This window comes from Ornithorhynchus anatinus, chromosome 14 (assembly GCF_004115215.2).
Source record: "Ornithorhynchus anatinus isolate Pmale09 chromosome 14, mOrnAna1.pri.v4, whole genome shotgun sequence".
Classification (NCBI taxonomy): Eukaryota; Metazoa; Chordata; class Mammalia; order Monotremata; family Ornithorhynchidae; genus Ornithorhynchus; species Ornithorhynchus anatinus.
The window spans coordinates 49717492-50005849 of record NC_041741.1 but is presented as its reverse complement, the minus strand read 5'-3'; the positions used below and the strand labels follow the sequence as shown (position 1 = coordinate 50005849).

General features: G+C 48.8%; 1 protein-coding gene across 3 annotated transcripts; it reads left to right on the top strand.

Annotated features, from left to right (window-relative positions):
- Positions 1–74162: 74162 nt before the first annotated feature.
- Positions 74163–264419, top strand: TAFA5 (TAFA chemokine like family member 5). Of its 3 annotated transcripts, none has more exons than XM_029079525.2 (4): positions 74175–74770; positions 197195–197344; positions 236141–236268; positions 264240–264419. In XM_029079525.2, the coding sequence occupies exons 1-4, from the start codon at positions 74608–74610 to the stop codon at positions 264246–264248; spliced, it is 450 nt and encodes a 149-aa protein (XP_028935358.1). In that variant the 5' UTR covers positions 74175–74607; the 3' UTR covers positions 264249–264419. The 3 variants fall into 3 exon arrangements, with proteins under 3 accessions (XP_039770038.1, XP_028935358.1, XP_028935359.1); XM_029079526.1 differs by lacking the exon at positions 74175–74770 and adding an exon at positions 144974–145167; XM_039914104.1 differs by lacking the exons at positions 236141–236268; positions 264240–264419 and adding an exon at positions 218434–218611 and having other exon boundaries at positions 74163–74770.
- The last annotated feature ends 23939 nt before the right edge of the window (positions 264420–288358 follow it).

Sequence of the window (288358 nt, the reverse complement as noted above, 5' to 3'; positions counted from 1 at the left end):
GAAATTTCCTTCCAAATATCCGAAGCCCCTGTCAGCAGAAGGAGCTCGCAGTCTTAACCCCCAGTTTACAGAAGAGGGAATCGAGGTCCGTTCATTCAATTCAATCGTATTTATTGAGCGCTGAGCGCTGTACTGCGCCTCTCAGGCTGGCATCTGGGAGGTTTCCAGTCCTCTACTAGTCTTGGCTACCGGAGGGAGAGTCAAGCAGAGGCCTAACCATTCCATTCCTAGCTTGGCCAGTGGCTAACAAGTGGAAGGCAAACGGCTACAAGTCAAAACTCACCCTTGCTGGGCAGCAGGGGCACGGGAGAAAGTCAAGGGTGGAGACTCGAGTTTACTGCGTAGAAGAAGACGGTAAACCACTCCCGGATTTTTACTCAGAAAAGTCTATGGCTCCATTACTGGAACAATTGCAGATGGAGAATGGGCCGTTCTGGGAGAGATGCGTCCGTGGTGTCGCTATAGGTTGTGAATGACTTGACAGCATAAGACAAGACGAGCACTGTATTATGCGCTTGGACCAGTGAAGTGACTTGCCCGAGGAGTTGAGATTAGGATCCAAGTCCTTCTGATTCCCAGGCCCGGGCTCTAGCCACTAGACCACACCGCTTCTCGAGTTGCCATAGTGCCTGAGGCCCAAGGAGGTGCCAGCTATACCACCTGGAAGTAATCCACGTCGTGGCCGTAGAACACCTCCTATTGGAAGGAGACAGATGGCTCTGTGGCGTCTCCTTCACCTCCGGCGACCATCTGGCAGGAATTTATTCTCCATCTGATTCCCCGTTATTATTGTTTCTCTAGTATCGTTAAAGACGTGTTAACCATGTTGCTCCGTGAACTCTGCCTTGAATGCGTAGGACCTGCAGCTGATGTCTCCTGTGACCTATAATTTATAGAAGTCCTCTGGTGTCCTTTGGGCTTGTTCAGCAAAGCATTTACGAGTATACGTGGCTCCCAGCTCGGGTTGCTGATTAATCTCTTCATTTTCACCTCCCTTTCCTCTGGGACACCGCCTGGATCTCAGGGTTTCTGATCCGTTGAGCGCTTCCTGCGTGAACAACACCGTACTGAGGACTTGAGAGCCGTCGAGTTGGTGAAGACCATCCATCCTTACCTTTAGGGTGTCAGGTTTCTACTCCAGTTGCAGCAGCATGGCATAGCGGAGAACACGAGCCTGGGTGGCAGAAGGATCTGGGTTCTGATTCCGGCTCTGCCCCTTGTCTGCTGGGTCAAATCAGGGTACTTCTCTGGACCTGTTACCTCAGCTGTAAAAGGGGGATTGAGACTGTGAACCCCACATGGGATAGGAACCGTGTCCAAACGGGTTTGCTTGTATCCATTAGAGAGGTTAGTACAGTGCCTGGCCAACAGCACTTAACAAATACTATATCATTTTTATCAATCACGATTGATGATTTGCACGCTTTGGGAATTTCCACACCTACTTAGGTTTGTTTCCCTGTTGTGACTAACAGGTTGGGAGGGTATTCAGTTTTCTGTTCTTTTAGTGGCGGTGGTTCTTCCTGTTTGGGAAAGAGCCAGCCGTCCTCGTGGGAATTACGGGTTTCGGATGCGAGATGAGCCATGAAGCTGAGTCACTCTGACCTGCAGAGATGATAATGCAGGTCTGTACTGTCACAAGCACGGGGAGAATCCCATGCAAGGTCTAAATGATCTGAGATATCTCACTTCTTGAAGGAACTGGAATTTGGGGGGGAGAGGGGACGGAGAGGGGCATCAGATATTTGGAAGATTAGACTTTAAACCTGTCAAAGGGCAGGGACTGTCTCTATCTTACCGATTTGTACATTCCAAGCGCTTAGTACAGTGCTCTGCACATATTGACTGAATGAAGGAAATTCCTAATAGGCAGAGGACCCGCTCTGAATCCGATGAACAAATACATTTTATATACTGAGGGATAAGGGAATAATATATCTGGACCTCATTTCACCCTTGCTGTTAACCATGTGAGAGTTCTTAATCTGCTGAAAACTGGGGTTCTGTCCTTGTCGTGCTCTTGAGGGGTCCTAGTTGTTCGTGGGGTGCAGGGGGAGCTGTGGGGACAAGCGAAAGGGGTTTGGATAAATTCATGGGCAAGTAGACCAGAACGAGTCTCCAGAGAGGCAAATTAAAAACATAGGGAGTTGGGTCACTGAGGGAGAGTCGGGTGTTGGATGGTCCATGTTGGATTACTGGGGGACAGTCAGGGATGGAGAGGGGAGACTAGAAGGTGATGGATGTCTGTGCTGTATCACGGGAAGAGTCAGGGATGAAAAGACAGCTGTCTCCTTTCCCCAGACCATGGAATATCTCCATCTCCACCCCCCTCCCTCTTTCTCTCTCTCTCTCATGCACCCCGCCCCCCCGCCCCCAACCCGGAGCCAGGATGGGGGTCCTCATGGATTCCCCATCATTCATTGCCCAAGCGGCAAATGGCGAAGCAGACGGCGTCTCCCCGCGGAAGGCATTTGAACAAATGTTGACAAGTGCAGGCTCCTGGAGCAGAAGAGGAACAGGTGGCGGAGGCGGCAGGAAGTCACCCTGGCCCCCAAGAGGGAGCAGCCCCTCGCCTGCCCAGCCGAGACATTCTCCCTCCCAGACAAACCGGGAAAACTCAGTCCTGGGAATCCGGCTCACGGCCGCTTCCTTGGAAGCAGCGTTGCCTAACGGGAAGACCGCAGTCCTGGGATTCAGAGGACCTGGAATCTAACCCTGGCTCTGCCACTTCCCTGATGTGCCACTTTGCCAAGCGCTTAGTACAGTGCTCTGCAGTGCTACAATATAAGTACATTTGAATGAACCTTGCCGACAGAGACCGGGCCTGGGAGTCAGAAGGACCTGGGTTCTAACCCCTGCTCTGCCATTTATCTGCTGAGTGACCTTGGGCGAGACACCTCACTTCTCTGGGCCTCACTTCCTTCATCTGTAAAATGGGGATTAAGACTGTGAGCCTGATGAGCTGTGATCTATCCCGGCTCTTAAGCACGGTTGTGCTTGACACATAGAATGTGCTGAACAAGTACCATCATTAAGTTCCTCATTTCTTTTTCAAGCGGGGATTCAATCCCTGTTCTCCTCCTATTTGGACTTTGAGCCCCATGTGGGACCTGATGATGGTGTATTTATTCCAGGGCTTAGTTCAGTGCTCGGCACATGCTAAGTGCTGAACAAATACCACACGAAACCCGGACTGCGAGATAAGCTTGGGAAATGCATATGTGGGTGGAGAAGATGGGGAGCCTGTCCCAGGCCAGGACATGGGGTGGGGTGGGGGGTGGGGCACTGAGTCGAGCCCTGTCAGTTAATTGTATTTGAGTACATACTGTGTGCAGACCACAGTACTAAACACCAGGATTGTACAATATAACAGACACATTTCCCGCCCATAAAGAGCTTACAGTCTAGACAGGGGAAACAGTAATATAAATGAATAAAATTAGAGATAGGTACATAAGTGTTGTGGGGATGAAGAAAGAGACTAAATCAGGGCAACGAAGGGACTGGGAGAAGATAAGGCAGGGAAGGCCTCTTGAAGGAGATGTGCCTTCAATAAGGCTTTGAAGGTGGAGAGGATAATCGTCTGTCGGATTTGAAAATGCTGGGCGTTCCGGGCCAGAGGCAGGATGCGGGCAAGAGGTCGACAGTGAGATAGGCCAGATGGAGGCAGAGTGAGGTTAGCACTAAAGGAGTGAAGTGTGTGGACTGGATTGTAGGAGAGTAGCAAGGTGAGGTAGGAGGGGACAAGGAGATTGAGTGCTAGATTTCTCTCTCAGGAGCTGGTGTGTGTTTGTGCCATTCCAGGTCAATCACTGGTATTTTTTTAAGCACTTACTATGTTCCTGGCACAGTGCTAAGTACTGGAGTAGACATAAGATAATCGGATTGGACCCAGTCCCTGTCCTACATAGGTCTCACAATCTTAATTCCCATTTTACAGGTGAGGGAGCTGAGGCCCAGAGAAGTGAGTTGACCAAGGACGTATAGCAGACGAGCGGCAGGGCCGGTATTCGAACCCTGGTCCTTCTGACTCCCAGGCCGGTGGTCCATCCGCTATAACAACAACTGCGGTATTTAAGGCCTTACTATATGTCAAGCACTGTTCTAAGCACTGGGGCAGATCAGGTTGGACACAGTCCCTGCCCCACATGGGACTCACAGCCTAAGGGGGAGAGGGAACAAGTATTGAATCCCCATTTTACAGATGAGGTAAGAGGCACAGAGAAGTGAAGTGATTTGCCCAGGTCACACGGCAGAGAAGTGGCGGAGCCAGGATTGAAACCCGGGTCCTTCTGACTCCCAGGCCAGTGCTCTATCCACTAGAGCGTGCTGCTTCCCACTTACTGAATATACCCATTTATTCAATACGGACATAAGGACTGAGGGAGGTGTGGATAACGTGAGCAAATCAGGTCCACACAGTGAGCCTGTGATGTAGATTCTGAGATCCGTGTTGTCAGAATTGAATCCGTCCCGTAGATGTGTCCTCTACACTCTAAGCTCGTCGTGGGCAGGGAATGGGTCTGTTTATTGTTATTTTGAAATCTCCCAAGCGCTTAGTACGGTGCTCTGCCCAGACTAAGCACTCAAATACAACTGAACGTGTGTCGTTTTGGACGTCTGGATTTCTGGAAGTTTACTCGACGTGTTAACAGGCTCGCGGAAGGGGAGTGAGGAAATCCCCAGGATGATGCTGTTATCAGCTCCTTTCCTCTCTAGTCTATGTTCTCCATCCAGTTCCCAGTTGCCTTCTGTGACTCAACCATGCCAGCTGTCCAAGTTCAAACCTGATACTTTGTGATTTTTTTTTCCAAATTTTTTTTTTCCATATTTGATTTCTGGCACCAGGATGCGGGTTGTAAACAAGCACTTTGCCAAAGTTCTCTCCCAGCTAGTGAATTTAAATTGCCTTTGAAAGCCTTGTTTACATTCTGCCGAACTGTATTTCTCGGGCTCGATGATGGCTATTTTAATCCCAAATAGCCCTCTGAAAGGGTATTTTAGATGCTGCTTAAAAAAAAAAAGCCAGCCTGCATCATCTCCACCTTCTGCCTCTATATATCTATTTGCTAAACAAAGGCTATAAGCAGTCTGAAGTTTGCGGTTGATTAAATCATTTACTTTTGCTGCTGCTCTTGTGCTTCTCTTTGCCCCTTTTGTAGCTGACGGAGGGAGGGGGGAAAAACGAGTTAAACTTTCCAGAATCATTCATTCAGTTGCATGTATTGAGTGCTTACGATGTGCAGAAAACTGTACAAAGCACTTGGGAGAGTAAAATCTTGCCAATGTCCTGATGCTACAGTTCAGATCATGCCTAGCAAATGCGATTATGTCCCATCCCCCACACCTGCCCCCTAGACAGCGTGGCTTAGTGGATAAAGCACAGGCCTGGGAGTCAGAAGGACCTGGGTTCTAATCCCAATTCTCCCATTTGTCTGCTCTGTGACCTTGGTGAAGTCACTTCTCTGGGCCTCAGTGTCCTCATCTGTAAAATAGGGATTTATATTGATGCTAATGATGCCTATCTACTTGTTTTGTTGTCTGTCTCCCCCCTTCTAGACTGTGAGCCTGTTGTTGGGTAGGGATTGGCTCTATCTGTTACCAAATCGTATTTTCCAAGCGCTTAGTACAGTGCTCTGCACACAATAAGTGCTCAATAAATACGATTGAATGAATGAAGACTGTGAGCCTCATGTGGAATGGGGACTGTGTCCAACCTGATCAACTAGTATCTAACCCAGAGCTGAAAACAGTGCTTGGCACTGAAGTACCATAATTATCCCTGGAGATGCCGTCGAAAGCGGAATAATAGTAATGTTGGTATCTGTTAAGCGCTTACTATGTGCAGAGCACTGTTCTAAGCGCTGGGGTGGATACAGGGTAATCAGGTTGTCCCACGTGAGGCTCACAGTTAATTCCCATTTTACAGATGAAGTAACTGAGGCCCAGGGAAGTTAAGTGACTTGCCCGCAGTCACACAGCTGACAAGTGGCAGAGTCGGGAGGCTCACGAGAGACTCGACAGGCATCCGGAGGACGAGAACTCCTGGAGTTCTCTTGTTGCATTTTCTCCGCCTTCTCCAGCCATCGCGAAGCTCTGCGAGGAATCTTGTTCCTTGATCGTGTTTCCCCTTTCCCGTTCAGCAAGAACAATATTGATTTGTTTTTAATGTGCTTGTAATGGAGCTTGAAATTAACCCGAGGGTCGTTATTTATTTTTCTTTTTGGGGCGGTCGGCGGCACTGCACGTAGCTACGGGGCCCTCACAGGAGGGCTGAGTTCACTTACCGGAGGTGCCGTCAGGCGGGAAAGAGGCTACAACCCTCCTCCTCCTCCTCCTCCTCTCTTCTGCAACCTCCTCAGTATCTTCCTCTTTCTCCTCTCTTCTGCAGTCTCCTCAGCTTCCTTCTCCTGTCTTCCTCAACCTCCTCCTCCAGCTCTTCTGCAACTTCCACAACCTCCTCAACCTCCTCCTCTCTTCGACAACGTCCTCTTCCTCTCTTCCGCAACCTCCTCAACCTCCTCCTCCAGCTCTTCTGCAATTTCCACAACCCCCCGCAACCTCCTCCTCCTCCTTCCGCAACCTCCTCCTCCTCCTCCTCCTTCCGCAACCTCCTCCTCCTTCCGCAACCTCCTCCTCCTTCCGCAACCTCCTCCTCCTTCCGCAACCTCCTCCTCCTTCCGCAACCTCCTCCTCCTTCCGCAACCTCCTCCTCCTCCTCCTCTCTTCCGCGACTTCCACCACCTCTTCCTCCTCCTCCTCCTCTCTTCCGCAACCTCCTCAACCTCCCCTGCCTCCTCCCTCTCTCTTCTTCCTCTTAAAATAAGAGGAGCAAAGAAAGTAGCTGGGAAGGAAAGTGTTCTTCAGTTCTAGAGGCTTCACCCTGTTCTTCCAGGCAGATAAATGGACTCGCCCTCGGAAACCAAGCTGGATGTGTAAGCCCTGAGCTCAGGCACCACCCGAGACCCTCGATATTCCCCTCCACGAGCCTCTCTCCTGACCCTTCCTCCTCATCCACATCTCTCGTCCAAGGGCCCAACTGTAGGCCGGCAACTCCATGGATTTGGCCGTGATCGTTTCTGTTACCGTCATCTCTGGAATCGATCTATCCATGGTATTTATGGAGCACTTACTACGTGTGGAGCACTGTTCTAAGTGCTTGGGAGAGAACAGAGTTGGTAGACACACTCCCCACCCATGAAGAGCTCAGAGTCCAGGGGAGGTGAAAGTGGAACTCCTTATCCTGGTGGAGCTTGTGGTCTAATGGGGAGAAGGGTTCAATAAATACGATTTAATATCTAGAATTCAAACTGTCTCCCCCTCTAGACTGTAACCTCATTGTGGGAAGGGAATGTGTCTAGTATATTATATTCTTTCCCAAGCACTTAATACAGTGATCTGCACACGGTAAGCTCTCAGATATGATTGATCAAGCGATGTTAATGGACCAGTAGCCCATCATCACGGGAGGAAGAGAATAGGGCACAAGGAAACAGTGTCTTCTAGTGGATAAAGCATAGACCTGGGAACCACAGGACCTGGGTTCTAATTCCAGCCCCAACACTCACCTACCGTGTGACCTTGGACTTGTCACTTCACATGCCTCAGTTTCCTCAGTTGCAAAATGGGAATTCCATACTTGTTTTCCCTCTTATAATGGGAGCCCCTTGAGAGACAGGGACTGCATCCAAACTGATTACCTTGTATCTACCCCAGCACTTATAACTTGATATATAGTAATTGTTTAACAAACACCATTTAAAAAAAAAAAATCCCCTTGAAAATCGAGCCAATGGATACAGGAAGGAGGCAGTCCTTGCTCAACGTCTTACACTCTTGCCTGAATTTTATCAGATGTGTTTTTTCTGGCTTTGCCTCCTGATTAATCAGTAGTATTGATTACGAACCTACTTTGAGTGGAGCATTGTACTAAAGCCTTTGGGAAAACCCATTTTCCCAGGGGCTAGAAACTCAAATGCCCAAGAATCCACTAGGTTTGACTGTGAAATTCATTCGATTGTATTTATTGAGCACTGTACTAAGCACTTGGGAGACTACAACACAATAATCAACAGACACATTCCCTGCCCACAATGATACCTCTCTGGATCACTGTGGGAGAGATGGGTAACAGCTTTTGGCCTCTCAAAACAATGGTAGAGCATGGCCATCGTTCCTGCCCCCGATCACCCCCAACTTTCACCCCCTCCAAATTACTCCCTAGAGAAGCTCTCCCACCCCATACAACCCAATAAACCTGATAGCTATCTGCCTAGAAAGACTGTCAACAAACTCTATTTTGTATTGTACTCTCCCAAACATTTAGTACAGTGCTCTGCACACAGTAAACACTCAATCGATGCCACTGAGATAAAATAACCCCTCTCATATCACTTAAAGTGCTTGGCACACAGTAAGCGCTCAATAAATGCCATTGAACGAATGTCCCAAATCGTCACCTCAGTGCTGACATCAACACTTCACTTACCCCTTTATTTTTGCCCTTCTCCCGAGCTTGGGCTTGGGAGTCAGAGGTCTTGGGTTCGAATTGTGACTCCGCCACTTGTCAGCTGTGACTTTGGGCAAGTCACCTAACTTCTCTGTGCCTAAGTTCCCTCATCTGTAAAATGGGGATTAACACTGTGAGCCCCACGTGGGACAACCTGATAATCTTGTATCTACCCCAGTGCCTAGAATAGTGCTTGACCCCTAGTAAGCGCTAAATAAATACCATTATTGTTGTTATTTGGGTATATTCGATCAAAAAGGCATTTATTCAGCTTCCTCTGGTGGGAAATATTTTTATGCCTGTGTCACCTATCGGAGTGTAAGCTCTTGCACTTCTGCTGTCCTTTCCAAATAAGCTTAGTGCTGTGCCTTGAAATCTCTGTTCTGTAAGCTCCTTCGGGCCACAAAGGTACTGAGAGAGAGAGAGAGATTTACTCAGCGCTTAGTACAATGCTCAGAAACCGGTAAGCCCTCAAATACCCATGGTTTATGGAGGAACAACATGGCATAGTGGATAGAGCACAGGCCTGAGAGTCAGTAGGTCATGGGTTCTAATTCCGGCTCCGACACTTGTCTGCTGTGTGACCTTGGGTAAGTTGCTTCACTCCTCTATGCCTCAGTTCCCTCATCTGTAAAATGGGGATTGAAACTGGGAGCCCCATGTGGGACAAGGACTGTGTTCAGCCCTATTTGCATGTATCCACCCCAGCACTTATTACAGAGTCTGGGACATAGTAAGCACTTAAAAAATACCACAATTATTACTGTATTCTCCCAAACGCTTAGTAGAATGCCTAGCACATAGTAAGAGCTTAACTCCTCACACAGTAAGCACTCAATAAATACAAATGAATGAACAAATACCACAATTAATATTACTGTACTCTCCCAATTGCTTAGTACAGTGCTCTGCACATAAGCATCTAAATGCCATTGATTGCTCTATTTCCCAAGCACTTACTACAGTGCCGTGCACCCTTGAAGCGCTCAATAAATACCACTGACTTACAGCACCCAGTGGAAGTTCAATAAACACCATTACTCTTCCTAGTATTTATAGAGCACCGACTTTGTAATGAACTCTTCCCGAGGGCTCTGAAGTCGAGCTAAGGCACTTGTGGCCTTTATGAGAAGGAAGTTATTTGTCACAAAATGAGCTAACGTTTAATCAATCAGTGATATTTTTAGAGTGATTAGTATAGGCAGAGCACTTTTCCATGCACATATAACTGGAGCCCGGCGCCTCACCGAAGAGGAGCGGGAAACAGGAACGGTGGCATCTTAAAGAGAATGCCATCGTCGCATTTCAAAAGAGTTCAAACCAGTGGGAGCGAGATAGCTAAAACCCGGCATGATGCTTTTCGAACACCCGCCCACACGCAAAAACTTTTAAAAGACTTGTACCTGAAGAAGCTGAGCGTTTTCTCGTCTTTCACGATACCGGTGGGGGTTGGGGTTTCGGATGATTTGTTAGAGCACATTTCACATTAAATAAACATAATTTCTCGCAGTAGCTCTTGGTGTCTCAGTCTCTGCGGGAAAATGGAAAATGGTGTGTCTGGGGGAGAATGGAAAGTAGTGGTGATCTGTACTCTCCGTAAGGGCGAAGACGGCAATCAATCATATTTGAGTTCTTACTGTGCGTAAAGCACTGTACTGAGCTTTTGGGAGAGCTCAGAGTTGGTAGACGCATTCGTTGTCCACAGTGAACTTACAGTCTATGTATCAATAGTAATTATAGTATTTAGTGAAGCAGCGTGGCTTAGTGGATAGAGCCCGGCCCCAAGAGTCAGAAGGACTTGGGTTCCAATCCCAGCTCCCTCACTTGTCCGCTGTGTGACCTTGGGCAAATGATTTCACTTCTCTGTGCCTCAGTGACCTCGTCTGTAAAATGGGGATTGAGACTGTGAGCACCATGTGGGACAGAGACTGTGTCCAACCTGACTAGCTTTTATCTACCCCAGTGCTTAGAACAGTGCTTGAAACATAGCAACACTTCACAAGTTCCATTATTATTATTAAGTGCTTACTATGTGCAGAGCGTTGTAATAAGTTTTTTGGAGAGTACCGTGTAGCAGCGGTGGTAGAAACAGATACGGTAGATGCTCCACCATTTTCTCGCACTTTTTATAGAATACATGGGTGGTGGTTCCTTTTGAAATAAATTGGATTTCTCCAGCTCTGGAGGAATTAAAATATGAGACTTTGACATCCTCTGACGTACGGTTCTATAGACCAAGAATCATCAGAAATCCACTAAGATGACTCTGTCAGAAGCACCTTTTTGGTTTTTTGGATTGGAGATAGCTTAATCATATCGCAGTTGAATTGCTTTTCTCTTGATCTTGTGGGTGGCTTTTTCTGTCCTTTTGATTCGTAGTTACAAAAGGGCGCTTTGTGTCTGAGACGGTTAGAGGTGAGCTTACTTGGAAGTCAGCCGGTCAGTCCATCAATGGTATTTATGGAGCGCTTCCTGTGTGCAGAGCACTGTATTAAGCACTTGGAAGAGTACAATATAACAATAAGCAGATACATTCCCTGCCCACAGCAGCATGATTCCCTCCAGGGTCTGGTCATCTATTTATGGTGTTTGTTTAGTGCTTACTCTGAGCCAGGCTCTGTACTGAGTGCTGGGGTAGATCTGATCTACTCAGGTTGGACCCGGTCCTTTTCCCTTTCATTTGTATTAATAATGTTGGTATTTGTTAAGCGCTTACTATGTGCCGAGCACTGTTCTACGCGCTGGGGTAGATACAGGGTCATCAGGTTGTCCCACGTGAGGCTCACAGTTAATCCCCATTTTACAGATGAGGTAACTGAGGCCCAGAGAAGTGAAGTGACTTGCCCACAGTCACCCAGCTGACAAGTGGCAGAGCAGGGATTCGAACTCATGACCTCTGACTCTCAAGCCCATTCTCTTTCCACCGATTGCACTCTCTTATCCACCCTTCCCTCACCCCTCAGCTACTGAGGCACGGAAATTGCCCACGCTCCTCGGCAGACGGGTGAGGGAGCCGGGATTAGAACCCAGATCCTTCTGACTCCCAAGGCACTCTTCGGTATTGGCTTCAGTGAGACCTCTTGCCCTTCGTGGTGTTCTTTCAAATTTGATTTATGTAGGCCAGGGAATCTTGTTTTGTCTCAAGTTCTCTACGTGCCCATTCTGTCTGCTGGTTTCCCTATTTAATTCCTCGAGGGCACCTTGGGGTCAATTGGATCGATTGTATTTATTGAGCAGTTACTGTGTGCAGAGCCCTGTATTAAGCCCCTATATTAGGGAAGCAGCGTGGCTCAGTGGAAAGAGCCTGGGCTTGGGAGTCAGAGGTCATGGGTTCGACTCCCGGTTCTGCCACTTGTCAGCTGTGTGACTGTGGGCGAGTCACTTCACTTCTCTGTGCCTCAGTGACCTCATCTGTAAAATGAAGATTAACTGTGAGCCTCACGTGGGACGACCTGATTACCTGTATCTCCCCAGCACTTAGAACAGTGCCCCGCACATAGTAAGCGCTTAACAAATACCAATATTATTATTATTAAGCGTGTAGGAGAGTACAACATACTAGAATTGGTAGACACGTTCCTTGCCCATAACGAGCTTCCAGTTTACAGGGGAATATAGGAGGGTGCCGAGTAGGATAATCAGTCATTGGTATTCACTGAGCACTTACTATGTACAGAGCCCTCTACTAAGCACTTGGGAGAGTACCACATAACCAGAGTTGGTAGACACGTTCCCTGTTCATGAGTTTCCAGTCTAAAGGGGAATAATGGGAGGACATTCATTCGTTCAGTCGTATTTATTCAGCACTTACTATGTGCAAAGTACTGTACTATGCACTTGGAAAGTACAATTCAGCAATAGAGACAGTCCCTGTCCACGCCGGGTTTATTGAGTACGATATCAATCAATCAACAGTATTTATTGAAGGCTTACCGTATGCAAAGCCCTGTACTAAGCACTTGGGAAAGTACAGTGTAACAGATACATTTTCTGCCCACGAGAGGTTTACAGTCTAGAGGACACTTATGGCCCTATCCTTTATTCACTCCCACTGCCTTTAGGGGCAAGTGATTTTATCATTTTTCTCCTCCTCTAGACTGTAAGCTCCCTGTGGTCGGGGAGAAAGTTATGGGGGAGATTTAAGGGAGAATTTCCACGGCTCATGCTTGATCACCAATGGAATTGGTACCCGGGGACTCATAGAATTCCCTGAAAGCGTCGTCTCTCCCCACTCTCTGGAGAAAGAGGGTTGTGTCAAATGATCCTTTGATGTCCTTGGTGGGAAGCAGGGTGGTGTAGTGGATAGAGCATGGGACTGGGAGTCGGAAGGTCATGGGTTCAAGTATTGACTCCGCTACTTGTCTGCTGTGTGGCCTTGGGCTAGGCAGTTAACTTCTCAGGGCCCCAGTGACCTCACCCGGAAAATGGGGATTGAAACTGCAAGCCCCAAGCGGGACAGGGACTGTGTCCAACCCGATTTTCTTGAAACTACCCCAGCGCCTAGGAGAGTGCCAGGCACTTAGAGCTTAGCAAATACCATAACTTTTATTATTGGTGGCCCTAAAAGATGGCCACTGTGAGGACACCCCAGACTGAAGGAGGGATTGCCCTTCTATGCTCCCAGTTGCCCTCTTCAACAATTCCACTTTTGGGTGAAACCCTGGTGCATCCAGCCTACCATTTGATCTCTATGGCAACAAGATGTTCAGAGGAAGGATGGGCTGGTTGCCTCCTATGGCATCCATCCTCATCTTTACTGATGGGCCATCAAATGCCTATGACCTTTAGTTTCTCCTCCCTTCCTCCTCGCTCATCAACCATTTTGATGTATGGCTATCCAAACCCCTACCGAATCTGCTATTTCATTCAAACACTTGGAAGTAGTAAGTACTTTGGAGAGTAGCGGCGGGGGTCTAGTGGAAAAAGCAGGAACCTGGGAGTCAGAGGACCTGGGTTCTATTCCTAGATCTGCCAATCAAATGTTTGCTGTGTGAACTTGGGCCAGTCACTTAACTTCTCTGTGCCCCCATTTCCTCAACTGTAAAATGGGAATTAAATCCTCCTCCCTCCTACTTAGACTGTAAGCCCCAGGTGGGGCAGGGACTGTGTCCAACATGATTAACTTGTATCTATCCCAGTGCCTAGAATGGTGCTTGACACATAGAAAGTGCTTAGAAAATACTATTTTATTTTTTTTAAAAAAAAGGAGCTGGTAGCCACGTTCCCTGCCCCCAACATGTTTTCTGTTTCCAGCCTGTGTTTCCAGTGATAGTGGGTTTAGGAGTTTTACCCTACCCCGAGTGAAGAAATATTTCCTTTTTCTTTAAACCAACCAGCCTCAGCCTTCCGTAGCTCCTCTAGACCTCTCATGGGGTCATTTCTTCGGCAAAAAATTCCACCTCTGTTCTGCCTGTCCTCTTCGCGGCTTTTCCGATTGTGGTTAAGGAGGAAGATCTCCCTTCGCCGTTCACCTGACCTTCCGACAAAGGACCCGTGCATCCGGAGCAAAGCACTGAAGGAAGGTCACAGGGGATCACTCTCCGCAGCCACTTCCCAGCTCATCACCCGGGGTCCGTTTGGGTGGCTTCGGTCTGCGTCGGAGTTCAAGGGGAAAAGGCCGGGGTTGAATTGTTAACGAGTCCCCCGGGTGGGTTGGAAGAGAGGAGTTGCATTTCTCTGGGTGATCGCGGGGATACGATCAGCTCTCTTGGTCGGCCACGGTCTGCTGGATTTCAGCGGTGAGGGGCCAAGATGATTTCTGACATTGCCGAGGACGGCTGACTGGGAGAACCCTGGGGAGGGAGATGGCAACGTTGCTAGAGAAAATCAGATCTGAAATGAGACTTTGATCCTGGGAGACCTCAACCAGGGCCGGGGGGAAGCCAGAAGGACAAAATAAAATGCTGGGGTTTGACAGGATGCAGAATGGCGCAGTGGATAGAGCACGGGCCTGGGACTCAGAAGGTCAGGGGTTCCAATCCCCGATCTGCCACTTGTCTGCTGGGTGACCTTGGGAAAATCACTTCACTTCTCTGGGCTTCCGTTACCTCATCTGGAAAAGGGGGATTGAGACTGGGAGCCCTCTGTGGGACAGGGACTCTGTCCAATCCAGTTAGCTTGTATCCACCCCTGCACTTGGTACAGAGCCTGGCACATAGTAAGCATTTAACAAGTACCACAATTAATTTTATTTTTTTTAATTGAGGGGAGGGGATTGTGCTGAGGTACTTAAGGCAGGACTGCCCACAGTGGGTAAGGGGCTATACCAGGGTGCTGGACTCTATGCAGAGCACTGTACCAAGGAGTTTCTCCCCCTCTAGACTGTAAACTGGTTGTGGGCAGGGAGCGTATTTATTATTTTGATATATTGTACACTCTCAAGTGCTTAAGACAGTGCTCTGCCCACTGTAAGAGCTCAAAAAATACTATTGGCTGACTAATGGAAAGAGCAGGGGCCTGGGAATTAGAGGACCTGAGTTAATAATGTTGGTATTTGTTAAGCGCTTACTATGTGCCGAGCACTGTTCTAAGCGCTGGGGTAGACCTAGGGGAATGAGGTTGTCCCACGTGGGGCTCACAGTCTTAATCCCCATTTTACAGATGAGGGAACTGAGGCACAGAGAAGTTAAGTGACTCGCCCACAGTCACACAGCCGACAAGTGGCAGAGCTGGGATTCGAACTCATGAGCCCTGACTCCAAAGCCCGTGCTCTTTCCGCTGAGCCACGCTGCTCCTCTAATCTCAGTTCTAATCTCAGTTCTGCCTACTACTTGTTGCCTGAGAACACGGAAACAAAATAAGGTGCAGTCTCCGCTCTTGAGGAGATTAATTTATTAAACTTGATCTTAGTATTGATTAAGCTCTTCCTCGGTGCCAAACTGCTGCACTAAGCGTTGGGGTTAGCACAAAGCCCTCAAATTGCACATGGTCCCTGATAATAATAATGGTATTCAAGTGCTTACTATGTGCCAGGCACTGTATTAAGCGCTGGGTTAGGTACAAGCAAATCGGGTTGGACTTGAGCCCCTTGCCCCACATGGGGCTCACAGTCTTAATCCCCATTTTGCAGATGAGGTAACTGAGGTGCGGAGAAGTTAAGTGACTTGCTCAAGGTCACACAGCAGACACGGGGCAGAGCTGAGATTAGAACCCAGGTCCTTTTGACTCCCAGGCTTATGCTCTATACCCTCTGCTATGGTGCTTCTCACAGTTTTAAGGAGGTGGAAGTCTGTATGATCCACAGTCAAAGGAAAGTAGAGGGTTGAAGCAATCATCTGAACAATTCAGGTGGTAGATTACATTATTATTATTATTATTATTATTAAGTCAGTACGGATTTGGGAAGGTGGATAGAGTGTGATGACATCTGTGCATCAAGCTCTATAATGATTGTACTTTTATTATTATTGTTATAATAATGAATCATTGAGCTGTCGAAAAACTGGGTGGTTTCCAGGAAGAACCAAAATGCATCCTTTATCCCATTCTCTAGGAAATGTCTGGCCGTAGATTTCTCACATTCTTTGGTTCCCGGTGGATTTTTTTTCCTCTTCTTGAAGCCGTTTAAGGCTCTATTAGGGCCACTTAGTCATCTTAACCCTGAGCCCCATGGAGTATGAAAGCTTCTTCAGCTCTTCTTGGATACACTTAGCAACTGGTTTATCTGTCCAAAGACTCATCTGGAGGAAGCCAAATGTCCTTCTCCATGGCATCCAAGTTTGCTCATCCTGAGTCTGAAAGCTCATTGTGGGCAGGGGAAGTGTCTGTTTATTGTTCTATTGCACTCTCTAAAGTGCTTAGTACAGTTCTTGGCACACAGTAAGAGCTCAGTAAATACGATTGAATGAATAATAGTCTCTAGATGGGGCTGACAAGACTTGGCAAATGTTAACCATCCTTTTAACAATTCTGAGTGAGCTATGAATTTGGTAATAAATTATAGCCGTAGGCTTGGCCCTCCTCCAGGCCCCACCCCCTGCGATTATTTCTTCATTAGGGTGTCTTCCTGAAGACGAGGAGAAGACCACCTTAACCCAAGTGATGGCGTTACTGGATTGTCGTCATTCTAGTCACCCCTGGAGTCTGACTTCAGCTGTGGAAACAGGACAAGTGCTAGAAAGATGCAAAGACGGTCAATGCGGAAAACAGCGGGACCTAGCGGAAAAAGTACAGGCTTGGGAGTCGGAGAACCTGGGTTCTAATCCCAGCTCCGCTACTTGCTTACCGTGTGACTTTGAGAAAGTCGATTCATTTCTCTGTGCTTCATTTTCTTCAACTGCCAAGTGGGGATACAATACCTGTTCTCCCTCCTACTTCTGAGCTCCATGTGGGACAGGGATTGTATTCAGACTAGCATCCGTAGAGATGATTGACATATAGGTAGCACTTAGCAAATACCATTAAAAAAATAAAATTTATAGCCACATGTGCTTAGTACTATGCTCTGAAAACAGCAGGTTCTCAATCCATTCCATTTATTGATCCTCATAGGTATATCTGTTCTATTCAGTACACAGTTCTGTCTCTCCACATCGGTTTTAAAACTCTCAATCCCTTTGCCCCCTCCTACCTCATCTCTGTGCCCTTTTACTCCAACCCAGCCCCCACACTTCACTCCTCTAATGCCAACCTACTCACTGAACCTCCATTTCATCTATCTCGCCCCTGACCCCTTGCTTACATTGGTATTTGTTAAGCGCTTACTATGTGCAGAGCGCTGTTCTAAGCGCTGGGGTAGATACAGGGTAATCAGGTTGTCCCACGTGAGGCTCATAGTCTTCATCCCCATTTTACAGATGAGGGGACTGAGGCACAGAGAAGTCAAGTGACTTGCCCACAGTCACACAGCTGACAAGTGGCAGAGTCTTCCTGCCTCTGGCCTGGAACCTCCTCCCGCTTCATATCTGACAGAAGATCACTCTCTCCCCTTCAAAGCCTTATTGAAGGAGCACCTCCTCTGAGCGGCCTTCCCTGAATAACTCCTCTATTCCTCTTTTCCCTCACCCTGATTTGCTCCCTTTATCCACCCCCTCTCAGCCCCACAGCACTAAGGCACAATAGCCATAATTTATTTCTTTATATTAATGTCTGTCTGCCCCCAGACTCTAAGTTCATCATGGGCAGGGAATGTGTCAACCAACTTGGTTGTACCCTACTAAGAGCTTATTACAGCGCTCCAAATACAGTATCCGCTAAATAAATACTGATTGATTGATATCCCAACCTGTCCCTTTAGGGATACTCAGTCGAGTAAGGTGCACAGTTCCTGCCTAAAAAGGAACTTTAACTCTGAAAACCATCACTGCATCCCTGAGACCACAAAAATCATTGTGAGAAAGGATCAAAACATTTTATACTCAAAAACGAAGCCGTCACACCCCAATTTTACAAACTGCAACTCAAAAGCAAAAACAGGCTTGGACATGACAGCCCACACTTTATTTTTAAATGGTGTTTATGTGCTTTACTAGGTGCTAAGCACTGGGAAAAGTGCAAGCTAATCAGGTTGGACACAGTCACTGTCCCTCATAGGACTCAGTCTTAATCGTCACTTTATAGAGGAGGTGACAGGCACAGAAAAATGGAGTTGCCCAAGGCCACCCAGCAGACGGGTTGCCGAGCCGGGATCAGAACCCAGAGCCTCTTACTCCCAACCCGGCGCTCTTTCTTCTAAGCCAGAAGAGTTCCGGAAAATTTTCCACTAATCCCCCCCCGGACACACCTCATTGATCAAATGGAAAGCTTCCTGAAAATTCCCCTTCAATTCTGCTCTCTGGGAGGGACATCTCAGTTCTCTGGGGGTCAGGGAAGAGAGGGGGATTGGGGAGTGGGAAACTGCAGCCTCACAAACAAAATAGCAGCATCGGTCGGGTACAGTGTGGGTGTGGAACCACAGGGGCTTTGCCTGGTAGAAAATGAAATTTTACAAAAACAACCATTTGGGAGCGTTTTTGCTCAGGGAAGTAAAGCGCGGAGGAAGTTTGCTTTGTCTTTCTCTCCTCCTTCCCTCGTCTCCATGAAGAGCCAGTGGAAGGTATTTTAAACCTTGTCACCCACAGTTGGCTGTCTTGATAAATTTGTTCAGGCAAATATCATAGCCCGTAAAAAAATGATATTTTCAACCAGGTCTATCTGGTAAAAGTAATTTGCTTTCTTCCTTCCCTATGGCTACCTGTCAGCACATTTTATTATCTTGACTTGGAAAACAAGCCAACTGAACTCGATATTGCCTGGTACATTTTTTTTTTTTTTGGGGTGGGGGTGGAGAAGGAAGGTAGGACACCCACACAAGATGCGTTACGAATTTGTAACACGCGGCAAACTCATCTCCGTATTAAATATCAATCAAAGAATCATATTCACTGAGCGTTTACTGTGTGCAGAGCCCTGTACTAAGCTCTTGGGAGAGTATGATATAAGAGTCGGTAGACCCTTTCTCTTAAACATCCTATTAGATGCAGAGCTGTTGATTCTAATGACCAGTAAGGAGAAAGCTAGACCTCGGACTAACATTTGGGTAGAGATTTATATGTAATTTTTGTGGGAAGATTGAGAGAGGGAGCTATCTCAACATCAAGAACATAAATGGGTGAATAACGGCTTATCAGATACTTCAGAATCTGCCCGCTAACAACTCTACCCCTGCTCAAAGACATTCTGGCAGGGGAATTTAATTGATCACACCTCAGACACTTCAGAAAGCCAGAAGATATTGATTTGGTGAAGTGAGTAATTCATAGATAAGGGTCTTCAGCATCCTGTCTCCGGGATGCAAATTGGAAAGAAAACTCAATGATTTTGGCCCTAGCTTGATTGAAACTGGATGGGGTATCAATTGATCAATCGCAAGCCATAAAACAGTAGCCACACGGGAAGAATATAAAAATCACTCCCGGCCTTCTTGTTGCCTAATGCTCTCTTAAAGTCACTCTAGCCATATTTAAGGCATCCTTGCAGATAAGTTCATTATTTTACCAGCCCGCATTTAATATTGTTGGTATTTGTTAAGCGCTTACTACGCGCAGAGCACTGTTCTAAGCACTGGGGTAGATACAGGGGAATGAGGTGGTCCCAAGTGAGGCTCAGAGTCTTCATCCCCATTTTACAGATGAGGGAACTGAGGCACAGAGAAGTGAAGTGACTTGACCACAGTCACACAGCTGACGAGGGGCAGAGTTGGGATTCGAACCCATGACCTCTGACTCCCAAGCCCGGGCTCTTTGTTCTTCTTCCCCAGCGAATGAAATCGATGATTTCAGTCTTGTGTCTCCCACCAGTGGAACTTCAACAGTCAGCGTGGATGAATAAATGGTCAACGGGCTCGCTTGCCTGGGGCTACTATTGGCCGATTCTCCAACTGCAGAGGAAAAGATTCCTCAGTTTGCCTAATTCGAGGCAAAATCCAATCAATCATATTTCTTGAGTGCCTGCTGGGTGTAGAGCACTCAACCAGGTGCTTAGGAGAGTAATGGTTTTTTGCTAAACAGTCAGTATATGTCAGGCACTCTCCTAAGTAGTTACAATTCGATCAGATTCTCCCAAAAGGAGAGAGAATAGGTATTAAATACCCATTTTGCAGGTTAGGAGATTGAGGCACAAAGAAATTGAACAGCTAGTCTAGGGTCACACAGCAGGCAAGTTGAAGAGCCTGGATTAGAACTCAGGTCCCCAGGAGAACTGGAGTTTGGAGGGTTTGGGTAGTGGGTAGTTGTAGGATGTGGGGCTAGTGGATGGTGGAATTTTGAAAAATGGGTTTCCCTTCAACATGGTTCACCCTCCTCTCCCCTAAAAACAGCCGGGGGCCCAGCCCTGACTGTTTATTTATTCAAGAGGCGCATCAATATGTGAAGTTTTCGAACCAACGAACAAGAGCGTTTTCCATTTAAATAGGAGGTTCAGTGCCTGCAGCAGAACTGTTTGAACAGCTTAGGAAAAAAACCCAAAAAACTCCATTTGTGGTTACATCGGACAGACATTTCCACGGCAGAGAGGAGAGATGAAGGGTAGAAGACGGACACTCTGGGTCCTCCAAAATCCCAGCACACATTGACATATAGCTTGTTGTAGGCAGGAAATGTGTCTATTACACTGTTGTGTTTGTTCTCTCCCATACGCTTAGTACAGTGCTCTGCACATAGTAAGCACTCAATAAAAATGACTGGTGGATTAATAGTCCCCATTAAGCTATGGTTTTCTGATGTTTCAAAGAAAAACCTTAGGGAGCCAGATCGGGATTAGTTAGCATGCGGCAAACACTTCCCTGCCAACTCAAAGAAAACGGGTATTGTGGGGTTTTTGGGGGTTTTTTTAATGGTATTTAAGAACTTACTATGTGCCAAGCAATGTACTAAGCACTGGGGTAGATATAAGATAATCAGGTTGGACACGGTCCCTATCCCACATAAGGCTCACAGTCTTAATCTCCACTTTGCAGATGAGGTAACTGAGGTAAAAAGAATTTAAGTGACTTGCCCAAGGTCACACAGCAGACAAGTGGCTGCTTTGTGTATAAAACTATAATTCTATTTATTTTGAGGGTTTTGATGCCTGTCGTTTTGTTTTGTTGTCTGTCTCCCCCCTCTAGACTGTGAGCCCATTGTTGGGTGGGGATTGTCTCTATCTGTTGCCGAACTGTACTTTCTAAACGCTTAGTGCAGTGCTCTGCACACGGTAGGTGCTCAATAAATGCAATTGAATGAATAAATGAAGTGGCAGAGCAGGGATTAGAACCCAGGTCCTTCTGATTTCCAGGCCCGTGCTCTTTCCAGGAAGCCATGCTGCTTCTACTTGCTTCTCGTCTCTGGAACTGGAGTTCCCCAGGAAAAGATTCAGTGTTTTGGGAGGGTATTTGACAAGTTGCTAATTGCCTAAAATGACTTTGATGAGACTGTATGTCTTCCACTCATCATCAGGTAAAGTTCTTCTAAATAATTGTGGTAATTAAGTGCTTACTACGTGCCAGACACTGTACTAAGCAATGGGGGTAAATACAAGCAAATCAAGTTGGACACAGTCCCTGTCCCACATAGGGCTCACAGTCTTAAACCTCTATTTTACAGATGAGGGAACCGAGGCCCAGAGTGGTGAAGTGACTTGGGCAAGGTCACAGAGCAGAAAAGTGGCAGAGCTGGGGTTAGAATCTATGACCTTCTGACTTCCAGGTGAACGGGTTGGAGAACAAATGGCGTCAATGGTTTATGGAACCTAAATGCGCTGCAGAATATGGAAATCCCTGAATCTACCTCCCCTTTCACAAGAGTGTGAGCTCACTGAAGGCAGGATTTTATCTCTTTTGGACTCTCCCAAACTCTTAGCATATTATTCCACACCCCGGAAATAATACCAACTGGGTGATTGCCAGAAAGAAATCATTCAATTGAGGGTATTATATATATTATAGAGAAGCAGCACGGCTTAGCGGACAGAGCACAGGACTGGAAGTCATAAGGATCTGGGCTCTAGTTCCGGCCCTGCCCCGTGTTCGCTGTGTGACCTTGGGAAAGTCGCTTCACTTCTCTGAGCCTCAGTTACCTCGTGCGTAGAATGGGGATGAGTGTGAGCGCCATGTAGGACACGGTCTGTGTCTAACCTGATTAACTTGTATCTGCCCCAGCGCTTGGAATAGTGCTTGGCAGATAGTAAGTGCTTAACAAGTACCATAATTATACATGTATATAATATATTTTACATATATGTGTGTGTGTATATGTGTGCTATCCCTGACTAATCCTTCCTTTCCTCTTCTCCCACTCCCTTCTGTGTCCCCCTTGCAACTTGGATTTGCTGACTTTATTCACTCTTCCCTCAGAACTTCTGCAATTTCTTTATATAAGTGTCTGTCCTCCCTTCAAGACTGTAAGCTCGCCGTGGGCAGGGAGCCTGACTACCAACTCTGTTAGATAGTTATATTGACTTTATTAGATTGTATTTATGAAGTGCTTACTGTGGGCAGAGCACTCTACTAAGCACTTGGGAGAGGACAATAAAAACAATGAATAGACACATTCCTGCCCACAGTGAACTCACAGTCTAGAGGAAGCGACGGACATTAATATAAATAAATTGCAGAAATGATTGGCAATTATTGAGGGCTTACCGTATGCGGAGCGCTCGACTAAGCGCTCGAAACATTCGCCTCGTTCTTCTATCGTATTTTCCCAAGCCCCTGGAACCCAGTAGCAGCTCAGCGTTTTCTGATGACTGAAGATTTCTAACCACTTCAATTCATGTTGGTACAAACACATCAGCGAATGTGCAAACAGATATAGCTGTCTTCAGATACTCTGATGTGACCTTCATCTATGGGTGCAGAAACAATGAGATGATCATTTTCGGGACCTCTTTAATGTATTCCCAGCTGTGCCGACGTTAGAGATAATAGAGCCACTGTAGGGAAGGCAGTTAGCAGTTGGTGGCGGGGGGCGGGGAGGGTGTCTGTGGGCGAGAGTGGCACAGTCTAATCTGAACTTGGGGTGACATTCATGACACTGACGTTCCCCGGAGATCAGTGACAGGTGAGAAGTTGAACATCCTGTCAAAAAATAAGCCTTTGAGTCAAAACGGTAACAAGATCCCCCTTTACCTTGTTAAGGCTCAGCGGAACGGAAGCCAGCAATGAGCTGCATGAGGGCAAGGATAACATCTACCGACTACATGGACTCTCAAGTATCCACCCCAGTGCTTAGTGCAGTGTTAGACACATAGCACTTTACAAGTGCCATTTGTGTTATTATTTGTTGATTTTTTTTATGGTACGCGTTTAGTGCTTACTGCGGGCCAGGCCCTGTACCAAACGCTAATGTAATTGGGTTGGACGCAATCCCTGTCCCACAAAGGGGTCACCATAATAATGATAATAATGTTGGTATTTGATAAGTGCTTTCTATGTGCAGAGCACTGTTCTAAGCGCTGAGGTAGATGCAGGGTAATCAGGTTGTCCCACGTGAGGCTCCCAGTTAATCCCCATTTTAAAGATGAGGGAACTGAGGCACAGAGAAGTGAAGTGACTCGCCCACGGTCACACAGCTGACGAGTGGCAGAGCCGGGAGTCGAACTCATGACCTCTGACTCCGAAGCCCAGGCTCTTTCCACTCAGCCACGCTGCTTCCCCATCTTAAATCCCCTTTTTCCAGATGAGGTGACCGAGGCCCAGAGAAGTGAAGTGACTTTCCCTAGGTCGCACAACGCACATGAGGTGGAGCTGGGCGTCTTCTGATTCCCAGAACCGAGCTTTCTCCACTAGACCACGCTGCTTCTCCGGTGCTTACTTTGGGCCACGGGTATAATGGGTCTTCTATCTAAGAAGATCCAAGAAAGATTAAACACAGTCCCTGTGCCATAGGGGACTCTAAGTCAAAGAGAGAGGGAGACTGATTATCTCATTCCCACTTCACAGATGGAGAAACTAAGACCCAGAGAAGTTAAAGGACTTGCACTTGATCCTGCAGCAAGCCATGGGTAAAGTGGGACTAGAACTCAGAGCTTCTGACTCTTCCCACTAGACTACACTTTCCCCCAAAGTGATAAATCTGTCCTATGGAGGGGCAACAGCAAACAAACATCACATTTGGGATCAATCAATTGATGGTATTTATTGAGCACTTACTGTGTGCAGAGCAGATACAACTCTAGGAAAGGGAGTGAGATGTTGATAGAGGAGAATCCAGAACTTGAAAGACAGAGAAAAGCCCTGAAGTCCTGTTTTAGGGGATTTGGGCTTCCAACTTTAAAATCTCCACCTCTAATTTCCCCCCCAAGTCCTTCAGTCAATCTTATTTATTGAGTGCTTACTGTGTGCAGAGCGTTGTACGGGAGGGCAGTATAAGAATGTAGCAGACACATTCCCCGCCCACAGTGAGATTCCACTCTTGACTGGTAGACAACATTAATATAAATAAGTAAATTACAAATACGTACATAAACGCTGCGGGGATGGGAGGGGGGATCAATACAGAGAGCAAGTCCGGGAGACGCAGAAGGGAGTGGGAGATGAGGAAAGGGGGGCCGAGTCAGGGAAGACCTCTCGGAGATCTGCCTTCAATAAGGCTTTGAAGTGGGGGAGAGTAAATGTCTGTCGGATATGAAGAGGGAGGGCGTTCCAGGCCAGAGGCAGGATGTGGGCGAGAGGTCGGCGGCGAGATAGACGAGAGGAAGGTACGGTGAGTGGGTTGGCAATAGAGAAGCAAAGTGTGTGGGGTGGGTTGGAGTAGGAGAGTGGTGAGGTAGTGGGGGCAAGGAGATTGAGTCGTCACCCACCACAGACACACATCTGCCCCAATTTGTCCAGGACCTGCCTATAACTTCTGATGGAAAGGGAGCCCCGTTAAAATCAATGTTCCACAGAGAAATCCCCCTAAATACTAATCAGCTTGTACATATTCTCCCTCCGCTCTGCACGCTTTGGCTCACCTCAGAAGAGTCAGAGACGGTGAAGTCCGCGCCCGTCAGCTCATTAGGGGCAGGGAACGTGTCTACCAGTTCAGTTGTGTGCACTCTTCCAAGCGCTTAGTACAGTGTTCTGCACTTAAGTGCTCGATAAACACCAGTGATTGGAGTCAGGACTAATGATAGTAATTTTGATATTCGCTAAGCGCTTACAGTGGGCTAGGCACTGTTCTAAGCGCTGGGGGAGATACAAGATCTGGGGTTGGATGCAGTCTCTGTTCCATGCAGGACTCACAGTCTTAATCCCACTTTACAGATGAGGGAACTGAGGCACAGAGAAGTGAATAATGATAATTGTGAATAATAACAGATAATATTTGTTAAGCACTTACTATATGCCAGGCACCGGACTAAGCCCTGGGGTAGACCCAAGATAATCAGGTAATAATAATAATAATGTTGGTATTTAAGCGTTTACTATGTGCCAAGCACTGTTCTAAGCGCTGGGGGAGACACAGGGGAATCAGGTCGTCCCACGTGGGGCTCACAGTCTTAATCCCCATTTTACAGATGAGGTAACTGAGGCACCGAGGAGTTAAGCGACTTGCCCACGCAGTCCCGGTCCCACGTGGGGCTCACAGTCTCAACCCCCATTTTACAGATGAGGGAACTGAGGCAGAGAGAAGGGAAGTGATTTGCCCAAGGTCACACAGCAGACAAGTGGTGGAGTGTGGAATTAGAACCCAGGTCCTTTTGATCTCCAGGTTCAGGTTCTGTCCACCAGGTCACGGCTAGTGCCAGCTCTGCTCCTGACTTGCTGTGTTACCCTGGGGAAGTCTATTCACCTCCTCTCTGGGCCTCAGTGTTCTCATTTGGAAAATAAGGATAAAACAGACTGTGAGTCCAGGGTGTGTGTGAGAGAGAGAGAGAAACTGCCTCTGATCTCTTTATCTTGTACGCTTCTCAACCCCTCACTCGGCGTGTGCCCCGATGAGCACCACGGTTATTAAAAAGGAAACCGTATCCCACGCGCAGAAGAGGAACTGTACTGAGCGTGAAAATTATTCGGTGAAAACAAGAAATGGCCAAACGATCCTCAGGAAAGCCCTGGTGGCTCAAGGATGCAGAGATTTTTTTTTTTTTTTCAGATTTGAACTAGGGGAAGTTCTTTGCCTTCTGCGGGCAACGTGGACCATTTCTATCTTGGCTTCAGATGGTGTAATACCTGATTGAGGGGGACCCCCTCCCCGCCCCCGCGGCCCCCCGACAGCCAGCCTGTCCTTGCTGTGGCTTCGGGATATTGAGCAGGATGTGCTAAGACATCAGCACACCCTTTCCTTTCTTAGAGTTTCTGTTGGATAATAGCCGATGTCATGTCGACTCCAAGGTATTCGACGTTGCTAAGATACCAGATTTGGCTCTGTTTTGGGGGAATGGAAATATGTGATTTTTAAGTAAAAAGGACATCATTATTTTTCAAAGCCTGCCATATTTTTAGAATACATATTTTTAACTGGAAATGACACTTGCATGCAGTCCATTTGATGTGCACTTTGTTGACACTGCCGGTTTTCATCAGAACCGATAATGCGGCTTTGTCCCATCTTTTCCCGGGATAACCGGGCCTGCCCTGAGTAGGGATTGGACTATGGATTATCCTGGATTGAGTTCCACTCTATGATCCCTCTAGACCATAAATTTGTTGACTACCGACTCTGTTGCATTGGACTCTCCCAAGTGCTTAGTAAAGTGCTCTGCACACAGCAAGAACTCAATAAATATGATCGCGATAATCGTTTCCTGACGGACCTAGTAGTGTTCTTTCCTAGATTCTCGGGATAGAGGGGTGTGAGTGTGTGTCTGTGTGAATGCATCATGTTACCTAAAGATTACACAATCAATCTAGCAATCAATCATATTTTTTGAGGGTTTACTGTGTGTAGATCACTGTACTAAATGCTTGGGAGAGTACAATATAACAGAGTTAGACATGCTTTGTGTCCCCAGCAAGATTTCCTTGCAGGAACCTCTTAGTACAGTGCTCAGTACGGTGCCTGGCACGTAGTAAGCACTTAAATTCCATACCATAAAAATTAAAAAAACCCACCTCTGTGGCATTCTGATGCTGGAGAGTTCGAGACAGTGAGGTTAATCAGGGCAAGCTTCCAAGATGAAGTGGCTTTTTTGGGTTTTTTTTTTTTTTTTTGGAAAACTGTTCTTAAGTGCTTATGTGCCGGATACTGTCCTAAGTACTGGAATAGATGTGAGAAAATCAGGTTGGACACTGTCCTTGTCCCATATAGGACTCAATCTTTGTTTCAGAGATGAGGTAACTGAGGTACAGAGAAGTGAAGCGACTCACCCAAGGCTATACAACACACAAGTAGCAGAGAGGGATTAGAACCCAAGTCCCCTGACCCCTAGCTCCAGGTTCTTTCCTCTAAAGAAGCAGCATGACTCAGTGGAAAGAGCCCGGGCTTGGGAGTCAGAGGTCATGGGTTTGAATCCCGCCTCTGCCACTTGGCAGCTGTGGGACTTTGGGCAAGTCATTTCACTTCTCTGTGCTTCAGTTCCCTCATCTGTAAAATGGGGATTAACTGTGAGCCTCACGTGGGACAATCCGATTACCCTGTATCTACCCCAGTGCTTAGAACGGTGCTCTGCACAGAGTAAGCGCTTAACAAATACCAACATTATTATTATTATCATTGAATAGAACTCAAGTTCAGTGGAAAAGCAAAGTTCCGAGTACAATATAGCTTTCTGCCTTCACAGCCAATCAGCCGTGGGATCAGACTGTTACCCATCTTATCCCAACCTGCTTTTGGGGACTTGACCTTAAATCTCAGCATTCAATTAATGGGTCTTGATGCATTAACCATCCCACAGGTAGCTACTGCTAGCAAATATTAAGTTCAGAAATGTGGTAACTCAAAAGCTTTCTTCAGCGGGATGATCAGGGTCTCCTCTATCACCCTAAAGACGGCTCTTTCGATTCTACGATAACTGCTCTGCAGCGAAGAACCTTGGGCAAATCCTCTCCTCCGGAGAGGTCACGGGTCAGAAGTCAAACGTGAAAATATTGTCTGTTTTCATAATAATAATGGTGGTATTTGTTAAGCGCTTACTATGTGCTAAGCGCTGGGGGGATACGAGGTGATCGGGTTGTCCCACGTGGGGCTCGCAGTTTTAATCCCCATTTTCCAGATGAGGTCCCTGAGGCCCAGAGAAGTGAAGTGACTTGCCCGCAGTCACACAGCTGCCAAGCGGCGGAGCCGGGATTAGAAACCATGACCTCTGACTCCCAAGCCCGGGCTCTTTCCACTGAGCCACGCTGCTTTCATACAGTAGGATCGGTACACACGATCCCTGCTCTCAAGGGACATCATCATATTGAGTGCTTTCTGCGTGCAGAGCACTGTACTAAGCATTTGGGGGAGTACGGTGCAACGTTAGATACTTTCCCTGCCCACTAGGAGCTTAGGATCTAGAGGACGTACATTATACCGTGTGCAGAGCACTGTACTGAACGCTTGGGAGAGGACAAGACAATAGAATCGAAAGACACGATCCTTGCTCTCAAAGGACTTAGAATCTACTGTGTGCAGAGCACTGTACTGAGAGCTTGGATGAGTTCAATAGTCAAACACGATCTCTGTTCTCAAGGAACCTAATCTACTCTCCGGAGTGCTTGGGAGAATGGAATACAGTAGAGTCAGTGGATCCCTGCCCTCAAGGAACTTAGAATCTCCTGTTCATTCATTCCGTAGTATTTATTAAGCGCTTACTGTGTGCAAAGCAATGTACCGAGCACTTGGCATAAACAGTTCAGCAACAGAGAGAGACAGTCCCTGCCCAATGACGGGCTTACAGTCGAATCGGGGGAGACGGACGGACAAAAATAAGACAACATAATCACGATAAATAGAATCAAGGGGATGGACACCTCATTAACAAAATAAATGGGGTAATAGAAATATAGACAAATGACAGTGCCGAGGGAAAGGGAGAGGGGGAGGAGCAGAGGGAAAGGGGGCTTAGCTGAGGGGAGGTGAAGGGGGGAAGGGAGAGGGAGTGTGCAGAGTACTGTACTGAGCACTGGGAAGAATTCAGTAATCAGAAGCTATGATCCCCGCTCTCAAGGAATTGACAGTCTAGAGGGAGTTTCGTGAAGCTCATTCCAACTGCAGTTTCAATCTCCCCGTGAAGCCCGGGTACGAGGACGAAGCTTGGTTGGAAGAGCACACCGTTGGCCTGATGTAACCAGGCCCTGCCCCTGAAATGGGCGCCGTGTTGGAAATGACGTGGTCTGATGGTAAGAACGAGAATCGGAGATGCAGAAGACATGGGTCCTAATCCCAGCTCTGCCACTTTTCCGCTGTGTGACCCTGGGCAAGTCACTTCACATCTCTGGGCCTCAGTTACCTCCCCTGTAAAACAGGGATTAGATCCTCCTCTCTCGGACTTCGACTATGAGCCCCAGGTGGGACAGGGACTTTGTCCTCGGGAGTCAGACGACCTGCGTTCTAATCCCCGCTCCGTCGCCAATCTGCTGTATGACCTTAGGCAAGTCATTTCCCTTCTCTGGGCCTTGGCTCCCTCATCTATAAAATAGGAAGGAAGAGTGGGAGCCCACAAGAGGAACGGGGAACGTGTCATTCAGTCATTCAGTAGTATTTATTGAGCGCTTACTATGTGCAGAGCACTGTACTAAGCGCTCGGAATGTACAAATCGGCAACAGAGACAGTGTCCGGCCCGATCATCTCGTATCTGCCCCGGCGCTTAGTACAGTGGCTGGCACATAGTAGGAGCTGAACAAGTCCCAGGGTTGTTATTAATGGGCTATGGGCTGAGGGGGAAATCCCTCTCCCTTAGCCACGGTAATGGAACTTCCTCCCGACGCTTCAGATCTTCAGGGCCGCGCTCATTAGAAGATGGATGGACAAGCCCGAGCCTCGGCGGGCAGCATGAGACGAACTTCATTTCCAGACCCGAGGTGCGATTAATGGTGCTCGGATCCCCTGGAGATAAGGGAGAGTCATAAATCTCCAAGAGAAGCGATGGTCCCGGGTCCCATTAAAAGTTGAACGACCGGAAAACTTAGCTCCCTGTTTTGCCAGCTCAACGCTTTCCTCCTCCACCCCGTTCTTCCAAAATATTCCTCTGGCAGGAAGAGAGTAAATAACTGTCGTACCGGCTCCGTTTTTTGGGTCTAAACGACCTATTTCTTCCCCAAGCAACCTAATTACGTGAGTTATCAGTCGCACATTATCGTAACATTAACATTTAAGGCAAAAAGAGGAGTAGACGCTCGTTTTCCCCAGCGGATGATTCGAATGTTCCTCCAAGCCGGGGATCTCAACTCTGAATAGGCCGTTGAAAGTCATCCCGGTAGGGGCGACCCACCCTCCTATACGGTACGTAAGTGAAGCGCTTCCAGTGCGCCGAGCACTGTGCTACGTGCCGGCTGGATACTAGGTTATCGGACCCAGTCCCTACCCCACACGAGGCTCCGGGGTAAGAGCAAGCGATACAGAAGCAGCGTGGCTTAGTGGAAAGAGCACGGGCTTGGGAGTCAGAGGTCGTGGGTTCTAATCCCCACTCCGCCACTTGACCGCTGTGTGACTTCTCTGGGCCTCAGTTACCTCATCTGTAAAAATGGGGATAAGAAGTGTGAGCCCCACGTGGGACAATCTGACTACCCTGTATCTACCCCGGCGCTTAGAACAGTGCTCTGCACACAGTAAGCGCTTAACAAATACCATAATCATCATTTCATCCTCGGTTTTTCAGATTTGTTCATTCGATTGTATTTATTCAGTGCAGAGCACTGTGCTAAGGGCTTGGGAGAGTACGATATGACTCTAAATGGACGCGTTCCCTCCCCACGGATGAGGTAACCGAGGCTGAGACGTTACGTGACGCACAAGGACTCAGAGCGGGCCGAATGGCAGAGCTGGGATGAGAACCTGCGTCTGCCGACTTGCGATCCCGCGCGCTTTCAACTAGGCCACGCTGCCATCCACGCGATTGGTCCGTCCTCTCTCTGGCCTCAGGCCTGACAAATATCTGCCAGTGTCATTCCTGCCTCCCTGCCACGTTTTCTTTTATCGTATTTGTTACGCTACGCCACGCTTATTACGTGCCAGGCACTGCTCTAAGCCCTGGGGTAAATACAAGCTAATGAGGTAGGATGCAGCCCCTGTCCCACGGTAGGGCTCACAGTCTTAATCCCAACTTTACAGCTGAGGTAACTGAGGCCCAGAGAAGTGAAGCGATCTGCCCGAGGTCACACAGCAGACACGTGACAGAGCTGGGATCGGAACCCAAGTCCTTCTGACTGTCAGGCCGGGCTCTAACCATTATGCCATGCCGCTTCTCCCTTCCTGAGAGCAGACTTTGACTCTACCTTGCCAAAATGCCCTCCCGCCCCAAATTAATGCTATTTAGTGAGAATTTACTGTGTGCAGAGCACTGTACGAAGCACCTGGGATTGGAAAATGCAACAGAGTTGATGGACATGTTCCCTGCCCAACAATAATTATAATTATGGTGGCAAGTACTTACTATGTTCTAAGCGCTGGGGTAAATACAAGTTCATCAGGTCTTACACAGTCCCTGCTCCATAGAGGGCTCTCACAGTTTATGTGGGAGGGAGAGCCCCTGTTGAATTATGGTTTTACAGATGAGGAAACTGAGAGAAGTGAAGTGACTTGTCAAAGGTCACCCAGCTGACAAGTGACAGAGCTGGGATTAGAACCCAAGTTTCCTCACTCCTGGGCTCTTTCCACTAGACCATAGAGAGTCATATCCCCTTGATTCTATTTACTGCTATCGTCCTCGTCCGTCCGTCTCCCCCGATTCGACCGTAAGCCCGTCAAAGGGCAGGGACCGTCTCTATCTGTTACCCGTTTGTCCATTCCAAGCGCTCGGTACAGTGCTCTGCACATAGTAAGCGCTCAATAAATACTATTGAATGACTGAATGCCACGCTGGACTACAGATCAGTCATTCCTCCCGGTGTCCCTAGTCCCGCCCCCTCCTCCTACACGGGTCTCCCTCTTCCTCCATCCTCCGGATCACTGCTTTTCTCAGCTTCAAACCCCAGAAGCAGCAGGGTCTAATGGTTAGAGCAGGGCCCTGGGAGTCGGAAGAACCTGGGTTCTAATTCCAGCTCCGCCATGTGTCCGCTGTGTGACCTTGAGCAAGTTGCTTCCCTTCTCTGGGCCTCAGTTACCTCCTCTGTAGAAGGGGGATTAAGGCTGAGAGTCCCATGCGGGGCAGGGAATGATGTGTCCAATCTGAATACCTTGTATTCATCCCAGTGTGTAGAGCAGTGCTCGGCATATAGTAAGCACTTAACAAATACCATTTAAAAAATCCCCGAACCAGAAGGCCTTGCAGATAGAATCCAGACCTGGGCGTCCGAAGGATCTGGGTTTTAATCCCGACTCTACCACTCATCTGCTGTGCGACCTTGGGCAAGTCGCTTCACTTCTCTGGGCTCCAGGTACCTCATCTGTGAAATGCAGATTAAATCCTCTTCCCTCCTACTTAGACTGGGAGTTTCATACGGGACAGGAATTCTCTCCAGCCTGATGAGCTTGTAACCACCCCCAACATAGTAAGTACTTAACAAATGGCATTACTAAATTAAATTACAATGCGAAAGTGTTTTATCATCTCCTCTGTAATCTCCTCTAGATTATAAACTCATCGTGTGCAGTCTAACAAGCCTGTTATATTGTACTCTCCCCTCCACTCAGTACAGCGTCCTGCTCACCGTAAGCCCTCAGTAAATATGATCGATGGACTGAACAGAGTTGGTAGACACGTTCCCTGGCTTCAAGGAGCCTGTTGATAGAAACCGATGTCCATTCATTAAAGATGAACAAGACTGAGAATGCGGTTAAGTCTCTCTGCGCATTGTCATTTTCTCAGGCAAAAATCCCACGGGTATTTTCTCTTCCCAGAAGCACGTCCTGTCAGACCTGAAGGATCGGCTTGCCGGGTGCAGGACTCGGGGCTCGGAGATTCACTTCTCTTCAAGACTCATCTCGGACTCGACGGCAGTAGATTTTTCTCTGAGTGCCAGGAGTGATAGGCGGAACAGGTCAGGGGAGATAGGTCTCTCTTCAGAAAGTGTAAACCAACTCGATATTTCAAGATATTGAGAGATCCTTGAATGTTGAGTCGGCGAGTTCTACTATGAAAGTCTTAAGGGGAGGGATCGCGTCTACTAATTCGAGTGGATTTTTCCAAATGCTTACTGCAGCGTCTGACATCCACTGGACGCTCAGGAAGTATCCTTGAGGGATTAGTGATGTTTTGTTCCTCACTTCTTAAAAAAAGGTAAATGTCGAACGTGCTCAACAGAAATAAATCCAAATAATCTGATAAAAATAAACGGTTTCATCTAAAGAATAGACAGTTATTTTTTGGGTTTGCAAGAATGAATGAGGGAAAGCTAATTTTCCATCATTGGGGACCAGATTTTTTTAAAATGGTATTTCTTAAGCGCTGTGTGCCAGGCAGTGTTCTAAGTGCTCAGGTTTCTTTGCTTGGTTGTTGTATTTGCCGTTTGTAGTGCTTGTTGCTTTTTTCTCATCTGCCTCTTGATCCTCCCAAAGCCTCTTCTCAAAGAGAACTCCTTTCCCACCTGCTGCCCGCCGATCCATCGGTCTATCGGTGGTGTTTATTGAACGATTTTTTGTAATGGTATCCGTTAAGCTCTTACTATGTTCTAGAGACTGTACTGAGAACTGGGGTAGACCCGAGGTAATCAGGTTGGACACGGTCCTAGCCCACTTGGGATTCACAGTCCTCATCCTCATTTGCCGACGAGGTAACTGAGGCCCACAGAAGCGAAGTGACTTGCCAAAAGTCGCACAGAAGACGAGTGGCGGAGCTGGGATTAGGACCCAAGTCCCCCTGGCTCCCAGGGTCTATCCGCTGTTTCTCACTTGCTGAGGTTAATCCAGAATTTGCAGGTTGCCACTTGGCCCCCTCCCACTTCACCTCACCGCTCTCCTACTCCAACCCCGTCCGCACACTTTGCTCCTCTATCGCCAACCTACTCGCGGTACCTCGATCTCATCTGTGGCCACTGACCCCTCGCCCCCGTCCTGCCTCTGGCCTGGAAGTCCCTCCCCCTTCACATCTGACAGCCGACCACTCTTCCCACCTTCACAGCCTTATTAAAATCCCGCCTTCTCCTAGAGGCCTTCCCTGTCTAAGTCCTCATTTCCCTCACTACCCCTCCCTCCCCATTTAGCACTTGATAGTCACCCCCTCCCCGCCACCCCCACAACACTTAGGAACATATTAGTAATTTATTCTCGTTTATATTAATGTCCGTCTCCCCACCTAGAATGTAAACTTCTTATGGGTAGGGATCGGTTCCACCGACTCTGTGATATTGTACTACTTCAAGTAAGAAGTAGCATGGCCTAGTGGATAGAGTCAGAAGGACCTGGGTTAATAATAAAAATAATAATTATTGCATTTAAGTGCTTACTATGAGGCAGGCATGCTAAGCGCTGGGGTGGTACCAGCAAATTGGGGTTCAAAGTCTTAATCCCGCATGGGGATCACAGTCTTAATCCCCATTTTACTGATGAGGTAACTGAGGCATAGAGAAGTGAAATGACTTGCCCAAGGCCACACAGCAGATAAGTAGCAGACCCGGGATTGGACCACATGACCTTCTGACTCCCAGGCCCGTGCTCTATCTGCTGTGGGTGCTAATCCTGGCTCCGCCACTTGTCGGCTGTGTGACCTTGGGCAAGTTGGTATTGGTTAAGCGCTTACTATGCGCAGAGCACCGTTCTAAGCGCTGCGGTAGACACAAGGGAATCAGGTTGTCCCACGTGGGGCTCACCGTCTTAATCCCCATTTTCCAGATGAGGTCACTGAGGCCCAGAGAAGTGAAGTGACTCGCCCACAGTCACACGGCTGACGAGTGGCGGAGCCGGGATTCGAACCCATGACCTCTGACTCCGAAGCCCGTGCTCTTTCCACTGAGCCACGCTGCTTCTCTAAGTCATTTCTCTTCTCTGGGTCTCAGTTCCCTCATCTGTAAAATGGGGATTAAGCCTGCGAGCCCCATGGGGAGCAGGGTCTGTTTCCAAACTGATTACTTTGTATCTACCCCAGTGCCTAATACAGGGCCTGGCACATAGTAAGCGCTTCACAAATACCATAAAAAAAATGCTTAATACAAGTGCTCTGCACATGGTAAGTGTTCATTCAATCGTATTTATTGAGTGCTTGCTGTGTGCCGAGCACTGTACTAAGCACTTGGAAAGTACAATTCAACAGTAGAGATAATCCCTGCCCACAACGGGCTCAAAGTCTCGAACGGGGGAGACAGACATCAAAACAAGTAATCGGGGATCAATAGCATCAATATAAATAAATAGAATTACAGATATCTACACATCAAAACAAGTGACCGGGCATTAGCGTAAATAAATGGCATTATAAATATACACATATATACACAAGTGCCGTGAGGCGTGGAGGGAAATAACATTGATCGATTGATGTGAAAATCCTACAGCCCCTTAGGATTTGCTTTGAGGTTTTAGAGAGTCACTTTAAACCACAGTGAAATTCTAGGAGATGCAGTGTTGGCCCAGCAGAGCTGCTGTCTAGTTAGAGGGAGGCAGTATGGTGGGGGAAATCCCAGCTGCCTAGACTGCTAAGTGAAGAAAAAATTGTCAGCATTAAAAATGTCCTAGGCGTGTAATACCGGAACAGACTTGTGTTTTGGGAAGAATCTCCTAACGTGTCTGTTTATCGCTGTATTGTACTCTCCCAAGCACTTGGTGATCATAATGATAATTAGAGTATTTGTTAAGCACTTACTATGTTCATTCATTCGTTCAATAGTATTTATTGAGCGCTTACTATGTGCGGAGCACTGTACTAAGCGCGTGGAATGGACAAATCGGTAACAGATAGAGACAGTTGCCAGACACTATATTAAGCACTAGGGGGGATCCAGGCAATAATAATGTTGGTATTTGTTAAGCACTTACTATGTGCGGGGCCCTGTTCTAAGCGCTGGGTAGATACAGGGTAATCAAGTTGTCCCACGTGGGGCTCACGGTCTTCATCCCCATTTTACAGATGAGGTCACTGAGGCCCAGAGAAGTGAAGTGACTTGCCCACAGTCGCACAGCTGACAAGTGGCAGAGCGGGGATTCAAACTCGTGACCTCCGACTCCCAAGCCCGGGCTCTTTGCACTGAGCCATGCTGCTTCCCCTAATTGGGTTGGACACAGTTCCTGTTCCACGAAGGGCTCATCGTCTTAATCCCCATTTTACAGATGAAGAAATCGAGGGCCAGAGAATAATAATAATAACGTTGGTATTTGTTAAGCGCTTACTATGTGCCGAACACTGTTCTAAGCGCTGGGGTAGACACGGGAATCAGGTTGTCCCACGTGGGGGTCACAGTCTTCATCCCCATTTTCCAGATGAGGTCACTGAGGCACAGAGAAGTGAAGTGACTTGCCCACAGTCACACGGCTGCCGAGTGGCAGAGCCGGGATTCGAACTCATGACCCCTGACTCCAAAGCCCGGGCTCTTTCCACTGAGCCACGCTGCTCTTGCCCCAGATCGCACCGCAAACGATTGGTGAAGTCAGGATTAGAACCCCAGTGCCTTCTGCCTCCCAGGTCTGGGCTCTCTCCACTAAGCCATGCTGCTTACAGTGCTCTGCACACAGGAAGCGCTCAATAAGTAGAACTGAATGAATTGAATGATTCCACCTTGTCCTACCCAAATCATGGAATGAAAACCTGTGTTGGAGCGGAGTTGACTGTACCGACGGTCTTCGAGAGTTCCCGCTGTAATCCATTTTCCTACGCTTGGAATTTCTGCTTTCCCCCAAAGGCTCCCTCTTTCCTTCCGAGTGGAAAGTCTTCTTCCACCTATTTTGGTTTTAAAATGGAAAATGAATAGGTATCAGTAACACGTATTTTCAAAGTCTCTTTAATTAACTTCTTACCTGATGGATGATTCAAAGCTGAGCTTGAACAGTGCAATACACATCTCGTTAGGCAATTTCAGTCAATACAGAGTGTGAAACGATGGTTGATCTATTGCAGTCGGCTTTTCCCTCTCATTAGCGGCCCAATCTTACCTCCGTTTAACTAGATTGGGAGCCCCTTGGGGACAAGACTTAGGTCTGCGAATTCTCTCGTACGCTCCCGTGCTCGCGGTACAGTGCTCCGCACAGAGTAGGCTAAAAGCTCCTTAAGGACGGAGATCACGTCCATAATAATGTTGGTATTTGTTGAGCGCTTACGATTGTGCCGAGCACCGTTCTAAGCGCTGGGGGAGACGCAAGGGAATCAGGTTGTCCCACGTGGGGCTCACGGTCTTAATCCCCATTTTCCAGATGAGGTCACTGAGGCACCGAGAAGTGAAGTGACTTGCCCAAAGTCACACAGCCGACAAATGGCCGAGCCGGCATTCGAACCCATGACCTCTGACTCCGAAGCCCGTGCTCTTTCCACTGAGCCACGCTGCTTCTCGGTCTACAAACTCAGTGTTCTGCATAGTACGCAGACTGTAAACTCCTTTTTCTCAGGGTATTTGGCAAGCACTGACCATGTTGCAGGCACAGTAATAATAATAATAATAATGTTGGTATTTGTTGAGCGCTTACTATGTGTCGAGCACTGTTCTAAGCGCTGGGGTGGATACAGGGGAATCAGGTCCCACGCGGGGCTCACAGTCTTAATCCCCATTTTCCAGATGAGGTAACTGAGGCACGGAGAAGTTGTGACTTGCCCAAAGTCACACAGCTGACAAGTGGCAGAGCCGGGATTAGAACTCGGGTCCTTCAGACCCCCAGGCCCGGGCTCCATCCACTACCTCGTGCAGCTTCATTTCATTTCTGGGAATCCTGGCTCTTAAAACTAGGATCTCGGTTTCACGGGCACAGAATTGCCCATGCTCTTCCTCAAAGTTATGAGAGGGACTGCTTTGAACGTTGAATTGTCTCGATATTAAGGAGCAGGAGCAGAGAGGTCAGCGAAAAGTGTGAAACAACGAGAAGGGAGTGAACCCAGAACAGCAATTTGTTCTCTTTGTAATGATTTGTAGCAGCAATGAAATCTTAAGGCAACAAGCCTTCGCTGCATCCCCTCTGGGTAAATGATTTGCGATCCACCCCTTCCGTCTCCAAATTCCCACTGCCACTTGGGGGGAAATTCTATCTTTTTGCCTTTTTCGCGTGTGAGCATAAAATGAAAATGAAACGGTCGTATTTTACTGGTATTGTTGAAGTCTGAAGCAGCTCATGCCAAGTGATTTATAGTCACTGGATCTGTGTTAGCCGACTTACCCAAAAAAGGGGGGAAATTAATCTCTCGCTTATCTATCAGTCCATCAGAAATACCTAGTGAAGACCTTCTGGTTTCAGGGCACTGAATACGGAGCCTCCGGAGAGTACGCCGGCGGTAAAAGAAACACACTTCCTCCCCTCCGGGAGCTTGAGGTCTAACGCAGGAGGCCAGACGTAAATAGGAAGGAAAAGAGAGTGGGAAAATGAGCACGGGCCTGGGAGTCAGCAGGTCGTGGGTTCTAATCCCGGCCCCGCCGCGTGTCTGCTGGGTGACCTTGGGCAAATCGCTTCACTCCTCGGTTCAGTTACCGCGTCTGTATAAGGGGGATGGAGGCTGTGAGCCCCAGGTGGGACAGGGACCGTGTCCAACCCGATTTGCTTGGATCTATCCCAGTGCTTAGTCCGGGGCCCGGCACAAAGTAAGCACTTAAGTTCCGTTTAAAAAAAAAAAAAAAAAAGGTAAGAGCAGAAGAAATATATGCTCCCATAATGTCTGAAAATTCAATCGATCCACGGTTCTACTGAGTGCTTACTGTGTGCAGAGCACTGTACTAACCACTTTTTAAATGGTGTTTCCGAAGCCAGATGCCAGGATGTTGGAATTCGGGTGGGAAGAGGAGTTCTCTTTCGCACACGCTAAATTTGCAGCATCAGAGGAAGGGACCTCCAAGACCGATCTGCTCACTGCAGGCAGGGAATCTGTCTATCGTTATAGTGTACTCTTCCAAGCGCTGAGTACAGTGTTCTGCACACAGTCAATAAATACAACTGACTGAATGAATCAGATCTTATTCCATCCACTCCTCCCCTTAGAACAGTGCTTGGCACATAGTGAGGGCTTAGTAGGTACCCAAATTATGAAGTGAGATTTCACTTCTTTCCCAAAGTGAAGATGATCAGCGGCTTTATTAGTCCTTTTCTTCTAAATCCTCCCTCCTAAATCTGCTTGTCTGAGCTGATCCTCTTGGAAGAGGATTTAAGATTCGCAAGCACAGTAGAACCTCATCACAGCCACCACACACCTCCAGGGATTTTTTCGTCTCCACGTGACTGATGGTTAAACAAGACCATCAGGCTTTCAATTTGAGAACCCGTCTCGGACTGGATCGCGCAAGAAAACCATGGGTCCAGAACAGGACTTTATTGAGTTCACGCTTAGCTCCTTAATAATATCAGTACAACCGGTGTGCTAAAATGAAAATATGCACACTGCTTCTATCTGCCTTGGGCATTCATGAACACAGTTTTTACTTTTCTCTGGGGAGTGAGGCTTTCTCAGAAAAGCTCGTAAAGTGGGGCAGTTGACCTTGATTTTCTTTTTATGGTATTTGTTAAGCACTTAATATTTGCCAGGCGCTATTCTACGAGCCGGAGTCGATACAAGATAATCAGGTTGGACCGGGTTCGTGTCCCACAGGGGCTTCACGGTCTTAATCCGCCTTTTACAGATGAGGGAGATGAGGCCCGGAGAAGTGAAGTGACTCGCCCAGGGTCACACGGCAGACAGGAGGCGAAGGTGGAGCTTGATGGGGCGGATATCGTGATAAGCGGAGAGTGGATTTTAGAACAGTGAAGTTTTTGGTGGGTGTTGGGAAGCGCACAGCTCTGTTAAAAAATCCCGGCGGTGAATACTTCTTCACCAGGATGGAAAACGGAGGCGGGGTGGTAATGTTGCAGGAATAGACAGGGAACATGTCTATTTATTGTTGTATTGTACTCTGCCAAGCATTGAGTCCAGTGCTCTGCACGCAGTAAGCGCTCAATAAATCCAATCGAATGAATCAAAAAATGAAGAGAGCCCGGCTTCTTTAATGATTATGATGGTTTCAAGCTCCCCAAATTAGTTCTTGTTTTTGCACTGCAGTTTGCTCTATACCCTTTGGCCAATTGGTATTCACCCCACACTTGGCCCCACACCATATCCATAATCTATTCGTTTATTTTAAAGCCTCCTCTCTTCTAGACTGTAAGATCCTACGAGCAAGGAATTCACCTACCAACTCTATGTCGTACCCTCCCAGGCGCTTAGTACAGTGCTCTGAACAAAGGACTAAATTTCTCACGAGTCTCTTTGGGAACTTTCCTCCAGCAGGGACCATGCACCAACTGTTCCCCCGGCATCCTAGTCTTTTATATATATATTTTTAATAGTACTTGTTAAGCATTTACTATGTGTCGGGCACTGTACTAAACCCCGGAACCCTAGGGTAGAGACAAAATAATCAGTTTGGACCCAGCCCCTGTCCTAAATGGGCTCACAGTCCAATAGCAGAGAGACCAGCTATTGGGTCCCCATTTGACAGATTAGGAAACTGAGGCCCAGGGAAGGAAAATGACTTGCCCAAGGTCATAAAACAGGCGAGTAGGAGAGCTGGGATTACAACTGACTTTCCACTGGGCCTCGTTACCGTGTGCGTGTGCGTTTGTGGGTGGGAGAACGATGATAAGGATAATTGTAGCATCTGCTAAGCTCCTACTAGGTGCCGAGCATCGTCCTAAGCGTTGGGGTAGATGGAGGTAATCAGGTTAGATTCGGTCCCCGTCCCATATGGAGCTCGCAGTCTTAATGTTGCTATTTGTTAAGCGCTTACTATGTGCAGAGCACTGTTCTAAGCGCTGGGGGAGACACAGGGGAATCAGGTCGGCCCACGTGGGGCTCACAGTCTTCATCCCCATTTTACAGATGAGGGAACTGAGGCACAGAGAAGCGAAGCGACTCGCCCACAGTCACACAGCTGACGAGCGGCAGAGCCGGGATTTGAACTCGTGACCTCTGACTCCAAAGCCCGTGCTCTTTCCACGGAGCCACACTGCTTCTCTACCTGCATTTTCCAGATGGGGTACCTGAGGCACAGAGAAGTCAAGTGGCTTGTCCAAGATCACACAGCAGACGTGTGGCAGATGGGGATTAGCACCCGTGACCTCTGACTCCCGGACCCCGGGCTCTTTCCGCCAGGCCACGCTGTTTCTCACGTGCGTAGGCGTGTGTGCCTCTCGGGAATGCGTGAGATGGGGGGAGGGCGGTCTCTGGAACACCCAGCAACCTTTCTAAAGAATGCAGTGCACCACTCTGAAACTGCCTAGAACACTCAGCCGAACTGAGTAATTGCTCGGAGCTAATGAGGAAGGAGGGGAGGGTTTGGAGCCCAAGGGATCCAGGCCGCGTGTTAATTGTCATCGTTAACGGCACCGCGGACGATGACCGAGAAAGATCGTCTGATTACCCGACTGTCCTCGGGAAGGTTAAACCAGGGGAGACCTTCCACTTGGACACGAAGCGGAGGAGTCCTCAAACGTCTCCTCCTGTCCGGGGATGAGGCACGTAACAGTAATGATACCCGTTGAGCGCTTACTATGTGCCAAGCACCGGGGTGGATTCAAGACAATCGTGCTGGACACGGTGCACGTCCCACATGGGGCTCACAGTCTTAATCCCCCTTCTACACAGGAGGGGACCGAGGCACACAGAAGGGAAGTGACTCGCCCGGGGTCACACGGCAGACGAGAGGCGGAGCTGGGAAGAGAACCCAGGTCCTTCCGACTCCCAAGCCCGTCCTCTGTCTATCTGCTTTTCCTGTAACTATAAATTTATTGTGGGCAGGGAACAGCGCTTTGAAGTTAGAGAAGCAGCGTGGCTCAGTGGAAAGAGCCCGGGCTTTGGAGTCAGAGGTCACGGGTTCGAATGCCGGCTCTGCCACGCGTCAGCCGTGTGACTGTGGGCGAGTCGCTTCGCTTCTCTGGGCCTCAGTGACCTCATCTGGAAAATGGGGATGAAGACTGTGAGCCCCCCCCCCGTGGGACGACCTGATTCCCCTGCGTCTACCCCAGCGCTTAGAACAGTGCTCTGCACATAGTAAGCGCTTAGCAAATACCAACATTATCAAGTCTGTTCTACTGGACTCTCCCAAGCCCTTAGTACAGTCCAGCGCACACAGCAAGTGCTCAGTAAATACGTTTGATTATTTTCATCTCGGATTCCCAATTAGTGATCAGAAACGATTATGGAAGTCATCAGTCGCTTAAAACGTGCCGAGAACTGTACCGAACCCTCGGGTTGATCCAATGTAAGCGGATCGGACCCGGGGTGTGCTGAAATCTTATCTTTTTTTGGAAAAGAAAAACAAACCAAGCGCGCTCTCTCTCTCAAGGGGAGTGGGAGAAGTCAGTAGCACCATTTTCCCGAGAGGTTTCGGATACACGGTTGAATCGAGACCCGGGAAACGGCTCTGGGAAAGCTGGCGTGAAAAAACCATGGCTTGGAGATGAGTGTCTGTTTAGCAGCTTCACATGCTAAGAATAGGAAACCTCTGTCAGGAATCACCCCTCTAGTCCAGGACTAATTGGATGTATATTAAGGCAATCAGCGGTGTGCCGAAATGGAAAGTGGCCGTGACTTTGTTTATTGTATTCGCTCGAGAAATTTGCTCTGAATTTAGAGGGGACGCTTGGATGTGGAGGTTTAGAAGTGGCCCATTCCTCTCTCACGCTTGCCGTGTCACCTTGGGCAAGTCGCTTAACTTCTTTGCGCTCGGTTCCTCATCTTTAAAATGGGGATTCGATCCCTGCCCCCTCTCCTGTTGAGACCGTGGGATGGAAACAGTAGCCAACGTGATTATGTTACTTCTTAGGGCAGCAGCGTGGCTCAATGCAAAGAGCCCGGGCTTGGGAGTCGGAGGTCATGGGTTCGAATCCCGCCTCGGCCGCCTGTCAGCTGGGTGACTGTGGGCGAGTCACTTCGCTTCTCTGGGCCTCAGTCACCTCATCTGGAAAATGGGGATTAAGCCCGTGAGCCTCACGTGGGGCAACTGATGACCCTGTATCTCCCCCAGCGCTTAGAACAGTGCTCTGCACATGGTACACGCTTAACAAATACCAACGTTATTATTACCTCTACCCCGGTGTTTGGGACGTAATAAGCATTTTAACATATAATTGTTATAAGGGGCATATAGACTATATGTAGACCCTGGACGGTAAGCTGGTTGTGGACAGAGAACGCTCCTGCTAACTCCGTTATAAAATGCCGGTATTTGTTAAGTGCTTACTGTGTGTCAAGCGCCGTTCTAAGAGCTGGGGTAGATACAAGCTGATCAGTCTGGACGCAGTTTCTGTCCCACGTGGGACACTCAGTCTTGATCCCCATTTTCCAGATGAGGTAACTGAGGCACAGAGAAGTGAAGTGGTTTGCCCCAGTTCGCACAACAGATATGTGGCAGAGTCAGAATTAGAACACATGACCTTCTGACTCTCAGGCCCGTGCTCTATTCAGTGCACCTTCTCTGTGACCTTCTACAAATCATTTGACTTTTCTGTGATTGTGTTGCCTCATCTGTAAAATGGGATTTAGACTGTGAACACTGTATGGGACACGGCCTGGGTCCAAGCTGATGAGCTCGAATTTACCCCGATGCTCAGTAAATGATGATGATAATAATAATAATAATAATGTTGGTATCTGTTAAGCCCTTACTATGTGCAGAGCACTGTTCTAAGCTCTGGGGTAGATGCAGGGTAATCGGCTTGTCCCACGTGAGGCTCACAGTCTTCATCCCCATTTTACAGATGAGGTAAACTGAGGCACAGAGAAGTTGAGGCTCAGTGGAAAGAGCCTGGGCTTTGGAGTCAGAGGTCATGAGTTCGAATCCCGACTCTGCCGCTTGTAAGCTGTGTGACTGTGGGCGAGTCACTTCACTTCTCGGTGCCTCAGTTCCCTCATCTGGAAAATGGGGGTGAAGACTGTGAGTCCCACGTGGGACGACCTGATTCCCCTGTGTCTACCCCAGCGCTTAGAACGGTGCTCTGCACATAGTAAGCGCTTAACAAGTACCAACATTATTATTAAGTGACTTGCCCACAGTCATAACAGTTGACAAGTGGCAGGGGTGGGATTCTAACCCATGACCTCTGACTCCCAAACTCAGGCTCTTTCCACTGAGCCACGCTGCTTCTCCGTAAAGTGCCTGGCACCGAGTAAACGCTTAACAAATGCCATTTAAAACATAGGCGCTCAGGACAGTGCCCTGCCCAGATTAAGCAATCTATAAATACTCACGATGGTGAGAAGGGAGCTGTTTCAATGTTCATATGTTCAACTCCTATTGATTCAGGGCTCCATTGTCGAGCTTAGCGTCTTAAGTATTTTCAGACACCATGACATCGAGGCACAGCGTTTGAAATCGCTTTCATCCGTCCAAACAGCTCCCCTCCCGACCCCAGCGCTTTTAAAATAATGATGATCCCATATTTTGCATTTCAGTGAAAGGTGTATCAAGATAAACTCCCATCAATCTCCCCAACAAGAATGACTTTGAAGAACTGATATCATTCGGAATATATTGTAGCAGAAGAAGAACTTCATCCTTTCCCATAAAAGATCTGGGTACAAAGGGAGTTTCATTTTTTTTCCTCCGCTGCTTTTCTTGTCAAGAGACCCTTATTTCTGCTTTAAATGTGTTCAGAATCTCTGCCGTTTACCAAATTTATGAGCTCGGGAAAACCAAGTTACCTGTAGATAAACAGATTTATGAGCACCGGTAGCTTACACCACAGCCAACGAAGACCAGGGGGTGTTTCCATCCACTAAAACTACAATATATGCGGGCAGAAAACCTCCCAATATATTACTCCATGAAACTTTCTAATTTATAGGTAATATCACCCGGTTCTCTCGTTCAAGCCGATATGATTGATTAGCGCTCTCCCCGTAACGTTGGGTCACAGTGGAAGAATTTGTACCATTAATTATTCCTTTTCAACAACGGAAGAATCAACACCACAGCCATTTGGATGCTCCTGGTTTAAAAAGAAAGCAAGAAAAAAAAAAATTCCGGGCTCTAACTCATCTGAAACGGGCTAGGAAGAGGAATGTTATAGTATAAAATGCAATGGATTCATCATGAAAAGTCATAAAAATTGAACAATGCGAACAGGCTTCTGAATGTAAAATGAAATAGCTCTTCTTTTGAACCCGGCATTGTTAGCTAAGCATGTCTACACAGCAGAGTCTTTTCTAATTTAGAGGCAATTCCATTGTACGTTTGGGTTTCGAACTCTGATTTTCTGGCTCGGTCAGTGGCTTCTTCGCGCTTGCATTAATGAGCAGTTCTGAAGCGGTATTTCTGGTCATCCTCGACGTCGCGTGGCAGTAACGTATCATGAACAACCGGGGCGGGGGGGGGGGGGGGGGTTGATGGAAAGAACAGATGATCCAAGCTACGCAAATAACTGTCACATGAATTGAAACCGGGAAGCTGACAACTTGAGAAGCAGCCTGGCCTAGTGGAAAGAGCCCGAGATCTGGGAGCCAGAGGACCTGGGTTCTAATCCCAGCTCCGCTACTTGTCTGCTGTGTGACCTCAGGCGAGTCGCTTCGCTTCTCTGTGCCCCAGTTCCCTCATCTGTAAAATGGATATTACTACTTGAAGGATTGTGTCTCGCCCGATTGTCCGGTATTTACCTCAGCATTTAGAACAGTTCCTGGCACATAGTAAGCTCTGAACAAATACCACAGTTATTATTCTTATCATTATTATTCTTCTCCCCTTGATTTGAGGACAGGGATCATGTCATCTAATTCTATTTTACTCTTCCCAGCACTAAGTACACTGCCCTGCACACAATAGACCGTAAGCTCCTCGATGGAAAGGATTGCGTCTACTATACTGTACTCACCCAAGCATTCAGTACAGTGCCCTACACAACAGAGTAGAAGTTCCTGGAGGACGAAGATCACGTCTACTAACTCTGTTGTATTCTCCCAAGCATTCAGTAAGCTCCCTGACTGCGTCTCCTAATTCTGCACATAGTCTGCACGTAGTAAGCGCTTAACAAATACCAACGTTATTAATAATAGCAGGCACGTTCTCCACTCACAGTGAGCTTACAGTCTAGAGGGGCTGACAGATAGTAAATGAATCACAGATATGGACATAAGTGCTGTGGGGCTGGGAGGTGGAGAAAGAATAAGGGAGAGAGGGTGACACAAAAGGGAGTGGGAGAAGAGGAAAGGAGGGGTTGGTTAGGGAAGGCCTCTTGGAGGAGCTTCAGTAAAGCTTTGAAGGCAGGGAGAATGATTGTCGAATATGAGGAGGGAGGGCATTCCATTCATTCATTCAATAGTATTTATTGAGCGCTTACTGTGTGCAGAGCACTGTACCAAGCGCTTGGAATGTACAAATCGGCAACAGATAGAGACAGTCCCTGCCCCCCCCGATGGGCCCACAGTCCAATCGGGGGAGACAGACAAGAACAATGGCAATAAATAGAGTCAAGGGGAAGAGCATCTCATCAAAACAATAGCAAATAATAATAATGTTGGTATTTGTTAAGCGCTTACTAGGTGCAGAGCACTGTTCTAAGCGCTGGGATAGACACAGGGGAATCAGGTCGTCCCACGTGAGGCTCACAGTTAATCCCCATTTTACAGATGAGGGAACTGAGGCACAGTGAAGTGATTTGCCCACAGTCCCACAGCTGCCAAGTGGCAGAGCCGGGATTCGAACCCATGACCTCTGACTCCCAAGCCCGGGCTCTTTCCACTGAGCCTCGCTACTTCTCAAATAAATAGAATCAAGGTGATGTACATCTCATTAAACAAAATAAATAGGATTCCAGGCCAGAGGCAGGATGCGGGCGAGAGGTCGGAGTCGAGACGGACGAGATTGAGGGACAGTGAGAAGGTTAGCATAAGAGGAATGGGCTGGGTTGAATTAGGAGAACTGTTCTGTACTAAGAGCAGGGATTTACACAAGATAATCAGGTTGGATACGGTTCCTGTCCTACGAGGGGCACGCACTATAAAGGGGATAGAGGACGGGTATTTTATCCACATTTTACAGATGAAGTAACTGAGGTCCAGCGAAGCGAAGTGATTTGCCCCAAGATCACACAGCCGACAAGTGGTGGAGCTGGGATTAGAACCCAGGTCCTCTGACTCCCAGGCTCGGGCTCTTTCCACTAGGCCACCGTGTTTTCCCGTGGTCTCGTAGCAAGCCGGGTGGGGAACGCAGATGAACGACACGATCCACTCAGCGAGCTCTTCTGTAGACTCAGTGGGGAAAAGAAATCACGACGGACACAAATCAAATTGATTGGAGAAGTAGAAAGCTGAACCAAATGTTAATAAGAACATTTAAATGTATAATTAGATGAAATAAAGGAAAGCCCTCAGAGTGAAAAAAATATTCTGGAGGGACCCCAGATGAGAAATGAGGCTAAGCTAGGATGTAATGTGATCACTCACCAGAATAGGAGCCAGGGATGAGTTGAGGGGATGCTCGCAAAGCCGTGGGGGTTGGGGAGGATCCCGGATTGTCTACGGGTGTCAGAAAACATTTTCCCTCTCCCGCTCTCCTTTTTTTCCTTTTTTATGGCATCTGTTAAGCACTTACTATGTGTCAAACGACGTGCTAGTTGCTGCCTTAGACACAAGCTAACCAAGTTGGACAGATTCCATGTCATTCATTCAGCCAGTCATATTTATCGAGCGCTTTCCATGTGCAGAGCACTGTTCTAAGCGCTTGGGAGAGGACGATAAAATGATAATTATGGTATTTAAGTGCTTATTATGTGCCAGGCACTATACTAAGCGCTGGGGTGGATGCGAGGAAATCCGGTTGGACGCCGTCCCCGTCCCACGTGGGGCTCCTAGTCTCAATCCCCATTTTACCGATGAAGGAACTGAGGCACAGAGAGGTTAAGTGTCTTGCCTGAGGTTACACAGCTGGCAATTGGAGCAAGGATTAGAACCCCAGACCTTCTGACTTCCAGGCCCGTGCTCGGTCCATTACGCCACGTTAGACACATTCTTTACCCACAGTGAGTTTACGGCCTAGAGTACAAATGGGGCTCACAGTCTTAATCCCCATTCTACAGATGAGGAAACGGAGGTTCAGGGAAGCGAAATGACTTGCCCAAGATCCAACGGAGATGGGATTAGAACCCAGGTCCTTCTGACTCCCAGGCTCGGGCTCTATCCACTAGGCCACGCTGCTTCCTTTCCCCAAGAACGGTGAAGCAGAAGGGAATGCAGGCAGATAAACAGGCCTATGTCCAACCTGAATATCCTGGATCTCCCTCATTGCTTAGTCCAATGCTTGTCGCATAAGCACTTTAATGAATACCATAATTTCCAGAGAAGCAGCGTGGCCTAAGAGTCCAGACCTGGCAGTCGGGAGATCCGGGTTCTAATCCCCGCTCTTCCATTTGCCTGCCGTGTGGCCTTGGGCAAGACACTTCCCTTCTCTGTGCTTAGTTTCCTCATCCGTTTACACTGAAGGGACTCAATCGCTGTTCTCCCTTCCCCGTACACCTTAAACCCCATGGGGAAGAGGGACTTTATCTGTCCTCGTTACCTTGTATTTACTCCAGTGCTCTGTTCAGTGCTTGGCACATAGTGGGTGCTTAAATATGACTCGTTAATACAAAAGAAGGGAATAATTGGTGGAAGGGCAATTTGGAGCCCAGTAAACTGTGAGGGCAGGGAGTGCGGCGGCCGACTCCGTCGTACTCTCCCTGGCGTTTAGTACGGTGCTCTGTGCGTAATAAGTACTCAATGAATAGCACTGATTGATTGCTGCCAAGCACTCAGTACAGTGCTCTGCACACAGCAGACCATAAGTTCCTTGAGGGCAGGGCTGGCGACTGCTAACTCTATTGGACTCTCGACAGTGCTCCGGTCTCTCGTACGTACAACCGATGCATTGAATCAGCCCAAACTCTATCTCTGTCCCCTCAAAATATACCCCTCCGTGGCCGGAAGAAGAGGGTGAGTAGGGGGAGACAGTGTCTCTGCCCCGTCCCACACCGCCCTCACCGTTCTCTGGGAGCACACTGAATTTTCTTCCAATCGAATTAAGGCCTGAAATCATTTTTACGTAATTGAATCTATGCTGTAAGCAGGATATTTGATTTAGTGCTGTAGCTGACACCCAGGGCAAATGGAGCCGCGGATACGTGTGGGCTATTTAACATCCACGAAGAGTCCGTTTGGAGGAAGGAGGAGTAATTTAAAAGCCTAGAGCCCAGATCTTCCTCATAATCAATCATTGGAATCTCGTGGGTTGGATTTAAGCCCTCGCTGTTTGCCAAGCGTTGGGGAAAGCACTGGATGGTCAGTTTGGGTGTAGCATCTCTTTCACAGGGGTCTCAGACTAAAAGGGAAGGAGAGCTGGTTGGCGTAGTCTGTGGAGAGCGAGCCCGGTAGTCAGAAGGTCTTGGGTTCTAATCCCGGCTCCGCCACTTGTCTACTGTGTGGCCTTGGGCAAATCACGTTTGATTTTGCCCAATTTTGATGCTACTGATGCCTGTCTACTTGTTTTATTTTGTTGTCTGTCTCCCCCTTCTAGACTGTGAGCTCGTGGTTGGGTAGGGATCGTCTCTATCCGTTTACCAAATTGTACTTTCCAAGCGCTTAGTACAGTGCTCTGCCCACAGTAAGTGCTCAATAAATGCCAATGAATGAATGAACTTTACTTCCCTGTGCCTTAGTGACCTCATCTGTAAAATGGGGATGAAGACTGTGAGCATTATGCAGGACAGGGACCCCATATACCTGTATCCACCCAATGCTTAGTACCGTGCCTGGCACATAATGAGCGTTTACCAAATGCCATAATCATTGTGCCCATTTAGCAGGTGAGGTGACCAGGGCTCACAGAGGTTAAGTGACTGGTCCAAAGTCACTTAGCGAGCCGGTGGCAGAGCTGGGATTTGAACTCAGGTCCCCTGACGTCCAGCCCCCGTGCCCTTTCCGCTAGGCCCCTCTGCTGTCATGCGCCCCACACGGAGCTAGGCATCTGAAGTCGCCCTTAGGTTGAAGCTCTCTAGCTTTGGGAGTGCATTCGATACACTTCTATCAAACCATTTCAGTAACCACTCCATAAGAATCTTTCTCCTCTTCGGGGGATGCGGGGGGAAGAGCAAATCGGCTGGGCTGAGGATTTCGTTAATAATAACGATAACAGTGAAGACAACAATAATATCTGTTAAGCAGTTACTACGTGCCACACATTATACTAAATGCTAGGGTAGATTAGATGCCATAATAACTATAATGATGATTGTGGTATTTGCTAAGCGCTTACTGTATGCCAGATACTATTCTAAGCGGTGGGGTAGCTTTGAGATAGGTTGGACGCAGTCTCTGTCCCACAAGGGGCTCGCGGTCTTAATCCCCATTTTATAGATGAGGGAACTGAGGCCCAGAGAAGTGAAGTGACTTGTCAAGATCATATAGCAGATACGCGGGGGAGCCGGGATTAGAACCCAGGACCTTCTGCTGCCCCGGCCCATGGTCTAACCTCTAGGCCACTCTGCTTCTCGCTGTAATCAGGTCAGACGTAGTCCCAGTCTCACATGAGGCTCACATGCTAAGTAGGAGGGAGAGCGGATATTAAATCACCCATTTTACAGATAAAGAAACTGAGGCACATAGCATTAAGCCAGTGGCCCAGGGTCACGCGGTAGATAGGCGAAGCAGCATGACCCAGTGAGTCAAGCATGAGCCTGGGAGTCAGAGAACCTGGGTTCTAATCCCAGCTCTGCCACTTGTCTGCTGGGTGACCTTGGGCAAGTCACTTCACTTCTCTGGCCCTCAGTTCCCTCATCTGTCAAATGGGGATTAGGACTGGGAGCCCCACCCACGTGGGAAAGGGGATGTGTCCAACCCCCTGAGCCTGTCTTTACCTCAGCTCATAGTAAGCGCTTAACAAAAACCATAGAAAAGATAGGGGGAGGAGGGGGAAGAGACGAATCGAGCTAAGTAAGGGATCTGGTCTGAGATTATCCAACGCCTTCGACCACGGCAAGAAGCTTCACCGAGCCTGCGTTCTGCGGGGGGAAATCGAATTTCGCCATCAGAATGACTTCCTGGTGAGGCAGGGTTGATTTAATCATAGACGCCTTGGGAAAGCTGGTGGTGTGTATGAGTAAATAAAGGGGGTTGAAAAGTCTTCAAGGCAAGCGAATAATCAATTTAAGGAAAAAATGAAGAGTTGATGAATAGTGTCTTCTCCTGCCGGCTGAAGCCTTTTCCCATTGGTGAACTTCAACATCAGAGACGTCTTTGAATTGAAGGTGTAACTGTTCAGATGTTCACTTATATGTACATAAACACACACCCGTGTATGCATATATATTCAAACACAGACGTACAATCACAATCTCCAGGGGGATTTTGTGTGAAAGCTTTTGAGAGAAGGAGTGTGGTCTCCTGGAAAGAGCCAGGGCCTGGGAGTCAGAAAGATCTGGGTTCTAATCCCGGCTCCATCCCTTGTCTGCTGTGTGACCGTGGGTCAGTTGCTTCACTTCTCTATGCCTCAGTTTCCACATCTGCAATATGAAGATTCAAAACCTCTTCTTCCTTCTCCTTAGATTTTGAGCCCTATGTGGGACTTGATGAACTTGTTTCTACCCCAGCTTGTTTAGAAAGGAGCTAGGCACCTGGTAAGCACTTAACAAATACCCCTAGATGGTGAGCTCCTTGTGGGCAGGAATGTGTCTGTTGTTCATTCAATCATATTTATTGAGTGCTTACTGTGGGCACAGCACTCTACTAAGTGCTTGGAAAGTACAATTTAGCAACAAAGAGAGACAATCCTTGCCCACAACGGGCTCATAGTCTACAAGCGGAGAGACAGACATCAAAACAAATAAACAGGCATCAATAGCATCAATATGAATACGTAGGATTATATATATATATATATATATATATATATACACACACACACATCAGAACAATTAAACAGGCATTAATAGAAATAAATAGAATTAGATATGTACATATATACACAAGTGCTGTGGGGAGGGGAGGGGTGCTAGAGTCAGGGCGATGGGGAGGGGGAGTTGAGGAAAAGGGAAGCTTAGTCTGGGAAGTTGTTATATTGTTCTCTCGCAAGTGCTCGAAGAGTGCTTTGCACACAGTAAATGCTCATAAATATGACTGAATGAATGAAATGCCATTCTTCTTATTCTCATTTGTATTTTTATTCTCATTATTATTATTATCATTATTATTATAGACGTAGTATGTATTAACCATGTACTCTGAACAGATAGTAATAATGGTGGCATTTGTTTAGCGCTTACTAGGGGCCAAGCACTGTTCTAAGCACTGGGGTAGATACAAGGTAATCAGGTTGTCCCACATGGGGCTCACAGTCTTAATCCCCATTTTACAGATGAGGGAATTGATGCAAAGAGAAGTTAAGTGACCTGTCCAAAGTCACATAGCAGACAAGTGGCCGAGGCGGGTTTAGAACCCATGACCTCTAACTCCCAAACCCATGCTCTTTCCACTGAACCCGCTGTTTCTCTGTACTAAGCTCTGGGATAAATTATGCCGGTGGGAATTAAATATGGTCCCTGTCCCTTATGGGGCTCACAAATCTTGTGTGTTATATTTTTATTTTATATTTCAAGTTTTATTTAAGTTATATGTATAATTTATGCATATATAATGTGTGTGTATATATGTAAATGTATGCATATAGAGAGAGATACACACAGATTGTAAACTTGTTGTGGGCAGGGAATGTATCAGTTCATTGTTGTATCGTATTCTCCCAAATGCTTAGTATGGCGCTCTGCACATGGTAAGCTCTCAGTAAATACAATTGAATGAATAGATATGTATAAATAATGTTGGTTGTGTTAAGCGCTTACTATGTGCAAAGCCACTGTTCTAAGCGCCGGGGGAGATCCAGGGTCATCGGGTCGTCCCACGTGAGGCTCCCAGTTAATCCCCATTTTACAGATGAGGTAACTGAAGCCCAGAGAAGTGAAGTGACTTGCCCACCGTCACACAGCTGACAAGTGGCGGAGCCGGGAGTCGAACTCATGACCTCTGACTCCGAAGCCCAGGCTCTTTCCGCTGAGCCACTCTCCTTCCCCGTGCTTCCCACGCTGCTTACCTATACCCAGAAAGTACCAGAAGGTGAAAATTAAATTCCAGACGAGCACACCAAAGTTGACACAGCAATGCAGTGAAATCTGTTTCAAATGCATTAGGCTGAATTGAGCGGGGCGAATTCTGGCTCGTAGGAGGCTTTGGATTTGTCAGAGGCTGAGCTGGTAAGACGTCTCCTTTCTTCTGACGGAGGTTCCCCCCAGATCTGGGGGAGAGTCGCTTGGCAGATCCTGAAAGATTTTCATAATCGAATGAGTTTTTTCGTTTTGGTTCTAGATAATGGAAAGTCATAATGCTGTAATCTGATCATTCATTGAAAGGCTCTTGCTGAAGTGCCTGATCAAATAAAATTGTCATTCTAGAGGAGAATGCTGATTTTAGAGAGATTTCCCTCTCTATCCCAAATTGCATTCTGATTTCCTGAATTATGGCTCTTATGACTAGGCAAAAGATAGAGTTTCCTCATGTTGGAAAACTTTTTGCAGAGAAATACTGTTTGGTCTTGTTGACTCTCTCCGGCTTTCCCTGTCCGTGCTTCCACACCTTCCTGTTTTTTTCAGGGCACGAGATAGTTCTCTTAATTCGCTCGTGGGAAAAACCCTCCGCCATTCATCTCAGGGTGATGAGACCTTTGACCATTACAGTTCTGGAGATATTCCATTCTTCATGGAGACGGATTCTTTCCTTGCAACTTCCACTTGCAGTTTTCTCCTCATAAATGATGGTTTTGAGAGTGGGCTAATGGGTAGATCCCAGGCCTGGAAGTCAGAAGGACCTGGGTTCTAATCCTCACTCTGCCACTTGTCTGCTGTGTGACCTTAGGCAAGTCACTGCACTTAGGCCTCAGTTCCCTCATCTGGAAAATGGGGATGAAGACTGGGAGCCCCACGTGGGACATGGACTGGGTCCAACCTGATTAGCTTGTATCTATCCTAGCTCTTAGTACAGTGCCTGCCATATAGTAAGTGTTCTATAAATACCATATTAAAAAGAGAATATGCTGAGCAGACACTGTAAACTCACTGTAGACAGGGAACGTGTCTAATAATGTTGGTATTTGTTAAGCGCTTACTATGTGCAGAGCACTGTTCTAAGCGCTGGGGGAGATATGGGGTCATCAGGTCGTCCCACGTGAGGCTCACAGTCTTAATCCCCATTTTACAGATGAGGTAACTGAGGCCCAGAGAAGTCAAGTGACTCGCCCACAGTCACACAACTGACAGGTGGCAGAGCCGGGAGTCGAACCCATGACCTCTGACTCCGAAGCCCGGGCTCTTTCCACTGAGCCACGCTGCTTCCCCTGCTGTCTACCAGCTCTGTGAAACTGTACTCTCCCAAGCATTTAGTACAGTACTGGATCCCCATTTTATAGGTAAGGAAACTGGGGCACAGAGAGGTTAAGTCGCTTATCCAAGGTCACGCAGCTGAAAAATCAATGGTATTTAATGAGCGCGTACTGTGTGTAGAGCACTGTACTAATTGCTTGGGAGAGTACAGTATAACAGAGTTGCTAGAAATGTTCCCTGCCCACATCGAGCTTAGATTCTACAGGGGGAGAAGTGGTTGTCCGAATTAGAACCCAGGATCTCCAGATCCCTGCCTAGATAGTACCGACAATATTCTGTTTGCAGAGCACTGAACTAGGCTCCTACCGTGTGCAGAGCACTCTGCTGCGGTTTGGGACACTGTACCACCAGCAAATAATAATAATAGTCATGGCATTTAGGTGCTTACTATGTGCCAGGCACTCTACTAAGCCCCGGGGTGGACACAGGCAAATCAGGTTGCACACAGTCCCTGTCCCACGTGGGGGCTCACAGTCTCAATCCCCATTTTACAGATGAGGTAACCGAGGCACAGAGAAGCGAATGATGTGCCCAAGGTCCCACAGCAGTCAAGTGACGGGGCGAGAATTAGAACTCATCACCTTCTGACTTCCAGGCCTGAGCCCCGTCTGCTATGACATTACACCGTCTCAGTCCCTTGGAAGCTTACATTCCTGCCCAATTCTAAAATATTTCCGAATTCCATGAGAGAGAAGTCTTAAATATGATTATAGTTTTTTTTCCTACATATAGGTTGCTATTTGCAACCGTCACCATTTATTTTTCTAGGTCTTTTTCTAGGAAGCAGTCAAACCTGTGTAGCTGTAATTACTTTCCCTTTAACGTTTAAACTTAAATGATTTATTGCCCTCCTACTTTTTTTTCAAATCGAGCTCTAAATTGGGGTCTAATGTTGGCATTTTCGAGGAACACGTAGAGAAACCGCAATTATGAGGCTAGAGAAATTAACAGATGCAAGGTGCGAGGGTGATTTTGATACGGGACCCAATAACTTCAGGAAAAGAAAAAAACGTTTAACTTTAGAGGGAACTTTAAATCAATCTTATTGGCAGGTATGATTTAGGGATATCATAAACCGACTAATTGAGTAAACAGTGGGGCCAGGCAAATTCGTTATGATCAAGATCAGATCTAGGTCAAAATAATTAGGTATTAATTATGGGAAATTGCTTAGAAAATGTGGTGGATTTCAAAATCCGTCACGGCTCTGTTTTACTCGTTCAGGGTTCCTGCACCCATCAGTGGTATCGATCAAAGCAGTGTGGCCTAGTGGAAAGAGCACGGGCCTGGGAGTCAGAGGACGTGGGTTCTAATCCTGGCTCCGCCACGTGACTGCTGTGGGACCTGGGGCAAGTCACTTCACTGCTCCGAGCCTCAGTTACCTCATCTGTAAACTGGGGATTGAGACCGTGAGCCTCACGTGGGAGAGAGACTGTGTCCGACCTGATTACCTTGTCTCTATCCCAGTGCTTAGAACAGTGCTTAACAAATAGCACAATTTTTTTATCATTTTTTAGTGCTGGTTGGGCACAGGGTGCTGTGATAAGCACTCTAACCCACCAGCTCTTTTTCTAAGCTCTTCTAGAGCCGTGTTCCTTGCTTAGAACCTCTCCAACAATCAGGCCCCCTTGAATATGTCTGTCATTTTTATTTTCCAAAGGGCATTCCTAGGATTTCTCTCAGTTTTTTGCCTTGTAATATCCCTAGGAGACCGGGAAAGGCAGAAATGATGGTCTCCATCTTGCAGATGAGGAAATTGAAGCCCAGACTGGTGCAGTGACTTGCCCAAGATCACCCAAAGGTCAGTGAAAAACTGGGGGCGGGAACGATGTAAGTGGTAGAGGTGCAGCACGGCCTAGCGGATAGAGCTGGGAGTCGGAAGGACCTGGGTTCTAATCCCGGCTCGGCCGCTTGTCTGCTCTGTGACCTTGGGTAAGTCACTTCACTTCTCTGGGCCTCAGTCACTTCATCTGTAAAAGGGAAATAAGACTGTGAGCCCTATGTAGGACAGAGACTCTGGCCAACCCTCTTTGCTTTTATCTATCCCAGCGCTTACTACAGTGCCCGGCACATAGTAAGCACTTAACAAATACCACCATTGTTATTATTAAAAAGCCTGGGCCTGGGTGTCAGAAGGACCTGGGTTTTAATCCCGGCTCTGCCACTTCTCTGCTGGGTGACCTTGGACAAGTCACCTCACTTCTCTGGGCCTCAGTTACCTCATCCGTGAAATGAGGATGAAGCTGTGAGCCCCGTTTGCTTCGCTTATATCTATCTCAGCGCTTACATCAGGGTCTGGCATGTAGTAAGGGCTTAACAAATACCATTAAAAAATTTTTTTAAAGTTACCAAGGAGCAAAAGGCAGGTTCCTTGGCCTACAGATTGCTTACAAATTGGCTGCCACCTGTTCCATCTTCAGTCAAACCTGAAAAGAAAAACAAGCCCAGGTCCTCCCCAAGAAATGCCTGCGTCTACTAAAAGATAGTTAAGCCACCTCTTAACTTTCTTTACTCCAGGATAATCCACCCCGCCGAAGGCAGCGAGAACTTTTGTCTAGAAAGAAAGGTGTGTGCAAAGGATTCCTTGTGCATTATGCCATTTTAAGCCCAGTTTGTCTCCTCACATACATAATAATAATTATGGTATTTGTTAAACGCTTACTATGTGCCTGGCACTGTACTAAGCACTGGGTTGGATACAAGCAAATCGGGTTAGACATAGTCCCTGTCCCACAAAGGGCTCACAGTCTAAATCCCCATTTTACAGATGAGATAACTGAGGCTCAGAGGAGTGAAGTGACCAGCCCAAGGCCACACAGCAGACAGGTGGGGAGCCGGGATTAGAATCCATGACCTTCCAACTCCCAGGCCCGGGCTCTATCCAACTACTCTATCATGCTTCCCATGTATGCGGAGGATGTCTTGTGCGCTTGACCATTGTAAGCCCAGGCACATAGTAAGCGCTAAACAAATACCAACATTGTTATTATTTATTTACTGTGTTCAGAGCACTGTACTGAGTGCTTGGGCAAGTACAATAAAGTCAGTGGACACGATCCCTGCCCTCACAGAGCTTCCAGTCAACTGTGCTCAGAGTACTCTACTGAGCATTTGGGCGACTCCAAGAGAATTCATTCATATTTATTTGAGTGCTGATTGTGTGCAGAGCACTGAACTAAGCCCTTGGGAGATTACAACATAACAATAAACAGACACATGCCCTGCCTAGAAGGAGCTTACCGTCTAGTGAGGGAGACAGACATTAATAGAAATGAATGACAGATACAGACATTAAGTGCTGTGGGGCCGGGAGAGGGGATGAATAAAGGGAGCAAGTCTGGGCGACGCAGAAGGGAGTGAGAGAAGAGGAAAGGGGCGCTTAGTCAGGGAAGGCCTTTTGGAGGAGGTGGGCCTTCATTAAAGCTTTGAAGGAAGGGAGAGAGTCATCGTGCGTGGGATATGAGGAGGGAGGGCTTTCTGGGCGAGAGGTCGGCGGCGAGATAGACGAGGTGGAGGAACGGCGAAAAGGTTGGCACCAGAGGAGCGAAGCGTGCGTAGGGAGAGTTGATACCACTCTATTTGCACCGCCGAGGGAGAGCCGGGCTGCCATGATGGTCACCTCGTTCCCATGTAAATACGTAGCTAATGTGTTTAGAGGAGAGCCGGTGTGAAGCATCATTCCTAGCGGGCTCCAGCTGGCATTTGCTCCTCGGCAGAACTGTATAAATAGTAACTCGAGATCGCACCGGTGCTAAAGATGCCACCTCAGTGGGAGAGGATTATTCACAAATCGCCACGCCTGGAGACTGTAGAAATGACTGTGAGATAATTGACAGTTATGTATTCTTAAAAGAGATGACTGGGGGGAAGGTATGGGGCTGATACCTGCTCATGGAACAACCAACACGGAGGTGCCCCCCTCTCCGAAGCAAAATCCTCCATTTCAAGATGAGATATTCCTGCCGACGTGCCATCATCTCTGGCAGTAATGAGACTGCTTGAAAGGGTTTTTCGTTGTGGTTTTTTTTAAAATTCATAATTGAGGATACAATTGAGTTTATTGATCCTTTATCCCCCTCAAATCAAAGATCACTATAAGATGTTGCTAATTCGTTCAATAGTATTTATTGGGCGCTTACAATGTGCAGAGCACTGTACTAAGCGCTTGGAATGTACAATTCGGCAACAGATCGGGACAATCCCTGCCCACTGAGGGGCTTACAGTCTAATGAAGCACACACACTGAGGACAGCTCCTTGTGAGCAGGGAATGTATCCGTTTATTGTTGTCTTGTACTTTCCCAAGTGTTTAGTACAGTGCACAGCACACAGTAAACAAGGCAATAGGGAACCCAAATTTCACTTATTCAATCGTATTTATTGAGCACTTACTGTGTGCAGAAGCAGCATGGCCCAGTGGATAGAGCATGGGCTTAGGAATAACAAGGACATGGGTTCTAGTCCTGGCTCTGCCACTTGTCTCCTGTGTGACCTTGGGCAAGTCACTTATTTGGGCTTCCATTACCTCATCTGTAAAACGGGGATTACCTCTTGTACCCCATGTGGGACAGGGACTGTGTCCAGCCCGATTACCTTGTATCTCCCCCAGTGTTTAGAACGGTGCCTGGCACATAGTAAGCGCTTAACAAATACCATAAAAAAGTGAGCACTCATGAAATACAATTGAGTGAAGAAATTTGGTAAGCTCAGTCAACCCGTCAAGTAATATTTATCTTTTTTAAAAAATGGTATTTGTTAAGTGCCACGCAGCGTTCTAAGCACTGGGGGAGATACAAGGTAAACAGGTTGTCCCATGTGGGGCTCACAGTCTTAATCCCCTTTTTGCTGATGAGGTAACTGAGGCACAGAGAAGTGAAGTGACTTGTCCAAAGTCACATAGCTTACAAGCAGCAGAGCAGGGATTTGAACCCATGACCTCTGACTCCCCAGCCCGTGCTCTTTCCACTGAGCCACGCTGCTTCTCTCACAACCCCCCCGACAGATATGTCTCTCTAGGAGTCCGCTGCCTGATGTGGATGTCTGCTCCAATAGTCACTCGATTTCTAGAGGTTTTTCCACATTTTTGCTCTTAGATGAGGGTTGTCTTCCCAACGTTGACCCGAAGCAGGATAACAGACTTTGATCCCAAAAGAGAGAGCCTTCGTGAAATGCTCATCAATCAATCAGTCATATTTATTGAGTGCTTACTATGTGCAGAGCTCTTGACTAAAGACTTTGGAGAGGACAATACAACAGAATCAGCAGACCCTTTCCCTGTCCATAACAATAATAATAATAATAATAATAATGGTATTTGTTAAGCTCTTACTATGTGCCAAGCACTGTTCCAAGCGCGAGGTAAAGGAGGTTAATCCTCTGTGTTCTCTATTTCTGGGGAAGTAGGGTGTCCTAATGGATAGAGCACAGGCCTGGGAGTCAGGAGGAACCGGGTTCTAATCCCGGCTCCACTACTTTTCCGCTGTGGGACCTTGGGCAAGTCACTTCACTTCTCTGTGCCTCAGTAACCCAACTGTAAAATGGGGATTAAAACTGTGAGCTTTATGGGGGGCAGGGATTGTGTCCAACCAATTGCCTTGTATCTACCCCAGCACTTAGTACAGTGGCTGGCACATAGAAAGCACTTAACTAATACCACGGTTATTACGGGGCATCAGGATGCGGTTTTGATGTTCACGTTTTAAGGTTTACCTAGGAGAAAATGTTTGTGTTGCATGATCGTCTTGTAGATTTGTTTTGCTTTTCGGTAATTCCTGGCCTCTCCTGGGGATTAAGGTCTACAAAACCATTACGATCGGAGAATTTGTCCTCGCTAAGGGATTCAAAACAGAAAACCAAGAGGCATTAATCTTGATGCCCGTTGCTTTGGAACCAATTTCAGGCCAAACTGATGTTCTATGAGATACCTTTTTGTTTGTTTGTTTGTTTGTTTTTAATGGTGTTTGTTAAGCACTTACTATGTGCCAGCCACTGTATTAAGCACAGGGGTAGACACAAGCTAATCAGGTTGGACACGGTTCCTGTCCCAGGTGGGGCTCCCGGTCTTAATTCCCATTTTACAGATGAGGTGAAGGAGGCCCAGAGAAGTGAAGTGACTTGCCCAAGGTGACACAGGAGACAAGTGGAAGAGTCAGAATTAGAATCCAGAGCCTCTGACCCTCAGGCTGGTGCTCTTTCCACTGGACCACACTGCTTCTCGTTGCATGGGGGGATGGATTTTGGGAAGGATCGATCGATCGATCAAGTAATGACACTTCTTGGGCACCGGCCACGTATTAAGCCTTAACATGTGGGGAGGGAGTGAGCATGAGAAGCAGCATGGGGTAGTGGGAGTCAGAAGTTCCTGGGTTGTAATCCCGGCTCCTCCACTTGTCTGCCGTGTGACCCTGGGCAAGTCACTTCACTTCTCTGTACTTCCATTCTCTCAGCTGTAAAATGGAGATTGAGGCTGTGAGGCCAACGTGGGACAGGGACTGGGTCTACCCTGATTTGCTTGGAACCACCCCCTGGTAAGCACCGAACAAATCCCACATTTATTGTTATTATTATTATTATTATTATTATTAGATTCACCACCCAGGGGCAGCACAGGGAAGACCAAAGGCTCTTGGGTCCCCAGCTAAACTTGTGCTTGTAAATAACACACAGGAATAAAAGGAAGAAATTTCATTTATTAGACTGGGGCAGGGTGTCACAGGAGGCCTTAGCGGGGAGTGTCTCAGCACTGGGGCGTTAGGCTCATGAATAACCACGCGGTCATTTTATAAAGGTTTTTTGATTCCGGCGGAACATGCATATTAATACAACAAATTACTTGATTTAATGAAATACGGCCTTAGACGCCGCTTCTCTGAAAACCCGGTAATATATCGGTCACGGTTTAGCTAAAGCATAAGAACCGTGGATAGAAAGATGGTCGCTCATTACAACCGACTTTGCCCCTAATTACTCATAAATGTTACATATTCTGGCCCCGATGAGCAGACAAAATAGAGTTGCGATAAAACAGCAGGACTAGGGTTTTGGCCCTTTACGGGCTTAAATCTTGGCTGGGGTTGAAAGAGGACATTGCTTTGGTTACTCTGTGTGCCCATGAAATGGAGGTGATTCAGGAAATGAAATCAAGTCGACTCGCTTTATTTTTGAAGATTCTAATTAGACCCAAATGTATTCATATTTTCTTATATGCATATCCAATATATAATATATATTACGAATCCACAAATATCATAGATACGATGTATACAAATACCCACCCACCTATATATTCATATCCATCTCTCCATATATTCAAATATATGTATATATTACAATGCCTCTCTTTTATATGTATAGAAAAAGAGAGAGGAGAGGCATTTATATATAAATATATGAAAATTATAATATATAGAGATGAATACATACATATATACACAGATATATAATGCACATACATATATATCTGTACATATATATCCATATATAAAGAGAGAAGGATGGAGAGAGAGCTTTATTTTGAAACAAATTGGAATTTCCCAAGCATGAACATACCCAGATAGATGCATCGAAGATTCTAGTTCAATATATGTATCTCTACATATGTATGTATAATAATAATGTCGGTATTTGTTCAGCACCTACTATGTGCAGAGCACTGTTCTAAGCGCTGGGGGAGATACAGGGTCATCGGGTCGTCCCACGTGAGGCTCACAGTTAATCCCCATTTTCCAGATGAGGTCACTGAGGCCCAGAGAAGTGAAGTGACTCGCCCACAGTCACACAGCTGACAGGTGGCAGAGCCGGAAGTCGAACCCATGACCTCTGACTCCGAAGCCCAGGCTCTTTCCACTGAGCCCCGCTGCTTCCCTGTATACAATGTATACAGACATTGTGTATACTGAATACAGATGTGTGTAGTGTGTGTTTGTGTTACGGATGTGCATATATGTGCACACACATATATGCACATACACACCACAGACGCGCACACACGCTGACATATATGTATTCACTATCGACACACAATGCTTGCGTGCATATACATATATGTATGTCATGCGTGTAATGCAGGTATACGTATGAGGGGTACGTGTGAGTATATAGCAATCTTCGATTTTCGAAGACAATACGAATGGCAGTAAGCTCTTGTATACGGCTGCGAATGAAAAGAGGATCGTGTGTAACCACGGTTCTCTTATGTGCCTTGTGGCCACGGAGATAAAATAGAGCTGGGTTTGATAATAATACCAATAATGTTGGTATTTGTTAAGCGCTTATTATGTGCAGAGCACTGTTCTAAGCGCTGGGGTAGGTACAGGGTAATCAGGTTGTCCCACATGGGGCTCACAATTAATCCCCATTTTACAGATGAGGGAACTGAGGCCCAGAGAAGTTAAGTGACTTGCCCACGGTCACATAGCTGACAAGTGGCAGAGCTGGGATTCGAACCCATGGCCTGGTCCCCCACGCAGCTGCTTCGGCTTTTTTATTTCATGGTTTTTGTTAAGCACTTACTACGTGCCAGACACTGTACTAGATGCTGCGGTAGATTCAAGACAATCAGGTTGGACGTGGTCCATGACCCACTTGGGGCTCACGGTCTTAACCTCCATCTTTCAGGTGAGGTAACCGAGGCCCAGAGGAGTGAAGTGACTTGTCCAAGGTCACACAGCAGACAGACGCTGGAGGCGGGATTAGAACCCAGGTCGTTCCGACCCCGAGGCCTGCCCTCTGTCCACTAGGCCACGCTGCTCCCTTATTGCATTGTAAATTTCTTCTGGTCAGAGACTGTGACTTTACCACGTTGAACTCTCCCAAGAGTTGGGGCCGGTACTCAGCTCCCAATAGACCTTTGATAAATATCATTGATTAGTTGATCGATTTCCTGGCCCCTGCCCAATTTATCCACATCCCTATTAAAGATCCAAACTGATTTGGGTTTTTAACCAACGGAAGGCCTAGAAGAGAAACAGCACGGCCTAGTGAATGAAGCACGGGCCCAGAAGTCAGAAGGACCTGGGTTCTGATCCCAGCTCCGCCACACGTCTGCTGTGACCTTGGATAAGTCACCTCACTTCTCTGTGGCTCAGTTCCCTGGACTGTAAAACCGGGGTTAAGACCTTATGAGGGCTAGAGACTGTGTCCAGTTAGATTAACTCGTGTCTACCCCAGCGCTTAGAACAGTGCCTGTCACATATTGAGCACTTAATAAAGGCCGCAGAGATAAAGTCCCGATCCTCCCAAAACACGTACGTACACAGCTTGCAATCTAAAATATATTTAAGCGTTTGTCTAACTTGCTGGACTGAAAGCTCGTCGAGGGCCGGGATCGTGTCTACCAACCATATTTTACTCTCTCAAGTGCTCAGTACAGTGCTCTGCACCTAGTAAGCTCCTCGACGGCAGGGATCGCGTCTACTAACTCTGTTGTACTCTCCCAGGCGCTCAGTACAGTGCTCCGCACACTGTGGACTGGAAGTTCCTCGAGGGCAGGGATCAGGTCTCTTAAGTGTATCGTACTCTCCGGAGCCGTGAATACAGCGTTCAGTAAATGCTGGTGATTGATGGGTCGATGGACTGATTAATTGAGAATGCAGTCGCATTTATTCAGCGCTTACTGTGTGCAGAGCACTGTACTGAGAGCTTGGAAAGTACAGTTCGGCAATTAAGAGAGAGAATCCCTGCCCGCACCCGGTTTACGGTTCCCCCCTTCTTGTTCCCTAAATAATTTTGCGTCTGCCCTCCTGACAGCCTCGGGGTTCTGGGACGCTGTGCTTAACAGTGATGCTGAAACCTCATTATCTCTCGAACTTACCTCTGTCTTCTACAGTCTATTTTCGGAAGCAAAATCTCAGATAAGCAATTAGAAATGTCACTTGAACTTTTTATAATTTGTGAAGTATGTAATTGAGAATAGTAATCACCTTCTTCGACAACTTGGGCGGTACTAAAAATGGCAATTAATTGTAAATTTGGGAAGGGACATTTAGCGTTTCTCGATTTTAAAGCTTCTTGGTGATCAGCGAGAAGCTTATTTGTCTTACGGCCTTTTTCTGCCACTGTCCATCTGTGAAGCTGGCATGGGTCGGGCAGTGGAGTTTCTTTTGGTTTCAGTAGTCTGTGAAAAGGATCAGTTGTCACATCAGTCAAGTATGGATGTTTCCGTGAAGAGATAAGAGAAGGACTCGACGATTCCTCTGCGTACATGAGTTATTCTAATAACTCGTTTTTCTACAAAAACATTCGGGACATGTCACCCTTAAAAAACTCCAGGGGTTGCCCATCCGCCTCCGCATCAAACCCAAACTCCTCATGGTTGGCTTTAAAGCAGTCCACCTCCTTGCCCCCTCCTACCTCACCTCGTTTCTCTCCTTCGACAACCCAGCCCGCGCACTTCGCTCCTCTAATGCTAACCTTCTCGCCGGGCCTCTGTCTCGCCTATCTCGTCGCCGACCTCTAGCCCACTTCCTGCCTCTGGCCTGGAACGCCCTCCCTCCTCAAATCCGCCAGACGATTACCCTCAAAACCTTATCGAAGGCCCACCTCCTCCAGGAGGCCTTCCCAGACTAAGCCCCACTTTTCCTCATCTCCCACTCCCTTCTGCGTCGCCCGGACTCGCTCCCTTTGCTCTTCCCCCTCCCAGCCCCACGGCGCTTACGTACGTATATCTGTCACTTTATTTATCGGTATCGATGTCCGTCACCCCCGCGCCAGACTGTGAGCTCGTGGTGGTCAGGGATTGTCACTGTTTATTGTCGTACTGTTCTTTCCCGAGCGTTTAGTACAGTACGCTGAACACAGTAAGCGCTTAATATGATTGAATGAATAGACGAAAAATCTATTCCCGCCCGGAAATGAATCTGCCCCGGCCACCTCCTGCGGGTGTGACCCAGCTATTAATCAGATTGTTCCCGTTGTAGAGAACGCCTTCGTGTCTCCAACCTCCCCTGAGCCATCGGGTCAGAAACAGGTGACGCTCATTACATTAGTCAGTGTAAACAAGCCATTAATAACTGGCGGAGGCCCAGGACCGAAAGCAGGGAGCCTGAAGGATGAGCCAGAGCTGCCCACCCTCGGACTACCATGGTATAATTAAGAAAGCCCAACTTCCCGGCCATTTCGACCATTTGGGTGCCTTTGGGAAGCGAACTATGGGAAGCAGCACGGCATAGTGGGTAGGACACAGGTCTGGGAGTCAGAAGGTCATGAGTTCTAATCTCAGGTCTGCCCCTTGCCTGCTGAGTGACCTTGGGCAAGTCACTTCACTTCTCTGGACCTCCATTACCGCATCTGGAAAATAGAGATGGAGAGTGCGAGCGCCGTACGGGACAGGGACTGTGTCCAACCTGATTCGCTTGTATCCGCCCCAGCGCTTAGCACAGCGCCTGGCACACAGTAAGCGCTTAACAAATGCCATTATTATTATTACTGTTCGTTGGGGGCTTGGAGGGCCGGGGGTGTCGGAACTGGCGGTCAACCCTGGAGGGAGTCCAGAATGACTCTTGTGAGAAGTGGCATGGCCTAGCGGAAAGAGCCCGGGCCTGGGTTCTAATTCTGATTCTGCCATTTATCTGCTAAGTGACCTTGGGCTAGTCCCTTAACTTTTCTGGGCCCCAGTTGCCACATCTGCCAAATGGGGATTCAATACCTGTTTTCCCTCCTGCTTAGGCCGTGAGCTCCATCTGGGACCCGATGATCTTGTATCTGCCCCAGCGCTTAGTACAGTGCTTGGCATATAACACGCCCTTAAAAAATACCAATGTTATCATAGTTATTGTTGCTGTTATTATAATTATTCCCAGCTGAAAATTCCAGTGCTATTACTGCTGTTTTCCTGTCCACCTCCCCACCTCCCCAACGAACTCAAAGTTCGTTGTGGGCAGGGAATGTGTCTGTTTCTTCTTGTACTGTACTCTCCCAAGTATTTAGTACAGCACTCTGCACACAGTACGCACTTAATAAATACGATCGAATGGATGATTGAATGGAATATCCTTCAGGTCTCTTAATTATACCCAAGTGGACTTTGGAATTCAAACTTCAGGGCTGTGGAGAAAGAGAAAGGTGAAAGTTTGCATGTTTTCTGACGCTCTGAGTCGACGCTGCAGCCGGGTATATTGCTGTATTGATGAGCGTCTCCTGCTAGAAGGCTACTCTGATTTACCTCTGATTGTCCCCACCCTATTTGCCTTCCCTTTTGTCTCCCTCTGCACCCTGATGCTCACCTCACACCCCTCAATTCTTTGGTCTGTACCCTTATATTCCGCCATTTCTCTTATTGGTCATTTATTTTAATGACTGTAGACTGTAAGATCCATATATATATATATATATATATATATATATATATATATATATTCATATATTCATTCAATAGTATTTATTGAGCAATTACTATGTGCAGATCACTGTACTGAGCGCTTGGAATGTACAAATTGGCAACAGAGACAGTCCCTGCCTTTTGACGAGCTTACAGTCTAATGTATATGGTATATATATATGGTATTTGTTTAGCACTTACTATATGCCAGGCAGTATACTAAGCCCTGGGGTAAGATATAAGCTAAACCCTGGGGTAGATACAAGCTAAACAGGTTGGACGCATTCCCTGTCCCGCATAGTTTTCACAATCTACATCTGCATTTTACAGATGGAGTGAGGCGCAGAGAAGTTAATTATTTGCCCAAGGCCACACAGCAGGTCAGTGGTGGAGCCCAGATTAGAACTCAGGTCTTCTGATTCCGTGCTTTTTCCACTAGCCCGTGATGCTTCCCTCTGGAACACTTACTCTGAGAAGACCATTCACACATTCATTCAATCATATTTATTGAGCGCTTACTATGTGCAGAGTACTGTACTAAGCGCTCGGAATGTACAATTCGGCAACAGACACTAAGCTCTCGGGAGAGTACAACACATCCAAGCAGGTAGACACATTCCCTTCCCGCAGGTGCTTACAGTCTAGAGGGAGAGACGGGCATTAAAATAAATAACAGATCTGCCACTTGTCTGCTGTGTGACCTTGAGCAAGTCACTTGACTTCTCTGTCTCTCAGGTACCTCATCTGTAAAATGGGGATTAAAACTGTGAGCGTCAGGTGGGACAGGGATTGTGTCCCAGCTGATTAACTTGTATCTACCTCAGGGCCTGGCACATAGTCAGTGCTTAGCAAATACCACTGGGGAAAAAAAAAAAAAAAATGGATATAAGTACTGTAAGCCTGAGGGTGAATAATGGGGGCAAATCCAAGTTCAAGGGTGACCCAGAAGGGAACGAGAGAAGGCAAAAATCCACCCACTTTCCTGCTGAGGAATGAAGGGCTTCATTCTTGGCCACTAAAGGAGACCCGTCTCTTAATAAGGAAGCTATAAGGGCTCCCGAGGAATTTTATCCAGAACGACGACGTCGACAACAAAATTCCTTCTTAGCGCAAAGGGGGAAAATAAGCCACTTGGGGATTTAAAGAAGGATTTTGCCTCGGATGCTATTTTCGGCCAAGATAAAGGGGTTGTTTCTTATTATTCAGAAGGAAGTTGGACAGAGAAGAGAGGGTTGTTTAAACAACTATTAGCATCTTAATTACATGGAAATTCGAGGGAAACCTTCATCAAAAGACTAAACAAAACCATCATTGGGAGCAGAAGTCCAAGAATCAAAAGATCCTTTCAGAGGGATCTTAGACCCCTTTGGGATATGAAATAACCATATCTGCAGGGCCAGAGCCTTGCGCTGCTCTTTCTTGGAACTTTGTGGGCATTTCTCAAACTCTGGAACTGGAGGGATCCGTTCCAGATCCGTTCCGAGTTAATCGAGCACCTCTTGGGTATAGAAAACTGGACTGGGCACCGACTAAGTGAAGTACCCTGTAGTGAGCGTCTATTGTGTGGAGAGCACCCAACAGGTTGCCTACTGTGCGCAGAGTGCTGCGCCGGATGTCCGTTAGGTTCGCGGTACCTGACTGAGCGGCTGCTGTGTGCAGAACACTGTATCATTGATAATAATAGCAATGATAATTATGGTATTTGTTAAGCACTATGTGCCAGGCACTGTACTAAGCGCGGAGGCGGCTGCAAGCAAATCGGGTTGGACCCGGTCCCTGTCTCACGTGGAGCTCCCAGTCTCCATCCCCGTGTTCCAGATGTGGGAACTGAGGCCCAGTGGAGGGAAGCGACTTGTCCGAGGTCACACGACAGACAAGAGGCGAGCCGGGATTAGAACTCATGGCCTTCTGACACCCAGGCCCATGCTCTACCCACTGTGCCACGTTGCTGTATTCACCCTCCCTTTGCACCGGTATCCGTATCCCCTAAGAACTTGGTATTTTCCAGTTCCCCGCAACAGCACCTCTAATCCTGGCTCTGCCACTGGTCTGCTGTGTGACATCGGGGGGAGTCACTCACCTTCTCTGTGCCTCCGGTACTCTCATCTGTACAATGGGGATTAAGACCGCGATTCTCCACCCCAGTGCTTAGAACAGGGCTTGGCACATAGTAAGCGCTTAACGGATACCTTAAAGAGCACTTACGTCCACATCCGCAGACTCTGCTGCTTCTCTCTGTAATTTAACGTCTAATTCCCCCTTGTAGACCTCAAGTTTCTTGAGGGCAGGGAATGTATCTACCAACTGCATTCTGTTGTGCTCTGCAAAGTTCTTAGTTAAGTGATCGACTGTTGTGCACCAGGCCCGTGGGAATCGATCAGTGGTATTAATTGACCCCTTACTGTGTGCAGAGCCCCGAACCAGGTGCTTGGGAGAGTACACTACAACAATAGAACAGAGCTGATGGACACGTTCCCCGTCCACAACGAGCTTAGTCGACAGGGGGTGACAGCCATTATTAGAAATAAATTGATTATGGCTCTGTAAAATATATATTATATGTAATTTCGGGGAAGTTATCCCCCGTTTCTGGAGACGACGCTGTGAATCGGCTGTGGCTGATGGCTGAGTTCCCAGGCCCTGTGGAGGACAAGTGGGACCCCGGGGGACCCTGTGGGGTGCTATGGGGCTCTGAGGGGCCCTGCGGGGTCCCGTGGGACATTTTTGAGGCACTGGGGGATCCTGTCGGGCATTGTGGGCGCACTGGGGGACCCTCGGGGCACTGGGGGGGCCTTGTGGCACTCTGTGGGGCATTGTAATAACGTTGGTATTTGTTAAGCGCTTACTACGTGCAGAGCACCGTTCTAAGCGCTGGGGTAGATACAGGGTCATCAGGTTGTCCCACGTGAGGCTCACGGTTAATCCCCATTTTCCAGATGAGGTCACTGAGGCCCAGAGAAGTGAAGTGACTCGCCCACAGTCACACAGCTGACGGGTGGCGGAGCCGGGAGTCGACCCCGTGACCCCTGACTCCGAAGCCCAGGCTCTTTCCACTGATCCACGCTGCTTCCCTAGGCACCGGGGGACTGTGGGCACCGGGGGACCCTGTGGCAACCCTGTGAGGCACTGTGGAGAGTTGTGGGCCATCGTGGGGCCCTCTGGGGCACTGTGGGGCATTGAGGGGCACTTTGGGGCATTGTGGGGGCCCTGTGGGGCCCTGCAGGGTGCTGTGGCGCATTGTGGGCATCATGGAAGTCGTGTGGAGCCCTGTGGGGCATTGTAGGGCCCTCTGGGGTATTGTGGGGCACCGAGAGGCTCTGTGAGACACTGTGAAGGACCCAGGATGGGCGGGCGGGCAAGGTGGGCCACTGGAGCAGAGATGCTCCCTTTGGTTTCTGGAGTCGGGAGCACTCCAGGGGCCCTGTGCCGTAAGGAACAGCCGTGCCGGGGCTGGGAACCAGGCAGAAGAGCAGCTGCCTGCTCGGACGGTTGTTGGCCCCAGCCACGGAGCAGAGGTCCTGGGGGCAAAAGTCCCACGATCAGAAATCCCAGGAGCTAACAGTGGCAGGAGTAGGGGCAGGCTCTGCTCCCTCTACCGACACTGTGTGTGTGTGTGTGTGTGTGTGTGTGTGTTGGGGGGGAGTTGAGACTTTAATAATCATAATTATGTTAAGCACTTACTATGTGCCAGGCACTGCACTGAGCACTGGGCGAATCCAAGAAATGGGGTGGCACACATTCCCCGGCCCACGTAGGGCTCCCGGTCTCCATCCCCATTTTACAGACGGCCCAGAGAAGTGAAGTGACTTGCCCGGGGTCACACAGCAGACAGTGGTGGAGCAGGATTAGAACCCAAGACCTACCGACTCCCAGGCCCGGACTCCATCCGCTAGGACACGCTCCTTCTCTTTGCCGGGCAGGGGTCGGGGGTCTGTAGTCCAGGTGAAATCCTGAATTAACTGGCCTCTGGACAGTCCCGCTTTAAGCGATTGGACAGTTGAGCCGGAGGAAGGGTTAGGGGTCAGTGCGGTTTGCTCTCGGGCCCGCGGGCAAGGAGTGGACGGACGGACGGATGGACGGACAGGCGCTCCTCGAGGTCGAACCTATTTCGAGATAGGTTTGACGTGGTCAGGAGTTTAAACGAAGCGGGAAATGATAGTCACCCAACCCTCCTTTCCCCTTCCCCATCCCTCTCTCCCACCCCTCTGCTCTCTCTGGAAGAGAGCAGCGTGGCTCAGTGGAAAGAGCCCGGGTTTGGGAGTCAGAGGACGTGGATTCTAATCCCGCCTCCGTCCCTCAACTGCTGTGTGAACCTGGACAAGCCACTTAACTTCTCTGCGCCTCAGTTACCTCATTGGTAAAATGGGGATGAAGACTGTGAGCCCCACATGGGTCAACCGGCTTACGTCGTGTCTGTCCCAGTGCTTAGAACAGTGCTTGGCATATAGTGACTGCTTAACAGATGCCATCGTTATTATTCTTATTAACCCTCTGCTCCCTGCACCCCCCTGCTCTCTCCAACCCACTACTCCCTTCCCATCTCACTCATTCATTCGAGCGTATTTATTGAGTGCTTACTGTGCGCAGAGCACCGTATTAAGGGTTTGGGAGAGTGCACCGTAACCATAAACGGCTCTCCTCTGCTTCCGCCACCCCTCTGCTGCCCGCCTTCTGCTCTCTCACCCGCTGCTCTTCCCACCCTCTTGCTTCCCCATCCCTCTGTTCTCTCCATCCCTCTGCTCCCCCTATCCTTCTGCTCCCCCCCCCTCGCCCCTCTGCTCTCCCCACCCCCTCCACCCCTTGGATCTCCCCACTTCTCTGCTCTCCCCTCTGCTCCTCACACCCTTAGCTCTCTCCCCCCTTGCTTTCCCCAGTTTTCGGCTCTCTCCACCCGTTTGCTCCCCCAACCTCTCCGCTCCCTCCACCCCGTTCTCTCCACCCCTTTGCTCTCCCCATGTCTCTGCTCCCCCGACCTCTGTTATCTCTAACGCTCTGCTCCCCCCAGCCCTTCGCTCCCCTAACAGTTCTGTTCTCCGCACCCCCTGCTCTCTCCCCACCTCTGCTCTTCCCATTTCTCTGCTCCCCCTCACCCCTCTGCTCTGCCCACCCCTTCGCCCTCCCCACTTGTCTGCTCACCCCTCTGCTCCATTGCAGTCCATACTTCAACTGCGCTGCCGGGATCATCTTTCTACAGAAACGCTTAGGACACGCCATCCCTCTCCTCAACAATTTCCAGTGGTTACCTAACCACCTATGAAAAACAGAAACTCCTCACCATTGGCTTTAAAGCTGTCCATCACCTTTCCACCTCCTACCTCCCCTCCCCTCTCTCCTTCCCAGCCCAGCCCACGCTCTTGCCTCCTCTGGTGCCGCTAACCTCCTCGCCGGGCCTCCATCTCGCCTGTCTCACCTTCGACCCCCGGCCCACGTCCCACCTCTGGCCCGGAACACCCTCCCTCCTCAAATCTGTCAGACAGTGACTCTTCCCTCCCTTCCAAGCCCTCCTAAAAGCCCATCTCCTCCGAGAGGCCTTCCCGAACTAAGCCCCACTCTCCCCCATTTCCCACTCCCTCCTGTGTCGCCCTGATCCGCTCCCTTGCCTCTCCCCCACCCCTTTCCAGCCCCACACCACTCATGTCCCGATCTGTCATTTTAGATATTTCTACCGATGTCTGTAGAACATCAGCGCAAACGTTCTCTCTCCCCGCACCTCTAGACCGTGACCTCGTTGTGGACAGGGATCGTCCCTTTTTATTGCTTTATTGTACATCCCCAAGCGCTCAGTACAGCGCTCTGAGCCCAGTAAGCGCTCGCTAAATACGATCGAACGAATGAATGCCCTCCACCCCCTCCCCAATCTCCACCTTTTCGGTCCCCCCTTCCCTCCTGCCCCCGAGACCTCAGGGGAGCGGGAGAGGGCAACGTCTCATCTCCCTTCGGCTCCTTCTTCCGTTCCGTCTTTCGTTCACTCAGTCGTATTTACCGAGCGCCTGCTGCGTGCGGAGCACTGTTCTAAGCGCTTGGACCGTACCAATGCACAACAGATAGAGACGGCCCCTACCCAACAGCGGGCTCGCAGTCCAGAAGGGGGGAGACGGACATCAAAACGGAACGAGTAGGCGGGCATCGATAGCACCAAGATAGCTGAAGAGAATTCCGGGCAGCGGGAGTGCGGGGTGGGAGGAGGGCGAAGGGAAGGGACCGGCCGGACCCCGCAGGCTGGAAGGAGAGGAAAATTCAGGCCCGATCCGTTATTCCCCGGGATAGTGGGGGAGATGGGGCGGAGGGGGTCGTCGCGTCACAGATTGGGGGAGGGGGGTCCTCCTCCTCCCCTCTCCCTCCTCCTCCTCCTCCTTCCCCCTCCCTCCTCTCCTTCTGGGAGCCCCCGGCCCATCTCTGTGGCCATTCCCAGATTTGGCTCCGGCGGGGGGCTCCCTCTTCCCGGCCCCTCCCCCTCTGGCCCCTCCCCTCCTCCTCCCTCCTCCTCCTCCATCCTCCTGCTCCTTTTCCTCCTCCTGAGCTCCTCTTCGTGCCGGGCTCCATCTCCCTGGCATCTCTTCCCCGGCGGATTTACAAACACATCTCGCCCCCTCCCCAAATTCTCCCCCCACCGCCCGGAGCCGGGTCCTCCTCTTCCCTTCCCCTCCCCCCCCCCTTCCCGCCCCTCCCCCCAGGACTGGCTGCACCTCCTCTGGCGGCGGCGGGGGCTCGTCGGACTTGGGGAGGGGGATGGAGGCGGGGGGCGACGGGGGTCGGGGCTGACGGAGCTAAGGGGGGTGAGGGGTGGTCTTTGGGGGGGGGGGAGGAGGCGGTGGGGGGGGGGGCACCCCGATTAAACTTCCCCGTGCGCAACTCCTCACCCGAGGGTTGAGCTGAGGGTTGGTGGGCGGGGGTCCGCCGGTGGGGGGCTGCCGGCCGGGGGGCGGGGGGCTAATTTTGTCCTTCCTCTGCCCGCTCCGGGGGGGGGGGGGGGGGGGAGGGAGGGAGGCGGCTGAGAGCCGGGGTGTCGCTGGTGGCCATCCATTTTGCCTGCTTGCATTTTTCTGGCCACTGGAATTTTTTTGGGGGGGGAAAAGGGACTGGGGGCCGGGGGGGGGGGCTCCGGGGAGAGGATGCTCTTGGGGGGTGTCCCACGTGGAGGCGGGGGCGGGGGGCGCCGGGACCGGTGAGCGCCCCCCGCCCCCCGCCCCCCCCCCAGGACCGGACCGGGCAGCGTGCTAGACGACCCCCCGACCGGACCCGCCGGCGGCCAGACCAGCTCCGGACCCGGCGGCAGGCAGACGCCGCCCCCCCCGCCCCCAGGACCGGACAGCTCTCCTCCTCCCCTCCCCCCCCCCCCCCACCCCCCGGACCCGACCGGGCAGCGTGCTAGACGACCCCCGGCTCGGACCGGCCAGCGGCCAGACGCCCGAAGGAACGGACAGCGGCCGGACCCGACCGGGCAGCGTGCCGGACGACCCTCGGACCGGACCTGGGCAGCCGCCCCCCGGACCGGACGGCCCCCGGGACCGGATCGGCCAGTGTACTAGACGACCCCCGGACCGGGCGGCGGGCAGACGCCCCCGGGACCCGACGGGGGAGCGGGCGAGACGACCCTCGGACCGGGCGGCGGGCAGACGGCCCCAGGACCGGACCGGCCACCGGGCTAGACGATCCCGGGACCGGCCGGGGGGAGCGTGTTAGACGGCTCCGGGACCGGACCGGGCAGCGGGGCGGACGCCCCCCGGGAGCGGAGCGGGCAGCGGGCTAGACGCCCCCAGGAGCGTCCAGGAGGCGGTGGTTGGATGGGCGCGGCGTCCGGGAGGAGGAGGAGGAGGAGGAGGAGGCGGATGGCGGGCGGCGGCGTGTCCGGAGGGCTGCCCGGAGGCCTGCCCGGAGGAGTCCCCAGCGTGGCCTCCACCTTCTGGGCCATCGTCATCCTGGCCAGCCTCCTCATCGCCTACTGCAGTGAGTGACCCTCCCCCCCCCGCCCCCCCCGACCCCAAACCACCCCGACCGACCCCACCATCCCCGTCCCACACTCACACACACACACACACACACGGTCACAGACGCTCACACAGGTACAGAGGCGCCCCCCCCCCCCCACTCACAGACACACACACACATGCACAGTCCCAGCGTCGCAGACGCTCACACAGGTCCAAATGCGCACACAGTCACAGGCACACAGAGTCACAGACACACACACACACACACGCACACAGAAACAGTCACGGGCTCCCAGACGCTCACACAGGTCCGAGTACACACACGCACGCACACAGTCACGGACACACAGAGTCACAGAAACACACGCGGTCACAGGGTCACAGACGGTCACACAGGTCCAAATGCACAACACACAGACACAGAAACACACAGGGTCACAGACGGTCACACAGGTCCAAATGCACACACACACACACAGAGTCACAGACACACACACAGTCGCAGAGCCACAGTCGCTCACACAGGTACAGATGCGCCCATACACACACACACACAGACACACACACACACTCAGCAACAGACCCACACGGGTATAGAGGCAGACACACAGATCCAGGTATAGACACACAAACACACACAGACACACATCCACTGACACTCACACGGGTAAGGCACCCAGATCATAATAACGATGATGGCATCTGTGAAGCGCTTACTACGTGCGAAGCACTGTTCTAAGGTAGACACGCACGTCGACAGACGTGCCCAGGCCCCCCCTCAGGGAAACACGCACACCCATGCGCCCACACACAAACACGTACACACACATGCATGTACACACTGGCAAGGTATCCGTCGATCCTCCCTCCCTTCTCCCTCCCCTGTTCGGGCCCGAAATAGGGGTGGTGGGGGATGGAGGATGGGGGGATTGGGTCGCCCCCCGGCATCCCACCATCCCAAATCGGAGCTGTGGGTGCAGGATGCCTGGGAGGCGGGACGAGGCCCCCCCCACCCTGGGTCCGTCTGGGAACCCCAAGATCCCCCCCCCCACCACCGCCGGTCTTGTGCCTGGGACCCCCCGAAGAGGAGGAGGAAAACGTGCGTTCTGCAGGGTGGCCTGCATGGAGGAGGGGGTTCCTCCACCTCGCTTTGGGCCTGAGCTGGAGGGTGCTGGTGGTGATGGGGGGGGAGAATTTGGGGGCTCTTTTAGGGAGGAAGCAAGGTTCCCCGGGGGAGGGGAAACCCAGGAGGTGGGGGACCCCTCCCCCTATCTATAATTCGATTTCTATCGATGCCTGTTTACTCGTTTTAATCTGTCTCCCCCATCTCTAGACTGTAAGCCCGGTGTGGGCGGAGGCCGTCTCTCTTTAGTTGCCGAATTGTACTTTCCAAGCGCTTAGTAGAGTGTTCTGCACCCAGTAATCGCTCCATAAATACGATCGAATGGGCGGATGGATGAATGAGGGGGAGGGAGGGAGACCGAGAAGGAGATACGTTTCCATCCAAGACTGCATGGGGGGGGGGTGGGGGGGGGGATTGTGTGGAGGAGGGAGGAGCCCCTCTCCCCAAGTTTAGAACTTGCAGGAGGGGGGTTGGGTGAGACTTTGGGGGTGCAGGGCGCGGGGAAGGAGGTGGATGCGGGTTTGGAAAGCTGGGGGTGGGTGGGGGGGCTCCCAGACCCTCTCCTCTTCTTCTCTGATCTCCGGGGGGGGGGGGGGGATGGGGAGGTGGTACCCATTTCCGCGCTATACAGAGTCGTGGTCTGGGGGGGCACGCAGTGGACGGAGGGACGTGTCTGCCCGCTCTTCTGTATCGAGCTCTCCCGAGCGCTCAGTACGGTGCCCCTCCCCCCAGGAAGCGCCCAGTAAATGCCACGGGGCGGATCGACTGGACGCCGTGTCTTCCGGGCGGTGCCGGAGGTGCATTCCGGACTTGCTGAAGGGCAAGCCGAGTCGCATCCCCGGGTTTGGGGATTCAGACCCACTGCAGTCCTCTCGGCTTCAAAGCGTCTACACCCCTGCCGGGTCGGAGACCCGACGGTGGCATTTCATACGCTCACCCTTGCGATGCGTTGTTCTTAGCAGCTGCCTGGACGCCCTGTGGAATCCGGGAGGGAGAGCCAGCCACGGGTCGGCTTTGTGACCTTGGACAAGTCATTATACTCCACTGGGCCTCAGGGTCCTCATCGGTAAAATGGGGGTTCAATACCTGTCCTCCCTTCTGCCTAAGACGGTGAAGCCCCGTGTGGGACCTGATGATCTTGCATAATAATAACAATAATGACGCTGATGATGCTATCTGTTAAGCGCTGACTATGTCAGGCACTCTACTAAGCGCCTGTCCCATGTGGGGCTCCCGGTCTCAGTCCCCACTTTACAGATGAGGGAACTGAGGCCCAGAGAAGTGACTTGCCCAAGGTCACCCAGCAGACAACTGGTGGAGTGGGGATCGGGATCCGCGATCTCCCGACTCCCAGGCCCGGGCTCTATCCACTAAGCCATGCTGCTTCTCTATCTACCCCAGCGTTTAGTACAGGGTTTGGGCTCATACTAAGCTCTCGACTAATATTATTATTATTTTACTACTACTGCCAGGGGTAATTATTCAGCCCATACCGTGTGCAGGGCGATGAACCGAGTGTTTAGCACCGGAGTAGCTTCAAGAAGCAGTGTCAAGGTATTTAGCGGTAAAATGAACAAATTCTGCATTAGTGTGGGGGGGTGGGGGGCAGGTGATAATTCAGAAAGAGCTCTTTAGCCCAAGACATGACAATTCTCATAAAAAACCAAGATCATGCCAAGCATAATCTGGTATTTTTTTAAAACTCTCCCCCTAATGGGAATGACGATGAGACAACATGTGCAGACACACGCCATTACACAGAAGACGGCCTAGGAAAAATTAAAGCATTATGCTATAAATAAAATAGCCGATGGTAATAATTTATAAGCCCCCTTTGCTATGATTTTCAGAGCGTGGAGCGGCAGATCGAGGGGGTAAGGGATTTTTCGAGTAGGGTAAAAAGGAAACCAACATGCAGAATAGGAGTCTAATTTGCTCTGCAGTCTCCCTCTGTCCTGACCGAGAGGGTTCGGGACAGTCGAGGGCAAGTTGTGGATGAACTCTGAGCGTCTCATCTTTACCCAGACGTCCCGTTCCGTCTTACCGAGCTGTGGCATCGGTCCGTCTATTTCACGTGATAAGAATAAACGTTTTACCGAGATTCAGTGATTCACCCAACCTCTGAAATTCTCGGATGTCTTAGATAATTTAAGAAAATACAAATGCCTTTTTCTCCTCCCGCCCCCGCACGCACTTATCCCCACTGAAGAAAGGAAGAAGAGAAGTTTGTTTTTTAGTTTAGTATGTGGTTTTTTTTTTTTTTTTAAAAAAAAAATCAACCTGGCTCTGAATTTCAAAGTACTTTTTTTTCCCCCCCGCACCCCAATAACGGGAGACCAAACTTTCCGCAATGTTTCGATTCATATTCAAGGAGATTGGCACCACCGTGTGGTAAGAAAGAAATCCACGGCCTATCAATTAGATCCGTTGCCATGGTGACGGGTCCCCTTCCCCCCTCCCCCATCCCTCTCCCTAAATTCCTCCCCGGTAAAAGATGCAGGGCTCCGACTGCAGAGCCGTAATAGCAGAGACATGAAATATCTCAGAGAACAAGTTGTCCCACCGGCTGGCTTTTAAGGATCTTTTCAGGTCCCGCAAGACACCCGGCGCCCTCCGAGCTGTCGATCAACGGCATTTATTGAGCGCTCCCTGTGCACAGAAGCCCTCCAGGATTGACTGGCCTGGCGGGATCTGTTAGGAAGCCTGATGTGACCATCCCCCTGCAAGACACAGGGGTGGCAGGGGGCGATGATGACGGTAGATTTCGTGTGCGAGAAACCAAGTCAAATTTACGGTCCAGGCCCTCCACATCTTTCTCCGGCAGCGAGCCGGAGGACCGGCTCTCCGTAGGGCCGAGAAAATTCGCTTTTCGCTTCAGGCCCGCCGGGGAGAGGTCGCCGGTCATTAGCTAAATGGAGAGAGGGACGGGTGGCAAACCAGACGGGAGGGTTCTCCGGGCTACGCTTGGCTGCTTTTGCCCGGGGTCCCCGTGGGCATTCTAAACCCTCCCTGGCTCTGGTTCTTGGAGTTTCCGAAAACATGACTGTGCTTTCTCCAGCCTTGAATCGTTAAATCCACGGATCCCCCTTGACCGCTGAAACGAGAGAGAGGACCTATTTGATTCAAGGGGTGGTAGATTGGCAGAGTCCCTCCCGTATTTCGACCCGGCCGGGGTCGGGAGGGGGAGGTGGAAATCGGATCATTGGATTATGTGGAGTTGAGGATTGGATCATTGCTTTACCCAGCTGGGATCTGAAAGGCTGGGAGCTGAATTGGGTTTGGACGTGTCGAATTGCTTGGTACAGTACACTGCATCCAGCGTGTGCTCAATAAATACCATTACCCCTCCTCCTCCTCGTCCTCTTCCTTCTCCTTCTCTTCCTTCTTCTCTGGCTCGTACCAAAATTATGACGTGGAGCATTTGAACCTTCAAACTAATGTGGTAATTGGTAAAATTCTCGGCTGGTCTCACACCTGTATTACCTCCGAGGGTCGTGGCACCCTTAAACAACTTTTCCAGATGAAGAGTAGTAAGAGGGGCATTTTCTGAGCGCCACCTCGTAAGCGATGCACCGTGCTACGCCCTTAAGAGAGAGCAAAACAAGCGAAGGATTCATTCGCTGCCCACAAGGGAGGCGAGACAGGCATGAAAGTGAGCAGAGCCCTGCCCTAGTTGATTGTTGGGTGTACTGGGTGTGGGCAAGACACTGTACTGAATGGCCCCCGTGTGCAGAACACTGTGCTAGTAGTCTAGAGTGAGCAAGACACTGCACTGCAAGGTGCTGCAAGGAGAAGCAGCATGATGCAATGGATAGAGCGCAGGCCGGGGAGTCAGAAGGTCATGGGGTTTAATCCTGGCTCCACCACTTCTCTGCTATTTGACCTTGGGCAAGTCACTTCACTGCTCCGGGCCTCGCTTCTCTCCTCTGTAAAATGGGGATTGAGACGGTGAGCCCCATGTGGGACAGGGGGCTGTGTCCAAGCCGATTTGCTCGTGCCCGCCTCGGCGCTTAGTACGGTGCCTGGTACATACTAAGCACTTAACCGATATAGCATTATTATGATTACTGGCTGCTTACCGTGAGCAGAATACTATACTGGCAGTGAACTGGGGGACAGCGCTGTACTGGGTGCCTCCTGGGTGCAGAACACTGTACCGGGAGTCTGGTGGGCAAGGCACTGTACTAATTGCCTACCGTCTGCATAATATTGTGCTGGATTCCTGCTGCGGTTTAGACAGTGTACTAAGTGCTTCCTATGTGCTGAGGGCTGCGGTGAAGAAGGACTCTGTATAGAGCACCCGATAGTTCTACTTCATCGCAGCAAGCGTCCTAGCGACGTAGGCACCAAACATGAAATAGAAAAAGTCCCCCCTTCAGCTGGAACAATCAGTCAGGATGGCTCTGCTGTTTCTCTCTCTCTCTCTCTCTCTCTCTCGCTTCCTTGTCCAATGTCAATACTTCCAAGGCCTCTTTGAGTTTGTTTATCTCTAAGGCGGGAGCTAGCATCAAGAAAGCTCTCCACTCCCTCTTCTCGGCAACCGAGGCGCTGCGCTGGAAGTCTTGGTCGACTCCCTGGGGTGAGGGTGAAGGCTAATATCGTGGCAGAAGGAATGGGGTTTGGCCCAGAGGCCTGACCCCCCCCCCCTTTCGGAAGATTTTTGTTTTCGGCGGTCTGGGGTTGGGTGGGAGGGAGGGATGGAGAGAGGGAGGAAAAGATGCAGGGGTGTGGAAGGGGGACATGGAGGGATGAAAGAAGGGAGAGGGAGAGAGGGAGGGATGAAGGAAGAAGGAAGGGAGAGACAGAGGAAGGAAAAGACAGAAGATTGAAGGCATGGGAAGAGGGAGGGAGAGGGGAGGAGGGAGAGAGGAAGGGAAAGACAGAGGGATGAAGGAACGGGGAGAGGGAGGGAGGGAGAGATGGCAGGTGTGATCGGCGCGTCAGATCCACAGGCAGCTTTGTTCCAGCTAAGATTTTGGGAGCTGGTGGCAGGAGGTGCAGGTAGGAGAAACAGAAATGGCTCCAGATGCGACAGACGGCAAGCAGGGCGGTGCGGGAGTCAGTGTGGGTCTCTGTGTGAGGATACGTTTGTGTCTGTGCATGGGGTAGATGTATCTACGTACGCAGATGTACATGTAACCTTCACCTCCCCACCCACCTGCCTGCCTATACCCCCCCCCCCCCCCCCCCCCCCGGCCACCTCCACGATCCCCACATGTTCGGATGGATGAATCTACGATCGGGGTCAGCCCGGAGGCCGGGGACCTTCCCCGGCCATGGCGTGGGAGGAGGGACAGGGCAGAGCCGAGCCAAAAGGCAGCAGAGACGGGCCTTTCAGACCATCAGAACTGGACTTGGGACGTAGGCTTCTCTGGATTCGATAGTAAGGATAGTAACTGTGGTATGCGTTAAGTGCTCATTCCGTAGCAGCCGCTCTACTAAGCGCCGGGGAGGATACGAGCAAATCAAGTTTGACACATTTCCTGTCCCGCGTGGGGCTTGCACTTCCAGTTCCCGTTTTACAGATGAGGGAACTGAAGCCCCCCGAGAAGTGAAGTGACTTACCCAAGGTCCCACAGCAGACGAGTGGCGGAGCTGGGATTAGAACCCGTCACCTTCTGACTCCCAGGTCCAGGCTCCATCCACTACGCCACGCTGCTTCCCTCAAGTCCTTTCCTGCTAAGCCTCTCTAATTTGGGGGTCCTCTCAGGCATCACAGCGTCATTCATGCAGTTGTCCTGATTGAGCGCTTACCGTGCGCGAAGCACTGTGTTAAGCACCTGGGAGAATACACTACAACAACAGACACATTCTCGGGCCTCACTGAGCTCTCCGTCTAGAACTGTTGCTGCTCTGGAAGAGTGAATCATCTCGTATGGGAGCGATCGAGAGTCCTGACTGTGTACTGATTGCGGGTCAGAGCACTGTACTGGATGCCTCGTAGGTGCGGGACACTGATCTGGGGCAGCAAAGGTGTGCAGAGAGCTGCGCTGAGCGTCCACTACGCACAGAGTACTGTGCTGAATGTCTACTGCGTGCGGAGCACTGTCCTGGGCATCCACTGTAAGGAGAGGTCTGTATTGAGCATCCACTATGCGCAGAGCACTGTATTAAATGGTTGGGATCGTACAATACAACAGAATTAGCTGAAACGTTCCCTGCCCATAATGAGCTGATGATATCTCTGAGGAACAGGGAGAGGCTGGTACTGGCGGCTCGCATTTTAGGGATGAGGAGACGGAGGCTCAGAGAGGTTACGTGACTTGCCTCGGGTAACACAGCAACCCAGTGGCAAAACGGAAACTTGAACCCGCAGCCCCTGACTCCCTCACCCATGTTCTTCCCAATAGGCTGCACTGCCTCACCACCTCTGCCGCTTGCCAGCTGTGTGACTTAGGGCAAGTCACTTAACTTCTCTGTGCCCGTTACCTCATCTGTAAAATGGGGATTAAAACTGTGAGCCCCACGTGGGACAACCTGATCACCTTGTATCCCCCCCAGCGCTTAGAACAGGGCTTTGCACATAGTAAGCGCTTAACAAATACCGCCGTTTTATTTTATTTATTTTTTCCACTCGCTACACAAGGCTATGAGCTGCTCCCATCTCAGAGAAGCAGCGTGGCTCAGTGGAAAGAGCACGGGCTTTGGAGTCAGAGGTCATGGGTTCAAATCCCGGCTGGGCCATTTGTCAGCCGTGTGGCTTTGGGCAAGTCACTTAACTTCTCAGTGCCTCAGTGACCTCATCTGTAAAATGGGGATTAAGACGGTGAGCCCCACGTGGGACATCCTGATTCCCCTGTGTCTACCCCAGCGCTTAGAACGGTGCTCGGCGCACATAGTGAGCGCTTAACAAATACCAACATTATTATTATTAGAGACAGCCCTGGCTGTCTTCAAGATGACCATCCTAATCTCAGCTCTGCAATTCGTCTGCTGTGTGGCCTTGGGCAAGTCACTTCGCATCTCTGTGCCTCAGTTACCTCATCTGTAAAATGGGGATTGAGACTGTGAACCCTGTACGGGACAGGGACTCTGTCCGACCTGATCTGCTTGTATCCACCACAGCGCTGAATCCAGTTCCTGGCACTTAGGAATGGTTTAGCAAATTCTATTATAATTATTATTCTTATCTTGAATCCCGGGGTGGAATTCAATGGCAAGTCAATACCTGTTCTTGAGCCCTTTGCAGGAAGGGGACTGTGTTCAATCTGATTAGCTTGTATTTATCTAAGTGCCTCGGACTCACTGTGAAACCCTCACCCACATCCTGCCTCTGGCCTGGAACTCCCTCTCACTTCATATCTGACAGACGATCCCCTTCAAAGCCTCTTTGAAGGCACGCCTCCTCCAGGAGGCCCTCCCCCGACTAAATCCTCATTTCCCCTACTCTCACTCCCTTCCGTGTCGCCCTCACGTTTGGATTTGCTCCCTTGATTCACCCCACAGTCGGCACTTCCATTCACTCATTCAGTAGTATTTATTGAGTGCTTATTATGTGCAGAGCACTGTACTAAGCACTTGGAATGGACAGATCGGCAACAGAGACGGTCCCCGCCCTTTGACGGGCTCACGGTCTCATCGGGGGAGACGGACGGACGAGAACGATGGCGATGAATAGAGTCGAGGGGAAGAACATCTCATTAAAACAGTGGCAGATAGAATCGGGGCGATGTACATCTCATTAAACAAAATAAATAGGGCGATGAAGATCTATACAGTCGAGCCGACGGGTACGGCGCCGAGGGGATGGGACGGGAGAGGGGCGAGGAGCGGGCTTAGAGGCGGAGAGGTGAAGGAGCGGGTAGAGGGAGCAGAGGGAAAAGAGGGGAGCTCAGTCCGGGAAGGCCTCTCGGAGGAGGTGAGCTTTAAGTAGGGTTTCGGAGAGGGCAAGAGAATGAGTTCGGCGGAGGCGAGGAGGGAGGGCGTCCCGGGACCGCGGGGGGACGGGGCCCGGGGGCCGACGGCGGGACGGGCGAGACCGGGGGACGGCGAGGAGGCGGGCGGCGGAGGAGCGGAGCGTGCCGGGTGGGAGGTAGGAAGGGGCGAGGTGATGGAGAGCCTTGAAGCCTAGAGTGAGAGGCTTACTCTATCTTACACTTACATCTATATCTGTAATTTATTTTAGTGTCTCTTTAGACTGCGAGCTCCCTATGGGCGGGCACGTGCCCTACTAACTCTATTATAGTGCCCTCTCCCAAGTGTTTAGTACAGTGCTCTGCTCACAGTAAGCGCTCAGTTAACGTCATGAATCTATTGATACACAGTAAGCGCTTAGCAAATACCAGCTTGTGGGCTGGGGGATCCTTTATGGAAGCCCTCTGCATTCCCCAACCCAGTCGGTAATCTGGTTTGCATCTCTGGAATATCGATAATAATATATAATCAACGTTTATTATTTGCCAAGCTCTGTTCTAAGCACTGGGAAAGATAAAGATAATCAGGTCAGACACAGTCCCTGTCGTATGCAGGGCTCACAGTCTAAGTAGGACGGGGAACGTGTTGAATCCCCATCGTACACTGAGGCATGGAGAAGTTGAATGACTTGTCCAAGGTGACCCAGCAGACGAGTGGCAGAGCAGAATCAGAACTCAGGTCATCTGACTCCCAGGCCCAGGCTCTTTCCACTAGGCTGAGCGGCTCACTATACCTCGATCTCGTACATCTCTCCGCCGATCTGTCACCCGATCCTGTCTCTGGCCTGGAATGGCCCTCCCTCTTCATATCTTCAAGGCCTTATTGAAGGCACATCTCCTCCAGGAGGTCTTCCCCGATTAAGCCTTCCTTTCCTCTCTCCCCATCCCTTCTGCATCGCCCTGACTCACTCCCTTTATTCATCCCCCCTCCCAGTCCCACACCGCTTCTGTCCACATCGGTCATTTATTTATTCCTACTCATATCTGCCTACCCCTCTAGACCGCGAGGTCGCTGTGGGCAGGGATCGCATCTGTTAGATCGTCGTATTGTCCTCTCCCAAGCACTTAGTACAGTGCTCTGCATACCGTAAGCTCTCAGTAAAAACGACTGACTGATCCTCTGGAAGGAAGCAGAGTCGGATGCGCAGCAGGTAGGAGTCAGTGTCAGGTGATGGGATGAGCTGAATTTCATTTGCCTTTGGTGCCGCTAACTCGCCAACCTAATTGTGCAGTGCTTCAGAACTGGCGGCCCAGCCAGGCACTCAAATTATTCAAACCAAAAGAGATTCGCTTCCCTCCTCGGCTTTATTAAAGCCCGGCTTTCTGTCTACTCCAATTTCTTAGTCGTAATGCGGACGTTTTGCTTCCCGGAGAACGTTTCCGTCAATATCCTGAGCTTTAAGGGGAGGAAAAAATACAGATTGTCAGGTGAGTGGGTGGTTTATTCATTTTTACGCTTTCTAATTCCCAGATCTTGACAGGATGAAAATGTCCTGCGAGGTTCTTGCCATGTCTTAATGATTCCATCCATGGAATATTTCAGGCGCTTACTCCGGGCCGAGAACTGTATTGAACTCCTGAGGATGTACTGCAACAGAGGTGGGAAACACATTCCCTGTCCACAGCAAGCTTCAAGTCTAGAGGGGAGGACAGACATAAAAAGAAAAGTCACTCCTAATATATAATTTAAGGGCATATACATGAATATCAGGTGAATTTCATATGCCCTAATGGCACAGATTCAAGTGCCCAGATGACGCAGGAGGGAGAGGGAGCTGGGGGAAAGAGGGCATAATTGGGGAAGGCCTCTTGGAGGAGATGTGAACTTATTCAAGTTTGAAAGTGAAAAGAGTGATGGTGTTCATGGAGGGGGAGGGAATTCCTCACTAAGAGAAGGAATTGGGAAAGTGATTGGCGGTGAGACAGACGAGATGGGGGCACAGTGAGGAAGCAGGTGCCAGAGGAACGGAGTGTGTGGGCTGGGCTGGGGTAGGAGATTAATGAGGAGAGGTAGGAGGGGGCGAGCTGACTGAGTGCTTAAAACCGATGGCTGGGAGTTTCTATTTGATTAGAAGGAAGAGGATGGGCAACCACAAGAGGCTCTTAAATGGTGGTATTTGTTAAGCGCTTACTATGTGCAAAGCACTGTTCTAAGCGCTGGGGGATACAAGGTAATCAGGTCGTCCCCCCGTGGGGCTCACAGTTTTAATCCCCATTTTACAGATGAGGTCGCTGAGGCCCAGAGAAGTCAAGTGACTTGCCCAAAGTCACCCAGCTGGCAAGCGGCGGAGCCGGGATTCGAACCCATGAACTCTGACTCCCAAGCCCGTGCTCTTTCCACTGCACCACGCTGGTTCTTGAGGAGAGGGAAAATATGGACTGAAGGTTTCTGTAGAAAAACGATCCGGGCAGCAGAGTGAAGTATGAACTGGAGTGGGGAGAGACAGGAGGCAGGGAGGTCAGAGAGGAGGCTGAAGCAGTCATCAAGGCGGGATAGATAAGTGCTTGGATCAGCTTAGTAGCAGTTTGGATAGGATAGGAAGGGGTGGACTGTAGCGAGGTTGAGACGACAGGATTTGGTGACAGTCTGAATGGGTGGGTTGAATGAGAGAGACGAGTCGGGGATAATGCCAGGGTTATAGGCTTGTGAGCTAGCAAGGATGGTGGTGCTCTCTACAGGGGTGCTGTGTCCTGGATAAGATTTGGGAGGGAAAATGAGGAGTTCCGTTTTGGACCTGTTAAGTTTTCGGGGTCGACGGAACACCCAGATAGGGATGTCCTGAAGGCAGGAGGAAACGTGAGACTGCAGAGAGGGAGAGAGATCAGGGCTGGAGATGGAGATCTGGGAATCATCGGCATAGAGTTGGGAGTTGAAGCCTTGGGAGCGAATGAGTTCTCCGAGGGAGCGGGTTTAGAGGGCGAATAGAAGGAGACCCGGAGCTGAACCTTGATGGACTTGCTCGTCTTCTCTGCTTTTTAGTTCCCCTGGGTTTCATCACGGAGTTACAGGGCAAGTGGCAGCAATGCCCCCGTGCTTAACCCAAACACCGGTCATTAGCCCACAGCAGGAATCCAAGCTTCTCTCACCTAACAATAATCACTGTGATATTTGTTAAGCGCTGATTATGTGCCAGGCACCGTACTTAGTGCTGGGATAGATACAAGAACATCAGGTTGCACGCAATCCCCTGTCCCACGTGGGGCTCACAGTCCGAGACAGAGTGAGAAATGGCATTTTCCTCCCATTTTCTAGTTGAGGAAACTGAGAAGTTAAGTGACTCGCCCGAGGTCACCCAGCAGACAAGTGGCGGAAATGGGATTAGAACTCAGGTCCCTTAACTCCCAGGCATCTTTCCACTAGGCCAGGCTGCTTTCCCACCCACCTTTTTTTTCTTTCAGTCTGACATAGATAGTGAGATAGAATCAGCCCCATTTCACACCCGCCCACATCTCTAGCTTACCTTTCTCCATCCCAGTTACCAAAGATTCCTTTCTAGCTTGAACTGGAATATTTTTCACATGATCTAATTTGTCTCCCTTCCCACGTGGCTTGACAGGAACAATGCTGTTTAGGAAAATCCATACCTGAATTAGGTCAGTGAAGTGTCCCAGCTTTAACTGGAAGAGTAGATTCCGTGAGCCTGAGAGAGCTCAGACCAGGTTTCCCAGCTAGTCCGGCGTGGAAAAACGTCAGCTGCGTTGAGTTCCGTAATAAGGAATCCACAGATTTCAGAAACGCCTGTAACGCAGCGGAAATTTCTCGATCGGCTCTTTCAAGGCAAGACTCTGTTTTCACCATCTGATGCTCATTTGACTTCATTAAGTGTCAAAAACAGGTAGTCTGAACATTCCTCTTTGCCTGTGGCCACAATTTCTGTTTTCAGAAGATTCAAAGCACTCTCTGGAGGATTTTGTTTCCTCATTTTCTTTTACCAATAAAAACCTTAATATCTCTGAGCCAGCTCCCAAGTTCTGTCAGGACGACTGTCGGATTGCAAGTTGTATCTGTGTCTGCCTGCCCCCTCCTCATGAGTTCTCCCCCTTGTTGATAATAATAATAAAAAAACAATGGTATCTGTTAAGTGCTTACTACGTGCCGAGCACTGTTCTAAGCGCTGGGATAGATACGAGGTTATCAGGTTGTCCCACGTGGGGTTCACAGTCTTAATCCCCATTTTACAGAGGAGGTAACTGAGGCTCAGAGAAGTTCAGCCACTTGCCCAACGTCACAAGTGGCAGAGCTGGGATCAGAACCCATGACCTCTGACTCCCAAGCCCGGGCTCTTTCCGCTGATGAGGCAGATGATGAAAATGATAATGAAGACAGTGGTGACGATCGTGATGAGGAGGAGGAGGGTGATGGTGATGAAGCAGATGAAAATGATAATGAAGAGAGTGGTGATGATGATAATGAAGCAGACGATGAAGATGATAATGAAGAGGGTGATGATGGTTTTATGATGATGAAGCAGAAGATGGAAATTCCTTCATTCAATCATTTATTGAGCGCTTACTGTGTGCAGAGCACTGTACTAAGCTCTTGGAAAGTACAATTCGGCAACAGATAGAGACAATCTCTACCCAACGACTGATGGAAATGATAATGAAGAGGATGATGATGAAGCAGATGATGAAAATAATAACGAGGGTATTCGTTAAGCGCTTACTCTGTGCCAAGCGCTGCCCTGAGCACTGATGATAACAAAGAGGATGATGACGGTGATGATCATGATGAAGCAGAAGATGGAAATGATACCAAAGAGGATGGAAGATGCTGGTGATGATGGAGAAGATGAGGGCGACGATATGATGAGAAAACCGCCGAAAAAGAAGAAGAATTCTTTCACACCCATACGTTCTGCTGATCTGCCGTGAGGCTTTGGGCAAGTCACTCCACATCCCTGAGCTTCAGCTTTCTCAGCCCTGAAATAGGGGTTAAAATCTATCATTCTCATTCATTCAATCGTATTTACTGAGCGCCTACGGTGTGCGGCGCCGTATACTAAGCGCTTGGGAGACTACAATAAAACAATATTCAATAATATACAATAATATCTACAAGACAACAATATTCCCCCACACGCCCAGAGCGTGGGTGCTGTTTGGGACAGGTTCGATCCGATTATTTTGGATTTGTCAGTCGACCTCCGGCCCCCACTCCGCCCCGGGCAGACCGAGCTCGCTGCCAAGTGGGTGAATCTGGACTCTCGGGGAGTCGAGGAACTTCTGGTCCTCAGTGTCCGGGGCCTGGCTCCTCACCTTCTTCCTCTTCTAGGACAGCCTGGATTTTCTCTTCTGTAGAGTCCCCAGCACGGCCCAGAAAAAAATAAATCAAGAATAACTGTGGTATTGGTTAAGCACTTACTATGTGCCAGGCACTGTGCTCAGTTCTGGGGTGGAGACAAGCCAATGGGGTTTCACACAGTACCTGTCCCACAGAGGGCTCATGGTCTCAATCCCCATCTTTCAGATGAGGTAATTGAGGCCCAGAGAAGGGAAGTGACTGGGTCAAGGTCTCGCAGCAGACAAGTGGTGGAGCTGGAATTCAAACCCAGGTCCTTCTGACTCCAGGGCCCCCCTCTCCTATTTTGGAAGGTTCCCTCGCCCCACGATGTGGGCAGGGATTGTCTCTCTTTATTGCTGAATTGTACTTTCCAAGCGCTCAGTACAGTGCTCTGCACACAGTAAGCGCTCAATAAATACCATTGAATGAATGAATGAATCCTATCCCCCTCAGAAGTCCCTGCCAGGAGTATAGACACGAGCAGGAGCAGTTACACAACCAGTTTTTAAAGTTGTTCTTTTCTCCTCTTTGCTCTCCTCTAGACTGGAAGCTCTTTGTGGGTGGCGAACGTGTCTGTTTTGTGTTGATCTGTCCTCGCCCAAGCACTCAGTACAGTGCTCGGCACACCGTAAGCGCTCAATAAATACGACTGACTGATTCTCCTGAGCCAGGCACCTGCGTGACTCGCTCTGAAGACTTGGGTGGGTGGTTTTGGGGGCGTGGAGGGGCTTCAGAGGGTGTTTTCTACCCCAGTTAGGGCCTGATGCGTTGTCTGCAGGAAGCTGGCTGGGCTCTCTCTAATTCAATTATAGACGAGAGGGATTTAATGGTGGGGATAGGATCCGCTCAGCTTCACGTCGGCACCCTGAATAGTCACAGCGATTATTCATTTATTCACTTATTCAAATACATTTATTTAGCACTTACTGTGGGCAGAGTAGTGTACTAAGCGCTTGGGAAAGAAAAAATATAACAATAAACAATGAGCTCCCGATCTGGAGTGGGGGAGACAAACATCGATACAAATAAATAAAATGGCAGATAGGTGCCTAGGTGGTGTGGGGCTGGGAGGAGGGGAAGGGCAAAGGGAGGAAGTCAGGGCGATGCAGAAGGGAGTGGGAGATGAGGAAAAGTGGGGCTTAGTCTGGGAAGGCCTCTTGGAGGAGGTGGGCCCTTCAATAAGGCTTTGAAGGAGGGTAGAGTCATGGTGGAATTTGAGGAGGGAAGGCGCTCCAGATCAGAGGCTTGTAATGAAGCCATGCGTTACCGAACTGGTTTGCCTGGCTGCGGCCCAGGAAACTGAGTCAGAAGAATTGTTTGCTTGTTGGTATTTGTTAAGTGCTTACTACGTGCCAAGCGGCCGTACTCAGCGCTGGGGTAAATACAAGACAATCAGGTTGGACACAATCCCCATCCCACGTGGGGCTCACAGTCCCCGTCTTACAGGTGAGATAAGCGAGACACAGTGAGATTAAATGACTTGCCCAAGGTCACCGGGCAGATGAGCTGAAAGGCCGGGATTAGAACCCAGGTCATCTGACACCCAGGCCTGTGCTCTTTTCACTAGACCACACTGCTTCAATATGGTTTCTCAGCAAGAGAAGTAGTGGAAAGCCTGGGGGTCGGGGGACTTGGGTTCTAATCCCACTTCCCCTGCTTGCCTGCTTTGTGACTTTGGGCAAGTCACTTCCCGTTTCGTTGGCTCAGTTTTCCCATCGGTAAAATGGAGATACAAAACCCACCTCCCCTTGATGTGTGATATCACACCCTCTTTCTCCCTGTGAAATATTCTGCCTTTTCAAGCATAGTTTCATTTCCCTGCTTCAGGAGAGAAAACTGGACTGCCTGCAGTTTTTATTTTCCTCCAGTGAAATGTAGTTTTTTATTGAAACTAAATGGCAAAAGTAATTATTTACAGTGAATCTGAAATGGTCCAGCACTTATGTGCATTTATTTATATCCCTCCTGAGCACTTTGTATATCTGTTATTCAATTGTACGCTGAAATATTTTCATTGATAACTCTATTTGTAAATATTTTTATCTCCGTTTTCCCCATTAGAGAATAAGCTCTCTGTGGGCAGGGAATGGGTCAATTACTGGTTTGGAACTTACTAAGCACTTAATGCAGTGCATTACGCTCAGGGGCCACTCAGTAAATAGTACCGCTAACTTCTCTGAGTATTTTGTAGAGTGCGCTGCTCCCAGTGAGTGCTCAATAAATTTTTTTTGTGGTATTTGTTAGGCACTAACGGTGTGCCAAGCACTGGTCTAAGAGCTGGGATAGACATAAGATAATCAGGTTTTTCTCTTGTATTCTCCCAAGCACTTTTCAGTAAAATGGGGATTGAGACCGTGAGCCCCACGTTTTGTTTATTTATAATGATATCTGTCTCCCCAACTCTAGATCGTAAGCTCGTCGTGGACAGGGAATGTGACTGTTTATTGTTGTATTGTGCTCTCCCAAGCGTTTAGTACAGAGCTCTGCACATAGTAAGTGCTCAGTAAATATGATTGGATGAATGAATGAATGACAGGGACTGTGTCCAACCCGATTTACTCGTATCCACCCCAGTGCCTAGTCCAGTTCCTGGAACATATTAATCGCTTAACACATACCACGATAACAATAGTAATTATCATTGTTATTGCCCCACTCCTAAACTTGTGCTCTGCCCATGCTACTGTTTCAGAAAGTCAGCCAGACCATCCCCCTGCCTCTGTAGATGGTACATAACCCATAAACTAGACTGTCAGCTCGTTATGGGTAGGGAACATGTCCGCTAATTTTGTTGTCTTGTCCTTTCCCAAGAGCTCAGTACAGTGCTGTGCACATAGTAAGCGCTCATTAAAAACTGTCGTTTGGTTGATAATCCACCCCAGAAGGGAGTGACTGATCCCTTCCCAACTTGCCCAAGAAAATGATTCCACAACCAACGGTGGAAATGGGCCCCGGATGAGGAGGGTGACTTTCTCCTGATCCTCTAACCCAAATCCCTCCAGCTGCAACCGAACCAAGCTCTCTGGAAACAGCTCTCCCCCGGCATTTCCCTCCAGGACCCTGGAGTCTGACATAAGGTCTGAAAGCAGAAACTCAGTGACTTGCCAAAGAGCATCACCCGAGTCAGAAGGACCTGGGTTTCAATCCCGGCTCTGCTACTTCATTAAGTCAATCATTCGGTCATATTTACCGAGTGCTTACTGTGTCCGGAGCACTGTACTAAGCGCTTGGGAGAGGACAATATAACCATAAACAGACACATTCCCTGCCCCCAACGAGCTTAGAGTCTAGAGGACTTGCCCAGCAGCCACTTGTCTGCTGGGTGACTTTGGGCAGATCTCTTAACTTCCCTGGGCCTCAGCGACCTCATCTGTAAAGTAGGGATTAAAACTGAGCCCCACGTGAGAGACTGACTGTGCTCCATCTGATTAACTTGTATCTACCCCAGCGCTTAGTTCACGTAGTAAGCGCTGAACGAATACCATAAAAAAGTCTCCCTCTTTTCCACGTTACGAAAGAGAAATTGCCAAGGTTTTCTTGCCTCGGCAGAAACACTGTTAGAGTAGAGAGGTGACGGTGTGGAGTTAGCAGCTGCCGAGCACCAGGAAGAAAAGAGCCACAAGTACGGTGACGCAGTTCGTTGTTCAGCGGGAACACTCGGTGAAAACTCACAATGGAAACATCTTTTCTGATGGGCTTTTGTGGGGCTGCGCCTGGAAGCCCGATCACCCGCTACCTAAAGACAAATGAAACCAGATGGCTTCCCAACCCCTCCTGGAAGAATCTAGACGCCGTTACATTTAAGTTGATCGAAATGAGGTAAAATGGCATATGCCCGTGAAGATTAAGATTTCTTAACTACATACTGATGGGCCTTTCTCAATATTCTTCCCGGTGATCTCGGCACAATTCCTTCCTTGGAAGATTCTGCTAATCTCACCCCGTTTCATCCCCCACCAGGTGTCCCGCTGCAGTGCGTGGTACAAGTGAGGTTCATGGGCCCCTACGCGGGGCTCGGGAGGTCAGGGAATTTGGGGAGCCCAGATCCGAACCCTGAATGGCAGACCCGACGCTCTTTATTTTCTATGGTATCCGTTAAGGGCCGACTAGGAGTCGAACACTGCTCTAAGCGCTGGGGTGTACAAGTCAATTAGGTCGGACGCCATCCCCGCCCTGTGCGGGGCTCACAGTCTACGAAGGAGGGACAACGGGTATCCCCATTCTATGGTTGAGGAAACTGAGGCACAGAATAGTGAAGCGACTTGCCCACTTGTCAGCTGTGTGACTGTGGGCAAGTCACTTCACTTCTCTGGGCCTCAGCTACCTCATCTAATAATAATAATAATAATAATAATAATAATAACGATGTTGGTATTTGTTAAGCGCTTACTATGTGCCGAGCACCGTTCTAAGCGCTGGGGTAGACACAGGGGAATCAGGTTGTCCCACGTGGGGCTCCCAGTCTTCATCCCCATTTTTCAGATGAGGGAACTGAGGCCCCGAGAAGTGAAGTGACTTGCCCACAGTCACACAGCCGACAAGTGGCAGAGCTGGGATTTGAACTCATGAGCCCTGACTCCAAAGCCCGTGCTCTTTCTACTGAGCCACGCTGCTTCTCATCTCATCTGCTTCTCATCTGTAAAATGAGGATTAACTGTGAGCCTCATGTGGGACAGCCTGATTACCTTGTATCTACCCCAGCGCTTAGAACAGTGCTCTGCACATAGTAAGCGCTTAACAAATACCAACATTATTATTATTGCCCAAGGTCACACAGCAAGCAATTGGCAGAGCCGGGATTAGAATTCAGGTCCTTCTGGCCACCTTACACTTTAGCCTGACTGATCAATAGCGTTTACTGAACGCCTATATTTTCATTACCCCATTTATTTTGTTAATGAAACGTACATCACCTTGATTCTATTTAGTTGCTATTGTTTTAATGAGACGTTCATCCCCTCGATTCTATTTATTGCTACTGTTCTTGTCTGTCCGTCTCCCCCGATTAGACTGTGAGCCCGTCAAAGGGTAGGGACCGTCTCTATCTGTTACCGATTTGTACATTCCAAGCGCTTAGTACAGTGCTCTGCACACGGTAAGCCCTCAATTAATATGACTGATTGACTTTCTGACAATACGATTGACTGACTGCTCTACCCGGAGTAAGCGATCGATCGATCCTATCGTTTGTCCACGAGGAGCTTATAATCGTGGGAACGTGTCTATCAACTTCGTTATACTGTACTCTCCCAAAGCACTTAGCGCAGTGCTCTGCACACAGTAGATGCTCAATAAATACAATCGATTATTGGGTTTCAATCCAAAGACTGTCCCTCAAATTTTTGCAGCAATAAAGGAAGGCTAAACTTTCCCCTGGCTCTTTGCGTGCAGAGATTATATCTACCAATTCTGTTGTACTCTCCCAAGAGCTACAGTGCTCTGCACCCAGTAAGTATTCAGTAGGTATCATTAATTGATTTATTTGATTGACTGATTTATTGACTATGTTCCCCGCTCTGCCTACTGGATAAAACACGGGCCTGAGTGTCAGAAGGATCTGGATTCTAAATCTGGCTCTGCCAATTGTCAGCTGTGTGACCTTGGGGAAGTCACTTCACTTCTCTGTGCCTCAGTTACCTCATCTGTAAAATGGGGATTAAGACTATGAGCCCCATGTGAGACAGGGATTGTGTCCAACCCAATTACACTGTGTCTACCCCAGTGCTTAGTACAGTGACTGGCGCATAGTGCAGGCTTAACAAATACCACAGTTTTTATGATTATTATTTCCGGGGAACAGGATCGTTGAGGAGGGTAGTTCCCAGTAGTCCAGATGACTGAGGAAGTAGATTAAGATCTGGTGAATTTGGACTGGATCACTACAAGCATAACACCACCTGGTCTGGAGAAAACGGTCTAAGATGCGTCGAATCGGAGAATTAGCATTAAATCAAAAGAGACAGAGTAATTTTTCATCGGGCTTGAAAGGTTATTTGCTTCTTCAACTGATGCTCACTGTAGTGATGTGTGATGTCAAAAGGCAAATGATTCTTAAACTAGATTCAATTTAAATTTCATTACATATTTGCCAGAGACGGAGGCTTTGAGGCTCCTCTTTCCCCCCCTCTTTTTCACTTTGAAGATCTTTCACTTTTAATCATTCCCGAACCTAATACCCTCAACTATTTATCACCGGATAATTTAACATGAATCATTCCCCTTGTGTTCTGAGAAACAGATTTGGTCCGTCTGCGAAATAAACTCAAGTCTAAGGAGGTTGTTTCTAGATTGTACCGAAGCAGGGCGATTTCTGGAACCGCAGGTTGCTAATGCTGGCGGATATGACAGTTTCGTGTGGACTGGCAGGGGACGGGGAGGAGGGTCTGCAGTTTTTGGAAGTCTCTTCTCTTCCTCGGGGAGGAAAACGTTGGAATTACACCTAGCAAGCAGGAGCGAAAGATTCCATTGACTTGAGATTGGAGAAGATTTGCAGGACTGTGGAACCCATGGTCGACCCTGAACTCACCTTTTTTGTTGTTGTTGTTTGATGGTATTTGTTAAGTGCTTATTACGTGCCAAGTACTGTACTAAGCGATGGGGTAGATACAAGCAAATCAAGTTGGACACAGGTCCAACTTGGACCTGTGGGGCTCACATGGGGCTCACAGATTTAAACTCCATTTTACAGATGCGATAAGTGAGGCACAGAGAAGTTAAATGACTTGCTCAAGGTCCCACAGCAGACAAATGACAGAGTCAAGAATAAGAATACCGACCATACTTGTTAAGCGCTTACTATGCGCCGACCACTGTTCTAAGCACTGGGGTAGATACAGGATAATCAGATTGGACACAGTCCCTGTCCCACATGGGACTCACACTCTCATCCCCATTGTACAGATGAGATAACTGAGGCACAGAGAGGTTAAGCGACTTGCCCAAGGTCACACAGCAGATGTGGCAGAGTCAGAATTAGAACCCAGGTCCTCCTGACTCACAGGCCCATGCTCTATCCTATTTGTTAAGTGCTTACTGTTTGCCAAGCGCTGTTCTAAGCCCTGGGATGGATAAAAGGTTATCGGTTTGGATGTAGTCCCTCTCCCACATGGGGCTCACAGTCCAGGTTGAAGGGAGTAGGATTTAATCCGTCTTTCTTAGAAAAGCAAAGTTAAGTTTCCATAATAATAATAATAATATTTCTGGTATTTGTTAAGCACTTACTATGTGCCAAGCACTGTTCTAAACACTGGGGTAAATACAAGGTAAACATATCGTCCCACGTGAGGCACAAAGTCTTAATCCCCATTTTCCAGATGCGGTAACTGAGGCACAGAGGAGTTAAGTGGCTTACCCAAGGTCACACAGCAGACAGATGGCAGAGTCAGGATTAGAACCCACGTCCTCTGACTCCCAAGCCCGTGCTCTTTCCGCTGTGCCACGTTGCTTCTCCATTCTCTCTCTGAGACCTCATTTTTTTTCTCCTTCCCCCAGACGATGATACGGTTGGAGAGGTGACCCCGTGGATGAGGAAACACCCACGGTCTGGCCCTTTTGTGAGAACATTTCTTTGGCTTAAGGCAGGGCCTGGAAGTTTGGAAAATGTCCTCGATGAAGTGTGGGTAAAGCCTGGTTTATCGCCTTCCTCTAAAAATAAAATTGCATAACCACGTTTAGACTTTTAACCAGAACCTTCTGACGCAGATGTTTAAGCAGGAGAGGACAGGTATTGGAGCAGCTAGAGGGGTGAAATACACCCCCACACACAGACACACACACACACACACACACACACACACGCACGCACTCCGGGAAGACCACCGTACTAAGCGACTAATGTGTGCTGAACACTGGACAGAGCGGTAAGCTTGTTGTGGTCCGGGAAGTTGAGAAGCAGCGTGGCTCAGTGGAAAGAGCATGGGCTTTGGAGTCAGAGGACATGAGTTCGAATCCCCCTTGTCAGCTGTGTGACTGTGGGCAAGTCACTTCACTTCTCTGTGCCTCAGTTACCTCATCTGGAAAATGGGAGTTAAGACTGTGAGCCCCACGTGGGACAATCTGATTCCCCTGTGTCTACCCCAGCGCTTAGAACAGTGCTCTGCACATAGTAAGCGCTTAACAAACAAATACCAACATTATTATTAAGGAGTCTATCAACTCCGTATCGTACTCTCCCGGGCGCTTAATATAGTGCTCCGCACCCAGAAAGCGCTCAAAAAAATACCATCGATCATGACGTCGACGTATTGTACTAAGAGCTTTGGGGAATACGATGAAGGTAGAAGTCACCTGACCGGTCTCCAGGGAGTTTTCCGGTTGCCCTTCCCCTAGCTCAAGCCTTGGTTCGGTGACCTTTGCTCAGGCAAAATGGCGGTTCTGGCCCAGTGAAAAAAATCAATGCGATTTTATCCAAAACGTATTCCTCCATGGCACAAATGGCCCGTTCCATTTCCCTTCACACTAGGAAAGTATTGGCAAGTGGCCAGCGCTGTCATCATCTTGTCATAAAACCTTCCCCCAAGTGCTCAGTAAATACTCTGGATTGATTTTAAAGGATGCAGCTAAACAGAGGCTCCGAAAGTGCCACGTCCCAGCTGAAAACTGGGAGTCAGCGGCTGAGGAGAGGCTGGTGTGGTGATGCCGAGCAGAAAGGAGAGGATCTCTTTGACACCGTGTGCGGAGCAGTGTGCTAAGCACTTGGAAGAGTACTCTATGACGATAAATAGATACGTTCCCTGCCCTCAACGAGCTTACGGTCTAGAGGGGGAGACAGACGTGAGTAGAAATAAATAAATGACAGATATGTCCGTAAGTGGTGTGGGGCTGGGAAGGGGGATGGATAAAGGGAGCAAGTCAGGGTGACGCAGAAGGGGTTTCTGTTAGACACTATGTATCAGGCACTGTACTAGGAGCTGGGATAGCTACAAGATAATCAGGTTGGATAATAATAATAATGTTGGTATTTGTTAAGCGCTTACTATGTGCAGAGCACTGTTCTAGGCGCTGGGGTAGATACAGGTCAATCAGATCGTCCCACGTGAGGCTCACAGTGAATCCCCATTTTCCAGATGAGGTAACCGAGGCCCAGAGAAGTCAAGTGACTTGCCTAAGGTCACACAGCTGCCAAGTGGCAGAGCCGGGAGTCGAACCCATGACCTCTGACTCCGAAGCCCAGGCTCTTGCCACTGAGCCACGCTGCTTCTCTATGTAGTACCTGTCCCACATGGGGCTCACAGTCTAGGTTTGAGGAAGATCATTCGTTCCATCGTTTTTATCGAGAGCTTACTCTGTGCAGAGCACTGTACTAAATGCTTGGAAAGAACAATTCAGCAACACATAGAAGACAATCCCTGCCCACAGTCTAGAACATCAAAACAAGTAAACAGGTATCAATACCCTCAATATTCAATAGCATCAATAAGTGTGAATAACTTATAGTTACCCCAGCTCCTAGAACGGTGCCTGTCATGTGGTAAGGCGTTTAACAGATGCAATAATAAGTGAGTAAAAATAAATGAAGAAATAGAAATAATAATCACAGGTATCGAATCCCTTTTTTTCAAATGAGGAAACTGAGGCCCAGAGAAGTGGCTTGACCAAGGTTACACAGCAGGTGCCGGGCAGGGCTGGGTTTAGAACCCAAGTCCTCTGATTGTAAGACTGTAGACTGTGAGCTCCTCGTGGACAGGAAATGTGTCTATTATATTGTGATATTATACGCTCCCGAGCGCTTATTACAGTGCTCTGCTCGCAGTAAGCAATCAATAAATATGATTGACTGACTGACTCTGACTCCCAGGTCCGGGCTCTTTCCGCTAGGCCACGCTGCTTCCGTGTTTCTTGAGATCTGTCCCGCGTCTCCCTGATTGACTCTAAGCGCCATCGTTGTCCTCCCCTCTTCAGGAGAGAAAACAGGATTCAAGTTGAAGCATACTTCTTTTGTTCTCTCTTCACCCTTAAGGGAACTATTCTGTGTCACCCTCTACCCCACGCAGCCTGTCTCCAACTGGATGCTTGCAAAAAACCAAGGTGATTTAGCCTAAGAGCTGCAAATTAATTCACTCATTTCCCTGAATTTAAGACACCCACTTCCAGGGCATCTGGAGTGTCGTTTAGTGTCCTTGGGTCCCACGGGCACCAGTGTTTGAAAGCGTAACCCAGTGGAAAGAGCGCTGGCCTGGGAGTCAGAGGATTTGGCTTCTAATCCCTCATCTGCCACAGGTCTGCTCTGTGACCTTGGGCAAGTCACTTTGCTTCTCCGTGCCTCGGTTACCTCACCTGGAAAATGGGTGTTTAGACTCTGAGCCCCATGTGGGACGGGGACTATGTCCAATCTGATTAGCTGGTATCTACTCCCGCACTTAGAACGGTGCTTGGCACATAGTAAGTGCTTATCAAATACCACAATTATTGATATCATTATTAGCCTGCCAATCAACTCAGCGGCTTCACTCTCCAAGCTGACCATTCTTGGTCTATTAGTGCATCATTTTACATTTTACAGAGATTGTGGTTCTTGGTAGAAGATTAAAGTCCTTTTCAGGGCAAGGAGATGAGGAGGTAAGAATAATTGGTGGTGGTGATCCATTCGAGATGTCAGAGTCTCTCAGTATCCCCAGATGAAGAGAAGCGGCATTTCCTAGCGGATAGAGCCCGGGCCTGGAATTCAGAAGGACCTGGGTTCAAATCCTAGCTCTAACCCTTGTCTGCTGTGTGACCTTGGATAAGTCGTTTCACTTCTCCAGCCCTCAGTTACCTCACCTGTGAAATGGGGGTTAAGACTGTGAGCCCCATGTGGGACGGGGACTGTGTCCAACCTGATTATCTTGCTCTTACCCCAGTGCCTAGTAGAGTGCTAGGCACACGGTGAGCACTTAAATACCATTAAAATACATATAAAAATGATCTTCCCTTTCCTTCAAAGCTGTCTGTATTTGTGACACAAATCCCCCAGCACTGGGTGAGAGCAGGAGGAACCGAAAGAAGGACCATTTCAGCAGAGAGAAGAGAGGCTAATTGATTGAGTGACTTAAGCCAGAGGGAAGAAAACGGAACAGGAAAAGCCTGCAGGAGTTAGAGGGGAAAACACTTGTATTTTTTCCAGTTTAATCTAAGGTCTTGACTTGCAAACTTTCAGAGGCTGGAGAACACTTCTTTACATGCACTAAACATTCCTCAGTCCTGAAAATAAAATGAAAGGGAGGATAATATGAGGGCAGATAAACCATCCTTCACCTAAAAGAGGGAATGTTTTCGCACTTTATCCATTAATCAATCATATTTATGGGATGCTTACTGTGTGCAGAGCACTGTATGAAGCACTTGGGAGAGTACATTGTCACCATAAACAGACATTACCTGTCCACAACGAGTTGTATCTAATGGGGGAGAGAGACGTTAATATAAGTAAATAAATTGTGGCTATAGAGATAAATACTGTGGGGCTGCCTTTGAAATGACAATTGTGTTAGATGGGGAATATGGGAAATTAACTTTCTGACCTCAAGACAATAAACTCCTTGTTGGCAGGGAATCTGTCTACCAACTTCATTTTATTGTGTTCTCCCAAGCACTTAGGACAGTGTTCTGCGCATAGTAAGTGCTCAATAAATACTCTTGATTGATCGATTATGCCTCCTCCAGAGGGGCTTCCCTGCTTAATTTATTTTCCCCACGTTATGCTCTCCACAGCTGCCGCTTCGGCACTTTTATGCCTACTAATTATGGTACTTATTAAGCGCTTACTTTGGGCTAAGCACTAATAATAATAATAATACTGTTGGTATTTGTTAAGCGCTTACTATGTGCAGAGCACTGTTCTAAGCGCTGGGGTAGACACAGGGGAATCAGGTCGTCCCACGTGGGGCTCACAGTCTTAATCCCCATTTTACAGATGAGGTCACCGAGGCGCAGAGAAGTGAAGTGACTTGCCCACAGTCACACAGCTGACAAGTGGCCGAGCTGGGATTCGAACCCATGACCTCTGACTCCAAAGCCCATGCTCTTTCCACTGAGCCACGCTGCTTCTCGCTATTATAAGCACTGGAGTGGACACAAGTAAATCAGGTTAGACACAGTCCCTGTCCCACGTGGGGCTCACGGTCTTAATTCCCGTTTTACGGATGGGATAACGGGGGCCCAGAGAAGTGAAGTGACTTGCCCCAGGTCACACAGCAGGCAAGTGGCAGAGCCGGGATTAAAACCCAGGTTCTGTCTGACTTCCAGGCCACTACACCACGTTCTTGTGCATTTGCTAGAACCTGTCACACGTCTGCCACTTGTCCGCTGCGTGATCTTGGGCAAGTGACTTCACTTTTCTGGGCCTCGTGGACAGGGACTGTGTCTAATTTGATTGTCTTTGCCCCAGTGCTTAGTACAGTGCTTGGCACAGACTAAGGACTTAACGAGGACTTAGACTGTACACCTGGTTTGGCCAGGGATTGTCTCTATTACTGAACTGTGCTTTCCAAGCTCTTAGTACAGTGCTCTGCACCCAGTAAGTGCTCAATAAATACGACTGAATGAATGAAGCACCACCGTTATCAATTACCCTAATGATGAAGAAGGAAGAGATGGAAAATGAATCAATCAGTGGTTTAAGGTTGGGTAAACTCATTATGGTCTGGGAATGCGTCGGCTAATTCTGCTATATTGTACTCTCCCACACATTTAGCACAGTGCTCTGCACATAGTAAACACTCAATAAATACCTTGATTGATTGGGTAGCCCTGTCGAATGACTTAAGGCTTTCCCCTTTCCTTCCGCTACCCTACGTGCCTTTTTACTGGTAAACTCTCCCCAGCACTTAATACAGTGTCTAGCACATAGTAGGTGCTCAATAAATGCTGTCAATCAACTCAGCGGGCACTGCTGACTATCTCGCGTTGACTCGGAGAATGTGAAGATGGGGTGGCCATAGAAATTCCCAACTCAGGGATGCTACGTTGATCACTGTTTCATCTTTCACGATCCTTACACACATAGACGGTGTCTTGTGAATTCATTGAAATGTCCATGATGCTGTCATTTGGAGACTCAAGCTTTTAGCGTGAGAAGAATGAGATAATCATGTTGGTAGCTACTGAATAGACTTAAGAAGATTGCAAGATGGCATTTTTATTGGGAGAAGGGAATTCGTTTGAAAATATGCTGTCAAAATATGTTCTGAATGCTGAGTTGATGGTTCCTTTGTTTTGTCTTGTTTCCTGGATGTGTCATTAGGAAAAAAAAAAAAAATTAACAATGAGATCGACTGTTTGCTGCCACTGCAGTTTGTCTGAAAGGAAGGGAGATTTAGAATCATCTTGATCATTTCTGTTTCTGAGATTCCTCATCTTCTGTGCTCATCGTCACTTTTGATTCCGTGGGCGGGGTGGGGGTCAGCGGGATTGAGCAAGATCCCTGTCGAAAACCACCATAAAAAGTCACCACCTTCAGAATGGACTCTCATATTAACCCTCTCCTCCGCCTACACACAAACTCTCTTTCTCTCTCTCTCTCAAACACACACTCCTCTCTCTCCCCACCCTTCTTTCTCCCCTCCCCTTCTCTCACGCTCTCCCTTTCTCCCCCACTCTTCTTTCTCTTTCCCTGACCTCTCTCTTCTCTCTGTCTTTCTCTCCTTCTCTCTCCTACCCTTCTCTCTCTCCATCCTTCTCTCTCTGTCCCTTTCTTTCTCCTTCACCCTTCTTTCTCTCCCCCTCTCCACTCTTCTCTCTCTCATATTTCTCTCTTTTCCCCTCTCTTTCTCCCACCATTCTCTCTTTCTTCTCACTCTTTACTCTTTCACTTCTCTCTCTCTGTCTGTCTTTTCCCCTCTCTCTCCCCTATCATTCTCTCTTTCTTCCCACACTTTACTCTCTGACTTCTCTCTCTCTCTCTCTCTGTCTTTACTGAACCTATGGCCTCTCCAGGTCCTTCAACTGTGCATACCTGGCGGCTGGCTCAATATTGATTCATTTATGCCATTACTCCCTTCACTCACGTATGTCTCGTCTCCCTCTCAGCTAGGCTACATTCATCCGTTTCTTTTTTTTTTTTTATAGTATTGGTTAAGCACTTACTTTGTTCCAGGCACTGTTTTAAAACACTGGGGTATATACAAGTTAGGTTTGTTTGTTGTTTTGCTTATAATGACAAACACCAACATTATCATTATTAAGCGCTTACTATGTGCAGAGAACTGTTCTAAGCACTGGGGGAGATACAGGGTAATCAGGTTGTCCCTCGTGAGGCTCACAGTCTTAATCCCCATTTTACAGATGAGGTAACTGAGGCACAGAGAAGTGAAGTGACTTGCTCACAGTCACACAACTGACAAGTGGTAGATCCAGAATTTGAACCCGTGACCTCTGACTCCCAAGCCCGGGCTCTTTCCACTGAGCCACGCTGCTGCTTATGGTATATGCCAGACACTGTAGTAAGTGCTGGGGTAGATACAAGATAACCGTGTTGGGCCCGGTCCTCGTCCCACATGGGGTTGGCAGTCTTAATCCCCATTTTACAGATGAGGGAACTGAGGCCCAGTTACTTGCTCAGTGTCATACAGCAGACGAGCGACAGAGCTGGGATTACAGCCCAAGTCTTCTTCTCTTTTCCTTCTATTCTCCTCCTGCACCTGCTTCCTTGGAGAACTCTTTCGCTCCCGCAACTGCAACCGTCGTCTCTATGCCTTTGATTCCCAAATCTACCACCCCAGGCCTGATCTTTCTCCTTCTCTCCAAGTTCATATTTCCTCCTACCTTCAGGACTTCTCTATTTAGTAGTCCTGCTGATGCCTCAAATTGGATAACATTTCCAAAACAGAACTTTTCCCCCCAAACTCTGTCTTCTCCAGGTCTTTCCATCACTGTAGACAACAACCCTATCCTCTCTGTTTTATAAACCCTTACCCTTGGCATATTCCTTGACTCATTCCACTCATTCAACCCCTATATTCACAATATCATCAAATCCTCTTGCTTCTACCTTCACCACACTGCTAAGATCCTCCCTTTCCTCTCCACCTAAACCAGTTTAGTGGAGAGAGCATGGGCTTGGAAGTTCAGAGGTCGTGGGTTCTAATCCTAGCTCTGCCACTTGTCAGCTGTGTGACTTTGGGCAAGTCATCTAACGTCTCTGTGCCTCTTTTGTAAAATGGGGATTAAGACTGTGAGCCCCAAGTGGGACAACCTGATTACCTTCTATCTACTCCAGTCCTTAGAACAGTGCTTGACACATAGTAAACGCCCAACAAATAGCATCATTATTTTTAGTATAGTCAGAAGCAGCATTTCCAGAGTGGAAAGAGTCCAGGCTTGGGAGCCAGAGGTCCTGTTGTTAAATCCTAGCTCTGCCACTCGTCTGCTCTGTGACCTTGGGCAAGTACTTCACTCCTCCGGACCTCACTTTTCCTCAACTCTAAAATGAGGATTCAATTCCTGCTCTCCCTTCTACTCATCTTGCGCCTACCCCAGCGCTTAATACAGTGCCTGGCATATAGTAAGCACTTAACAAATACCAAAAAAAAAAATAATTCCTACCACTGGGTAGGTGTTGTCCAAGGCATTTGGTAGAATTACACAACATTAAGGCACATTCTGTGCCCTCAAGAAACTTGTAATTAAATATAAGAAGATGTGCTTACCAAGTCAGGGAGAAAAAGGAAGAAGCTGGAGATTTCTCCTTCTCCTTAGGCTGTGAGCCCCATGTGAGACAGGGGCTATCTGTCCCTCCTGATGATCTAACACCGGTGCTTAGTACAGTGCTCTAATAAATGCCACAGCCATATAATATGAGAAGTGCAACTACATCAGAATGGACTAGTTGAATAAATCATTTAATATATGATGAAGTAGTGTGGCTTAATGGATAGATCACGGGCTTGGGAGTCAGAAGGACCTGGGTTCTAATCCCAGCTTGGCCACGTGTCTGCTTTGTGACCTTGGGCAATTCACTTAACTTCTCTAGGTCTCAGGTACCTCATTTGTAAAATGGAGATGAAGACTGTGAACCCCATGTGGGACAGGGACTGTGGCCAGCCTAATTACCTTGTCTCTACCCCAGCGCTTAGAACAGTGCTTGGAGCATAGTGCTTACTGCTCTAATAATAGTGCTTATTATTATCATTATACATATGTAGAGTAGGACAGGGCAAATGGAGCCCAGAGTTTTCGTTTCAGTTCAGTAAATGTCAGTTGTATTTAATAATGTTGGTATTTATTGAGCGCTTACTATGTGCAGAGCACTGTTCTAAGCGCTGGGGTAGACACAGGGGAATCAGGTTGTCCCACGTGGGGCTCACAGTCTTAATCCCCATTTTACAGATGAGGTAACTGAGGCCCAGAGAAGTTAAGTGACTTGCCCGAGTGCTGTGTGCAGAGCATTGTACTAAACGCTTGGGAGAGTACAGTATGGCCATAAACAGATACATTCCCTGCCCAAAATGAGCTTACAGCTAGAGGGGGAGACAGAAATGAATATAAATGAATTAATGACAGACGTAGACATAAGTCCAGTGGGGTTGGGAGGGAAGATGAATGAAAGGTGACGTGGAAGGGAGGGAGAAAAGAGGTAAGAAGGGCTTAGTCAGAGAAGGCCTCTTGGAGGAGATGGGCTTTCAATAAGACTTTGAAGAAAGGGGAGAGTACTTGTCTGTGGGATATGAGGAGGGAGGGCCCTCCAGGCCAGAGGCAGGATGTGGCTGAGAGGTTGGTAGCCTGGCCCTGGGCGGCGTGAGGGCGGCTGTCGATCTCCCCCAGGTCAGTGGGTAGTGCTGACTGGTTCCCTCGTAGTGGGGCTCCTCCCCTCAGATACAGGCCGAGGTGGAGAAGACCCTCCTGCACCCCAGAGCACTCACCCCACATGCAAACAATGCCTTCATTGCACTGAAGGCCGGAAAGAGCCTGGTTTGGGGCTCTGCAAACGTTTGGGGTCCAGGAAAGTGTCCTGCCCACAAGAGGCGCTCGGTAAATAGTAAATCAGTAAATACCGATGACCACGGGGGTGGTGAGGGGGATGGTGAAGATGATGCTGATGATGACAATGATGACGTTGATGGGGCTCGACCATGAGATTACCAAGTGACCGTGGGCTAGTACCTCAGCCTCTGTGGGTCTCAGCGTCCTCATCCCTGAAATGGAGATCGGAAATATTGCGACCCCGAGTGGAGCAGGGATGACGAGAGACCCTGGAACTATGTGTCCTTCATTCATTTGTTCAATCGTATTTATTGAGCGCGCACTGTGGGCACAGCACCGTACTAAGCTCTTGGGAGAATATAATATAGTGATAACCAGACTCATTCCCTGCCCACAATGAGCTTTCAATCCACCCCAACTCTTAGCCCCTAGGCCAGTCTAAGTGTCCAGAACAAAGCACACATGCTTGATGGTGGATGAGAAGGTTTGAATTTATCTTGTAGCTTTGGGGCCTCAGCCCTAGTCTTATCCTGGAGGAATCCACCCTGCGCCTCCCCCGCCCCCCCCCCCCCCACCACTCTCCCTCAGACTGCCCTAGCGAGCCTTTCATCTGCATATGCTCATTTCTCATCCTATTGATTTTCTTCATGGGGAGAACAAACCACCAGTAAGACCTTTCCTCAGACAAAGCCTAATCTTGTCAAGGATTTATTTGTATTCCAGCAAATGTTCCCTATCTCGAGGGCATCCACAAAAGAATGATTAAATAAATGAGGCAGGAGGACTCGAATTGGTTGAGGGAAAAGAGAGATGCTACAAAAGGTTTGGCATTACTTCCTCGCTTCTGCTGAACAGTTAGAGGGTGCAGTCATTTGTAGCCTGTGTGGTGGTTATCCAGCAGTGTATGATTCAAACCCCACGCTGAGATGAATATGGAGAGAACTAGCATGGGGCGGGGGGCGGTCCATCGAAGTCTGGTTTTTGTCTCCAACGGCAGCACCTGGAGGAACTGTACTTGGAGGAACTGTGGACTGGTCACTCTTTGGGATACTCACTATCTTGGCTAGGAATAGACCGCCGAACCCCTGACTCTCCCCTCTCCATCCCTGACTGTCCCCCAGTGACTCAGCAAAGATCATCCAACCCCCCAACTCTTCCCTCTCCATTCCTGACTATCCCCCAGTGACCCAACATGGACCATCCAACATCCCTGACCCTCCCCTCTCCATCCCTGACTGTCCCCCAGTGACCCAACATGGACCATCCAACATCCCTGACTCTTCCCTTCTCCATCCCTGTCTCTCTTTCCAGTGACCCAGGCTCTCTCCCCCAGCTGGGGGAAGAAACGTCTCCTTGTGTCGGGTTGGAACCCTCCGCCCTCCGCCTCCATCAGGGCCCCTCGCCCTGGGGCGGAGAGTGGGATTTGGGGAGCAGCAGTTCCCGGGTTCTCCCCGTCCACCTCGACCTGTGAATCCCATCCCGTCCCTCTGAACCTCGTCCAAATCTTGTGCTGCCTCACCAGAAGGGAAGTTGCTTCGTCTCCTGTCTCCCAGCGGGAACCCCCCGGGTGGGAGGGCTCTGAAAGAAAGAGCAGAAAGCCCCCCCGACCCACCCCCAACCGGGCAGAGATGGCTCCGGTCTACCCGCACAGCCATCTGGCTCACCGGAGACCCCGGGGAAGCCGACCTGACCCTGGGCTCCGTGAGGGCGGCTGTCGCCCTCCCCCGGATCAGCTGGGAAAGTCAGTGGGTAGCCCTGACTAGGTCCCTCATGGGGGGGCTTCTCCCCCCAGACGCAGGCCAAGGTGGAGAAATCCCTCCTGCACCCCAGAGCACTCACCGCAGACGCAAACAGTGTCTTCGTTGAAGGCCGGAAAGAGACTGGTTTGGGGCTCTGCAAACATTTGGGGATACTATTGAATGAATGCAAGAGGCTCTCAGTAAATACGAATGACGATGGGGGTGATGAGGAGGACGGTGATGATGCTGCTGATCATGACGATGATGCTGATGAAGTCGATCATGATGATGATGATGTAAATGAGGTAAACCGAGGCACAGAGAAGGGAGGTCACTTGCCCGAGGTCGCATAGCAGACAAGTGGCCGGGCCAGGATTAAAACCCAGATCCTTCTGACTCCTAGGCCCGGGCTCTAGCCACTAGGCTATACTGCTTCTCTGCTTTGCTACAGCTTATAGTAGCCATAGTTCTATCATCTACTGAGCATTCGTTAAGTGCCATGCACCGTGCTAGATGTTTGGGAAGTAGAGAAGAAAGCTGGGTCACATTTCCTTGCCCACAAGGAGCCTCCACTCTGAGTCTGGCCTTAGTGACCTTCAAAGAATAATAATAATAGTAGTCTTTATTAAGTGCTTTCTAAGAGGCAGACACTGTACTAAGCTCTCAGGTAGATACAAGGAAGTTGGGTTGGACACAGGCCTTGTCCCACATGGGGCTCCCAGTCTTAAGCTCCATTTTTCAGATGCGGAAACTGAAGCCCAGAGAAGTGAAGTGACTTGTCCAAGGACACCCAGCAGACAAGTGGAGGAACCAGGTTTAGAACCCAGGTCCTTCTGATTCCCAGGCTCTATCCACTAGGCCATGCTGCTCTCACTGCTTGCCTGGGGATCAGAAGGACCTGGATTCTAATCAAAGATCTCTCTCTAGCACCCTGAAAACTGAGCCCCCTTGAAGACGGGGTGATCTCCTGGCTGCTCCCACTCCCCTCCGCGTCCCATCTTCCAAATCTATTAGATTTTCCACACGGTATTTTCCTGGAGCTTCATGATATAGCTTCATCTTTCCAGCATCAACCAAACACACACAATGGGGAAAAAGTAAAAAAAAAAAAAAAAAAAAAGAAAGAAAAGCTAAGACACCAGGCAGGCAAACATGTGAGTTAATTGTAATTCCTTCTTACCTTTTAGAAATTAGTGCCTGATAAAACCACTTCTCGAGAAAACACTTTAATGAGATCTGTTATTTGGAATACCTCATAGGCCTGGTTTCTTTTGAGGAGATCCTAAAGGGATTTTTCCATCGCCCTTGAGTTTTTTAGTACTGTTTCCAGAGGGACAGAAAACTAACAAAGCACTTGAATCTTCAGCGATAGGTAGTGTGAAGCCAGGAGAATTATTGTGTTGAATTAAGTGGTTCTTTCAGACAGTTTCATTTGTAATAATAATTGTACTCGTTAAACAGTTACTTAGTGCCAAGCGTTGTACTAAAGTGCTGGGGTTGATACAAGATAATCAGGTCCCCCAGGAGGCTCACAGACTAAGTAGGAAGGAGAACAGGTATCGAATCCCCATTTTGCCCCTGAGGAAACTTGAGGCACAGAGAAGGGAAGTGAATTACCCAAGGTCACATGACAGTCAAGTGGCAGAGTGGGATCAGAACCCAGGTCCTCTGACTCACAGGCCTGGGCTCGTTCCCACCAGGCCATGCTGCTTCTCATTTATACTCTTTTCTACTGCGACTCTGGGTAAGGTCAATAATGTTGGAAAAGATTCATATCGAAAGCATCTTGAAGAAATATAGATTATTTGGAATAAAAATGATTTGGAATAAAAATGTCAATAGAAATATCCCCCTAGAGTGTAAGCCTGTTGTGGGGAGGAAACATGACTGTTTATTGTTATATGGTGCTTTCCCAAGTGCTTAGTACAGCGCTCTGCACACAGTAAGTGCTCAATAAATATGAATGACTGGATGACCCACTGGACTGTGGTACAGAAACGAGCAATCCATCAATCGATGATATTGATGGATTGCCCGCTGTGCACTGAACTGAGGGTTGGGTAAAGCACAGCTAAAGAAAAATACCCATTCCCTACGTTTTAAATATTGTTAGTGCATAAATTCACTATGGGCAGGGAAGGTTTCTCATCAATCAATCGGTGATATCTATTAAGTGCTTCCTGCATGTCGAGCAATAATAATGTCGAGCAGTAATAATAATTATAATTATGGTATTTGTTAAGCACTTAATGGGGTAGATACAAGGTAATCGGGTTGTCCCACGGGGGGGGCTCGCCGTTTTAATCCCCATTTGACAGAGGAGGTAACCGAGGCCCAGAGAAGTTAAGCGGCTTGCCCGAAGTCACGTAGCAGGCAAGTGATGGAGCTGGGATTAGAACCCAAGCCCATGTTCTTTCCACTAAGATACTCTGCTTTGCCGAAGTACTAAGTGCTTGGAAGAGTAAAATAGAATAAATAGACTGGATCTCTTCCCTCTAGGAACTTGCAGGATCTTGTGTGCAGGGCACTGTACTGAATGCCTGGAAGAGTTCAACAGAGTTGGTAGGCGCAATCCCTACCCTTATGGATCTCACAGTCTACTGTGTGCTGCGTAATAAGAATAATAATAATGTTGGTATTTGTTAAGCGCTTACTGTGTGCGGAGCACTGTTCTAAGAGCTGGGGGAGATACAGGGTAATCAGGTTGTCCCACATGAGGCTCACAGTTAATCCCCATTTTACAGATGAGGGAACTGAGGCACAGAGAAGTGAAGTGACTTGCCCACAGTCACCCAGCTGACAAGTGGCAGATCCGGGATTCGAACCCATGACCTCGGACTCCCGAGCCCAGGCTCTTTCCACTGAGCCACGCTGTTTCTCTAAGAGTTTGAGTACGGGTTGTAAAAGCAGCATATAGAGAAGCAGCATGGCATAATGGATAGAGCCCGGGCCTGGTAGTCTGAAGGTCATGGGTTCTATTCCCGGCTCTGCCACTTGTCTCCTATGCGACCTCGGGCAAGTCACTTTACTTCTCTACCCTGTATCTAACCCCAGCGCTTAGAACAGTGCTCCGCACAGAGTAAGCGCTTAACAAATACCACCATTATTATTCTCTAGGCCTCAGTTCCCTCATCTGGAAAATGGGGATTGAGACTATGAGCGCCACGTGGGACAAGGACCACGTCCAACCCGATTTGCTTGGATCCACCCCAGTGTTCAGTACAATGCCTGGCAGATATTAAGTGTTTTACAAATACCGTAATTATTATCATTATGTGCCTTCAATCAGGCCCTGGGGAGACCCAGCATTTCTTCAGGGAAATCCAATCTACCGACTGCAACTAGCCTCTGCTCTTCTTTAGTCGCCTGCCCCCGAGCTGGAATTTGGAGGTGGACTGTACCGGGGACTCTTCTCCCTTACCTCCCCTCCATTAGAGCTACATCGTATTTCTCCCCGAGGGGGAAGAGGCACAGGGACAGGAATTATTTTTTCAGCCGTAACGCCGGTGGAATTTAAAGACCAAACACCTTCATAAAAGACCGCTAGAACTCAATTCCGGCGTCGCGGCGAGCTGGCCTCTGAGGGAAGAAGTGACCTTTCGGAGGGAGGCAGCAGTGGAAATGTCAGAGGAGCAGGTGGCCGGTGTTGGATCAACTGTTTGCTCAACCCGGTCGCCGCGTCCCCAGTAGCCCCCCAGGACCTGTGGCCACCGGCTCCGCTTCCCGCTCTCCCCGGCTCTCGGGCTTGGTCGGTTCGGGCCCACGGAATTACTCTCCTGATCAAGGATTTAAGCTTTTTTTCCCCCAAGGATATCTGTAAAACCCTTACTACGTGGGTCTTGTTGATTTGTTCTTTCGAGAAGCAGTATGAGGTAGTGCATAGAGCACGGGGCCGGGAGGCAGGCTACAAAAATAGTCACAGTTCCTGCCCACCGCGAGCTTGCAGTCTAGAGTGGGGGAGACAGATGTCAATAAAAATAAATAAAATGACGATATGGACATAAGTGCTGTGGGGCTGGGAGGTGGAAAGAGCGGAGAGAATAAGTCAGGGTGACGCAGAAGGGAGTGGGAGATGAGGAAAGGTGGGAAGCAGCGTGGCTCGGTGGAAAGAGCCCGGGCTTCAGAGTCAGAGGTCATGGGTTCGACTCCCGCCTCCGCCACTCGTCAGCTGTGTGACTGTGGGCGAGTCGCTTCACTTCTCGGGGCCTCAGTGACCTCATCTGTAAAATGGGGATTAACTGTGAGCCTCATGTGGGACAGCCCGATTCCCCTGCATCTCCCCCGGCCCTTAGAACAGTGCTCGGCACATAGTAAACGCTTAACAAATACCAACATTATTATTAGTCTGGGAAGGCCTCTTGGAGGAGATGGGCCTTTAATAAGGCTTTGAAGTGGGGGAGAGTCGTCGTCTGTGGGATTTGAGGAGGGAGGGCGGTCCCGGACAGAGGCAGGATGTGGGCAAGGGGTCGGTGGCGAGACGGGAGAGATGGAGGCCCGGTGAGAAGTTTAGCACCAGGGGAGCAAAGAGTGCGGCCTGCGTTGCAGAGGAACGAAGTGAGGTGAGGTAGGAGGGGGCAAGATCTGGCATGAGAACGGAAATCCAGTCCAAACCACCGTGGGTACGATGTTGATTATAATAATAGTGATATTTAAGTGTCTACTCCGTGCCAAGCACTGTACTAAGCTCTGTGGTCTACACAAGATCATCAGGTCACACACAAGGGGCTCACAGGAGAGCTGGCACAGGCTCACCATTTACAGGCGTAGTGAACTGAAGTGACTTGTCCAAGGTCACACAGCAGGAGCATAAAGGAGCCAGGAAGGAGCTCAGTCTTCTGACTCCCCCAGGCTTATGGACTTTCCACTAGGCCACGCTGCTTCTCCATCACCCCAGTACCCCAGATTGGGCTTCTCTGATCCACTCCTCCCCACCTCCTTTACACCTGCTTTGCCTGTTCAGTGTGTGTGTGTGTGTGAGACGGGAGGGAGAGGAGGCAAATAAAAGAAGCAGAGAGGCCAAGGAGATAAAGCCTGGGTCTGGGAGTCAGAAGGAACTGGGTTCTAATCCCAGATCCCCCACTTGTCTGCTGTGTGACCTTGGACAAAAGGCTGCACTTCTCTGAGCCTCGGTTACCTCATGTGTGAAATGGAGAAGCAGCATGACTTAGTGGAAAGAGCCCGGGCATGGGAGTCAGAGGTCGTGGGTTCTAATCCTGCTTCTGCCACTTGTCAGCTGCGTGACTTTGAGCAAGTCACTTCACTTCTCCGGGCTTCAGGTCCCTCATCTGTAAAATGGGGATGAAGTCCGTGAGCCCTACGTGGGACACTCTGATTACCTTGCATCTACCACAGCGCTTAGAACAGCGCTTTACGCATAGTAAGCGCTTAACAAATACCATCATTATTATTATTAAATGGGGATTAAGACTGTGAGCCCTATGTGGGACGTGATCTGCACCTAGAATGATTATCTTGGATCTACCCGAGCGCTTAGAACAGTGGCTGGCACATAGTGAACGCTTAACAAATGCCATTTTATTTTTTAAAGTCGTTTATCTTTCCTCCCTTCTGTAAGGAGTTAATGACAACTGCTGTGGGCAGGGCTGTTCACAGGTAACAAGGTGAAATCCCCTTTCAACGTGTAAACCGCCACACGGGATGCAAACGTTTGCTTTGTTTAAATTAACAGAACATCAAATCGAGAGGGGCAAACTGCGTTAATGACATTAACACCATGTCACTTTCTCCCTCTTCGTTATGAAAGCGCCCCTCACCAGATGCGCCTCTTCTTTCTTTATTTATTTTGGGAAACACCAGCCTTTTTCCACCTGCATTTTGGTTCTCTCGGTGCTTTCACTTGTGCCCGAGAGGAAAGACCCCAAGCCGGGGAGTTGGAGGACCCGAGTTCAAATCCCATTCTGCCACTTCCTTGCTGTGTAACCTTGGGCCACTTTTGTGTCTCAGTTCCCTCATCTGCAAAATGGAATTCAGTAACTGTTCTCCTCCTCCTTAGAATGTGAGCCCCATGTGGGACCTGATTATTCATTCAATCGTATTTATTGAGCCCTTACTGTGTGCAGGGCACTGTACTAAGCACTTGGAAAGTACAGTTCAGCAACAGATAGAGGCAATCCCTGCGCAACAACGGGCTCACAGTCTAGAAAGGGGTAGACAGACAGCAAAACAAGTAAACAGGCATCAATAGCGTATAATTATGGCATTTGTTAAGCGCTTACTATGTGCCAACCACTGTTGTACCTGCAAGGAAATCAGGTGGGACACCGTCCCTGTCCCACATAGGGCTCCCGGTCTTAATCCCCATTTTACAAATGAGGTAACTGAGGCCCAGTGAAGTGTCTTGACCAAGATCACACATCTACGCCGGCCCTTAGTAAGTGCTTAACATATTTAATTATTATTATTATCAACATTATTATAGTCATCATGATTAAGTAGTAATAATGGAACCTCAGATTACATACGTGGAGCTGGATCCTTATTTGGGGAAACTCTAAGGTGAATTTTTAAAAAAATCTCAATCGTACCTTTGTCACCTCCCATTCTCAAATATGCAAGTAAGAACAGGCTTTGACGACGTGGCCCTCTCTGTTTTCAATTATGCTCATAATGAGTTTATTGAAGAGTGTGAAAGGGATTATCTATGGCTCGATGAAAAGAGAATTTAACTTTAATAAATGAAAAAGAGAGTTACATTGGTTGGAAAATCTGCCTTCCTTCCCCATCATTCTCTGGGTTTTGAAAGAAAAAAAAAAAACTACTGCCAAAACAGAGTCAAACCCAAAATAGCACCGATCAAAACGTCTGACGGTATCTATATTTTCAAATGAAATGGCAGAGTTGATATAGCAGACACACTGCTTACCGGGAAGTTCTGCCATATTGAGATCTTGCGTGCGTCTTTTATATGTTTCTGGAAATAACTCTCGTTCACACACACTCTGGCCTGTAGCCCATCGGTTGGGAATGATCACTATGGCCTTTAGTATATGCTTATTATATGCCAAAGAACTGGAGGAGATGCAGGAAAATCAGGTCGAACACAGTCCCCGTCCCACATGGGGTTCCCAGCCCAGGACGGAAGGAGAGCAGGTATCTTAACTCCATTTTGCAGATGAGGAAACTGAGGCTCAGAGAAGTGAATCGTCTTAACCCCAGGCCACCCGGCAGGCAAATGGCAAAACGGATATTAGAACCCGAGTCATCTCAGCACTTACGTACATCTCTGTAATTCATTGACTTATTATATTCATTTCTGTCTCCCCCTGTAGACTGTAAACTCGCTGTGGACAGGGAAGGTGTCTGCTTATTGTTATACTGCGCTCTCCCAAGCGCTTAGTATAGTTCTTTGCACACAGTAAGTGCTCAACAAATAAGATTAAACGAATAGATGAATGAATGGAGGTCCTCTGACTCTCAAGCCCGAGCTCTTTCCACTGGGCCACACTACATCTCAAACTAGGCCGAGGGCCGTGAAGCGAAGCATTCATTCAGCGGTATTTACGGAGCGCTGACTATGTGCAGAGCACTGTACTGAGCGCTTGGGAGAGTTTGATACAACAGAGTTGGTAGATGCGTTCCCCGCCCACAACAAGCTCACAGTCTTGAGGGATTAACAATCCCCTGGGATTTGAGAGTCATAGGACCTGCTCTTGGATAGATGCCGATGGGGAGGACAACACAAGATCTAAAAGCAAAGTACCTGGAAATAATGCTGTATTTAACAATCAATCAACCTGTGGTAATCACTGAGCCCTTACTGTGAGCACGGTACTGTACTGAACGCTTGGGAGAGTAGCGTGGCTCAGTGGGGAAGAGCAGGGGCTTGGAAGTCAGAGGTCATGGGTTCGAATCCCCGCTCCGCAGCTTGTCAGCTGTGTGACTATGGGCAAGTCACTTCACTTCTCTGTGCCTCAGTTCCCTCATCCGTAAAATGGGGATTAAGACTGTGAGCCTCACGTGGGACAGCCTGATTACCCTGTATACCCCAGCGCTTAGAACAGTACTCTGCACATAGTAAGCGCTTAACAGATACCAACATTATTATTATTACAATACTACAGGGTTGGTAGACACGATCCCTGGCTCAAGGAGCTTACAGTCTTAAGGAGAGGAACGTTGTGGACTACCAGTGTGTCTATCATATTGTCGTGTTGTACTCTCCCAAGCACTTAGTATAGTGCTCTGCGCTCAGTAAACACTTAATAAATATGATTGATTAATTGATGAAATTACACTTTTTCCTTCCTTGTTCTCTCCCAGTGGATTTGCACGTGGTGGGTGATCACTAAATACTGTTTGACGGAGAGGACATTCTTGATTTCCATCATTAGTATTTACTGAGCAGTTACTATGTGCAAGGCTCTGTACTAAGCGGTTGGATGAGTCCAATGCAACAGAGTTGGTAGGTCCATTCCCTGCCCACAGCAAGCTTAGAGAAAAAGCGTGGCTCAGTGGCAAGAGCACGGGCTCGGGAGTCAGAGGTCGTGGGTTCTAATCCCGGCTCCGCCACTGGTCAGCTGTGTGACTATGGGCAGGTCACTTCACATCTCTGTGCCTCAGTTACCTCATCTATAAAATGGGGATTAAGACTGTGAGCCCCACGTGGCACAACCTGATGACCTTGTATCTCCCCCAGTGCTTAGAACAGTGCTTGGCTCATATTCAGCGCTTAACCAATACCATTATTATTATTACAGTCCAGAGGAGGATTTGGACTATGTTGATCCGTCGTGTTGATGGTCAAAACCGAGCTGTCCTTTAAACTTCCACGCGAGACCATCGCTCCTGAACCTTTGAATTCCACGCTAACTCTTCACGTCCTGTTAAACGGGTATTGCTACATCTGTCTCTGGAGGCCGCAAATCAGTCTTTTCTCGTTTCCACAGTCAACTAGCCAGGGATGGTCGAGTCTGCAGAAAGGCTCTGCTTGGATTCACACACGCCGGTGGAAATTCGATTACGTTTTCCTACTTGGCAATCACCTCTGTGGTTTCAGACGGAGTCGACTCGCCGGCTCAGTATTCATAATTCTTGTCCGCCTCGAGCCCTCCCCGGTCAGAGATCACTCCGGTGTTTGCCGACTCCGGAGCCCGGTGGACACTGAAATCCCAAGAAGCAGGTTGGCCTTGCTGAAAAGAGCAAGGCACCGAGAGTCCGGAGATGCGAGTTCGAGTCATGGCTCCACCTCCGGCCTGCCGCGTGACCTCTGTCTCTGTCTTCCGGCCTAGACCGTAAGCTCGTTGTGGACAGGGGACGTGTCCGTTTATTGTTATATTGTACTCTCCCAAGTGCTTAATGCAGTGCTCTGTACGCAGTAAGTGTGAGATAAATACGACTGAATGACCTTGGGCCAGTCATTTGAACTCTCTGGGCCTCTGCTCCCTTCTCTGTAAAATGGGGATAATCTAGATTGTGAACCCTGGGTGGAAGAGCGACTTTGTCCAATTGTTAGCGCAGGGTAAGAGCTTAATGAATGCCATTTGAAAAGGGCAGCTGTTAGGATGAGGAGCTCTCGATAATAATGTCTTAGTTCTTTAAGTCCCCTCCTGAGAGAGCCGGAACAATGCAGCTAATTCCCCGTCTCCACCAATTTACCTAATTTGCAGGGTTTTTCCCACTGTGGACGTATCGAAGCCCAGATGCTCGTAATATATTTGGCAAATCAAATAACGGACCTTAAAAGCCAATTTAGAAAACGGAACAATTCAATCATGGGAAAGCCGATTATACATATAACACTCGCATTAGGGAAGGGTTAGATCCTTAAATGGCCGGGGAAAAATGGGTGGAATTGCCGCTGCTTGTCAATCTTCCATACAACTTGCTGATGATATGGTTTATGTCCCGATTCTAATTTCCCCTTCTTAGAAGGGGGGATGGGGCTGAGAGACTTAGCCACGATGCATCAGCCTCCTCGCTGACCTCCCTGCCTCCTGTCTCTCCCCACTCCCATCCATACTTCACTCTCTTCCCTGGATCATTTTTCTACCAAAATGCTCAGTCCATACTCTTCAAGGCTCCAGCGGTTGTCCTTCCACCTGCGCATCAAATAGAAACTCCTTAAAGCACTCCATCACCTTCTCACCGACTTCCTATTATCACCCAGCATGTTCATTTCACTGCTCTAGTGCCCACCTACTCACCGTACCTCGATCTCGACTATCCCCGATACAACTGAATAAGTAGGCCCGGTCCCTGCCCGTCACGAGCTTACAGTCGAGCAGGGGAGGCGGGCCTTAATATGATTAAATCATTCCTAATATGAAATTCGAAGATCTGTAGCTGAGCGTTGGGGTGTTGGGGGCAGGGCGAGTAGCAGACGTCCACTAGGCTAAGCTGTGCTATTGCTGAGTGGCAGGAAAATGATGTGAATGCTCTGGTGGCGGTGGGTCCCCCACATCTGGAGAAGATTGGTCAGTGGCACCCAGTGCGGATCCTGCTTCCACTTATTCATTCATTCAATCGTATTTATTGAGCGCTTACTGAGTGCGGAGCACTGTAGTAAGCACTTGGAAATCCCTTTTCTCTAGTCTCTGCCCACTAGACTGTAAACTCCTCCAGGGGAGGGGATGTGTATCTTTCTTCGCTAGTAACTTCCCCGGCATTAATAATCCACGATAGATCCGTCCTCCCCGAAAGCATCCACGCTCCCCGGAACGCTTGGAGAGTAAATGAAAAACAAATAAGGAGGAGGAGAACAATGGAATTCAATAGATTCTGCTCAGAGATTCGGACGGTTGAATTATTCAGGACAGAGCCAATTTATCAGAGGCCGACCACTTGTGGATGCGTATTAAAGTCTTGCCAAGTCCAGAAGTTTGACAGTCGAGTTTGGTTCATCATTTTTCCATTAATACAAATTAGCGCAGTTGAGAAATTACCATAATCCAACATGTTCACCCAGGACTTACCGTTTTTTTCCACTTCCAGGAGAAATTCCTTTTATCAAAATGATTTGTGATTAATTCCATGTATATTAAAACTTTTAACCTGGCACCTCTGAGAAGTCAAAAATGTTCCCCAATACATTACATTTTTAATCACATGAGTTAATTACTCTTTAGGGAGACTTTGGAAACTCTGGTAGGAAATAGCGTTATAGATTTCAAAGAATGAGACTGAAACCAAAGTTTTAATGAGAATGCAAATGAGAACGGTTAAGGTTCAGTGAAGGTCACTGTGGTTTAATCGTCAAATTATTTCTGCTATTTCTCTCAGAGAACAAATGAATATTAAAAGCTATTGTTTTAACAGATTAGAAATAGGGAAATTATTACTTTTCCAAATTTCCCAGGTGTCTAGAGAATCCCTGAAGACAGCCCCCAAAGGCTTAAGCTTTTGCGTCGACAAATCGCATTATTGCGTACAAATCGCATTTCGACTCGGATTTCGCCGCTTACATCGATCGTCTTCTCCAAAGACAATTGTCACCATCTCTTGTTCTAGAGCAGGGGGGTTGTGAGGGCCTGAAATCCTCACCCCACATCTTAACTCCGCATACACACGCACCACCATTAATTTCCCCACTCTGTCTTATAGGAACTGCGACCTCTGGACATTTGATATTCTCCCCCCACCCAACCCCATCACACTTATTTACATATCTTTAAATCATATAGTATAAATTATTGATTTATATTAACGTCTGTCTCCCCCCCAAATGGTCAGCTCGTAACGGGCAGGAAACGTGTCCACTTATTCTGTCCTACTGGGCTCTTCCAAGGATTTAGAGTGCTCTGCACAAGTAAGTGTTCAATAAATACCAGCGACTGATTGATATTGTACTCTCCCAAGTGTTTAGTACAGTGCTCTGCACAGATAAGGGCTCAGTTCATTCATTCATATTTATTAAGCATTTACTGTGTGCAGAGGACTGTACTAAGTGCCTGAGAGAGTACAGCGGATTTAGCAGATCCGTCCCTGCCCATAACAAGCTTGTAACTTGAGTTTCTGTTATACTTCCCCAGGCATTCAGTACAGTGCACTACATCCAGTGGGCATTCAGTACATGCCAGGAGGTAGTGATGGTAAGCTAGAGTGTAAACTCCTTGAAGGCAGGGGTCATGTCCACAACTCTCCCAAGCACTCATTTTAGAGCTCTGAACCCAGTAGGTGCTCAGTAAATACCGCCGATTGACAGATTGCTGGTACCTTTATTCATCTGCATGGAGAGTGTAGTCTGATGCTTATCCACCATCTTCGCTGAACCCAAATACCAGTCTAGAAGTCTGATTTCAATCATTCCGTCAAGATTGGGAAGGCAGCCGCGGCCTAATGGAAAGAGCACCGTACTGGGAGTCAGGAGGTCTCTCAAGAGCACTGGGGTCTTGTCCCTGGCTCCTCACTGACCTGCTGTGTGATGTTGGGCAATTTGCATACCCTCTCCGTTCCTCAGTTTCCTCCTCTGTAAAATGGGGGTAATTACAGTAATTATGGTATTTGTTAAGCGCTTACTATGTGCCAAGCACTGTTCTAAGCGCTGGGGTAGATATGAGGTAGTCGGGTTGTCCCACTTGGGGCAGACATTCTTAATCCACCTTTTACAGGTGAGGTAACTGAGGCACAGAGGAGTTAAGTGGCTTGCCCAAGACCACACAGCAGACAAGTGGCGGAGGCAGGATCAGAACTCACGTCCTCCGATTTCCAAGACGGGCTCTTTCCATTAAGCGACGCTGACACCCGCTCCCCTCTAGTTTAGACGGGAACCCCATGTGGATCTTATCATGTCTGATTATCTTGTATTGCCCCCCTCCACCTCATCACAACCCTCTCAAGAGCTTAGCATAGTTTTGGACACACAGTAAACGCCCCAGAACTCCCTCTGGGTAATTTTGCCGAAAGAGGACCATTTATTTGAAGGGCTTCGAGTTTTGGAAGCACAAAATTTATTCTTATTAACGTCTGCCTCCCCATCTAGACTGTAAACTCGTTATGGGTGGGGAACAAGTCTGCTAATAATAATAATAATAATATTGGTATTTGTGAAGCGCTTACTATGTGCAGAGCACTGTTCTAAGCGCTGGGGGAGATGCAGGGGAATCGGGTCGTCCCACGTGAGGCTCACAGTTAATCCCCATTTTACAGATGAGGTAACTGAGGCACAGAGAAGTGAAGTGACCGGCCCACAGTCACACAGCTGACAAGTGGCAGAGCCGGGAGTCGAACCCATGACCTCTGACTCTGAAGCCCGGGCTCTTTCCACTGAGCCGCGCTGCTTCCCTTGAGCCACGCTAAAAGTACCACTGATTGATTGACAACGCACCCGGCCAAGGATGGAGTCTCAAGGATTTCATCCCAAGAACATACAGAGCTGAGAGGGTGATCGCCTCAGACCCCAAAGACGTTCGAAGTCGAACAGAGGCAAGAGGAAGGGGGAGTTTGAACTCTGGGACTCTGTGCTTGTTATTTCAAAGCCACTAAAGGGTTAGGAAACCATTTCTTCCCAGTTGCTTATAGTTTCCTACTCATTAAACCTGATACCTGAAAGGACTCTTGTGAACTTGTTTCTGATTTCTCCTGTTTCTCTACTGCTAAATTTTCAGAAAGTCACCAACCCCGAGTCTCCCACCAGGCTATTTCCAATGATCCCGTTCGACCCGCTCCTGAATAATTCCACTTCTCTTGTATTAGATCTTCTGACAAATTTCCCTTTTCTCCTTAAGGGTTCAGCGGGAGGCCGTGGGTGGATTTGGGGCACCCAGCTGAGATAACCTCCCCTCCCCCCATTTTTTGGTCGGCATCGTTGCCTTTTAATTCAGATTGATGGCCCTGATTCGTGAATACTAATTCATAGTCAAGGGACTATGCAGGTGTTTTAAAATGCGGTGATGTTTAGCTGGCGGGGCTTGAGGCTGGGGAATGCGATAAATGATGGGGGAAGGAAGCTACCTTTCAGTTTGAATCTTCTTGAGGAAACAGTTGGCTTTTTCCTCAAGTGACCTGAGTTCTGTTGTCGCGGTCAAAGACCTCTGAGTGATTTGGGGAATTGACTTACACTTCCAAAGAGGCAAAGCTCTGGGCTAGACAAGTGGTTAGGTAGAGGTAACCAGATTGCACACTCCCCTTTAGACTGTAAACCTCTTGTAAAATCATAATAACAATAATAAAAAATGGTATCTGTTAACTACTGTGTGCCAGGCACCGGACTAAGCCCTGGAACGGATACAAGCAAATTGGGTTGGACACAGTCCCTGACCCATGTGGAGCTCACCGCCTCAAACCTCATTTTACGGATGAGGTAACTGAGGCACAGAGAAGTGAAGTGACTTGCCCAGGGTCACACACCAGACAGGTGGCGGAGCAGGGATTAGCATCCATGCTCTTCTGACTCCCTGGCCCTTGTTCTGTCCACTACGCCATGGTGCTCTCTCGAGCTCTTAGTACAATGCTCCGCACGCAGAAAGCCCTCAGCAAATAGCATCGATCGATGGATCGACGCAGTCCCTGTCCCGCGAGAATAATGGTGTCTCTTAAGCTCTTACTGTGTGTAAAGCACCACACTGAGCACTGGGATCGATACCGTGTAAGCAGACCCTTTGTCCCGAATGGAGCTCTCAGTCTAAGAGGGAGGAACTGAGGCCCAGAGAAGTTGAGTGACTTCTCCAGGGTCACCCAGCAGGCAAGTGGCAGAACTAAGATTAAAGCCCAGGGCCCCTGATTCCCGGGCCCCTGTTCAAGCCACTAGGCCACGCTGCTTCTGTCATTTCCCCCTCTACAGTGTTGTGATTTTTCCATCTGAGTCTCATTCCTCTGGGACGTGTATAGCCCTGTCATTTCTAAACAGGGTTTTTATAACCAAGGCCCTAACAGGACACGGGGAGAGAGGTGGCCTACATTTTTGATTCATTTGATTGAGCCGTTAACAGACGACCGAGAGGTTCCTCTATTTAATTCGCTTATTTCTCAAGTCTCTCCACCGAAGGCAAAAAAAAAAAAAAAAAAGTCTGAATTTCCTAGGGAGAGTCTTTTAAGAGCTTCAGGACGTGCTGATAATGTGGATGAGACACTTGACAAAACAGGGTAGTCAGCTGGTGGGATCAGAAACACTTAACAAAAACAGCATTTCCACTGTCCGTTATGGGGAAGGAGATGCTATCTTTAAAGATGAGCAGATCAAAGGGTGACTCGCATAGCCTCTAGTGAAACACGGCTTTCTGATCACATCATTTTTGGAAAATAATTTTTTTTTCCTTCTTCACTGCCAGTTGCATCGGAGGATGCCAGTAGAAATGTAATGGATTCTGTGGTGTTGAAATATTACATCATTTAGCCAATGCCACGTGAATAGACACACACAGTCACACACACACACACACACACCCCAAAAGTAAATGATTAATGGATAATTAATCATCATTAATAGATATATTCAACTCTGGCTGTCTGTATTGGCTTTTTTTATGGTATTTGTTAAGTGCTTATTATGTGCTAGGCGCTGTTTTAAGAGCGAGGGTACATACCAGGTGATCAGGTTGAACATAATCATATTAATAATGACGGTGTTTGCTAAGCGCTTACTATATGCCAAGCACTGTTCTAAGTGCGGGGGTAGATACAAGGTAATCAGGCTGTCCCATGTGGGGCTCACAGTCCTAATCTCCGTTTTACAGATGAGGTAACTGAGGCACAGAACAGTTAAGTGACTTGCCCGAAGTCACACGGCTGACAAATGGCGGAGCCGGGATTAGAACTCACGACCTCTGACTCCCAAGCCCGTACTCTTTCCACTAAGCCACACTGCTTCTCATATTCCCCGTCACACATGGGGCTTTATCCCCATTTGGTGGTTGAGGTACTGAGACGCAGAGAAGTGAAGTGACTTGTCCAAGGTCACACAGCTGACAAGAGGCAGAGCCGGGATTCAAACCCAGGTCCTTCTGATTCCCAGGCTGTATCCATTAGGCCACGCTGAAAATGGAGAAGGGGCCGTCCAGCTGCACTGGGGAATATTTAATGGTGCGGAGAACGCGGTCAACGAAGAACAGAGCTGTTGGAGAGATAATAATAATGTTGGTATTTGTTAAGCGCTTACTATGTGCAGAGCACTGTTCTAAGCGCTGGGGTAGACGCAGGGGAATCAGGTTTTCCCACGTGGGGCTCCCGGTCTTAATCCCCATTTTCCAGATGAGGTAGCTGAGGCCCAGAGAAGTGAAGTGACTCACCCACAGTCACACAGCTGACAAGTGGCAGAGCCGGGATTCGAACTCATGACCCCTGACTCCAAAGCCCATGCTCTTTCCACTGAGCCACGCCGCTTCTCTATGAGAGAGTAAGAGGCTCTCGGATTCATTCATTCAATTCATTCATTCATTCATTCAATAATATTTATTAAATAGTATTCGATCGGATTTACCGAGTGATTACCGTGTGCAGAGCACAGTGCTAAGCGCTCGGAATGTGCAATTCGGCAACAGATATTTCAGGAGTCTTGACGCGTAGCTTTGGAACGGGAATCCCCTCTTTAGCCTCAAAGGCAAATACGCTCAGTACCGGTCTGAACGTCTCCGGCTTAAAGATGAAATGCCGGGAGTCCCCGTCCTCCTGAGATGGAGGCTACGTCGGGCTCGCAGCGTTCCACGCTGTGGGATCGATGAGTCAAACCGAGTCAGACCGGGCAAGCGCTTGGCGTGGAGGTTTTGTATATTGCCACTTGGCCGGGAACATAAATAAGCCCATTAGCGTCGCATAAGCCGCGATGAGACGCTCGTGTTAAATCGCCAACTGGGAAGGCGGGGGGCTCGGTGTAACTGGGGAAACCGCCTGGCTAAACCGGAACCACCTTGCAGGACCCTCCGCTCGGTCCCTCCCCACGCCACCCGCTCCGATTTTGGGGTCCGCAGCTAGAGAGGAGACGTGACACGGCAGAGTGGCCCAGAGGAAAGAGCCTGGGCCCGGAAGGCCCGAGAACCTGGGTTTCAACCGTGGCTCTGCCACTGGCCCGCTGGGTGACCTCGGGCAAGTCCTTTCATCTCCTCCACTGCCTCCCTTTCCTCATCTCTCACTGCGGTCGCAATGCCAGCAAGGGCCTGGGAGTCAGAAGGACCTGGGTTCTGGGCCTGGCTCCACCACTTTTCTGCTCTGAGACCTTGGGAAAGTCACTTCACTTCCCTGGGCCTCAGTTACCTCCTCTGAGATTAAGACTGTGAGTCCTATGTGGGACATGGACTGGGTCCAGCCCAACTGACTTGTATTTATCCCAGCGCTTAATACAGTGCGCGGCACGTAGTAAGCACTTAACTGTTGCCACAGTTATTATTATTATTATTATTAGCATCGTTATTATGAGACCACATCATCGTGGTTAATCCCGCCCTTGACAGACACCAGAGAGTTCTGCTGATCCACTAGGTTTGTGTGTGAGCTGGGGTGATTCAGCTGAGGATAAGTGGGGTGGAGGGAGGCCAAAGAGGCTCTGGAGAGGCCGCACGGCCCGAGGGGAAGAGCTGGGGACTGGGGGTATTTTTCCCAGCTCTGCCTCTGGCTTGCTGTGTGGCCTCAGGCAAGTCACTTAACCTCTCTGGGCCTCAGCTCTGTAAAATGGGGTTCAGATCCCTGTGTACCATCCCCCATGTGGGACAGGGGTCCCAAATCAATCAATCCATCCTGTATTTTGAGGGCTTACTACGCGCAGAGCACTGTACTAAGCACCGGGAGAGTACAATATAACAGAATTAGCGGACACATTCCCTGCCCATAATGAATTTATAGTCTAGCGTGGGAGACAGATATTAATATGGATAAAAAAGAGATTAATAATATATACATTAGCAGATTATTTGGGAAAGACCCAACTTCTCTGTGCCTCAGTTACCTGATCTGTAAAATGGGCATTAGGATTGTAAACCCTACATGGGAGTGGGATTGCGTCCAACCTGATTAGCTTGTATCTATCCCGGTGCTTAGTACAACGCCTGGCACATAGTAAGCACTTAACAAATACTATCTACCCCGGTCCTCAGTGCACAGTAAATGCTTAATCAGCCAATCGATCAATGACGTTTATTTTATCAATCAATAAGTGGTATTTATTGAGCGCTTTCTGTGTGCAGGGCATTGTACTAATCGCTTCGGAGAGTCCATTATAGAGTTGGTAGACGAGTTCCTTGCCCACAGTGGGTTGTATTCTAGCCCTCCTGAGGGCAGTAAAGCAGCCCTTTATTGGAGAAGCGGCGTGGTTTAGTGGAAGGAGCCCGGGGTTGGGAGTCAGAGGGCATGGGTTCTAATCCCGCTTCTGCCACTTGTCAGCTGTGTGACTTTGGGCAAGTCACTTTACTTCTCTGGGCCTCAGTTCCCTCATCTGTAAAATGGGGATGAAGTCTGTGAGCCCGACGTGGGACACCCTAATTACCTCGTACTACCCCAGTGCTTAGAACACTGCTTTGTACATAGTAAGCGCTTAACAAATGTCATCATTATTAATAAGGTCTGTATTCCAGCTCTGTCAAGGTATGTGGCATTGTGCATTCATTCATTCAGTCATACTTATTGTGTGCTTACTGTGTGCACTGTACTGTACTAAGCGCTTGGGAGAGTACAGTGTAATAACAAGAGACATATTCCTGCACACAACCAGCTTGTGGCAGATTGTATTTTATCCCTGATTGTGTAAAGAGTAGTCAGCGTCTGGGTTTACGGGCTTACGGCGGTCCGTATTCTGGTCTGATCTGTACTGTAGCCCTGTCTGCACATAGAGCAGCCTGTAAGTAACCCCATCGGGGTATGTGGCGGTCTGGAGCGTGGCTCAGTGGAAAGAGCCTGGGCTTGGGAGTCAGAGGTCATGGGTTCGAATCCAGACTCTGCCTCTTGTCAGCTGGGTGACTGTGGGCAAGTCACTTCACTTCTCTGGGCCTCAGTTACCTCATCTGTAAAATGGGGATTCACTGTGAGCCTCACGTGGGGCAACCTGATTCCCCTGTATCTATCCCAGCGCTTAGAACAGTGCTCTGCACATAGTAAACGCTCAACCAATACCAACATTATTATTACTCTCGTCTGGGTACACGGTGGTCTATATGCTAACCTTCTCTGTGTACGCGGTGATGGGAATGTTAACCCTGCTTGTGTACGTAGTCCTATCTGGGGTCTCCGTGGTGGTGTTCTAGCCCTGGCTGTGTACCCTGTGTGGGGACACGATGATAGGTATTCTAGCCCTGCGTGGGCACGCGGCGATCTGTACTCTGGCCCTGTGTGGGTATATGGAGGTCTATATTCTAGTCCTGTGAGATATATGGTGGTCTTTATTCTAGCCCCGTGTGGGTACGTGGCAGTCTGTATTCTACCCCTGCGTGGGCAACACGATGGTCTGCATTCTAGTCTCGTGGGGTACACGGAGGTCTGTATTCTAGCCCCGCGCAGACACGCAGCAGACTGTATTCTAGCCCTGTGGGTGAACCTGGAGGTCTGTATTTTAGCCCTGTGAGGGTATGCGTGACGGTCTGTATTTTGGCCCGGTGTGGGTATGTAGTGGATCATCATTTGGGCCTTCTGTGGGCACACGACTGTCTGTACTCTGGCCCTGTCTGGGTACGTTGAGGCACCTATCGTAGCCTGCCTGGGGGCTCAGAGGTCTGTATTTTTTCTGCAGAAGCTGCGGGAGCCCACTGTGAGCACATCCTCCCCCCCATCTCCGTGTCCACGGAGAATTTCTTTTTTTAAGTTTGCCGAGAAACCGTTAAAGTAAAGAACAAATTTACCAACTGTGTTTGTGGGCTGGCGTGGCTCCTCTCTCACCGAGAGAAGGCTGGCGTGCCTTCTCTCCCCGGAAAGGAAAAAAAAATTACCCGCCGGTTGAAGGTAGGTGTTCCGCATCAGTGGAAGGAAGTGGTGTTAATCGGAACACGCCGAAAGACTGTCAGAGGAATAAATTTTCCCCCTTCCCCCTAAGTGAACTGAGTGCTTACTGTGGGCAGAGCACCGTATTAAGCCTTTGAGGAATACAACGGAGTTGGAAAGCGCAGTCCCTTTCTTACATTCTATGTGGGGAGACAGATATTAAAATAAATTACAAATAGAAGAAATAGTAGAATATAAGGAGTGGCTGTGGGGTTAGGGTGAGTATCCAAAGTGCTTAAGGGGTTCGAAGCCAAGTATGTAGTCGATGCAGAAGGGAGAGTTTATGGGGGAGATGAGGCCTTAGTCAGGGAAGGCGTCTTGGAGGAGCAGTGATTTTTTAGGAGGGCTTTGAAGGTGGGGAGAGAGGTGGACAGATGGGGAGGCAGAAGTTGACAGGCCTGAAATGGAAGAGATATCTCTCAGGGGCTCTGATTTCAGGGCAAACCAATGTCTCTCCTGTTCTCCAGGACAGCAAATCAGCCAATCATTTCAACAATCGATCGATCGATCGGTCAACGGCATTTAGCTGGCCTCTATCGGATGCCAGACACTCTGCCAAGTTTATGAACTTCTGAGGGCAGAGACGGCATCTTTTTTTTTCAAATGGAGTTTCCCAAAGGGTACTCTCCCAAGTACCTAGCAGAGTCGGCGCTCAGTACAGTGCTCTGACACAGTGAGTACCCAGTACAGTACTCTGATCTCAGTGACCATTCCTTCGATTGTATTTTTTGAGCGCGTACTGCACTGCAGTAAGCACTTGGAAAGTACAATTGGAAACTACCCAGTACAGAGCTCTGAACAAAGTGAGTACCCAATACGGCATTCTGACAAATAATAATAATAATGATAATAATGGTATTTGTTAAGCACTTACTGCGTGCTGAGCACTGTCCTAAGCGATGGGGTAGATACAAGGTAATCAGGTTGTTCCGCATGGGGCTCACAGTCTTAATCCCCATTTTACAGACGAGGCAACTGAGGCACAGAGAAGTTAAGTGGTTCACCCAAGGTCACACAGCAGACAAGTGGCGGAGCTGGCATTAGAACCCATGTCCTCTGACTCCCAAGCCCGGGCTCTTTCCACTAAGCCGTGCCGAACTCTATTTATTTTATTAATGATGTGTATATATCTATAATTCTGTTGGTTTATATAAATGCTAATGATGCCTGTTTACTTGCTTTCATTCATTCAATAGTATTTACTGAGCGCTTACTTTGTGCAGAGCACTGTACTAAGCGCTTGGAATGGACAATTCGGCAACAGATACAGATAATCCCTGGCCATCGACGGGCTCACGGTCTAATCGGGGGAGACGGAAGGACAAAAAACAAGACAACTAAATCACGATGAATAGAATCAAGGGGATGTACACCTCATTAGCAAAATAAATAGGGTAATAAAATATATATACAAGTGAGCAGAGTGCTGAGGGGAAGGGAGAGGGGGAGGACCAGAGGGAAAGGGGACTTTATTTGTTTTGATGTGTGTCTCCCCCCTTCTAGACCGGGAGCCTGTTGTGGGCAGGGATCGTCTCTTTTTACTCCTGCGTTGTCCTGAAACCATTTCATCGAAATGGAAAGGGAACGGGAGTTGTGTCTTGCATTGATGTTATCTCCCCGTAATGACGGCCCGATCACGTTCAGATTAAATCTCTACGTGTGAAGTCAGAGTCACCTGTAGGAAGCAACGGAGCAGAGCCATCGAATGCTCGTCCTCCCAGAGGGGGGAGAAACAATCTCTTTATGGCAAGGGGAAGCGAGTCATTTCTCACAGGTGGAAGGTCAGGGTGTCACTTCCTGATCTCATCCACTTACCTTGTAAGGGCAATGTTATTGATTCATGGGTGTTGTGGCCCTGTTTCTTAGCGGAACAGCTGCCTTCCTCTACTCATCACATCCCTAACCTTAGCCCCATCATATCTAATCACCAATTATAATAAATATAGCGTTATGTTACGCGCTTACCATCTTTTAATGGTATTCTTTGGAAGGCCGGATGACTCGACTCAGCTTGTTCTGGACACTTTTCCTCAGTCTCCCTCCCCTCCGAGTCGTTCCTTTTGCTCTACCCCCGTCTCCCTGCCCCACGACACCTGTATATATATGTACGTGTTCGAATCCCGGCTCTGCCGCTTGTCGGCTGTGTGACTGTGGGCGAGTCACTTCACTTCTCTGGGCCTCAGTTACCTCATCTGTAAAATGGGGATGAAGACTGTGAGCCCCGCATGGGGCCACCTGATTCCCCTGTGTCTACCCCAGCGCTTAGAACAGTGCTCTGCACATAGTAAGCGCTTAACAAATACCAACATTATCATTACACATCTATAATTCTGTTTATTTTTCTTGATGCCCGTTTGCTTGTTTTGATGTCTGCCTCCCCCGTTCTAGACCGTGAGCCCGGTGCGGCCAGGGATTGTCTCTATTGCTGAATTTTACTTTCCAAGCGCTTAATCCGGTGCTCTGCACACAGTAAACGCTCAATAATTATGATTGCATGAATGAATAATTCTCTGGAGAAGACACCGAGGCTGGGAAAAGTCCAAGGAATACGTGGAAGAAGCAGACCAGCGTATAGAAACCGGAACAACAGAAACGGAAGCACCGTTAGCGAGGTTACAGATGATGGCACGAGACGGGACCCTTTGGAGAAAATACATCCGTGGAGTTGCTATAGAGTGGAAATGACACGACGGCATTTGATAATAATAATAATAATAGTGGGTTGAGTGCTTACTTTTTGACAAGCGCTGTTCCAAGTGATGGGGTAGATGCAAGCTGTATCTGCTGTGTGAGCTGGGGCAAGCCACGTCACTTCTCGGTGCCTCAGTTACCTCATCTGGAAAATGGGGATTGAGGCTGTGAGCCCTTTGTGGGATAAGGACTGTGTCCAACTCGATTTGCTTGTATCCACCCCAGCGCTTAGTACACTGCCTGGCACATGATAAGTGCTTAATAAATACCATAATTATCCTTAATCCTTATTATGCTTATAATTATACATATACATATAATATATATATGTAAGGATAATATGTAATTATCCTTATAATTATGACAAGCTGGTCAAGTCGAACCCAGTCCACATCCCACATGGGTCTCGCAGTTTTAATCCTCATTTTACGGATGCGGTAACTGAGGCCCAGAGAAGTGAAGCAACTTGTCCAAGGTGACACAGGAGACAAATGGCAGAATGGGGATTAGAGCCCAGATCCTTCGGACTCCCAGGCCTGATCTCTATCCACTAGGCCACGCTGCTTCTCTCGACTGATACGAATGCATGAACCAGTGATTGAGGGCTCCTTGCACCTCTACAGATCTCTTCGGGGAGAACGACAGGAGAACGGGGAGAATCCTGGGCGGATTTTTTAATCGGGAAAGCCTTTGCTAACACCGACGACATGATCGAAACATACGAAAGCATCCAGAGGGATGGCGAAGAGGCAGAAAATGTGTGCTCCAAACCAGCTGGAAGCCATAAACAAACCAACAAACCACATTTGGAGGCCCGCTCCTCCAACACACACCAAGACGGAGACCCTCCAGGAAGAGAGATCCCCCTCAGGGGGCGGCTGAGGATGGCAAGCGGAAGGGAAGAGCACGGCGGAGTCTGACGGGGTCTAAAAACGGAGCCAATTGGCGTGAACCGGCTGGAAACTTCCCACCGTGCAACCAGTAGAGAAAGGGGATTTCACCACACGATGGTGAACCCCTTGAAGGCAAGGATTGTGTCTACTAACTCTATTGGACTCCTCCAAGTGCTCAGGACAGTGCTCGACACAGAGTATACCGTAAGCTCCTTGAGGGCAGGGTTCGTGTCTGCTCCCTCTATCGGATGCTGCGAAATACTCAATACGGTGCCAGCACGAAATAGACTGTAAGCTCATTGAGAGCAGGGTTCGTGTCTACTAACTGTATTAGACTCCCCAAATTGCTCAGTAAAGTGCTCTATGCCCAGTATACCGTAAGCTCCTTGAGTGCAGGGATCGTGGCTACTAACTGTATCATACTCTCCCAAGTGCTCAGTACAGCGTACTGCACACAGTAGACTGGAGGCTTTTCGAGGGCAGGGGTTGCGTCTACTAACTCTATTGGATTCTCCGAAGCGCTCGGCCCAGTGATCCGCGCACGGTGAGCTCCTTGAGCGTATGGATCGTGCCTCTCATCTCTGCTGGACTTTCCCAAGTGCTTACCCGAGGTCACACGGTGGACAAGGGGAGGAGGTGGAATTAGAACCCGGGTCCTCCGACTCCCAGCCCGGGTTCTTTCCTTTAGCCCGGATGAGAAGCACTTTAATCTTGTCCTCACAACATCCCTCTCCCAGTTCCAAATGCCCACTCTACGATAAGAGCAGTATTTGTTACACCCTTACTATGTGCCAAGCACTATGCCGAACGCTGGGACGGAGACAAATCGGGTTGGATACGGCCCCTGTCCCACATGGGGCTCACGGTCACAATCCCCCTCGTCCAGATGAGGTCACTGAGGCCCAGAGAAGCGAAGTGATTTGCAACAGGTGACCCGCAGCCAAGCGGAAGAGGCGGAATTAGAACTCACGACCTTCTGACTCTCAGGCCTGGGCTCTATCCACTAGGCCACGCTGCTTCTCCGGGGGCCGACTGCCCCCGGCTACTTCACCGGTCGCTGCCTCTCTCCTTCTTGGCCGTCTTAACCTTTCCTCGTCCCTTCAGGCTCGCCCCTCTCCAGTCCATACTTGGCGTACTGCCCGGATCATCGCCGTGCACACGTCTCCTACTCTTGCCCCTTCTTCTGGGCACTCAGTATAGTCCCGTAACCGACCCACTCACTCTTCCTCCATCTCGTCTCTCTCGCCGCCGACTCCCGCTCACGTCCTGCCTCTGGCCTGGAACGCCCTCCCCTCTTTGCCTCCGACGGACGATCCCTCTCCCCACCTTCACAGTCTTATTAAAACGGCATCTCCTCCAAGAGACCTTCCCTGACTAAGCCCTCATGTTCCCTTCTCCGTCTCCCTTCTGTATCACCCTCGTTCTTGGATTTGCTCCCTTTCTACCCCCGACCCTCAGCCCCACAGCATCAATGACCATACCTCTAATTTATTGATTTTTATTCACATCCATCTCCCCCTCTAGACCGTAAAATCGTTGTGAGCAGGGAACGTGTCTCCCAACTCCGTCGCACCGTGGCTGTCCCAAATGCTTAGTGCAGTGCTCTGCACACAGTAACTGCTCAGTAGGTACAGCGTGGTACAGTGGAAAGAGCCCGGGCTTGGGAGTCGGAGTTCATGGGTTCGAATCCCGACTCCGCCGCTTGCCAGCTGTGTGACTTTGGGCGAGTCACTTCACTTCTCTGGGCTTCAGTTCCCTCATCTGTAAAATGGGGATTAAAACTGTGAGCCCCACGTGGGTCAACCTGATCACCTCGTTTCCCCCAGCGCTTAGAACAGTGCTTTGCACATAGTAAGCGCTTAACAAATACCATTTACCATCGATCGACAGATTGATCAGCCACTGGCTTTATTGGCTCCCTCAGTCATCTCTCTCCCAGCACCGAGCCCCTCTCCTCTCCCAGTTCACCCCAGCTCACGCATTTCTCCTCTCAAGTCAACCTACTCCTCATATTTCATTTTCATCTCTCTCATCTCCAGCCTCCTGCGGCGATGTTCATGCGTTCACACTCCTTTGCTTCCCCTACCTGTATTGTGTCTTTGCATCCGTCCTCCCCCCTGGATTTAAAATGAAAGGTCGCTCCTCTTTGGGATGGAGGAAGCTGCCGGGGGAGGGAAAAAGCGAAAGAGATATTCAGGATGGGATGATGTGAAATCACCGTCCCTCTCTAAGGAAGCAGCGTGGCTCAGTGGAAGGAGCACGGGCTTTGGAGTCAGAGGTCGTGGGTTCGAATTCCTGCTCGGCCACTTGTCAGCTGTGTGACTTTGGGCAGGTCACTTCGCTTCTCGGGGCCTCAGTTACCTCATCTGTAAAATGGGGATTAAGATTGTGAGCCCCAAGTGGGACAACCTGATTCCCCTATGTCTACCCCCAGCGCTTAGAACAGTGCTCGGCACATAGTAAGCGCTTAACAAATACCAACATTATTATTAAGGATGGAAGGATGCACAGACCGGCCAGAGAGAATAGCGCCGAGAAGCAGCGCGGCCTAGTAGATGGAGCCCGGGCCTGGGAGTCAGAAGGATCTGGGTTTTAATCTCGGCTCCGCCTCCTGTCTGCTGCTTGACCTTGGGCGAGTCACTTATTTTCTCTGTGCCTCAGTTCCCTCATCTGTAAAATGGGGGTGAAGACTGTGAACGCCACGGGGGACAGGGACTGTGTCTGACCTGATTAGCTTGTATCTACTCTAGCACTTAGTACAGTGCCTGGCTCATTTTAAGCGCTTAACAAATACCATAAAGAAAGCTTTCATTCATTCAATAGTATTTATTGAGCGCTTACTATGTGCAGAGCACTGTACTAAGCTCTTGGGATGAACAAGTCGGCGACAGATAGAGACGGTCCCTGCCGTTTGATGGGCTCACGGTCTAATCGTGAGAAGATTATAGATAGATTATATATATAATCTATAATATATTATAATATATAATATATAATATAATATAATAGATAGATTATAAATAGAGAAGCAGCGTGGCGCAGTGGAAAGAGCACGGGCTTTGGAGTCAGGGCTCATGAGTTCGAATCCCAGCTCTGCCACTTGTCAGCTGTGTGACTGTGGGCGAGTCACTTCACTTCTCTGTGCCTCAGTTCCCTCATCTGTAAAATGGGGATTAAGACTGTGAGCCCCACGTGGGACAACCCGATTCCCCTGTGTTTACCCCAGCGCTTAGAACAGTGCTCTGCACATAGTAAGCGCTTAACAAATACCAACATTATTATTATTATTAATCGGGGGAGACGGGCAGACGAGAACAATGGCAATAGATAGAATTGAGGGGAAGAACGTCTCGTAAATAGAATCGAGGGGAAGAACGTCTCGTAAAAACAGTGGCAACTAAATAGAATCAGGGTGATGTACATCTCATTAAACAAAATAAACAAAATACCATTGCAGCAGGAGATTCCAGAGGGACGCAAGTAAGAACTAGAAGCATTCAGCCATTCGATCATATTTATTGAGCATTTTCTGTGTGCAGAGCACTGGACTAAGCGCTTGGGAGTGTACAGTATAACAACGAACAGGCATATCAGCCTAGTGGAAGTCAGAGGACCTGAGTTCTAATCCTGACTCCGCCACTTATCTGCTTTGGGGCCTAGGGCAAATCGCCTCACTTCTCTGGGCCTCGGTTTCCTCATCTGGGGATTCGAAAACCTGTTCTCCCTCCCCTCTAGACCTGTTGGGATGGGGCTTCATTAAACTCTTGGCTCATAGTAAGCATTTATTGCCACGGGCATTATTATTAACTTTTCACTAATTCCCTCCCCAGTCACCCACCCTCATGGATCACCCAACACCCCAAAGCGTCTCCGTCCCGTGGCCTGCTGTCTGCCACCCCTTTGCCTGGTGAGGGGGGAGAATTTGACTGATTTCAGCTTGGCTATCAGATTTCGTCCAGACCCTTGGTTAACTGTCAAGATAATTAGGTTTGGTAGCGGGTGAGGAGTGCATTCCGACTGGCTCGCGCTTAATTGTTTGCCTCTCAGAGAACGTCGTTTATATCTCTCCTTGTCTAAAGGCTAGTCGTGTTGAATCAGTTAGGGTGATGAGGGGAAAACGTGAGGAGCAGAGATGGCCGAGAACCCCAGATAGTCAATCATATTTATTGAGCACTGTGTGCCGAGCACCGTACTAAGCGCTTGGGAGAGTACAACGGAACGATAAACAGAACATTCCCTGCCCACAACGACCTTACAGTCTAGAGGGCAAGTTTACAGTCTAGAAAGCACAATATGACAGAGTGGGTAGATGTGCTCCCTGCCCAAAAGGGACTTAAAGTCTTACCCGATCATCTACGTGTTCACAGTTAACCTTCGGTCCCTCATTTCAAAATAATAATAATGATGATATTCGGCCCCTCATTTCAAAACAATAATAATAATGGTCTTTGTTACGTACTTACTATGGGCCAAGCACTTTTCCAAGTGCTCGGGTAGGTACAAGGTTTATGAGTTTGGACACAGTCTCCATCCCACGTGAAGCGCACGGTCTGTGTAGGAGGGCGTAGGATTTAATCCACATTTTTCAGGTGAGGCCCCTGGGCTCCTAGAAGTTACATGACTTGCCCAAGTCATGCATAGAGAAAGCAGTGTAGCTTAGTGGAAAGAGCACGACCTTGGGAGCCAGAGGATGGGGGTTCAAATCCCGGCTCCGCCATTTGTCTGCTGTGTGACCTTGGGCAAGCCACTTCTCTGTGTCGCCTCCTTAAAATGGGGATTAAAACTGTGAGCCCGCCGTGGGACAACCTGATTACCTTGTATGTACCCCGGCGCTTAGAACAGTGCTCGGCACTTAGTAAGCGCTTAACAAATACCATCGTTATCATTATAATTATTAAGGTCACGCAGCAGACAGACGGCAGAGCCGGAATTAGAACTCAGGTCCTCTGAATCCCAGGCCTGGGCTCTTTCCGCTAGGCAAACCTGTTTTTCCCCAGGCCCTGGTGCTTCTTGGGGGGAAAGGTCCAGTTCAGTGGGCCATGATTCCAGACACCCTGTCTTCTCCTGACCTCCCATGAAAGCCTCGGTGAGGTTCATTCATTCATTCCTTCAATCATATTTATTGAGCGCTTACTTTGTGCGGAGCACTGTACTAAGTGCTTGGAACGTACAGTTTGGCAACAAATATCATCATCCGCACCATCACCGTAATCGTCCTTATCACCGTCATCCTCATCATCACCATCGCACTGAGAAGTAGTGTGTTCTCGTAGAAAGGTCCAGAGGCTGGGAGTCAGAAGGCCTGGGTTCTCATCCCGGGAAATATTCAATCTTTTTTCCAAAACGTATCTGTGAAGCACTTCCTGGGTGCCAGGCCCTGTACTAAGCACTGGGGCTGATACAAACTACCCAGGCTGGGCACAGTCCCTGTCCCACATGGAGTTCACTGTCCTCATCCCCGTTTTCCAGATGAGGGAAAAGAGGCCCAGAGAAGTGACCAACCTAAGGTCACACAGCAGACAAGTGGCAGAGCCGTGATTAGAACGCAGCTCCTTCTGACCCCCGGGCCCGGGCTCCATCTACTAGGGCACGGTCGGATGTCTGGCGGGTGCCCGCAGGGAAACCCCCTCTGGCTCACAACGTGGACTGTGGGATCAGGGGGATCTGAGCTCGCCGTAATTTCCGGGCTTCTGCGGGTATGGCGGAGATGGGCCTCCCAGACTCAGCCACAGTTCTGAGCCCGAGGTGCCGAAACCCTTGGAGGGGGACAGAAGGCTCCAGCCCGGCCCCGAGGAAGAAGACGACCCCAGTCGACAGCCCCCCCCCTCCAGCTGTCCCCATCCGGACGACAGAATTCCGAGCTGCCGCAGCTGTGACTGGGGGGTGAGGGGAATGGCGGGGAGACAGGGGGATTCATCGCTGGAATCCCACCCACACGGTGATTATTATCATAATGATTATAACGATCACTAGTCAATGTGAGCATTTGTTCCAAAGGTTCCAGGATGTGGAGCACTGGAGTAAGTTCTGGGAAGAATGCCTGGAGGCTGATTCAGGCAAGGGACTCACAGCCTAAAAGGGATGGAGAGAGGGAGATAAAAAGAGAGAAGGGGGTGGAGAAGGAGAGAGTGGGGGGAGAGAGGAAAAGAGAGAGACAAGGAAAGAGGGAGAGAAGGAGGAGGAGACGGGGACGAGAGGGAGAATGAGAGAGAAGCAGAGAGAGGAGAGAGATTGCAAGGGAGAGGAAGGAGGGGAAATAAAGGAGAAGGGGGAGGAAAAGGGGACCCTCGATCCTGCCATTTCATTCCTGCTGCATCAGGTGAAGCGGGGAGGGGTTATCCCCAAACAAGTAGGTGTCCCCCCCCCCCGACCTTAGGTGACTTTGGAAAATCTAAACAAACAAAAAAAACCCCCCTTCGCAGCCAGGATCCCATCTTGCCTACTTAACTCTCCTATGGGGAGAGAGAGGGTGGTTCCGTTACCCCAGTTTAGAGATCTGAGGCCCAGAGAGGATTTGCCCTAGGTCACACAGCAGGCCGGTGGCAGAGCCAGGACTAGAACCCAGGTCCTCTGAGCCCCAGGCCTGTGCTCTGCTTCCGAAAGTCAAGCGATCAATCTTAGACGCTCAGTTTTCTCACCCGTAAGATGGGAATCCAATCGGTATCTGTTCTCCCTCCCTCTTAGGACTGTGAGCCCCATGCGGGACTGGGGCCGCGTCTGACCTGATGACCTCATTTGGACCCCCAACCGCTTAGCACGGCGCAGAGTACGCACCAACAGCTATTACATTCATTATTATGGTATTTGCTAAGCGCTCCCTGTATGCCGAGCACTGTTCTGAGCGCTGGGGTAAACAGGTAGAGTCCCCGGGTCAGATTCAGTCATTATAATAATTCCTTCCGTTCACCGGATCGGCCTCCACATTCCTCCCACGAGCCTATCTCGGCTCGGATAGCCAATATTCCAGCAATTTAACGTAACCAGGCGGGAGGCATTTTGTCTCTCCGTCTACCGTGGACAGGGCATTTGGCTTCTATACGTTTTAAATCGTCTCGCTTTTTACATTCTCTTTCCTTATTTACAGTATTTATTTCTTTCCTGGGTGTGCTATTACGTTTGGGCTTTTGCTAATGTTGCTCTGAATGATTTCACGGTGCTAATTCAGGTGTAAAATGATTACAGAGATATTTGTTTGGCTAAGCAGTAATAATGTCAGAAAAAACCAGTCTTCCCCCTGAACAAATGTTTTCCGTGTAATACAGAACAAGGAAACGGGATTTCAGAGGCGTTGGGCCCGCGTACGATGAAAACGTAATTAGAAAATGACCTTATTTTGTTGTTTTATTGATAAGCAGGGGGGAGAGAGACTGTCTTGGAAACACAGGGGCAAGAGAGACGGAGAGGGAGATGATTATCCTAGATCTCCAAAGAATCCCTTTACTCATCCTACCCACGCACTTGTGGCTCTTTCTATTAATGTCTGTCTTCCCCTCTAGACTCTAAACTCACTGTGGGCGGGGATTGTGTCTATGGTCAGCGTGGCTCGGTGGAAAGAGCCCGGGCTTGGGAGTCGGAGGTCGTGGGTTCGAATCCCGGCTCCGCCGCGTGCCTGCTGTGTGACTGTGGGCAAGTCACTTCACTTCTCTGGACCTCCTCTGTAAAACGGGGATTAATTGTGAGCCTCAGGTGGAACAACCCGATTACCCCTTATCTACCCCGGCGCTTAGAACGGTGCTCTGAACACAGTAAGCGCTTAACAAATACCAACGGTATTATTATTATTATGACTCTGCCAAGTGCTTAGAACCGCGCTCTGCGTACAGTAAACGCTCAATAAATACGATCGATTAACTGACAGGAAAGGAGATAAACGCTCAATAAATGCGATGGATTAACTGACGGGAAAGGAGACCTTCTCTGGGGGGCAGGGTGAAAATTGGGAGAATTCTAGATTTTCCCAACCGGGGAGACTGTCTACGTCTGAAAAACCGGGGAAGGGATAGGGTCGGGATTTCTCTGGGATGATGGTGATGTATTGTACTTTCCCAAACGCTCCGTCAGGGTGTTCTGCACACTGTAAGCGCTCAATAAATACGACTGAATGAATACGTGACTCTGTTCAGCACTTAATATGTGCCAGCCACTGGAAAGAGCCCGGGCTTTGGAGTCAGAGGTCATGGGTTCAAATCCCGGCTGGGCCACTTGTCAGCTGTGTGACTTTGGGCAAGTCACTTAACTTCTCGGTGCCTCAGTTCCCTCCTCTGTAAAATGGGGATTAAGACTGTGAGCCCCACGTGGGCCAACCTGACTCCCTTGTGTCTACCCCAGCGCTTAGAACAGTGCTTGGCACCTAGTAAGCGCTTAACGAATACCAACATTGTTAATCTATCCCAAGAATTTGGAAAGCAGAATCTGATTGGAAGGGACCCCGGGTGCGTTTCTGGTTCTCTGTGCATTTGTGGAGCACTTTATCGATCAATAAATCCAGACTATTCACTGAAAGCTTCCTCTGTGCAGAGCAAACTGGAGAGTCCCGGAGAGTTACAAGACATGATCCCTGCCTTCAAGGAGCTTCCGGCCTACGGTGTGCCGAGCACTGTGGCAAGTAGAGGCGATTCCTGCCCTCAAGAAGCTTTCAGCCTAGTTTGTGCAGAGCATATGAGAAGCAGCTCGCTGTAGCTGCTGGGAGTCAGAGGGTTATGGGTTCTAATCCCGGCTCTGCCACCTGTCTGCTGTGTGACCAAGGGCGAGTCACTTCCCTTCTCTGGGCCTCAGTTACCTCATCTGGAAAATGGGGATTGAGGCTGTGAGCCCCACACGGGAGAGGGAGTGTGTCCAACTTGATTTGCTTGTATCCGCCCCAGCGCCTGTCACATAGTAAGCGCTTAACACATACCATCATCATCATCATCATTACAGAAGCAGCGTGGCTCAGTGGAAAGAGCCGGGGCTTCGGAGTCAGAGGTCATGGGTTCGACTCCCGGCTCTGCCGCTTGTCAGCTGGGTGACTGTGGGCGAGTCACTTCACTTCTCTGGGCCTCAGTCCCCTCATCTGTCAAATGGGGATTAACCGTGAGCCTCACGTGGGACGACCCGATGACCCTGTATCTCCCCCAGCGTTTAGAACGGTGGTCTGCGCATAGTAAGCGCTTAACGAATGCCAACATTAATTAGTCGTTACTGTAGGGAGAATTTGGGATTGGGCAATAGAGTAAGTAGAGATGCAGGGCGCTGTAATGAACGCTTGAGAGCAAACGAATAAGCACGCCCGAGGAAGTATTATGGACAGCTATTGAATGGGCTCAATCTGGGAGGGTGGAGCTCAATCTGGGCGGGCCTCTTGGAAGAGGTGAGGCTACAGGAGGATTCTAGGAAGGGCTGTGTTCGGGCAGATCTGCAGGAAGGAGGGTGGGAGCAAGGGGTGGCGAGTGGGCCAGTTGAGAATGAGGTCCAAGGGAGAAGGTGAGTTTGGGAGGGGGAAAGAGTGGGAGCTGAGGCGCAGTGGGAGAAGAGAGTTGATGAGTTAGGGAGAGAGCCGGCGGAAGCCAGTGGTTGGAAGTTTCCGCCCGATAGGGTGAAGAATGTAGGGCAACTTTGTCCTCACGGGAAGAGCACAGGGAGTCAGAAGGACCTGGGTTCCAGCCCCAGCTCTGCCACTTGCCTGCCGAGTGACCTTGGGGAAATCGCTCAACTCCTCTGAGCCTCAGAGGAGTCCCACTCTCTCCCTACTTTTTAGACGGGGTGCCCCCATGGGGACAGAGATGATGTCCAATCTGTTCATCTCCCCCGGGGCCTAGCCCCTAGAGAGCCCTTAAATGCCAATTTTATGAACCCTGGAGGTGTTTGAGGAGAGGGGAGGTGTGTGCAGAGTGACATTTTTGAAAGCTATACAGACGTTAGAGCGAAGCATGGATTGGAGAAGGGAGAGATTAACCTAGAGGAAGGAGCCAAGGCCTGGGATTCAGCGGACCCGGGTTCTAATTCCGGCTCTGCCACTTGCCCGCCGGGTGACCCCGAACGAGTCACTTAGCCTCTCCGGGCCCCAGTTACCTCAGCCGTACTTGGTCTCGCTCCCCTTCAGACTGCGGCCCCCATGGGGGACGAGGGCCGGGTGTGATCGGCTTGCTTGGTATCCACCCCGGTGCTTAGTACGGCGTTCGGCACACGGTAAGGTGCTTGATGAACTCTGCGGCTATTATTATTATTAGACAGGAAGAGGTGTGAGGAGACCGATTCAGTAGTCAATGACAAGCACCTGTCCCAAGGCGGTGCTTGGTTGGATGGAAAGGAAAGGGCGGATCCTGGAAGTCCTGGGAGGAAAACCCGGCCCCGGGAAGCGTGGGGGGAGAGAGGGTGTGTGGGCCGTCCTCCTGGACAAGCACCCTCAAGGATCAGGGTGAACTGCCCCACACCTAGAAGCAGCCCACTTCTAGCGAAGTGGAGAAGCAGCGTGGCTCAGTGGAAAGAGTCTGGGCTTCGGAGTCGGAGGTCATGAGTTCGACTCCCGGCTCTGCCATTTGTCTGCTGTGTGACTGTGGGCAAGTCACTTGACTTCTCTGTGCCTCAGTGACCTCATCTGTCAAATGGGGATTAACTGTGAGCCTCTCGTGGGACAACCTGATTCCCCTGCGTCTACCCCAGCGCTTAGAACCGTGCTCTGCACATAGGAAGCGCTTAACAAACACCAACATTATTATTATTATTATGAGTGGAAAGAATCCGGGCCCGGAAGGCAGAGGACCTGCATTCTAATCCTCACACCTCCACTTGCCGGAAGCAGCGCGGCCCAGTGCAGTCAGAGTCTTGGGTTCTCATCCCGGCTCCGCCCCTTGTCAGCCGTGTGATCCTGGGCAAGTCACTTCACTTCTCTCCTGGCTCAGTGGAAAGGGCCCGGGCTTGGGAGTCAGAGGTCATGGGCTCGAATCCCGGCTCTGGCACTCGGCAGCTGTGTGACTGCGGGCGAGTCACTTCCCTTCTCCGGGCCTCGGTTCCCTCATCTGTAAAATGGGGATTAAGACCGTGAGCCTCACGTGGGACGACCCGATTACCCTGTATCTACCCCAGCGCTTAGAACGGTGCTCTGCACCCAGTCGGCGCTTGACGAATACCAACATCATTACCGTTCTTATCGTGTGATCTTGGGCCCGTCACTTCATTCTCTTGGAGCCCGTTGTCGGGCAGGGACGGGCTCTATCTGTTGCCCGACCGTACATTCCGAGCGCTCAGCACGGCGCCCCGCACGCAGTGAGCGCTCAATAAATACGACCGAACGAATGGTTCCCTCTCCCGTAAAATGGGGGTGAGGAATGTGAGCCCCGGGAGAGTGGCAAGGCCATTCCCGACGGGCTGAGGAAACTCACCCTCCCGACCTGGATCCTGGGACCTCCAAACACCCCCTCCCCTCATTCCCTCCAGGTCGGGGGAGAGGTCCGCTGGATCAGTCCATCAACCAAGGGCATCTATGGGGTGTTCACACCGCGTGCAGAGCCCTGTACTAAACGCTTGGGAGAGGAGAGTAACGGAATTGGCAGCTACCTTCCCTGCCCACACCGAGCTTACGGTCTAAGAGGGTCTTCGAGGAACTCTTTCGTCGTGAGGTCCCAGCCCTCCTGTCCTCTTCCCGAACCGCCCTCCTCCTCCCCATCCCGGGACCCCCACCCTCTCCTCCGCCGCGGCGGAGGAGGGGTGGACACCCCGGGGTTTGAGCCGGGAGGCCCACCTGGCCGGAGGCCGGAGTCGGGGGCCTTCTCCATTTCAAGGCGGCACCGAACGGCATCTTCCAGGAGCCCGGGAGTCGGGGGTTCTAATCCCGGCTCGGGCACTCGTCAGCGGTGTGACCTCAGGGAAGTCGCTTCACTTCTCTGGGCCTCTGTTCCCTTATCTGTGGAATGGGGACGAAGACCGTGAGCCCCTTACGGTACGGGGACAGCGTCCAACCCGATCTGCCCGTCTCCATCTCAGAGCTCAGTAGAGGGTCTGGAGTTCCCCCGGGAGGGCCTGGGGAAAGCCACACGGTGTAAAGGCTGGAGCCCGGGCCTGGGAGTCGGAAGGTCGCGTGTTCTAACCCCGGCTCCGCCACGTGTCTGCTGGGCGACCTTGGGCAGGTCACTTCATTTCTCTGGCTCATCTGTAAGATGGGGATCGAGACTGTGAGCCCCGGGGGGGGGACGGGGACTGCGTCCAACCCCCTGTGCTCGTTTCCGCCTCGGCGCTCGGTACGGTGCCCGGCACGTGGTAAGCGCTTAACAAATACCAGTATCGTCGTAGTAAGTACTTAAGCCCACAATCATCATTATTACTCCATCCCCACCCTCCCTCTCCTCCGCCCTGGTGCCTTTCCCAGCCTCTTTCTCCCAGCTCCCGGGTGTCCCTGGCTCGGACCCTGAATTCCCGGGTCCCCCAGGGGGATTCCCTAGACGCTCAGGGGTGGAAGAGCTGTTGGATTGGGCTGGGTGGGGGGGGGGGGGTCCCCGGGGGTTGGGGGAGGCGCTGAGGCTCTGGAAGAGGAATCTGCTGGAGCAGAGACGTGAGGCTTGAGGGGGAGAGGGTCCCGAATGGAGGGGCTGGGGGGGGGATGGGGACCTGTAGCGTCCCGGGCGGCAAGCCGGGGGGCGACGGGGGTCCCAGAGGGGACGGGGCGGGGGCCGCATCCATCCCCCTCCCCTCCCCCCCGCCCACCCCTCCGCCCCCTCCCCTGGCACGGCAACCTGTGGCCCCCGGAGAAGGGGGAAGGGGAAGCGCGGGGAGGGTCCCGACTCCGGGGGATCTGGACCCCGACCCCTCCCCCCGCCCCCACCCTGCAATCCCCGCTCAACCCCCCAGCGCAGGGCGACTGGGAGGCGGGCGGGGGGCGAGCTCCCTCGGCCTCGGGGGGGGGGGGGGGCCGGGGGAGGTGGGGGGGGAGATGTGTGTGTGTGGGGGGGGGGGGGGTCTGCGCATCCCCAGACCATCCTCTACCAGCTGCCATCGGGCCAAAGGCAGGGAACTGCGAGAATTGGGGAGGGCGGCGCTGGGGTGGGGGGCGGAGGGGAGACGGGGGACCCCCCCCCCCCAGGAAGTTGGACTCGGAGAAGTCGACCCCCCTCCCTTCTCCCGTCCCCTCCCTCCCTCCGTTCTGCATTTTTAGCCTTCGTCTCCTCCCCATCCTCCCCCTCCTCCTCCCGCTCCTCCTCCTCCTCCTCCTCCTCCTCCTCCCGGTCGTCGTCGTCCAGCAGCCGCGGCGGCGGGAGCGTCCTGCTCGGTGTCCGTGGGCCCGGGGTGTGTGTCTCCCGGCGATGGGGGTCCGGCTGCCCGGCCGGCCGCTCCTCGGGCCCGTGGCCCCCGGCGTCCCGGCCCCCGGCCCCGGAGGGACCGGCGGCATCCCCGGCATCGTCTCCGGCGTCCTCCTCTCCGGCATCCTCGGCATCCCCGGCGTCGGCAGCCTCGGGGGCGGCCGCGGCGCTAGCATCGGCGGGGGCATCGGCGGGGGCATCGGCGGGGGCATCGGCGGGGGCATCCTCTTCCTCCTCCTCCTCCTCCTCCTCCTCCTCCTCCTCCTCCTCCGCGGGGGTCCCGTCCTAGCTCCCTGAGCCCCTGGCAGAGGGCGGTCGGAAAGGGTCCGCCCAGCGGGTCGGGGGCCCGTCCCGGGTGCGGGGTGCAAAACGGGGGCGGGGGCCGGTTGATGGAGCCCCTTCCCCCCGCCCTTCGCCAGCCGGGGGAGGGGAGGGGGCGCAGAGGGGGGCCGCGGGGGCGGACTCCGTCCTAGCCCCCCTCCCCCTCCCCCGACCCCCCGCCGGGCCCGGCTGGGGGTGGGGGGCGGGGTGGGGGTGGGGAGGGGGTGGGGGTGGGGAGGGGGCCGGAGGAGGCGCCGCCTCGCTCGGCGGGCGCCGATGGGTCGCGGAGGAGGAGAGTCATTGTCTCACTTTGGGGGCCTGGGCTGAGTCGGCCAGCGCCATGCAGCTCTCCAAAGCGCTCTGGCCCTTCGCGGGGGTCGCCCTCGGCTGCTTCCTCGTATTCGTCCTCCACTCTCAGTTCCTCCGAGAAGGTAATTATCCCGCCCCCTCCCCCCGTACGCCCCCTCCTCCCCTCCTCCGCACGTTTGCAGCGCGCTGGCCGGCCGTCCCCCCCACCCCCGTCCCCGGGTCTCTCCGTCCGGATCTCTGTCCCCTCCCTCCCCCCCTCCCCGGGTCTCCGGTCCCCGCGGAGGGGGGGCGCCGGGCGGGGGTCCCGGGGTGGGCGGGAGGGCTCCCGGCGGCCGGCCCGCCTCGGGGTGTCCCGGCCGGACCGGTCCGGTCCCGAGAGTGGACGTGCTGGACACCCGCCGGTCCCGCCTGACGCCGGACTGCTTGGGTCCGAGTGACCCCCCCCCCCCCCCCCCCCACCCCGGGGGGAGCGGGGAGGAGGAACCGGGCCGCCTCTGCTGTCCAAGGGGATTGTCCGTGGCGGGGGTGGCGGGCGGGGGTCTCTGGGGATTGCGGTGGCCGGTGGTTGTTGGTGTTTGTTGTGGCTGGGGGAGGGAGGGAGGGGGGTGGTCCTGCCCCCTCCACCCCCTCGTCCTCCTCCTCCTCCTCCAATGCGGAGGGCTGTCTCTCGGTCTCTCTGTCTCCTCTCTGTCTCTCGGAGTGTCTCTCCCCCGGCAGGCGGGGCGCCCAATCCCCCTCCCCTGGCCTCCCCTGGCCTCCCCTGGCCTCCCCTGGCCTCCCCTGGCCTCTCCTGCGCCCCTCGGGCAGACCCTTTTCCCAGCGGGACACCCCCTCCCCACCTCCCCCCATCCCCCCCCAACACCCCGGACCCTGCGCATACACACACACACACACACACGGCCGATCCTGGAAAACGGGTCGGTTTTCCCCATCAGGTGATCGATACGTGCTCCCTTCCTTTTCCTTCCCCTTCCCTTCATCTTCCCCTTCCCTTCATCTTCCCCTTTCCCTTTCCTTTCCCTCTCCCTGTCCTTCTCCCGGAGCGCCGACAGAGCCCTCGATAGGTGGCGCTCCGGCTCTATGGAAGGGCAGGGCGGGGACCCCCCCCCCCCCCCACCGGCTGGGGGCACTGGGGGGCTGAGGGGCTGGGGGGCTCGGGGTCAGGGGGGCTGGAGTCTGGGGGGGCTGGGAAACTGGGCGGATGGGGGGGCTGGGGGCTGAGGTCTGGGGGTCTGGGGATCTGGGGGTCTGGAGGCTGGGGTCTGGAGATCTGGAGGTTGAGGACCGGGGATCTGGGAGGGGGGGCAGGGCTGAAAGTCTGGGGGCCGGGGGCTGGATGGAGGTCTGGGGTTCGGGGACTGGGGGTCTGGGGATCTGGAGGTCCGGAGGCTGGGGGCTGGGGTTCCGGGGGTTGGGGACTGGGGTCTGGGGATGTGGGGGGTCTGGGGTCTGGGGTTCTGGAGGTTGAGGACCGGGGATCTGGGAGGGGGGGCAGGGCTGAAAGGCTGGGGGCCGGGGGCTGGAGGTCTGGGGTTCGGGGACTGGGGGGTCTGGGGATCTGGAGGTCCGGAGGCTGGGGGCTGGGGCTCCGGGGGTTGGGGACTGGGGGGGGATCTGGAGGGAGCTGGAGGTCTGGGGTTCTGGGGGTTGAGGACTGGGGATCTGGGGGCGCCTGGGGCCTGGAGGTCTGGAGGTCTCGGGGCTGGGGAGCTGGGGGCAGGACAGCCCAAAGCCGGGTTCCTCGGACTGGTGTTCTCCGCCCCCGCCCGGTTTCTCGGCCGGAGGAAGGCTCCCGGGCTTCCCGGCGCCTCGGGCGACCGGCGGCCTGCGCGCCTTCGCCCGGAGAGGCGGGGGTGTGTGTCTGTGTCGGTGTGTGTCTGTGCGGGTCCGTGTGTGTCTGTGTCTGTGTGTGTCTGTGGGGGCGGGGGCAGCCAGGCGCTCCAGAGGGAGAGAGAGGGAGAGACTGCGTCAGTTTCCCCCGGCCGGGCCAGAGCGACAACTTGTGCGCTCCTGCATTGCATCGGGCCCGGTTTCCGAGTGCACAGCCCGAGGGCCGGACCGGGGCCCGGAGGGGCAGAGGCGACCTTCGCCCTGGGCCGGTAGCCCCGGGCTCCCTCGCCGGCCCGCCCGCCCGCTCACCGCAGGGCATCGGCCCGGATTCCCTCCCCGAGGGCGGCCGACGGAGCGGCTCTGTCCCCTTCACGGCAGCCTCGGGGGGAGGAGGAGGAGGAGGAGGAGGAGGAGGGAGAGAGAGGGAGGAAGAGGAGGAGGAGGAGGAGGAGGAGGAGGGGAGGTCTCTCCCCTCTGCTCGAGTCGTCGTCATCGATTCATCCTCAAGGGTCTCATCCGGGCCCCATTTCGGGGGGCCGGGGCTTTCTGCATAGCCCGCGGGGCTCTCTGCTTCCGAGCCGGCTCGCTCTCCTCCCGAGGGCTGCATTAAATGTCGGCTGTGCTCACGGCACTGTGCTGAGCGCCGGGGCCCCGGCTATCAGCCCCCCCCATCCCCGCCCGGCCTCCTATTCCCAAGTCTTTCCCCCTGAATATTCGGGCCCTTTCGGCAGACGGAGTGAAGCTTGGAAATGGAAGAAGCATCGACCCTTCCCCCTCCCCCATGTGTATCCTCCTCCTCCCTCCATCCTTCTCCTCCTCCCTCCATCCTGCTTCTCCTCCTCCTCCTCCCTCCGTCCTCCCCCCGTCCCCCGTGGACATTCGAAGCCGGGAGAGATGAAAGATGGGACACACGTGACGTGGATGTGGCTCTGACCGGCCGACGCCGCGAAGGACGGAGTTGCGGTCGTGTCGGGACGGAGGCCGGAGCTTAGTCTCCTCTCTCCAGGCACGCTGCGGTGTTTCGTGGCATCTCTGTCGATGTCTTCGTTGTAGGGGGGCCGGAGGAGGCAGGGAGGGCCGTCGTCGAGGAGGACGCCAGGAAGGTTGGCTTTTAAGAGGTCTGCAGCTCCGCGGAGATGGATCCGGGGGGGCCCCCGGGCCCTCTCTGGGCATCGCTACCCATGTGGTCGGAGGCCCGGGGGCTCGTCTGCTTTGCGTTTCGGACTCGTCTTCATCCCGCTGGACTCGTTCATTCGTATCGATGATCATGCCCAACGCCGGTACTTTTGCTCTTCCGTGGAGAAGACGAGGGTGTGCCTGTTGGGCCAGGCTATCTGAGGGACGGCCTGTAGGTCTGGGGAATTCTCTTTGGATTTTCCCGTCCCCAATCCTCTCTACCCCCGTAGCCTGGCCCGGGAGCCACGGTGATCCGGAAATCGAGCGGTGGTATTTATTCAGCGCTGACTGTGTGCAGAACACTGTACTGAGCGTTTGGAAAGGTACAGTCTAAGAGAGTTAACAGCCCAGAGGGCCCCCCCCAGGTAACTTACCTTGTCCAGTCTGGTAATAGTCCCGGGAAGCAAGGATTGTGACGTCTTACAGGCACATGATAATGACAGTATTGTGCTGATGATGGTTGTTATTATTCACAAGAGCGGCGCGTGTTAAGCGTTTACCAGGTGCCGGTCGCCGGTATTTATCGAGCACGTACTACGCCCCAAGCCCTGTTCCGACTACCGGGGGCAGATGCAAGACGATCGGTTCCGCTAGCCGGTGCCCGAGACACCGAGGCCACCAGCCTTTCGCTGGGAGCCTCTTGCACGCAGCCCAGGGCTTAGCACGCTGCTTGGCACAGAAAAAAAGACGCTGGAGAAATACCATAGGCCAGAGTCCTCTAGCAGGGCCTAGGACTAATCGGAATCGGCCCTCGGTCCCAACGGACCGAAAATGGGGAACAGGTGACGCTGTCCGGTGTGTTTTTCTACACGTGGGCCGATGAGTTTATTTTCATTTTTTCTTGTCTCCCGTGTGCATCGGGTGTGGCGGGAGGAGCCGCTTCGTCTAGTTAATAAAGTTCTCTTCCTCAGAGAGTCGGTTTTTTTCACATGAGAAGCAACAAAACCACCTCTGGAAGGGCTGATTCTGATCAGCGACATGCCGTACTGCTCTGGGATAAAGTCTAGCGGGAGGAAAATGCTCAGCGGGACCCTTCCTCTCTCTTTAGGAAATTGAAAACCCCGACACTCGGGCACGTCCCTATCGAGATGGCAGTGTTGATTACGGAATGCCTGAAAGGGGGACTTGGGGATGGGCTAATGACTTTAAATTCCCTTCATGCTCAGTTCAAATACCATCTAAATTATGTCTGGCCCTCCAAACGTGTCTTCCCTTATACCTGTCGGAGAGAGAAGTAGGTTGAATGACAAACGGACATTTCTTAATGGCTCAGGCGAGCCACCCTGCTTTGAGGTCCACTGGGGTCACCGAGGCTCCGAGGAGTGAAGTGACTCGCCCAAGGTCACGAGGCGGACAAGTGGCAGGGCAGGGATTAGAACCCAGGTCCTTCCGACGCCTTGGCCCGTGCTCTTTCCGTTAGGCCGCGCTGCTTCTCAGCTGTTGTGTGAGAGGGTGAAACAGCTCTAATTCAGTCTTATTATTATCATCGTTATCATTATGATCATTAATGATGATATAATTATTCTTTCGGCACTTATTAAGCACAACGTGCCGAGTACCGGGTTTATTAAACCAAACCCAGTCCCTGTTCCCACTCGGAGTGCACATCCTGGGTTCTGATCCCAGCTCTGCCAGCTGCCTGCTTTGTGACCTTGAGCAAGTCACTTCACTTCTCTGAGCCTCAGTTTCTTCATCTGTAAAACAGGGATTCAATACCTGTCCTCCCTCCTACTTAGTGAACCCCATATGGGACCTGATTAACTTGGATCTCTCCCAGCGATCAGAGCAGGGCTTGACGCGTAGGGAGCACTTAACAAATCTTATTATTATGATTCTGTCTTATCTCCATTTTCCAGTCGGTAACTGAGGCCCAGAGGGGTTAAGAGACTTCCCCCAGGTCACACAGCAGGCTGGGGCAGAGGCAGGACAAGGAGGCCATCTCCCAATTCCCCTTCCTCGTCCGCACGTTCCTCTCCTCTACTGTTTTCCCGGGAGGACTTGACCACTCTTTTGGGGGAATATCTTTTGGTTAGAGGTCCACAGAAGAAAGTCAGGGCTGGGGGAGGGCCCTATCATAATAACGATGGTATCTGTTGAGCGCTTACTGTGTGCCAAGCACTGTTCGGAAGCTCAGGTGCAGGAGGGAGAAAAAGACAGTCGGTGCTGAGAGGGAAAGGGCTTCTCGAACTCTTCTTGCTTTTTGTAAAGTGAGAAGAAAGGGAGGGGGGAGCGGCGTGCTGGATTTCCACGCTCCAGCCCGGCGAGGCGGAAAAGCCACCTCCCTCCCTGGCCAACCTGTCCCTCGGGGTTTCCGAGAACGAGGAATGGGATGGTAGCCAGGATACGACCTCTGTGAGGGACGACTCAAGCAGTCGATGGGCACAAACCCCGTCCGATTCGAGTGCCCGGCCGGGTTCTATTGATTTTGTTGCGGCTGGGTCTGGTCTGTGAGGACGGGTGCCCGGGGGTGGAAAGGACTGGAACCTGAAAGGCATCGCCCGGGGCGGGAAGAAGATCTAGAAGGAAAAGGTGTCGATGGTCTGGATCATGATACTGACGGCATCTGTTAAGTGCTAACTCTGTGCCAGGCACCGTACAGTGCTCTGCGCAGGGTAAGTGTCTAATAAATAGAATTGACTTTGCTCAGAGCGGGCAGAGCCACTCGAAGCGGCCGGTGGGGAGGGCAGGTTGGGCTGAAAAGAACCCTTTGATAATGTTGGTATTTGTTAAGCGCTTACTACGTGCAGAGCCCTGTTCTAAGCGCTGGGGGGGGGATCCAGGGTCATCGGGTTGTCCCAGTGAGGCTCACAGTTAATCCCCATTTTTACGGATGAGGGAACTGAGGAGCAGAGAAGTGAAGTGACTTGCCCACAGTCACACAGCTGCCAAGTGGCGGAGCTGGGATTCGAACCCATGACCTCTGACTCCCCAGCCCGGGCTCTTGCCACTGAGCCACGCTGCTTCTCTAGCCATTAGCGTTCCAATTTTCCATCCCCGCAGAGGCGAGGCGGTGTTTTTTTCCCGGCTCTGCTTACGGCCGGCTAACGTGGTGCTGCGTTCTTGCCGGACTTCTCAGTCCACCCATCGGTCATATCTGTGGAGCGCTTACTGAGCGCAGAGCACCGTACTAAGTGCTCGGCAGAGTACAGTGCAGGTTCCCTGCCCACAACGAGCCTACGTCCCCGAGGACTCGCTCCTGGGGTTCGGTGTCCGGCCGGTACGTGACGGGCGGCGGGCGAGGAGTCGTGAGGGGCTCTGGGCAAGCCACCGGCACTATTATCAACTCCTCCGAGGAGCCTCCCGGTCCCGAGACTCTTCCTTCCGTCCTTCCAGATGGGAGAATCCATCCAGGGGGAGGCGGCCTGGCACAGCGGAAAGAGCAAGGGGGGAGTCCAGAGGCCTTGGATTCTAATCCCACCTCCTACCCCGGGCGTTCTGGTCGACCCAAGATGCATCACTTTGACTCTCTGGGCCTTGCCGTCCTCCTCTGTAAAACGGGGATAATACTGCCTGCCTTTTTCTACCTCTCAGGGACGTGGTGAGGAGCAAAGTGAGCTAAGCAATGGGAAAGGAAAGATGGAAGATTCTGTGGTGAAAGTGTGTCTGGCCCTCATCCCTGACCTGGATTCTTCAAGGTCAGTGGTAAGCCCGTTCTTTGCTGCTCTTGACCCACATCTGAAAGCGCTCAGAGCGAGAGCGTCAGAACGAAGGCATCGGATAAGACGGTGTCGAGAACACCACCGTAACAAAAACGTCCAGAAAATGAAGACGCTCTTAAGGTCCACGCTTTTCTTCAGACCCCGATCTTTGCTTCGGCAGTGGTCGGGTTAGAAGGAGCGGCCAGCAACGGGAACAATAACGGTCGTAACAACAGGGACCACCACCGCAACAAAAACGATAGCATCGATCAGTCCCTCGGCTCTATCCTCTGTCAAGCACTTACTATGCGCTAGACGATCAATCCTATTTATTGCGTGCCTACTGTGTGCGGAGCACTGTACTAAGCGCCAGGCCAGGTACAAGAAAACCAGGCCGGACAGAGTCCCGGTCCCACACGGGGCTCACGGTCTAAAGGGGAGGGTGAACAGGTGTTGAACCCTGACTTGACAGATGAGGAAACTGAGGTGCGGAGAAGTGAAGTGACTTACCCAAGGTCACGCGGGAGGGAGGCGACGGAGCGGGGATTTGAACCCGGGTCCTCTGACTACCGGGGCCGTGCTCTTTCCACTAGGCCCCGCTGCTGCCCTATCGGGCTTATCGGTTGGCTTGCCCCCGGCTGGAAGGAGAGGCCAGCCGCCCGTGCCAACCCTACTAGCCCCCCTGAAGCCTCGGCAAGCCCCCTTCGTCGGAGATGTTCTCTCGGCTTCTCTCCGTTCACATCCTTCTTCAGCGGGGGGGGTGGGGGGAGGTGGGGGACTGTGAAATCGCTGGCTAATGTGGGTGGGGAAGACCGAGGCGGTTACCAAGGCAACCGCCCACTGAATCCAGTGCTGTGGTGCAGTGCGGTGCTCGGTTGCGGTCTCTGACTGTCAGCGAGCCCTGGGGGTACAGACTCTTCCCGTGTCCTTTCGATCAATCAGTCAATCAATCGAGCTCTTAACCGCGGGCAGAGGACTGTACTAAGTGCTTGGGAGAGTACCGCAGAACGACAGAACAGATACACTCCCCGTCCACGACGGGCCTACGGTCTAGAAGGCGAGTTTCCAGTTTGTCTCCATTACTACCAAAGTAGTAGGTGCTCAGTAAGTAGCACACGGAGCCCTCGGGCCAGTACAGTACACTAAGGAAATAAAATCGATCGGTCCAAAAATGACATTCGAGCACTGATTTTGTCCGGAGCACTGTTCTGAGTGCTGGGGAGAATGCAGACTTCTAGACTGCGAGCCCGTTGTGGGCAGGGATGGTCTCTGTTGCCGAACTGTACTTCCCAAGTGCTTAGTACGGTGCTCCGCACACAGTAAGAGCTCAATAGATACGATTGAATGAATTAATGAAATCGGTACAACGGTTGATAGACCCGTTCCCCACCCACAGTGAGCTAGTGAGAAGCAACATGGCCTAGTGGAAGAAGCCCGGGTCTAGGCACAGAGGACCTGGGTTCTGATCCCGCCCCTGCTGCGCTTACTTGCCGTGTGACCTTGGATGAGTCACTTCACTCCTCCGTGGCTCGGTTTGGCTGTCGGTGAAATGAGCACTCAGGATGTGTTCTCTCTCCCCCTTAAACTGTGAGCCCCTTGTAGGCCAAGAACTACATTCCCCCTGATTATCCTGGCTCTACCCCAGTGCTTAGTACGGGGCTTAATTCGTTATAATTACAGTGTTTAAGTGTTTAATACCTGTCAAGCACTGTCCTGTGTGATTAACGCATAGTAAGTGCTAAGCAGATAGCACAGCTATGATTACTAAGCACCAAGTGAGTGATAATAGTGGTATGGTAACAATATTATTGGAGAGAATGCTCTGTTCTGTGCACTGGGGAAATACAGCAGAAGCACAAAACGTGATCTGAGTCCGCAAGAAACTTACATACTAGTAGCACAACATTTGGATAACATTTCTGGCTTCTGCAAAGTCACTTTCCTCATCCGCTTGAACTTCATCTGACTCGGTCACTCAGGGGTTGGGACTCATTAAAATTGGTGTGTTTTTGTGGGTGCACGTGAGTATGTGTGTTTGTATTTATGGGAGCGTGTTTGTGTACGTAGGTGCCTGGGTGCATTTAATTTACTTCTCTTTCAGGTCAGTGTTATCGTTATTAGTGCTTCTAGAAGTTACTTCTCACAAGCTTGTTGTGGGTAGGGAATGTGTCCATTATATTCTCCCAAACGCTTAGCACAGTGCTCTGCATAGAGTAAGCACTCGGTAAATACCACTGATCGATTGAAACCCCTATACATGACAAGAAAGCTGAGTTCCAAATTCCTTTCTTCCCAATCGGTCATTCTCAAATTAACCTGTAACCTCGGCTCTGGAAACAGGAAGGGTGGGGTCCGTCAGGTTCGTGAAGGATACACATTTTCATGTCAGGGTGACACAGAAAGAAGAGGGAGACCTTTGGAGGGCTTTGAAGGTGGGGAGAGTGGTGGTCTGTCGGGTATGGACGGGGACAGAGTTGCGGGCCAGAGGAAGAAGTGGGCAAGGGGTCGGCAGTGAGCTAGACGAGATTGATAGAAGAGGTTCAGTGAGTAGGTTGGCATTGGAGGAGCGAAAGGTGTGGGCTGGGTTGTAGTAGGAGAGCGGCGAGGTGAGGTAGGAGGGGGTGAGGTGATGGAGGGCTTTAGAGCCGTAGGAAAGGAGTTTCTGTTTGAAATGGAGGTGGTTGGGCTATCACTGGAGGTTCGTGATGAGTGGAAGAACGTGGCCCGAACCGTCTCGTAGATAAACGATCCTGGCAGCCCAGGGAAGCGTGGACCGGAGTGGGGAGAGACAGGAGGCGGGGAGGTCAGCGGGGAGGCTGACCCAGTCGTCAAGGAGAGGTAGATGAGCGCTTGGATCGACATGGTAGCAGTTTGGTTGGTGAGGAGTGGGCAGATTTTAGCCATGTCGTGGAGGCCGAACCGACGGGATTCGGTCGCAGGTTGAATGTGTGAGTTGAGTGAGAGGGACGAGTCGAGGATAACGCCAAGGTTACGGGCTTGTGAGGCGGGGAGGGAGGTGGTGCCGGTCCAAGTGATACAGTGACCAATTTTATCTCCTCAGCTCGCTCTGATCCCCTCGTTTGACCTCTTGGTTTCAGCTGCTCCACTGAGGGAGTCTCTCTTGTTCAGTTCTCCATTCACGGCGGGCCCGGATTCTAGGAAGGAGACTCCGGAACCTTGAACGGAAAACCTTTTGGGGGGCCCACTTTCCCTGGGCGCAGCCCATCCCTGGGTCTCGGGAGACGTGTCGCTTTTTGGTTTCCCCCGAAGAAGACGCAGCTGAGGTCATGCTGGACTCCTGATCAATGTCTGGCTTGGCGAAATAGGATTTTATTAACCAATTACCATCCTGCTCCTCAGATTTCAGAGGCAGCCAAGCAGCACGGGCGATTGGCTTCACTGATAAGAAACCTCTCTGATAAATAACTCTGGGCTCAGCTCTGCACTCACATCATTCTGCAGAACCTCTGGTTCCCTAATAGGAGCTGCTTCAAAAGATCGACTCCCTTCTCACCTCCTTCTTCTCCTCTTCCGTCTCTTCCTTATTCCTTTCCTCCCTTGTTCGTTTTCCTCATCCTTCCCTTTCTCCCTTCTCTTTTTTCTTCCTTTTCCTCTTCTCTCCCTCTTCCTCCTCTCTTTCCTCTTCCTCTTAATCTTCCTTCCCCCTCCTCCCTGTCCTCCTTCTCCTAAATCACTCGATCGTATTTGTTGAGTGCTTACGGTATGCAGATCACGGAACTAAATGCTTAGGAGAGTGCAATATGGCTGGTAGACACATTCCCTGCCCACAAGAAGCTTACAAGTCTACACTCTCATCTCCTTCCTAGACAGCTCCTCTTTCTCTTTCCCTTTCTCTTCTTTTCTTCCTTCCGTAGTGGAAGCTTTTTGTGGGCAGTATTATTGCTACTATGACTACTCCCTCTTTTCTTCCTTTTCTTCCACTCTGTTCCTTTTCCTCCTCTTTCTTCCTTCTCCTCTTCCTCTCCTCTCGGCCTTTTTCCTCTGACTTCTCTCCTCCTTACCCAGATTCCTCTATCTTTCTCCTTCCCTCCTCCATCCTTCTTCTCCCATTTTCCTCCTGGCCACCTTAAGAAGCAGAACAGACTCTCTGCGCCAGTTTTGCCCTCCACAGGCCAGTATCGATTTCTCATTTCTGGTCTCGGAGAGGTGGGTGACCCCTCCCAGTCTGCTTTAACGGCGGACTGCCCACGAGGTCACACTGACCCCCATTCTGAAATCTCATCCGTCAGTGTGTTTCAGTTCCAAGGACAGGGCCCCGTCTTGAGCTCGTACAGGGAGAGCATTGTGCCTTTGGCGTCTCCAGAATGCTCCCTAAGAGCCCAGTGCAGTACCCAACAACTGCTACATATGATGATGATTTCTAGACAAAGTGGGCAGATGGGTTGGTCTGCAGAGGTCAGGAGATCGAACCGGCTACGGGAGAAGCAGCGTGACCTAGCGGACAGAACCCAGGGCCTGGGGTCAGTCATATGGACCTGGGTTCTAATCCCGGATCCGCCATTTGTCTGCTGGGTGACCTTGGACAAGTCGTGTCACTTCTCTGGGCTTCAGTCCCCTCATTTGGAAAATGGGGGTTGAGATTGTGAGCCCCATGTGGCTTGGATCCAACCTGATAACTTTGTATCTACTCCAGTGCTTAGAACAGTGCCTGGCACACAGGAAGCGCTTAACAAATACCTTTAAAAAAATAAAAAGGAGGGCGTCATGAAAGGGTTGTTGCAGAAAGATGCAGAGCTAGTATTGGGTGCAGACTCTCAGGAGAATTGGTTAGGCGGGGGGCAATGTCTTTGGAGTCATGGCGTAGTGGATAGATCACGGACCTGGGAGTCAGAAGGCCATGAGTTCTGATTCCGGCTTCACCACTTGCCTGCCGTGTGGCCTTGGGCAAGCCATTTCACTTCTCTGGGCCTCAGTTACCTCATCTGTAAAATGAGGATGAAGACTGTGAGCCCTGTGAGGGACAGGGACCGTGTCCAACCCGATTTGCTTGTATGCACCCCAATGCTTAGTATAGTGCCTGGCACATAGTAAGCGTTTAACAAAAAACCATTATTGTTATTATTTATATGTTCTGCTAACACCATCTAAGAGCCTGATGTGGGTACCTCGAATATGTTCCGCTCCAAGACCTGACCCGTACCTTGCTGCAGTGCTGATGAAACGTCCACGGTCTGGAATGACAGGGAGCAGGGTGAGTGGAGTCTTGAGACTCACCGAGGGCAAAGAGATCAATTGGGACAGGTGGCTGGGACCATCAGGAGAGAAACCAGATGTCAGGAGGGAAAATAAGAGGAAGATTAGTTGAGAGGGCCTCTGCCTCTAAGAAAAGGCGCTGATTTTTTTTTTTTTTCTTTTCCTGGACTGTCTCTAAATCTTTCCCAAATGGACTTAGCTTAGAATCTTCCACACGTCCCCCGGACCTACCTTTATCTCAGAACATCTCCCTCCTCGCGGGCAAGCTGTGTGGCCGCATTTAAAACCCTCCAAATTCTCCCTAAAAGGATGGTTGTTTAAATTCCCGAGCCCACACCTGGAATGTTCTGCCAGTTTGCGCAGCTGTTTAGGGTGAGGGTTTGGTTTCTGTAAAATTCTGGGAACAACCTGAATGTTTTCTACAGACAAACGTGCCAGGAATCTTTGGAGGCTGGACAGACTGGATTTTCAGTCCTTTTCAGCTACAGTCAGTATTTTGACTGTTGAAAAACCTTCGGAGGTACGAGGATAGTCATTTTGGAAACAGTCCCTGGGAGCTCACGGTTAAAGTAGGGGGGGAGAACAGAAGTGAAACCTCCAGTTTACGGATGAACAAACTGAGGCACGGGAAGTGAAGCGACTTACCCAAGGTCACCCGGAAGCCAAATGGTGGAGCTGGAATCAGAATCCAAGCTGGAATTAGAATCCAAGTCCTTTGACTCACAAGTCTGGGCTTTTTTCACTAGGCAACACTGCTCCTCCTTATCTCCTCCAGTACTTAATAAAGTGCTTGGCTTATAGTAAGTGTTTGCTTTGCACGTAGTAAGCACTTAACAAATGCTATCATTAACAAGTTTATTATTATTATTACAAATACTATTATTGTTATGTTCAGGGAAGAGCATAAAAAATATCAAAGCACTAGATGAGTTCAAGCATTCTTATTTTCGCAGAATTGAAAGTGTTTGCAAATATCATCACTATTTCCATGTTTATATTTCTAACCGAGCCATCTCATTAATTAATTGATAATGTTACTCGTTAAGTGCTTACTATGTGCCAAACACTGTTCTGAGCATTGGGGTAGATACAAGGTGATCAGGTTGGACAAAGTCCCTGGCCCGTGTGGGGCTCACAGTCTTCAGCCCCATTTTCCAGATGGGGTAACCGAGGCTCAGAGAAGTGAAACGACTTACCCCAGGTCACACAACCGACGTGTGGTGGAGGCGGGATTATTGTTTCAATAGTATTTAATGAGCGCTTACTATGTGCAGAGCACTGAACCTAAGCGCTTGGAATGTACAATTCGGCAACGGATAGAGACAATCCCTGCCCATTGACGGGTTTACAGTTTAATCGGATTAGAACCCAGGTCTTTCTGACTCCCAGGCCCTGGGCTCTATCCACTAAGCCACTCTGCTTCTCAAAATCCATTTTCAAGGCATAGTTTAAGCACCAAACCTGATTGTTTCATTTCCATCCCACCGCCACCTCCAAGTAACCCTGGTTTAGGCAGGAGGAGTGGTTTATAACTCCTCTGGCACCGATATTTATATTTGGACGTGGCTTCTTCCAGGACACCTTGAAATAAACCCCGGGATCCACTACCGGGCTGAAACGGCATCCGATGGGAAACCATTCATGCATTCATTCATTCAGTCGTATATTTTGAGCACTTACCGTTGTGCAGAGCACCGTTCTAGGTGCTTGGGTAGAGTACGATACAGCAATAAACGGACACGATTTGTTTGCACCCGGCCCAAAGAGGGTGTAAGGGGGTTCTGTTGGCTCCCTCTCCCATTAGTATTCCAGAAGTGGGTCACTACAGCACATGGGCAGAGCAAGCCGTAAAGTTGATTTATATGGAGATAGTTGTTTTACTGCACTGGGCTGTGGGCTCCAGCTGCTCAAGACGTGACTGTAAATTCAGTGGTCTTTTGGGGGAGGGTTTGCAGAAATAGAAAACCTGGAATTTGTCATTTCCGTGCACTAAGCATCGTTGGAAATGATAATAATAATGATGACGATAACTAATAATTGCGGTATTTGTGAAGCACTGAGTAGGTGCCAAGCACTGTAACAATAATAATAATAATAATAATTATAGTATTAAGCGCTTACTATGCTCCAGGCACCGTACTAAGCACTGGGGCGGATACAAGCAAATCGGGTTGGACACGGTCCCCGTCCCACGTGGGGCTCAGTCTCAATCCCTATTTTACAGATGAGGGAACTGAGGCCCAGCTAAATATAGTGACTTGCCTGCCATCACACGGCACGAGCGGAGGAGCCGGGATTAGAACCCACGACCTTCTGATTCCACGGCCCGGGCTCCAGCCTACTGGGCCACGTTGCTTCCCCATATGTCACTTCTTTTGAGATGCCCCAAGAGCTCACTGGGGTGACGGGTTTGGACAGTCGGCATTGCTAGGCAACCCCGGATGCCAGGACCGGAGGGAGGAGGGGTTGCTTAGTGGAAAGAGCACAGGGTTGAGAGTCAGGAGAGCTGGATTCTAAGGCCAGTTCGGTACCTGGCTCGCTATGTGACGTTGGCCTTTCTGGGCCTCTCTTTTCTCACCTGTAAAATGGGGCTAAGGCTATTATAAGGTGGTCTCCTTGGACTTAGCCCATGTGGGATTCCGACTTGAGTTGGAATCTGATTATCTTGCATCTATCACGGGGAACACGAGAATCGTCTAATGAGGAGTCACTGTAGTATGATAGAAGTAAGAGTACCGTGGCTTAGTGGAAAGAGCAAGGGCTTGGGAGTCAGAGGTCGTGGGTTCTAATCCCGGCTCTGCCACTTGTCAACTGGGTGACTTTGGGCAAGTCACTTCACTTCTCTGTGCCTCAGTGACCTCAGCGGGAAAATGGGAATGAAGACTGGGAGCCCCACGGGGGACAACCTGATTACCTTGTGTCTACTCCAGCGCTCAGAACAGTGCTTGGTACATAGTAAGCGCTTAACAAATACCATCGTTATTAATAGTAGTTATAGTACTACTTATGGAAGCCACATCTTCTCCAAGAAGCCTTCCCTGGCTCAACCCTCCTCCCCTCCTCTCCCACTCCCTTCTGAGCTGCTCTGACTTGCTCCTTCATTCATCCTCTCTCCCATCCCCACAGCACCTATGTATATATCTGCAATTTATTTATTTCTTTCTCTATAATAATAATAATGTTGGTATCTGTTAAGCGCTTACTATTTATATTGATGTCTGTCTCCCCGTCTAGACTGTGAGCCCGTTGTGGATGGGAATGCGTCTGTTTTTTGTTACATCGTACTCGCCCAAGTGCTTAGGAGTAGTAGTTTATTGAGCAGCATTTATTGAGTGCCCCCGTGTATAAAAGGATAATACACTGTACTGAGCGCTTGGGAAAAACCAAAACAGCAGAATAACTACTCCCTGTGTACAGTGAGCTTGCACTCTAAAGGGGCTAAACAGACATATAAAAATGATGATAAACAGAATAATTAAAATTACTAATTGAATGTACAGTTGAATAAGCAAGCAATACGGTCAGTCGGTAGTATTTGTTGAGCACCAGTCAGGCTTAGAGCTCTGTACTAAGCCCTTGGGGCTGATCAGTTGAGCAACGAGATCCCTACCCTTGAGGAGTTTACAGTCTCCTGTGTGCTGAGTACTGTACTGAGCACTTGCGAGAGTAAAACAGAGTTAGCAGACACGATCCCTCCCCTCAAGGAGCTCGGAATCTACCGCGTGCAGAGCTCTATGCTGAGCGCTTGGGAGAGAAAAAATAAAGTTGGTAGAATGATCCCTGCCTGCAAGGAGTTTACAGTCTACCGTGTGCAGAGCACTGTCGTGAGCACTTGGGAGACTACCATCGAGTTAGTAGACTGGCTTCACGGAGCTCACGATCTAGTTGGAACAGAGGGGATCCAGCCGACGAATCGAGCTCTCCGGCGGTTCCCACGATCCTCGTGGTTTGCCGGGCGAGAACTCATTTTACAAGCTTCTGGTCGGTATCCTTGTCGTCAAGTTGAGATTCGTGGAAAAGAGATCCATTTGGTTCGCTAGATTAACACGCTTTCCGCCAACAGTAATGAGATACTTGCTGTTTAATGGAATGAAAATCTGGCCCTTCCCCGCGAGCCAAATTGGTATTTTTGGGGGGGGAGAATGACGGAATCCATCCAAATGTTATGCACGCGCATCTTAATCCGGAATGCGTTCGGCGCTCTCTAATGTAAATAGAGTCCAGACACGCCAACCAGCCAGCCTGCACTTTTGGATCGATCTCCCCGCAAAAAAAAATAAAAAATAAAAAATTCGGAAGATGATTCGCAAGAATCTCCGGGCTGAAATTCAACCGGTTTTGGACGACGTCTCTCTCCCCTTCAAGGAGTGTCTTTGTAGCCCAACTTTAAGCTCATATTGTACTGTAATCCTTTAAGAACAGAGATTGTCTCTAACTACAGTTGAATTAAGGGTGGAATAAATTAAAACTTGTGGAACATGATATCTCTTTAGCCTTATTAAGTGGCTGATTATGCCTCGAAAATAGTTCAGGATGGTAATGCGATCCTCCGTGTCGAGTCGAGTTCTCGCTTTTGCTCGTTTTGCTCCATTCAGGCTCAGTTCCTCTGGAATCGGCGGCAGCGCTGTTGAAATCTCAGTTTTCTCTGGGAAGAGAAGCCAGAAAAAGCCGGTGGCGGAAGCTTTGGTCCCGGGGATTCAGCCGGTTATAGGAGGAGATGGAGGAGTGTCAGATCCTGGCCCCTCTCTCCAAGTGCTCTCTGATCTCCTCATCTAATTACGCGGTGTCGTTATCAAGGGGGGAGGAAGTTGTTGGTTTAGAGGGATGACGGGGTCATCCGACCAGAATCCGATTTGCTTTCGCTGCAGTTGTCAACGGTTTATTTCCAGGTCTGCAGAACAGCCAGCAGTTCTTCAAGTGGATAGAGCACGGGCCTGGGAGTCAGAGGGACCTGGGTTCTAATCCCGGCTCTGCCACTTGTCAGCTGCGTGACCGTGGGCAGGTCGCTCCTCAGGGCCTCAGTCTCCTCTTAGAATCTAGCAGCCGACGCATATATTAAAATAATTTACAGATAGGAGGAAGAAGGAACTGGGGTCGCGGTAATCATAATTGATAATGTGGTTTTGGGTAAGCGCTGACTACGTGCCAAGCGCTGTACTAACCAATGGGATAGACATGAGATAATCAAGTCCCACATGGGGCTCACGGACCAAATAATAATAATAATACTAATCATGGTATCTCTTAAATGCTTATTATGTGCCAGGCACTGTACTAAGCACTGGGGTAGTCCCACATGGGGCTCACGGACCAAATGATAATGATACTAATCATGGTTATCTGTTAAACGCTTATTATGTGCCAGGCACTGTACTAAGCACTGGGGTAGATATAAGTAAATCAGATTGGACACAGTCCCTGTCCCACATGGGGCTCACCGTCTTCATCCCCATTTTGCAGATGATGGAACTGAGGCCCAGAGATGTGAAGCGACTTCCCAGGTTCACACAGAAGACAAGTGGTGGATTAGAACCCATGACCTCCTGATCTCCTTGTGAAGTAGGAAGGAGAACGGGCATTGAGTCGCCATTTGGCAGATGAGGAAACTGCGGCCCAGAGATTAATAATAATAATATTGTTGGTATTTGTTAAGCGCTTCCTATGTGCAGAGCACTGTTCTAAGCGCTGGGGTAGATACAGGTTGTCCCACGTGAGACTCACAGTTCTCCCCATTTTACAGATGAGGGGCCTGAGGCACCGAGAAGTGAAATGACTTGCCTAAGGTCACACAGCGGAGAAGTGGCAGAGCTGGGATTAGAACTCAGGTCCTCTGACTCCCAGGTCTGGTCCCTACCCATTAGACCACACTGCTTCCCTTACTGCACCTTACTGGAAACTCCTTGTGGACCAGATCTGCATCTACCAATTCTTTCCTACTCATACCTTTACCCCTTGGGAACTTGATATTCACCGCTCAGCTCCACAGTCCTTACATCCTTAGCCTTAGTTGATTTATTCATATCATTTATTAAGCATGTAAGCTTGTTATGGGCAGGGAAAGTGTCTACCAACTTGGTTGCATCATATTCTCCCGAGCACCTAGTACAGTGCTCTTCTTCTTCTCATTAAGTACCGTCGAGTCATTTCCGATTCATAGCGACTCCATGGATATAGTTTCTCCGGAACATCCCGTCCTCTGCAAACTGCACATTGTTCTACAGCCTGCAAATAATAATAATAATAATAATAATAATTTTGGTATCTGTTAAGCGCTTACTATGTGCTAGGCACTGTACTAAGTGCTGGGGTGCATAGAAGTAGCCCTGGATGTCTCTAACAAATTATCCAGTGAAATAAGCACAATGATTATGAACTCCAAGAGGTGCCAAGCTCTGGGCTAAGCATCGATCATTAGACGAGATCCAGTCCGTGTCCCTCATGGAGCTCGCGGTCTAAGAGGTGGCATGGGGACGATTCTCCATTTTACGGATGAGGAACCCGAGGCCCAGAGAGGTTAAGTGACCTATCCGGGGTCACACAGCAGACCGGCTATATCTTCCGACTCCCAGTGACACCTCTTTCTCAGCCAAGGTGAGGTAGGCTGACTCTCCTGATAATCGAGGCTGAAATGACCAGGCACATTCCGACATCCAGAAACCCCATTTCCACCACAAATATGCAGCCAAGCAAACCCAGACTGCCTCTTTTGCCCTGAATTATTCAGATAACTCACTCAACCAGAAGTGCATTTTAACAGCAGGGCTTTAAGATGGTTTTGATTTGGGGAACACTTCAAGTGAGTCTACTTTTCAAGAGTTGTCCTAATTCACCCCTCTTCATTGAAAATGTCTCCCTTTTCCTTCCCCGGGGTCCCAGAGGCATAATTCCCTGCCTTCTGCCCTTCCGCCTTTTATCTCCCCGACATCAGCCAATTCTGAAAAGAGCCGGCGATAAGACGGAAAGTTAAACCGATCCCTTTGGCAACCAGAAAAGAGATGGTTTTTGAGACACAGTATGAGACTTTGTGGGGGACGACAATTGCCTCGGTATCTGTTTAATTATAAAATTTAATTCCGCGGCCTCATTAATAAGTCACCGACGGCACTGGCTCATCTACAAAGGGTTTTTGCTGCGGTTGGATTCGCCGTTCTGTTACTGAAATCTTGGAAGGCTCCCTCGCTCGGAGATGGCCCTTTCGTTCCATACTCAGACTGATCAAAGCAACGAGGCTAGTGTCGGAATGATAATAAGAATGATAATTATGGTATTTGTTTAAGTGCTTACTTTGTGTCAGGCACTGTACTAAGCGCTGGGGTGGGTACAAGCAAATAGGGTTGGACACAGTCCCTGTCCCACATGGGGCTCGCGGTCTCAATCCCCATTTTACAGGTGAGGGAACTGAGGCCCACACTTGCCAAAGGTCACACAGCAGACAAGTGGCAGAGCCAGGATTAGAACCCATGACCTTCTGACTCCCAGGGCCGGGCTCTATCAACACCATGCCCGTATATTACCTCTGGGCATTGATAATTGAATTTCCTGAGCACTCCCCAAGAGATGATAAGTAATAATAACAACGATAATGGTATTTGTTAAGCACTTACTATGTGTCGAGCATCGTTCTAAGCACCGGGGTAGATACAAAGATAATCAGGTTGGACACCTCACAATCTTAATCCCCATTTTACAGATGAGGTGCTCTAGCCACTAGGCCATGCTGCTTCCCGTGCTCCGTCCAAAGTCTGAAGAAGCCCAGCTCTGACTACGAAGCCCAGGCCTGGGAGTCAGAGGACGAGAATCCTAATCCCGACTCCTGTGTGACCTTGGGGCAGTCACTTTACTTCTCTGGGCCTCAGTTCGCTCATCTGTAAAATGGAGATTAAGACCGTCGTCCCCCTGTGGGACAGGGACCGTGTCCACTTTGATTATCTCTTATCTACTCCAGTGCTTAGAACAGTGCTTGACACATAGCAGGCACTGAACAAATACCATAATAATAATAATATTAATAGCCATGCTGCTTCTAATATTACTATTCCTGCTGCGTCTCCGGCTGCTACTAATTGAATAAACATGTATTCCCAACTGTTGAAGTTAACTAAAAATCAATACAACTGCCCTAAAGTTGTTCTAGGGTCAAAAAGGCTTGGTCTGTTGGGATTTATGGATGTTGCAACGACTGACTTCCTAGAGGAAAGAGACAGAGAGGGAAACGTAGCCAACTCGATCTCTAACTTCGTCCCTGAGTTTTGGAAAGAATGGATTTCTTTTCTCGGGTTCATTTTTTACGATTTTCTCTGGATCCAACCTTCTGCCGATAATGCATTACTGAAAAGTTATTAGATTCAGCTGGGCCGAAAGCACAGGCAAGCTTTTAAATAAGTAACGTTCAATAGGTATTATTGAATTAATTTTCTAAGTTACTTTTTGGAAACTGGAAGTGATCGAGTTAAAGTTCAGCTGAACTTGACTAGTAAAGGGGTTAAACCTGGATTTTCAGCCTGGGTACTTTGATTCTCCATTAAGACATCATCAGGAGACTACATGACCTCTTGCATCATTTTCATCTTAGTATGAAATGATGACCACGGGAATTATTTGTCAGCTTTGGTACGCACGAAAGCCTCCAAAACGGTAGCCGTCTCGATGATGTCGGCTTTGAGAAAGCCAATGTTGTTTCGGATTTTCCCCGAAGAACGTCTCGACTTGTTTCCCGGGAAAATATTACCGGCAGTAGCACGTTTTTATAACTGTGTTTAGTGTTGGGTGTAACTGTTAATGGTGTATTTCAGTTCAGATTTAGGAAGGCAGATATTGGATTGGAGAAATCTGAATTTTTTTCCCGCGCCCGACTTTGTCACGGTGAAATATCGAATAGGAGTTATGCGATGACAGTTATTGAATTTTGGAGCTTGTGCATGTTCCTTTTTTTTTTCTCTTTTCCTGATAATATACATGATCCATTATATTTGAGTTGATTTCATTCCTCCTCGTCAAGGGCTCCGGACTATAGCCAACGCTGAATTCCTTAGCATCAAAGCTTCCCGAGTAAGCGGTCACTGCCCTAGGGCACCCTTTGGACCTTTTGAAAGGGAGCTTTGATTCCGATGGCATCGGCTTCGTTACATGGATATTGGAGATGGGGGATTTAGAGACACAGCGATGATTGGGTAACACTGTCTCTAAGCAAGGATTCGGTGTCAGTATTCTCACCCGTGAACACGGTAATGCATATTTTGTCTTTCTGAAAAATCCCATCTCCTCCAGATGGCCTTCCCGGATTAAGTCGTCATGACCTCATGTCATATCACCCCTCCTGTTCCTTCAGCACTTGTTACCTCCTCCATACTCTGGTGTATATATGGTATATATGGTGTATACTCATGTATATATGTAGATATTTATTATTCTTATTTATTTTATTAATGATGTACGTATATCTATAATTCTATTTATTTATACTGATGCTATTGATGCCTACTTGGTTTTGTTTTGTTTTTTGTTGTCGGTCTCTCCGGCTCTAGACACGGAGCTTGTTGTTGGGTAGGGATTGTCTCTATATGTTGCTGAATTTTACTTTCCAAACGCTTAGTCCAGTGCCCTGCACACACTAAGCGCTCAATAAATACGATTGAATGAATGAATGAATGGTGCTAAATCTCCTTTCTCTCATCTACCTCCCCGTATCACTGAGGTGTGTATATCTGGTACTTCCACTAATCTGTAATTTATTTTATAATCTGTTTTCCTCACTAGATTATATTATTCATTCATTCATTCAGTAGTATTTATCGAGCGCTTACTATGTGCAGAGCACTGTACTAAGCACTTGGAATGAACAAGTCGGCAACAGAGAGAGACAGTCCCTGATTATTACTATGAGAATAAAGATGGTATTACTAATGGAAGTGCTAAAGAAATACAACGGTAAAAATAATACAGTAATGTAATACTACAGAAGCGGCAGGGTGTAGTGGACAGAGCAGGGCCCTGGGAATCAGAAGGTTGCGGGTTCTAATTCCGGTTCTGCCACTCGTCTGCAGTCTGACCTTGGCAAGTCGCTTCACTTCTCTGTGCTTCAGTTACCTCATCTGTAAAATGGGGTTTAGGACTCTGAGCCCCATGTGGGACAGGGACTACGTCCAACCACCCCAGCGCTTAGTACAGTGTCTGGCACATAGTAAGCGCTTAACCAATACCGTATGATATTGTAAGGTATATATAGCTCTGCCTTCAGCACTTGGGAGGTACAGTCCATGGGCGTAGGGGTCGGGGTCATGGGTTCTAATCCCGGCTTCGCCATCTGTCAGCTGTGTGACTTTGGGCAGGTCATTTAGCTTCTCGGTGCCTCAGTTACCTCATCTATAAAATGGGGATTTTGACTGTGAGCCTCACATGGGACAAATTCATTACCCTTTATCCACCCCAGCGCTTAGAACAGTGCTCGGCACATAGTAAGTGCTTAACAAATACCAACATTATTATTATTATTAGACTTAGAAGACATGATTCCTTGTCCTCAAGGAGCTTACAATCTGCTGTGTGCAGAGCACTGTACTCCGCTAGGGAAAGCATAATATAATGGAACTGGAAAACACTACACTTGCTTTTAAGGTTCATTCATTCAATAGTATTTGTTGAGCGCTTATTATGTGCACAGCACTGTACTAAGCGCTTGGAATGTACAATTCTAGTGGAGGAGCTTACCATTTATCTTATGATATAAACCTATCTGTTCTGGTCCCGAATTTCTTCCCCACAGAATTTGCTTTGTAGTAATCCTGAATTATTTTGTAACGCAAATGGGCGTGGGGGAAATTCCCTTTTCATTCCCGGCTCCCCCTGCCCTTCCAATTCCTGAGAAGAAAGAATGGTAAGCCAGATGGAGGGGTCCTAAATCCATGTCAGAATTCCAGGTGGGCGAACACAGAAATGTTTCCCTGCCTCTCCAGGTCAAGCGATCCCAACGAAAGCTTGAAGGTGGCAAGTGGTAGAGTCCTTATAAATAAGAGGAATTACTATTACTGTTATTATGTCATTTGTAAAGCACTTACTATGTACCAAGGACTGTAATAATAATAATGATTGTGGTATTTAATCGGTAATTTATCTATTTGTCTATTTATTAATTTATATTAATGTCTGTCTACCCCTCTAGACTGTGAGCTCACTGTGGGCAGGGAATGCGTCTGATGTTATATTGTACAATCCCACGCACATTAAGTGCTCAATAAATACGATTGAACGAATGAATGAAGTGGTTCCAGGTGTATGAGTATGTTCATGGGTGAGTGGATCCTAATGGGGTTCTGGAAAGACAGTTAAGGGTTGGAGAGAGGAGAGTTGTGGGGTGGGATTATCTGTGCTGGGTCACCGGAAGGAAAGTCAGGGATGGAGAGGGGAGAATCAGGGGTGTTGGATGGTCTAGGCTCATTCATGAGGGAGATTCAGGGATAGAGAGGGGAGAGTCAGGGGTTTGGATGGTCTGTGCTGGGTCACTGGGGGAGAGTCAGGGATGGAGAGGGCAGGTGGCTAGAGAGGGGATGGAGAGATGGAGAAAGAAGAGAAAGAGATCTAGAGAGAACAGAGAAAGGGAGAAAGAGAAAGAGGAGAAAGTAGGCAAGAGAGAGAAATGAGAAAGAGGGAGAGAGGAGAAAGGGAAAGAGAAAGGAGGAAAAGGGAAAGAGGAAGCAGAGAAAGAGAGAAAAATAGAGCAAGGCAGAGAAAGGAGAGAGGAGAGAGAGATATCAGTCAATTCACTGTTTGTATTCTGCAAAGAGAAAGAGAGACAGGAAGGGAAAGGAAAAGGGTGGGAGGGAGAGGATGAGAAAGAAAGGGGGAGATTTTCTCCTGGGCTTGTCAGTGGGTGACATATTTTCATGGTATTAATTAATAGCAGTGTTATGATGCTTGAATTAAAAAAAAAAAGATTCTTGAAAGCCTCCCATACTAATTAATCTCCATAGCTCTAATTCTCTCAGGAACAATATTCAAAAATATCTTTCCCAAGATAAGAATACATTAGCTAATAATAAAGGTAGTTTTCTTAAGTATTGTCTTCCCATCAGGAACATTGAATTTTCTTCATCAGGTGGTAGGAAGGAAGACAAAGCGTGCAGTGAAAAAGTGGAGATTTGGTGCCAGCATGGCCTAGTGGATAGAGCGCAGGCCTGAGAGTCAGAAGGACCTGGGTTCTAATCCCGACTCTCGCACTTGTCTGCTGTGTGACCTCGGGCAAGTCACTTCACTTCTCTGTGCCTCAGTTACCTCATCTGTAAAATGGGGATTTTACAGGGACAGGGACCGTGTCCAATCTGATTATCTTGTATCCACCCCGGTGCTTGGTGTGGTGCATGGCACCTAGTAAGCACTTAACAGAATACCATAATAAAAAAAGATAACCACCAAGAGCCCTTTAGTAATTTCCCTCTGTGCTTTGCAGTGTGTTTGGGAACAGGAGGTTGCTATAGTGCAGATGGGGGACATGGTAAGCACTTAACAAATGTCATGATTATACTATTGCGGCTGTGTTTGTAACCAGGTGTTTCAATAATGATAATAATAACAATTGTTAAGCACCTATTGTGTGTCACCCACAGTACTCACCCCTGGGATAGATGCAAGAGAATGAGTTTAGACACAGTCCCTGGGACCCCATGGGGCTGACAGTTGAAGTAGGAGGGAGAACAGGCATTGAAACCCCATTTTACAGATGAGGAAGCTGAGGTCTAGAGATGTGAAGTGACTGGTCCCAGGTCACACGGAAGGAGAGTGGCAGAGCAGGGATTAAAAAGACAGGTCCTCTGCCCACCCTTTCCTGTTCTCATTTATCTCATTTGCCTCTCAATTCCTGGAGAAGGCAGACTGAAGAGTTCCCCTTTCTCCCTCCTTCTGACTAATAATAATAATAATAATGTGGGTATTTGTTAAGCGCTTACTATATGCGGAGCACTGTTCTAAGCGCTGGGGTAGATCCAGGGTCATCAGGTTGCCCCACGTGAGGCTCACAATCTTCATCCCCATTTTACAGATGAGGTAACTGAGGCCCAGAGAAGTTAAGTGACTTGAACCTGAGGTCTCATAGAGGAACAGCATGACTTGTACCCTTCACTCGTCCCCTCTCCCAACCCCACAGCACTCAACGACCATATCGGTAATGTATTTATTCACATTAATATCTTTCTCCCCCTCTAGACTATAAGCTCATTGTGGGGAGAGAATGTGTCTGTTTTGTACTCTTCCAAGCACTGAGTAGAGTCCTCTGCACACAGTAAGCATCCAAGAAATGCAACTGGATGTAGTGGCACTCAAGACAAGAGGCCCGAAGAGAAAGTGGGACCTTTCTATTGGCAGCAGTGATTTCTTGAGAACTACATTTCCCAGAATCTCCTGGGAATCAGCACTAATTAGCCGCCTGAGGGGAGACTTTGAAATTCAGGAGAGGGAGGTTTGCCTGGTTTTTGAATCTTCCATCCTGCCTGCTGAGACATAATGTTAGCCTAGTTGAATATCCTACCGGTGTGTGCATGTGTAAGTACATGGATTTCTTCTTAAATACATTTTCTAAGTGCTTAGTCTGGGCCAAGCACTCTGCTAAGTGCTAATCAGAGCCTTTTCCGTGGCACTAAAGAAGTTTGTAAGATTCTAGTGATTGGTAGTTTATCGAAGGCTGAATTACTAGGGGCACGTAGGCATTTGAGTCTGATTTATCTTTCTTTCTCCCCCTGCTCCCTAAATCAAATTTCCGAGTCTAAGATGTGGGTCTCTGGGATATGTCTAGAGGGCCTTGAACTTTACTCAGTTTCCACCCCACCATCACCCCGGCGGAATGGCGTCTGGCTAGAAACTAGATTTAATCTCCGTGATAATCACGAGGCTGAGATGGCAGGGAACGTGTCTACGGACTCTGTGGTAATGGACTGTCCCAAGCACTTGTTACAGTTCTCTGCGCTGAAGATGTGTTCAATACATGGCCTAGTGGATAGAGCGTGGGCCTGGGAGTCAGAAGGGCCTGGGTTCTAATGCCGGCTCGGCCACTTGACTGTTGTGTGACTTTGGGCAAGACACTTCACTTCTCTGGGCCTCAGTTCCCTCATCTGGAAAATGGGAATTAATGACGCTGGTATTTGTTAAACGCTTACTATGTACCAAGCACTGTTCTTAACACTGGGGCAGATACAAGGAAATCAGGTTGTCCCATGTGAGGCACATAGACTTAATCCCCGTTTTACAGATGAGGTAACTGAGCCACAGAGAAGTTAAGTGACTTGCTCACAGTCACACAGCAGACAAGGGGCGGAGTCGGAATAAGAACCCGTGACCTCTGACTCCCAAGCCCGGGTTCTTTCCACTAAGCCACGCTATATGTGGGACTGGGACTGTGTTCAACTCAATTATCTTGTATCTGCCTTAGTGCTTAGAACAGTGACTGGTACATAGTAAGTGCTTAACAAATGCCACAGTTATTATTTTATTGTTAATTATAATAATAATAAACACCATTCATTGATTGATTCCCATATCCTGCCCCCAAGTTGATGTTTGGAGAAGGAACTTCTCTGTGCCTCGGTCACCTCATCTGTAAAATGGGGATGAAGACTGTGAGCTCCGTGTGAGACAGGGACTGTGTCCAACCCGATTACCTTGGATCTACCCCAGCGCTTAGAGCAGTGCTTGACACATAGTAAGGGCATAAAAAATACCACCATTATTATTACGATTATGGGGACGGACAGAACGTGCCCCCCCCCCCCCCCCCCAGATCCAGGACCTTGAAGATCTCCCCAGTGGAGAGCAATCGACGGTATTCATCGAGCACTTACTGCGTGCCGAGCACTGTACTGAGCGCTTGGGAGAGTCCAGTCCAACAGAGTTGGTAGACACGTTCCCTGCCTACAAACCAGTTACAGTCTAGAGGAGAGCACCTACTCACTCACTTTGACAGCAGTCAAAATTCTCACATCTGTCACACACTTTCCTTACAGCTCATTCATTCAATAGTATTTATTGAGCGCTTACTATGTGCAGAGCACTGTACTAAGCGCTTGGAACGAACAAGTCGGCAACAGATAGAGACGGTCCCTGCCGTTTGACGGGCTTACGGTCTAATCGGGGGAGACGGACAGACGAGAACAGTGGCAATACATAGAGTCAAGGGGAAGAACATCTCGTAAAAACAACGGCAACTAAATAGAATCAAGACTAAATAGAATCAAGGAGTGTTCAATAAATGGCCTAGTGGTTAGAACATGGGCCTGGGAGTCAGAAGGGCCTGGGTTCTAATCCCAGTTTCAGATGGTCGGGCCTCAGTAGGCTTGGGAAAGGAGGTCTGAAGGCTTCTGAGCCCTGAAAAGGTTAAAAGCTCCGGTCCAGACAGGGGGAAAAGAGGGGTGTCCCCCAGCCCAAAGGGGGTCAGCAGGTATGATTCACCACAGGTGACAGGAGCGTGATGGAAAAGATGGAAACAGTGATTAGAGTTCTTAATTAGCAAGCATCCACAGGCTATAAATTAGTGCCAACCGAACTAATTAAAATTGCTTTTATTTGAGAGTGTGACAGGCGGAGAGGACTTTGTCCTCTGAGACGGTCTCAAAGCAAAGAGAAGAAGAAAAAGGATAATCAAATGCCTTTTTTTTTTCCTGCTACTTGATACCAGCGGAAAAGATGCAAGGTGTAAATTCGGCTATGCAAATAGCACCCAATTATAGTGTATCTCTTTTTCTATCAGATGGCTCTTCCGTGAACTTTTCTCCGAGCTGCTTGTTTTTAAGGGATCTTATTTAACTTGGAAGATGATATTTTCCCTTTATGATTTTTGCCCGGCGCACTCATGAATCTTTCCTGTTCTATTTATATGGCGATTGAATGGGGGATTTGTCTATTTCTCTTCTAGTTTGGTGCTCCCAGTTTACTAATAAATCTCCCCCAACGCTTCCTCCTTGAAATTCTTTACACGGTTGTCTCTGAACTTCCATTTTCTCTGCTCTAACACAACCAGATCCCCGTTATCCATTGCACTGGAAACAGCCTAGGGTGGATAGTTAAAATCCGCAGTTAATCCGAACACCTCATTAGCTGCAGTCAGTTGCTTGATTGAGAGCAACGTGGCCTGGGTGGAGGAGGACCTGGGTTCTAATTCTGCCTCTGCTTCTTACCTGCTGTGTGACCTTGGGCGAGTCACTTGTGGCTCAGCGGAAAGAGGCCGGGCTTGGGAGTCAGAGGTCACGGGTTTGAATCCCGGCTCCGCCACTTAGCTGCGCGACTGTGGGCGAATCACTTCACTTCTCTGGGCCTCAGTTCCCTCATCTGTAAAATGGGAATTAACTGTGAGCCTCACGTGGGACAACTTGATTACCCTGTATCTACCTCAGAGCTTAGAACAGTGCCCTGCACATAGTAAGCGCTTAACACGTACCAGCATTATGATTATTCTCTGAGCCTCCGTTTCCTCATCTGTAAAATGGGGATTCCATACCCATTCCCCTTCCTACTTAAACTGTGACTCCCCCAACTGAGACAGAGACTGAATCTCTGATTTGATTATCTTGAATCTACTCCAGGGCTTAGTACAGTGCTTGGCATATGGGAAGCGCTTAACGAATGGCACAATTCTTAGTGTTACTCTCATTAAGAATTATAAGTATGATATTTGTTAAGTGCTTACTCTGTGCCAAGCACTGTTCGAAGCGCTGGATCTCTGCCCTCAAGAGGTTTACAGTCGAAAGAGGGAGCCCACTGTGAATTGGATGGGAATTTGAGCCCTCTCTCAACTCCCTCCTTATTGATAAGTTTAAAAAGTCTGGATAGAGACAGTGTTGCCCAGTGGCAAGAGCCTGGGCTGGGAGGCAGGAGACCTGGGTTCCGATCCCATTTCCCCATCCGTCTGCTGTATGATTTTTGAGTCCTCTCCTGACTAAGCCCTCTTCTCCTTTTCTTTGACTCCCTTCTGTGTCACGCTGACTTGCTCCCTTTATTCATCACCCCACTCGGTCCCGCAGCACTTATGTTTATATCTGTCATTTATTTATTTCTATTAATCTCTGACTTCCTCTCTAGACTGTAAGCTCTTTGTGGGCGGGGAATGTGTCTGTTATATTGATATAATAGAGATGATCCTTACCCTCAAGGAGCTTATAGTCTACTCTGTGCAGAGCACTGTGCTGAGCAGTTGGGAAAGGAATATAGATTTAATAGACATGATCCCTACCTTATAGTCTACTGTGGGCAGAGCACTGTGCTGAGCATTTGGGAGAGTATGTTGGACTTAGTAGACACAGTACCTGCCCTCGAGGGGAGGAGAGTACAGTCTAACATACAGCTAGCTGTCTACCACACAGTAGCACATAGTCAGCGCTTAACAAATACCAACATCATTATTATTATTATTACCCTGAATTTCCGACCTTGCTCAAGTCAGGTTTTGACAAAGCCCAAGAGTTTCCCCATCGCAGCGGACGGGAACAACCTATACACTCTCATTATTATCGTTATTATTATCATCATTATTATTATTCATTTCATTCATTCATTCAATAGTATTTATTGAGCGCTTACTATGTGCGGAGTATATATATATATATATATATTGTACTCTCCCTAGCGTTTAATCCGGTGCTCTGCACACAGTAAGGGCTCAATAAATACAGTTGACTGACCGCCTTCTTTACTAGCAAAGTCCCTAAACTTCTCTGGGCCTCCTTTTCCTCATCTATAACATAGGGATTAAATAAACATTCTCCCTCCATCTTAATTTGTGAGTCTCAGGGGGGACAGGGGCTGTATCCAATCTGATTCTCTGATATCTGTCCCAGTGCTCAATAAATGGCACTGCTACACAAAGCTAGGGATCTAGCCATCCAAACGACGTATTAATTCACCATTGGTAAATGGATTTGCCCATTTCCAGGCGCTTAGAACAGTGCTCTGCACACAGTGAGTGTTCAGGAAATACCACTGTTCAGTGATGAGTTCCTACCCTTGTTTTCCTCTCTTCATGTCATTTTTGGCCTTTCTTTGATGCCTCCAAAAAGCCGTGGAGTCAGTCCTTATTATTCAGTGCATGGGACTTTAAAGAGATTCTCTCAGGTTCCAGAACTGCATTTCTGGATGTGTCAGCTTTTTCTCCTGCTCCATTTTGGCTTTCTGGATCCCGCTCTATTGGCTTTCTTTCCCCCTTCTAAAGACCCCAGCTTCCCTGCCCCTGCAAATTCGGATTCTCTGCTCTCTTGGCCACGGACACCAGTTCTAGTTTCTCTCTCACCGAACGGGGACTAGACTCGGGACTTTTAAAAAACATATCCGATTCCAAACTTGAGCACCGAGGGTCGTGACTTGCCTGAATTGCCACGGGGGATATCTGTATATGCTCTACAAGTTTAGACATTTTCTATTATTCCTTCTTGATGGGGACGGGGAGAGGGAAAGAGAGATGTGTGGGAGGGGATAGAGGGAGGAAGGTCGAAAGGGAGGGGGATGAGGGGGAAGAGAGGAAGGGGAAAGGAAGAGGTGAGGGAAGGGAGGAAATCAGGGAAGGAGAGAGAATCTGTCTTCATGAAATCATTGCTCATCTTAAGTCCTCCAGCCCAGGCTGGGTGAGCCTGAACTTTGAGCAAATTCACCATCTCATTGGCTGCCTAACGAGTCGGGCCCCACGCATCCAGGAGAGACCCGAGCTGATCCTTAAGAAGCAGCGTGGCTCAGTGGAAAGAGCCCGGGCTTGAGAGTCAGAGGTCATGGGTTCGAATCCCGGCTCTGCCACTTGGCAGCTGTGTGACTTTGGGCAAGTCACTTCACTTCTCTGGGCCTCAGTTCCCTCACCTGTAAAATGGGGATGAAGACTGTGAGCCCTATGTGGGACAACCTGACCACCCTGTATCCTCCTGCGCTTAGAACAGTGCTTTGCACATGGTAAATACTTAACAAATACCAGCATTATTATTATTAACCTCTGATAATTTTCCAAGCAGAAGTAACTTTGCCTTGGGTCTTCCAGAACTTGGCTCCTGTCCAGAGGGATCTTCAAACCCTCTAACCATCTAACCATTTTATCTCGTAATCCTCTATCCTTCTAACTGCCTGTTTAAACATCTAACCTTCTAACTTCTAATCATCTGATCGCTAACCTTCTACCATCTACCCATCTACCATCTATTGTCTACCCTCTGTCTAACCTCTAAACGCTCAACTTCCAACCTCTAACGCTCAAATCTCTCTTTGGGCCAGGTTCCCCTGGTGTTGATGGCAGTTGGATGGGGGTGGGGGATCCTGCACGAGAAGCAGCGTGGCTCGGTGGAAAGAACTCGGGCTTGGGAGTCAGAGGTCATGGGTTCGAATCTCGGCTCTGCCACTTGTCAGCTGCATCACTGTAGGCAAGTCGCTTCACTTCTCAGTGCCTCAGTTCCCTCATCTGTAAAATGGGGATCAACTGTGAGCCTCAGGTGAGACAACCTGATGACCCTGTATCTCCCCCAGCGCTTAGAACAGTGCTCTGCACATAGTAAGCGCTTAACAAATACCAACATTGGTATTATAAAAGACCAATGGCTAACAGGTAGCGCGATTGCTATTGTTCTTGTCTGTCCGTCTCCCCCGATTAGACCGTAAGCCCGTCAAAGGGCAGGGACCGTCTGTATCTGTTACCCATTTGTCCATTCCAAGCGCTTAGTACAGTGCTCTGCACATAGGAAGCGCTCAATAAATACTATTGAATGAATGAATGAAACGAATAATAATAATGATGATAATAATAACGATAATAATGAGAGTGTATAGGTTGTTCCCGTCCGCTGCGATGGGGAAACTCTTGGGCTTTGTCAAAACCTGACTTGAGCAAGGTCGGAAATCCAGGGTAATAATAATAATAATGATGTTGGTATTTGTTAAGCGCTTACTATGTGCTACTGTGTGGTAGACAGCTAGCTGTATGTTAGACTGTACTCTCCTCCCCTCGAGGGCAGGTACTGTGTCTACTAAGTCCAACATACTCTCCCAAATGCTCAGCACAGTGCTCTGCCCACAGTAGACTATAAGGTAGGGATCATGTCTATTAAATCTATATTCCTTTCCCAACTGCTCAGCACAGTGCTCTGCACAGAGTAGACTATAAGCTCCTTGAGGGTAAGGATCGTCTCTATTATATCCATATTCCTCTCCCAACGCTCAGTACAGTGCTCTGCACACAGTAGACTATAAGCTCCTCAAGGGCAGGGATCGTTCGTTCAATCACATTTATTGAGAGCTTACTGAGTGCAGAGCATTGTGCTAAGCACTTGGGAGAGTACAATGCAGCAATAAAGAGACACAGTCCCCTCCCACAGCGAGCTTACTAACTCTGTTATATCACTCAGTACGGTGCTCTGGACACGGTAGGCGCCCAATAAATACCACCGATGGCTGGTTGGACATCCCCCGATTAGACCGTAAGCCCGTCAAAGGGCAGGGAGTGTCTCTATCTGTTACCGATTTGTCCATTCCAAGCGCTTCGTACAGTGCTCTGCACATAGTAAGCGCTCAATAAATACTATTGAATGAATGAATCGCTCCTCTGGGCCACGGTGAAAATTTCTCCCCCGTCTCTGACCAATCAGAGCCGGATCCCTTTGACATCAGATTTTGTGTGGAGAGGAGTTGTCATTAGTTTAACATTTTATTACACTTCATTAGCCGAAGACAAGCTGTTAAATACTTTAATTTTCCTAGTCGCAAGTTATCTTGGCGTGATTCTAATAATTGGGGAAAAACGATAACAAAAACATTTCAGGTTTCACGCTCTCCCGTCGCAGACTTCCCGTGTGTAATTTGCAGGGAATCAAGGGTTATTAAATCCAAGAATCGGGTGCCTTCCGTGTGCAGAGAACTATACTGGGTGGAGCACTGTAGTAGATGCCTCCTGTGGGCATTATCGATCAGTTGTATTCATTGAGTGCTTACTGCGTAGAGGGAGGGCACTGTCCTAAACACAAATATGATAATAATAATGATAATGTTGGTATTTGTTAAGCGCTTCCTATGTGCAGAGCACTGTTCTAAGCGCTGGGGGAGTTACAGGGTCATCAGGTCGTCCCAAGTGAGGCTCACAGTCTTACTCCCCACAGTCTGAACGAGAAGCTGGATTCTAGTCCCAGCTCCTCCGCCTGTCTGCTTGGGCACCTTGGGCAAGTCACTTAACTTCTTTGGGCCTCAGTTTTCTCATCTGTATAATGGGCATCCCTTGACCTCTCTGCCTCACTTGCCTCATCAGGAGAGTGCAGATTGACACTGCGAGACTTATGTGGGACAAGGAATGCGTCCAACCTGTTTAGTTCGTATCTAATTTATCCAAGGCCTATCTCCTCTCCAAGAAGCCTTCCCTGACTAAGCCCCCCTTTCCGCTTCTCCCACTCCCTTCTGCATGTCCCTGACTTGCTCCTTTTATTCATCCCTCCATCCCCCCTCTCGGCCCCACGGCACCTATGTAAGCACCTGTAATTAATCTTTACTAATATCCCTCTCCCCTCCTTTAGACTCTAAGCTCTTTGTGGGCAGGGAATGTGAATGTGTCATTTTATTCTTGTATTGTACCCTCCCAAGGGCTTAGTACAGTGCTCTGCACACAGTAAGTGCTCAGTAAATATGATTGAACGAATGAATGAATGATTGTTCTCCCTCCTACTTAGGCTGTGACCCCCCCCCCCCCCATTGGGAGAAACAGCGTGGCTCAGTGGAAAGAGCCCGGGCTTGCGAGTCAGAGGTCACGGGTTCAAATGCCGCCTCCACTGCTTGCCAGCTGTGTGACTTGGGGCAAGTCACTTCACTTCTCTGTGCCTCTGTTACCTCATCTGTAAAATGGGGACTAAAACCCTGAGCCCCACGTGGTACAACGTGATGACCCCTTATCCCCTCAGCGCTTAGAACAGTGCTTTGCACATAGTAAACGCTTAACAAATACCAACATTATTATTATGTGGGACAGGGAATGTGTCCTATCTGATTAAACTGTATCTATCCCAGCTTTCAGTATAGTGCTTGACACATAGTAAATGCTTAACTAATACCATAGTAATAAATATCGGTCTTGCAACCGGATTCTTTCTTTCATCATCATCATCATCATAATAATAATAATAAAATAAACTGGCAATGGGTTGGGCCGGGTCTTGTTCATCCATTTCATAAAATCGTATTTACTGAGCGCTTACTGTGTGCAAAGCGATGTACTAAGCACTTGTTGCTTGACTGCAATAATGGTCCGCATTGATGGTGAATGTTCTGGTGCTCATCCTGGCCCAGCCATAACAACTTCCTGCCCTAGATAAAGTTTCTGCCATTGTTTCTGAGGGCGTTAATAAAAATAATAATGATAATCGTTAAAAAATTGTGGTATTTAAATGCTTACCGTGTGTCCAGCACTGTTCTAAACACTGGAGAAGATACAAGATAATCAGGTCCCACAAGTTCACCTTGAACAGGTGTCGAATCCTCATTTTCCAGACGAGATAACTGAGTCCCAGAGGAAGGGAAGTGACTTGTCCAAGGTCACGCAGCAGATTAGGGATGGAGGCGGGATTAGAATCCAGGTCTTCTGACTCCCAGGCCCGTGCTCTTTTGCGCTTTGTGGCAGGACCGGGGGGTGGCGGCGGGGGAAACGGACAACGTCGTGGGACGGCGGAGGCCAGTTTTGATTTCCGCATCCCACCGCACCCATTTCCAGAACCGTCTGCGGCAGTATGGATGCAATTAGGGGAATGAGATGTGAAACATTAAGGACGATTGAATCCACGCTGTTGTCATTAAGCGCTCGGCTCCCTTCAGAAGCACGAACCTAAATGGTTATGGAACATTCGAGCGAGCCAGGCTGAGGAACAGGAAGAGCGCGGGTCTTAAGATATGCGGGCTACCTTTTCACACGTGAAATGGCGGTCTCTAATCATCCCCGGGAAAACCATTTTTCTTATAAATGCACGCAGATTGCTCGAGAGAGAAAAACAGCCTGCTTCTGCAGGCTACGGTTCATTTCCGAGCTTCGGAAGTGGAGATGACTCTCTCAACCAAGTGCCGTAAACTCTTTTGACCTCACTCCGTTGTGACTGGTTATGTTTCTTCCGGTTTGGCTTTAAGGTTGGATGTCTAGCTCGTCCGTCGAGACATGACGGATGTCTCTTTTTTTCTTATAGCATTCGTTGAGCACTTACTATGCGATGAACACTGTTCTGAGTGCTGGGGTAGATCCAAGATCATCAGGTGGGATACGGTCCCTGTCCCACATCCGGCTCACGGTCCGAGGCTGAGGGCGAATACGTTTCAAACCCCCATTTTACTGGCGAAGGGAACTGAGGCAGAGGGGAGTGAAGTGACTTGCCCAAGATCACGCAGCAGACAAGTGGCGGAGGCGGAATTAGAACCCGGGTCCTTTGGCTGCCAGGCCTGCTCCCATTCGCTGCTCCCCTATTTTTCTCTTGAAAATCCAGATTTGTCCAAAGAACAAAATTGGCCTGGAAGGATTGCTCAATCATTGGTAATTATCCAGTGCGGTTCACCGAGAAGGTGAAATGGAAGGAAGACATTTGCTGCTTTCTGCCTTCTGGAAGTTTACAGTCTAAAGGAAGTGGTCAGACCAAAATGATTTTAAAACCCCTTGATTCAGGAAGAAAACTAAGATCACCACAAAAAGGAAAACAGGTAGAGCAGGAGAAAAGCATCTGGAATCTGGATTTTTGACAACGATGAGGTCGACAGCTAGGGGATAGATCAAACCCATCACCGGTGTTGATCGAGCATTTACTGTGCGCACAGAACTCTGTGCTAAGCGCTTGGGAAAGCCCACCCTTTGCGTCGGCTCTTCTCCGATTAGGCAGTGAAGTCCTCCAAGAACAGACTTGTGTCATCATCCTTCTGCATGTTCTTCGAGCACCTGGTAGCTAGGGAGCGCTCAACAAAGATAATAATAATAATGTTGGTATTTGCTAAGCGCTTACCATGTGCAGAGCACCGTTCTAAGCGCCGGGGGGAGATACAGGGTATTCAGGTTGCCCCACGTGAGGCTCACAGTCTCAATCCCCATTTTACAGATGAGGGAACTGAGGCACAGAGAAGTGAAGTGACTTGCCCACAGTCACCCGGCTGACGAGTGGCAGAGCCGGGATTCGAACCCATGATCTCTGACTCCCAAGCTCGGGCTCTTTCCACTGAGCCGCGCTGCTTCCCGAACTCTGACGGCATTAATTAATGAATTAATGATGGTGCTTTTTAAGCACTCACTATGTGTCAAGCACTGTTCTGAGCACAAGTGAATCAGGTTGGACACGATCCCCCTCCCAGATTGGGCTCACACTCTTCCTCCCCATTTTACACATGAGGGAACTGAGGCCCAGAGAAGTAAAGTGACTTGCCCAAGGTCTCACAGCGGACAAGTGGCAGAGCCGGGATTAGAACCCAGCTCCTTCTGAGTGCCGGACCTGTTGCTCCATCCACTGGCCCGTGGCAGCCCGGTTAATTTTGCTATCGAGAATCTGGGTCACAGTTTTGATCGCCGACATTTTCGGCCTCCATCCGCCACCGCTCTGGGAAAAGGTTTCAGATCATCAGTTTTTCCACCGAGGCTTGTAGTTTTCGGGATAACGTGAGTTGACGTTTTGGCTCTGCTCCCAATTTTCTGGGAACCCTTTTCTTTGCTGTTCAATTAGTGGTGATGGCTTCGTGGCCAAAGATTCTTATCGCTGGCTTTTGTCTTTCCTCTTGAAGGGAGAAAGGCTAGCTGTAGCCACAAAGGAGAGAGGTTTCTTTATGTCAAGGAGATAAAGGTTCTATGTCCTTTCCATTGTCTGAATGTGGTTTTCTGTCTCCTAAGAGGGTCTGATGGAGATCTAAGGAATTTGCATTTTTCCTGCGGAAGCGTCTGACGTATTGATCTGGCCGTCCCCTCGTGGTTCACCTTAAATTAATTTTTGATTTTATCTCTCAGTGTAAATTTGTGTTTGTCATCAACCCATGACAGGGAGAGCTGCATTAACCATCTAATTAAATGTTGAGTAGGTGAGGGAAATGAATGGTGCCTTATTGCCGAGGGTAATCGGGAGTTGGGAAGAAATTTCCAGGAATCAGCAGTCTTCTCCCGAAGAGGGAGATGGATGTCGAGGGGGGATAAGAAGGAGTGCGTTCTTAAAGAAGCTGTGTGACTCAGTGGAAAGGGCACGGGGCTGGGAGTCAGGAGCCCTGGGTTCTAATCCCGACCCCACGACTTGTCGTCTTATGCCGAGTCGTGTCCGACCCATAGCAACGCCGTAGACACATCTCTCCCAGAACGCCCCACTTTCGTCTGCAATTATTCTGGTAGTGGATCCGTAGAGTTTTCTTGGTCAAAATCCGGAACTGGTTTACCGTCGCCTCCTTCCACGCAGTAAACGAGTCTCCACTCTCGCTTCTCTCCCTTGCCGCTGCTGCCCGGCACCGGTCAGTTTTGACTCGTAGCAGGTGGCCTTCCACTCGCCAGCCACTGGCCAAGCTAGGAATGGGACGGACAGGCCTCTGCTTGACTCTCCCTCCCGTAGCTGAGACTGGTAGAGGACTGGAAACTCTCCAGATGCGACCCTGCTGTTTAATCTCGGGTAATCGTCTCCGTGCCTCAGTTTCCTCATCCATAAAATGAGGATTTGATACCTATGGTGAGCACAGTGTGTGACTCTCTGATCTGTATACGCTGTCTCCTCCAGCGCTTAGCACACAGCAGGCTAACTTTGTGCCAGGCACTCAACTAAGCCCCGGGCAGGTACAAGCTAATCAGGTTGGACACAGTCCCTGGCTCACAGGGGGCTCGCAGTCTTTATCCCCACTTTACAGATGAGGAAACTGAGGCCGAGAGAAGTGAAGCGATGTGCCCAAGATCACACAGCACTGTTCCTTTTTCCCTGAGATTTGCCAACCTCTCTGAACAACTTCGGAGAGCCCTGTGATCCATTAGACCGGAAGCTCGTTGTGGACGGGGAACGTGCATACCTAGTTTATAGTGTACTCTCTTTTAAAGTGTACCCTCCTAACCACTTAGTACAGTGCTCTACACAAGTAAGCGTTCAGTAGATACCATTGATTCTATTTATTTGCTATTGTTTTAGTGAGATGTTCTTCCCCTCGATTCTATTTATTGCCATTGTTCTTGTCTGTCCGTCTCCCCCCGATTAGACCGTGAGCCCGTCAAAGGTCAGGGACTGTCTCTATCTGTTACCGATCTGTACATTCCAAGCGCTTAGAACAGTGCTCTGCACATAGTAAGCGCTCAATCAATACTATTGAATGAATGAATGAATATTCACTTAGGCCACCAACTTTTCCCAGGGAACGCTGCAATTTCTTAGACTGTAAATTCAATGTGAGCAGCGAATATTTTTGCCAAATCTGTTACAGTGTTCTCTCCCAAGCGCTCAGTACAGTGCTCTGCACACAGTAAGTGCTCAGTAAATACCACTGATTGGTCTTAGGCCACTGCCTTTTCCCAGAGATCCCCGCGATTTCTTAGACTATAAACTCACTGTAGGCAGGGAACGTGTTTACCAACTCTCCCATAGTTCATTTATTCATTCATTCAATCGTGTTTAATAATGTTGGTATTTGTTAAACGCTTACGATGTGCAGAGCACTGTTCTAAGTGCTGGGGTAGATACAGGGTAGTCAGGTTGTCCCACGTGAGGCTCGCAGTTAATCCGCATTTTGCAGATGAGGTCACTGAGGCAAAGAGAAGTGAAGTGACTTGCCTACAGTCACACCGCTGACAAGCGGCAGAGCTGGGATTCGAACCCATGACCTCTGACTCCCCTATTGAGCGCTTACTGTGTGCAGAGCACTCTACTAAGTGCTTGGAAAGCACAATTCATCAACAAAGAGAGATAATCCCTGCCCACATCGGGCTCACAGTCTAGAAGGGGGAGGCAGACGTCAAAACAAGTAAACAGGCATCAATAGCATCAATATAAATAAATAGAAATATATATATATATATATATATATATACACACATCAGAACAAGTAAACAGGCATTAATAGAAATAAATAGAATTACAGATATGTACATGTATACACAAGTGCTGAGGGGCAGGGGTGTAGAGCCGAGGGAGCGAATCGGTGCGATGTGGGGTGGAGGGGAGAGAGCAGGTGTCCACAGTGTTGTCTCCTAAGTGCTTAGTACACTGCTGAGCACTCGGGAAGCGCTCAATAAATCCGATTGATTGATTAATTGCTTCCCAGCCACCCTATCCTGATAATAATGTTGGTATCTGTTAAGCGCTTACTATGTGCCGAGCACCGTTCTAAGCGCTGGGGGAGATACGGGGTGATCAGGTCGTCCCACGCGAGGCTCACAGTTAATCCCCATTTTACAGATGAGGGAACTGAGGCCCAGAGAAGTGAAGTGACTCGCCCACAGTCACACAGCTGACAATTGGCGGAGCCGGGATTCGAACCCATGACCTCTGACTCCCAAGCGCGGGCTTTTGCCACTGAGCCACGCTGCTGATCCTGAAAGCCTGGGGGTCCTGTCTTCCTTTCATTAGTGGAAAGAGCCCGGGCTTGGGAGTCAGAGGTCATGGGTTCGAATGCCGCCTCTGCCACTTCTCAGCTGTGTGACTGTGGGCGAGTCACTTCACTTCTCTGGGCCTCAGTGACCTCAACTGTAAAAGGGGGATGAAGACTGTGAGCCTCACGTGGGACAACCTGATTCCCCTGTGTCTACCCAGCGCTTAGAACAGTGCTCTAGCACATAGTAAGCGCTTAACAAATACCGACATTATTATTTACCACCCCCCCCCCCGACCCCCCGCGACCCCTCTGTACACCCTTGGGGAGGCCTGGAGGTAGAGTTAACCTTCTCCTACCGGTGTCCCAGACAGGACATAAAACCCAGGGAAATTCCCAGCCTCCTGGTTCCCGGTTAGACCGGGAAATAAGAGGGGTTGGTGTGGAGGGGGGGGTGCGCTGGTTTCAGGCAATCACAAAAAGCAGCGGGTGGGAAGGGAATCCATCTCCTCCCTGCGGGGAAGGAAGCGCGCCACTTCTGTTCCCACAGGATGATGTGCAAGGGCCCCATTTCGGGCGGATCCGTGGATGAACTGCCCGCCCTGGCTGTAAGAGGGAAAATCAAGTGTGAGGCCACTTGTCTGCTGCATGACCTTGGACCAGTCACTTCACTTCTATTTATTGATTTTGTTATTTATTTTGTTTTCATTTTGTTAATGAGATGTACATCGCCCTGATTCTATTGATTTGCTATTGTTTTAATGAGATGGTCTGCCCCCGATTCTATTTATTGCCGCTGTTCTTGTCTGTCCGTCTCCCCGGATTAGACCGTAAGCCCGTCAAAGGGCGGGGACCGTCTCTATCTGTTACCGATTTGTCCATTCCAAGCGCTTCGTACAGTGCTCTGCACATAGTGAGCGCTCAATAAGTACTATTGAATGAATGGATGAATGAACTTCTCTTTGCCTCAGTTACCTCATCTGGAAAATGGGGATTAAGACTGTGAGCCCCACGTGGGACATCCTGATTACCTTGTGTCTACACCAGTGCTCAGAACAGTGCTTGGCACATAGTAAGTGCTTAACAAATATCATCGTTATTCTTATAATAATATTGGTATTTGTTAAGCGCTTACTATGTGCAGAGCCCTGTTCTAAGCGCTGGGGTAGACACAGGGGAATCAGGTGGCCCCATGCGGGGCTCACAGTCTTAATCCCCGTTTTCCAGATGAGGTAACTGAGGCACAGAGAAGTTAAGTGACTCGCCCACAGTCACGCAGCTGACAAGTGGTAGAGCCGGAAGTCGAACCCATGACCTCTGATTCCGAAGCCCACGCTCTTTTCAGTGAGCCACACTGCTTCTGTTAGTCTAGTTTTATCCTGGACAGTCTCTGATTTTCTGTCAGGTATCGATATGGCTCTGGACAAGCTCTGTGTTGGTGTACTCTCCCAAGCGCTTAGTACAGTGTTCTGCCCACACTCGGTAAATACCGTTGATTGATTGACTGATGACCCAGGGAAGCACCGTTGCCTAGTGGCAAGAGCACAGGCCTGGGAGTTAGAGGACCTGGCTTCAAATCCCGGCTCCTCCACTTGCGGCAGGGACCGTCTCTATCTGTTGCCGACTTGTTCATTCCAAGCGCTTAGTACAGTGCTCTGCACATAGTTAGCGCTCAGTAAATACTACTGAATGAAATACTATCGAATGAACTTGTCTGCTCTGTGGCCTTGAGCAAATCACTTCACTTCTCTGTGTCTCATTACCTCATCTGGAAAATGGGAATAACGCCGTGAGCCTCAAGTGGAAACTGTGAGCTTGTTGTCGGCAGGGACCGTGTCTGTTCATTGTTATCTTGTACTCTCCCAAGCGCTTAGTACAGTGCTCTGCACACGGCAGATAGTCAATAAATACGACTGAGTGAACACGGACCGTGTCCAACCTGGTTAGCTTGTATCTACCCCAGTGCTTAGTATTGTGCCTGGCACATAGTAAGCCCTTAATAAATACCATTAAGAGAGAAAACGGGAGGGGCGAGACTTGGGTGGGGGGCTCACCGGCTTGCGTTGGTTCTCATGGCAACTTTGGGTCCCATGGGTACGGTGCATTCCTTTCCAAGAGCTGCCGCGAGCCCTTCAATTCCCTGTTTCATATTTCTTTCCAGGAACAGTTACCCCCACTGAAAACAGTCAGCCCCTGCCAGTTTGGTTTTTTTTCCAGAAAAATACAAAAAGAGGCAGTTTGAATGTTTGCCAACCCGAATTAACGTGGTGGCTTATTCCACAAGGGTGAGTAAGCAAAATTAATTAGCAAAAATAATCAGACTGAGTTCCCTAGGCTTTTAAAGCCAGTGCTTAGAAACACTACCCTGAAGTCTGCCATTTCGTCGGGGACACCAGAGCGGAAAAGCACTTCAGACACTAAAGATGAAAAAAGGAGTGCGCTCATGGTAACCAGACGCTCCTTTGAAACAGCGCAGGTTTCTTGTCGTGTACTAATGAACAAAAACGCACTTCTCTTGTCTGCCTTCACAGATTTCCTCCACGAGTAGAATGAACAGCTCATTTTTTTTAAAAAGCCACAGACGATAATGATAAGGATGGTACAGGTTAAGCGCTTATAATATGCCAAACACTGTTAAAAGTGCTGGGGTAGATCCAGCCTCTAGGCTGTAAGTTTGTTGTGGGCAGGGAAAGGGAGTGTGAATGTGTCTATCATTGTGTTGAACTCTCTGAAGTAGTTAGTACAGTGTTCTGCACACAGTAAGCGCTCAGTAAATACCACTGAATGAATACAAGATCATCAGTTTGGACACGGTCCTTGTCCCATATGGGGCTCACGCTCTTAATCCCCATTTTACAGATGAGGTAACTGAAGCCCAGAGAAGCTCAGTGATTTGTCCAAAGTCACACAGCAGGCAAGTGGCGGAGGCGGGATTAGAACCCAGGTCCTCCTGTCTCCCGAGCCCGGGCTCTATCCGCTAAACCGTGCTGCCTTTTTTCTACCCCAAAAATTGTGCAAGCAGTCCGTTATGATCCTAAAGGGCTTAATGCAATTCAGCATTCAACATTTCATATAATAATCTAATCAAATATCAGAAACCTTAGGAGGACTCCTATTTCGTAATAGCGGCTTGTAACACTGAAGAAATTCTCTGCCCAGGTAAAGTGGAGACTTCTCGGTAGAATGGAAGTTCCTCGTGGGCAGGGACTGCGTCGCTTTGTTAATCTGAATTTTCAAACCGTTCCGTAGGGTGGACCAAACCACATGGGGCCTTTACTTACCGCTGTTTGTTTCCCAGCTTCTGGAAAGAGCCTGTGCCTAGGAGTCAGAGCACCTGGGTTCTAATCCCAGCTCTGCCTCATGTCTGCTGTGTGACCTTGGGCAAATCATTTCACTTCTCTGGGCCTCAGTTACCTCATCTGTAAAATGGAGATTAAGACTGTGAGTCCCATGTGGGACAGGCACTGTGTCTAACTTGATGACCTTGGGCAAGATATTTCACTTCTCTGGGCCTCAGTTACCTCATCTGTGAAATGGGGATTAAGACTGTGAGTCCCATGTGGGACGGGGACTGTGTCTAACTTGATGACCTTGGGCAAGATATTTCACTTCTCTGGGCCTCAGTTACCTCATCTGTAAAATGGGGATTGAGACTGTGAGTCCCATGTGGGACGGGGACTGTGTCTAACTTGATGACCTTGGGCAAGATATTTCACTTCTCTGGGCCTCAGTTACCTCATCTGTGAAATGGGGATTGAGACTGTGAGTCCCATGTGGGACGGGGACTGTGTCTAACTTGATGACCTTGTATCAACCCCGGTGCTTAGTTCAGTGCTTGGCACATAGTAAGCACTTAACAAATTCCACAGTTATTATTATTGTTACTTCATTTCTCTGTGCCTTAGCTTCCTCTTCTTTTACAGAGGATAAAATTCCTGTGATCTTTCCCTATACTTAGACAGTGACCCTAATATAACTCAGGGTCTATGGATGACAAGCCCGTCAAAGGGCAGGGACTGTCTCTATCTGTTACCGATTTGTCCGTTCCAAGCGCTTAGTACAGTGCTCTGCACATAGTGAGCGCTCAATAAATACTATTGAATGAATGAACCTATTTGTAGTGTATCCATTCCAGTGCTTAGTGGAGTGCTTGGCATGTAGTAAGCACATCATCATTGATGTCTCTTAAGGTTTTTTTTTTTAATGGTACTCATCAAATGCATACTATGTTCCAGGCATTGTATTAAGCACTGGAAGGGATAAAAGCTAATCAGGTTAGACACAGTCCCTGTTCCACCTGGTGCTCACAGTCTTAATCCCCATTTTACAGATGAGGTGACTGAGGTGCAGAGAAGTGCAATGATTTGCCCAAGGCCACACAGCAGACCAGAGGCGGAGCGGGATTAGAACCCAAATCTTCTGACTCCCAGGCCCGGACTCTTTCCACTAGGCCACACTGCTTCTTCAACGGGGTGTTGTTCTGGGGGGGGATTATAAATGGGGAGAGGTCAGATAAACAATGGTAATTATCGGTAATGGTAATTATCACCAACGTAATTAACACGTAGAGTATAGGAAATTCCCCAATTTGCTCCAACAAAAATCAAGCTGTCTTTAAGATTACCAGGAGAGTTGTATTTTCAGCATTCGTTTTTTGGATTATTTTTTTTTTTTTGAGCAGCAGATACTTTATTTCTGCCTGGGTGGGGGAATCTGTCTTTTCTTTCAGGATTACGTACAAAAATGCAGTGTTTCTGTTAGTTAGATGTTCCCTTCACCTCGTGTCACGTCCAGCAGTTTCTCTCAATCGTATTTATTGAGCACTTGCTGCGAGCAATACACTGTACTAAGCGCTTGGAAGCCTATGATATAGCGCGGTCGGTAGACGTGTTCCCTGCCGCCGACTAGCTTAGAGTCTAGAGGGCAAGACAGATGATAGCGTAATTAAATAAGTGGACCTCAAAGTGCTGCGAGTGTAGCTCAAATTCCTTTCCTTTTGGGTGGCCCGGTGGGAACAGAAGAGGAAACGTTGGGAATTTCAGCCGGGATTTACACTTAAAAAGAGCCTAGACTCCCCCCCATGAACATGTTGAATTCTGGACTTTAGAATCTACGATTTTTTTCTGATAGGAACTGTTTTGGGTCTCCCCTCTGCCTGTCGGGAATTGAATTAGGAATTTTTTCTGATTACACTGAAGCGATGTCTCTGGTCTGTGAGGCACAGTTGGGAGTTGAGGATCAGAAGGATTCAAGAAGCCCCCGGCCCCCTCTCCCCCGATTCCCACCCCCGACATTCACCCCTGCTATTTTTCCTTAAGCATCTCAAAACCATGCTCTTCGAGGCATTCATTCATTCCATTATATTTATTGAGCACTTCCTGTGTGAAGAGCACTACACTAAGCAATTGGGAGAATGCAATACAATAATAAACAGACACATTCCCTTCCCAGAACTGGCTCACAGTCTAGATGGGAGAGGGGCGGACATCAAAACGAATAAATAAAATGACAGATATGTACATAAGTGGTGTGGGGCTGGGAGAGGAGAAGAGCAAAGGCAGCTGGTCAGGTGGATTCAGAAGGGAGAGGGAGAAGAGGAAAGAGGGGGCTTGGAGGAGATGGGTCTTCAGTAAGGCTTTGGAGTGGGGAAGAGTAATCGTCTGTGGGCGTTCCAGGCCCGAGGTAGGACGTGGGCAAGGGATGGACGGCGAGATTGACGAGATCGAGGGCTGGGTTGTAGAAGGAGAGTAGCGAGGTGAGGTAGGAGGGGTCAAAATGGTGGACCGTTTCCAGCCAATGGTGAGGAGTTTTTTGTTTGATGCAGAGGTGGATGGGCAACCACTGGAGTTTCCTGAGGAGTGGGTTGACATTGTCCTGAACGTTTCTGTGGAAAGACGATCCTGGCTGCGGAGCGACGTATGGACTGGAGTCGGGGGAGACGGGAAGCTGGGAGGTCAGTAAGGAGTAATCCAGGCAGGATAGGATGAGTGATTGGATCGATGTCGCAGCAGTTGGGATGGAGAGAAAAGGGTGGATTTTTACGATGTTGTGAAGGTGGGACCCCCGGGCTTCAGGGATGGATGGAATATGTGGGTTGAATGAAAGAAAGGAGTCAAGGATAAGTCCAAGGCTATGGGCTTGTGAGACAGGAAGGATGGTGGTGCTGTCTACAGTGATGGGAAGGTCAAGGGGAGGACAGGTTTTGGGTGGGAGGATATGGAGCACTGAGCAGAGTGTGAGAGCACTTGAGGAGTCTTGCTTTAGTGCCCACTGTGTGGCAAACACTATAATAATGATAATGGTATTTGGTAAGTGCTTATCAGGTGCCAAGAACTTTACTAAGCGCTGGAGTGGATACAAGAAAATCACATCGGACACGGTCCCTGTCTCAAGTGGGGTTTACAGTCTCAATCCCCATTTTACAGATGAGGGAACTGAGGCCCAGGGAAGAGAAGTGATTTGCCCAAGGTCACACAACAGACAGGAGGCAGAGCCAGGATTAGAACCCATGATCTTCTGACTCTCAGACCTGCCCTCTATCCACTGCGCCACGATGCCTCCCATGGGCCGACTTTGTCCTGAGCACTGTACTGGGTTTGACGGAAAACTGAGCACTGTACAGGGGGGACTACTATGTATTGAGAACTCCTAGGGGCCAACTGGGAACCGAACACTGTATTGGGTGCCGACTGTGTACTGAGCACTGTGCTGGGGGGCTGAGTGCCTCAGGAGCACTGTACTGGGGACCGGTTGTGCACTGAGCACTGTACTGGAGGTCGACTGCCAACTGCACACTGTACTGGATGCCAGTAATGTGCAGAGTGTAGTCCTAGCTGGCTTGACCAACGTAAGATATCGTTCCTGCTCTTGAGAAGCTTATGATCTAAATATTCGTCTTGGCATCCTACCCCGTCGACTGGTTTCCTCTGTAGTGGAATCATGTCCACTATCATTTTCGATCTTTCCTCTTTTCTTTCTCATCTCTCAGAAAGGAGAGTCCTTTAGGGAAGATAATTCAGTGAGCGACTTCCATTGACCTTTGTTTGAGTAGCGATCGGCCACGGCATAATTACCGAGCGTTGATTACGCAGTGCCAATCACGACCGAAGGCTGTCGCTTTACGATGGTATTTGGATGTTGGAATCGTCATCAGTGTGCACGTTAACTGAATATAATTGACTCTAAGCCAGCTGGACGGAGCTAAAATGTTTAATAATGAACATCTCAATGCGGTTTTGTCGCCTCAAGGAGGACGATGAAAGGATTCACGGTGGCCTTGATATTTTTTGCTAAAACGCTGGCACGTTAGCTAGCAAAATGACGAGGCCGAGTTTGATCTCCAAGTTTTCGTCGGGCTCCATCACTCCGGGATTCGAATCGGAGGGACTGGAAATTGGCGCCTCAAGGAGGAAAGATGGTGTCTGAGCGGGGGGTGGAAAACCACCTCAATGTCTCCCTGTTCACCCCACAAATCTCCCTACAAATACCATCTCAGTCCCTTCTCAGTTCAGGGACTCTGTTGATCCATTCAGAAACAAGCAACGATAATTATAATAATAACAATTGTGGCATTTTTTTAAGGGCTTACTATGTGCCAGGCACCGTATTAAGCACTGGGGTATCCAAGCCCGAGCCTGGGAGTCAGAAAGATTTGGGTTCTAATCCCGCTTCTGGACTGTGAGCTTGTTGTGGGCAGGAATGTGTCAGTTGTTATATTGTAGTATCCCAAGAGCTTAGTACAGTGCTTGGCACACAGTAAGTGCTCAATAAGTATGATTAATAATAATTAGTCTTAATCCCCATTTTGAGCTGAGGCCCAGAGAAGTGAAGTGACTAACCCAAGGTCACATAGCAGACAAGTGGCAGAGCCGGGATTAGAACTCATGACCTGCTGACTGGCAGGCCCGTGCACTATCCACTCATCCATGCTGCTTCTCCTAGGTTTCCCTGAGAGTCGCTCTCCGGGTGAGGAAGATTCTGGGAGAAAAGGGACCCCTCTGCAAAAAAAAAAAGCACCTAAAAAACCTCTTCCCCCTCCGCTGACATCCATTCCCCTCCACTTTCTTCCCACCATGTGGGGCAGAGACTTTGTCCAACCTGATTTGCTTATATCCAACCCAGCGCTTAGTACAGTGCCTGGCACAGAATAATAAAAATAATAATTATGGGATTTGTTAAGTGTCAAGCGTTGTTCTAAGCTCTGGGATAGAGACAAGGTAATCAGGTTGTCTGATGGGGGGGCTATCAGTCTTAATCCCCATTTTACAGATGAGGTAACTGAGGCACAGAGAGGTTAAGTGGCTTGCCCAAGGTGACGCAGCACACAAGTGGCTGAGCCGGTACTAGAACCCACGTCCTCTGACTCCCAAGCCTGTGCTCTTTCCACGAAGCCACGGCGCTTAACAGATACCACAATTATTATTAGTTATTATTATTAGCCTCTGTGGAGAAGTTTGTTGTTTTACTTTCCAGAAGGCAGCCCAGGGCCTCTTCATTCACACACACATTTATGGGTTCACAACCTCCCTCACCCACAGACTCCCGTGTGTCCACCCCGTCACACACAGACACCCGCGCGTCCTTCCCACGGGGTTTTCGAAGCCCTTATCTCATTTTGTCCCTCCACGCCAGCTGGCGGCTAGGGAGAGGCGCCTGTTACAATCCCCACTGAACACTGGCCCAGAGAAGGTAAGGCACTTTGCCGAGGTCACACAGCGGGACGGCGGCTGGCTGAGCCGGGCCCGGAAACCAGGTCTCTCCCCAGGTCCAACTGGTGGTAGCAGGGAATGCTGTCGTGTTTCAGGGTGTTTTAAGACGGGAAACCCAAGTCCTCCCTGATTAGGAATGTCAGCTGCAGTTAGTTGGGGAGGACAGACCCAAGGCAGGAGGTGACAGAAACCTGTCTGTCTGCCATAATAATGATAATGTTGGTATTTGTTAAGCGCTTACTATGTGCAGAGCACCGTTCTGAGCGCTGGGTAGATACAGGGTAATCAGGTCGTCCCACGTGGGGCTCACAGTCTTCATCCCCATTTTACAGATGAGATAACTGAGGCCCAGAGAAGTGAAGTGACTTGCCCACAGTCACAGTCACCCAGCTGACAAGTGGCAGAGCCGGGTTTCGAACTCGTGACCCCCGACTCCCAAGCCCGGGCTCTTTCCACTGAGCCACGCTGCTTCCCATCCGCTCCTCTGACGGGAACTCCATTGACAAACACACACACACAACACTTCGTCGAACGCATCCTCACACACTTTCTCTACACACTCATATTCTCTCACACATGCGATCCCGAGGTGAGAGAGACGCACGTTCTCACTCCCATTGTCTCTCTCCCATTCATATTCACTCACTCGGACACGCACATTCTCTCTCACTCACAAGCGCTCAATGAATACTATTGAATGAATGAATTCTCTCACACTCACATTCTCACACTCACATGGGAAGCAGCGTGGCTCAGTGGAAAGAGCCCGGGCCTGGGAGTCAGAGGTCAGGGGTTCGAATCCCAGCCCTGCCACTTGGCAGCCGGGTGACTGTGGGCAAGTCACCTAACTTCTCTGTGCCTCAGTTCCCTCATCTGGAAAATGGGGATTAACTGTGAGCCTCACGGGGGACGACCTGATGACCCGGTATCTCCCCCAGCGCTTAGAACAGTGCTCTGCACCTAGTAAGCGCTTAACAAATACCAACATTATTATTATCATTCTCTCTCTCACTCACATTCACATTCTCTCATACTCATATTTTCTTTCACACTTACATTCTCCCTCACTCACATTCTCTCTCTCACACTGACATACTTTCATACATTCTCTTTCACACACGTTCTCACATTCTCTCACACATTCTCACGCCCATTCTTTCTCTCACACTCACGTGACCGTGGGCAAGTCACTTAACTTCTCTGGGCCTCAGTTACCTCATCTGGAAAATGGGGATAAAGACTGTGAGCCCCACGTGGGACAACCTGATCACCTCATATCTATCCCCGTGCTTAGAACGATGCTTGGCACATAATAAGCGCTTAACAAATACCATAATAATAATAATTCTCTTCCTCACTCTCACATTCTCTTATACGTTCTCTCACATTCACATTCTCTCTCAACATTTCTTTTCTCTCAAACACATTCTCATACACACTGTCTCACACACGTGGTCCTTGGGTGAGAGAGACATGCTCACATTCCCTCGCTCGCTCACAGTCTCTCGCCCAGTCACACGCGCATACACACCCTCTTTCTCAAACACATTCGCTCTCACACCCATGGTAGAGGGAGAGACAGACACACACACACACTCTGTCTCTGGAAATCCAAATGCAGAGATGACACAGAAGCGGGTGGGAGAAGAGGAAACCCTCTTGAAGGCCTCTTGGAGGAGATGTGCTTTCCAATATGGCTATGAAGTGGGGGAGAGTGATCGTCTGTCAGATGTGAAGAGGAAGGGCATCCCAGGCCAGAGGCAGGATGTGAGCGAGAGGATGGTGGCAACAGGATAGAAGAGATCGAGGTACAGTCAGTAGGTCGGTGTTGGAGGAGTGGAATGTGCAGGTTGGGGAGCGGCGGGAAATCGGCGAGAAGAGGTGGGGAAGAGGGTGGTTTGCTGATCTTTTTGCCAATGTTGGGGGGAGGGAGGCGAGCTTCATTCTGGACGCGTGCGGTGTTGGGGCGGAAGGGCCCAGATCTAAAATACCACAGCCTGGAGCCTCGATCGACCACAGCCCCTCAGTGGCTGGATTTGAGGCCCCCAGCCTGGAATTCCCACCTCCAATCCCAGATCTCCTCATCCGCAAAGCCCTCCCACCTCTAAAAACCTACCTCCTCCGGGTAGTCATCCCCGATTAAGCCACCACATTCCTAAATCGTGTCAACCTAACGCCTTGCTGGATTTTAAAGACATTCCAGCCACGGCATTTATTTACAATTGTCTATTCAATTATTTTTTCTGCTATTTCATCCCGAGCAATTCATTCTTCTGTCTGCCACCTGTTCGTCTAAAAGCTCTTCGACGGTAGGGATCGGGTTTATTGGCTTTATTGTGCTCTCCCACGTGTTCAGCACAGTGCTCTGCACACAGTAGACTGTAAGTTCTTTGAGGGCAGGGGTCCTGTCTCCTAATTCTATTGTACTCTTCCAAGCTCTCAGTACAGTGCTCTACACACACACAGTAGACTGGAAGCCCCTTGAGGGCGGGGATTGTGACTATCAACTCATACCTTATGCTCCCAAGTGGCTAATACAATGCTTGAGGCCGTGTTTGTCTCACACAGTGGACAGCTCCATCCTTCCTGCTGGAAAATGATGCAAATTAGTCACAGAATACACAGGGAACATTTTGTTTTTCAGCGTTGAGGGGAAAAAACAAGACTTCCCTTTCTGACATCTTCAGGGGGGAGGGGGAAGTGCTCGAAAGTGGAATGCAAAACAGTGATTTCAGTCTTGTTCTAATAGCTAAAAGCAAAACGAAGACAATCAGCATCCTGCCAGACCCAGGAGTTCATTGTCGTACCTCGGGAATTTTGGGGGTCTGGTTCGATTAGCTGGGAACGAAGGTCCCGAAGGGTCCCGACACAGATCTGAAGGGAGCCTTCATCTGGTGGTCTCCCCAAAGCACCACAGCTGTGTCGGGTTTCACTCTGGGGACTAAGCCTCCCTTCGGCATCGCCCTGACTTGCTCCCTTTATTCTCCCCCTCCTCTCAGCCCCACAGCATATATGGTATGTGTTAAGCGCTTCCTTATATGCTAAAAACTGTTCTAAGCGCTGGGGTAGATACAAGCAAATCAGGTTGGAAACAGTCCTTTTCCCAAAAGGGCCTCACCCTCTTCATCCCCATTTTACAGATGAGGTGACTGAGGCACAGAGAAGGGAAGTGACTTGCCAAGTTCATACGTGGCGGAGCCGGGATTAGAACCCAGACCTTCTGACTCCTAGGCCAGTGCACTATCAGCTAGATGACACCGCTTCACTTATGGACATGTCTGTAATTTGTCTTGATCTGTCTCCCCCTCTAGACTGTAAGCTCGTTGTGGGCAGGGAATGGGTCTGTTACGTTGTTATAATTGTACTCTTAGTACAGTGGTATGCACGCAGTAAACGCTCAATAAATATAACTGATCCATTTCCTAACAGTGATGGGGTGGTCCAGGTAGGTAGCCATCACAGGGTTCATCTCAGAGTCCTGTTGCCATGGAAATCAGGTTGGGTGGCCCCTAGTCAAAAATGAATACCATTAATTGCTCAAATGCATACTTACATTCTCAATCTGGGTATTTCACAGTCTCGAAGTGCACTAAAATCGTTGGCATGGTGGACTATAACATCTTTAGCGTGGCCTATACCGGCTCATAGAGGTAGGGATCCTGTCTACTCACTCTATTGTACTCTTCCAAGTGCTCAATACAGTACTCCGAGCACGGTAGACTGTAAGCTCCATGAGGGCAGGGATCACATCTATTAATTCTACCATTCTCCCCCAAGTGCTTAGGACAGAGTTGCGCACGAAATGGACCCTCACTAAATACCCCTGATGGATTGATGGATGGTCCTTTTGAATGGGAGCCTGATTTGGGAGTTCTCCAATTCCATCGGGGGTGTTGCCTCGTGTAAATATGTGTGTGTCTACTCCATTAGAATGGAAGCTTCTTGAAGGCAGGGAGACTGCCTCCCCCCGCCGTCTCCCTTTCCCGAGCTCTTAGTGCCGTGCATCGCTCCCAGGGGGTGACCACCACGGGGAGGCCGGGGAATGTCGTCTTGTGCGGACCCTCGTTGATCTGTGTCTCTTTGTCTGGCTGCTTCCCCCCCTCCAGGCCAGCTGGCAGCCGGGACGTGCGAGATCGTGACTCTGGACCGAGACAGCAGCCAGCCCCGGAGAACCATCGCCCGCCAGACGGCCCGCTGCGCCTGTAAGAAGGGACAGATCGCAGGGACCACGAGAGCCAGGCCGGCCTGCGTGGACGGTAAGAGGACGAGCCGTCCCCCACCTCTTTTTCCCTCTCCCCCTTTCACGGTTGGTGTGCCTTTCCCCCTCAACGTTTGGTGGCCTGGCTGTGAACCCCTCTTGGCACCTTTTCCCCCCTCATTGTTCAGGCAGCCTGCCTGTGAAGCCCAGTTGGCACCTTTTCCCCCCTCGGAGTTCGAGCGGCCTGGCATTGAACCTCCCCCTGCCCCCGTCCCCCCGGAGGAGTTCTTCCACCTGGGAAAGGATTTGCCCATCTCTGTGGCCCTTTCGGTCGCCGGCATCGTTCCTCCCTCAGAGGAGTCTACGGGTCCCTGCGTCTGTGCGCTTCGGCCTTCGAGGCGACGGAAGGAGGGGCGGGGGCCGTGCGGGAGCGTGTCCTGGACGGAGGACATGAGGATCGGAGTCCGGCCGGGGCAGGTGGGCGGCGGTGGGTCGTCGGGCCTCGTAGCCGCTCCCGTTGGAGAAACGGCTTATCCGACGTGGACGTGACCTCAGCGCTAGGCGCCGTGGACGGAATCCAGGACAGGAGTGCCACCAGAGCAGTCGTGTGGCGGTGGGGCAAGTCGCTCCACCTCGAAGGACCTCGGTGTCCAGGAGAGAACCGGCCTCGTCAGACCTCAGCGGGCTGGATGAGGACAAGGGAGGTCAGAGATGGGAGGTCTGAGCCTTGACACGTTCCAGATATTGGCATCATTCAAACGAGGGCCTGATGGAATTCTGGGCGCGCTGGATGCGGATGATTGTATAGCTATCACGCTGAGGTGAAGGGGGCTTAAAAAGAGTGGCGGTGTTTATTAAAGTCTTCCTAGGTGCCAGGAAGTGTGGTAAATACAGGATAGTCAAGCAGCGTGGCTCAGCGGAAAGAGCCCGGGCTTGGGAGTCAGAGGTGGTGGGTTCTAATCCCGGCTCCGCCACTTGCCAGCTGTGTGACTTGGGGCAAGTCACTTCACTTCTCTGTGCCTCAGTGACCTCAACTGTAAAATGGGGTTTAGAACTGTGAGCCCCACGTGGGACACCTTGTATCCCCCAGCACTTTGAACAGTGCTTTGCACATAGTAGGCGCTTAACAAATGCCACAGTTTATTTATGTGGTCAGATCTCTGTCCCACCCGGGACTCAGAGTCTAGGTTTCCGATCTCCTAGGAAACTGAGGCCCGGAGGAGTGTGGGGACCGGCCCAAAGTCTGCAGGAAGCGGCACTGCCTAGTGGCTAGATCAGAAGGACCTGGGTTCTAATTCTGGCCCTGCCACTTGTCTGCTGTGTGACCTTGGGCAAGTCACTTAATCAATCAGTCATATTTGTTGAGCCCTTACCGTGTGTAGGTTGGACACAGTCCCCGTCCCTTATGGGGCTCATAGTCTCAGTCCCCATTTTACAGACGAGGGGACTGGGGCCCAGAGAAGTGAAGTGAGTCGCCCAAGGTCACACAGCAGACAGGTGATAGTGCCGGAATTGGAACCCAGGTCCTTCCGATTCTCAGGGCCTTGCTCTATAATTAGAAGTCTGGAACAGCCTCAGTCCCCTCCTCGGCAAAATGGGGAGAAGGGTCACTGCCTCATCCAGCCTCCCCCCCGCCCCCCCCCGTTACTCCCCATGGGTCTCGAGACTCTTCCTCACAACCCCCAGCCCCCTCGGGATGCTTCGGGATGGGTTTGCCAAGACGGGGAAAGGAGGGAGAGAAGGCGGGCTGGCTCCACTCTAAAAAGGGCTCATTAACCTGGGGTTTTTATTCTCAGAAGAGGGTTTTATTTTCAGAGCCGTGGTTGTCGGTGTCGAATCAGAAACACAGGGATTCATGTTCCTTACCTTAGGGGAAAAATAGTAATTATGTCTTCATTCTTCGGAGTATATTCAATTACGAGCTGTAATGTATTTTTCTTGATAGCTTCCGGAGTGGGTTCGCCAGGCGAGGGTTGATGAAAACGGAGGGTCCTGGGATGGTGTTTTTCAGGGTGCAGGGAATTGGGGGTCTTCACCCGGGGGGGGGGGGGGCGGGCAGGGAGTCCACACCAGGACAGAAAATTCTCTGGGAGAAAAAAAAAATGTTGGTATTTGTTAAGCGCTTACTATGTGCAGAGCACTGTTCTAAGCGCTGGGGTAGATACAGGATAATCAGGTTGTCCCACGTGAGGCTCACAGTTAATCCCCATTTTCCAGATGAGGGAACCGAGGCCCAGAGAAGTGAAGTGACTTGCCCACAGTCACATAGCTGCCAAGTGGCAGAGTCGGGATTCGAACCCATGACCTCTGACTCCGAAGCCCGGGCTCTTTCCACTGAGCCACGCTGCTTCTGGGAAGTTGATTTCAGCTCATCAGGGAAGCAACGTGGCCAAGTGGAAAGAGCCAGGGCCTGGGAGTCGAAGGACCTGGGTTTTAATTCTTCCTCCACCACTTTGCCTGCTGTGTGACCCTGGACAAGTCACTTCACTTCTCTCAGGCAAGCAGCGTCACCTAGTAGGAAGAGCCTGGGCCTCAGAGTCGGGGGACCTGGGTTCTCATCCTAGCTCTGCCACTTACCTGCTGTGTGACCTTGGGCGAGTCACTTCACCTCTCTGTGCCTTTAGTTTCCACATGTGTAAAATGGAGAGTCAGTCCCAGTTCTCCTTCCTATTCAGACTGTGAGCTTCGTGTCCGACATGATTACCTCGTATCTACCCCAGCACTTAGAACTGTGCTTGACATAGAGTAAGGGTTTAACAAATACCATAATTCTAATTCTTCTTATTCATTCATTCAGTAGTACTTATTGAGCGCTTACTATGTGCAGAGCACCGTACTAAGCGCTTGGAATGTACAAATCGGTAACAGATAGAGACGGCCCCTGCCCTTTGATGGGTTTACAGTCTAATCGGGGGATTAGACTTTATTATTAGACCTTCTTGTTTCCCCTCAGTTGCATCATGAGAATGATAATACCTATAATAATAAGTATGGCATTTGTTAAACATTTACCATTCTTCTTATTATCATCATGATATTTGTTAAGCACTTACTGTGTAGCTAATACTGTGTATTAAAGGCTAGGATATAGCTAGGATAATCAGGTTGGACAGAGTCCCTGTCCCACATGGGGCTCACAGACTTAATCCCCGTTTTACAGATGAGGTAACCGAGGCCCAGGGAATCATCGTCCTCATCATGATAATAATAATAATTAACTTGGCACTTGTTAAGCACTTGCTATGTGCCGAGCACTGTTCTAAGCTCTGGGATACGGATTAATCAGGTCGGATACAGTCCCTGTCCCACATGGGGCTCACACTCTTAACCCCATTTTCCAGTCGAGGAAACCGAGGCCCAGAGAAGTGAAGTGACTTGTCCTAGTTCACACAACAGAGAAGTAGAGGAGCCGGGATTAGAACCCGCATCCTTCTGACTCCCAGGCCTGTGCTAAATTCACTAGGCCACATTGAGGACAATTAAGGAATATATGGAATATACCAAGGTGTCTAAGCTCTGTGCTGGGTGTCCAGGTTGATAGAACACAATCAGAGGGCTTCGGGTAGGGTTGGGGGGTACGGTCTCTGCCCCTCTCTGGGCACCTGGGTTTCCCTGATTTCTGGAGATTGAAAACGATAGACTCCTCCCCGGGTGAGTTGCAATTCCAGCTGGGTCTTCGGGACGAGCATCTGTCTAGGTTGCGGTTGATCGAATCATCACTGAGCCTGCGTAGTGATTTTGGAGGTAACTGTTAGTAATAACAATTGTAGTATTTGTTGAATGCATGCTATGTGCCAGACATTGAACTAAGCACCGGGGAATAAATAAAATAAATAGTGGTATTTGTTAAGCGCTTACTATGTGCAGAGCACTCTTCTAAGCGCTGGGGGATACAAGGTGATGAGGTCGTCCCAGGTGGGGCTCACAGTTTTAATCCCCATTTTACAGATGAGAGAACTGAGGCCCAGAGAAGTTAAGTGACTTGCCCAAAGTCACACAGCTGGCAAGTGGTGGAGCCTGGATTCGAACCCATGACCTCCGACTCCCAAGCCCGGGCTCTTTCCACTGAGCCACGCCGCTTCTCATCAGATTGGCAACAGTCCCCGTCCCACAGGGGGTTCATAGTTTTAATCCCCCTTTTACAGTTGTGATAGCTGAGGCCAGAGAAATGAAGTGACTTCCCTGAGGTCCAGTAGGAGATAAGTGGCAGAGCCAGGATTAGAACCCAGGTTCTTCTGACTCCCAGACACGGGCTGTAATCACTAGGTATGCTGCTTCTCAACTGCTCTGTGTCTCATTTGGGGACCGGTGGAATTGGGGGGCTTGGGGTCGTATGCAGAAGGTTTCTCTGAAATGCTGCACTTCTAGTTGACAGTGCCAGAATTAGAACCCATGTCCTTCTGATTCCCAGGGCCTTGCTCTCTAATTAGACAGCCGCAGTCCCCTACTCTGCAAAATGGGACTAATTATCTAGTCGTTCACACAATCGCTTGCTTCTCCTACCTGTAATTTATTTTAATGTCCGTCTCCCCCCCCCCCCCCCCCCCCCCCCCCCCCCCGTAGCTTTAAGCTCCTTGAGGGCAGGGATCATTTACCCATCAATCAATGGTATTTCTTGAATGCTTATTACGTGCAGAGCACTAAACTAAGCGCTTGGGAGAGTACAGTACAACAAAATTAGCAGACACTTTTCCTGCCCGTAAGGGGTTTACAGTCTAGAGGGGGAGATGGACGTTAATATGAATAAATAATTTATAATATATCATGTAAAGATACGTACACAAGTGCTGTGGGGTTGGAAGTGCCGTGAATCTCAAATGCCCAGAGGTCTACAGTGTTCAGTACAGTGCTCTGAGCACAGGAGACAATAAGCTCCTTGAGAGGAGGGATCATGTCTAATAACTCTACTGGATTCTCCCAAGCACTCAGCACAATGCTCTGCACACAGTAGACTGTCAGCTTGTTGTGGACAGGGATTATCTCTCTTTATTGCTATACTACACATTCCCAAGCACTTAGTATGGTGCTTTGCACACAGTAAGTGCTCCATAAATGTGATTGAATGAAAAAAGAGTAGACCGTAAGCTCCTTGAGGGCAGGGATCATATATATTCCATTTATATTGACTGTCTTCCCCTCTAATGGTGATATTTATTAAGCGCTTACTATGTGTAAATCACTGTTCTAAGCGCTGGGGGGATGTAAGCTGATCAGGTTGTCCCACGTGGGGCTCACAGTCTTCATCCCCATTTTATAGATGAAGTAACTGAAGCCCAGAGAAGTTAAGTGACTTGCCCAAAGTCACACATCTGGCAAGTGGCGGAGCCGGGATTAGAACTCACGACCTCTGACTCCCAAGCCCAGGTTCTTTCCACTGAGCCACGCTGCCCGCTAGATTGTAATAATCATGTTGGTATTTGTTAAGCGCTTACTGTGTGCAGAGCACTGTTCTGAGCGCTGGGGTAGATACAGGGTCATCAGGTTGTCCTACGTGAGGCTCACAGTGGGGTTTAAACCCCATTTTACAGATGAGGGAACTGAGGCACAGAGAAGTGAAGTGACTTGCCCACGGTCACACGGCTGCCAAGTGGCAGAGCCGGGATTCGAACCCATGACCGCTGACTCCCAAGCCCGGGCTCTTTCCACTGAGCCAAGAGAGAAGCGAAGTGACTCGCCCAAGATCACACAGCTGCTGTGGGCAGGGAATGTGTCTGTTTACTGTTATATTGTACTCTCCCCAGCACCTAGAACAGTGATTAAGCGCTCAGTAAATATGAATAAATGAATGAATACTTTCCCAAGTGCTTAGTCCAGGGCTCTGCACAGGGTAATTACTTCATAAACAATGATTGATCCTGATCCATCACTAGAGTGAGGTTCTTGAGACAGGAGATTGATGACTGTCCATTCTCCACTGCTCAATAGCTCCAGAAGACTCTGTCCCGGGAGAGATTGGCCGATTCCTAATTGAGTCCTGTGTCACTCACCTGGAAACAGGCTGTTTCGAGCCCTAGGCGAGGTGGACTGTGGCCCGGGATTAATTTCTGGAAACTGGAATGAAAACATGACCCTTTTCCGAGAGGAGCTATATGCAAATGAACAAATCCAGAAGCACTCTTTTAGTGCCCTAGGCTCTGTTTCTCCCATCATTCGGTTGGGAATTTTCCACTTTCTTTCTGACCTGGCTCCTTTACTGGTTTTGGTTGAGTTTCTGCTACCTAAGCCTGGAAAAGGGGGGAAGTGTGAATTAAGATGGGAGGGGGAGAAAAGGAGGAGAGAGAAGGGGGAAGGATAGAGGAGGTGGTGAAAGGGGTGACTGAGAAGGGGAGGGAGAGAGATGGAGAGAAGAGAAGGAAAGAAAAGAGTGAGATAGGGTAAGAAGGGAAGAGGACACTTACTCTCCTCAAGGGGGGAAGGAGATAGGGAACCCAGGAAAGGAGAAATGGGGAAAGAGAAGGTGGGGAGAGAGAAAGGAAGTGAGGGGAGAAGGGGGAGAGAGAAGATGGGAAGAGAGAAGGAGGAAGGGGAGAGAAAGTGGGGAGAAAGGGAAAATGGAGAGAGAGAAGGGGATGGTTAGGGAGAGAGGGGAGAGAGAAGGAGGTGAGGAGAGAGGGTGAGATGGGGAGAAGCAGAGGAGGAGAAGGAGAAGGAGTAGGGGAAGGGAGGAGCAAAGGATAAGGAGTGAAAAAAGGGGGAGAAAGAGAAAAGAGTAGGAGGAAGGAGGAAAGAGTAGGGGGAAGGGAGAAAGACAAAGAAGGGGGAGAGAAAGTGAGTTGGACACACTCCCTCTCCCACTTGGGGCTCACAGTCTCCGTCCCCGTACAGATGAGGTAGCTGAGGCACAGAGAAGCAAAGTGATTTGCCCAAGGTCACCCAGAACACAAGTGGTGGAGCCCGGATTAGAACCTATAACCCCCTGACTCCTGGGGCCGGGCTCTATCCACTGCACCGTGCTGCTTAGCTTGTGGTGGGCAGGGAGTGTATCCGTTTATTGTTCTATTGTCCTCTCCCAAGCGCTGAGTACAGTGCTTTGTACGCAGTAAGTGCTCGATAAATGTGAGCGAATGAACATGAACCGAGTAGAGGCATCGTTGGAGGGAGCATCGGAGCACTGGGACAAGAGGGCTGAGCCATCGAGACCCTGGGCAGGAGGGACACCTGGGGTGGTTGGCTTTACCCCACGAGTCGGTATGACTATTTCCACTCTTGCGCCTACTTACTGCAGGTCGATCGGCCACAGACACTGCCGCAAATCCCCAAATGGAGCCAGCTGGCAGCAGTGTCAGCGAGAGCTGCGGGAGGAAGAACTCAACGCTTTCGTTTTGGGAGGGGACTGGGGGGCGGGGGAAAATCTGGCTGATGGAAGCTGAGGAAACAGCCGTCTCTAACTCTGTCCGCCAAGTTGTTGCATAACCAAATGAGGAGCTCAGAGGGATGGGAACCGTTAAACACGGCCCGTCTGACGATTCGAGGAGGACGATTCCGCCAGGCGCGCCGGGGAAGCAGTGCGGCCTAGTGGAAAGAGCCCGGGCTTTTGGGAGGCAGAGTCAGTCAGTCGTGTTTAGTGAGTGCTTACTATGCTCAGAACACTGTAATAAGAGTGATAATAATTATGGTATTCCGCACTTACTAGGTGCCGACCACTGTTATAAGCGCTGGGGTGGATGTGAGTTAATTATATTGGACACATTCACCGTCCCACACAGGGCTCACAGTCTTAATCCCCATTTTACAGCAGAGGGAACTGAGGCACAGAAAAGCAAAGTGACTTGTTCGGGGTCATGCAGCAGCCATTTGGCAGAGCTGGGATTAGAACCCAGGTCCTTCTGACTCCCAGGCCCGTGCTCTATCCACTAGACCACACTGCTTCTCATCCTAAGTGCTGTACTAAGCACTGGGGAGAGTACAATAGGCCAGTAAACACATTCCCTTCCTACAGCCAGAGGACCTGAGGTCTCATTTCAGCTCTGCCACGTACCTGCTGTGTGACCTTGGGCAAGTTGCTTCATTCATTCATTCAATAGTATTTATTAAGCGCTTACTAGGTGCAGAGCACTGGACTAAGCGCTTCGAATGGACAATTCGGCAACAGATAGAGACCATCCCTGCCCAGTAACGGGCTCACAGTCTAAATGGGGGAGACAGCAAAGCAAAACAGAACAAAACAACATCATCAAGATATATATGCACATCATTAACAGGATAAATAAATCAATATTTATAAACAGTTGCCTCATCTGGAAAATGGGGATTCAATCCTCCTCGCTCCGAATAAGACTGTGAGCCTCATGTGGGACAGGGAGTCTGTCTAACCTGAGTAACTTGTATCTATTAGAATAACAATAATGTTGGTATTTGTTAAGCGCTTACTATGTGCAGAGCACTGTTCTAAGCGCTGGGGGAGATACAGGGTCATCAGGTTGTCCCACGTGAGGCTCATAGTTAATCCCCATTTTACAGATGAGGGAACCGAGGCCCAGAGAAGTGAAGTGACTTGCCCACGGTCACCCAGCTGACAAGTGGCAGAGCCGGGAGTCGAACCCATGACCTCTGACTCCGAGGCCCAGGCTCTTTCCACTGAGCCACGCTGAATAGTGCTTGACACATAGTAAGTGATTAACAAGTACCATTTAAAAAAAAATTATCCTCGTGAGCAGTGGAAGAGAGTTCCAGGCAGGTGGAAAGGTGTGAGGCAGGAGTCAGATGAGGGAATCTGGAGTAGGAGGCTTAGGGAGTAATGGGAGAAATGGGAGAAAAATCCTCTTTTTTAATGATATATGTTAAGCGCTTACTATGTACCAGGCACTGTACGAAGCGCTGGCATAGATACAAGTTAAGGAGATTGGATTCAGCCCCTGTCTCACATAGGGCTCACAGTCTTAATCCCCATTTTACGGATGAGGAAACAGTAAATCGAATGCTTTCTTAAAATGGTCAGGCGGCCAACAACATAAATCGAAAAACAATTTTAATGAGTAGAATTGAATAAGTAAAAAGAAATTAAATCACTTAAAATATAAAATTCTGCAAAATGACACTACATGCTCTCCAGTTGCCAGCTGATCTGCATTACTAATTACTATCTTATTTAAAATTAAGACATGGTTTCCAGCGACGGAAAATGTGTTTTTTTCCTATTCTCTCTCTCTCCTCCCCCTGCCTTCTGCTAATAAAATGACATGAACGCATAACTCAGTCGATCTTATTGAAAGATGTTTATCTCTTCACAAATTCGCACTGAACTTCCAAATCCCATCCAAGCAATCTCGAGCAGATTTCTGACAATAAATGAAACGGGCTTGTTTCAGCTGTCAATCCCTTAGCGGGCAGGTATCGCATTAGATTCCGCAGGCATATAGAAACCCGACACACCCTTGCTGAAAACACCGGGCTGGGTGTGTTTTCTAAGCACCGGTTCTGTCGAAACGAGCAGCCCAAATTAGCGAATTATTTCCTGCGGCTTCTGCTATTTGGCGGGCGGAGGAGATAGAACACCGCTTAACCAAAATGGAAATTTTTTTGTTGTTATTGTCGTTCCTGCAACTAAACGTTCTGAATCCTATCGTCCTTGTTAATTCCCAAAGCCTGTTTTCTAAATCTTTCCCGTGCGTTCGAACTACAGAGAGTCTAAATGCCGTCGGATGACAGCTAGAAAATCGGCCCAGGATTTGAAAAACCTGCAGGTTGATATCTGTCTGTTGTCACAATACTTCCATTAGTGAGACTCGCTATCTTTCTTCAGCGAAGCTCTGGTTTCATTATATTGCAGTGACAGACTGACTATATAAGCAGAGATAACTACTAGCTTATAAGGGTTCTATTAACAATAGTCCTACACGTGTCAGGGAAAATAAGGTATAACTATCTTCAAAGACTTTCCTTGCTCACCGAGAAACGTTGGAGCCATTGAATCCCGGGGCTTTGGCGTTTTTTTTCCATGTGTTTTATGTGTTTTATGAGGGTTTTTTCATCTACCATTTCATGCCTGTGAGTCCTTTTATCATCAGCTCTGGTTCTAAAGTGCGGTAACATTGATTTCTGTTTCGGTTGATGAATGTATGTTTTTGTTCTCTGGTGATCTTCATCAGGACACCTCTAAATCTGAATGGGAAGCAATTTGAAAGTAGAGCTGGGCCCAGTGGATGTCCTGAATTAGTGCCTCTCTCCAGGTATCTGATGAACAGGATGGTGATGAGAATGATAAATAGCACGTGTTTAGAGCTTCCGCTATGCTAAGCGCTGGGGTGGAGACGAGAGAATCAGATTAGGCACAGTCCCTGTCCCACAGGGGGCTCACAGTCTAAGAGGGAGGGAGGCTAGGCATCGGAACTCCATTTGGTGGCTGAGGAAACTGAGGCGTAGATGGAGTAGATCGGTGACGGAGCCCAGATCCGCTCCTTTTCCACTAGGCCACCTCTTCGACCGACAGCTTTGCCCGTGATCGTCACGATTGAGGGGATGGTGGTTTGAGTGGTGATGATGAGAATGATGTTGGGTTGATGCTGATAAGGGTGAGCACCGTGGTATTATTGATAATTGTGTTTCCACTGAGGTGTTGCGTATCCAGCAAGGTGGTCTGCGTCCAGAAAGGGTTTTTTGTATCCAGAAAGGTGTTATGTATCCAGCAAGTAGTTGGCCACAGGCATGCCCTGAGTATACCAAGACATACCTATTTATTTATTCATTTATATAAATATTTATTTATCTGTTGATTTATAATAATGACTGTCTCCCCCTCTGGACTGTGAACTTGTTGCGGACAGGAATGTGTCTATTTGTAGTTCTACTGAACTCTCCCAAGTCATGAGTACACTGCTTTGCACACAGTAGGTGCTCAATAAATACGATTTAATACCTGGAAGAACGGCTGACCTCCTCCATTTGCCTCCTTTATTGTCATGGTGCGATGGCGTTTCCCAGTTGCCAAACCCAGTGCTTTTGTACACAGTAGGTGTCCAACACAGTCTTTTCCTCCGAGTAGATGCCCAATGCAGTGCTCAACTCAGACTAGATGCCCAGTATAACTCTGTACACAGCTATCAAATATAGTACTCTGTACACAGAAGGTGCACAGTACGATGTTCAGCACAGAATAGGTGTCCAGCGCAGTGCTCTGCACACAGTAGGGCCCCAACTAATAGAAAGAAAACGAGAAAGAAGGAAGGAAGAAAAAAGAAAGGAAGGAAAGAAGAAAAAAAGAAAGAGAAATAGAATGAAAGAAACAAAAAAAACCAAGCATTTACCAGATTCTCCCTTGCACATGCTGAGAAGCAGCGTGGCCTCGTAGAAAGAGCCCAGGCTGGGAGTCAGAGGACCTGGGTTCTAATGCCGGCTTCCTGGCTCATCTACTGTATGACCTTGGGCACATCATTTCACTTCTCTGTCCCTCAGTTTCCTCACGTGGATAATGGAGATTCAATACATATTCTCCCTCCCTTTAATACAGTGAACCCTTTCATTCATTCACTCATATTTATTGAGCACTTCCTCTATGCCGTTCACTGTATTAAGCGTGAGGGTGAGTACAATATAAGAATGAACAGACACCGTCCCTGCCCACAATGAGCTTACAGTCTTTATGTGGGACAGGGACTGTGTCTGACCTGATGATCGCCAATCTAGCAGCGCTGATCTCAGTGCTTGGCCCATAGTACGTGCCTAGCGACTACCCCAGTCATCATCATTATCATTATGCTCCAGTTTGGATCCCCACTACTGCACTCTGAAGTCTTCGTAACCAACGGTCCAGTTTATAACCATGACGGCGGCGGAGAGTGGCAGCCGGGAAGACTCAGGAGCAGCGAAGCTTAGTGGTTAGAGCTCGGGCCTGAGAGTCAGAGAACCTGAACTCTAACCCTGGCTCTGCCATCTGTCTGCTGCGTGACCTGGGTAGAGTCACTTACTTCTCTGGGCCTCGGTTCTCTCGTCCGTAAAACGGAGATTAAGACTGTGAGCCCAATGTGGGACAGGGACTGTGTGCTCATCAAACAGTAAACGCTTGATGAATCGATCAATTGATACTATTTACTGAGCGATGACTGTGTGTAGAGCACTGCATTCATTCATTCAGTAGTATTTATTGAGCGCTTACTATGTGCGGAACAATGTACTAAGCGCTTGGGAGAGTGCAGTACAACAGAGAGGGTAGACACATTCCCTGCCCACGATAAGCTCAGGGTCTAGAGGGGGAGACAGACCTTAATAAATAGATTAAAGATATGTACATAATTGCTGTGGGGCTGAGAGGAGGGATGAATAAAGGGAGCAAATCTGGGCGACGCAGTCGGGAGTGGGAAAAGAGGAAAGGAGGGCTCAGTCAGGGAAGGCCTCTCGGAGGAGATGGGCCTTCAATAGGCTTTAAATGGCGGTGTGAGTAATTTTCAGTCAGATATGAAGAGGGAGGGCATTCTAGCTCAGAGACAGGACGTGGGCGAGCGGTCAGCAGTGACATAGAGATGGAGGGACATTGAGTAGTTTGGCATTAGAGAAGTGTTGTGAATACTTCCAGTACTTCTACTCTATTAGACTGCAAGCTCTTTGCAGGCAGGAGATATGCATTTCCCCCCCCCCTATTTTTTATTCCTATGACCCCAGATCGGTTCTCCAGACCCAACAAGTGCTCCAAACTCATTTTGACGTTGATGATGATGATAATTATTTCCTTCAGCTAATTGTGGAGGCCAAAATTATCAGTCACTTCTGGAAGGCTGTGGATGAAATTCACGGGCAAGAAGCCCACAGTGGGATACCGGAAGGATAGTTAAGGACGTAGAGGAGAAAAGCTGGAATTCCCCATCAGCGCAGTTAGGAGAAGGGCCATTCAGTAGTGATGGTTTAAGATGGCATTTATGTGAATTTATTTCAGCGTCAAAATGCTGAGCCTTCTCGTTCAAAGGAAAATGATCCGATTCCTTTTCTCGCCTAATTCTAGAAAACACTCACCCACTGTTTTGTTCCCCGTGGTGCTAGGTGATATGCGGAAACTAATGATCTCCCTTTAATACCATCAGAAGTATATCCTATTATGGCCAATTTAGTAGGAGCAGAATAGGTAGCTTTCATTCAGCGTATTTATTTAGCAATGGGATCAGATCATTTTCTTTTCTATGGAGCTTCCTCGTTTCAAATTCTGTACCGCTCAACCTTTCCTTGTTGATTAACACCTTTCACCCAAAACAGTCTCCTGCTTTCTTAATGGGATCATTATACCAAATTATCGGTCACAGTTACGGATTAAGGTCTGTATGTTTATTTCTGTAATTGAACTCGAGCCTCAACTCCACCAGTTGTGAGGATATCACTTATCCCCCATTTTAGCGTGTTTCTGAAAGAAGCAGATTTCATGTTTTTTGAGTTCCTTTTGAAGTACAAGCCAAACAACGTCCTCTTTCTCTCTCTCTCCCTCATGATCTAGCAGTGTGGCCTAATGGAGAGTGCCTGGGCCTGGGAGTCAGGGAACTAGGTTCTAATCCTGGCTCTATCTCTTGCCTGCTGTGGGACCCCGGGAAAGGTGCTTCACTTCTCTGTGCCTCCATTTTCTCAACCGTAAAATGGGGATGAGATACACTGTGAGCCCTGCATGGGATAGGAACTGTGTCCAATCTAGTAACCTTTTATCTATCGCAGCCCTTAGCGCATAGTTTGTGCTTAAGCTCCATGAGGGAAGGGATCATATCTACCAACTCTAGTGTATTGTATTCTCCCAAGCGCTTAATGCAGTTCTCTTGTACACAGTAATAATAATAATAATGTTGGTATTTGTTAAGCGCTTACTACGTGCAGAGCACTGTTCTAAGCGCTGGGGTAGATACGGGGGAATGAGGTTGTCCCACGTGAGGCACACAGTCTTCATCCCCATTTTACAGATGAGGGAACTGAGGCACAGAGAAGTGAAGTGACTTGCCCACAGTCACACAGCTGACAAGGGGCAGAGTCGGGATTGAACAATAAGTGCTCAGTAATAATTATGGTGGAGCAAGCTCTTACTATGTGCCAGGCACCGTTCTTGGTCCCAAGGTCACAGAGCAGACAAGTGGTGGAGCTGGGATTAGAACCCATGACCTCCTTACTACCGGGCCTGTGATCTATCCATTAGTCCATGCTGCTTCCCTAAAAAATGCCATTAAAATTAAAATGCCAATAAATGCCATTGATGCATTGCCTGATTGCCTAGAGGCAAAGAGGATGAGGGGGCTTCTCTAATAGTTTACAGAACTTCTAACTAATAAACCGAAAGTTGGGGCTTCTTGTCATGAAAAGAGTAACTTATGTAACAAATATTTTTCCCTCAGAATATTTTACTGTCTCAAGGACTTTCTGTTCACTTGGAGTTTCTTCTTCATTTCCCTCAACATTCCAGTCCCTGATTTTCAAAGCCAAATGTAACAGATTCTCTCAAACTCAACCAGCAATTTTCTGAGTTTTCAAAGCACTGCCAAAAGAATTAGATAAAGGAATCCTTAAGCAATCCTCCTCTTCATCCTCAGTGAGTTATAACTCACTTCTGGACCCAGAATAAAATTATTCAGAATATGCAATCAGGATCCAGGCGAGAGCAGTGTGGCATAGTATTCATTCATTCATTCAATTATATTTATTGAGAGCTTACTGTGTGCAGAGCGCTGTACTAAGCGCTTGGGAGAGTACGACAAAACTATAAGCAGACACGTTGCCTGTCCCAAACGAGCTCACAGTCCAGAGCGGGAGACAGATATTAAAATAAATACATCACAGTTATGGACATAGGTGCTGGGGGGAGGAATGAATTAAGGAAGCAAGTCAGGGTGACACAGAGGGAATAGGAGAAGAGGACGGGGGGCTTAGTAGAAAGAGCATAGGCTTGGGAGACAGAGGACTTGGGTTCTAATTCCGCTTCCACCACTCACGCACCATGTGACCTCGAACAAGTCACTTCACTTCTCTGGGCCTCGGTTTCCTCACGTGTAAAATGGAGATGACTCCTCTTTGTTCTTTCCTCTCTGAGCCCAGTGGGACAGTCGGGTCTGATCTTGTATCGATCCTAACGCTGGGCACGTAGAAAGTTCTTCACCGATTCCATCACCATTATCACTGTTCTCCGGATGGGTTAGGCCGTGCCGACGTGTTGGAAAAGGCAGAAAACATGTTGTCAGGAGACAGGAGGAAGTACGCTCTGCTGCCATAAAGAGCAGTCAGCAAGATGAAATGTCAGCAGTCACTTCTCCCCGGAAAGAAAATAACAACTGGAGATGGGGAAATGTCACCGTAAGGACATGAATGGTGCTCAATAAATACCCTCACTACTACTATTCCTGCTACTACTATCAATCAGTGGTATTTATTGAGCGCTTACTGTGCGCAGAACACTGTACTAAGCACCTGGGAGAGGACAACATATTTGGTAGACATGTTCCTTGCCCATAGTGATCTTACTGCTGCTATTACCACTACTCCTCACACACCTCTGTAATTAATGATGGTATTGGCTAAGCGCTTACTATGTGCCAAGCACTATTCTAAGCGCTGGGGTAGATGCAAGGTAATCAGGTTGTGCCCCGTGGACCTCACAGTCAGAATCCCCATTTTTCAGATGAGATAACTGAGGCTCAGAGAAGTTGACTGACTTCTTATGAACGGATCCTACATACTGCACTAGTTTCTCCCACCAGAAATGTATTTTTGTGATTTTCCTCACTAAACTGTCCCCCGATTAGACCGTAAGCCCGTCAAAGGTCAGGGACTGTCTCTATCTGTTGCCGATCTGTACATTCCAAGCGCGTAGTACAGTGCTCTGCACACAGTAAGCGCTCAATAAATACGATTGAATGAATTTGAATGACTGAATTTCATTCAATCGTATTTATTGAGCGCTTACTGTGTGCAGAGCACTCTACTAAATGCTTGGGAAAGTACAGGGCAGGGATTGGACAGTGTCCAACCTGATTATGTTGTGTCCCGCTCTAGTCCAAAAGCGCGGTGTGGTCAGGGAATGTGTTTGTTTATTGCTATTTTGTACCCTCCCAAGTGCTTAGTACGGTACTCTCTACACGATGAGCCCTCAGTAAATACGAGTGAATGAATGGATGCCTACTAATTCCACTTAACTCTCCCTATTGCTCAGTACAGTGTTCTGCACATAGGTGCTCAATGAATACTACTGATTGTCCGACTGAACCAAGGCCCTTTCTTGAATTTCACCTCATGGTTATGAATTTCTCATTCCTGGAGTCCCATAAAACATAACAGAATTCCTGAAGTTGCCGTGAAGCAGTGTGGCCTAGTGGATAGAGCACAAACCTGAGAGTCGGAGGGACCCGGGTTCTAATCCAGACTCTGCCACTTGTCCGCTGTGTGACCTTGGGCAAGTCACTTCACTTCTCTGGGCCCCAGTTACCTCCTCTGCATAATGGGGATGAAGACTGTGAGCCCCATTTGGGATTATTTGTATCTACTCCAGTGCTTATTAAAGTGCCTGGCACATAGTAAGCTCTTAACAAGTACCATTAAAAAATGCAATGTAAAAGCTTACTGATTGGAAGAAAATGGATTGCCAATGTGACTTTCAATTATGGATAAATCTTCACAGCCTGCCATTTCCCCCATCTATAATTTATTTGATTGTTCTCTGTCTCCCCCTCTACTGTGTTAGCTCCTTGTAGGCTGGGATCTTGTCTTCCAAATCTCACTGTGGGCAGGGATCACGTCTACCAACGCTATTATGTTGTACTCTCCCCAGCAATGAGTGCAGTGCTCCGCGCACAGATATGAGTGACTGCTTGAACTCTATTGTTCAACTGTTCAACACAGTGCTTTGCACAGTAAACATTCAATAAATACCACTGATGGATTGGATGGTCTCAATTCTAATATGGTCTTGGGAAGAGGGTGGAAAGCATTGATACTCATCCTTTCCCTTAGTATGAGAGTGTCATTAAGAGTCCAATTGTTCATTAGCCTGAGTCTAATTAGTTACTTAATGAAGGCACGGACTGCCTCTCCCTCTTGTCCCCCCCACATAGAACTTAAGATGGTTCTGCAGGAGTTTTTAATCAATCAAAAATCATGCCTCAAGCACTGTAACTCTGCTCTCACAATGAGGTCTTCTAAATAAACTGGCAGAGAGCAGGAGGAGGAGGAAGAGGAGGAGGCGGAGAGCTCTACCCATTCCACTGTACTGTTCTCTCCCAAGTGCTTAGTACAGTGCTCTGCACCCAGTAAGTGCTCAATAACTACAATCGCCTGATTGAGGAGGAGGAGTGATCTGGATGGACAGAGCAGGAATGGAGAGAGCAGGTTGCTGTCAGTGGTTGTAGGCAGGCACAGAGTGTCAGAGAGCAGTGTGGTCTAGGGGTTAGAGCCTGGGCCTCTATTTATTGCCATCGTTCTCGTCTGTCCGTCTCCCCCGGTTAGACCCTAAGCCCGTCAAAGGGCAGGGACCGTCTCTATCTGTTGCCGACTTGTTCATTCCAAGCGCTCAGTACAGTGCTCTGCATATAGTAAGCGCTCAATAAATACTATTGAATGAATGAATAATACCTGCCCCACCGCGTGTCTGCTGTGTGACTTTGGGTGATTCAGTTCATTTCCCTGTGTCTCAGTTCCCTCATCTGTAAAATGGGGATGAAGGCTGTGAGCCCCTTTTGGGACAGGGAGTGTGTCTGACACCATTACCTTGTATCTACCCCAGTGCTTAGAACAGTGTTTGGCGCAAGGTAAGCGCTTAATAAAGTAGTATCGATTGAGCCCCTCATTTTTGCAGAGCACTTTACGGAACATTTGGGAAAGTGCAATGCAAAACTCTGATCCCCACCCCCCATAAAACTCTGAAATTCAGTTTGCAAAATTGGGATATGAGCTCAATGCAATTTTCTCTGTGCAGCTTTTATTGCTTGACTTATGATATTCTTTGTTCATCTTTTTTCCTTCGAGCCTATGGATTATACAGAAGTAGATTAGGGCTCGTAATTGGTCTTAATGAACCTAGGGTTGCCAGGGAGACACCCTGGGAAGGAACCGGAACTTGGAAAGGTCAGTGAGCCCGGAGTCAGTGCCCTTATAGACCCTCCTGGGAGATTTCTTCATCCTGGCATTGTGGCACAGCATAAATTCCATCTCTCTTCAGTAACCAGGGCATCCGATGTGTATTTGGATGTCCTCCCATCACCTCAGACTTAATATGACTAAAACTAAACTTCTTATCTTCCCACCCAAACCCTGTCCTCCCCTTAACTTTCCCATCACTGTAGACGGCACCACCATCCTTCCTGTCTCACAAACCTGTAATCTCGGCATTATGCTTGACTCCCCTCTGTCATTCAACCCACGTTTTCAATCCGTCACCAAATCCTGTTGATTCCTCCTCCACAACCTTGCTAAAATCCACCTTTTCCTCTCTATCACAAAGCTATCACATTAATCCAATCATTCCTATCCTGTCTGAATTACTGGATCAGCCTCTTCTGTGACCTCCCAGCCTCCTGTCTCTCCCCATTCCAGTCCATACTTCACTCTGCTGCCCGGGTCATTTTTTCACAAAAATGTTCAGGCCGTGTTTCCCCACACCTCAAGAAATTCCAGTGGTTGCCCACCCACCTCCGCGACAAACACTCCTCACCAATGACTTTAAAGCACTCGATCTCCTTCCCGCCTCCAACCTCACTTCTCTACTCTCCTACTACAACTCAGCCCGCACACTCCGCTCCTCTAATGCTCATCTTCTCACTGTCCCTCGATCTCGTCTGTCTCGTCGCTGACCTCTTGCCCACACCTTACCTCTGGCCTGGAACGCCCTCCCTCCTCAAATCTGACAGACAATTGCTCTCTCCCCCTTCAAAGCCTTAATGCAGGCAAGAGGCCTTCCCTGACTAGCCCTCCTCTTCTCTCTCTCTTCTGCGTCACCCTGACTTGTTCCCTTTATTCATTACCCCCTCCCAGCCCCACAGGACTTAGGTCCAAATCTGTCATTTATTTATTTAAATTAATGTGTGTCTCCCCCACCGCCCCCCAGACTGTAAGCACATTGTGGGCAGGGAATGTGTCTATCCTTATAATGTACTGTCCCAAGTGCTTAGTACAGTGCTCTGCACACAGTAAGTTGCTCAATAAATACAGTTGAGTGAATAAACGAATGAACCAGCGTGGCTCAGTGGCAAGAGCTTGGGCTTGGGAGTCAGAGGTCATAGGTTCGAATGCCGACTCTGCCACTTGTCAGCTGTGTGCCTCCGGGCAAGTCACTTCACTTCTCTGTGCCTCAGTTCCCTCATCTGTAAAATGGGGATTAACTCTGAGCCTCACGTGGGACAATCTGATTACCCTGTACCTCCCCCAGGGCTTAGAACAGTGCTCTGCACATAGTAAGCGCTTAACAAATACCAACCTTATAACTGTTGGAAACCCCATCTTATATTGTCTCCCATTCTTTCTTCCTCCTCTTCTTCCATCTTTGGACTCTGATTCTAAGACCGGGAAGGTTGAACACACTATCTCAAGGACCCAGTCTGGATCTCTATGGCTGGTCCACACACAGATTTTCTGGATCGTGTCAAACGACAAAGTGGCGGAGCCGGCGTGAGCCTGGGCTGTATCCTCTAGACCGTGCTGCACATCAATCCACCAATCAGTGGTATTTATTGAGTGCTTCCTTTGCCCAGAGCACTGTACTAAACCCTTGGGAGAATACAACAGAGACGGTAGACACTTCAGTCATATTTATCGAGAGCTTACTGTATTCAAAGCGCTGTACTAAGCACTTGGGAGAGTACGGTAGAACAACAAAGAGACACATTCCCTGCCCACAGCGAGTCTAGAGGACTTTCCCTGTCCTTAAGGAGCTTCGAGTCAAGAGAGACCTCCCTTACTGCCTAATCAGTGATGACAATAATAATCACCGTGGTACCTGTAAAACGTTTACTATGAGCCGGGCACCATCCTAAGCGCTGGGTTGGAGACGAGCAAATCAGGTTGGACACAGTCCCTGTCCCACACGGGGCTCACAGTCATAATCGATGACAACTTCCTTGTGTAATTACAACAGCCCGATGATTGACTGACTTATCTGCCATTTCCCCCTTCATCCACGGGGCATCGCTCAACGACGTCGGAGCTGGCTTTTGTGTGGCGTGACAGAGACGTGTTGGAAATGAAGAGAGTGAGAACCGAATGGAGAGAACAGTTAATACAATTACATTTCCCGGAATAGCCAGAGCTGCGATCTTGATGTATCTTCCGGCTTATTGGTTTTGACGTGGCTGTTGCATATTAGTCAACGTCTTTGGCATTAGAGCTCCTCTCGGTCTGTGGTTTTGTGCTACCCTACTGATGTTTATTTATCCTACCGCGTTTCCTTGAATATTGATGCTCTCCGTTGCCCTCGCACTGAATTATAACACACCGTTCGTTTAATTCACTTTCACTTAGACACCGACTTGGCAGGGGAACTACACTCCAGGAGTCTGGGAAGGAGAGGTTTCAAATGTGAGCTCAGATCCTCGAGTTTCCAAATCATCTCTAATGATAATAATAATAACGATGGTAATAATAATTATAATGATAATAATGGTCTTAAGTGCTTACTAAGTGCCAAGAATTGTACTAAGTGCTGGGGTGAATACAAGATAATCAGATCCCACATTAATCTTACACTCTAAGTAGGAGGGAGAACAGGTAGTGGATCCACATTTTTCAGATGAGCGAACTGAGGCTTAGAGAAGTCAAGTGACTTGACCAAGGTCCCACAGCATGGGAAAGAGCCTGGGACCGGGAGTCAGAGGACCTGCGTTCTAATTCCAACTTCGCCACTTGTCTGCTGTGAGACCTTGGACAAGTCACTTCTCTGTGCCTCAGTTACCTCCTCTGTAAAATGGGGATGAAATACCTATTCCCCCCTCCTGCCTAGACTGTCAATCAATCTTATGCAATGAGAGTTTATTGCGTGCAGAGCACTGTACTAAGAACTCAGAAGAGTACAGTATTCCCTCTAGACTGTCGGTTCGTTTTGGGGAGGAAACATGTCTGTTTTGTAATCTACTCACCCAAGAGCTTAGTACAGTGCTCTGCACATATTAAAGGCTCAAAAATTGCGATTGAATGATAGATTTCCTCTCTTACCACTTGTACTCTTACCACCACGTTCATTTTTTTTTTAATTTGGCTTCTCCCCATTCTCCACAGCTTTTGGAGGTGCGAATTAAGTCTTTGACAAAGAACCAGGACCCATTTGCAAGGAAGCCTCACCGCCCCCACCCACTTAAGGAGTCACAGTCTTAATATTCTCTAAGCTCATTGCAATCTGTCACATCACGGCGCAGATTTCCACTGTTAAAATGCATCTCTTCAGGGAAGCTCCCATGCCTTTGTACGTATACAATCTGAAGATCCAAGAGACTGTAAGTGAGCCTGTGGTAGGCAGGGAAAGTGTCAGTTTTACTGTTATATTTTACTCTCCCAAGCGCTTAGTAAAGTACTTTGCCCACGGTACGCGCTCGATAAATACGACGGGACGAACCAACGAATGACCCATCGACGCGTTTGCAGCCTCTCTGTTTAAAGGCGGAGAATCTTAGGGAGGTCAAGAACCGCTGCAGAGATCTGACAGCTGTTATCGTTTAGAGGAGGTATTTTAAAATGGGATCGTGGCAGACGTTCAACGGAGATGCCGTTTCCCTACCTCTCCGAGTGAAAATGAAAGTCTAAAATGTATGTAAATGGAGCCAGGACTCCCATCTAGCCCTTTCACAAACAGAAAAGAAAGGCTTTGTAAGAGTTGGGTAAACACAGACTATAACTCATTTGTTTGAGGAAGTTGTTTAAGGATCAAATCCTTTTCATTTCATCAACTGCATTTTCTGTCAGAATGAACTCCAATAGCTTGACCTCTTCAATTGAGCCTACTTGCTTTCCAATCATGAATATACTCGCCTTAATGAATTTAACTCATTCAGCACAAGGTCCGTCTCTCCTATAGGTAACTTTTTAACTGGACCCACAGGTTAGTCCTGATTTCTCAGTATCACATCCAGGAGAAAATTCGTCTTTAGACGGTGAGCCCTGTTAGGAAAAGGGACCTTGTCTGACCTGATCATCTGACATCTATGGCAGTGCTTGATTCATTGATTGTCCTCATAGTAAGCACTTAACTGATGCTATCGTGATTATCAGTATTATTATATGACAGGCCCTTTTCAAACCCTTCATGACTACTACACATTTCATAACTGTAGCAGTGAATATGAACATAGACTTTGAATATTTGGTATGGATGTGTCTGCAGAGTCTGCAGTGTGGCGTAGTGGCTAGAGCACGGGCCTGGGAGTCAGAAGGTCATGGGTTCTAATCCCCGCTTCACCATTTGTCAGCTGTGTGGCCTCGGGCAAATCACTTCGCTTCTCTGTGCCTCAGTTCCCTCATCCGTAAAATGGGGATTGAGACGGTGAGCCCCACATGGGACCGGGACTGTGTCCAACCCGATTTGCTTGTATCCACCCCCTTCATTCATTCAATCGTATTTATTGAGCGCTTACTGTGTGCAGAGCACCACCCCAGTGCTTAGTTCAGGGTCTGGCACAATGTAAACACTTAAATACTGTAATTATTATCATTATTATTATCATATGTCCTTGATTTAATCAGGGTGTGAAGAAGAGGGTGGCGAAACAGACAGTCCTTACCCATGGTACTTGTAAAGTGTTTTCTATATGCCAGGCCCCTCTCAGGGTGGCACCAGGAAAGTTTCCAGTCCTCTGCCAGTCTCGGCTACGGGAGGGAGAGTCGAGCAGAGTCCTGTCCGTTCCATTCCTAGAGTGGCCGATGGCTCGTGAGTGGAAGGCAATCTGCTACTAGTCAAAACTCACCCGTACTGGGCAGCAACGGCACGAGAGAGAGTCAAGTTTGGAGACTGAAGTTTACCGAATGGAAGGAGGCAATGGTAAACTACTGGTGTATTTTTACCGAGAAAACTGTACGGATGCGCTGCTAGAAAGATTGCAGATGGAGGTGGGGCATTGTGGGAGAAACAGGTCCATTGCGTCGCTACGGGGGGGAGATGACTCGAAGGCATCAAAAATGACATGACATATAATAATAAGAAGTATGGTATTTGTTAAGCAGTTACTATGTGCCAATCACTGTTCTAATGCCAGGCATTGTGGTCTGTAGACTGTAAGCTGTGCTTCTCATGGTGTACTCTCCCAAGTGCTTAGAACAGTGCTTGGCACATAGTAAGCGCTTAACAAATACTATAATTATTAGTACAGTGCTCTGCACACGGTAAGCGTTCGATAAATGCGATTGACTGGCCGACGGTGCTAAACGCTGGGGTAGATACAAGGTAATCAGTATGGACACAGTCCCTGTCCCACAAGTGATTCACAGCTTAATCAATCAGATTCATTCATTCAAAAGCATTTATTGAGCGCTTACCATGTGCAGAGCACTGTACTAAGCACTTGGAATGTACAATTCGGCAACAGAGACAATCCCCGCCCGATAAGGGGCTCACGGTCTAATCAAATGAAACACTGACAACTAGTGCACATCACTGTACGAAGCGCTTGGCTCATATTGCTTAGCGAATACTATTGAAAAAAACCCACAACTCTCTTGGCGGAGTATTACGCTTCAACCGCCGAAGAGCTCTCAAATCCAAACAGCCCCATCTAAGATCACTTCAGTAGAGTGACAGAGCGAAGCTGGAATATGTCCAGTAACAATGTATACTCACGCAGGCAAAGATACCAAGTGGATTGAGGGTCCCTGACTCTTCGCTCTTTGAAATGGATTTGCGTTTCCCATCCGGAGATTCTGTTAAGCAAAGCTCTGGCCGCTCCTTAGATCCTCATTTCAGATAGCCGTTATCAAACACCCAAGTAACTTAACTTGGCTGTGCGTGAGATTTTTTGCCCCCGTTTAACTCTCCCGGGGATGGGGAAAAAAGCATTCCTCCTACTCCTTGTCTACTAACTCTATTGTATCGTATTCTCTCAAGCGCTCAGTGCAGTGCTCTGCCCACAGACGGTTTACTCCTTGACGGCAGGGATTGTGTCTATTAACTCGAGTATCCTCTCCCAAGTGCTCAGCGAAGAGTAGACTTGAGGTCAGGGATCGTGTCCGCTGACTCCGTTGCCCTCTTCCAATCGTATGTATCGAGCGCTTACTGTGTGATGGTGATAATGGCATTTGTGAAGCGCTTACTATGTGCAAAGCGCCGTTCTAAGCGCTGGGGGGATACAAGGTGATCAGGTTGGCCCACATGGGGCTCACAGTCTTGATCCCCATTTTACAGATGGGGTAACTGAGGCTCAGAGAAGTTAAGTGACTTGCCCAAAGTCACACAGCTGACAAGTGGTGGAGCCGGGATTAGAACCCATGACCTCTGACTCCCAAGCCCGGGCTCTTTCCACTGAGCCACGCCTCTCTGCGTGCAAAGCTGCGTACTAAAGCGCTTAACCAATTGCTTGATACAGTGTTTTGCACATATTGGACTGTAAGCCCCTTGATGACAGGGATCACGTGAACAGACTCTACTATGTTCTAATACTAGCAATAATAATGGTGGCGGTAATAATAATAGTAATAAGAATAACGATGATGACAATAAAAAGCAGCCTGGAATTTGTGCGGTATTCTTATACTCCCATGTCCCATTTCACTCCGTACTAACATCCCTGTAAGATAGGGAATGGAGGTGTGATGATTTCCAATTGAAAGATGAAGAACTCAAAGCCTAGAGAGTTAGTAGACATGATTTCTTCCCTCAAGGAGTTTAAAATCTAGCCAGGGAGAAGAGACACTGAAAGAAATGCCAGTTTGTAGCAACGTGGCTTAGTGGAAAAAGCAGACTTGGGTGTCCTAGGAACCTCGTTCTAATCCTGTCTCTGCCACTTGCTTGCTGTGTGAACTTGGACAAGTGGCTTCACTTCTCCGGCCTTCGGTCTCCTCTTCTGTAAAATGGGGATTAAGACTGTGAGCCCCATGTGGTCTAACCTGATTAGCTTGTGTCTACCCCAGTACTGGACACATAGTAAACGCTTAACAAATACCATCATCATCGTTATTATTTAGCTCATGATGGGCGGGGAAAGTGCCTTCTAATTTGGTTGCATCGCACTCTCCCAAGGGTTTAGTACAGTGCACTGCCCAAAGTAAGCGCTCAATAAATACTACTGATGATGATGGCGATGTGGCCAACGACCAAATCTACATTCTCGGCCTCCTGTCTGCCTTTTCCCTACTGTCAAGTCTCCCTCTGAGGAGAGGAGAGAGAAGACAGCATACTTCTGGTCATCCACCGCCAGCTCTTACTGGGAACAGAGAACGTCTCTGCCAACTCTGTTGTATTGGACTCTCCCAAGTGCTTAGACCAGTGCTCCGCACAAAGCAAGTGTTCAATAAATACCATTCTACCAACACTGTAGTATTTGACTCTCTCCACCGCTTAGTCCGGGGCTCTGTGAAAAGCGCTCAATAAATTCCACTGACGATGACGATATGGTTCGGGATCAATTCTGCATTCTCGGTTTCCTGTCCGCCACTGTCCTATTTTTTATGCCTCCGCCTGAGGAGAGGTGATCGTACTTCCGGTCATCAACTGTCAGCTCATTACGGACATCGAACGTGTCTGGCATCACTCTTGTACTCTCCCTAGCACTTAGTACAGCGGTATGGTACTTGTTAAGTGCTTATTTTGTGCCAAGCACTGTTCTAAGCCCTGGAGACGGTTCAGGTTAAACAGGTTTGACGCAGTCCCTGTCCTCCACGGGGCCCCCAGTCTTAATCCCCATTTTACAGATGAGGTAACTGAGGCCCGTAGAAGTGAAGTCACTTGGCCAAGGTCGCACAGCAGAGGTATGGCAGAGCTGGGATTAGAACCCAAGTCCTTCGGACTCCCAGGCCTGTGCTCTATCCACTAAGCTGGTACAGCGCTCTGTACAGAGTAAGCACTCAATAAATACCGTTGATTGATTGAGCTAAGATGGTTCTCATCAACAGATCTGGGGAAAAGGTTTGGCGGGGAGGAGGATGAGGTTAAAGGCAGAGACGAAGCTCATGGATCATCTGCGGAGTTTAGTTATCCACTCTTACATCCTCCTTCCCGCGCATTCCGTGGATAAGTGAGAGCTGACTGCAAACCCAAACTAGATCCTTGTAGAAATCCTGTAGACTGTAAGCTCGCTGTGGACAGGGATCGCGTCTGCCAATTCTGTTTTACTGTCCTCTCCTAAGTGATTAATACAGTGCTCGGCACACCCTAAGCACTCAATAAATACGACTGGCCGAGTGACTGATTGAGCCTTCTCGGTTCAGCGATTTGGGGGATTGCGTTTCCACATTTTGAAGCCTCCCTTTGCAAATCGCTCCTGTCAGCTTGAGCAAATTTGTTCACGGAAATTATTTGAAGGAGCTTGTCCTCTTTCTTTAGGGCTCAGTCAACATTTTTTTATGGTATTTGTTAAGTGCTTACTCTATGCCAGTTACCTGTCTATAAGCATTGGAATAGATACAAGGTAATCAGGTTGGACCCAGTCTCTGTCCCACATGGGGCTCACAATTTGAATCCCTTTTTTTTTTTTTTAACAGGTGAAGTAACTGAGGTCTAGAGAGTGAAGTGACTTACCCAAGGTCACACAGCAAACACGTGGTGGAGCCGAGATTAGAACCTAGGTCCGCCTGACTCCCTGGCCTGTGCTCTATCCACTAGGCCACGCTGCCTTTCTAGAAAGAATTATTCCTAGGGGGTTAATCCAACAAGTAACTCATAACAAACTACCCCTTTCTTCATTCTATTTTTATTTCCCAAGCCGCTGTGTGGTTTTTTTTAACATGGTTACATTATGGTAATCATAAAGTTCTATTTTGTTATCATTCATATGTTGTCTTACTGCTAGGTAGCTAATGAATCAGTGTAATCATAAAACCACTCCAGAGAGAGCGCTTCTTGAAGGTGAATACATTTCACTGAAACTACTAAAAGAAGAATTAATCAGGGTGGGCTTCATCCAATCGAAAAACCCTGAAGATTGTCAGATAAAGAAGGCCATGCTCGGGGTTTGGGTCACTTTGTGGATTCTCTCCTGTCGGTCAGTCAGCCGATCTTATTTATTGACTGCCTACTGTGTACCCGAGCATCGAACTAAGCGCTTGGGAGGATACAATTGCGTGGCCTAATGGAAAGAGTACAGGCCTGGGAGTCAGAGGCCCCGAGTTCTAATCCCGACTCTGCTCCTAGCCTGTTAGGTGACCTTAGACAAGTCACTTCACTTCTGAGTTTCATTTTCCTTATCTGTAAAATGGGATACGCTATCTAATAATAATGATAATGGTGGTATTCGTTAAGCGGTTACAGTATCCAGCGCGGTAATAATAATAATGTTGGTATTTGTTAAGCGCTTACTATGTGCCGAGCACTGTTGTAAGCGCTGGGGTAGACATAGGGGAATCAGGTTGACCCACTTGGGGCTCACAGTCTTAATCCCCATTTTACAGATGAGGGAACTGAGGCACCTGAGTGCTGGGGTAAATACAAGACTTGCCCAAGTCACCCAGTAGACAACTGGCAGAGCCGGGATTAGAAACCAGAGGACCCTGACTCCCAGGCCCAGGCTCTTGCCACGAGGTCACACTCAGTATCTATTCCCCCTCCTCCTTAGACTGTGAGCCTAAGGAGGGCTAGGAGCTGTGTCTGACCTGATTAACTTGAATCTACCCCAGATTTTAATAGAGGGTACTTGGGAGGTGGTAAGAGTTTAACAAATATCATAATTAATTTTAAGATCTTTGTTCATCATTAGTCTGTAGTCACAATAACGACCTCTAAAGAGTTTACGGTCTAGAGCGGGAGGCAGACAGTAAAATAAATCACGTATAAGAAAAGGAAGGAACGAGGATATTCACATAGATACATGTGAGTTATCGATGGTATTTGTCGAGGTCTCACTCTGTGCAGAGCACTGTGCTAAGCATTTGAGAGACTACAAGAGGGTTGGTAGACACGATCCCCGCCCACATGCAGCTTACGGTCCAGAGGGAGAGACAGATGTTAATGTCTTTCACTGTTGCAAGACTATTCCCTGCATTAAAAGAAATCTTGGATGGCTCTACTTTCTTCTGCCGTTTTCCTTTGCCAGGGCGGTGGGGGGAATTTTAGACACGGACTCCTGTCTATTCAAAAAAAAAAAAAAGTCACCAGGCTCTGATAAGCATCTATTAACCCTTCTGTGATTGACGGCAGACACAAATCCGGGAGACGGCTCTGCGGTCCACCCCAAGCAAGATTTATCGGAGAGTGGTATATTGAGGGATTTTCTTATCTCTTTTCCCTCCCTGTGAGATCAGGCCGACAGCCTATCAGGGAATATTGCCTTTCTGAAAATGTGCCGCAAATATACATTCCTGACGCTATCTTTGCCAGAGAGTGTTTCATAAACTGGTGATGTTTTTTTTTTTTTTTTTTGAAAGCTGTTTCCGGGTGTCGTTTTTGAGTTCACCGAGACCGGGGGCGTTTGGTTTGGGTGAGCAGGTGAGCAGGAAAACGGGAGGAATGATGCGCTTGGATGTCCCCCTCTCCCCCAGCCACGCTCAGATAAGCGTTGGGTCGGAAATATGCAAATGAGGCCATGTGCTCGGGGAGCAAAGATACACATGAGTTGTGGCGGTTTTTCATCCTAGAAATGCAAATGGGCTTTCCTCGGGTTTTTTGGAGGAGAGGCCTTGTTATTTAGGGATTTTATGAGTCTAATTTGGGAACGGGATGGCTGCTTCATCCCGCTCGGGAAGCTGAATAATATCTTCAGCACTCGTTTCATTCCATTCCTGCCTGCAACTCATTTTGTGTTGTCTTTGATTCCATCGTACGGGGCGGGAATTTGACCGTGATTGTCGGACTTGGGTACAAAATGAAATACTCACAGTGAGGAAAAAAATAAGTATGGTATTCGGTAAGCGTTTACCGTGTGTCAGGAACTGTTTTAAGTGCCGGGGTTGATACAAGTTAATCAGGTTGGGCACAGTCCCCGTCCCAAATGGGACTCACAGTCTGAATCCCCATTTTACAGATGAGGTAACGGAGGCCCAGTGATGTGACTTGCCCAAAGTCACCCAGCAGACAAGTGGCAGAACCGGAATGAATAATAATAATAATAATGTTGGTATTTGTTAAGCTCTTACTGTGTGCCAAGCACTCTTCTAAGCGCGAGGATAGATGCAAGGTAATCAGGTTGTCCCACGTGGGGCTCACAGTCTTCATTCCCATTTTTACAGATGAGGTGACTGAGACCCAGAGAAGTGAAGTGACTTGCCCAAAGTCACACAGCTGACAAATGGCAGAGCCGGGAGTAGAACCCACGACCTCTGACTCTTAAACCTGGGCTTTTTCCACTAAGCCAAGCTGCTTCTCTTAGAACTAGAACTCTTTTAGAATTAGAATAGAATTCTCTTAGAATTAGAACCCGTGACGTCCTGACTCCCAGGGCCGTGCTCTATCCACTACGCCATTCGTCTTCTACCGTTCAAAAAAATGTATAATGGATTATAAATCCATTTATACTATATGGATTTATATATTATATAAACATATATTATAAAATATATAATATAATGGATTATAAAGCCATTATAAATTCACCTTGCACCATCCCTATCAGCGGCATTATCATCGGTGCTATTCCTGGCATTTCTATCCATCCCAGTGCTTTGTACAGTGCCTGGCACAAACTAAGAGCTTGACAGCAGAATTACTATCATTTATTATCATGGTTATCATTATTATCTTTCCAATGACATCATCTGGCGATGCTCTCCTCCGCCTTCCAGGGACGAGAGCGTCTCCATGGGCCATGGCGAGGGAGACACGAGTGACCCGTCGCCCCTGAGCTCCCCCCACCCGACCACCGTGAAGCGTTCTCTGGGGGAGGGGGCTCCCCCATCCCCCCGTCCCCCGGCCTCCTTCACATCCCTCCCTCGCAGAGCCTGAAAGGATGGCACCGTCCTCTTTAACGTCAGGGAAGAGAGGGCCAATTTGAATGGATTACAAATGCAAAGAAAGGTTAAATTGTAGTTTCTTCAGGCATTTAAAGAACACGCGCAGGTAAGCAGCTGTTTGGGTGTAAGGATATATATGTACGCTCTCGGGGCGACCTGATCCGTGCATGTATAATTCATTTTTCAATGCATTATTAAAATGTGTCTTTAGAGATTACATTTCCCCAGGTTGATGAATGTCTTAAAGCTGTCGCATCCACCTCTTTTAGTGCGCCGGATGATTCCTGAAGGCAACCTCCTTTCATTTTCCTAAGATGGACCAGTCGATCCCTCCGGCCCTCAGTTTCCTCCGATCTTTAATGCCCTCCTAAAACTGCCACCTCCTCCAGGAGGCCTGCGCTGATTAATTTCTTTCAGCCAGTATGGCATAAACCCAACTTTAGCATTCATGCATTATGATTACGGTCTCAGCAGGAATCACTGGGGAATTATTACATCGAGGAGCCGGGAGGCCCGGTGGATCGAGACGGGCCTGGGAGTCAGAAGGTCAAGGGTTCTAGTGCCGCCTCCACCACTTGTCTGCTGGGTGACCGTGGGCAAGTCACTTCACTTCTCTGGGCCTCAATTCCCTCGTCTGGAAAATGGGGATTAAGAGCGTGAGCCCCCCGTGGGACAGGGACCGTGTCCAACCTGATTAACTTGTATCAACCCCGGCACTTAGAACGGTGCCTGGCACTGAACAAATGCCATTAAAAAAATAAATAACAGCTTGGAGGTTTGCTGGAGCCTGAGCTGGGCTGCGGTGGGAGAAGGGAGCAGATAGGGAAGAAGGACCCAGCCGACTGGAAGCTTCAGAGCCAATGAGCAGGAGTTTTGGTTCAACGCTTGGCTTCCCGCTCTTCAGCGGAGCTCCGGCCTTCCGGAGGGGAAGCCAATTTTCAGTTGAAACGGGAGTCGATTGGAACCTTTTTGAAAGCAGAAAAGGAGTATTTGTAGATGAACAGATTGCAGCCTTCCTCCAAGTGGGGAGATAATACAATTAAGTTGGCCGCGGATACTATGAAACCATTTGCAACAAAGGACCGGGAGAAAGAATCAGCTCATAAGGGGCACGCGCCAACCTCAAGGTCACACGCTAAATACATTTAAATCGCCCCCGCAGTTCTTTGAAGAAAGCAGCTGGGATGAAGAAGGATTTTAATGGCTCCTGTCAATGGCAGTGGGGGTGAGGGGGGGAGACTTAGAATCAGATCATTTTTGTCTCTCTTATGGAAGACAAGTATGTTCTCAGTCATCAGCGAAGGACTGATTTGATTCTATAGGCACCGGGCCAGAATCAATTAAAGAAGGGGTGGATTGGTGAAGCCAGTTGCCCAACCTGAGGGCGTGGCGGGAGCGGCGTCTCTCTTAGGGTCTCCCTTTCGAGTCTCTGACGGGAAATGCAACTGCAGAGACCAGCCCGGCCTGAAGTCACGCTCCCGTCCCATGTCGTCAAACGATCGCTTGGTTGGTATTTCCCCAGCTTCCAGCACAAGGTCCTGCACGCTGTGCATTAGGAAATCCCCTCCCTTCTTCTGTTCTCCGATCCCCCAAGGAGCAGGGACGGGATCGTTTCATTCGTTCAGTCGTATTTATTGTGCACTTACTGGGTGCAGAGGGCTTGGGAGAGTACAGTGCAACAATAAACAGTTACATTCCCTGCCCACAAAGAGCTTACAGTGTAGAGGAGGGGGAGACAGACATACTCTCTGTCAGCTGGAGACCTCCAGAAGCAATTCGGCTACCGTTTCTGGAGCCCCTGAGACCAGGAAAGGAAATGGAGATAATGGAAATCTCGTTGGCATCTTGCTTTCCAATCCATACCGTTCTTTCTTCTCCCCCGCAGAGTTCTACACGCAAGCGCCGACACAAGATAATCGGGTTGGACACACTCCCCGTCCCACGTGGGGCTCCGAATCTTAATCCCCATTTTACAGATGGAGTCACTGAGACACTGAGAAGTGAAGTGACCTGTCCAGGGTCACCCGGCAGCCGTGGCGGATCGGGGATCAGAACCCGGGTCCTCTGACTCCCAGGCCCTTGCTCTTTCCACTGGGCCGTGTGGAAGGTTCAACTCACCTTGTTCAAAGGCGTTGAGGAACTCACTGGGCTCCCCGTGCTGAGGAGTTAAGAAGTTACGCTTTGACCTTCTCTTCTACCAGACGAGGAATCCCACTGCCTTTGTGCTCTCCCTTTAATCTCTGGGTCCTCCCTACTTCCCCACGTCCCTTGTGAAAATACTAAAGCGCAGATACGAGTCGTCCCGCCTCTTTCACAGCATAATGCGAGGTATAGCCCCCATTCCGAAGACACGCTCTTCCTTGACAGGAGACTCCTCAGCCCGACCGCTTTGAATAATAAACCCGGAGCTGTACTTATCAAAGCGAGCCCCCCCCTCGAACTCATTAACGGGCTGCCCCAGCCTTGAAATTTTTTTTTATTCTGTTTTTCTCTTCGCTCGTGAACTTGCAAAATTCAATATCATTAGTCAGTCACCCAGCTTCCATGTTAGGGTGTGGAACTCTGGACTGAGCTCTTGGGAGACCCGTAATAGGGTTAGTAGACATGATTTCCTCCCTCAAGGAGTTCACGGGCTTTTGTGTGCAGAGCACAGAGCTAAGCACTTGGGAGAGTCCCGGAGAGTTTGGGGACAGGGCTTTTTGCCCTCAGGAAGCTTACAGTCTAGCAGGGGCGACGGACTCTAGAATGCATTTGAGAAAGGATAATAATGTTGGTATCTGTTAAGCGCCTGCTGTGTGCAGAGCACTGTTCTAAGCGCTGGGGGAGATACAGGGTCATCGGGTCGTCCCACGTGGGGCTCACGGTTAATCCCCATTTTACAGATGAGGTCACTGAGGCCCAGAGAAGTGAAGTGACTCGCCCACAGTCACCCAGCTGACAGGTGGCAGAGCCGGAAGTCGAACCCATGACCTCTGACTCCGAAGCCCGGGCTCTTTCCACTGAGCCACGCTGCTTATAAAGATCTGCACATCGATCAATCCATCAGTGCTATTTATTGAGCACTTGCTTTGTGCAGAGCATTTTACTAAGCGCTTGGGAGAGAGCAAGACAAAGGAATTAGCTGACACGTTCCTTTCTCACAGCGAGCTGACAGTAATAATGTTGGTATTTGTTAAACGCTTACTATAGGTGCAGAGCACTGTTCTAAGCGCTGGGGTAGACACGAGGGAATCAGGTTGTCCCACGTGGGGCTCCCAGTCTTAATCCCCATTTTACAGATGAGGTCACTGAGGCACCGAGAAGTTAAGTGACTTACCCACAGTCACACAGCTGACAAGTGGCGGAGCAGGGATTCGAACCCATGACCTCCGACTCCAAAGCCCGTGCTCTTTCCACTGAGCCACGCTGCTCAGTCCACATAAGGGCTATCGGAGTTGTGAGGACTTATGCTTAGGAGGCAGAGGTCATGGGTTCTAATCCCGGCTCAGCCACCCTGTCAGCTGTGTGACCTTGGGCAAGTCACTTAACTTCTCGGTGCCTCAGTGACCTCATCTGTTAAATGGGGATTAAGACTGTGAGCCTCACGTGGGACGACCTGATTATCCTATATCTACCCCAGCGCTTAGAACAGTGCTTGGCAGATAGTGAACGTTTAACAAATGCCAACATTATTAGAGAAGCAGCGTAGCTCAGTGGAAAGAGCCGGGGCTTGGGAGCCAGAGGTCATGGGTTCGAATCCCGGCTCCGCCACTTGTCAGCTGTGGGACTGTGAGCAAGTCACTTAACCTCTCTGTGCCTCAGTTACTCATCTGTGAAATGGGGATTAAGACTGTGAGCCTCCTGTGGGACAACTTGATTACCCTGTATCTACCCCAGCGCTTAGAACAGTGCTCTGCACCTATAGTAAGCGTTTAATAAATACTAACATCATTATTATTATGCGCTTGGTAGAAGTGGGGAAAGGAATCCCGGAAGGCCTCGTGGAGGAGATGTGATTTTTAGGCTATGAAGATGGGGAGAGCAGAGGTAGGTCCGAAGGGAAGGGAGAGAGAGTCTTAGGCAGCAGGGATTTCTCTCTTTAGTGCTGTACTGTACTTTGCAGGTTCAGTGTTCTGCACACAGTAAGTGCTCAATAAATACGACTGAATGAATGAGTGGATGAGTGTGAGCTCGCCCTCTACACTGTGAGCTCACCGAGGGCAGGGAATGTGTCCATCGACTCCGTCGTATTGTACTCTCCTAAGCGCTCAGTACAGTGCTCTGCACACAGTAAGGACTCAGTATCGCTGATGGTTGAACAAGGCTTCGTCGGCAGGGGGCTGAATCTATTACCTCTGTGAAAACCCTCCCCAGCATTTAGTAAGAATAATAATAATGTTGGTATTTGTTAAGCGCTTACTCTGTGCAGAGCACTGTTCTAAGCGCTGGGGGAGATACAGGGTCATCGGGTCGGCCCACGTGAGGCTCACGGTTAATCCCCATTTTCCAGATGAGGTCACTGAGGCACAGAGAAGTCAAGTGACTCGCCCACAGTCACATAGCTGACAAGTGGCAGAGCCGGGATTCGAACCCATGAGCTCTGAGCCCTGGCTCCCAAGCCCGGTCTCTTGCCACTGAGCCACGCTGCTAGTCCAGTGTTCTAGCCACTAAAGCAAGCTGCTAGTACAGTGTTCTAGTCAGCGTGGCTCAGTGAAAAGAGCCTGGGCTTGGGAGTCGGAGGTCACGGGTTCGAATCCCCGCTCCGCCACCTGTCAGCCGGGTGACTTTGGGCAAGTCACTTCACTTCTCGGTCCCTCAGTTCCCTCATCTGTAAAATGGGGGTTAACTGCGAGCCTCATGTGGGACAACCTGATGACCCTGTATCTCCCCCAGCTCTTAGAACAGTGCTCGGCACATAGTAAGCCCTTAACAAATACCAGCATTCGTCACTAAAGCAAGCAATAATGCTATTTATTGACTGATGGCAGAGTCAAAGCGTCGCTTAAAGATCCACCTGAATGGACACAGAATAGGGTGGAAGAAGAGCATGCTTTTCTTTTCAGTCGGTAGATTGCCAAATCGAATATGCTCTTCCGTAGTCCCAGTGCAAGGCATTCGTTTCATTAAAAAAAAATACCTAAAATGATTTATGTTCACAAAATAGATCGACTTGGTTCGGCATTAATACTACCGTTTCTTTCCTGACTCCACCTGGGGTGAGGATGTGTCTTCCTGGGGAAAACGGGGATCTGAGCCGCTCAGTGTTTGGGCAGCCCCTCCTCTTTCTGGTCTTCCTGAGCTGCCGGCTGACCTTGGGCAAGTCACTTAATCTCTCGGGGCCTCAGTTTCCTCATCTGTGAAGTGGGCACCTGAAACCCTCCGGGGTACCAGAAATCCCGCCTCTTCTAATCCTCTAATCCATTCAATCAGTGGTGTTTATTGGACGCTTACTATGGACAGATCACTCTACTAAATGCTCCGGTGAGAACATTATAACAGAATTAGCAGATACGTTCCCTCCCCGTAACGAGCTTAGAGTCTAGAGGGGGAGACCAACGTTAATATAAATAAATAATGTGTGATACGTAATTGAAAGGTATGTACATAATACTACATATCCATACTACATATTCTATCTAGCCTCCCTGGGCTGCTGTGCGACAGTGGGCAAGCCACTTAACCTCTCTGAGGCTCAGACCCCTCTTCTGTAAATGGGGAGCGGCGCATGCTCTACTCTACCTCATAGGGGAGTGGGGAGAGCGCAGATAAGAAATGTGAAAGCACTTTGGGAAATGAGTGCTGGGCAAATTCAAGGTTTTTATTATTAAAAATAAAATACCTGTGTATTATTATGGATAAAGTTCCTCTGTCAAGCATTGCAGATGGGATTTCTGGAGGCTAGCGAATGAATCTATTTTAATCCTAGGACTTGTCCCCCGTATTTCATTACCTTGTGTGCGTGGCTGGGGCCGGGGGTAATGCTTGGATGCTTGCCTCATAATTGGAGTGGGATAAAGCGTATCTCAGTATTTGACTGTGTCAAGAAAATGATGCATTTTGGTTGGGACATTCCTAAAGATGTAATGAAATGTGAGATCCAAAACAAGACCACTAGAGATTTTTTTTTTCCTCTGCCGTGTAGTAGTTCCATGGGTCTTGTGGACAGGGCCCAGGTTTGAGACTCGGGAGAAGTGGGTTCTACTCCTCATTCCGCCTCCGCTGTGTGGCCTTGAGTGAGTCACTTCACCTCTCTGGACCTCTGTTTCATCATCTGCAAATTGGGGAGAATGATAATGCCTGCCTCTTCCTAGCTCACGGGGATGTTGTGAGGATAAAAGAAGGTCTTTTCATTCCCTAGACTGTAAGCTCCCTGTGGGCAGGAGTCATTTCTACCAACTTTGTTGTATTGTAATGATGGTGATTTGGGTATTTGCTGAGCACTTACTATGGGCCAGGCACTATACTAAGCGCTGGGGTAGATACAAGCTATTTGGGTTGGACACAGTATCTGTCCCACGCCGGGCTCACAGTCTCAATCCCCATTTTCCAGATGAGGTCACTGAGGCCCAGAGTAATAATAATAATAATCATTATGGTATTCGTGAAGCGCTTACTAGTGAAAAGACTTGCCCAAGGCCACACAGCAGACAAGTGGCAGAGTTGGGATTAGAATCCATGATCTTCTTTCTGACTGCCAGTTCGGTGCTCTACCCATTAGGCCACGCTGCTCTTTGCTATTGCATTCTCTCAAGCATTCAGTACAGTGCTCTGGACACAGCATGCACTCATTAAATAGTATCTATTGATTGATCGTGAATTTGAATTCCCTGTGGAAAGGCCAAATCACTCTGCAATCCAGTGTGTTATCAAAGGATAATTTTCAACAATTTGTTTTCCATTTTGGATGCTTCTTGACTCACTGAATTCGCACGGGTTCTAATGGAAAGAACCCCCTCTCAGGCTCACACCTGGCGAGTTTTCAGTCCTCTACCAGTCTCGATTATAGGAGGGAAAGTCAAGTAGAGGCCTATCCATTCCATTCCTAGCTTGGCCGGTGGCTAGCGAGTGGCAGGCCACCTGCAACGAGTCAAAACTCACACCTGTGCTGGGCAGCGGAGGCACGGGAGAGAGTCGAGGGTGGAGACTCGAGTTTACTGCGCGGAAGGAGGCGAGGGTAAACCACTTCTGGATTTTTATCAAGGAAACTCTCTGGATCCACTACCAGAACGATTGCTGATGGAGGAGGGGCGTTCTGGGAGAGAAATGTCCGTGGGTTCGCTATAGGTCGGAGACGACGCGACAGCTTTAGACAAAATGGAAAGAACAGCAGCTGGAAGTCAAATTCTAATCTCAGCAATGCCGCTGAGATGCTTTGTGACCTGGGGCACACCTCTTAACCTTTCTGGGCCTCACTTCCCTCATAATTGAAATTGGGATTCAGTACTTCTTTTCTCTCTTAGCCGATGAGCCTCATGAGGGACAAGGCCGGGTCTGCTCTGATTTTTTTTCTTGATTTTAATGGTATTTAAGCGCTTACTATGTGTCAGGCAATCTACTAAGCATTGGGATAGATACAAAATAATCAGGTTGTTGGTTACAGTCCCAGTCCCTCATGGGCCTCACAGTCTTAAACCCCATTTTAGGGTAGAAGTAACTGAGTTCCAGAGAAGTGAAGTGACTTGCTCAAGGTCACACAGCGGATAAGAGGAGGAGCAGAATTAAACTTAGGTCCTTCTGATTCCCAGACCCATGCTCTACCCACGGGGCCACACTACTTCCAATGATTAGCTTGCTTCCACCCCAGGCTGTAGCACAGTGATTGGGAACATCTTAAGCGCTTAATAAATGCCATCACTGGAGTTGCCAGTGGATTTATTCCACCTCCCTCAAGTCCTTAAATTTAGGGCAGGTCTCCTCTAAATCTGGATTTGCCCACCCAGAAGATTCCTGGCCCCTGCTGTTCACAGACTCCGATCAATTAATCAATCAGTGGTATTTATTGAGCGCTTGCTATGTGCAGAGGGATGTACTAAGCGCTTGGGAGAGGATGCCGCAACAGATCAAATCTTTCTGGAACCTCCACGTCACCTGATCTGGATGGGCAGTTGATCCAGAGACGGACCAGCTTCCTGGAGGATTCTAGGTAACTGTGAACGCCAAACTCATGCCCATCTGGTGTTGAAAGGTGACCTGTCCCACTGCCGTCGCTCTTAATCGCAGAAGTTCCCGGGACCTGCTTTCTCCCCGACCCGTTATTTCTAACGGGAGCGAGACGCGCTGGATTTGAGATCCTCTGGGTTTGCCCGGCCCCTCACGGCTGCATTTATTGCTGCTGAGGTCTCAGGTAAATTCTGGGCCTTGGCCACGGGTGGAAATCCCCTACTTTGAGCCGTCTCGGAACCGGCGCTGCCGGAGGGAAACGTGGGGGTCGGACAGAAAGAAGGGGGGATGGCTCAGTGCCAATCATCGCTGCTACTGCAAAAATAACCCCAAAGCTCTTGTCCTGTTGGTGGTAGGATTAGCTTGCCCTTCTGAACTGTTGATGGTTAGACTGTAAGCCCGTCAAAGGGCAGGGACCGTCTCTGTCTGTTACCGATTTGTCCATTCCAAGCTCTTAGTACAGTGCTCTGCACATAGTAAGCGCTCAATAAATACTATTGAATGAATAAATACTATTGAATGAATGAATGAATGAATGAATGAATGTCTGAGGACCAGGAAGAGTAGCATCAATCAGAAATACCCCATGTGGGACAGGGACTGTATCTGACCTGATTTGCTTGTACCCCCCGCTATACTTAGTACACAGGAAGTACTTAACAAATACGACAATTATCATCATCATTAAATACGACCTTTGTATCGCTTGTTCCACAGCACGCTTGCCAACTGGTTTTTCTTTTCTTCTCTTCTGCCTCTCCCACAGCACGAATCATAAAGACAAAACAGTGGTGCGATATGCTTCCATGTTTAGAAGGAGAAGGCTGTGATTTGTTAATCAATAAATCAGGCTGGACCTGTACGCAGCCGGGGGGACGGATAAAGACGACCACGGTAAGTGGAACCCGTTCGGTCCTCAAGGGGGTGGGCGGCCGGACTTGCCGCCTTTTTGAAAGAGAAGGTTCACCGGAAGCCACGTCCGTTAGAGGACGGACTAGGAGTGTTGCAAATGGACCTGCGGGCCGTTCAGGCGCAGATTGGCTGTTCGTCGTGGGTGGGACCCCCTTTGAGGAGAGACAGAGGGAAGCCATTTGTGTCCTCCCTCAACAAGTCTGAGAGGGGTTCGAGTTCCCCAGATCCAAGCTGGCCCTTCCTTTCTCCAAAAGGAATCCGTATTCCACGGAGCTCTAAGGCCACGGACAAAATTCCCGTGAGGAGTCCTTGACTTCCATCCTTCCCTGGTTCGTTGCCTGAAAGTCCAGGAAGGAATTCCCGGCCAGTCTAGGAGTACTTGCAGGATCTTCCGTGCTCTGGAATCTCTGAAAATCCCAGAGAAACAGGAGAGCAAGCTGTGAACTTGAGATTAAGAGAAACAGAGCTGATCCAAGGTCAAGGAAGAGGTGGTTGGGTTAATAATAATTGTGGTTTTTTTAAGCACTTACTGGGTGAGTCACTGTGCTAAGCGCTGGGGTGGGTAAAGAATTTTTCCGTGACCCCCATGCGGTTTTCAACTCTCAAGATGTCTCCGATTCTGTGAGAGACATGGGAAAATCCTTCCGCTTTAAGAGTGAATAGTGTTTGAAGATGTTTATGTTGTGGCAGGAGACACGGCACGCACCACACGTTGAAAGATACGGGGTAGCAAACTGTGTGGAAACTATCCCCCGGTACATTTCCCAAGCATAGCTGACCCACCGGAGAGATGTCAGGAGTGGGACAGGCATCTGGCTGTGCACTGGAGAGTTCGATTCCTCAGCTAGTCAAACCCTCACCTGGGGTGCGGACCTTTCCTCCGCCTCAGCTCCGGCCTCCGAGTTTCGCGGCTCCATACCGTTATGTGACACTCGAAACCAAAGCAGCTTGGCTCACGGGAGTCTGGTGTGGTTGAAGATTGGGGGCCACCAGACGATCGCACGGCAGCCCAATTCTCCACTGGGCCAGTGGGATTTGTGAGATGCAGGGAGAGGGATTCATTCCTCCGAAGGGGCAGTGGTGTTTGAAAACCATCATGGCCGCCTCACAGCCCCAAGTGGCTGAAAGGATCACCTCCCCTGGCCCTAAAGAGGGAGAGTTCAGGATCATAAGCCCAGCTACGATTCATCCCACAAAAATCAAGCCTTCAGGGGACGATTTAATAATGATAATAATAATGACAATATTTGTAAGCACTTTCTATGTTCCAGTCACCATACTAAGAGCTGGGGTGAATACAAGCAAATCGAGCAGGACACAGTCCCTGTATCACGTCGGGCTCACAGTCTCAATCCCCATTTTCCATTTGAGGTAACCAAGGCCCAGAAAAGTCACATGACTTGCCCAAGGTTACACAGAAAACAAGTAGCAGAGCTGGGATTAGAACCCATGAACTCCTGACTCCCAGGCCTGGGATTTCAGATGAAACAGGTCGACCTCTGGGCCATAACATGATTTGTCGGTGCTGGTTTTGTTCATCGAACTGAACTTGTACATTTGCAATGTGACTTGGTTTGGGTTTCAGCAGGCTATTGGTTCCATCGTGACCCAAGTGGGACTTAATTGGATTTTGGGAGACTGTTCAGAGAACCCCAGGACCAATCTGGAGGAAGGGTATTGTCTCCGTGGACTAGGAAAGCTGGAATGGAGATATGAAATCGTTGGAGAGTCTCAGAAGGGAAAATAATGTTGCCAAGGCTAATATGGAATTCACGGATGTGGGAAGGATGTGGAACTGGGCGGTCAGGAGACCAGGGTTCTAATCATTTATTCATTCAATAGCATTTATTGAGCGCTTACTATGTGCAGAGCACTGTACTAAGCGCTTGATCACACAAGAGCTAATCACAGCTCTGCCTCTCACCAGCTGTGTGACCTAGGACAAGTCACCTAACTACTCTATACCAGTAAAATGGGACTAAAATAGCCACCTATCCTATATTTTAGGCTGTGATCTGTACGTGGGACAGGGATGGGATCTGGTCTGATTATTTGGTACCTACACTGGGGCTTCACGCAAGGTTTAGCACATAATAAGAAGCAGCATGCCTTAGTGGAAAGAGCCCGGGCTTGGCAATCAGAGGTCGGAGATTCTAATCCCAGCTCTGCCACTAGTCAGCTGTGTGACCTTGGGCAAGTCACTTAACTTCTCTGTGCCTCAGTTACCTCAACTGTAAAATGGGGATGAAGGCTGTGAGCCCCACGAGGGACAACCTGACTACCTTGTATCTACCCCAGTGCTTAGAACAGTGCTTGGCACATAGTAAGTGATTAACGAATACCAACATTATTCATAATCATTTAGAGAAGTCGTGTGGCCAAGTGGGTAGAACACAAGCCGGGGATTCAAAAGGACTGTTAAGCTCTTTGCGGGGAGAGAAGATGTCTGTTTATTGCTATATTGTACTCTTCCAAACACTTAGTACAGTGCTTTGCACACAGTAAGCGCTCAATACACACGAATGAATGAATGATCTGGGTTCTAGTCCACCCTCCTCTACTTGTCTGCTGTGTGACCTTGGGCGAGTCACTCAACCTCTCTCTGCCGCAGTTTCCTCATTGATAAACTGGGGTTGAAGACCAGGAGCTCCTTGTGAGACAAGGATTGTGTTCAACCTATTGCCTTGTATCTACCTCAGTGCTTAGAACAGAGCCTGGCACATAGTAAGTGCTTAACAGATACCATTAGGAAAAAAACTCTAAGAAATATTATTCACATTATCATCATTAATTATGGTCATCTACCTGGCCGACCCGTTTAATTCCTGGGTACTCTTAGGCAGGTCTTCCTGTTTACAATGTTCCAATAAACCACAGATTTCTCATCCAGTGAGGAACCATCTGAAATTCGATTGGAAAAGGCCACCAACCAATCAGTCAGTCAATCGATGGTATTGATTAAATGTTTACTGTGTGCAGAGCACAGTACTAAGCGCCTGGGAGAGAGCAATAAAAAAGAGTTGGTGGAGTTGGAGACAGCCATTAAAATAAATTACAGATTAGGCATAAGCCCGATATAGGCAGGGATTGTCTGTCTTTATTGCTGAATTGTACTTTCCAAAGCGCTCAATACAGTGCTCTGCACACAGTTATCGCTCAATAAATACGATTGAATGAATGAGGGAGGGCTGATTATCTTGTGCTTAAAGGGGAGAGATCCAAGTGCGGGGGGATGGAAAAGAGAGAGGGAGGAGGCGAAATGAGAGCTTAGTTGGGGAAGGCTTCTTGGAGGAGGTGTGCTATTTTATAGTTGGGCTTTGAAGGTGGAGATTGGTGGACAGTTGTATATGAAAGGGGAGGGAGTTCCAGGCCAGGCTTTTTGCTTTTTTTTTTTAATGATATTTGCTAAGTGCTTCCTATGTACCAGGCCACTGTACTAAGCACGGGGGTAGATAAAAGACAATCGGTTTGGGCAGAGTCCATATCCCACAGAGGGCTCATAGACTTAATCCTTATTTTACAGATGAGGAAACTGAGGCACAGAGGAAGGGAAGCAATTTGCCCCAGGTCACACAACAGACAAGTGGCAGAGCAGGGATTAGAACCCAGGTCCTCCTTACTTCCAGGCCCGGGCTCTATCCACGAGGCCACGCCGCTTCTGTGTCTGATGCTCTGCCTCTGGTAACCGGGAGCAGCCCTGCTAGAAGAAATGTCTGGTCATCTTCCTCCAGAGAGAGAATAGTGCATTTCCCGCAAGGCCTCTGGGCCCCCAGGGTCCAGTGAGAGGCATGAGCTGTTACTTACCAAAGACAGAACTTGCCGGCCAAGAGCCGAGAAGATACCAAATCCCGGAGATTCATTTATTCATTCATTCATTCAGTGGTATTTATTGAGCGCTTACTATGTGCATAGCACTGTACTAAGCGCTTGGAATGTACAAGTCGGCAACAGATAGAGACGGTCCCTGCCCTTTGAGGGGCTCACGGTCTAATCGGGGGAGACGGGCAGACAAGAACAATGGCAATAAATAGAGTCAAGGGGAAGAACATCTCGTAAAAACAATGGCAACTAAATAGAATCAGGGTGATGTAACAGTAAACAAAATAAGCAAAATAAATAGGGTGATGAAGATATATACAGGGAGGGATGTCCAACCCCATATTGTACGCATGAGGAGCAGTGTGGCCTAGTGGAAAGAGGCCAGGCCTGGGAGTCAGAGGACCTGAGTCCTATTCCCGGGTCTGCCACATGCCTGCTGTGTGACCTTGAGCATATCACTTCACTTCTCTGGACCTCAATTACCTCATCTGCAAAATGGGGTTTCAAGACCTGTCCTCCCTCCTACTTCGACCGTAAGCTCCGTGTGGGACAGGTACTGTGTCTGACCTGATTATCTTGAACGTTAACCCCAGCGCATAGAACAGTGCTTGAAACATAGTAGGCGCTTAGCGAATTCCACAATCATCATCATTATTATTACTGCATGTCATCTGGGGTGCTTCCCCCTCCCCTGTTAATTATGCCTTCTTGGAGTCCTTCTTGACCGGGAAGGAATCTCAGGAATCTCAGAGCACTTCCACAGAACCTGTGAGGGAGGCTTTGGAAACCTCTGAGCTTTTACCGCTAAATTAGCTGGAGTGAAAAATTAGGGAGTCGTAAGCCACTAAGAGGGAACGCACAGTGGATAAAAGATGTAATTACTCTGACATCGAGCTTGGCGCTTAGCTAAGAAAATTTACTAAAGATCGAGCTTCACCAGGGGCTGGGACTCTCTTAATGGAGTTTACTTCTACCCGGTGGAACCCGGCCCTTTTCTCCATTAATATTTATGGCACATCACTGGAATGGGAGGGGGCGATCTGCCCGATACCTGGAGTAAAATGCAGGTAGTTGCAAGGGATTGAGACAGGTTGAAGACCGTTTTCAGTACATTTTTTTGCCGTGCCCCAGCAAGCAATTAAGATGAATTGGGGAAGGGTTATTGGTACGATCGTGCCGTTGATTTAGGAAGAAAAATGGTCCTGAAGCACTGCTTATGGGAGAGCATCTCATATCGAAAGGTGAGGGGCAGGGAGAGTATGACTCATTAAGGGCGTTTAGTAAATTGAAAAATATTCGAAAAATTGAAAATCGTTAACGGCAAGGAACTAGTTGATGCCTTTCGGCCTTCTCCGGCAGTTCAAGCCAGCTTCGTTCCGGGTTCGAGCCATTAATAATAGTAATAATAATGATAACAATTGTGGTATTTGTTAAGCGCTTACTGTGTTCCAGGCACTGTACTAAGCCAATAGTTCAGTGTATTATTAGTACAAATAGTACTAAGCAAATATCCACCACAGGACTGGGATGGATACAAGCAAATCGGGTTGGACACAGTCACTGTCCTACTTGGGGTTCTCCGTCTGAATCCCCATTTTACAGATGGTGATCTGAGGCCCAGAGAAGTGAAGGGACTTGCCCAAGATCACAGAGCAGACAAGTGGCAGAGGCGGATTAGAACCCATGACCTTCGGTCTCTCTACTAGGCCATGCTTATTATTATGTTATCATTAGTATTATAATTAGTAGAAATGTCATAATTATAACACCAGAATCATTATTATAGCATCAGTATTATTAGTAATAATAAAAATGATAATGATGATAGCATTTGATAAGCACTTAGTATGCATCAGGCACTGCTCTAAGCACCGGGGAAAATACGAGTTAATCAGGTCAGACACAGTCCCTGTCCCACATGGGGCTCACAGTCTAAGGATCGGGGAGAAAGAATATCCAATCCTCATTTTACAGATGCGGAAACCGAGGCTCAAAGAAGGGAAGTGACTTGCCCAAGCTCACACGGTAGGCAAGTGGCGTAGCATTAATAGTGATCTGTAATAGAGAACACAGTCTAAATGCAAGTTTTCCCCTCCGCCTCCCGTAAGAATGAAGGTGTTGGTTGTGACCTCTCTCACGACCGACCTTGCGATCTTGTAAGATTCCAGGCCACTCCACCTAAGCATTCTTGGACTCAGGCAAAGAAACCTCTAAGCTCTACTTGGAGACAGAAATTGCCTTAATGGATCTCTGTGCTATTTCATGTTGAAAAAAAAAAGGATTTCTGAAATGGGGCCGAAAAACACACCGGATGCAATTGAATGTGTCTTGACACGTAAGTAAGGTGGCAAAAAAGGATCCCAGCCTAGCTCTGAAGCCCTGGCTGTCCTATAGGTTTGAAATCCCGGCCTCAGAGACATCAGGGAAAGTTACTTTAGTTTGGTAGCTTTTTTTCTATAAATCCCGAGTTGATAAATGAGCACCGATAATCTCAGAGCAGATCGTGAGGACCAAAGCCTTCCCTCTTTATGAAACTCCTTCTGCCCCCAAATCCAGCTTAACTCCACCCTCAATACCTTTCTCAAATGCCACCTTCTCCAGGAGGCAATCGCTGCTTTAACCCCCCCGGTCTCAAACGCGGCAAATTTCTCAACTGTCACCTCCTCCAGGAAGCAGTCCCTGATTTATCCCCTCCTGGTCAGGTGGCCTCATTAGTCATCCTGGCCTTTAAAGTAGATTCTCTTCCCGCCATCTGTTTTCAGTTAGTTCCATCTTCTTCATTTGGGTTTATCCCCTTTTTTATTTCCCCATTGCACATTTGGGTATTTATGTCCATTTATGCCTCCCTGCTAGACTGTGAGCTCCTTGAAGACACTTTTATTCTTTTATTTGTCTCCCTGGAGTCTAGGATACAGTAGGGGCTCAACAGACGTCGCTCTTGACAATGAAAGGGTGTGGCCCAGTGGACCGAGCATGAGCCTCGGCGTTGGAAGGACCAGGGTTCTAATCCCGCCTCCGCCACTTGTCTGCCGTGGGACCTCAGACAAGTCACTTCACTTCTCTGGGCCTCAGTTCCCTCATCTGGGAAAATGGGAATTAAGACTGTGAATGCCACGTGGGACCTGGACTGTGTCCAACCTACCTTATAGTCAAACGCATTTATTGAGCGCTTACTGTGGGCAGACCACTGTGCTAATCTACCCCACTGCTTAGAGCAGTCCCCGGCCCCTAGTGAGCACTTAACAAATAGCTTAAAAAAAGGCGATGATGGCGACAGTGACGATGATCATGAGGATGATGCCGGTGATATTGATGACGACGACGAGGTTGATATTGACATTTGGCTGCCATGAAGTTGATGGAAGCGCATAGTACAGTGGTCTGCACACAGTAAGCGCTCAATAAATACGATTGAATGAGTGTGGGGGATGCCAAAGACGGCGAAAAGGGGGTTGACTATGAAGGGATGATGGTGTAGGCGATGAGGGTGTCGACCATGACAACAGCGATGTTGGTTTTGGCGATGACGACGACAGTGACAGTCGGTGACGAAGGCGTTGACAAAGAGGATGATGACGATAGTGGGGTTGAGGATGGCTTTGATGGTGACGGTGTTGGTGAGGAAGATGACGGCGATGAGCGGCAGCGGTGATGGACTCGATGTTGATGAGCACGGAGATGATGGGTCGGCATAAGTCGGGCGATCGGTGGTGTTCATTGAGCGATCACCATGAGTAGAGCCCCGAACTAAGCATTTAGGAGACTCTGCTAGAGTCGAGGTGCAGACCAAATCCCCAGGAAATGTTTTGGAGGCACCATGCAGCAAAATATCGAACGACAAGTCCGAGCTGTGGAAACGGGTTCGTTCATTCGGTCCTACCAATCGAGCGCTTCCCGTGTGCAGAGCACTTCTGTTCCCGCCATGGGAAATTGGAGAGATGAAGACAGCACGAAGCACCGGGGTTATCCAATGCAACGGTCCAGCAGAGGGGAAAGTTTAGCTATACTTGGTGGAAAAGGGATTGTCCGCCACGCATTCATCTTATTAATCACACGCGGAAAACCTCACCTTCGACAACATCGGACTTGGTTTCTAAGACGCCCCGTGAGGGTGAAATTCACTGATGAGGGAGGGTCTGAGGGAGGAGGGCTAGAAACCCACCTGCGTTTCACATGCGAAAAGGTCCCTGTTTGTGTTGAGCGAGGAGTGTTCAATCTACACAGCTGTCCGTCTTGTCTCTCGGCAGTCATCGGAAGAAGCTGCAGTAGACAACCTGCCTAATGAAATTCATTTTGCCATGAATTACATCTTGCCTTTCCTTCTTATTTTGCCTGAATTGTCACGGTTTCCGAGAGTTCGATGGACCCCTAGAGAAAATCAGGGAGGAAAATTCCAAGCACGGTATATTTCATTTGCTTTTCAATTATTCTTTGAGTTTTCGAAGGCAAGATTTCGGTGTTCATTGGAGATACTAGGTTTTTTTTCCAAGTCAAGAGAAAAAACTCCCTGTTCCTTTTGACAATCTTCAGCATTTTTCTTTGATGAGCGCTCATCTCCTCCCACCGTACTGATGTTCTTTAGCTGTTGATCAATGGGAGGTAAAGGAAGCAGAATCTAGAGCTTGGTTTATTGTAGAAGGAGAAAGAAGAGACTGAAAAGGAGGAGGGAGAGGAGGAGGAGGAGAATAAGAGTAAACTTACGGAAATCTATTCGGTACCGTGCACTGTAAGAAGGCATCTACTTAGACTCCGAGGCTCCTGGGGGACACGTTACTGTCTGACCTGATGATCTTGTATCTCCCCCAGGACTTAGTACAATGCTTAGCACATAGTATAGCTTAGCAAAGCCTGCGATTATTTTTCTAAATAACTGGGGTATTACAGCGGAACCACATGACAACTTCCCTTCCCTAAAGGATTTTACACTGTAATGCAGAAAACTATCATGAAAAGATTGACAAATAGGGTAATGGAATAATAGTGACTTTCCATCAGTTATCAAGTCCTCTAGCCGATAAACTTGTTACAGGCAGGGAACGTGTCTACCAGTTCTGTTGTATCGTACTCCCCCAAGTGCTTATTGCAGGGCCCTGCACACAGTAAGTGCTCAATGTATGCCGTATATATGTAGCTGTATACATAAATAAATGCATAACTGCTGAGGTGTTGGGAGTCAGTCAGGGAAGGCTTGTAGGAAGAGATTGGATTTCTCCCTTGGAGAACTCATTCGCTCCCATAATTTCAACTACCATCTCCATGAAGATGATGTCCAAAACTCCACCTCCAGCCCTGATCTCTCTCCTTCTCTTCAGTCTCGCATTTCCTCCTGACCTCGGGACATCTCCACCCAGATATGCTGCTGACACCTCAAACTTAACATCCAAAACAGGACTCCTTACTTTCTCACCCAAACCCTGTCCTCCCGCTGACTTTCCCATCACTGTAGAAAGCACCACCATCCTCCTCCTTTTACAAGCACGTGCCCTTGGCCTTATTCTCGACTCATCGCTTTCCTCCAAACCACATATTCCATCTGTCACCAAATCCTGTTATTCATTCATTCATTCATTCATTCAATAGTATTTATTGAGCACTTACTATGTGCAGAGCACTGTACTAAGCGCTTGGAATGTACAAATCGGTAACAATATCTCTAAATTCTGCCCTTACCTCTCCATCCCAACGGCTAATCTGAGCATTTATCCTATACTTCTTTGACTACTGCATCAGCCTCCTCTCTGACCTCCCTGCCTCCTGTCTCTCCCGACTCCAGTCCATAGTTTACTCTGCTGCCCGGATAATTTTTCTACAAAACCATTCAGGGCCTGTTTCCCCACCACTCAAGTGTCTCCAGTGGTTGCCCATCCACTTCCATATTAAACAGAAACTTCCTTATCATTGACATTAAAGCCCTCAATCCCATTGCCCCCTCCTACCTCACCTCGCCGCTCTCCTACTACAACCCGTCCTGCACACTTTGCTCCTCTAATGCCATCCTACTCTCTCTACCTCAATCTTGTCTACCTCTCCGCTTCTGACCTCTCACCCACGTCCTGCCTCTAGCCTGGAACACCCTCCCTCATCATATCCGACGGGAGATCAATCTCCCTTCCTTCCAATCCTTATTAAAAGCACATCTCCTCAAAGAGGCCTTCCCCGACTACACCCTCCTTTCTTCTTCCTCACTCCCTTCTGGGTCCCGTTTGCACTTGTTTTTGCACCTTTATTCACCGCTCACTCGGTAAATATCCATAATGTATTCATTTCTATTCATGTCCGTATCCCCCTCTAGATTGTCAGCTCATTACGGGCAGGGAACTGTCTGTTATAGAGTTATAACAAAATAACGAGCGCTTAGTACAGTTCTCTGCACCCGGTAAACTTTCAATAAATACGATGGATTTATTTTATGGGGGCTCTGTAGGTGGGGAAAGCTGGGTTGCCTCTGAACAGTGAGAAAAATGCTTTTCACGACTGCAGATGTTAGCGGATTTATGCCGGGCAAATTGAATATGTTAATGCTATTCCAAAAATATTCTAATCAGTGTTTATGCCGACAGAGTTTATTTATGTTTGTGTTTCAAGATGTTCGACAGCGCGGGATAAGAATCTACCAAATCGGAAGAAACCCGCTAGATTGAAATTCATTTTTCAAATCAGCTATTAAGCGATACATCTTAATGCTATACTTGATTATCTTTAGAGACTAAGAGCATTCAGGAAGATGTTTTTCTATTATCAGAACTGCTCACCCTGAGCTTTCGTGATTCTCCTTACAATAAGCAAAACCTGTCTCCCATAGCTGAAGAGTGTAAATGTGACCGCGATTACAAAGAATTCTAGGTAAATGGAAAAGGGGATTTTTGAGAAACGAATGGGAGACGAATGGTGTTCTTTTATCTGAAATGGAAAAGCAGATACATCCACACTCAGCTGTGATGCCCAAATCTTGAAATGCCAAAATGATCAATCCCAAAGGGATACAGGCAAGACAAGCAGTTTTATTTATCAGTCAGCTGTGTCTACTAACTCCGCTATCCAAGTGCTTGACGCAGTGCTCTTCCCACAGTCGACGATAAGCTCCTCGATTTCTAGGATTCAAAATTCTAGTATTCAGAGTTCCAGGCAGAGGGAGAGCCCGGAGCCGGGGGAGAGCGGCTTTCGGGAAGGCTGGATCTGGGAGGAGAAATTTCCATCTGCTCTTCATATCTGCATCGAACAGATTGCGGCTTCTCCTTTGGTGCTGATAACAAACACCCCCAACACGTAAACACCGACAGCCAGACAGACACTGACCATGAAAAAGTCAGTTCAGGAGAGTTGTTCCATGGATAGACTTGTTGCCAAAGTGTTCTTTTTCCAGAAGAAATTCACGCAAGCAGGCTCTCTATAAGCAAAAGGCTCGCCAGAGCATCTGAGCAATGTAAACTTGGAATCAAACCATTTCCCCACCCAGCTTCATTCCTCTCGACTAAGCTTGTTGTGGACAGGGAACATGTCTTCCAACCCTATTATGTTCTATGATGATAATAATAAAGATGGCGTTTGTTAAGCGCTTACTATGTGCCGAGCACTGTTCTATGAGCTGGGGGACATACAAGGTAATTGGGTTGCCCCACATGAGGCTCACAGTCTTAATCCTCATTTTACAGATGAGGGAACTGAGGCACAAAGAAGTTAAATGATGCCCAAAGTCACACAGCTGACAAGTAGTGGAGCCGGGATTAGAACCCATGACCTCTGACTCCCAAGCCTGGGCTCTTTCCACTGAGCCACGCTGTTTCTCTAGCCAGGCTGCTTCTCTACTCTCCCAAACTCTCCCAAACACTCAGTCCAGTAAACTATAAGCTCGTTGTGGACAGGGAATGTGTCTGTTATATTGCTACGTTGTACTCTCCCAATGCTTAAAACAGTGCTCTGCATACAGTAAGCATTTAATAAATGCGATTGTTGGATTGACTAATGGAAGATGACTCTCTCTCTCTCTTGTTTGGAGACTCACACAATAGCCAACGCCAACCGAAAGCATGAGGACCGAAACCGCAAGCAGTGAGAAACAGCAAGGCCAAGCGGAAAGAACCCGGGCCTGGGAGTCAGGGGACCTGGGTTCTCCTCCCGGCTCTGCCATTTGCCTGCTGCCGTGACCTTGGACGGGTCACTTCCCTTCTCTGGACCTCAGTGCCCTCCTATGGAAAACTGGCATCCAATAGCTGTTTTCCCTCCTTCTTAGATTGTGAGCTCCCTGCGGGAGGGGAAATGTGTCTGATCATATGAATTTGACTCTGCCCCAGTGCTTCACACGATGTACGTTGCGCAGGGTGACACGGACACCACAGTTAATATTCTGAGCGCTTTGACCCCGGATAACAGAACCCCCGCAGTGTTAGAGGTGTAGAATGTTGGTTCCGTCTCCAGAACGCGGTCATTCGACTGTCGGCGGGAATGCTCACCGCCCTGAATGGATGAGAGGGAGATCTCATGCAGATGGTTTCACAGGTTCATCAGCCTAGTGTATTTCTGTGGTGTTTATCAAGTGCTCACTGTGTCCTAAGAGCTGGGAAAGACGCAATATAATCAGGTCAGACACAGCTGGAGAAGGGGTGAGACAAACACGGCCCAAATCGCTGGTCTGCCTGGTGGCAATGAAAATTTAAGGGGTTGGGACCTCATCTCTGGTATGGAGTCTCTGGTGAAGGCACGGCTCTCTAGATGTCTTCCCACCTTCCTACTCTGTAATCCGGCTAATGGTCGGTATTTACTTAGGAGTGCTATTTTCTTGCGGCTCCTCTCTGTTCTTTTTTCTAAAATTGCGGAAGGAATCCTCTGCATCGTCCGGTCTCGAAACGTCTCAGATTCACTACTGAAACTGAGATCGAGTGAGACCCAGTGGAGAGAGCGTGGAGCTGGGAATCAGGGAACCTGGGTTTTATTCCTGGCCCTTTGCTGTGTGACCTTTGGCAAGTCACTTTAGTCCTCTGGACCTCAGTTTCCTCATTTGTTAAATGGGAATTCAGTACCCCCATTAGGCTGTGAACCCCATGTGTGACAGGGACTATGTCTGACCTTATTGTCTTGAAGCCACCCCAGCGTTTAAGTCAGTGCTTGGCACTTAAAAAGTGCCTTAACAAATACCACTGACGGTGGTCGTTAATATAAATAGTCATGAAACCAACTACTTCCAAGAAGACAATCAATCAATCGTATTTGTTCACTCATTCAATCGTATTTATTGAGCGCTTACTATGTGAAGATCACTGTACTAAGCGCTTGGAAGGTACAATTCGACAACAGATGGAGACAATCGCTGCCCGCCAACGGGCTCGCAGTCTAAAAGCTGAGTGCTTACTCTGTGTAGAGCAATTCAATCTATTGATCGAACACTTCCTGTGTGCAAAGTACTGTGTTAAGCATGTGGGAGTGTACAGAATAACAATAAATAGACACATTCCTGCCCCCAGTGAACTCACAATCTAAAGGGGGAGACAGATATTAATATAAATAAATAAATTGGTAAATATATAAATCTATTTCAGATATATAGAGAAAGATACATATGTCCTGTGGGGATGGGAAGGAGGATGAATGAAGGAGCAAGTAAGAGCGGCGCAGAAGGGAGCGGGAGAAGAGGAGAGGAGGGCTTAGTCAGGGAAGGCTTCTTAGAGGAGATGTGCTTCAATATGATTTTGAAGTAGAGCATTCATCCAATCGTATTTATTGAGCACTTACTGTGTGCAGAGAACTGTACTAAGCGTTTGGGAGAGTACAGTGCAACCCTACAATAGACACATTCCCTGTCCACAACGGACATACTATCTAGAGGGGTGCATAATAAGCACCTACACAGATACCTTTAGAAAAGAAAAGAGTTTATCAACTCTATTGTACTCTCCAAAAGCTTAGTATAGTCCTGGGCACATATTGAGCCACCGATTGATTGAGAGTACAATAGTTATTAGACACGATCCTTGTTCTTAGGGTGCTTATAGTCTACTGTGTACAGGGCACTGTACTGAACGTTTGGGAAAGTCCAGTATAATCAGTAGACATGATCTCAGCACACAAAGAGCAAACAGTCTGGTGGGAAAGCAGATGCTAGAATGAGTAACATACTGAAAGAAGTTGCTTTGTATGTGAATTAGTTTGTAGATAGTAATGACATGAATGATAATAACTGTGGTATTTGTTACATGCTTACTCTGTGCCAGCCACTCTACTAATCGCTGGGTGGGCGGACATGTAAATCGGGTTGGACACGATCCCTGACCCAAATCAGGCTCACAGTCTTATCCCCATTTTACAGATGCGGTAACTGAGGCCCAGAGAAGAGAAGCGACTTGCCCCAGGTCTCACAGTAGGCAAGCGGCGGAGCTGGGATTAGAACCCATGACCTTCTGGCTCCCAGGCCTGTGCTCTATCCACTTGGCCACACTGCTTCTCTGCATGAAATCCTTACTCGATGCTATGTTCATGGGGGGATAAAATCCCTGCCCCAGAGCAGGCTCACCGTATGTCTAGTCCCCATTTTTCAGAAAAGGAACATAAGACACAGAGAGGGTGACTTGTCCAAGGTCACCCGGTAGGAGAGTGGTAGAATTGAGACCAGAACCTGTGTGTGTAGGACAGGTGTTTGTGAATACATAGGTTAGTTGTTGGGGTTCTCTTCTTGACTCCACCCGTTTTCCCTGTGGCTACTTTGAGTACAAGACTTTGGACCCCCAAATCCTGTAGAAATCAGAGGGGCAAACAAGACTTCAGTCCTCTTTTCAGACATTTTTACGTTCATGTCTGCATGGGAAAAAGACATGGCAACATGGAAAAACAGCCACCCGAACGGTGAGAATCCAGCAGACCCGCATCCAAGTGTAGGGGTAGGCGTTTGCGAGGCCAAGTGACGGGTGGGAGAGTTTCAGGGTGGAGGGAAAGAAAGTGGATGTTGGGATCAGAACGAAAGAAATGGGCTGGCCCACGTCCACCATGCAATCGCCAAAGCACAGAAATGTCGCGACGAGAGTTTACCAACTCGCTCGGGATGTTATGCCAACGAGTCCCGTGGAGCTTGGCTTAGAAAGAGTTCAGAAACCCAGGTACCAGATGCTGCGGGGTTGGTGGGAAGGAAGAGGTTGGGAATATTCCTTCCAGGCAGGGAAATCCGCTCGATTTCCCGGAATAATCATTTTCCAGATTTTCCGGCAGAAGGACTCGAAACACAAGCTGCGAGGCGGTCTCGTGTTCACCGCCAGCTTCTGGGGTTGGTGCGTCTTCGAGGGAAGGGCTGACTCACTGACAGAAACGTCACCGAAAAGGAGATGTGAAGGGGAGGGGAAAACTCGCCTTTCTTCCTGGATATAAGACAGCCTTTAAGAAATCGAAGGGCAAGAATTTGCCATTCACCAAGTTGTTACCATTCCGCGAGCGGCTCCGATAGGGTCTTCGGGGATTTAGGCTGTGGCTGGCTCATTTTCGTTTTCTCCTTTTTCGCGAAGACTTGGAGTAACAGTAATAGCTCTAGTCAAGTTGGTATGTTGGTATTAGAAGAAGTAATAATAATTATAGGAGTGGTGGTTAAATAGTGAGCGGGGATTGTCTCTGTTGCTGAATTGTAATAATAATAATGATGATGGTATTTGTTTAGCACCGACTATGTGCCAAGCACTATTCTAGGTGCTGGGGGAGATACAAGAAAATCAGGTGTCCACATGGGGCTCACAGTATTGATGCCCATTTTACAGATGAGGTAACTGAGACACAGAGAAGTGAAGTGATTTGCCTAAAGTCACACCGCTGACAAGTGGCGGAGCCGGGATTAGAAGCCAAGACTTCCGACTCCCAAGGCCCGGCTCTTTCCGCTAAGACACGTTGCTTCTCTACACCCAGTTGAGCTGTGTGCTCTGTACACGGTTAATGTTCAATAAATACAAGTGAAAGAATGAATGAATAATAGTGATAGGAGGAGGAGGAGTAATAGTAATAATGCTAGTGGTAGTTAGTAGTGTTAGCAGTAATAGCAATGCGGGGGTAGTAGAAAAGTGATAGTAATAATCATAGCACGGGCCTGGGAGTCAGAGGACATGAGTTAATAATAATAATGTTGGTATTTGTTAAGCGCTTACTATGTGCCGAGCACTGTTCTAAGCGCTGGGGTAGACATGGGGTTGTCCCACGTGGGGCTCACAGTCTTAATCCCCATTTTCCAGATGAGGTCACTGAGGCCCAGAGAAGTGAAGTGACTTGCCCACAGTCACAAAGCTGCCAAGTGGCAGAACCAAGATTCGAACCCATGACCTCTGACTCCAAAGCCCGTGCTCTTTCCACTGAGCTGCGCTGCTTCTCTCGAGAGAAGACAAGAGAGGGAGGCCGGATGGAGTGCTCTTTCCACTGAACCACACTGCCTCTCATGAGTTCTAATCCCAGCTCAGCCACTTGTCAGCTGTGTGACTTTGGGCAAGTCACTTCACTTCTCTGTGCCTCAGTTACCCCATCTGTAAATTGGGGATGAAGACTGTGAGCCCCACGTGGGACAACCTGATCGCCTTGTATCCTCTCCAGCTCTTAGAACAGTGCTTTGCACATAGTAAGCACTTAACAAATGCCATCATCATTATTATTAGTAGTAGTAGTAGTAATGGTAACGGTGGTGGTTGAAAGTAGTTAAATGATAGGAATCATAGTAATAGTGGTTGTGGTAATGGCAATGGGGTGGAAGTGGAAAAGTGATAATAATAATAATAGTGGTGGTTAGTAGTCGCAGTGGGAATTATAATAGCAATAGTGGTAGTTTGAAGTAGTAGAAGTAATAGTAATTATAGTAGTGGTGGTTACTAGTTGTAGTAATAATAATAATAATAATAATGTTGGTATGTGTTAAGTGCTTCCTATGTGCCAGGATAACCAGGTTGTCCCAGGTGAGGCTCACGGTCTTAATCCCATTTTATAGATGAGGTCACTGAGGCACCGAGAAGTCCAGTGACTTGCCCAGAGTCACACAGATGACAGGTGGCAGAGCTGGGCTTAGAAGCCATGACCCCTGACTCCTAAGCCCGGGCTCTTTCCGCTGAGCCACGCTGCTTCTCTATTAATAATAATACCGGTAGCGGTAGTAGTAGTAGTAATAATGGATGGGCAACCACTGGAGTTTTTTGAGGAGTGGGGAGGTGTGTTCTGAATGTTTTTGTAGAAAAAAGATCCGGATAATAGAGTGAAGTACGGACTGGATGGGAAGAGACGGGAGGCAGGGAGGTCAGCAAAGGAGGCTGATGCAGTAATCAAGATGAGATAGGATAACTGCTTGGATTAACGCGATAGCAGTTTGGATGGAGGGAAAAGGGCAGATTTTCGCAATGTTGTGAAGGTTGAACCGACAGGATATGGTGACTTTTAATATGTGGCTTGAACTAAGTGGATGAGTCAAAGTTAATGCCACGGTTACAGGCTTGTGAGACAGAGAGGATGGTGGTGGTGTCTACTGCACCTCTAGACTGTAAGCTCGTGGCGGTCTGGGATGGTGTCTTTTTACTGTTGTACTCTCCCAAGTGCCTAGTACAGGGCACATGGTAAGCGCTCAATAAATATGACAATGAATGAATGCGGTGATGGGCTATCAAGGGTGGGAATATGAGGAGTTGCTTTGCACATCTTAAGTATGAGAAATTGGTGGGACATCCAAGTTAATAATAATAATAATAATGTTGGTATTTGTTAAGCGCTTACTATGTGCCGAGCACTGTTCTAAGCGCTGGGGTAGACACAGGGGAATCAGGTTGTCCCACGTGGGGCTCCCAGTCTTAATCCCCATTTTACAGATGAGGGAACTGAGGCCCAGAGAAGTGAAGTGACTTGCCCACAGTCACACAGCTGACAAGTGGCAGAGCTGGGATTCGGACTCATGAGCCCTGACTCCAAAGCCCGTGCTCTTTCCAATGAGCCACGCTGCTTCCCTATAAGGCAGGAGGATATAAAAAACTCCAGAGAAGGAGAGAGATCAAAGCTGGAGAGGGAGATTTGGAAAACACTGGCAGAGAGATAGTAGTCAAAGCCATGGAAGTGATTGAGTTTTTCAAGGGAGTGGGTGTAGCCGGAGAAGAGAAGGGGACCCAGGACTGGGTTTTCAGGGACTCCCAAAATTAGTGGGTGGGAGGCAGAGGAGGGAACCGCAAAAGAGACTTGGCCATATTGCAATCGATCAAACGCAGGCATTTATTGAGGGTGTCACGGTGAGCAGAGCACTCTGTTAGGTCCTTGAGAAAATACAGTTGAGTTGGTAGGCACAGTTCCTACTATAAAGGAGCATATAGTCTACTGAGTATGGAGCATTGTACCGAGCATTTGGGAGAGTACAATCGTGTTGGTACGCACGATCCCGGTCCACAATCTAAGCCACTAAACCCCATTTTGAAAGGCTTGAGGCCCTTTCCTTAGCAGATTTCCCTTGCGACACATCTCTCCCCGTCTCTGCCTGCACTCACCTTTAAAGGTTTTGAAATATGTGTGTCACATTTGGTTTTTTCACCCTAAAGCAATAGGCAGAGGAGAACTTTCCTGTTCAGGCAGAGAACACATTTATCACTTTGGCTTTGTTCCCAGAACATGGCCCACTCCGGGATGGGATATCCAGGACGTTGACCCTCAAGAAAGAGGGCGGCTGCGTCTCAGTCTTTAATCCTTAGGGATTCTTCACCAGGATCAAGGAGAAAGAGCACTGTAATTAGGCAATGAGAGAGTCCAATATAGTCCATATGTACAGTCTGCCCTCAAGGAGCTTACACTGGAGCAGTCGGACATCCTCCCTTATGCCTACTTTCTGATTTGTTGTGTCCACCCCACCACTTAGTGCACACAGTAAGTGGTTGTAACAAATACCGTAATTGTCATTTATTCTTATTGATTATTACTTACCTGCCACGTCACCGGTGAGCCCCTGAAGCAGCGGGATGTATATCTCTTCCTGATCTGTTTGATTTCTATCTGTACTAATAATGAATGTGGTATTTGTTAAGCAACTACTATGTGCCAGGGATTGTACTAAGCGCTGGGGTGGATTCAGCTCATCGGGTTGGCCACGGTCCCTGGCCAGCATGGGGCTCACAGTCTTAATATTTTTGTCTCTGTATCTGTGCTACCCTGGTCTGACTACCTTACCCCTTTTATATTTGGACTCTCATTCCACCCACCTCTCCCACTGAGCTCCTTGAAGGTCAGATTGAGGGGGTTTTCTTTGGATTTGTATTCCCATCAAGGCATTTCTGCTGGAATCCCTCGTCCAGTTTTCACTCAGCCACCCTTCCGTCCCTCCCGGAGACCCAACAGCGCCCACCATCTTGGCCTCAGTAGGCCGACCTCATCCTAAGACTTAGGAGCGCCTTAAACTTTCCACTTCCTCTCCACCCCTGCTCCTTACTCCTTTTCCTAGCAGGGGAGTGTCGGGTAACCGCAGAGGCACACATATGTCATGCGCATTACCCGGGGGCGGGTGATATCCTATGTGTCCTTTTGCGGTAGTGCAGCGAGAGGACCCCAAGACATTGGTGGGGAGGGAGACACGTGACTCTCCCCCTCAGTCCGGAACAATTGCGTTCACCCCCAACCCTCCCCTCATCCCTGTGAACGTGGGTAGCACTTCCGATCCGTGCAATTTGGCCGCAGAAGTCGGGAGACTAGGCCCCGGAGGACAGAAATCCCAGACCTGAAGGTGTCCATTTTTGTTTTTTGGGGGTTTTTTTGAGGGGGTTGGAGGAGACTGGTATTTGTAAAGTTCCTCCATCATGATCATACATTTCCAGGGACTGTAATTTGGAATATAAAAGAGGTGTCCATTGTTTTGTTGTTTTTCTTTATTTCATCTCCAAAGAGATCCTACCAATGTCTTTTTTTAGTGGTATCTGTTAAGCCCTCACTATGTTCCAGGCACTCTACTAAGAGCTGCTTAGATACAAGGCAATCGGGTTGGACGCAGTCCCTGTCCCACATGGGGTTCACCGGCTCAATCCCTATTTTGGCAGATTCATTCAATAGTATTTATTGAGCACTTACTATGCGCAGAGCACTGTACTAAGCTCTTGGAATGGACAAATCGAGACAGTCCCTGCCCTCTGACGGGCTTACAGTCTAATCGGGGGAGACAGACAGACAAGAACAATTGCAGATGGGATAACTGAGGCCCAGAGAAGTGAAGTGACTTGCTCAAAGTCACACAACAGTCAAGCAGAGGAGCTGGGATTAGAACGCCGGTCCTTCCGACTCCCGGATCCCGGGCTCTATCACTGGGACGCGCTGCTTCTCTGATCGGTCCGGTGCCAGACCTACCGGAAGAGTGGGACGGTCCATTGTAGGACACCATGCAGTGTAGAACAGGGTGACTGGTCATCCTCAAGGGGAGGGGGAAGCCAGAGCTGTCCCTCCCAGTCTCCGTCCGCTCCCTTGCCACGGGGACTAGCGAGCCTGGCAGCTGAGCAGACTGTATCTTCTGCCTGCATTTTTTTTTATACGAAACCGAGTCAGAAATAAAGGCGGTTACAGCTGAAATAACACGTCTCAGGATTCAGGCTGCAGTACAAGTTAAACATGTTTCTGGATTGAAATAGCACCTCTGGCTTCATCGTCAAAGCCAACGGGGGAGTTTGCATGTGGCATTTTGCAGGCCAGCGGGGCTGGTGTAATGGATCTTGTCTTCCGGGCAACCCCCCTGCTTCCCACCCTCCTCGAAAATAATAATAATAATAATAATTGTAGTATTTGTTAAGCGCTTACTGTGTGCCAGGCACTGTATTAAACACTGGGGGAGACACAAGCTCGTCAGGTTGGACACAGTCCCTGTCCCACATGGGGCTCAAAGTTTTCATGCCCATTTTACACATGAGGGATCTGAGGCCCAGAGAAGCAGCGTGGCTCAGAGGAAAGACCTCGGGCCGGGGAGTCAGAGGTTATGGGTTCAAATCCCGGCTCAGCTGTGTGACTTTGGGCGAGTCACTTAACCTCTCTGTGCCTCAGTTACCTCATCTGTAAAATGGGCATGAAAACTTTGAGCCCCATGTGGGGCAACCTGAACACCTTGTATCCTCCCCAGGGCTTAGAACAGTGCCTTGCACGTAAAAAGTGCTTAACCAATGCCATCATCATCATCATTATTATTATTATTATTATGTGAAGCGACCCGTTGTTGGGTAGGGATTGACTCTATTTGTTGCCGAATTGTACTTTCCACATGTTTAGTACAGCGTTCTGCACACAGTAGGTGCTCAATAAATATGACCGAATGAATTGAATGAATGAATGACTTGCCCAAGGTCACACAACTGACAGGTGGCAGAGCCAAGATGAGAACCCAAGTCCTTTTGACCTCTAAGGCTGCGCTCTAACCATTAAGCTATCCTGCTTCGCTTCTGGAACAAAGGAGACTCTCGGGACACCCTCTTGCTTTAAACCACAATTCCTCCCAATTCCCTTTGCTTCCCAGGCCTTTGCGGCCTCCCTCCACACTTCCCTTGTCTCTAAATTAATTGGCTGCTGGTAGAAGGGGTAATAGAACAGTAGTAATAGGAGTAATAGTAGAAATTGTGGTAATAATGCCCCTCTCAGGGTCACCCCTGGAGAGTTTCCAGTCCTCTACCAGTCTCGGCTACGGGAGGGAGAGTCAAGCAGAGGCCTTTCCATTTTATTCCTAGTTTGGGCCGTGGCTAGCGAGTGGAAGGCAACCTGCTACGAATCAAAACTCACCCACGCTGGGCAGCAGCGTTAAGGGAGAGTGTCGAAGGCAGAGACTCGAGTTTACTGCGCGGAAGGCGGCAAGATTTTGACCAAGAAAACTCTTTGGATCCACCACCAGAAAGACTGCATATGGAGATCAGGGCGTTGTGGAAGAGATAATAATAACGTTGGTATTTGTTAAGCGCTTACTATGTGCAGAGCACTGTTCTAAGCGCTGGAGTAGATCCAGGGTCATCAGGTTGTCCCACGTGAGGCTCACAGTTAGTCCCCATTTTACAGCTGAGGTCACTGAGGCACAGAGAAGTGAAGTGACTTGCCCACAGTCACACAGCTGACAAGTGATAGAGCCGGGCTTCGAACCCATGACCTCTGACTCCCAGGCCCAGGCTCTTTCCACTGAGCCACGCCGCTTCTCTTCTATCTAGGAAGAGATGTGTTCCTGGTGTCGCTATGGGTCGGAATCGACTCGACGGCATTAGATGGAGTGAGTGGTGGTAATAGTTTTAGTTACTGTAACAATAGTGGAAGTAATACTGGTACTAAAAGTAAGGCTAGTGGTAGAGAAGCAGCGCAGCTTAGTGGAAAGAGCCAGGGCTTGGAGTCAGAGGTCATGGGTTCTAATTCCGGCTCCACCACTTGTCAGCTGCGTGACTTTGGGCAAGTCGTTTCACTTCTCTGGGCCTCAGTTACCTCATCTGGAATATGGGGATGAAGACTGTGAGCCCTATGTGGAACAGACAACCTCATTACCTTGTATCTCCTCCGGCGTTTAGAACAGTGCTTGCCACATAGTAAGCGCTTAACAAATATTATCATTTATCGTTGTTAGCGAAGCAGCGTGGCTGAGAAGCAGCTTGGCTGAGGGGAAAGAGCCCGGGCTTGGGAGTCAGGGATCGTGGGTTCTAATATCGGATCTGCCACTTTTCAGCTGTGTGACTTTGGGCAAGTCACTTAACTTGTCTGTGGCTCAGTGACGTCATCTGTGAAATGGGGATGAAGACTGTGAGTCCCTCGTGAGGCCACCTGATTACCTTGTACCTCCCCCAGCGCTTAGAACAGTGCTTGGCACATAGTAAGCACTTAACAAATACCATCATTATCATTAGTAGTAGTAGTAGTACCGGTAGTAATATTAGGAGTGGGAATAGTAAAAATAGTTGTAATAGTAGTAGTAATAATTTTAGTAATGGTAGCAGTAGGGTAATAATAATAATAATAGTACTGCTAGTGGTAATTATAATAATAATAATAGTGGTATTTCTTAAACACTTACTTTGTGCCAGACTGTCTACTTAGAGAAGCAGCGTGGCTCAGTGGAAAGAGCACGGGCTTGGGAGTCAGAGGTCATGGGTTTGAATCCCGGCTCTACCACTTGTCAGCTGGGTGACTGTGGGCAAGTCACTTCACTTCTCTGGGCCTCAGTGACCTCATCTGTCAAATGGGGATTAACTGTGAGCCTCACGTGGGACAACCTGATGACCCTGTATCTCCCCCGGCGCTTAGAACGGTGCTCGGCACATAGTAAGCGCTTAACAAATACCAACATCAGTATAATCGTTGTGATAGTGATAGAAATCGTAGTAGCAGGAGGGGCAATAATGGTTTTGGTTGTGGGACCAGTTGTGTTAGTAATAGCAGTACTAATGAGAGTTGTGTTAGGCCTAACGATAATAATAGCAGCCGTAATAGTAGTTGTATTACTAATAGTAGCAGTGGTAATCGTAATTCCCTCTCGCGGTCGCACCTGGAGAGTTCCCAGTCCTCACCCAGTCTTGACTTTGGGAGAGAGAGTCACGCAGAGGCCTACCCATTCCCAACTCGGGCGGTGGCTAGCGAGTGGAAGGCCATCTGCTACACGTCCAGACTCTCCCGTGCCGGGCAGCAGCGGCAAGGCAGAGACTCGAGTTGACTGCGCGGAAGGAGGCGACGGTAAACCACTTCCGGATCTTTACCCAGAAAATTCTACGGATCCGCTACCAGAACGATTGGAGATGGAGGGCGGGGCGTTCTGGGAGAGATGCGTCCGTGGCGTCGCTAGGGGTCGGAGACCCCTCGGCGGCGTAAGACAGTAATAATAATAATGATGGCATTCGTTTAACGCTTTCTCTGTGCAAAGCTCTGTTCTAAGCGCTGGGGGGATACAAGGTGATCAGGTTGTCCCACGTGGGGCTCACAGTCTTCGTCCCCATTTTACCCATTTTACCCTAGTTGAGGTAACGGAGGCACAGAGAAGTGAAGCGACTTGCCCAAAGTCACACAGCTGACAAGTGGCAGAGCCGGGATTAGAACCCATGACCTCTGACTCCCAAGTCCGGGGACTCTTTCCACTGAGCCACGCTGCTTCTCTAAGACAAGTAATAATAGTCATGGTGGTGGTGTTAGAGATAGTTTCAATAATAGGAACAGTAGTGGTAGGAATAGCTCTGGGATAAATACAGGATAATCAGGTTGGACACAATCCTTATCCCAGATGGGGCTCGCAGTAAAGGTGGGAGGAAAAACCGGGATTGAATCCCCATTTATCGCTAAATTGTACTTCCCAAGCTCTTATCACAGTGCTCTGCACACAGTTAATGCTCAAATACGATTGGTTAAATGAATGAAATCATTTTATAGCTGAGGAAACTGAAGCACAGAGAACAATAATAATGATAGTAATAATAATGATAGTTTAGTGCCATTGTTCTCGTCTGTCCGTCTCCCCCGATTAGACAGTAAGCCCGTCAAACGGCAGGGACTGTCTCTATCTGTTGCCGACTTGTTCATCCCAAGCGCTTAGTACAGTGCTCTGCACATAGTAAGCGCTCAATAAATACTATTGAATGAATGAATGAATGAATGATAGTAATAATGTTGGTATTTGTTAAGCGCTTACTATGTGCAGAGCACTGTTCTAAGCGCTGGGGTAGATACCGGGTCATCAGGTTGTCCCACATGAGGCTCACAGTTAGTCCCCATTTTACAGATGAGGTAGCTGAGGCCCAGAGGAGTGACGTGACTTGCCCACAGTCACACAGCTGACGAGTGGCGGAGCCGGGATTCGAACCCACGGCCTCTGACTCCACAGCCCGTGCTCTTTCCACTGAGCCACGCTGCTTCTCTGTGAAGTGAAGTGTGTGTGTGAAGTGAGAAGTGCTTCTCTGAGAAGTGAAGCGTCATGCCCAAGATCACACAGCAAGGCTAGTGGTAGCGTCAGAATCAGAACCCCGGTCCTCTGTCTCCGAGGCCGGTGCTCTATCCGCTTGAGGTTGTATAGGACGGCACGGCTTGAGCAGACGCTCCTTGAGGGCAAGAATGGTGACTTTCAGCTCCATCGTACAGTACTCTCCCAAACCCCAAGTTCAGTGGTCTTCACAGAGTAATCACTCAATAAATACCACTGATACAGCCCCCATTTTACCTCAAGATCCTTTCAGGGATGAATCTGTCCCTCGAACGAAACAGTCTCTTAATTACGGTGTGAAATGAAAAACAGCTGAAAGAGCAGATTTGGCATCAAGTCAATTCTCCAGACCTTCGGTGAGAATGGATTTCCATTCCCCTCAATTCCAGACAGAGGTTGATGGATTATTTTTCTCTAAAGCTGCAAACCTGACGGTCCGTTGAGTTCTTTTGTACTTCTTTGCTTTTATGACACACAAAACCCCGGTTTCTCCAGTTTGGGATGCAATAAGGAGGGGATGTCTGGGACAGGGGCCAGTTTGGCGATTTCAGGAGAATTCTCCGAATCGCTCAACGGGAGAGGGGCGAGCCCTTCTGTTTCAGTGTATGAATATATCTGATTAGTCAGAGAAATGGCAATTGACAGGTTTCGAGGTACGCGGCACCAGCCATGGGTTCCGTTCTCTGGGGCTTTGAATCTCTGGCTGTTTCTCGTGGGTCTGGGGGCACTGCCCTATCCTGGATATACCCAACTGGTGGGTGAGTTTTCTTGGCATCGGGGAGAGATTCGCTTCATCTCCCCAACGGCACCTCCACCGAGAGTGTGTCGTTCACACCTGACCCGGTCCTCGGGAGAGGGGACGTCGGACGGATGGAGCCGTCACGTGTCTCCGGACCGGGGATGGAGGGAGGACTTGGAGACGTTCGGATCGTCACCCATCCCTCATCTCCCCGGGCAGCAGTCACCGCGGGCGACAATCGCCCGGGGTCCCACCTGAGGATACCGGACAGTTTTCTTGTTGGAGATGCAAGGCTGGATGGACTAATGGATAGAGCGGGGGCCTGGAAACCAGAGGACCTGAATTCTAATCTCAGCTCCGCCACTTGTCTGCTGTGTGATCTTGAGAAGTCACTTCACTTCTCTGGGCCTAGGGTTCCTCATCTGTTAACTGGGAATTCTATACCCATTCTCCCTTCTACTAATACTGTGAGCCCAATAATCCTAATCCTAATATTTGTTAAGCGCTTACTGTGTGCCGGGCACTGTACTTAGCACTGGGATGAATACATGCCAGTCGGGTTGGGCACGCTCCCTGTCCCACGTGGGGTTCACAGTTTCAATCCCCATTTTGCAGATGAGGTAACCGAGGCCCTGAGGAGTGAAGTGACTTGCCCAAGGTCACACAGCAGGCAACTGATTCTATTTATTGCTATTGTCCTTGTCTGTCCGTCTCCCCCGATTAGACCGTAAGCCCATCAGAGGGCAGGGACCGTCTCTCTCTGTTACCGATTTGTATATTCCAAGCGCTTAGTACAGTGCTCTGCACATAGTAAGCGCTCAATAAATACTATTGAATGAACTGGCCTGACCTTCTGACTCCCAGGCCCCTGCTCTATCCACTACCCTACGCTGCTTCTTATGCTCACGCTTGTGCTTGGCTCCTAATAAGCATTTAATAAATACCGTCGTGATTCTCATGACTGTTTCTAAGTTAACCTGATTTGAGCACTTCCAAAATCTTGTCTGCACTTGGGTTCTCAGACATTGCCTGGAGCACTTATGTGCGTATTTTTCCACTTTATTATTTCCCTCCATCGATCGTTTATTTCAGGATCTATCAACCCAACTAGATTATCAGCCCCTTAAGGATAAGGATCATATCGTCCATCTCTCCCACGTGCTTAGGATAATGTGCTACGCAGAGTAGAACATAAAAATGATAATGACGTTGGTATTTGTTAAGCGCTTACTATGTGCAGAGCACTGTTCTAAGCGCTGGGGTATACAGGGCAATCAGGTTGTCCCACGTGAGGCTCACGGTTAATCCCCATTTTGCAGATGAGGTAAGTGAGGCACAGAGAAGTGAAGTGACTTGCCCACAGTCACACAGCTGATAAGTGGCAGAGCTGGGATTCGAACGCATGACCTCTGACTCCCAAGCTTGTGCTCTTCCCACTGAGCCGCGCTGCTTTCTCTTAGCTCTACGGGATTCTCCTAAGCGCTCAGTACAGTCTCCTGCCCCTGCCCCTCGTAGATGGTGAGCCCCTTGAGGACAGGTATCGGGTTATCTAACTCAGTAGTACTCTCCCAAGTGCTCAGTACGGTGCTCTGCACACAGTAAACTGGAAGCTCTTTGAGGGCCGGAATAATGACCAGAGAAGCCGCGTGGCTCGAGTGGAAAGAGCCCGGGCTTGGGAGTCAGAGGTCATGGGTTCGAATCCCAGCTCTGCCGCTTGTCAGCTGTGTGACTGTGGGCAAGTCGCTTCACTTCTCTGGGCCTCAGTTCCCTCATCTGTAAAATGGGGATGAAGACTGTGAGCCTCGCGTGGGACGACCTGATTACCCTGGATCTCCCAACAGTGCTCTGCACATAGTAAGTGCTTAACAAATACCAACATCATTATTATTATTATAATGTCTACTGACTCTATTGGACTCTCCCAAGCGCTCACTACAGTGCTCTGCACAGAGTAGACTGGAAGATCCTTGAGGGCAGGGATTGTGTCTACTGACTCTAGTGGACTCTCCCTAGCGCTCAGTACAGTGCTCTGCACCCAGAAGACCGCAGGTCCCTGGAGAGCGGGGATCGTGTCTACCAACTCTAACGTCCTCTCCCGAGCGCATAGTACAGTGCTTTCCACACAGTGGCCCCCGTGTAAGCCCCCGGGGGGTAGAGATCATATCGGCTAGCTCTATGATCCTCTCCCAAGCACTCAGTATAGTGCTCTAGACAGAGTAGACTGCAAGCCCCCTTTCATTTAATAGTATTTCTTGAGCGCTTACTATGTGCAGAGCACTGTACTAAGCGCTTGGAATGAACAAGTCGGCAACAGATAGAGACGGTCCCTGCCGTTTGACGGGCTTACGGTCTAATCCCCGAGAGGAGGGATTAAACCTACCCCTACCGCCCCCAGCCAGGCGCTCAGTACAGCCCCCCGCATGCAGTAGGCGGCCAGCGAATACCACCGGTAGATTCGCCCAGTCGAGGTGGGATGCAATCCCGGCTCCCGGGGCCGAGGACCCTCACTCACTCTCTCTTCTCGGCTTGCAGGTCTCCTGACACACGCAGCATCCAGGAATTCCCAGAGGAGAGGGCTAGGGCTCCGTGCGGATCCAGCGGACGACCACTCCCCAACCCCGTCCCCGGAGCGGGCCGTGCCACGTGCGGAAGGTCATCCTCGACGGCCCGTTCCTCCGTCGCCCCTCCGCGAGCCCCCCCCATCTCCCGCCCCCCCCCCCCTCACCCGAGCCAGCTCTGCCCATCCTCACCGACCGGAGAGGCGGGCTCAGGAACGAGAGCTTGAAGAGACCTATCCTTGGGCATTAGCAATACAAAAAGTCACGGTGAACACGTTTCCTCGACGTCCGACACCAAATCCGAAGGGTCTCCTCCACTCCGGGGGGCTCCCCCTTACCCGCCGGCCCCTCTCCCCGAGGAAGACTCTCATCCGGAGGACGGGGTACCTAAGGGGCAAGAGAGATACTCTTCCGGACCGCCTGAATCGCTGTTATTTTCTTATACTTTCCGTATATACGATAGACCAAAGAGAAAAAAGAAAAAAAAAATCTATTTTAAAGTGGACGTGCCGTCATCCTGCGAGTCGTCCGGGTCCCGCGGGAAGGGGGATCCCCTCGGCGACAGGAACCCCGACCTTAGCGAGCTTCCACGGTGCCGGCGGCCGGGGTCCGCGTGGATCAGACACGGCGGGTGGGCCCGCCGGGAGCCTCGCAGGGGAAAACCGACCACACGGGACCGAAAGCCCCCCTCCTCCGGCCCCACCTTCTGAAGCCCCCCTCCCCCACACACCCCACCGCGACCCGCAGCTCAAACTCTCTGCGCCTCCCCTCTGTACTTAGGTCGACTTTATCGTACTAAAATCATCTTCCGTTTTAACCCGTCGAACACGCCTCTTCTACCGTTCCATTTTTGATAGTTAAAAGTCGGAGAATCCAGTATTTGCAGAAGCATGTCTGGCCATCTGTGATCTGTCCCATCTGATCTGCCATTTAGTGCCAGAAGGCAAATTAAAGAGAAAAAAAAAAAAAAGCAAAACAAAACAACCACCACCACACACACACACACACACACACACACAAAAACAGAAAAAGTTAACATTCGTTTGAAAGAGATCATTAAATGTATTTTGAAAAGCCTAAAGTTATATATTTAACAGTTTTTATATGTTGTATATTTGTAGAAAATCCTATTTAACAATTAACGTGGTTACTCCGAGCGTCTGGATGCGGGATGTGGGGCTGACCTGTGAGCGGGTGGGGAGGGGGCCACTCTCCTCGGAGACGCGTGGGAGAGATAGCTGGACCGGAGAGGACTCTGTAGAAAAAGCAAAGAATAATGTGGTTTATATTACATAAATGCATTCAGCCATTGCACTGTTAAAAGGCAGTTTCTATCTTTCTTTGGTTTTGGTTCGGAGCCGGGGCGGGGGCCGAGGGGGGACTCCTTTGGGATCGTTATGTGTCGGTAAACATATTTTTATCGTGTGTTTTTCTCCTGACATTTTTCTTTTCCTTCTGCCCGCCTCTGTAGTTAGAATATTATCGTTTTTTGTTTTTTGAAGGCCAACTGAGGTTTTTTCTCCAGGCAGCGTTTTATGCCAGCTTCAGAATTTCAGCGGGATAGCGTTTTGAGGGGGGTGCCAGGGAAGCGTTAAAGGGAAAGAGTAGCATGGCCTTCTCTGTTGGCTTCGGGCATGCACGGCCGTGAGGAGTCGGATGACTGAAGCGTCCTGTGTCTTCTGCCCTTCTCCCTGGGAAAAGAGTGTTTTCGTTTCAACTCTTCGTCTTCTGTCCCACTGTAGAAAACTACCTACCTGATTTCAGGTTGACATTCAGTATGATGCTAGTTCTATGCAACTAAGGAGAAAGCTGTATAAGGGAATGCTCGAGTCACCGTACGCCAAGATTAGATGAGCATTTAGCACAGTGCCCTGCACGTAGTAAGTGCTCAATAAATACCACCGATTCATTCGTTGGTAAGAAAAAGTCCATTTTTTCCGGTTTGCGTACCCTTAGCGAGGATTGTTCAGTTCCCCCATCGTGATCGTACATTTCCAGAGACCGTAATTTGGAGTATGAGAGGCGTCCATTGTTTTGTTGTTTTTCTCTATTTAATCTCCAAAGAGATCTAACCAATCTGTTTGTTTTTATGGTACTTACTGGTTAAGCGCTTACTATGTGCCAGGTCCTGTACTAAGCGCTGAGGTAGATATAAGATAATCAGGTTGAACACAGGCCCTGTCCCGCTTGGATCTCCCAGCCTTAATCCCCTTTTCCCGATGAGGTTACCGAGGCCCTGAGAAGTGAAATGGCTTTCCCAAGGTCACACATCAGGCAGGTGGCGGAGCCGGGATTAGTAGCCTGGTCCTTCCGACTCCCGGGCCTGGACTGAGGGACCTTTTCCAAAGTGTCCCCTCCAAAGCGTTTCCTAACCAGTTGAACCCAGTAGCTGTTTTCTGACGTCCATCTTCTGCCACTAGAAGTGGAATGAAAACCAGAGTCTTCACTCCATTCATTTTGGGTTCCATTTACAAGAGTGATTTCTCCCCACCACCCCCACCGTTGGAGAGAGTATAGCAGCCTCATGGAGCAAAAACCGAGAAACTGTAGACATGACAACACCTTTTGTTGCTTTAGAGTATTCGATTTTTTGTGTCGACTCGGCTGAATTACGAAAATAAAGGGGGAAAAAAATCATGTTGGAAGTGAGACTTTGGTTCCCTGACCCGAGCATGCTGAGAAGGAATTTCAGGAGGGTTCTGAGGGAGGAAGCCAGATAGAGAAAGATAATTGAGCCCCACTTACCTGATAGAAATGTGCTTGCCTCAGTGTTAACTGTGTGAAATTGGAACCTGTGTTTGCATTCTCCATTATTTGACTGTGTGTCAAGCTAAGACTCTGTCCAAGTATTGGGAGTTTGCAAGAGCAGACGATATTCACTTTATACGAAGATTAGGGCCCATCGAATCAGTGTGATACAGTACAAACGTATTTATGCAGCATGTCTGGAGAATGAGATGCCAATTATCAATAAGACGAACAATAATATCAATAATTGTGGTTTTTGTTAAATGTGTATTTTGTGCCCAGCACCGTGCTGAGTGCTGAGATGAATACAAGATAAGCGAGTCAGACCCAATCCCTGTTCCACATGGGGATCTCAGTCTAAATGGGAGTGAGAACGGATATTTGGTCCCCATTTTACAGGTGATTCAACCGAGGCACAGAGAAGCCAAGTGACTTGCCCCAGGTCGCCCAGCAGGTAAGTGGAGGAGCTGGGATTAAAACCCAGGTCTCCCGGCTCCCGACTCCCAGGGCCAGGCTCCTAGGCCGTGCAGCCATTTCATCAGTTTTCCTCCTTTTCAAAGAACTGGGTCACTGCACCGTCGTTACATGGGAAGCCCCAGTAAGAGGGGAGGGAAACCAAACTTAACTCCCTGAGACCCCCTTGGAGTCAGAGGGCTGGAGTCAAATCACTTCAGAGCCAGTCGGTCAGTCGATCGTATTTAATGAGCGTTTACTGTGTGCAGAGCACTGTATTAAGCGCTTGGGAGAGTACGATCTAACAGTAAGCAAATGCATTCCCTGAAGAGGGGCACCAAAATTGGGAAGGAAGAGCATGGGGCGCAGAGCACTGCATTAAGCGCTTGGGAGAGTACGATCTAACAATAAGCAAATACATTCCCTGCAGAGGGGCACCAAAATTGGGAAGGAAGAGCATGGGGCCTATTGACTCCTGGTGGTTTTTACGTTTCAAGAACCCCTGAACAGCTTAGGCCACTTGTCTTAGGTTGTCGAGTCGTCTCGGATCCATAGCGACGCCATGGACACATCTCTCCCGGAACCCCCTGTCACCATTTGCAAGCGTTCTGGTAGTGGATCCGTAGAGTTTTCTCGGTAAAAATCCGGAAGCGGTTTACTACTGACGCCTTCCGCGCAGTCAACCCGAGTCTCCACCTTCCACTCTATCCAGTGCCTCTGCTGCCCAGCTACGAAGGGAACGGACAGGCCTCTGCCCGACTCTCCCTCCCGTAGTCGAGACTGGTAGAGGACTGGAAACTCTCCAGGTGTGACCCTGAGGGAAGTTACTTAGAGGTACTTAGAGGAAAGGAGGTCTTAGAGAATCACATGAGCAAAGGAACCATCACCCCCCAAGACTGAGGAGATCCAAGATATGAAGCTGAAAGTCGACCCACATTGGGTGCTAATCTGAAAGTTTGTGCCGCTCAATCAACGGTATCTTCTGAGCGCTTACCGTGTGCGGAGCACTGTACGGAATAGTTGGGAGAGCACAATACGATTGAAGCATCGGACACGATCTCTGCCCTCTAGGAGCTTACTACAGTCTTGTGGGGAGCTTATTATGCAAACGTTATAAATCGTTTTTCCATAAAGTCACCTGGTCACTCTGACTCTCGGAAGTGCTTTCTGCTTGGTAAGGAGGTGGATGACAGAGCTGTTAACTGTTTACAGTACTTGCTACAAACCTCTGTGTTTTGTATTTAACGATGTTAATGTACTTAATTTAATGACTTCTTGTACCGCTATTCTTTACAATAACAACCTTCCTTCAGCTCGAGAGATTTTTTGAACAGTATCTAGAAAGTAAATTGTTTATTGGCCCTGGTTATCCATCAGTGATAAATGAGTGCTTAATGTGTGCCGAGCCCTGTATTAAAAGTTTGGGAGAGTAAAATGGAGTTAGTATCATTCAATCAATCAGTGGTATAAATTAAGCACTTACTTTTTTTAAAAAAAGGTATTTGTTAAGCACTGACTATGGGCCAGGCACTGGGGTAGATGCAAACCAATTAGTTGGGACATAGTCCCTGACCTACATGGGGCTCACGGTCTTAATCCCCAATTTATAGGTGAGGGAATTGAGGCACAGAGAAGTGAAGTGATTTGCCCAAAGTCACACAGTAGCAGCTAAGTGATGGAGCTGGGATTAGAACCCAGGTCCCGCTGACTCCCAGGCCCATGCTCTATCCACTGAGTCATTCCCGCACAGAACACTATCCTAAGTGCTTGGGTTGTTGTTGTCTTATGCTACCTAGTCTTGTCTGACCCATAGTGATGCCATGGACACCATCCCTCTCTGAGCGCCCCACTTCCATCTGCAATCGTTCTGGTAGTTGATGCCTCGAGTTTTCTTGGTAAAAATCTAGAATTGGTTTACCACCGCCTCCTTCCGCGTAGTAAATGAGTCTCTGCCCTCGTCTCTCTCCCGTCCTGCTGCTGCCCAGCACAGGAGATTTTTGACTTGTAACAGATGGCCTTCCGCTCGCTAGCCACTGGCCAAGCTGGGAATGGAATAAGTAGGCCTCTGCTTGACTCTCCGTCCCGTAGTCGAGACTGGTAGAGGACTGGAAACTCTCCAGGTGTGTCTCTGAGTGCTTGGGACAGCACAGTAAAATGGAGTTGGTAGACCCGACCCCTGCTCACAAGGCGTTTGCATGTAACACATGTCAAATATGGTATCAGAAGGTGTCATCTTTCATTTTGGGAAGGTGGACTGTATATTTACAGTCAAACTTCTGGGAGATAGTGGGCTGTCAGTGTTTGGATAGAACTGAGTTTCCTCCCCAATGCAAGATGTAAGCACTTCTCAGTACAGTACTCTCCACACAGTAATGTTCTCAATAATAATGATATTGTTGGTATTTGTTAAGCGCTTACTATGTGCAGAGCACCGTTCTAAGCGCTGGGGGAGATACAGGGCCATCAGGTTGTCCCACGTGAGGCTCACAGTTAATCTCCAATTTACAGATGAAGTAACTGAGGCACAGAGAAGTGAAGTGACTCGCCCACAGTCACACAGCTGACGAGTGGCAGAGTCGGGATACGAATCCATGACTTCTGACTCCCAAGCCCGGGATCTTTCCAATGAGCCACGCTGCTTCTCCAGTGAATACCAATGATTTACCACAAAAAGGAAAAAGGTCCAGTGGTGCTAATTCTCTCATGCCCCTCCTTCCACCTCTCCGCTAATATTTATGGCATATATTTAACAATTTCTTGTATCCGGCACTGTACTAAGTGCTGGAGTAGAAGCAGCGTGCCTTAGTGAATAGAACACAGTCTGGGAGTCAGGAAGACCTGGGTTCTAATTCTGACTCCACCACAAGTCTGCTGTGTGATCTTGGGCAAGTCAATTCACTTCTCTGGGCCTCAGTTTCCACATCTAATAAAGGGGGATTAAATATCTGTCCTCTCTCCTACTTAGACTGTGAGCCCCATGAGACATGGGGAATATAACTGGATTATCTTGTGTCCATCCCAGTGCTTGGCACGTAATGAGCACCTAATAAATACTACAGAAAGCTTGAAAAGCAGTGGCTAGAGCATGGGCCTGGGAATCAGAAGGACCTGGGTTCTAATCCCAGTTCCTCCATTTGTCTGCTGTGTCACCTCAGGCAAATCATTTAACTTCCCTGTGCCTCAGTTCCCTCATCTGTAAATTGAGGATGAAGACCGTGAGCCTCATGTCGGGCATGAACTGAGTTCTACCTGACTAGCTCGTATCTACCCTAGCACTTAGTACAGTGCTCTAAAGTTCTCACCAAATACCATTTAAAAAAGAAAAAAAGACCTCCTTGAAGGCAGGAAATACGTCGATCGCTCTAATGTATTGTTCTTTCCCAACCACTCAGTACAGTGCTCTGTATAAAGTAGACTGTAAATTCCTTGAAGTCATGGAATGCATCTACCAACTCCATCTTACCGTACTCTCCGGAGCGCTTAGGGCAGGGCTCTGCACACGTAGACTGGAAGCTCGCTCAAGGCAAGAATCGTGTCTCTAACTCCGTTGCTCTCTCCCAAGCACTCAGTTCAGTGCTCTGCACAAGATACACTGTAAGCTCCTTGAGGACGAAACCCATGCCTTTCCACACCAATTGTACTCTCCCCAGTGACATGCTGGAGGAGATCAATAAGTTGGACGGATGATCAGGATGAAGATGATGATAATGACGATGATGCCTCAGAAGTGAAAAACCCCTCCCCATCAGCCCAGGGACAAAACCTCGGCCAAGACCGTTCCGCTCTCTGGGAACCTGGGATCTCCGGACAAAACGTCGCCCACGAAAACGCCGATCGATTGACCCCGTGATCCACTGCTCCAAACCCACGCTGCCCAGCAAGTGTAGAAACCCCCCGAGACCCTCAGAAGTTCTATCGCAGGAGCCATTTTTAAAAATTGCGTCGGGCCTCCTTTACCACTGCACGACAAGGGGCAATGTGACATGACGATCCCATCCCTTTGACCTGATTAATTGGGATCAATACTCGCTTTTCATCGGCGATGCCCCGTCAGTGTCCCATGGGCTTCAATTGTAGCTCCTCCAGGGCTTAGGATAGATTGTGGTTTTTCATATTGGAAGATGGTGAAACTCACCTATGAGGGTGTGTGGGGCTGAAAAGATCCACGCGGCCCCCACGATCTTGGCCACACAAAAAGGTTGTTTGCGTCTTGTTGCGTTGTGGAATGCGAATATTTTCTCTTTTGCTTCCTTGCCTCTCTCTCCATATGTAGTTTTTGCTCAAAGAGATTCTCTCCCTTCTTGATGGCAGTGTTTCAGGCTGGTCTTTCTTCAGCAACTGGGAAGCAGCGTGGCTTAGTGCAAAGAGCACGGGCTTCCACTAAGTCAGAGGTCATGGGTTCTAATGCCGGCTCTGCCACTTGTCAGCTGCGTGACTTTGGGCAAGTCACTTGACTTCTCTGTGCCTCAGTTACCTCCTCCGTAAAATGGGGTTTAAGACTGGGAGCCCCACGTGGGACAACTTGATTACCTTGTATCTACCCCAGCGCTTAGAATAGTGCTTGGCACATAGTAAGCACTTAACAAATACCATCATTCTTATTATTAACGGACGTCTAGTTTTCAGCTGGGATCATTCATTCATTCATTGTCATATTTATCGAGTGCCAAGCGGTGTACTAAGCACTTAGGAGAGTCCAATATAATGATAAACAGACACATTCCCTGCCCACAGTGAAGACTCAATCGATCAGTGGTATTTATTGAGCACTCACTGTGCCCCTTACCCTATTTCTTCTGTCTCCCTGGCTTTCCATTTCCAGATTTTCTCTCTCCAACTGAATCTCCTGCTGTCTCTCATTCTCTTCAGACATCCCACTCAGCGTAGCTGTGTTGAGGTGAGCGAGGTTTCGGTCCTCAAAGACTAGAAGAGCGCTTGAGGAACGTCGCCGTGATTAAGCACCCTAAAAGAAAGCGTATCACGTGATTTGACCTATAGTTTTCTTACTGCCGCGACTGTAACGGGTTCTCTAAAACTATCAAACCATTTTTCTTTTTAATCCACTTGGATTGTCCTCCCTCTTTGGGGTCTGCAGCGGTCTCGTGACGGTTGAAATCTACTAGGCGCACCGTCGTTCAGTTCTGAGTCCACAAGAGCTCGAAGTTCCTTTTATGAATGTAGATATGGAGCTTTTATGCCCCCATAAAGTGACTCGAGCTATTCTGAGGGTCGTCTTTCCACTCCAGCCCTAACCGCCTTTGGGTGAGGACAGAAAGTGGCTTTTTTTTTTTTTCCATCCTCCGAAAAGATTATTTAGAAATTTATGAGCAAATGAAAAAAGAGTGCGAGAGTGGAAACCATTCTTCAACCTCATCAGCTCCTCGAAGCGTTTTACGACACCTTTCCTCTCCGCCTCTCCGAACACCTCCAACGTTCATTATTTCTCCCAGTGACCGTGGGAGGTAAGGGAGGAATCTCTGTTTCAGAAGCACCGTCCGCCGTGGAGGAGATGCTTGGGGGAAGGGTGTGGACGGGCTCCTCAGAATGCATCCTGCAGGGGCAGAAGGTGTCTTTCGACAGGAGTGTGGATGATTCTGTGCAACGCATCCCCTCTGACGGTGGGAAATCCCAACCGTGCATTGTTGGTGTGGACAGGGAGAACTTGGAGGGGCGATACCCCAAATCCCACACCACCAAAGCGAGGGACTCCACTGGAGCTGTAGCTCCTTGAGGGAAGGAATCGCATCTACTTGTTCTGTTGGACTCTCCCGAGTGCTCAGTACAGTGTTGTGCACCCAGTAGACTGGAAGCTCCTTGAGAGGTCAGAGAACATATCTGCTCACTCCATGGGACTCTCTCAAGTGCTCAGGACAGTGTTCTGCACACAGGAGACTGTAAGCTCCTTGAGGACAGGGATTCCATCAATCGACTCTATCGTACTGTACCCTGCCAAATGCTTAGTGCAGTGTTCTGCGCACAATGAGCAGTCAGTGAATACCATTCATAATTTATCGACTGGTTGATTGGAGCCAGAAACCCCAAAGTGCTTTTGTCCATATCTGTAATTAATTGATTTATATTCATGTCTGTCTCTCCGTCTAGACTGTGAGTTCACTGTGGGCAGGGAATGTGTCTGTTTATGGTTACACTGGACTCTCCCAAGCGCTTAGTACAGCACTCTGCACACAGTAAGTACTCAATAAATACGGTGGATTGAATGAATGAAAGAAAGCCTGCAGCTGCCAATCTAACACGAGGTAGTAAGTCTTCCCAGGTGGAAAAATGTCTTATGAAGCGCGTGGTTCAGCGGGTACCCAAGGGGCGTTGATAGGATCATTGCTGTGCCTTCTATGGGGAAGGAAGGGCAGAGGAGGGGCCAGAGACTTTAGAAATCATCTTTGAGTGTTTTAAAGAAGCAGCACGGCCTAACAGAAAGAGCCCAGAACAGAGAATCAGGAGATCTGAGTTCTAACCCCAGCTCTGCCTCTTGCCCAGCAGTGTGATCTTGGTCAAGTCACTTGACTGCTCCGTGCCTCAGTCTCCTCATCTGTAGAATGGGGATTGAAATAGTGGTTCTCCTTCCGCCTTGGACTGTGGAATAGGGTCTGTAGTGGCTAGAGCACGGGCCTGGGAGTCAGAAGGTCCGCCACCTGTCTGTTGTGTGACCTTGGGCAAGTCACTTCACTTCTCTGGGCCTTTGTTACCCCATCTGTAATAATATGGGGATTAAGACTGTAAGCCCCACGTGAGACAACCTGATTACCTTGTACCTACCCCACTACTTAGAACAGTGCTTGGCACATAGTAAGCATTTAACAAATACCATCATTATTATTATTATTAGAAGAGCGCTTGACACATAGTAAGTGCTTAACAAATACCATCATCATCATTATTATTATTAGAAGAGTGCTAGGCACATAGTAAGTGCATAACAAATACCATCATTATTATTATTATTATTATTATTGTTACGGGATTAGATTACATCTACACTGATGCTTGGCACGTGGTAAGTGCTTTTCAAGTGTCACATTTTTGATGATGATGATCACTATTACTGTTATTTAGCTCCTTTCTGCTCAGGTAAAACCAGGATATTTTCTCACCTCTCACGAGGCCTTGAGCAGAATCAAAAGGAGGAGCAGATCAATCAGTCAATCAGTGGTATTTATTGAGTGCTTAGACTGTACTAAGTGCCCAGGAGAGTACACCAGAATTAGCAGACGTGATCCCTGCCCATTACGAACTCAAGGTCGAGAGCGTCTGACGCTGTCAGGGATGAGAAGTGAAAAGTGAGAGGCAGGAGAACCATAGAAATCATTGGGAAAGACACTTTATTAGACACCTTTAGGGTCACATGTAACAATTTGCACCAAATCTCAGGGTGCAGACTTCAAAATTCCTCTTTTGTGTCTTGATGTCTCACATACCTGTCTGGCCATCCAAGGCAGAATAATAGTCATGATTATAGCCTTTATTAAATACTCTGTACTAAACCTTGAGTTAAATCTGCGGATGTCAGTTCATTCACAGCCCCGGAGCCAATGAGGACACATAATCTGATCCCCATTTTACAGATGAGGAAACTGAGGCAGAAAAGGGGTTAGGGGCTGGCTCAAGGTCCCCTGGCAGCACAGTGGCAGATTCTCCTTTTTTATGGTGCTTATTGAGCACTTCCTATTGAGCACTGTTCTAAGCCCTGGGGTAGATAAAAGTTGAACGGGTTAGGCCCAGTCCCTGTTCCTCTTGGTGCTTAGTCTAAATTGAAGGGAGGAGGATTGAATCCCCACTTCACAGAAGAGGTAACTGAGGCCCATAGAAGATAAAAGACTTGACCACGGCTACACAGCAGACAGATGGCAGAGCTGGGATTAGAACCCAGGTCCTCTGACACCCAGGCCTGGCTCTTTACACTCTACCTCGCTGCTTCTTGGATTTGGGACTTGAACCCAGGTCTTCTGGCCCCTAGGCCCCGGCTCTTTCCACCAGACCCCCCCCGCCACCGCCTCCCAAAATATTAACGAAGAGAGTGGTACCTACGGTGATTTAGCCCTTCCCGCGATATAAATACAGGCTTCCAACCACCATCATTAACAGGAAGTTTGTGAGCAGATTGTGGAAAAGAGGACTTAATTATTGGAAAAATCAGGCCGCCCCATTGTGGTCTGTGACTTATGCCATTTGGCCCTTGTGCTTGCTCACCTACAGGAGAAGAAAACTGGGGTTACATTTGGGGAATTAAATTGATAACTTGACCAAATCGATTTCATTAGCGAATCTGTCATCGTTCCCGTTAATGATGGCGAGTGGCGGAATAGGAGCTGACAACAAAACCTGAAAAACTGTGCAGATCAAAATTATATTATACGGGCATTCATGAATTTTAATACCCTGTTCGCTGTGGGTTTGAAGCTGGTTTCTTCAAAGTCGGAGTGCACGGAGGGGGAATTAAACTTCCCACACCCATCTTGACTGCGATTATTTCCATTGTTGCAAGTTAATAGGTTGGAGAATGAGAAAGCTTTACAGGGAAAACTCAAAAAAGGGTTTCGCTCTGCGGTTCTAGTGTGTGACCCGGAGGAGCTGCCGAATTTGTTCTTCAACGATGACATCTCCTTTCCTTCCTCTCAAAAGACTCAATCGCTCCGGAACCTCAGGACATCCAAATGGTCGTTAATCAGCCGGCTTCTGGGAGAAGGCTAGTGCATCGATAGAGAAGCCGTGTGGGCCAGTGGAAAGACCACAGGGATGAGAGTCAGGGGACCCGGGATCTAATCCTGACTCTGCCACTTGCCTGCTATGTGACTTTCGGGCGAGTCATTTAACTTCCCTGTGTCTCGGTTTCCTCATCTGTAAAATGGGGATTGAATCCCCATTCTCCCTCCCGCTTAGACTGAGACCTGTGTGGGACAGAGATTGTGTCTGACCTGATTATCTTGTGTCTACCTCAGCGGGGATCCTGAAGGAAAGAAGATCCGTCACAGATCCCAGATTTAAATGCTCAGTATGGTACACTGGGAGAGGTCCGTAAGTCATTTATCCTATCCCGCTTTGACTACTTTATCAGCCTCCTCGTTGACCTCCCTGCCACCCGTCTCTCCCCGCTCCAGTCCATTTTTTGCTCTGCTCTCCAGATCATTTCTCAAGCAAAATGTTCAGTCCATAGCTTGCCACTGCTCAAGAAAGTCCAGTGGTTGCCCAGTCACCTCTGCATCAAACAGAAACTCCTCACCATCGGCTTTAAAATACTCGGTCTGCTCTCCCCCTCCTTCTTACCTCCCTGATTTCCTACTCCGACCCAGACTTCGCCGTGGGCTCCTCTAAAACCAAGCTACTCACTGTACTTCGATCTCGTCTTTCTTGCCGCCCACCTTTACCCAAATCTTCCTTCTGGCCTCTTTCTTCATTTCTAACACACCATAACTCTCTCCACCTTCGTAGCCTCACTGGTATCCCACCTCCTCCAAGAGACCCTATCAGATCCTTCTCTGTCTCTCTCTTCTGTGTCACCTATCCACTTGGGTCTATATCCTTACTTATGTCACCTTACTATCAGCCTCACAGTACTTGTGTCCATACCCGTGATTTATTTTAATGTCAGCCAGTTGGTCAGTGGTATTTACCGAATGCCTATTGTATGCAGAGCTCTGTATCAAGTGCCCTAGAACAATATAAAACAGACACATGCTCTGCCCACAACGAGCTTACAGTCCAGAGGGCGAGACAGAGATTTAGGTAAATAAATAAGTGACAGATATGGACTTCAGTGCTGTGAGGCTGGGAGGGAGGATGAAGAAAAGGAGCGAATCAGGGCGACAAAGAAGGGAGTGGGAGAGGAGAAACGGAGGGCTTAATCAGAAAAGGCCTGTTGGGGGAGATGTGTCTTCCATAAGGATTGGTCTATCACTCCCTCTAGACTTGTAAGCTTCTTGTAAGCTTCAAGGATGGTATCTAACAATTTTATCGTGCTCTCCCAAGTGCTCAGAGCAGTGGTCCACTCACAGTAAGTGCTCAGTATATACCACTGATCGATTGAATGATTGAGGGAATGGAGGCCTTAGAGACCCCGTCTCTCTGGAATTCTCTCTAAATGGGATTATTGTCAATCCCGGGGGAAGGGTGACAAGATCAAGACCAAAATACCCTGTTGGTGTAAATTCCCAATTCTTGCTACATGAGCACCCTTTAATCCTTGCTTGGAAACTCCATATTTCCACCGCTGTTTTGCCAAGGATTTTCTTATTAGACTTCTTCAAACCTTATTCTCCATGGCTAATGGCCTCTGGGTCCTCCTCCTCCTTCTCCTCCCTCTCCTTCTAATCCCTCAGTCAGTCATATTTATCGAGCGCTTACTATGTGCAGAGCACTGTCGTAAGCACTTGGGGAGTACAATAAAACAGAATGAGGAGACACATTCTCTGCCCATAAAAAGCTTACAGCCTATCGGACATACTTACGTCTATATCTCCTCCTTCTTCTCCTTTCCCTCCTCCTCTTCCTCCTCCTCCTCCTGTTCCTTCTCTTGTTCCTCCCCTTCCTTCTCCCAGTTCCTTTCTCTCCTTCCCCCTATTCTCCTCTTCTTCCTCCTCCTCCACTTCCTTCTCCCCCTCCTTTTCTTCCTCCTCCTCCTCCTCCTCCTCTTTCTCCTCTTCTTCCTCTTCCCTTCTCTTCCTCCTCTTCTTTTTTCTTCCTTCTCCTCTCTCTCTTTCTTCTTCTCCTTCTCCTCCTCCTCCTCTTCCTCCTCCTCTTGTCACCCTTTCTCTCCCTTTTCCTCTTCCCCTTCATTTTCTTCCTCTTCCCTCTTCCTCCTTGCACACTTCATCGTCCTCTTCCTTCCCCTCCCTCTTCCCCCTCCTCCCTCCCTCCTTTTCCTCCTCCCCATCTTCTCTCTTTCTCCTCTTACATCCCCAAATCCTCAGATTTTGGCTTTCACAGACCTGTGATTTTGTAGTTTTCCCCTCTCCTCCTCCCCCACTCCCTCCTGTCCACTGACACTCATGCACCAGATGGTACAAATAGCCTGGCATGTAACGGGCAAGTATTTGCTGGATCAGTGATCTAAAGCTGGCACCCGGTGGATTTGGTTGTCAGTGTGCCATGATGGGGTATCCAGTGAGCCAGTGAAGGCAGAGCGCCCAAAGGAAATCAGTAAATGAAGTTTATAAAACCGTGGAGGGGGTGTATGGGGGGAGGATGGAATTTTTACTCCTCAGATGTCACCCTGGAGTTGCAGGGTATCAGGTTGGGTTTTTTTATGGTATTTGTTAAGTGCTTACTGTGTACCGAGCGTTGTCCTAAGCCCTGCGATAGATACAAGCTAATCAGATTGGACAGTCCTTGTCCCAGCTGGGGCTCACGGTCTTAATCCCCATTTTACAGATGAGGCAGCTGGGGCACAGGAAAGCAGATAAGTGGTGGAGCTGGGATTAGAACCCAGGTCCTTCTAACTCCCAGGCCATGAGTTCAGAGTCAAGAAGTCCATAATAGGGAAGGACAAAACATTGAGAAGCAGCGTGGCTCAGTGGAGAGAGCACGGGCTTTGGAGTCAGAGGTCATGGGTTCAAATCCCGGCTCGGCCACTTGTCAGCTGTGTGACTTTGGGCAGGTCATTTAACTTCTCTGTGCCTCAGTTACCTCATCTGTAAAATGGGGATTAAGACTGTGAGCCCCACGTGGGACAACCTGATTCCCCTATGTCTACCCCAGCGCTTAGAACAGTGCTCGGCACATAGTAAGCGCTTAACAAATATCAACATTATAACATTATTATTAACATTAAATGGGGTCAAGGGGCTGAGATTGGATCAGAGAAAAACTGGTGAGGGTTTAAGTCGTCCAATCCCCTCAGAAAACCCGGCCTTCACTCTTATATTGTGAGCCCTCTGAGGGGCAAAGACAGTATTGGATTTTTTTCTCCACTGTGTTAAGGATATTTATGAACGCTTACCTTGTGCAGAGCACTGTACTAAGCAGCTGGGAGAGGGCAACGCGACAGAGTTGGTAGACATGTTCCCTGCTCACTAGGAGCGTCCAATCTATTCCCTGATGCTTAGTACAGTGCCATGCACACAGGATTTCTTGACTACTTTATTGAGTACTACAGACTCAGTAAACACAATCGAATGGTGGAAATGAGGGAATGCATTCCTTCCCTTGAGACCTGGAACCAATTAAGGCAGGACCTTCCCAAACCTAAGACATTTAGGTTTATTTTATTTTAAAAAAATTTTAAAGGTATTTAGCACTTTCTATGTGCCAGGCACTGTACTAAGCGCTGGGGTCGATATAAACTAATCAGGTTGGACACGGTCCATGTCCAACATAGGGCTCACGGTCTTAATCCCCATTTTACCGATAAGGTAACTGAATCACAGAGAATTGACTTGACCTGCCCATGGTCACCTAGCAGACAAGTGGCAGAGTCAGAATTAGAACCTGGGTCCCCTGCCTCCCAAGCCTATATTCTTTCCATTAGCCACGCTGCTTCTACTCAAGCTTTCAACTCCTCTCCCGTTTTCTCTTTCTCTTGGAACTTGCAGTTAATGAGTCTGACCTGAGAGCAAAGCATTTGAACAAACCCAGGTAAAACTTCAGCACTCCACTGCAGAAAGCTATATAAACCCAATCACCCCCTTTTATTTTTCCTTCCGTTTTTCCCACAGCAGGGACTCTGAAAGCCAAAACATTTCTTCAAGGAGAAGCACATTTATTTAGAACTTTACCTTTTCATAAAGCGCTGGCAATACCTGGCTTCCCAAAGATTTGACCTTTGATCCTTCCAAACAAGTCAGAGCATTACCGGTATTTATTGAGCACCCACTGGGTGCAGTTCACTGCACCAAGCGCTTAGGAGGTCTAACACGAAGAGGTGTCCCATTCCTTGTCCACAAGGAACTTACACTGTAGCAGGGGAGATGATAATGAATTATTTTATGAAGATGCCTTCTCTGACTAAAACCTCATTGTCTATTCATTCAAATTGTATTTATTGAGCACTTACTGTGTGCAAGCCACTGTATTAAACATTTGGGAGAGTTCAATGTAATGATAGACACCTTCCCTCCCCACAACGAGCTATAGTCTTCTACCACTCCCTTCTGCGTCACCCTGATTTGCTCCCGTTATTCACTCCTCCCCACAGCACTTAGGTACGTACCTGTAATTTATTTATTTCTATTAATGTCTGTCTCCCCTTCTGGACTGTAAGCTCACTGTGAGCGGAGAAGATGTCTCCCAACTCTGTTAGATTGTTAGATTGTACTCTCCCAAGCGCTCAGTGCAGTCCTCTGCTTATAGTAAATGGTCAATAAATACAATCGATGGATTGATTGATATGTATTGTTAAAGAGGGGGGCTACATGATTACTTTGTCTTTGGAGATATCTATTCCCAGGGTGCTGGAATTTTCCTGGCAAAAATGGATTTTCCTCTCCACTCCACTTTTAGGATGAACAAACGATCCATTTGCAGGTAGAGTATAAGAATCGCCATGAACAATCGCAGTGTCAGGTCAATGCATGTCTTCACACATGTACAGACAGTGTTCGCCTCTCTGTAACTGTATCACAGTACTGTTTATAGTCCAAATCTAATTAAAGACTACTCAAGAGTGAGAAAGGAATCAATACCTAATATGTTTTTCCCAGCTGCTTTCTTCAGTGATGCTAAAATGGCAGAGAAAATGCCAATATTCACAGCCTCAGTATGGACTCCGTTGTCTTGCTAATGGTAGGGACAAGGTCGGTTTGTGACAAAATAAATCACAAATTCCCAAGAAATGCCTCAACGACTTGCTGGCTGTCAGATGGCCTAATCAAAGCCCGCTCGTGGGCCCCTATCAGTGGATGGTGAATGTCAATTGCTGTTTCTCTTTGATCGCAGATCCCATCTCTGGTTGAAGGCAGAGAACCTGTGTTCATTACCGACCAAAGCCCTTCCGGTTCAGAGGTTAATTGCTCTGGGGAAGCATTTCTGGAAAGTGCAGTTTTCTAAAATCTGTCCAGTTGGAGAATGGCTTGCTGTTTATTTTCTCAGATGGAAAGGAGGCCCTTGACCAGGCCCTTGCTCTACCCCCTGGGCCACAGTTCTCCTTCCCTCTCAGTGGCATTTACTGAGTGCTGAGTGGGAAGCAGAGTGGTTCACTGGAAAGAGCCCAGGTCTGAGAGTCAGAGTTATCCCAGCTCCTCCACTTGTCTGCTGTGTGACCTTGGGAAGTCACTTGACTTCCCTGTGCCTCAGTTCTCTCAGGTGCAAATTGGGGGTTCGCTGCCTGTTCTCCCTCCTACTTAGACTGTGAGCCCCATGTGGGACTTGCTGATTTTGTATCTACCCCAGTGCTTAGTATAGCGCTTGGTACATAGTAAGGGCTTAACAAATACCACACTTATCCTTCTTCATTTTGAGCAGAGCAGTGTACTAAATGCTTGGGAGAGTACAGATAGAATAGCATTTGTAGACGTGATCCCTGCCCACAAGAAGTTTGCAGTCTACAGTGAGCTCACAGATTCCTGTCACCCCAGAAAAATTGCCCCCTTAGCCCCACTTGGACCTCCAGACTGATCCCTTCCACCATCACCTCTCACATCTCCTTCAGACTTGGGGTTCAACTATGCATGAAAGACAGAAGATCAAGGCGGAGGGATAAGGAAAAACGCAAGTGAATGGAAAATTAATTAGTTCATTTCCATCCCGAGGTTACCATTTACCCATGAGATGGTGGCTGACGGAAAATAATAAAATGGACCATTTGACTTTATTCGTTGTAACCTTGGACTTTGCCAAACTCCTCCGCGACTTATTTCGAAAGTTAGCTGAACGTCAGCAAAGTCTTCACTCGAACGGTCTGAGTTGACGACAGTTCGGTCGAACCTGGGATCCAAACCACAGCCGTAGCGTTTCCGTAGACTTCCAGGCGGTGGACTGAAAACCCATCAGTGGAAATCCGGGAAGAGCCTCCCTTTTTCTTCCCATTTGCATTTGAAGAAGACATCCGTGGATCCCTCTAATCTCAAAGGACTGGCCTCAACCCAACAGAGCTTTCTGAAGACAGAATGACACAGTCAAGAGGAAATCAATCAGTCAACACAAAGGCTTGAGCTTCCAAAACAAGTGCCAACTTTTCGTTGGGAAAGGGGATAGAAAAGGGGGTGGGATTTTTGAACTCCTCCATCCCCAGGAACCATCATTTTGGGTCTTTTCAGCCTTAAAAAAATTGTATTTGTTAATAATAATAATAATGTTGGTATTCGTTAAGCGCTTACTATGTGCAGAGCACTGTTCTAAGTGCTGGGGGAGATAAAGGGTAATCAGGTTGTCCCACGGAGGCTCACAGTTAATCCCCATTTTACAGATGAGGTACCTGAGGCCCAGAGAAGTTAAGTGACTTGCCCACAGTCACACAGCTGACAAGTGGCAGAGCCGGAATTCGAACCCATGACATCTTACTCCGAAGCCCAGGCTCTTTTCACTGAGCCACGCTGCTTACGGCTACTTAGCACTTACTGTGTGCCAGGCTCTGTTCCGAGCACTGGGGCACATATCAGATGATCTGGTCAGATAAAATTCCTGTCTCGTATGGGGGTTCACAGTGTAAGAGGGAGCAAGAATGGATATTTCTCACCCCTTTACAGATGAGGAAACTGAGGCCCAGAGAAGTACTGTGACTTGCTCAAGATCGTACAGCAGGCTAGTTACGGAGCAGAATTAGCACCCAAGTCTCTTGACTTCCAACCCCAGGCTCTTGCTACTAGACCATACTGCTTCTCACCGTGTACGAAACTCAGTATCATGCCCAGTGGGGCCTATACAGGCAGAATAAGACACAATTCCTTCCTCATGAGACCTTACTGTTTAAGGTGAAGGATAGAAGAGACAGAAATAAACACATTATGAAGGCCCTTGTTGAGTAATCAGACTCTACAGAACACTGGTTTGGGGCACATGGGAGAGTACAGTTAAGGTAAAAGCCCTTGCCCACAAGGGACATACAATCTGAAGGGGAAGATGAGGAAGCACAGCTTGTGTTCAAAGAGTAGAGCAGAAAAAAGAACCAAGGTATAAGTAGTAGAGGTAAGTCTTTGGAAAGAAGAATCCCTGAATGAATGAATCAGTAAAGTACAGGCATCAAATTGGCTGAATTCATAGAGCTGCCTAACTCATTCCTCTCCCTTTCAATGCGATTTCACTTCAGTTTTGCTACCTAATCCACCCATCTTCCTCGAATCCAGCCTCCTTCTGAATCCCTGCCAGTCACGGTCGCTTGGAATCATCTCCCAGCCAATCGGAGCTTCTGGCGGTGGGCCAGAGGGAGACGATCTCTTAGACCTTTCTGTTCACTTAGATTTCCACTGTTGATGAGAGGAGATTGACGGGAAAGGGGAAAAGCAGTTTGGCCTAGTGGATTAAAAAAGGCCTAGGAGTCAGAGGAACTGGGTCCTAATGCCGGCTCCACCACTTACCCGCCGTGTGACCTCGAACAAGTCATTTCACTTCTCTAGGCCACAGTTTCCTCACTTCAGAATGGGGATTCAAAACCTGTATAGCCTCCTAATTGGACTGTTAGTCCTATGTGGGACAGGGACGGTGTCCATCTTGATTAGCTCTCTACCCCAGTGCTTAGAATAGTACTGGACACATAGTAGGTGCTTGCTAAATGTCATAAAAGGAAAAAAAAAAAGTCTAGGCTTCCATCTCAAGATCCAACTCCAATCCCCAAGTGCACTGGAGGTGGTTCTGATCAGAAGAAATTGTTGGGGCAGGGAAAGGAAAAGACCAAATGAAAGAGGAGTTTTCTCTCTTCATCTTCCACCTCCAAAGGACTCCTTTGATTCGGGATGAATCATTAAGGGAACGAGAGCAGTTTTGCCACTTGAAGTTGGAGCTGGTCTGTGGATGGATCCTTTGCCATCAGAGATTCCCTGGTGTTCTGCCCGTCTGAAGTCTGGCTGGTCAGCCCCGAGCATGGGAGTGGGAGGAAGCAGCAGGGTCCTACCCTCGGATCCCCAAAGAACCCCTTCTCCACGCGTAGTGCGAAAGCCATGGCCCAGAAAATACCGGGTTTAGTCCTGGGTCTGCCACATAATAATAACAACAGTGGTGGAGCCAGAATACTGGTGGTCAGAATTAGAACCCAGGTCCTTCTGACTCCCAGGTCCGGGTTCTGAAGAAATGCTGCTTCTCATCTGTTTACTGTGTGGTTTGGGGCAACCAAGTCAACCTCCCCATGCCTCCGTTTCCCCACCTGTAAAATGGAGATAACAATAATACCAAACCCTTCCTCATAGGAGTGTTGTGGGAAGTAAATTAAAATGAATAACATAAGGTGCTTTGGTCATAAAAGGACCTGATCGAAACTCATTGTCCTTGCTCACTGTGGACAGGGAATGTATCTACGAACTCTGTTATTTTGGGACTCTCCCAAGCGCTTAGGACAGCGCTCTGCATTTGCTTAGCATTCAGTAAATGATTGATTTGTTGACTGATCAATCGCCGGTGGTCAGATTCACAAAGTAAGCTCATTGAAGGTGGAAAATGTGTCTGTTTATTATTATATTGTGCTCTCCCAAGTGTCTAGTACAGTGGTCTGTGCACAGTAAACTCTCAATAAACACGACTGACCCACTGATCTCCAACCTAAATGTTGGTATTTGTTAAGCGCTTACTGTGTGCAGAGCACTGTTCTAAGCGCTGGGGTAAACACAGGGGAATCAGGTAGTCCGACGTGGGGCTCACAGTCTTCATCCCCATTTTACAGATGAGGGAACTGAGGCACAGAGAAGTTAAGTGACTTGCCCACAGTCACACAGCTGACAAGTGGCAGAGCTGGGATTTGAACTCATGAGCCCTGACTCCAAAGCCCCTGCTCTTTCCACTGCGCCACGCTGCTTCGCTGCTGCTGCTGCCGTGACAACGGAGCTAAAGCGAAGGGTCTTTTTTGCAGGGGTCTCTTGGTGAGGAGGGGGATTTGACTGACAGCCCCATCAGCCGGGGGGAGGTGGGAGTTTCCACAAGCCAGCCCCATGGGAGCTGTGGATCTGAGTTATTCCCTGGCAGCAAAATGATTCCATTAAGGAGAAAACTGGAACGGTTGAAAAGGAACATGAAATATTTCTGACCAGGAGCCAGGAGACCTGGGTTATAATCCCGGTTTGGCAATTGGCCTGCTGAGTGGCCTTTGAGGGGGGTCGGTCACTGAACCTCCCTGGGCCTCAGTTTCTTCATCTGTGCATGGCGAAAAGGTGGATTGGGAACCTCATGAGGGAAAAGGAACTGCTTGATCTCACTCTCTTATTAGAATGCAAATTCCTTTTTTTGTGGTATCTGTCGAGTGCTTATTACGCAGCAAGCACTATTCTAAGCTGTGGGGTAGGTACAAGTCGATCAGGCTGGATATAGTTTCTGTCCCACATGGGGCTCCTAGTGAGTAGAAGGGTGAACAGGGATCGAATTTCCATTTTGAAGGTAAGGAAACTGAAGCGCAGACAAGTTAAAGTGACCTGCCTCAGGTCTCACAGAAAGCAAGTGGCAGAGCCGGGATTAGAACCCAGCTCCTCTGGCTCCCGGCCTGGTTCTCTCCGCTAAGCCACATTGCTTCCCATTCTTTGTGGATAGACATCGGGTCTTTCACGTTGCTTATATTTCTCAAGTTCCTAGCATAGCACAGGGCATTTGGTAAGCACTCGATACCGTTATTCCCCTTCTAAGCCTAGAGCTATCAAATCCAACTAATTTTTGCCACTGATCTTCAACCAATCCACAGTATTTAATAATAATAATGGTAGTATTTGTTAAGCGCTTACTATGTGCAAAGCACTGTTCTAAGCGCTGGGGGGAGACAAGGTGATCAGGTTGTCCCATGTGGGGCTCACAGTTTTCATCCCCATTTTACAGATGAGGTAACTGAGGCAGAGAAGTTAAGTGACTTGCCCAAAGTCACACAGCTGGCAAGTAGCGGAGCCGGGATTAGAACCCATGACCTCTGACTCCCAAGCCCGGGCTCTTTCCACTGAGCCATACTCAGTACCTACTGGGCACAGAGCAAGGCATTAAGATCTTGGGTTCATACAGTGGGGAAGAAAAGAATTCCTGCCCTCGAGAAACTTCCAATTTTATGGGAAAGTCTTCCCAGAACCCGGAACCATCGGAGTCAGCCTCTACTTCTTCTTCCTTCTGTGTCACCCTTGGACTTGGATATGTGCCTTTTAATCCGCCCCCCCCCCCACCTTCATCTCCATAGCTGTAATTTATTTTACTGTCTCCCCATCAGAACTATAAGATCCTAGTGGACAGGGAGTGTGTCTGTCAACTCTCTTGTATTATACTCTGACAGCGTTTAGTGCAGTGTTCTGCCCATACTAAGTGCTCAATAAATATGACTGATTGATTGAGGTCCGCAGCGTATCGGGGACGCTGACCTAGGAAGGAATTATTTCCCACACCTTCTGATGGCGTCGAGCTATAGAGATCAACGTGGATTCCAAGGGTGTTTTAATGTAAGGTTTTTAAGCATGTTTTACTGCCAAGCTCAGTGCATATTAAATCATGTATTGATGGATTAAAATCCACAGAGCTATTTTACTAAGGCTATTACCTAATCCGCTATTGTGCTTTTCCTCTGCTTCATAAAGTAATGCAAATATTTAGTCTTCCCTTCATGAACCACCACGATGCATTAAGAAGATTCATACGACGACTAATTAACTATAGCAAGACCTTTTTGAATTGCTTAACTTTTACGGAAGCATAAATAAGCGTTTCATCTCCGGCTAACATTCCCCCAAACGCTCAGCTGCCTGGGAAAAAACTGTGGTCCAATATGGCTGAAAATTCCTAACCGGTTGTCCAAGAAGCTGAATGTGTCAGCCTAGGTGATCCAGCGTTAGGATTCTCTTTGTGCCGGGCCCCTCTTGTCTTTGAAATTAGTCCCAGCGGATTTTGAAGATTAAATTAAAGACAAGAGAGCGGAGGCCCGCGAATTTTCCCGAGCCCCTCGGGGATTTATTGGGATTTGTCAGAAGAGCCCAGAATGGGTGTTTGGAGTTTCTGATATGTTTCCCCCCAAACAAATGCATTTCCCTTCCTCCTCAGCCCCTCCATGAATCGCTGGAAAGCACAAGTTCTCAAGAAGCTATTCAGCGGTGAGGGTGGTCACGCCGACAAAGGAGGGATTAAGAGTTTGGAACGGCCCGTTAAAAAGCGACCCCGTGATTCCTCGGAGATTACGGAGGGACAAAGGATTCTTCCCCGGGCCCCGTGGAAACGCCACCTTCTGGAGTTCTCAGCGGAGAAAAGCTTGTGAAATGGAGGCCGAAATTGATCGGTCGGCGTCCCTGGACCAGGACCTGTTTCCAGACGACGTTCGTCTCTTCCCCAGGGTCGTGGACTCGTTGGAAGCGGAGCCTCTCACGGTCATTGGACTGTGTGGCCGGGGGGAGAGGAGAGTGGGTATGTAGTGGACCCCAGCCCGGCCCTGACCCCTAGGGAAAGGCCGCAGGGAGGCCAGGGCCACAACGAGCCACTGACCAGCTGATTACGCTCCCGCAACACCCTGGATCGATTGCTTCTCGTGCTGTCGCTGCAAATTACTCCCATGATAACGACCCCTTGCTCAAGTCCTGCCTCTGGCCTGGAACAACCAATAATGATAATAATTATGGTACTTGTTAAGCGCTGTGTGCCAACCACTGTTCTAACACAGTCCCTGTCCCACATGGGGCTCACGGTCTCAATCCCCATTTTACAGACGAGGGAACTGAGGCACACAGAAGTGAAATGACTTGCCTGAGGTGTCACAGCAGACGGTGGCGGAGCTGGGATTAAAACCCTTAACCTTCTGATTCCCAGCCCGTGCTCTATCCACTACGCCATGCTGCCCTCCCCCTTCATATCTGA

What these genes read in the sequence shown, in the direction of transcription:
- TAFA5 (XM_029079525.2), top strand. Translation starts at nt 74,608, where the DNA reads ATGGGCGCGGCGTCCGGGAGGAGGAGGAGGAGGAGGAGGAGGCGGATG. An exon ending in CCTCCTCATCGCCTACTGCA is followed by an intron (nt 74,771 to 197,194) that starts GTGAGTGACCCT and finishes CCCCCCCTCCAG; the next exon opens with GCCAGCTGGCAGCCGGGACG. An exon ending in CAGGCCGGCCTGCGTGGACG is followed by an intron (nt 197,345 to 236,140) that starts GTAAGAGGACGA and finishes CCTCTCCCACAG; the next exon opens with CACGAATCATAAAGACAAAA.